This window comes from Dromaius novaehollandiae, chromosome 3 (assembly GCF_036370855.1).
Source record: "Dromaius novaehollandiae isolate bDroNov1 chromosome 3, bDroNov1.hap1, whole genome shotgun sequence".
NCBI classification, from domain to species: domain Eukaryota; kingdom Metazoa; phylum Chordata; class Aves; order Casuariiformes; family Dromaiidae; genus Dromaius; species Dromaius novaehollandiae.
In genome coordinates, this window is record NC_088100.1 from 10,556,857 (window position 1) to 10,800,984 (window position 244,128).

Below are 244,128 nucleotides of genomic sequence, written 5' to 3' on the forward strand. Positions count from 1 at the left end.
TCCAACTGAGAATGTTTCCTGCCCACAGCAACCTCAGACTGCACCCAGGCATTGTCTGGGAAAATACTAGCTGCTCTGAATCAAATATATACCCAGGACCGTGCTAACAGTTTAACGATACGGATGATCACATGTCCATGCTTGGACGGATGCCCTGCATCTGTTTAGTTTGCTAAGGTAGACTTAGCCAAAGAATCCATGGGAACATCCTAAGAATCTCTTTGCCTACCTTCTTTACGAAACACTTAGTAACAGAGTTTAATGAATGTAAGTCAGGAAGACCTCAAAATAAAAATTAAAATTGATGTCCCGCAAATAAGCAACTCAGGTCCTTCTGCCAGGAAAAATAAATAAACAAATCAATAAATAAAGCATACAGAATGTTCCAAAGATCTACAAATCAGTATTTTATTGGACCAAGCAGAAAAATGTGTTTCAGTGAGGCAAAGAGTGTATTAGTAACAGTCCTTATCTTCCATCAGAGAACAGCTAGTTGGAGTGTCCCTAAAGGAAAGAAAGACATCTATGTGGCGGCCCAAGTCCAAAACATCTTCGGCTTTATGGGGGGAAAAGGAGAGCATCTCCAGCTCCAGTCTGGAACTAACCAGCAATCTGTGAAGTTGCGTCATCTGCTTCCTGCGCAATGCACCACTTGCCACAAGAACAGCTGTACCGGGTCAGATCAAAGGTCCATCCAGTCCAGAGTCCTTTCTCTGACAGTGACCAGTAGCAAAAATGTTAATAAATAGGAATAGACTAAAATCAAAAGTAGGGATCTGAACAGCCATGAACTTTAAAATCCAAATCCTCAGTCAGATCCTAAATTATTCAAAGAGCTTCTACTCCTAAAACAGATCCACTCAACCCCCCACCACCGCAATCTCTCCTTTCTGAAGGCACTGAATTTAGTGTGTGTCAGTGCGTGTGTGGAAAGAGGCAGGGAGCAAAGAGATGAATTCCACAGCTTGAACTCCATGCTTTGTAATAAACATTGCTTTTAAAACATAGTGGAATTGGCCCAAGAGAGTTAAATCGTTCCGTTGCTTCCTTTAATACCTATTAAAGACATACACATATTTGCATAGTCTCTTGCTGCCTGTCTTCTCATTTTCTGAGCAGCTGGTTAAATGTTGATAACATGGTAAATATTCCTGTTTTTTAAAAAAGCCTCCATACCTCAAGGATGTGCATTTATAGGATTATTGGACTTCTTCATGACATAATATAAAATCTTCTGCCAAAGGATGGACTTTATGTGAAGGCCAAATTTTAACTGGAAACACCCTTGTTTTTTTGCAGCAAAATGCCACACACTGCGTGTGGGAAGATTGTTGTCCAAGTCAGCCTTGTAGGGATTACTGAAATCTGAATGCTACAGAACTGCACCTGAAAATACTTGGTCACTTGCAGACCTGCAGATTGATTAGTTTGATTAAAAATACTTATAGGCATGCATATTCTGGATAAGCGGGGTACATAGAGGAAACAGAAAGCTAAAGATAGGTATAGTCTTCCAAGCTGGTGTTTCTGGTGCTGTTATTTACATTGTAACTGCCATTGCATAGTTTCACTTTCAAAGTTCACACCCATAAATCAAATCCAAGTGTGCTCAATTTGCTCATCCCTGCCAGTAATGAATCTCAGTCTTAACTCCAAGTACGAATTGTCTTCTCGGGATAAACCAAAAACAACACAAATTTAGCACCAGGAACATTTCATGTGCAAGTAAAAGCAAGCCTGAGATGAAGAGCTGGAGATGAAAAGCTAATGCTTCACACTTCCTCCATCACATTGTATACTTCTGTTCTTTTCAGTCCTACAATAAGAAAAGATCTCTCTCGATAACACCCAGAAGAATTGCATGCATATAAATGAGAACAGCGTTTGGCCAGAGATCTCCCTTTCCAGCTTCAAAGATAACACAGGCCTTATAATCTTGCCTTGAAAGGGAAAGAGGAAGAATTCTCCTTATTCCAAACTCGGTTATGACCACAGTGTTTTGCACCTGCAGTAGTAAAGGAGCCTGAGAAATTCCTTTTACCCCTGAGAAAGCAACTCCTACTACAGCAAAGGAAGGGCAGATCTCTTCACCATCGATTGCTCTCTGGCTCTCAATGAACCGAGCGAGGAGTGGGCAGTCATGGGTAGAAGCAGGTTTCTGCTTCCCCCTACTCCAGATGGCCCAGGAGATCACACAGAGCACAGAAGGCTGCACTTTTTCACAAGAAGAGCTAACACAGCTTCCTCCTAAGCAGGGATAAGCTTTCGGTGCCCAAACCATCATGTGCACACAGAGGCATGCACACATGCACACACTGTGTTTGTGTGTCTGTCCATAGGGATGGTATTTCTTCATGGTCCAGAGGACGTCTCAGTACGGAAGTTTCAGTCCTTTACCCATTGAGCAAATTCCTGCAACAGCTTCCCCTCTCACTGTTTCCATTCACCTGAAGCTTTCAGGGCTAGGAGCCTGACAACCAGAGACTGGAAAGCATTTTGAGAAAATGTTTACTAATGCAAAAAAAAAAAAAAAATTAGCAGGAAGCAGTGCGTTTTTATGTAATGCCCATGAACGCAAATCAATGAAAATTTCAGTTCCTCTATAAACATTTCAGCCAGCTCTAAGCAATACACAGCTGACACTTCCTTTAGTCCAGGAAGCACCAACCAGCAACAAAGGTCTCGGTCCAAACTATTACGTTAATAGAACAACAAGTGAACGCTGTGCCATCCAGCTAACTTCTGAGGGCTGTGCAGTGCCACAGCTGGCAAGAGGGTTTGGGCTGGTGCCGCTCATGTTGCACAGACAGAAATCTCAGGAGTCATCAGGGGTAAACTCAGGACCCGATAGCCAAAGGAAAGGGACTTGTGCTCTAAAGGTCTAGGCAAAAGCACAGATGGTTCTGGTTGAGTCTCTATAAGTTTACTTTTTCACACATTTTTGGATTTTCAGTAGAAGCTGAAGTTTTTCAGACCTGTCCTTAACCACGCCATAAAAGCGGTGGGGGGTCTACTCAACTTAACTTATGTGAAGGGAACAGGGCTAGCTTTCCAACCTGGCAGTGTCTCTCCTTTGCTGGCTGAAGCCAAGTGCACTGCCAGCAAGCACCAGGTGTGCACCACATGAGCAGGTGAAGAAAATAAAATATGTTTATGTGGGTTGTGATGGCTGTTCTGAGCCCATATAAAGCGTAATACATGACAAGGAGTGTGGTTATCCCAAGATACCAACATTCCTCATGTGCACAAACAGGCAGAAATCCAAAGGCACTATGCCTTCATCTTCTTGGAAAATTCATTGGACTGTTGCTCTTCTGCATGGATTTTTATTTTATTTTTTTAAAGTTGATTTGTTTTCTCTGTTAAACTTTTTTTTTTTTTTTTACATTTTAATTTTTTTCAAAATAAGCAATGAGGAACTGCTTTACAAGAAGACAGGATCTCACACAGCATTTATACAACTGCATCAATTTAAGTGAGATCAGAATCAACCACAGACAGGTCCTTTCAAAAGCACTAATTAAACCACCCTTTGAAACCAATGTTTAAATTGGAACTGTCCCTGGGACAAAACCCTCTATGCTTATACAGCTACAGCAAGAAAGACCAAATGCATAGCCTCCTGGGAGACAGCAGCTGATGCTCTTATATATTAAATCTGGAGATATTTGCATATACCAAGCTATTTAACTTTGATATATGCTGAAATTTGCTGTTAAGGTTAATGTAAGGAAATCACAAATGCATTATCCCAGTCATTTAGATTCTAAGATGGGGTTTTGGAGCTGAAGGTTATGTTTCTTGTCAGGTATAGAAGAATCTTTCTTCTTCTTTTCATGAAGAGAAGGATATAAAGTGATTTTTAATAGCTATCTACAATAGTCATACACCTGCTTGATTCAGTGCCTGTTTGCAGTATGCTTGTTGACAAGTGTGTGTGTGTGTGTGTCTGTGAAAGAGAGAGAGAGAGAGCGCGCAAGGGAGAGTGAGAGAGAGCATGTATATGTATATATTTTTAATCTTACCTAAGAAGGGACATAAATTTCAACCACAAGAGTAGGATCATGCTAGGTTTATGTCGAACAGCAAAACACCAAAACTGGCCTCTTACATTTTATTACCATCTTCACTTTTTTTAAAAAAGGAATATCCTTTTTAATTGTAATCTACAAAGTAAATAGAGTATATATCTAGAACTGTATCTGTTTGAGGAACATGAAACAGTCCCACAGTCCGGGTTGGGAGGCAGAGAGCTGGTGGCTTGCAACCAAATGAGTTACTAGCTACATTCTGTTTCCTGAACGTGCACTGGCTGCTCTGCTCTGTGGATTGTTACCAGCTTCAGCATTTCTTAAATATTTCCCATTAGCCTTTATTTGATATTTTATGCTTCCCCTCATAAACCCTTTAAACAGATTAATTGTGCCTGTGATGTTTGTTTGTAAGTACAGCTGCTCTTCCTTCCAGTTTGTTTTATAATTGTGATGTCTCAAAGATATCCTCATAAAACTGACGAGTGGATCTGCAAACAACCAGAGTTTTATCAGAAAGGAAATCCAGATTAACGTTATTGGAGAAAACATTTAAGTAATGCTTCACTTTTTTTAACTTAAATGAAAGTTTTAAAAAATCTGTAGCTTCAGGTACATATTTATTATACATACATACGTAATGATAATGCTGTAGTTTATTTTGTTCAGAATATACATATATAGTTTTGGAAAACAGGATGTCTTAGAGCAAATAGTAAATCCAGCCTCAAAAGTCTAAGAGTAATACAAATTGGTTTAGGAGCTGTCATGCCGCACCTCCAGTGAGTGCTATATTTCAGGATTCTTTTGGTTATTAGTTGGAAAGCACGGGTGAGGTTTCAGACCAAAGCAATTGCTAACTATAAAACCAGATCAAATAAAGGGTTCAGACTGAATGAGCACCTTTAAAGTCCATTTGTGAGATACACTGTTCAGCTGTTAAATGTCTTGTAAGTTTTCCAAGAACTTTGGTGAGCTTTCTTCATAAAATCTATATTATTTTCATTGAAGATTAATGATAGGCTTATTAAAAAATCAAAAACTTGGAGAGATTTTCTGTGATTATGAACAAGGGTCATCACACTACATTACTTTGGAATGTTTTTATAAGTTTTGTCAGTAGAACTACACTTAAAAAAAATCTATAGACCAACTTTTTTTCAAGTCTGTTTTTCATTTTTAAAAGATACCATCTATTTTTTTCTCTTTCCTCTACAAGTACATGCAAAATATCATCCATGGGTCCAACCGTGTGGTATCATTGGATGCAATTTCGTTATTATTTATAACTGACCAGGCATGTTCAAATCGACATGGCTATGCAGCTGTAAGACAGGGAGGATTCTGCCATGGACAAGCGCAGGACTGCATACTGCAAAGGGAGGGAGAGCAGTGAGGAGGAGGAGCAGATCCTCGTCTTCTATGTCGTGGCAAGGGCAGCTGCACTGCATTGGTCTGCACAACGCAGAATCAAGAGCACAGCGTCCCTTAAGGCTGCCAGGGTGGCTTTGTGTCCCAGAATGAAAAACTTCCACAAAACAAACAAAGAAAAACATTAGGACTACTTAAATACATCAGCCATTACAGGTAGGAAAAAATGCTGCAGAAGGCAACCAACTTCAATTGGGGAACAAATACTTCTGTCTGTCCCACCACAGAGACAGGATGCCGTGCTTTCAGTGCCTACTTATGCTCTTCTTTTGCAGATTAAAAAGTAGTATCGACTACTGTCATGTGGTAGAGCCAAGCAACAAAACAAACAAACAGAGATGTCCAGGGCAGAGGTCTGGCTGATGGCCTGACCTCTCTTTGTTCCCGGCCTCCATGACGGAGAAGAGGATTTCTCTGTCTTTTATTGGGCGGCTGCCCATAACTGTTGTCTCTATCCATTTAAATGGACAGTGCTGGGATTCAGAAAGTTGCTTAGGTAAAAGCGTAAGTCAAGTTTTCGACAGTGAACCATGCCTTGTTTGAAACATTCTATGAGAGCAAAGAAAGTCATCCTCTAAGACATCAAAAATGGGCCCTCAAAATATAATTAGTTACCTAAAAGTCTTGGTGACAGTGGCATGGATTCGTGCCACCTACTGAAGCACCCTGGTTTTTGGCCTCCCCCTTGAGTCAATGCAGAACAGGTATCTCCAGAAAGCAATTCAGGCCTGAGGGAGCAATTCAAGTGCTGAAGCGGACTGAGTTACTCATGGTGGTGCCTATTTCTCCAATAACTAGAAAGGCAACATTGCGTGGCAGTGATCCTAACTCGGGCACCTTAATTGGGTTACCTGAATCCAGACTTCTCTGTTTAAATATCTTCCTTTAAACATCTGTAACTTAAGTAATCACCTATACTGGTATGCATATTTTTAAACAACTTCTTAAAATGCACAGTCATCAATCATTGCTAGGGAGCACAACATTCAGTAGAAATTGAGAAAAAAATATAACTTAAAACAAAGACTATTATCACTTTTCCTCAGAGGAAAAGCAGGACTGAAATCACTCTGGACAATTCCTGTATGCAGTGGTGTCAGGATACCCCCTTCTTTTGCTAAGGACTTGAGTATGGAATCACGGAAGCAACATAAATATCCTAAATCTTACCTCTACAAAAAGAGCAGCAGCCCTGGAATCTGTTCCGTCTCTGAGAAAACACCATGCTGATCAAGATGCCCCTGAAAACAGCCTTTCCCAAACAGCCCTTGCCAAAGTCAGAGATAGGGAAGGTGTGAGATATTTGAATGAGGAAAAATGCAGATGTAAACTGCAGTTATGTAAATGGTTTCACTTGAGCTGTTATTTTAGAGGACGTGAAACTTGTTAGCTTAATAATTAATAAAAGCCTTATCTATTAGATTAAAACTCCTGAAAATACCCTCACTGTTACCGCTGACTTTATTCAAGGATTTCTCTCTCTGTAGACACAGTGCAAGAAACTGTGTGTGCTTTCCATCCTTTACCTTTCCCTCCCATGTTAGGAGCCCTGTATTTCCCTTCCTGTTTCTTCCTCTCCATTTAACCGGGCTTCCACACTTGCCCAAGTCATGCTGCCTGTACATTTGCTCGCTTGCCCATACCACTCTGTGATGCTCAGCTCTATCTGCCCCAGGAGCCCCTGTGCCCGCTTTCTGGTCCAGGCCAAATGCCTAGCGGAAGTTGAAAATAAAGTCATCTCCCCTCTACAACTGGTCCTTCAGTCTTTCTGTCCCACAACTTTTAGGCAGTTATCAGCAAAGACATCAAGGAACAACTTTTAAAATGCTGTTTTTACCCGAAATCCATAACATCCTGTCTATTAATACTAAGCAAATTCCTTGACATTTTGGAATTCATTAGGTACAGCATGTAAACATTAGCCCATGAGAGACAGAAGCAGAAAAATGCCATCAAACCAAGACAAAATATTTTATGAGTGTTGACTCTCAATTCACATACAATTATTTGTATATCCGGCCTAGACATACCGATCAAAATTACTGCCTTTTATCAAACATGGTGTTCAAACAATTGACAATCATACTCTAAAAAACTTAACTCTAAATAAACAAGAAATTAAATGGCAACTATTTCCATTTCAGAGATGTTTATCTGAAACAAGGAAGATGGAATTTCTTAGCTAAGGTCACATCACATTCTTTATACTATCAAACTTAATGATGCCAGGGCACGTGCCTAGGACTAGAAATTGATTGTCTGCCAGAATGGTCCCTGGCATAGTTTTGGTCCGGACCAGCTAACACTCTTCCAAACAGTTCCCAAGCACACTTTGAGAGTTAGCATGAGTCAGGGACTATTGCCTGTAAGTAGTTTTACTATGATGCCCTGCCTTGGAGAGCAAGAGAGTTTTAGAGCACAGATGTGAGCTAGACCATGCCAGAAATGGGCACTAGCCTTATTTCATTTCCTAGGTAGAGATGTAGCCACAAAGAATCAGTGGTGGGCATAGGACTTGGATAAATGCCACTTTGACCCTTGAAATGCCTTAACTATACAACTATTTTCACTTTCAATTCTAAAGTCAGTTATAGGTCTACGCTTTCGACCAAAAATGCTGTTTTCCAGACTCAAAACATCAAATAAAAATTCAGATAAACTCCCACATTTTGGATAGTCTTCCTTTCGATTATCTGCTGATAATTATGCCACAGTTCTCCATTAACATGGCCACTGCAATCACAAATAATAATGACATAATACTTCCATAATAATTTCCTACTACTTCCTTGTTGAGATTTAATGATCTTCAATGTGCAGAAGCGTTTCCTGTCTCCATCACTGAAGAGTTAGGAGCAAACTTTTGACAGTGGCAGTTCCTGGAGACTGCAAAATAAAGGCAATTGTATGGTTCTCTGAAAGTGGTGCTGGAATCCTATACCTTTGCAGCCATTTTCATGCTCTACTCCTTGGTGACACTCATTCCTGCAAAAGTGACAATGATGTTCTTTGGTCATCATGCCAATTTAGTCATTATAGTGGTGGAATCTGAAAGCTAGAAAGCATCAATCTACCATCAACCCCAGTCATATAGTCCAGCAATCATTTTGAGTTACTACCAACCTAAGCCAAACTTGAACTGCTGACCAAGACGTGAAAGGCTTTGTATCCTATTGCCAATATCCTAAATCATCCAGCCTCCCCTGCAACTCTATTTTCTGGATTATTATGTAGGAACAATAATAGAATACCCCATAAACAGGTTCTTTAGATATTCAAACATGTCAGGTTGTACTTTCTACATTTTCAGATAATTGTGGAGTAAATATTTGTTAAATGAAGTATTTTACATCTGTCTTGGACCAAAGCGTTCTTTCTGTCAGTAATACCACTGAACACTTGTAAAAGTATGCCGGCCATTACAGAGTTATGCAGTCTTGGCAAATACAGTCTTTGAACTCATGTTACTGTGCTGCCAATAAAAAATATGTTCTTTTTTATCAACTGGATGCCTTTCAATTATACAATCATTGTCTGACAGAAAAGCAGTTGAAATAGATTTTAAAAAATCCTTTTTTAAAATTTCATACCAGTTGGCAAAAGGTTGTTGTTTGTTTGCCTAGCTCTCAAAGAGACATTTAGTGTAGTTCAACAGTACAGAGAAAATACTGTACAAAGATCAAACAGAAAAAAAAGCATGTATACTTTCCCATGAAAGACAACACATGGTCCTTGCAGAAGGAAATGCTTCATTTCTTTCCCATACATCAGAACTAGTCCTTTACCTCAGCATTATGTTCATCTGCAGTCAAAGTGAATGGTGCTGGAGCTGCAGGACTGGGCTGACCCATGTTTTTATAACCCATTTTAATCCTATAGAACATAGAAAGCAAACATCTATAAAGCAACTGTGCCCTTAACACCACTCTGTAAAATAGCCGGTTTAATCTAAATTGCTGTTAGACAGACACTTACATAACTTCATTCAGATTACAGTTAAACTTGCTAAAGTATCTTCCCCATCACTGCAGTCATTGAAAAACAGTGAAATTACTTTTTAATGAGACAATAGCATTGAAAACACCCCCACACCATGTATTCTTAACAATGCACACATGCACATCCTTGTCCCACGTGCTACCACACTCTGTCCATTTCCAGGACAAACTCCCATGTGCCCACTATCCGCAGAAATAAAACCTACTTTTACTTCATCCATAGATTTACAATTGGCAAAATACACTCCCAATGCCTAAGATGCGCAATATGTCCCCACCTCTGAAACACATGTAGGTCCATCATTTTTTGGAAGCAATGCTAAATATTTTACATTTGCACTCATTTTCTGAAAGTTAATTTCAGCTATGTCCCTCCTATGAAAATAGGACCCACTTGAATTTTCTTCCATGGAACCACTCTCTCTTTCTACTCTTCTTTCTGTATGCAATTATGCTAGTAATTGCCTAAGCAATCTGTGATTGCATTGGTGGGGAATGCATTTGAGCACCCTTTACTGTAAGTTAACTTTGTTTTTAAAAAGGGAATTGCTCTTCTTCTTCTTTATAAGAAGTTCCTCTTTGCACTGTTCAGGAGCATCATGAAACCCTTCTTTCCTACCACTTATATTGTCCTATTTATCTTCTGCAATGTTTCACATGAACATTTCCCTTTCAGTCCATAAGGCCCCATCTCATTTCTTCACCCCCACCTCACACAACCTAGTCAGTACTTTTTAACCGGCCAGCTGCCTTAGTGTTGTTCAGCCTCCTCTTTGCGTCTTCCTCTATACAGCTACTATAATTATGTTTCCAGTGATCCCATTAGTAGACAGGGTGAGTACACTTTAGATCCTGCTATAAACTGAGCCCATTTGTACTAAATACATTTATGAATCACATAAGATATTATTTTCCCTTCCTTTCAGCCTTATTCTCAGGTAGAATGTGTGCATTGATAACTTTCCCACATGGTGTGTATTTTTCACATATTCTTTGGGCTCATATAAGCTGTTTCTTTTTCAATGCATATGTAAAGTTAAACAGGCTTCAGTGGGTGACCAGCATGGGAAATATTAATTCCATTCCAAAATGTCAACGAGATCACACACTTTAACCCTGCCTGGAGTAGGAAGCAGAGAAAGCTTCACTGATGGGCTGCTCTTTCCCCGGCTCACCTCTCAGAGCAAGAGTGACCTAGGGCTGCCGCAGGCATGCAGACTTCTCTGACTCCTCAGGAGGTGATGCTGGCTGTTTCGGGGGTAGTGAAGGCAAGGAGAAAGAGCAAGGAAGGTCTCCAGAAGCCCAGACAGCCACCTCTCTTCCTGCTATAGCAGGGGAAAGCTGCTTCTTTTTTTTGATGAGACATAAAATCTGTGGAATGGGGTTTCTTTTCCCTTTATTCATTGAAAAAGTTTTTTTACATTTTGGCTTGCAATGTCAAACCTCAAATAAAGGCAAAATGTGGCACTTTTTTGAATGAGCAATACTAAATATATTAGGAACAACAATTCAGGAGGATTTTTTAATGTATTTTACCAATAAAAACAAAGGAGAGCAAAAGTCAAGCAAATGGACATTTTTTAACATTGATATACTTCTGGCTGTTTGCCAAGTTTAATAATCTAACCTCTGTTTAAATTAAAATATCCTGTCAGTTTTTAATACAAACCCTACATAAGCTGCAAATTCACAATATGTGTTAAGTCTAAAAAAATCATCATCTATCATTGCACTATTTCAGCAGTGGCAGCTGGCTGTTTTTAAAAGGTTCCTATGAACACAGATCTTAGTTTAAATGCAATATTATGTTATATTACTCACACTTGAACTGACCTTCATAAATATCAAATCCTTACAATTATAAGTCTTGACATTTAATACTTTCCTGCAGACTAAGCAGGACCATGTTACATTATAAGGTCACTTGTCATTTGCAGCTTTTAGAGAAACTTATCATTTTAATGAAGACACTAACTCAGACACATACAGTAATGAAACTGTGGACAAACATACTTCAGAGTGATGCAGGGGTGCATATCCTAACTGCAGCTCAGCCAATGCTCCGTACAGCACTGAAAGACTTTAAAAATGCCTTGCTAGTTCATTGCCCAACTGTATTAACAAGCAGCATATGCTTTGCGTTGTTACCATAGGAAATGACTTCTTAAGTGGTCCTAGTGAGCAGTGAAGGGTCTCCTTCCTGCTCTCCTGGGATGAGACTCGTAGGCTTCCCCAGCAGTCTGCTTTCCCCCAGGTAGAAGGTAAGGAAGCTGCTCTTGCTCACTTACACGTTCAGTAAAATAACCGGGCAAAATATTGGGAAGATCCAGCAATGTGTTGCACACATAAGCCTAAATCATCAGATGTAACTCGTTAAGTGCCTTACTGAGCCACCTGCACCCTAGCCTGGCAAGTTAGAGGCATCTCTAGCACAAATTCATCCAGCCAATGGTTGGATAAAAGATCTGAATAAAAAACTGAAAATTCTAGCAAAAATGAGGGCACAATTTGGTTCACTTCAACACACTGATGTTTCTTCTTACTTTGAAACAAACCCGTTGCAATGTCTGTAACATTCAGGTTCAGATAACAACAGAACAAAAATGAATGAAAGAGGGAAGTGTTTACCCTCTGGTGGGCTCCAGATCCTGTCCCTGAAGATCTTAATATAAACTCAGGACCAGGTTTCTGATCCTGTATCTGTATTTTCTTTTTGGATTTGTGGGAGAAAACCGAGCAATACCCACAAGAAGTATGTATAGGTAATGTTATAGGTGATAACGAAAATATCAGATCCACAGACACAGATGTCCAAGACACTGGAACTGTAAATGTCATGTCATACTGGGCTAGAAGGTGCCCTTCCACAGCAGAGATTATAAACTTTGCGAAGCTTTCTGCTATCCACCTGCTTTTTTTATTGATCAGCTTCCAAACAATATTAAGCTACATTCAGGGGCAAAAAGACCCAAAACAACTACAAAAAGCACCCAGCCACTAAATAAATATATGGTACAAGAAAAGAGAGAAAGAGGGAAATGACCTGAAAGAAAGGAATAAGAGATCAGTATCTTTCAAACCATGTTATTCGTTTTCCAGACTTTCAGCTATCACCAATAACAAGAGTGGAATGGTTAACAAAACAGAGTATAAAGATATCAGAGGTGTGTCTCCCACATAAAAGTGATACCATTTTTTCTACATTAACAGGGCTTGTATGCTAGTAGGACTTCTAGATGTGCTTAAATTGGTGATAGAAGAGCTCATATCTGTCCAGAAACAGAGACACGTCAATGTGCAGACGTGATAATTCTTTCCTACGGTGATCAAAGTGATGATCATTAACATTTGAATAATGCAGTCCACCCAGTCCAAAAGATAGTTTTGGTAATGGCTTAGGCCCCGTGTATATCCCACTGACTTTATGAACACAACTGACTGCCTAGGGAAGGATCCTAGTCACCCTGGGTCACCCTAAAGTCAATGGAGAGAAAGAAGTGCCTCTACGCTACTTCTATACACGGAGCCAGGACATGAACATGGGCACTGCAGCACAAATTATTATATTGCTTGTCTGTGGAGCATTTCTGACCCAGATCAATTTGCACTCTCCACTCTCCAGCCATATTTTGGGAATTGTCACAAGCCAAAGACCTTTTGCAATGGGCAGTTTGGACATGGCCATCCTATGTTGGAGAGTAAGAGAGTTTAATAATATGGATATTATCAAAGAGTGCCAGCTGGCCTAAAGGCCAAAGAGCAATCCTTGGCATTTTTTAGTTTGCTGGTATATATAGCCCTAGAGGGCAGTTCAGATGGGAGGCCTGCTGAATTGTCCCCTAGAATTGTCTAATCCTCTATCAGAGATACCTACATGGATCATTATTCCAACTGAAGAGCTTCAGATAAGTGATATAAGAATGCCACTAATAAACAACCCAAATAAGGTCTATGATAAGGCCTAATATACCTGGTGGCCGGCATCTTCCAGAATTGGAACAGATAACCAGGAGGATTTCCAGCATTGAATCTGTTTCACAGCATCATCTAACTGCAATCCTGAAACAGACAAGAGACATAATCTCAGGGAACATCTTTTCTTTCAGTGTTTTTTATCTTCCCACTTAAAGAGGTGCCTTTTGTGAATCCCACTCTGAGCTGCCTGCCACTCACCTTCACATAGTTCAGGAACTCTGGCACACACCCCAGTATTTTGAATATACTGCTCCAGGAATATTCCCAGTAATGAATATAACTTTGAAGTATCGCAGCACAGGGTTCTGTAAGGATCTGGATCTGGCCTTAAGTGTCCAACAGCAAGAAATCAAGTAGGGACAATCTACGACCTGAGGCCATGACTTGACCAAAGTCCCAATAGGGAGAACTGACTGACTCCTTTCTAATGGTCTTCCTTTCACATGAATATGAGGTAATTGAACTGACTGGGTAGAAAGTAGGTCCATGTCACTACACTCACCTAAACCTCCAGAGGAAACTACTCAGAAAAGGAAGAGGGAGCACGTTGTCTTTTCTTCAAGGATGACATAGCACTGAAGAAAGGGTGCATTGACTGGGAAAGCCCTAGGTGTTCATGGTTACAATGTTGTCCCTCAACACTTCACTCTTAATGATATACAAAGCATGATCCAGCCCTCAGGGTGCTGTACCGTGATGTTTTTCAATAATGAGGAGAGATTGTGAGCTTCAGTTGCTACAGGTGATTGATAACTGAGTAATATTATACTGCTGCCAATAAAGCAAGCAAGTCCTGTGTCTGAAACAGTTTTCAAATGAAAGTATATATGGCCACTTAATCAGGAAACCACTTCCAGAAATGCTGGATATGTATTAAATTATGAATGTTTTATGTTGCACATTAAAAAAATATTGTCATTCCAAGTAAAAAATGGTATGATCTTCAGGTACTCACCAACTTCTAAATGGAGGTAACCCATATCATTTATATGAAGAATAACAGTGTGTTGAAACAAAAAAAGACAGACAGACTGATGGAGCAGTGTTTACTGGAGTATTTGTTACAACAAGGCTCAGGTTCTCATTCTCCTCTTCTAGTTATATCTCCCAAAAATTTGAAAAGACCCACTAAAACCTCAGCTCAGAAGAAAACCAACCAAAATAGTCAAAGGAACGGAAACAATATGTCTGGAATAATTGCACATTATCGGTTCTAACGCAGCCTTTCTGATAACTGTTTAGCTTAATTCCATTTTGTACACTCATACAATATTATTTATATGTGAAGGTGTGAGTTTTGTGCAAATGAGGTAATTCAGCGTTTATATTACTAAAACCAGCCATACTTTACCATCAGTATTTATGAGTATCTATGCATTGAGTCAGTCATGGAATCTGAATTATAAACAGACAATATATTGCTGTTCCCCTTCCCCTACACTAAAATGTGAGGAAAACATTTTGCTTCAGTGGAGGAGCCCAAGCAGGTTGAAGAAGAATAGAGAGCTCCAGGGAGAAGTGATAGATTGATTCTTCAAAATGAATTCAACAGAGAAACCAAAGACCAGGGAGGAGGAAGCAGAAGGGGTGTGAGGAAACAACAGTCATAAAATGCACATGACTCTCATCAGTAATACTGGTCTTTCTTTTCTTTTTTGTTTAACCATTAGACAAGGAAAAGCAACAATGAGCATGTAACTAACACTTCATGTTCCTTCAGCCTTTGCATGGGAGGCTCTCTAGCTCTGCCACTCCTAATAATAGCTATACATGTCCTCAGACTCTGAAAATGAATAAAATTTCTCCATTTGGCTACAAGTCTAATCCAAATATGTGGAGAACTAATGATAGTTGTATTTTGCCCAAAGTGGTGTTTTAAGGTAGTAAAGAATATACATACTTACAATTAGATTAGTCAATTGACAAAGCTTTCCATGTGCCTTTTTCCTTCAGAAAGTCTCAGGACATTCATTCACAAGAGTCTTTGCCTGGTAACCATAACCCTGAGTTACCTGATATGCCATCCATACGATAACAGAATGACACATATGTTTAAACCTAACTTTTTCTGGATCACAGTGCTACAAAATAGACTTTAAGCATGCTTAACCCTGTGTATCCTATCATCTCATCCTTTCCCCTTTAAGCAGTGATGCTGTGCGATGACGTGAGGTTTTGCATTTCCATTCACAGCAGAGGACTCCGCGGATTGCTCTGACTCGTGACCCTTACCCTTGCCACACATCCTCGCTTAGGAGCATGATCGCTTTGGACAGCCTGCTGTGCCCCACACTGGGATTTACAGTAGCACAGACTAAATATTATCCATTTAAACTTATACCTAGAGATCCCAAGCAAGCAAAGCTGGAGACATTTCCTTCCCAGCTCCTAATATCAGAATAAACTAACATGAACTTTATATACATATACTGTATTGCCGATCCCTCCTTTACAGGCTACCCTGGTGGCAGTGTTTTCTGTTTCTAATCGCCATGGCCTTTATGATACTGTACTTAATGAATTATGCTCCTCAGGAGGAGGTCAGTGAAAGAATTAAGCTAAAAACCCCTAACAGTGTTGTTGGCCAGGAGCCAGCTCTTTCGAGGCTGTGTTTCTGCATGAGGTCTACCACAGCTGGAGCGAAACGACTTGCAGGTGGCTCAGTGGGCAACAGATCACACAGTACTGCTCTGTCCGCCCCTCGACAGCAAGGAGGGAGTCACCTATGCCTGCCGTTGGTGGCTGAAAATGAGCAGGAAATGTCTGACAATCTTGATTAAGAACTCCCAAGCACTGAACTTTCCATAAGGAAAAGGCACACTCAGATCTCCCTGCTTTGACATTTTAACTTCCAATTTAAATACTGTTTGGGGTCCAAGAGAAAATGCTAACACTTCTCCTTAAGATGTTGGGCTGTGGGTGCCTTAATAAATATGATATGCACTCCAAAGACTGGGTAATAAAGTAGGTATGCTTGTTTTTTGCCCCCAAGTTTCATTCATAGAGAATTTATAGATTTTATTTTAAAAGTAGCTGAAACATACTAAGTAGTTTTCTGGGGTGCTTTTAAACTATTTATAATTTAGATGAACAGATCCATTTGCACAGTGGTAAATAACAGCAAACAACTTGCAGGGAGCAGAGAAGCCCAAAGACTGGGCTGAATAAAGTTAGGTTTTACTAACAACAGGCTTGGGTGATGCTTTGTCTTCATGGGAATCCCCCATTTGTCTGTTCAGCTTCACTTTCTTGCAGATATATCATTTGTGCCTTCAAAAACATAGATTCTAAATAGCTAAAGAAGTTGAGAAACAGAAGGCTTTTCCACACCTTGGTGGACAAAAAATACTGTTCATCTGCTGCAGAACTAGTTTGTGGCTTCTTAGCAAAAAAAAAGGCACAATTTGGAAACTGTGGCCTCCAAGGAAGAAGGGCTGGAGTGGCAACCCCATAACCTGGCTGGGGCCAGCAGGGCTTCAGCACTGTGAGCTATCAGGCAAAGGAGCAGCTCAGAAGGAGAGAGCTTAGGCAGCAATGCTCATAACAAATCCTTCCTCATGACTGTCTTTCCAGCAGGAGCCCCAAGTAGGTAGGCTCCAGCAGCCACCCACAGGGACCGCAGCAGCAAGCCTGCCTCTCCAAGGCCTCGGCATAAGCAGAAGTGGGCTGCGGAGCCATGGTCATCTGCCATTCCAGCTGTCCTGAACAACAGCCCATTTGCCTCAGCTTAGAGCTGGCTCTGGTCAACTGAAATGACAATACTTCAGGAAAAAATGTTCACGACTGGCTATGACAGGGCCTTTGACCTCCCATATCTAGATGTCACCACTGGGAAAACAAAAAGCCGGTTTCCCAGCTGACATTTCCTGAGAGGGAACGTGCATCTGAGGAGAAAGCAATGCTGTGATGATCACCTGGAAGCATCCTTACAGTCTTCGCAGCTACCCGTTTGCTTTTTCTTCAGGCTTAAAACTGAAATGGCTTTTTTGAAGCTGGCAAAGCCTGCAAACACAGGTTGTATTAACACTAACTGCATGACTGCAATATCGTTACGTGAAGGTGCATAGGATGGCACCAGAGATTTACATACGCTTGTCAAGTTAGCTGCTGCTTCCAGCAGCCCAGCCGTTTATCAGCTACCCCCAGTGGTAATTCTACCAGGTCCTAGAAATACTGGGGCTTGAAAATAGCAGAGCTAGTGATCAGAAAGCGGGTGCTTTTCTATAGGAAATACTAACTAGATTCCACTCTAGTCCTTGTCCTTCAAGTCTAGGCCTTGGTGCTGAGGGTCCTTAGTTTTGGTAGAAGTATAAGGTAAATTTTAAAATTTGTGATCAAAAAAGTATTGACAGTATGTTTTGCTGAGCCTTAACAAGCAAATTCTTTTCTGTGCTCTAATAACGGTGACTGAGGTCAGCATGGATGTCATGATCCAAAAAGGAAAAGCCTTACTGATTTCTACTATACTTTCCTACCTCTTAAAATGGCTGCTACTCTTCCCCAGAAAGTAAAAGGTGAATGGCTTGATCTGTGGCTTCATATTCCTTATCAGCCCTCCTTACTAATTACATTTATCAAATCAGGAAGGAGAAACAATAGCATCTGAGTAAGGTGACCAATCAGATAGTAAATAAACAAAAAAAGCCCCAGAAGTTAGGAAGAGAGATTACAGGTAGTTGTATGGGTTGATATTACTTCACTGAATGACTATGACTACCAAACAAACTTGCAGACAGCTAAGGCTGTGCACAAACAACTGGCTAAAAGTACATTAAAAAATTATATTCTTGGCCAAACTTTAACGAGAACCCTGTTATGGCTCCTGATTTACCCACCAAGTCTCACAGCTTCTGCAATAGATCCTCTTCTCCATTTCCTTCGGGCAAAGCCACGCAAATTCACAGGGACCCAACCCAAAGTTCCACACGTCCAAGAATTTTCTTACATTGTAGACATGCCAACACTATCTGGAGAGAGTCTCACAGTGCCAGAAGCAGCTAACAATAACAGGCGTATTCTTAATTATCTTCACACTCATCTCATCCTGCCTTACCTGTGGTATCTACGGACAGGAGAGGCTCTGGGATTGATGACTAGAAAGAGTCAGTGATGCAGTGTGTGCAGCAAAGAGTCCTCAGCTCTTCACAGCTGGTCTCTAATCCTCATTCCTGCACACTTGATCACTAAGTCTTAATTTATTGCATTTTAAACAAAAAATATATAATGAGTAACATACAAGCTCATACTCCTGGTAGCTCTCATTCCCTATAAATTCCCACTACACCTAGCAAACTGTGGCTTGATTTTCTGTGTTGCTAATTGGTGAGCTGCAGCCAAAGAAATTGGGAGCAGGTTTTTCATCTCTTGAATTTATTTACCACCATGGAAGGGGAAGGGGGCCATTCCTCTGGGAAGGGGGGAGAAACTGTAAGGATTACATTATTTTGACCTTACATTTGAGCTAACATCCAGCACGGTACTAAATCAATGACTTGGCACAGGAGACAGGATTAGCACGGATGGGTTACAAGCGGTTTGCAGGCCCACAGCTGTCCTGTAGCTACCAGTGGATGTCAGTAGAGGCACCACTTGCAAAAGAGCCAAATGGAAAGAGACAAAGGAAAGAAAACCCTCCAGGTTCCTTTAGTATATGCCGTGCACAATGCACATGTCCTCCAAAATGGCTAGCCTCTCCGAGTTAATGATTTAGGACTACTAGCAAGCAGTAGTATGTAAAGGATGTAGCAAAGCTGATCGGGCTGCCTGTAATTCTTCATGCTTTCACCCTTCAAACGCAGTATTTTTTCAGTTAATTTAAAAACAATGAACAAAGTCAGGAGGCCCATTGTTGGAATAGTGGTGACGCTGGACGACAGATTAAAAAGAAGCAAAACATATATCATCCGCTCCCTCTCCTCCAGCAGAGCAGCCACTGCTCCAGGAACACTTAAATGCAACAATAAAAAGCAAAGCTCTCTAATTATTGCTTTGCAGGGGTTGGACTGCAACCTTTTAGCAAAGCAAACAATCTGGACAAGCTAAGCACAGGGCTTTTTGGCTAAACTCTAACAGTTTTATCTAAAACAAACAAACAAACAAGCAAGCACACACAAATGGAAAGGATTTCCTTTGCTAAATTATAGCCAATCACCTTGTACAGCAAGGACTTGACCTCACTTCCCCAGCAAACATTCTTGGAAGTGGATTCACTGATAAGAGTGACTGAATTCCCCGTTCAGGGACAGATTCCAATGCCATCACTTGCGCTGAAAAATGCTGATCTTAACACGGGCAATGAGGTGCTACCCTAAGAAGAAAAGAAGCATTAGAGTTTGTTCACTGAAGTTTTAAGAGATTTTCTCCAAGAAAAGTGGTGGAAAAATCCTGTCACTGTGAGATTTCTCCTCAAAGTAAATGTGGACTTTTCAGGCCTTTTTATCCTGAAGTGAGGCAAAATAAGCTTATTTATCCTATGCACAGGAACCTGAAACTATACATCTACTGTTAGTAGATGAAAGTTCTCCTAGTCCCAGCTGATAGAAAGCACTATACTATGTCAAAAGGACTGATAATTCCTCTTAGTGTTATTCTAGCTTGGGTGGATGCTGCTTGGTCTCACATTTTCTGCTCTTCCAGTCTGCCTGGATTGTAAGTACAAATTATTACAGCTTATGTGGTCACTACAGCCAGTCAAGAGTTTCAAGAAAGTATTTTTTCATCGGAAAAATGGCAGTCTTCAAAACTGACATGTTTCATGGGAACATACAAGTTTTTACAGACTTCTGTTGGGAAAGGTTTCTCGGGTCCAGAATGGAATTTTTGGTCAAAACCACAGAGAAAGAGGGGGAAAGACTTACCTCATAATAGCAAATACCACGGTGATCATCTTTTCTCATAAATCAATCCTTTGTGGCTTCTAACTGTTTTTCAGCCTGGTTTCCTAAACAAACGAAAGTACCATGATTGCAATATTTGTCTGTTTATCTGTCAGTCTTCCCTTAAAAACATGTGAACCCATGGGCCAAATTTGGTCTTTATGGAGGTTACTCTTCACTCTGGAGTTTTGCAGAAATCAGGGGCTAAGTAGAGGAGAAAGATCCTGTTAGTCTGACCACTGTGGGAAAGGCTTCAGCATGAGAATGGGCATGTTTTCTTGCTGGCTGGGAAAAAGCCAGGCACAGACAGAGGCAGGGAATGGGAGGTGCTGCAAAGGTAATAGGTGGGGAGGTGATCACCGATCAAATGAAGGGAGAATCCAAGATAATTGCAATGGACAGGTGATGAACAGAGAGGGACACAATCCATCCATAAGAAACTTGGGCTCTATATTAGCTCTTCCCAGAGAATCCTGCATTATTTTTCTCCAGGTTATCAATATTTTCTTGACAAAGCTGTTCTCAGAACTGAATATAATATTCAGAGCAGCACTGAGGAGAAAACACAGAGAAGATCTATTCGTTTTCTCTTTTTTTGAGAAAACTAATTTTCTGTATCTTTCAGCACTGTTTCTTCACAGGCATCTCTACCTGCCTCAAGCACTGTCTATATTGTTTCTCCCCATGCCCTTTCACTTGTTTTTATATCATCACTATTCAAAATCTCAGTATATCTCAGGTGCCCTGAAAATGGTTCAGTTCTGCTTTTCTTGTTCCTTTGATTTCTTCTAATATGAGAAGAATGTCACATCTGAACTGTGCTCCCCCTCAGTTCTCTCCCTCATCCCCTTCTGTAGCTGCAAGAATACCAACACTGCAGATTAGGAGGCCCAAAGACACATCCGTCAGGTGCATGAGGGTGTTTTAGACAGTTGAGGTAGGGCTTAAAAGACCAGACAAGTCTCATTAGAGGAAAAAAGCAACAAGTTTTTTATTTAGCGTGAATGAAGAAGCTTCTGTGGAAAAACACTGGAAAAAGTAATTAAAACTGAGCAGATTTATTGCTCTGATGTAATCCAAACTTTTCTGATACCAGTTTAGCCACAGAAGATGGAGTTCAGCTTGGATTTACCCTCCGAGTATTTACAGATGTTATGAGCAGATTTTGCACACAGCCACAGGATCCTCATCAGGACCCAAACTTGCTTATTTAGAAGTGTGATTGAGGTGTATAGGCGTATTCAGAGAAACCCAAATAAACAGAAAATAGCTCTAGAGCCTACTCCCTACTAGTTCATCTGAAATTATTTTAGGATTGAAACAGGCCCTTTGCTTGTAGCTCTCAGCACAAGAGTGGGTGCATTGTCCCTCTTAACCAAATTACATTTTTCAAAGGGATGTGCATACCCGAAATAACAAGAAGAGAAAACCAGCGCTGTTCATAATGAGTTATTTTATAGGGTGTTTCCCATCTTTAGCTTCAGTGTTCTGGTAATTTAACACATGGAATAATACCAGCTAGTAATTTTGGCTTTCACTGTTGTTATTTTATGTCTTATGAGAAGTTAATTGCATGTTTAGACACAGTCAAAAAGAAGAAAAAAAATCACTGAGATATGAGGCAGATTCTTTTATATTGCAGCTTTCTATTTAACTAGCACCAGCCTGTGCTAGACCAAGCAGAACTGAAAACCAAAAAAAAAAGTGGACACAGCAGGTGTAACAGAGAGCTCAAAACACAAAAGGGTGCTATCATTTTATAATATGAGCTAGCCTTCCATAGCGACCTGCAAAGAATGTGGCCTTTGAAATAGCTTCACTAGAATTAGTAGCCTTTCAGGAAATATTACTATTGTTCTGGATTCCATTTGAAAATTTAATTTGCCCCCTGTTATTTTCAGGCAAATTCCAGCAGAGCTTTATTCTATGAAATCTGCGTAGGTGCAAAAGGAACACCGTCTTGGCTCAGGAAATTCATATGCCTTCATATGCAGAATGATCTATTTATTATGTGTCTTTTGCTCAGGAAGAGGGAGCTTTTGCAGATATAATACACATTTAGGTGTGTGTGTTATATATTGAAATCACATGCATTCTGTTACTACATTGTATAATACTATGAAATGCCTAATGAGCTAGTAAGCCTTGAAATGTGAAACTTCAAAGTTCAGGCTTAAAAACACACGTAATACCAACACTGCAGTATAGAAAAAAAAATCACATGATGCAGCTTTCATATAGACAGCGTGTCAAAAAACCAATTGCCTACTGACTAGAATTTAGCTTTTAATTCTGAATGAATTTGCTTTGAGGAGTTTAAATAGGTACCTCTGAGCTAACTTCATTTGTGGCTAAGACATAGTTAGCCAGACGTGATGTAGGCATGGCTCAGTGTCCTTCCAAATTTATGCCAGAAAGTAGAGAGCCTGGCTGGCAATTGGTCTGTCAATCAAAGTCAGTATGGCAATCAAAAAGTGTGGCTGACCTGCAGAGACCTGCTCAAGCTCGTTTCGGTAGCTGCTAGTCTGGGCAGGAGGGCTGCCGTGGCTGCCCTCGCTGCCGGGAAGCCAGGGAGCGCGGGGCCGTGTCAGCCCTCCAGCACATCCCCCCCAAGCCGGGATCACACCCCCAACTTGCAGTGAGGACCCAGCCGGGGCTTCAAAACCAGCCGTTGTATCTGATTTAAGAGAGCGGCTTATGCGTGCGCTGCTAATTTGCAGCGGGTGCGGTTGCAGATGACACGTTCTTTCACTTGACTCAGATTTTCCCCAATCTTAAAGGGAAAAAAACCCAAACTTGATCTGCAACTCATTAGCAGCCATCTGTTAAAGACTGTTTATTTAGCTTATGAAGCTGACCTGTTTTAATAAAATGAAAAATGTATGATGTATGTTAAACACATAGGATACAATTTGGGAAATAAATTAATAAACTGCTATATCTCTGTACTGAAGGATGCTACTGTTCAATTAAATATGTCCCTAAAAATGATGAGCATCTGGATCATCTGTGTAATTCTGAATCTTACTATATTACTTCAAAAATATAAGACCGATTCTGGATTGAATTCTGATGAGATCAGTTAAACAGTCAGATTTGTCACTACAGCTAAAATTAAAGGTGATTGATAGCATCTTCCATTTAGCCTGTTTTGATACAATATTTATTGTTCATTTCTTTTCTCCAGAGAAATATTCAGCAAACATCGCTTTGTTCAAAGTTATTATGTAATCTTAATTAGTGGATTTTTATTTCAGTGTCATACTGACTTACCTTTTTGCTAATAACCTTCAAAAGGAAATGCAAAAAAGAGTCTGTTCTAGCCATCTGTGTAACTCTTCCAGTTACGAGTGGCTACCCAAAGTCATGTTGTGTTATGTCATAAGGCCGCGTCTGGCAAGATGTAACAAAATATGGCAGAACACAACACATGTCAGAAATCCAGGAGCTGAAATACACATTTCTGAAAAAAGAAATACCAGTTCCCTCTAAAACCATTCCAAGTATCAAATATGCGACCAACTAGTTACCACCTAATTTGGAAAGGAACATATACCACTTCCTTCCCTTTCTATACAATTAGCGGGTGAGAAGGGGCTGTCAGGAGGAGAAGAAAAATGTGAAACTAAGGGCAAGAAAGTCTGCAAGAGTTTCCTACATGGCCTTCACTTTGTTTTGGGTTTTGCTTTTGTTTTTTTTCCTTTTTCCTCTGACTAGATAAATTAATAGAGCATGGCATTTTTTTTTTTCTGTGAAAAATGTAGGTCCAGAGAGACTGGACATTTTATGAATGCTGCTCTATTTCAACAAATTGTTCATTAACAAAAAAGAACGGGAAAATACCCAGATGTTGAAAGATTTCTGGTTTCCCATTTGAAGTGACTTTTAGTTTTGAAATGTATTTCAAATGTATTTTTTCAAATGTCAAAATGTTAAATGTGCTAGAAGTCAAAACAATTAATTTTCAGTGAAACAAAGCATCTTTTGATTCAAAATATTTTCAAATTTTCTGTCTGAATAAAAATCAAAATAATTTAAACTGCCCTCACTCAAAATTATTTCCCTTACATGTTTTCTGACGTGCCAAGCTAAAAAAAATCTACTATTTTCACAGCAATGTACTAACATATGCATTAATCTATCTAGCTTTTTGTTGGATGGCTGTCAGGAGAAGCAGGTGGAAACTCAAACTCAGTCTCTAAATGAAAGAAAACTGAGGTAGAGGTTAACCAATAATCTTTGGCAGATAACGTACACAAACTTTGGGAAGTTTTCTCAAAAAAGCTCGTTAGAATTATAGATAGCAATGATTGATAGAAAAAAGCAGAGCACTAAAGCAGAAGTAAGAACTTCTCTTTATGATTTGATCAGAAATAAAACAAAATGCAACATGTTATAAAGCATCGTCTGTGTGTCTTAACTACACCCCAATTTTAACTTCTGCTATAAAGTCTGACTGTAGCACAAGCACAGGGCAAGTTTCCAGACACCTGGGGAACCGTGCCTAGCCCTGCTCCCTTTCTCTTGTAATGAGGTCATTATTCACTCGTCGCTACAATAATACTGCTATAATTGCAACAGAAGTAAGACTTAAAGCTTGTATAATCAAGGTGGACAAAACCCAAAAGGTAATTTTTAATAACTTGTCTTTTCTTTTTCTTCACTGGATAGAGAAGATATTTACAGGTTTAGCCACAGTTAAGTCTCCTGCCTAAAGATGACTCCTGCAATTTGTCAAAACTATAAGGAATTCTTAATAGTGAAGATACCTCTTTCTGGTATTTGGGTATTTGATCAATTTTCATTCTGAGGTCTGTGGCAGAACATGTACGGTGTGTGCATGTACAGCCTAGTTGTAGCAAGTTTGATAATAAGAAGTCCATCTATCAGCAGTTTTCAGGACCAACTTCCCACTGATTTTGGGATCCATGCTAACCTTAGGACATGTCTTTCTTATGCAATAGGCTGCAAGACAGAAATCTCCCAGACTCGGGGATAAGCCCTGTGTCTCAGAGGCAGGAATTGCACACAGCTCTAATACCCTCTAATACCCTGCTGCTGGATCTGATCTGCTTGGTTTGCCTGGGGCTATGTATGATGCACACACAGCAGATGGCATAGGTGCTAGCTTGGGCGTCTGCACATTGCTCCAGTGTCCTTATACATGCCCCATGTGAGACAACTTCAGTTCTTACGTCTGAGCTTCCTCTTCCTGTGGACTTTGCTCCTGGTCAGAAAAGAGCACCCTTTTTCTCTGTGTGCCCATAGCGTTTGCTGCAGAGACAAAGAAGTTAATACTGATCCCGAATGCTTCATGTGTGCAGCCCACTTCCACCATGTGGGCATACTAACCCCATCCCCAAAGGAGTGGGGCTGTATCAGTGCTGCCCTCTGTGCCAGCTCCCTCTCAGCCATGTACATAAGCTCACTTGTAGCACCAGGAGGTTATGGTGAGGCTGCTTCCAGTTGGCCTGAGTCCTAGCAACGCCAGATACCATGTAACACTTTGGCAGTAGGGACATCCCAGCTCCAGTCCTCAGAAATGTTCCTTGACACTGATTAATTTCCTAGTACAGACATAGCCAGGGAGTTCAATGTGCTACAGTTTTGCTGCACTTGCACAGGCAGCCTAACACATCTAATCCATTAGACAAATGTGGAGTGAATTTGTACCTCTGCAGTGGCCATTTGCTCAGGATATCTGAGTAGAGGGCAGTTTCACTGGAGCTATTGCAGCTTCTCCAACAAGCTTGGCAATTGCCTGGAATTCCTAGACTAACGTCCAAAAAAGCAGCAGGACTCTAGATGATGCATAAAGATTTTCTGCCAAATATGGTGGAGTTGGCACCTACGACTTTGGCTCAGTACTGCAGTTCTCACTGTGAAGATCAGTGATTATTGCTGTAGTAAGCAGTTCTTAAGTGAGGCACCTGATATCTGTTGTTGCAAGAGCAGGAGTGCCAAAGGAACATAAGATGGGGAAGCTACTAGAAAACTAACCCTTGGGCCTCACCATTCAACTTGCCTCAGATTTTATTATCCTTATAAAAAAATCTCTGAGTTGATTCCTCAAGAAATAATACACAGAGAGAGATTTCTTAGTGGATTGCTTATTGGGTGAGATTAAAAAAGTTGCCAAAAGCATCCAGATTTCTGAGCCCCATGTATAAGAACTACAGATGAGTCTTCAAAACGTGATACTAGCCCGTTTGTAATAGCACAACACTGCTTGCTCTCCAAAGGAAGACAGCACCATGTGGGCAGTTCATAACTCATTGATGCCAGCAAGACTGAAGAGGCCTTCATTAAAGCCTATGTCTTTTTAAATAACAGAAGTGGGCACCCATTTACATAAACATATGATAGGTAGGTCAGTTATGGCAAGTGTGCTTGTAATTTCTCTAAGTTATATTAATGTTAAGAGAAGAAGGATGAGGAAGGCAATGTAATGTTCATCAACAGCTAAGTTCTTCTGCAAGTAGAACAGAAACATTAACTGGTCAGTTTGAAACTCGGCAAGTAATCAGAGAACCTTTGTCCTTGAATGTGTGTGCTGTGCTTTTGTGTAAATATACCTTAGTGAAATATTTTATACATGATTCATGGTATAGTGAGTGGCCACATATTCTTCAGTTAATATAGCTACAGCTAGAGCATCAGACTTGGAGAAAAGGGTAAAAATGTCTATGTGGTAAAAAAAAATGGTTGTTAAAACTGGGGGTTGGATCTCCTAGGATGATCCCAAAGAATGTCTCCTTCTGAAGCAAAGAAGGTCACATCCTGCAGTCAAGTAAAAGTTCAGAATGATGTGACTTGTGGCATATGCAACTATTATTCCCTGGCCCTATTCAGAAGTCTTTAAAGAATGTTTCCATTACTAAATGGGGAACAGAAGTTCACAAATGTAGGTCTGTCTCAGGCTTACCAGCAGATGGGATAGGAACCGGGGTCTTGATAAACATCACTGGCAACATGTGTGAGGTTGTTTTCTGGAATAGCAGCACATGGCTGGTGTACCAGCAACATCTCAATTTATAATAACCCAAGTATGCAAGAGATCAGTGGAGAGAGATTTTCATTCAAATGCAAGCGAGAAAATACACTTGAGAGGCCTGGAATTGGCAGTGAAATAGCTAGCAAAATGTGGAAAAGGTAAGAAAAAGGACAAATAAAACTTCTTCCAGCCACAAGCAACTGACTGGGCCATGAAAGTGATGTGTGAGACTAAAAACTACTTCCAGAGAAAGATAGCTTATGACAAAAAACACTGTGCCAAAAAATACATTGACAAAGATTCTTGTTAGATATTGTGAAGTATTACACTGTGCTTTTCTCTGATTTATCTACATCAATAAAGCCAATGACAAAAAAGTTACCTGGACAGTTTGGGACTGAAAACTGAGACATGCTATTTAATGAAACTAAGAAGTTACAGAGATTTGAAAAAAAAGATTTACATTTCCCCTTCTTTCCCCTTTGTTCATGATGCTTCAGCTGTAGGTATAGATGCTTCTCACCTAAAATAATAATGGAACAAAGAAGCTAATTGCTTCCACTTTCATGAAACACATGAAACAAGACTCACCCCCTGACTGTTTTATTTTGGAATGAGGACATTCCATGAATCTTTACATTGGAAGGAGCTGTTCTGATTGCAGACCACAAACCTCTTGTTAAAATTCTTGGAGCAGAAACTGATTATCTGGCTGATACATTGCAGAAGTAGACATTAAGGCAAACTTCTTATCATCATGATATCATGGCTAAGGTATCTGAGAAACAAAGTAAAGTTGTGCTTTTCCTGTTGACTATTAGAGATGAAAAGCTTGCCTCAAAGAAGCCTTTCCCCATAATCCTCCCACCTCCCTCCCCTTTTGGGGAAGTGGAACCATGTACCTTACAGTTAGTCACAGTGGAAATGGAAAAAGTCTATCAGCATGATTTCCTGCTGCCCTGAAGCTTGTGTAGGCTTTAAAATTTGGGCAAAGTAGGTGAGAAGTGTTGCCATCTGGACTGGCAGTTTTTACGCTCACTTTGTACGGGTGCGAATGGTTACAAGGTGTTGGGCAGTGAAGAAGCAGGCATTGCCAGTTCAGAAAGATTTAAGAATCTGTGTAGAAATTGGTCAAGGCATCCTGCTCACCAGCAGGCTCACGGTGAACTCAGGCAGAGCCACTGCTGCACTATCTCCTCCCGGATGTTCTGGTAAATAGGTAGGAGCAGAGCAGGGACAAACACAGAAGTCAGTGAATCCTCAGTGTGCTTCCCATAGGGCCCACCTTGGTACCAGTTTTTCCACCTGAATGGAAACTTCTGTGACCAGCTAATACTTGCACTTACTGTCCTCTTCCCAGGTGCTTTAACTGATCACAAGGAATACGTCTAAGACCACACTGTCACTAGGAAGAGCAGTGAGCTTTTCTCTAATTAAGTGGCATGTGGCAAAATCCAGAGAAAGACAAATCATTGCCACTCTCAGGTGAGTTAGCTGGTTGTATTCGACATTACAGTAGAGTCAAGACTTCAACATGGCCTGATAAATGATGTTAAAACTACATGTTTCTTTGTTTTCACTTGTATTCTACTTGTAGTCTGGTGTTTCGCCCTCACAATAAAGCCTGGAGTGAACTGTTTGTTCTCTGTGATCAAAAGTCACCAGCGTACATAGGTGCCTACAACATTTGCACTGAAATTTGGAGCCTGCACAGATGCTCTGTAACCCTGGCAATGCTCAGCGGTGCTGCTTTTCCGTTTGCCTAGTATTCAGCTTCTGCACCTGCCCAGGAAGGGCCTTGAACCAACAGAGTAAACACATATGTGACTCTCTCACACCTCTCCTCAAATGGCTTTCATAAATCAGGTATTTATTTGCCAGTGAGACTTACCTGCAGTGTTTAATCCAGAAGGATCGATATGGTTGTATCTATACTAGTTCTTTAAACAGCACGAGGGCATAGGCATGGCTCTCAATTAGCTATACTGTGAATTTATTAGAGCAGTCCCTGGCACACGTTTTGCCCAGGCCAACCAGCCTTCTCCCAAATTCCTGGGCACAGTCAGGAAGTTAGCAGAAGCCAAGAAATATTCCCAACAGACAGTTTGCATTTGACCATCCTGTTTAATATGAGGACATGGCAAGACTATGCCAGCTGGCCTGCAGGCCAATGAGCTGGTCCTAGCACTGTTAAATTTACAAGCTGAGATGTAAGCTCAGAGCTCACCTACAAGACAGGAATCCAGTCAAAATATTGCACATCAAAACTTTTCTTTAAAGAACAGAGTGGAAGAACTCCTCTGCTCCTACGCAAATGCTCAGTGGCAAAAGCTCACATTCAGAGTATGGGAAATCTGGGCAAATTCCCTGTTTACTAAGCTTTCAACTAATTTAGGGCAGTCACTTCTTCACATCACATTTCCTCTCCAGTGAGTGAAGAAAAAATCAAAGTATAGTTAGACTTTGAGAGCCACTAACTGGGTGTCAGTACCTCCTCACATGCTCACATTTCCATGCACGAGGCACTAAAGAAAGTCAACACACAGATCCTCAGAGGACTGGAATGCAGGACTCACTCATATGTGACTGTAAGGGATCGTGCTCACTTATGATCCTTCTCAGCATGAGAAGGTTTGATGTTCTGTATGCAAAGTAGCACAAATTAAACCATCCCCACTGCAGAATTGCCCAGCACATCATTTTTTTAAGTCACTTTTCAGGGGAGGAGGAGCATGGATGTGAATTCCCTCAGATCTCCACACTGCAGTGGTCTGCACTATGCACACATCTTTGTCTCCAGAACAAAAAGAGAGCTATTCTAATCTTTTACCAAAAAAAAAAAAAAAAAAAAAAAAAAAAAAAAAAAAGGACAACCAAAGCACAGATCCTGAAGGAAAGGATTTCTGTTACTAATTTCAGAAACATCCAGGTGTTCAGCATTTGACAAGCAAAGGCAGCTCAGAGTGCTGCATACAGGTGTCCTTATTGCCCTGTACCCACCTTCCCTAGGCAGGGTGCTCAGTTACCTTCCCAAAGCCATCGAACCTATACAGGAGGCCAGGCTCCTGTAAGTGAGTTAAAGATAGTGCTTTTGTGTACCTTAGGCCAAGATTTCTCTGAGATGTAGTCTTTTCTGCAAACACTGCCTATAAGCTCATTTGGGTACTTTGCGGGTCCACATATTGCCATAATGCATTCTTTAAAAAATGACAGTCCTAGTCTTTTCTCATTTATGTGAGTATAAAGCCAGTGCAATTCTATGGAAGCCATTAAAACAAAAACATACATAAACAAAGGTAAAATTAGGCCCTGCATTTGTTGGTTACAATTCTTATACATGACAAATGATTCTGGCAGTCTTATTTTGGAAGTACCTATCTTGAAACAGCTTTTCAAACTGCAGTGCTTAATACTGTCTAAAGACTGGTCTTCTGCAGGGCACCCAGAAGTGAAGTTGCCAGTGTTGCAAGTCACTCTTTAAAATTCTGGCCCTTTTTTCAAGGGATGTGTCAGTGTCTCAAACAGATGCAAAAGCAATGACCACTCAAATAGTTTGGTGTTTATGGATTCATCAATCAAAAAGAAGCACTTTGATCACCTGACATGATTCAAACAACATACTTGATATCTGATACCAGACCAAGATCATACAGATCTAATAAACTTTTGGCTCCTGCAAATATCTTTTAAAAAATAAAAAAGAGGATCAGTTATAGAGAAGTTGATTAATATGCACTCTGCTCAAACAGCCTTGAACATCTGTGTATTAAATTCATTTATTAAATTATACCAATCTGTATTTTAATGAGTAAAAGATACTTATTCTGCCATCCATCAAAATAAACTCAGGAAATACTTAACATTATAATCATTTTTCTTGTTTGAACATGAGTTATGAAATATGAATCCCACACTAAGAATGCTGTACTTGCCATTATGATCAAATATGTTTTTACAGGTGCACCAAATATTCTGTTTTCATTTCATTCTCAAACTGCTGAAAATATAAACCATGTTTTATATTTCTTAGGTAGGTAATATTGCCTTTTTCCCCCCACATGGCACCCATTATTAGTGAGTTATTACCATGTCTTTTTTCAAACACACACTACATATCCTAAAGTTGCTTAGTAATGAAAATACAGATTTATGTAACATCTAGTATCAAATAACATTTAGGGCACACTTTGGTATTGAAAGGTTTGGAGCACTAATAACTTTCAAGTGCATGTTAATATTGCCAGATAAGGTGTATACAGTCTGTCGGGTCAAGTTCAGCCTTTTACCACTTTGCCTTTTTTGCCTAAGGAAGGTTAACTTTTAGGCACAACAGCATTTAATATATGCATGCATTGAATTTTTGCTTCTTATTGTTCTGATAGCTGTGATTTTTATTTCCATTTTCTTTGCCTCCTTTTATTAAAAAAAAAAAAGAGAAAAATCCTGGCAGATAGACAACAAGCCCAGCTGGGATAGCAGGTGAGGTAAGCTATAGACTTCTTCCTAGTATCAATTTGACACCATATCAAACTCTAAGTACATTCATTTAAAAAATTCCTTCCTTCTTTTTGCACAGAGTGAATAGCTGGTTAAAGACAGAGCTTAGCGCTGGAAACCAGATTCACAAAGAAAATATTTGGGAGAGTGCGATGAAGAAAAGCAAGAGGCAGAGATTCTCAGCTGGTACTGAATCCACATGCCTCTGGCGACTTCAGCGGAGCTGCAGATCCAGTACCGAGATTTGGCACCTGGATTCTAATTTACAGATAAAATTCAGCATATTAGCAAGTGAGACTACAAAATTACTTTCAGTAAAGAAATGGGAACTTTTCCATTGATTTCAATGGAAATTTATGGTTCAAACCGTAAAAAAGCATCCCAGCAGTAGAGCCAGCACACTCTGAAAAGGGAGTCACATTCTGGAAAACAAATGTAACCACACATTAGTCCATTTTTTGTAAAACAATTGGATAGGGTAGGAAATCACTTGGCATTTTATTGGCAAAGGGGAAAACAATTCAACAAAGCCACCAATTCATACCACAAGTTAACGCCATGCCAAAACTACCGCTGAGGCAATATCAACCCTTTTCTTGGGTACATGGAAAACAGTTGATATGAGGAAAGAGGAAAAAGAATATAGGAAAACCTGCAAAAAGCAGTCCTATTGTGAGTGAAAGAGAGCAGTAGCTGTTATAGTTGCTTATGCCCAAAAATGGGCACTCGCAATGGTAGAATTTAACACTTCTAACTTAAGGAGAGAATTTAGAAATCTAATTTTCTTTAAGGAGTCCTCATTATTGCCACTGCATTTATGATTTTTAGTCACTGTTTTTCTACTTAATCCATATAATACCTAACACTTGAAATCTTCGCTTGTTGGGAAACCCACCTTTTCTTTCCTATACTGGTGTAGATCTAGGAAGTCAAGAAAAGCCATTGTGATCATGCAGTCTGAACTCTTAAAATGTACAGGCCAAAGGGCTTGAACAATAACTAGTATATAGTTTGCTTAACTTCTGTTTGTCCTGAATCTATCATTCTTAGAAAGACGTTCAGTCTTGTCTGAAGGACTCATGGTGATGCAGAGAACCTATCACACCCTAATCCGAGTAATTCCAAATATTAGTTATCTGCATTTCATAATTTCCACATTATTTTTAGGCATAACTAATCTATCATTGTATTCCAAATACTAGACTCCCTTATGATCACTTATGTACCTGTCCTCAATGATCAAAAAAAAGATCACATCTGGTAAAAGGACATAGCCACCACAATCTACCAGAAGCAGTTGGGAAGTCCTATCTATTGCATATCTACTTTAAAAAGTAGACAGATCCCTCCAGCTGGAGAAGCTCACCTCCTTTGTTGACTTTTCTATACTATACGGAATAAAATATGTGCATATGTACATGCATTAAAAACCCTCAAAGAGTAGTTTATTTAATCAGAGAAGGCATTTTTCCAGGCATAAAAGTCACATATGTCTTGACTTTATGATTTGAAAAATGCCTTTCTTGTGTTCTATGGATAGGTTCGAAATATTTGAAATATCACATTTATTGATCATTTGGGATGATCAACACAGATTCGTGTGTAAATTCAAATAAATTATTCATGGAAACTTCTCTCCATTTGACTCTAATGGATACATCAATAGGAAACATTCTAATATGAATCCAATCCTGTAATGACCTCCTATGATCATTCTGTGGAATGCTCCCTGCAACCCCATGGTCCCAACTGATTTTAGGAGAAATCCCTATCTATATATTCTATCTAATCAACCATTATCAAAACCAAACAGAACTTTAACAACTGAGATTCTTATAAATACTTAAAAAATACATATATAGAAAAACAAATCCATATTAAATAGCAACCCAAAAACTGACCCAAGATAACATTCAGCTAAATGCTGAACAAAGCTATGTCAGAAATCTTGAAGATGCTTTAAGTTAATTACTCAAGTCAGAGAGTTTTTGATAGTGTCCTTCACAGCAGGTTTCTCAATGTTTATCTCCAGCTTTGATAATTTTTTTTTCATGAACTGCCAGATATATACGAAATTAGCAATTATTTTATAACAAGCAGGAACCTCACGTGCCTCTATAGACTTGTGAAAGTTGGATTAGTTTGGCAATTTGTCTCCCTCAGTCCCCACCCTGATTCATAAACCAACCAGAATAAACATAACACTTCAGGATAAACCAGTAGAAGACTGAGTGAACTATTCTTGGACTGTTTCTTACCTGGCCAAAATCTGGAAATTCTCTGCCTGTTACTAAAGGGATTGTTCAACCTTCTGCCATCATAAGGAAAGGCAAGTGGAGGAAAGCTGTGCTTCTGAGTGTTGGTGGTTTTTCGTATGAAAAACTGGCAAAAGGATTATTTTTCTTTTACTCAGGCAGAAGTCAGATGGCTGCAGAAGATTTTTCATGGTAAGAATTTGTCAATTTAATTAATTTTTAAGACAATAAAATAAGAGGAGGAAATAGCAGCATGTTTATCAGTGTTCTACAGAAGTAGTAATTTCAGCAGCTACATGCAGAAGAATACCATCAGGCCAGAACTCATACACCAAAACACTCAGACACATTACTCTCACTCAAGAATGCAGCTAACAATCTTCAGAATCAAAAATGTGACTCTCTCATTGTAAACTGAACAGTGTGCATCCTTAATGATATTTTGATAGCATCATAAACCTGCATTTACTTGCCCTAACACTTTCAAACTCCTCCTTTCCCCCTTTTTCTTTTCCTCCATCCCTTTTGGTCTATCATGGGTATCTGTGAGACATTGTCCATTTTGGTATCTACTTGTCATGAAGTAAATATAAGTTTTGAGTATACAGAAAACACAAGCTAAGATTTTAAGTGAACGGCCTACTGCCAAACTATTACATACTTGGGGTTTCGTGGTTTTTTTTTTCTATTTTTCTTCCTTTTACTTTTTTTAATGTTTGAAGGTCCTATTTATTTCTTTATGAAAGACAGTTTAACTTCCCTATTCCCCAAAATACACTTTGCCAGATTTCCATTATTTGTGTACCTTTTTTCAACAGCTATGGCAGGCCTTCAGCAAGCAATATTTTACCAAAATTTTCTAAGCATTATACTAAATACCAATTTTTTAAAGCCTCTCTGAATACAAGTAATTAACACAAGGGTACTGCGAAAAGGAGAATCATGCTAAAATATAAATTCAACATAGGGCAGATATTCAGTTCAGAGTGAGGAAGACACCTAGCAAATAGTAATGCTTCAAAGACTTTGTTATGATAAAGGAATGGAAATTTACTGCAAGTTTAGAAAACTATGTATGTACCAAAAGGAATTTTATTTTTCCTTTTATCTCATGGAGTTTTCCAGGTCTTAGCTACCTTGGTCCTTGGAACTTACTGAAAAATTGGAGGGAGTTCATAGGAATGTAAGTAAATTGGCCTAGTTTTTAATAGTAGTTGATTTAAAATGAATGTGTGTACGTCAAAAGGTATAGAGCTTAGCAGAGAAGACATAACATCACATAAATATTTGAAAGTCCTAAGCACTGAAGTTGTAACACAATTATTTAGGAAGATACGAATAATTTGAGTGAAGGAGTAGGATGGAAGTAAGAGAGTAGGAATTCAGGCAAAATTAACTAAGAGACCTTATTTAAACATGGAATAGTTTACAAGAGAAATTATAGGAAACTTCAAGACTCAGAACATTTAAATAGGGCAGCTTAATCTATTCAAAGTTAATTTTTCAGAAAATTACTTCATTTTTGAAAGGGAATAAACTAGATCACTGGTATCCAACCATTCTGGCTGGGAAAGTCACATGTCTTCTGTCAGCAACATTGGGAGAGACATATGCCTTATCATACAACAAAATTTATTCCATGTTAAGTGTTTATATGTGTATAGGTCCAGCGCTCCCAGAAAGCAAAAGAGGTATTGCATAGCTGTGAATCATTCGAATCATGCATGTGTTACCACATACTTGGATCCTGCAATCATGCTGGTCTTGGAACCTGCAGGAACCTGCAACATAAGTGCACACAGAAGTCCCTGAGAGCTCCTAGCTGGCAATCAAAGATGGTATTTGGGGAGTGGGCTACTTCTACTACGAATGAATAGTCATGCAGACTATGCCTGGTTGCCTTTTTTCCAAAGGTAACTTAGGAGTATACATGTTTTGGTGGCAACCTCAACTTCTTCCTAGCTACCACTTTTTTCAAGAAATATCTTCGCACCACCTCTATGGACAGAAACATTGCTACTGCTGGAATAGATAATATGAAAATTTCCATTTTATTTGGGTTTGTTATGTCTATCATATTTTCATACATATAACTCACAGGCCTTATATTGTAATATCTGTCAGCTAATGAAGCCATTATCCCTTATTTCCTGTGTGCTGTCTTTTTTATTTACTACACAGAGAAAAGCAATTCCAAAACAGTAGACAGACACAGCAAAGATAATGCAACAGCAGAGAAGACAATCATAATTGATAGATATTATTTACCAATTTACCCTAACATTTTTTAAGTGAAATATCAACTGAAATTTTGTCATAGGGATAGCTGAAAATAGTCCCTTAAGACAAAAGAGTAAGAGGTTGTTTATAAGAGCTGGTTCTCAGCGGAGGTTTTGGGAAGGAAATAAGCATTCTTCACCAGTTGCACAGTATATTGCCTTAGGCAGAGTACATTGATACTAAAACAGTTTGTCTTATTATTCATCTCTGTTCACTTCTGCAGTTGGTTTTGGTGTTGACATGAAAATAAATGAATAACAGAGTATCTAAACAAATGTTTTGTCTAATGGAGAACTTATAAATGACATGTCAGTTACATAAAATGTCAGATTCTCTTCTGTTGCTGTGTTTTGCATCAAAACAGAGTATGTGATTTATGGGGACAACAATTAAATACAACCTAAAGAGCATGGAAGGCCTCTCCCTAAACTCCACAGAGCTTCAAAATGGATTTTTTTGTGAAGAAATAAAAGTTACTGACATAAAAAATTTTAAACTCAGAAGGCACATGGGGCTATTAAGAAACTTACACTACTCTGAAAAGAAAGACCGAATGGAAGCTGAAAATGAAAGACTGGATGGCAAAGCAAGAAACTCCAGAAAAAGACATGGAGTACTACTCTAGTATCTAGGAGTAGATACTTACAGTATTTAGATGTTCTTCAGTAGTGCAATCCATTAATGTTCCAAACACAGGAATACAGTACCCTAAAACATACAATTATAGGTATGAAAAGTTTCAAAGTAGCCAGTATTTCTATCACCTAACTCAAAGTTACCTGACATAGTCACCAGAGACACCACTCCAAAGAATGATTAAAAGCATCTAAGTTAGGTTTCTGCCCTGAATTCTTCAGCAGAGTCTAGAGAGACTTGGGGGAGAGGGGATTTGCAATGCCTAACCTTATGCATCTATACTGCTTGCTATCATTCAGAGAGTAAGCACCAAAGTCTTCTGGTATTGGCCACTGAACATCTGTGGAATGCTTTTAACTTCAGATTTTCAGTAGGCTTGAAATCAAATGGTATAAATTCCCTTACCGTTGCTCTTCCCAGGTCTGTATTGCCCACCGATTATCAGCGGTTCCCACCAGCCAGTATGAACATCACAGATACTCCCAGCATCCTACTCCACTGTGCCAGCCCATGGTGCAACATATCCATTGATCCATAAATCACTGCTTCAGAATGTGTTTCTAATTCCACCTCTTCCAGGGACTTAGGCTTGCCCAGACACATGACTTGACTTAGCTGAACATTGAATTTAGTACATAAAATTTCACAGAGCTTGGTGCCTATAGTTAGATGGCCTGAATTCCTGCACTGAGACCAAAAAGGAAATCTTTTTGTTTGACAAAACCATGACACCTACAGATTCATTCAATTTATGCTACTCAGGGCAAAGCATACGTTTCATTCTGATCTGTTCCCCTCAGCTTTTCAAAGGGAAGATGATAAGTTGACCCCTGGACTGGAAACATTTGATGACTCCCACAAGCCTATGAAAATGTTCCGGAACAAGTAAGGAAATGAGGTCAAGTGGCTGGATGCTGAGAACTCCTCTTGGGACGATGCAAAGATTTTGGAGCAATGCATTTGTTGGAGCACATATCTTTGGTTCAAATGTGAGTCAGTTTTAAGCATCTGGCCCTGAATGCACTAATAGGCCCTAATGGCCCTGACTGGCCTCATCTGGGGCCTCCTCCCACACCCTCTGCCTATGGGCCCAGGAGCCCTATTTCAGTTCAGCACAGAGCCTTCAGTCCAGCCCCAAGCTACATTGTAGATGTACCTGTCTTCAACTCCAGCTGCATCACAGCCATGCCCCTGCCTGACCATTGGCCCTGTTGATCTAGACTCTGACCTGCAGACTGACTTCCCAGCTTCACCTTGGATCTGCCTTGTCACTGTGGACCTGCCAGGAGATCCCTGGACTGTGTCTGACCCTGGTTACCTGCACCAGACCTGATTCTGACCTTGATTCGCTGACTTGCATTCCTGGCTTGAACTCTGACCTGCCCCATCACCATGGACTTGGCTGGTGAACAGGGACTCTTGGCTGACCCTGGCTGCCAGCCCCCGGCCTGTCCTGCTCCCTCACTGGGGACAGTGGGACAGCCCTGCCTGGTGTAGTATCCTCTTAGCTCCTAGCTCACTGCCCCTTAGGGAGCAGTTGGCCCTCACTGCTCCTTGATGTCTGGCCTCAGAAGAGTGATCCAGCCTTCTTATCATAAATGCCTAAGTTACATTTAATTCAGGTCCCACTGAAGGTCTTGAAAGAGAGATCTTCTGCCCAACTTGTTCAACAGTGTCAGTATTGTTCTCCCCCAGCCTTTACACCCTGCTCACCATACACATAACTACCTCTTGCACAGAAAACTTGCTCCTGTTTTCAACTTGAGGGGCCTTGACGCCTCATCTCCTATGTTTCCAGAGAATTCTCCATCAAGCAGATTATTGAGAATTTCCCATGCCTCCTGCTGGAGCTGAGTCAATGTATATGCAGAAATGCAAAGTCACAAGGTCAGAAGCGCAGAGGAGAGGAAGACTGTCTCTCCCCTTGCAAGAGGCACATCTGGCATCCCAGACCCTGTTCCTCTGGTCATCTCTGGATAAAAAAGGGAAGCAGTCTAGAGATCAGATGTCTTCTGTGCTCCACATTCTACTCGCGTCCTAACAGCTAGATGAAAATAACTGTACCTATTGCCTCTTTTCTTCCATTTTTAAGACATTTGCATTCATAACTACACTGCAGGCCAGTTTCAAATTTCTTCAGTCTCAAAAAGAAATCTCTTACTCCCAGGTGTAAGCAGTACCGTATTATGCAGAAGACTCTCCAGTGACTTGAGCAGAGTTTGAGTACCTTCATTCTATGAAGGGTTAACTTGCTTATTTTAAGATAGACGCTATTCAGAAACTACAAAGCTGAATTTATAATTAATTTATAAGTAACATGTCAGTGTAATAAACTGAACAACTGGAGAAAAATGAGTGAAGAAAATGTGTTACACTAACTCTACATAGTGCTTTTGTAACTATAAACTTTATTTAGATTCAAAGACACATAAAAATTGTATCACATAAATGTACTGCTGACCCCCCCCCCCCCATCTTTGAGCCATGTTGTAGTAGCTCAAAGAAAAAAGAAGCTTCAATTAATAAGGGTATGATTTATAAACCAATGTGTTTCCAGCTGTTTTAAAATTTGATCAAATAATAGGAAAGTTATATCAAACTAAGATTAGGGTAATGCATAGCTGACAGTTATACCTAGCAGTGACTTTAAGAAAAGCAAAACAAAACCAAAATCATAATAGAAAATAATTTTTAATCAGGAAAAACATAATATGGACTTGTTTACACAGGAAAATTGAGGTATATGTTACTATCATCACTCCACAATAATTCTACTTATGGATTTTTTGTTCTTGAAACATGGTGATTTTATTCTCAAGTAATTTCTAAGTAGATTAATTTATTCTAGAATTATATTCACCAAGGGTCTTTAACTAAATTATCACTAAGCAGCTACAAAAGCATAATTAATAACAAATAACTATGCTGAGCATGCAGAGGCAAGACCTTAGAATAACTGTGGGCTTTTGTGCTACAGGAAGAAATCCATGGTGATGTATTCTTAACATCAAAGAATGCATATTTGAAATTATTTAACTAGTCTAAGTTTCTAATATCCAATCATGAGATTTCCTTTTGATTGAACTATTTATGAAATCATTGATGGTCCCATAAATTCTAAATACATTAAAAACCCTGCTGGCAAACTGAACAAAAATTTGGATGGAAGAAGACAGATTTCAAGTTTCATCTTGATATCGAAATTATTACTTTAGAATTCTATGGAAATAGAATAAATATACCATTGAGCTCTGGTGCTTAAAGGAATTGATTTACTAAGAGATATGATATGCACAAAAAAAATCTTTATTTTATTTTATACTCTTCTCATTTATCTTTAAATTCTGCTTTGAATTCATGTAGTTCCAATATTCTTAAGTTGTGTAGCAAGTAAAAATTCAAGAAATTCGTAAGAAACATGTTATGGATAATGGCCTAATTAAAATCCTGAAGCAGTATGTTTTTTTTGTACTTCATTTACCTTAATGTTCTCACATTGCACATGTGTTCATTAATCTTGTTTTATTTGTTTCTGTAGTTTCTCTCTTTTTATGGGTTATATATTACGAAAACAATTTTGCTAGTGCTCATGTACATAGACAGAATATACTGTATTCCCATGATTTGTGCTTTTCTCTTCTCTAGCTTGATGAGTTTATTAAAATTATAGGCCTGAACATGGCATGATGATTGGTGAAGGGTGCTTTCAGAAAGACTGTGTGCTAGTTAGAACTGAAATTACCATTTGTTTCAAAATGTTCCAGGGAATGATTGCCCACTGAGATAATGTAAGTTAACTAAAGAAAACTTCAAACAGAGTTTAATGATGAAGTTGTATTATGTGTATTTAAGGGAAATTCGATGTATTTAATATAGCGCCCTATGTTGCAGAGTGCAATATTGGTCTTTAAAAAGCTTTTTCTTCCCATTTTTTTAACTGTAACATAAAAATCATGGTTATAATTCATCATTCCGAATAGGCAAAGCCAGTATTTTATAGAAACACAAGTAATTATAAGAAAAGGATATGTTACAGAAATAATAAAATCCCAGTATAAAGGTCCAATGATGTGCAGTAGAAAGCTTATACTAAAGAAGCTGTGGTTCTGATCTGGAGACCCTCAAACTCATCATGATCGTCTCTGCCTCTGCTAAAATTAAATAGACAGGTAAAGAAACATATTTTAATATCTTCAGCACAACTTTTACTTAGAATGCATTCTTGAAAGATCACATCATAATAATATAATGGGAATATGTGTAGCAAATGTCAGTATTTATGAATAACAACTGCAACCTATCTTTCTCCCATTTTATCTTACTTTTCTTTGTGCTTTTGGTCCTTTACTTTTCAGAAGGATTTGGGGCAACATTTAGTTTAGTCCTTAAATTACTGAGACAAATTCAATCAGGATTAAGCTTTCTATATACTGTCACTACACCAGACAAAAGGTCCAACTTTGCCAAAATGAACATGATAAAACCCTGTAAACCAAGATATCTGGAACAAAATCCCAGTCTTAGACAGGAGATGATAAGTAAATGACCCCAAAAGTAACAGAAATCAGAAATTGCTCAGTGATCATTCCTAACAGATCTGCAAAACAGTGTGTGACCAAAAAATAAAAAAGCTACAAATGTATATTTGAAAGTACCAAAAGACCACAAATGAGCATAGTTCTCTGACTACAAAAGACAATTCATCAACAGCTTAGGATATATTCTACACAATCTTCCCATCGTCCCTGGGCAACACCTGGGAAGGGTGACAACACCTGTCAATTCCTAGCCAAAGTATTTTCAGATTTTCTTCTTTGCTATAATTTTAACTCCACTTGTTTCCCAGTAAAAGGCAAGGAAAGAGTATTTGCAACTTTTAACTGTAAAATCTAAGACACTTCTAACATGGAAATGCCATTTAAACATGATATAAAATGCTGAACGAGATGAAAGCACACAAATAAGTGCGTAACTGTGAACTTGTACTCACTTTTGGGTTAAGCTCCTGAAAAAGCAATATTGTTTAGGAAGTCAACTGGTCTTCACTGAAACGCATGTTGACCTGTTACGGATGTGGAAAACTCTAAGGCTGAGCTTTTTCAACATTGCCCAAAAGGTTCAACAGTTAATGAAATGAATGAGAAGTCCATGTCTCATTTTTATAAGTGGATTTCATCTCAGAGCGCATTACTCTAAATGCACTTCTCAACTAGAAATATCAAGCCTTCGTATGACCCAGAATGGAAATCTTTCCATGTTCTTCTTTAGGACACTGAAGAGATGTTCTCTGCTTCTCTGTATCTACTTTATCCTTCCTCTCCATGCATAGACACTTTTTCAGAATTACTTCCATTTTCCCCCTAGCTTTCTATATTTCCCCCATCTTTTCAACTCTATTGCTTACTGTATTTATTAGCAGGTGAGCATGTATTTTTATTGAACATGTGTGTATAAAAAATAATGTGAAAAGAACATTTTTAAGTCACAGATTCAAAAGTGAGAGCATGCCAGAAATAACCTTGCCCATGTAACCTCAATTCATTTATCTTGGGCATATACATTTTGATACAGCCTTTAATTACATGATCACATACTATTTTTTCCATAGCACCCCAACCTCCTTCAGTGCCCAGATTAGATGGTGCTTACTTAATGAACAGCTGCTCAATATTTAGTTCATTGTTCAATGCATGGTCCCATTGTTCAATGCATGGCCCCATGCCATCTTTGTTGCACACTCGTCAAACCCTTCTGTAAAGACATTTAACTTCCCCATGAGTTTTCTTTTATGATGCTCATCAGTATAGTTTTGAAAGCTTTACAAATATTAATTATGTCCACAATACCCTTGTGATATGATGGGTTTTATGACCATCCTAAAGTACGGAAGAGAAGCACAGAGAGATTAAGGTTAACAATATCCATGAATTTTCAGTATCCAGTTTGAAATGCCTTGGGTTTGATTTACAGCTCCCATTGACCTAAGTTGCAGCTGGGAGTCTTCAGCACTTCTTCAAATTTGTTTCCACAATCTCAGGCTGGGCACCAAGCAAGTGAGGCACATTCTATTAGCAGCAATCTATGAAAAGTTTGTCTTACGTTACTTTCCCAGAATCACATATCTGGGGCTGAGATGAGAAGAGAATTCAATTGTCTAGACGAGCATTCACATGCCTTCATTATGAGGCTGTCCCATTCTCACTGAAATCTCTTGCTTCAGCTTTACATTCCTTCCCACTTTTGCAACAAACTTTGCTGTAAAACAAATCCCAGGGAGGTCATCTCTATCCTCTCAGTGGGACAGAGATCTCCAAAAGAAAGAACTATATGGATATATAATTAAAATTGTGCCATGATACATAGGCAAATCTTAAAAGTGAAATTTCTTTCTCTTTGAAGCCCTGCATTTTCAATCTTAATAATGTCTCACTTCCCACTTGCAGTTTCCCCTGTTACGATTCATCCTAGACTCTTTGCCCAGGTAATCCCAATTTCCTCTCCCCAGTTTCCTCTCCATTTCCTTCAGCTTTCCCCTTCACTCCTGAGTCCTTGTTTCCCTAGATACATCATTTCAGGCCGGTCCTTACTCATAGATTCAGCTTTTTTCTCCACTGCACTTGAACATGCAGTTCCTCCTTCACCTTTTTGTGCTAGAAGAAAGGTTGTGGTGAAAAACAGAGAATTGTCATAAGGAGCACGATGCAAGACCTGTTCCCTGCTCTCATTTTAGTGTCCATATAAGCCAGAAAGTCCACCCTTGTCCCCATCATTGTGAGCTAGAACACCGCCGGTCACTTGGTTAGGGATGGTGCCTATGGAGACAGTAAGATGTAGGAACATTCAGATGCCTGAGCATGCTTTGGAGGTTTTATCCATAAAACTCAAGGGCTTATAACTGCATCTTCACTGAAGTAGCAAAAAAACCCATCAAAGGCCTATCTTTTCTTGCCTATCCACCTCACTGAGAAACTTCATTTTTCTGTCCTTAGGTTTGGGAGCATTGGTATATCTCAAAGCAAAGATTTCAAGAACTTTAGTGACATGGGCAAAAATACATATTTTTTCCTTGCATCATTCCTAGAAATGGCTGAATTATTTTGGCTGGAATTTTCCAAAAAATTACAGCCTGAGACAGCTACTTGGCATGGAAAACTTCAGTCAAAACAGTTACAGTTTGGCATTATTATAAGCAGATGAAATCAAGGTTTCATAATAGGAAGCATTAGGTAATTTTAATAATAGGCAGTTCTATCACCTATAAAACCTTTAAACATAACATAACAGTATGTGTGTAAAAAACATTAAAATAGTCCTGTTAAAAAGTGCCCCAATGAAATGAAAAGGAAAAAAAAAAACCAAACATGCAAAAATATGAAATATCACATCCTGACCCTGAAAAATAAACATCTTAACATAGCAAGTATCTTGAGTTTTCTTCACCTCAGTCCAAAAATGGAATAACAGAAAACATAGCTTAAATTTGCTTCAGTCTGAAAAAAAGAAAAGTAAACATTATGACAGAATCCTTGAGCTTCCCTAATCTTCCCTGCTTCCCTATACTAAAGCATGGTTATAGTCCAGGTTTAGCCTTTGACATTCCTCTGGCTGCTTTAATGTAACATAATGAATCTCCAGATAATCTCTTTTCCTTTTCTATCTCTGTATCACAATCCTGTGAAGCTTCTTTATCATATTTCTCCTTATTATATCGCTCTCTCATTTTCCTATCCCATTGATACCCAAAATACTGAAGAATATCTGATTCCTCTGGATTGCAAACTCATGGGCCAAGACTTAGCTCAAAACTTGAGAATGTCTTTTGCTGATTTTTTATCAACTTTATTATGAAACACTGTCCTGGAACGAAATACAGTAGTGGAATTCAAAGAAAATCGCAGTCTCTCTGGAGTGGTTAAGGTAGTTAAAAATTACATTTATTCAATAGTTCCTGCTTTTTAAAGACAAAGAGGGTTTTATGACTGCCTAATCTGATTTGCATAACACTGTAAATGTGCAACAGTAATTCCTGTATTACTCACATAATTTTTTATTTACTACAGAACATCATTCAGAATCATATTCACACATGATTTAAAGCCTTCACCTGATGGCAAATACACCATATCTTTGGAAAGGGGGATTTAGTCATGAAAAATAGACAATCAAACATTAGTGCTCCACTGACAGAAAACCCACGGACCGCAGTGAAGAACTGGCTTGAATAAAACTGATCATAGAATAACGGAGAGTTCAGAATCTGAATCAACTAGCAGAAAATCCCAAGGATGAAGGAAGAGTTATCTAAATTAAAGGGTTATATAGATATATACAATGCAATACAACTTGCAAATATTGCTTCTATTGTTTACCACAATCCTAGGCAGTACACTCACAGGGTCTTGCTGGTTTAAATAAAATGCAAGAAGAAACTGACTGAAGGATACATTTTAATAGCCCTCTGTCAGAGAGAGTTAACACACTTGCACCTCTAACAACAGCATTTTTATTAAATCTTTATTATGCTGTATTAGAAAAAGTCCCCTTAGCCCTCAGGTAGTTGGTTGATGCTGAGTTTTCAAATGAAATATTTATGAAGTTCTTTGTTTAGAAGTTTAATTGTATCTTTAAATGACTTTCATATGTTTATATGCTTTACCCTCCAATATAAATGCCATATGATGCTCTATCATACTGTCCGGAATAGTTATTACGCATTTCACCATCACAACTGTTACATAACAATAAGCAGAAAAAAAGGACAAAAGGATAACTAAGTTAAACCAGATCCTATACATATTTATTTTGTTGGTAACACAGATCATATCTCCAGCAAAATGTGCTTCTAATCATGTAACATAGCATAGTACTGTAATACTTTCCATATTTAAACTCTCAGTCAATGTGTAATACTATAAAAGATGCTAAAATGTACTCTGCAATGACCTTTCTATTTCTTGCCGTGTGGGGGGGAGGAGAAGACTCTCATGGACAAAGAGCAGGGGTAGAACCAGAAGACCTAGGTGCTATTCCTTAAATGAAATTCAAACAGATTTCCTTTTTAAGGGTTGTAGAGATACACTATTTTTCTGATATAACATTTAAAGGAAAAGAGCAATTTTCAAGATTTATTATCTTTCCAAGTAATGGATGACAATTTCGAAACCACCTAGCTGATTTAGAAGCAAAAGGGACATTTCAAAAGTGAATGCAAGTTAGAGATCTCTGTCACTTCATGTGAAAAATGGCACTACACTAGCTCTGACCCCACTGTCTTCTACAAGGCCCTTCAGTCATCTCTTATAGAGCAGATTTTGGACTTCTGCTCCAGGCAGTCTCTATGGTTAGCCTTCGAGGGGTTTAAGCCAGCTAGATGACACAATAGGATATCTCAAATACATTTGTCCGTAGTTTCACACATAAGCATATGCACCCATCTGCCAAGCACCCCTATTCTGACCCACAGCTAATAATACCATGATATTGTCTGAATTTTGCTGCGCAAAGTGACAAACTTCTCCATGCACTGGGCAGGCTGGCAAGTATTCAGGGACTAAGAGAAGAGAAAAACATATGAGGCAGACTTGAAGGAATAAAGGAAATAGTAGATTCAGTAGACAAAAAGGTGGGTTACTGGGTTTGGTTGTCACCAGAGGGGACGGTGAAGGATATGATATCTATGGCTTATATTAACTATATATACAATTATATAAACCATACATATACACCGTATAACCATTATGCTGCTATAGATATTAATCCAATAGGTCTGATCATGACGTCACTTGAATACACTCCGCGGATTTCTCCTTTGTTCTTCAAGCCCCTACATTAAAACCCTTCAAGGGCAGTATCAGTTCACAATGCAGGAAAACTATTAGTTTTTCAGAACTAGCATAAAAATCTAACTTTTTGTCAAGAGGACAGATTGTCAATTCATGATTGTGAATAATGCCAGCTAGAATAGCAAACACTCTTTTGCTAAATTTGCTCTCTTGATGGCAATATTTATTGTAATGAATGGCACTAAAATCTGTCTTTCCCCTATAAAGAAGTCCACCTACTCCAATTATTATACAGACAGCCAACAACATCTGAGAAAAAGTCTTAATTATCATTTAAGGTAGAAAACACCATTTTGCTATATAATGCAACTGAAAACTGTCTTATGTGAAAGGGAGAAAAATTGTAGAAAGTATCTATGAGAGGACCATTAGTTTCAGAAATGGAATTAAGGAGGGTTAATTCTTTTTTTAAAAAAGTTTATCATCTTGCTAGTCTACCACAAACTCCACCTGCAAGAATTGACAATTTGGTAAATTTTGTATAAAATTGCTCCAGCAACAAACACGTAACTCTGCAGCATTCCCTTACTACCTTTTCCCTGCATGTTAATTGCATTGGCTGACTTTTAATGGAACTTTTTTTTCATCAAAGTAGCTATTTTGGAAGGCCAAACTTTTTGCAAGACAAGATCGATATTGTTACCCTTTTATGTCAAACCAGGAAATGAACTGCAAGTTTAACAATAGAAGATTGTAAATGACATTTTTCTACAAAAATTTGACATCCAATTTGATAAAAGTATTTCACCAATTTCAGTAACTATTCAGTTAAATGCATCACATACAAAACAGAGCTTTTTTTTCTTATTTTCTTCTCATACTAAGGCTGGATTTTATTCTGTTCTCATTGATATAATTCTATTTATTTCACAGTCATTACTTATTAAGACCAGTGGGAAGAGAAACAGATCCATTAAATCAGAGTTTCCTCCTTTACTTGATGCAACCTGATGCTTTTTGGTTTACCATGGAATGGTTGCATGGTGAAAGAGACAGATTTTTTGTGTGTTTTTAATAATGTGTTCTCTTTAGAGAGAATCGATATTCGCCCTTCCCAATTTGGCTGGCTTCACTTTAAAAAACTTTATTTCTGGTTAAAGAAGATTGGAGATGGTGAAGAACACACTCATTAGCTCATTGCTGCCACTGGAAACATGTGACTGAACGGGTCAGCCGTTTCTGTCACAGTGAATTATATCATGTAATTCCTTGTGCAAAGTGAACAAGTTCTACCCTAAAACTAAGTGGGATCCTTTACATCTACTAGGAGGTCATCCAAGACTGTGATGCTTAAAACTCTTTCAATTCTCAGTGTCAGATTCCATGATCATCTCATCTCCATTTATTCTCGTGCCAACACTGTCCAATAGTTTAGACAGTTATGTTCCTCATCTGCATTCATCCCTTCCTGAGGCACCATCAGACAGCGAGCGTGTACGCTGCCTCTGTTTCCTGTACTGGATAAGCTTTGTACGTCCATCTCATCTGATAAGAACTTCACTCCACTTATCGTCCTGGTCTTTTCTGCTTTCTTGAAAACGGTTACCAGAACAGTACACACTATTCCAGATAAGGTCTTATCGGAGTTCTGTATCAGGACAAATAGCCTATCTTTATGGATGAACTGTTTTGGAAGTATTTCAGTTGAAACTTAATGGAAATACCATTAAGCTTTGTTTAGCTTTGTAAAAGGTGATATGAAATACTCTGAAGCGGCGCAGCTGAAAAAATACAGCCCGCAGTGATGCTCACTGAGAAACGAGAATTCCCTTTTGAAAGGGCTTGGCTAATTATTTTGTTTATTTGTGTCACAAAATGAAAAGAAAAAGCAAAAAGCGCTGTCATTACTCATTATGAGCACAATTTATCACAGAATAATACAGCTCTGTCCTTTGCTTATTTAGCCTCTCCCAGACATTCTTTTGTGTTCCGGGCTTCTGAAAAATCCCTAAGTAGAACCGAGGCTACCTAATCGAATCGCTGTAGTCTTCTGCAAGCCTTTGAGCTCACTGCTATTTTCCAACCAGTGTATCAAAGTTGATCTGGGATTTTAAATATTTTGTTTGGTGCTTGAAACAAAATAACTTGCTTATTCATGCATCATGTGGTTTACTGTCTTTTCATTACAAAATCAAAATAAAGTATTTTATTAATTTGTACTTCTCATTATAGGTCACTGCATTTGGGCAGAAGGGGACTATTCTGCTGACCTGGCATCCTCCAGTGCAGTCTTCGCTTAGTGGAATATTACGTGTGCATGGGCGAGTAAATGTAACACATCCAAATGCAAAGGGCTGCCTGGCTTGTTCTTTTTTTCCTTTTAGGATTTGCCAGGGCAATTGCAGACCTCAGCTACCCCAGGCGCGTGTAGATCTGTCAGAAAGCTCCAGGTGGGTTGTGTTGATATTAGTCTGAGAGACAAAGGCTAATTGCCCAGTCATCCTTGGGAAGCCATCACAGGGGAGCCAGAGCCGGTGGCCCACAAGGGTTTCACCAAGGCGAGAGCAGCCAGAGAGGGAGTTCACAGCTGTAGAGCAGGGAGGCTCTGTTGTTGCTCTTGTTCTTTCTTCTGCTGGAAATACAGTATTATTCCTCTAGGACTTTTGTGCTTTAAATAAATCAGTCAGCCACGCTAGCCCTTTGGTTCATCTCGGATTGTTATGCTGGAGCTCTATGCAGAAAACAAGGCTGTGATTTTCAAAAAGCCTAAGGAATTTGGACACCCAGAACTCAATTAAAGGCTGTGATATTTCATGTCAGCATCTGCAGAGTAGTTTTCACAGTCATGCAGATGAAGCAGAGCCTGAGTTTGCAGTGAGTGATAGGCAAGTCCACGTCCCCTTCCCTCTGCCCTACTTCTACTTTGTACTGCAGAGAGCAAGCAGAAGGGAAGGGCTAAGCTGTGTTGCATCAAGTAATATTGGTTTTTACTCCTGTGCTTGTCCCTCCCTTCCTTCTGCCACTCCTGGAGTGAAAAGGAACCTCTTCCTAACCCCACTCCCAGGGTGGAACAGTTGTAATGCGGTCTTTGCTAATGGTTGATATGAAAGGTTTATTTTTTAATTTGCAATTAGTTAAACACAGATCCCAAGAGCAACGAATCAGCAAGTCGGAGGCCTAGATCACAGATGTGGAACAGCTCAACCAGCCTTACAGGCTTTTCTCACCCCAAACTCCCTGGGCCTGCCCCAGTGGCCAGTCCGGAGGATCCCTGCTGAGTGGCTCAGCCCTGCAAAGCTGTACAGATCACACCTGGTACCCTGTGTTTCTTCAGGAACAGCTTTGTGTGAATGAATGTTGGCATTCGACCCTGAACAGACCAGCACCAGATAGAAGAGGTGGTATCAGGTATTAGCAAACTGCTTTCAGCAGCAGTAAGGAAAACCTAAATATAAATAGCTTTGCTTTGCATGGCCTCTGTCTATTGTGATAATTTTTGCTGGGTGTAGGCACGCGGATACCGCATCAGACTCCCCAAGGCAAAGCGACAGTGACACCCCAGGCGCAGCCAGTAAGTGCCATTCCATTTCTACCTTCTTAGCAAGAAGGTAATGAACTTTCCTAGTTCAACTTTTCCCCTCACTGTTGTAAGCCCCAGCCCCTCCAGATCTAATCTTTTTTATTTGGGGAAAAAAAAAAAAGAAATAAGTAGAGAGGAAGAATATTTTTTCTGATGGGCTTGTATGGTTAAAAATCATAAGCAGTAAAGAACTCTACATGCTAAGGTGCCAACAGAAACAGAGACTTGGCTGACTTCTGTAATCTGAACTTTGCATTAATTAAGTGTTTTGAATTTGATTAGAATGAATTAGCCATCTCATTTGATCCAGCATTTGCCCCTTTCCAGCCATTTTAAAAACCATATCCAAGATGAGATTCCAGATTCCTAATAGAGAATGAAGGGGGAAAGGGGAGGATGGGGAGTCAAGGAGAGGAAGAGAAACAGGGATTGAACAGAAAAAATAGTTGCCATCTGCCTAGTTTTTGCGTTTGGATTGCCTTCCATATTTTGTGTCTGTCTTACCTTGTGAGAGCTGTACTGACAACACTCCCAACTTAATCCTGAATTCACATGATATCTTACACATGTATTTTTTCATTGGAACATAATTATTTTATGAACCTAAGAAACATCAGATAAACATGGTAACAATTATCAGTGCTTTGTTCCTGCTTTTTTTGGATCTTTGAGAGGCACTTGACAACTCAGACCAGGGCTACTTTTACAATGTTTGAAGAACCAGTTCAGCCATAGGTTGATGTCAACTAAACTAATCAAAACTCTATCGGTCCGTAACTGTATTCATATGTTGTACTACACTACTCAGATATGCATGGCAGGCTCCACTGGACACACAGGCTCTTCTACACCAGCTTTCTTTTCTAGAGAACTTATTTTGAAAATACTAATTCAGTTGTGATGTCGCTCCAACTTCCCCTTCAAGTACAGATTCACCCATTTCTGGTAATCCGCATATAAACTTGACTCACTCACTCTTTTTGAAACAGGCACCTCAAAGAAGAGTTCATTTTTACAAAGACGAAAGCCTCATAAGGAGATGGCAGAAGCAGGAAGAACATATCTGGTGTTCAGTTCCCACTTCAGCTAAAGAGAGTCTGAATGCACAGTTCCCACTTCCCAGGGCTCTGAGCAGCAGGCTACGCACCATGCTGTGTTTGTGCAAGCATGCAAGTATGTACGCACAGAGGAGAGGGGGAAGGTGTTGAAATCTGCTCTGTGATGCAGCCAAGAACTCAAGATTCATGGGGCCAGACAGACACTTAACCAAGCCTGATTGTGTAATCTGCTGGGTACAGTCCTGGGAAGTAGAAGCAGAAGCTGCTGCAATTCCCTGTCTTCTCCCTCGACCTTGTATTTTAAGTGCAGCTGTGACTGTTATGCTCCATACCGGATTTAACATTGCCTTTATGCATCAGGCAGCTCAGGCGCCACAAGCTGTTCACTTGTAAGAACACTTCCTCCATAAAGGAGGATCCTTGGTTTCAAGGGTTTCAAGGGACCATGGTTTCAAGGGTTTCATGGTTTCACTTAGCTGCAGCAAAAGCTGCCTCCTAAGCATGCCTCAGGCACACAATGTTTTTACCAGAATACTGAGGACCTTGTAGCAATCTGGACACCTAAGCATTTTATCAGGATTTATTCGACCATTCATGGATTTAGCCATTCCACTTCCATTGCATTTTGGGCAACTTAGCATTATTTTGGATGTCATCTTAGACACCTATACCTGAACAGATCCTTAGGCCAACATGCAGATGCTCCTGTTAACTCCTGCAGCACCCCAGTGTTTTAGGTTTTCTGTTGAGCTGTGCTGAGGGACTTCTGAGCTGAATCCAGCAGTTTCACTATGGTGCCACTCAGGATGTATGTGGTGCCTGTATTTACATAGGAATTTAAACACCAAAACAAATAAAATTAGGTATGTTGTAATGTTTCACTTCTCTTTTGACTACTCAGATTATTTTTCTAAACGCTATCCATGGCTTAGAAAAGTAATTTCAAGCTAAAAAATGCTGTTTTTTTAATGTAGAAGTGAAATATAGAACCTGCAAATGGTTTCCTTTCCAAATAAAAAATGTGTTGTCAAAAAATGCTATTCAGCAGCATTTGGATGTTAGTTCTGCGGCGTTTTATCCCTTTCACGACACATCTCACGGTAAGCAAAAGACCCATGTTAGCAGGGGGAATAGAGTACACTGAGCAGAAACTGGTAATCACAGGGCTGTTGATCTGGCAGCATGAGTTGCTACCCTTGCCTCTCCAACGCCGTTGTGGTGGTAGTGGCAGCAGCAGAAAGATGCGCTCTCCAGGTTTCTGACTCAGCCGTGCCCCTTTCCCCTCTGCTATAAGTTCCTGAGATGGGTATGGCCGAGGTCTGGTTCACCGTCCTTGTAGCAGTTACTCAGGAAGGTTTTGGCAAGGTTTTTTGGTTACTTTCTGTTATTTCCTTGGGATGCTCTAACATTCTGATGCACGAGGAATACAGAAAGCTTGAAATTATTACTGCCTTGGAAAGCCTTAGGCTAGGTTCATGCCTCAATAGCAAAGGTAGACTGCTGTAAACCTATTTCATGTCTAACAGACTTTGTGTAATCTTCTGAACCAAGACTATCCTTAGAATCCAGAAAGGGCTGAGCATGGCAAACAGACGCACCTGAACTCTGCACATCACCATACATGCAACGCACCATCCTCATTGTATGGACACTAAGGTAAACATATCCAGCATTGGACCTGCTGCATGAGCTGGTTGTTAGGTTTCCTCACAACACAGGAGCCTAGAGACTAAGTCCATAGGCCTAGGCATTTAAAAGAGAACACATGCAGTTTTGTTTCTATAAATTTTCTATAGTTACTATTATATATTTAAATACATTTATTATGTCATGCCTGTGACATGACATGGTCCTAATTACGGTCCTCGTCCTGGCCCAAGGCTTTTGGCAAAGTTGTATTTTATTCAGTAAGCCTTATTCTGGTGTGTCTCACTTGGAATTGTGTTTGCAAGACAAAGCCCACAATCCCAGCACCCTACTTATCCGTATTAAGTTATTTGTCCCACTGCTACGCAATGAGGAAACATGGTATCAGTACATTTTAAATGGATTGCTCTACAATTGTAACAGACCACAAAAAGATTTTGAACACTCAGTTTATAATAATAAACAGGAGTTTTGTTTCCACCCGATATTTTCCATGATGTCTACAAAACACGTAACGACAGTGAGAATGCTAGAGTGCTGACATCACTATTTGTCATAACGACCAAAATTATTTCATAGTTTCCCTGTGCTCCCCCATTTCTCTGTAGCTATCTGTTCTCTCCTGTCCTATATCCAGACTATAAACGCCTTCAAGTAGATTTTTACTTACTGTTTTTACAGCACTTAGCACTACAGGGTCCCAAGTATCTCAGACATTACATTAACACTGCCACTAATAATGAAATCTTTTGTGTTCAATCAGTGCAGTAAGTTTTACTTACAAGGCTGTAAAGATAGGTAAAGAAAAGAATTATCCTTACAGTTCATATTTTCCACCTCCTTTCAATACTGTTTATACAGTTCATATTATTTGGGTTGGGTTGATTGAGAAGTCAGACCAACGGTATGTTTTTTTCCAGCAATTTGCCTGCTATACAAAGCTGAGCTCAACAGTCATTATCAGGGATGATAGGGGCTTTGGCATCTCCTGCCTCTCTAGTTAAATTGTTACATTTTTTTTAATATACTTCATTGAGAATACCCACTCATAATAAATCCACTTGAGTAATTCCTCTGTTTGAACTAAGGATCCTCTTCAGGACCACAAGTATGAGATTACACCAGCTGATCGACCGGGAAGCATCCATGAACTAGATTTCCACATGGAGTAGCCGCAAGCAAAGGTAAACGACCCCCCTCTTCTGCTGCAGAGGAAACCTCTCCCTTCTCAGACATCACATATGCTTAAGTATGGAGAATCCAAAAGAGTGCTAGGTTACACCCAAGGAGGAACAGCAAGCACAAATGTCACTTGCATAATGCCTGACCATAGCTATACCACTTCTGCTGTGTCACGGCCCATATTGGTGGACAAAAAAAGTACTGGAAAAAGCATTTGGAATGGCTGCTGCTATGGAAAAGGAGAAGAAAGCAGGCTCTGCTGTAATATTTTGGCAACTGATTGAAGAAATAAGAATGATTTTTGAGGTCACAATGAAGAAAGCAGTGACAATAATCTGTAGAGGGAAAATAGGAAAAATAACATTCATCATGTGAGTAGAGGCATCAGTGAGCAGGTGCTATTCCAGGTGCTGACAGGTGGGAAGGAAAGGGAACGGTTCTGTTTGTGTTGATTTTACTGTGAGGATGAAACGTTTAGCTGTATGAGTGAGAAAAAGAAGTGGGATGAACGGAGTGAGATGGCCAAGCAAGAGCAAGCTCCAAGCGTACTGCACAGAGAACCAGAAGGCAGAACAAGGGAAGGGGACAGGGGAAGGGGAAAAAGGTGAGAGGGAAAGGGGGACGGAGGAAAAGGAGAGGGAGAAAGGGAGAAGGAGGAAGGGGGAAAACGAAAAGAAGGGAAGGGAAGGGAAGGGAAGGGAAGGGAAGGGAAGGGAAGGGAAGGGAAGGGAAGGGAAGGGAAGGGAAGGGAAGGGAAGGGAAGGGAAGGGAAGGGAAGGGAAGGGAAGGGAAGGGAAGGGAAGGGAAGGGAAGGGAAGGGAAGGGAAGGGAAGGGAAGGGAAGGGAAGGGAAGGGAAGGGAAGGGAAGGGAAGGGAAGGGAAGGGAAGGGAAGGGAAGGGAAGGGAAGGGAAGGGAAGGGAAGGGAAGGGGGGAAAGAAGGTAACGCAGAAAAACATACAGGGAGATTTGCAGATATGATCAGTGCACAGATCAGCAACATCAGTGGCCTCAGGAACTTGCTATTAAAAATCTTTCTTGCAGATGGAAAGAACTGAAGAAAAAGCTAAACAAGCTTCTCATTTTAGGTTTGCTTCCCTATTTTTTGGTCAGATTTTCTTCCATATTTTTTCCATATGTCCAATGTGGGTTTCTTAAATTACTCTGTTTAGAAATAAACATATGGAAACAATAAACATCTAGGACATTAGCTTGCATATTTCCTTAATGTATGCATATTTCTCTTCAATTTTCCACAAGAAATGAGACTAATTCACTTAAATTTCTTCGGATCCACCCTCTGTCAAATTTTCCATGATTTCAGAGTTAGCTTAGTAGGTGATTAATACCTTTGAGAGGTAATATGTGGAGTTGTGGAGTTAAAAATTCTAAAAGTCAGCTGCTCAACTTGTGCATAGTGGAGTATTTACATGGAATTCAACTGACCTATGTTAATTTACACATGTGAGAATTGGCCTAATATTTCTTTTCCTTATCATGAAGAAAAAAGGAGACTATTATCCCTACAGAAGTTATTCATTCTAAAAGAATACGGTCAAGATTTTCTCAAACATTTTTCCACCTTGGATAATTTGTGCCACATCTACCATAAATTCTCATATATTTAAGTGTGCTGGTTCATATTCTGCACTCATTTACAAGTGTAAAATTAAGATATCTCTACTGATATTGAAGGGTTCCCTCCAGATTTATATTTTCAATTAGTATTCCCTTACTATTTTTCTCTTGCATTCCTGAAGCAAAAACTTGTCCTCAGACCATCTAACCCAGTATTCTGTCTCAGACAGTGGCAAAAGTTCATTACTGTTTTATAAACAATAACTTTTTCTGGTCTGTTTTCCTGTTTTTCATTTTTATGCCCTGTGACAGTTCAGATTCTGTATAGGTGACTCGTGCCAAATTCCCACCGACAACTTCTACGAATTAGCAGACCAGATTCAACCAGGAGAGATTATGGCATGTTTTGCTTTTAATGTTTTAGTGACAATAGATTCCCTGGTTGGAAGGAGAGCCTGACCCCATCTTCAGAAGGTAAAAGGAAGAACATGTGAGGAGAGCACTATGCCTTCCAGGTATCATGATCATGGTCATGGGCAGCTGAGAAAAGCTATTGATATATTAAATTATTCTCAAGGATTAGTTTAACATATGGTTGGGGTCGAGCAAAGACAAAAAGGCCCAGAATTTGAGAGTCCTTCTCCTGTCACTTATATTTTCATAGAGTTCTTGATATTACAGATAAAGATGTTATGCTGTTCTAATACAGTGGTCTCCATCCGTTACTGGCTCATATGCAACGACACTGATTAGAAACAACGTGCGTGCACATCCTTTTTTGGACTTTCTGTTTGATTGAATTCAAATGTCTTAATGTCCTGCAACCATGAGCAATATCTGAAGCTAATGAATCCATCATATTCCAAAGCATGGCATTAAGTTTTCTGCTATAAATGGTTCTGCTGAACAGCACAGGCCAAATACCTTACATCAAGAATTCTGGAGCACCAGAGTACATTTACCAAGCCCCATAACTTAGCAATGGGCAGCTAGGGCTTATGTGTTAGAAAGACTTTCATTATTTATTTATTTTACATGATGTCAAATCCGTTACAGTCCTCACTGTGCAACACTCACTGTGAATTGCATCACTGTGAAAATCATGCAGCATACTTCCAATCTTATTTTTTCTGGTTTTCAAATTCCAAGCTATTGTATTATTTTATCATTTTCTTTGTTGTGCTGAAGAATACTGGAATATTAAATACATTGTTCTCTACACACACAGATGGGTGTCTTATTTGCCAAATCTTGAACCACTCTTTTGGCTTTTCTTAAATGTTTCAGCTTTGTAAAATATGGACACGGAGAGTGGACAGGTATGTCAAAAGTGTCTGTGTTAGTGCAGAAGCTACACGAGCAATACAAAGACAATATACTGTCCCCACTTCTGCCCAATATTTGGCAGCATATATTTGTCTTCTCCATGTCACCTAAGGGTGTGCAATGCTGCCTTTCAGCCGTCCCTGGGATATCTTACTGCTTGTTGCTATGGATTCATCATTATGTATACAACCTCTTTAGCAGTGATTTTCTATGTAGGAGATTCCCATTGATGTTTATTTTTAGGCATTAAGTTTATTTTCTTATGCTCAGTCTAAACCAGCATTTTCTTCATATGATACCTTCTTTTTCTGTGATCAACTGCCAGTGGTCCTCCCATAGAATTTTATCTCTCTACTCCACCATACCCTTAAAGGTTGTTTCATGTAAAGGCCATAAAAATGTCAACATGGATTAGCTACATTCATATTTTAATTATCCAATCATTTGTGAAGGACCTGCTTTCAACCGAACGGCTTTGCAATTGCTTCATTCCCTTCACTCATTTCTTTTATTAAAAACACCACATTATGCAGGCTGTTTGACAGCCACGCAGGAATCATGCAAATAGAAGACAATGAGCTGACAGTGTTTCGCCCAGGTGTTTTGACATCATCCCATCACACGCACGTCTTTGGAATATGCAGTTATGACTTCTAGGCCTACTGCAGTATAATCAAATCTGTCAGATCACGTTTCTTTTCCTGCTGCTGCTTGTATACTCTCACAAATGGAAAAGGGACTTGTTCTGTTTAAGATTTACTTAGTGAATTTGAATATGGACAGATAATACTTTTCTGTAACTGAGCTACAGCTGAATTTATGAGAATGATCGCACTCTTTTGTTATGAGTTTTATAACTTTTATTTTGCTAGTTATCATTGTTAATGCCTCAAAATTTAGTATTTCAAAAGTTGCAAAGGGAACACTTGAAATCCCAAACTCTTTTAATAGGTAGGCTCTTGTTTGACAACATACCTACAAATAAGTACAAGCTGAGGTCAGAAAATTCAGATTAGGAGAAAAGTACTCATCTTTAACAGTGGGAACAAGTATTCACTGGAACAAATTACACAGCAAAATAGTCTTTTTTTCACTTAGTATCTTCAGATCAGGACTTTTCCTGTAGCCAGAACTAACCACAAGGTATCAGACTCAAGAAACTGGCTCATTTAAGAGTAACTGGGAGAAATTATTGAATATATACTACATAATAAAATTATAGTTAATAACATAACAGACTATTCTGGCCATGAACTCTGTGAATTTTGTCACCCTGGAACCAGAAGGCACTATTGCAATTTATGATAATAACAATTCATTTATTTTGAACTCCATATGTCATTCTGGTGAAAATCTATTTCAGAAGGACAAGCACAGTAAGCCTTGAACTTCAGTTGTTGGGGGAAATTCCTACCCAAAAAGGTTGAACTTCTTGACACAGTTCAATGATATTCTGCCAAAATGTTAAGGTCAAAAATATTCCAGCTGGGCAGAGGTGCATGAAACATTCTAAGGAGAAAATCTGCTTCTACAACAGTAATAGAATCCATCACTTCCACATTTTATCCCTTCTATAAGTTCCCTAGTCTTTTCCTAAACTTCCTAAAATCTAAGGAATACAGATTCTTTCCCCAGCCAGATTTATCTGTCTGTCCATTCTCCATCCAGTATATTTCCTACTCAGAAGTAGATCGCTTAACTGTTGACTGTTCCTCAGAGAAGCAGGAATGGGAGACCTTGGCTTTCCCTATGGCCTCTACTGAAGTGGTTAGTTTATGGACAGAACATAGATGGATGGTAAAAGTAGCTCTAGTTTAATGATAGTCAGATGGAAAACAGGACTTCTTTCATTTTTCAGTATTCACGTTTTGGCTCCTGCAGGAAGTTTGACTCAAAAGGTGTGAGTGATCCAGAAGCAGCGAGCCCGTCCTGACTTACAAGTGAAGAAGCATCATCTCAACTTTCATCACATTTTAAGCTCCGCAGACTCCAGGCTACAGTGAGGTAAGAGACTTGTTGCAGTTGCCCCTGCTGTGAGCTTTGGTTCTGTTTTGTGAGATGTAACATTTATTTTGGGGATGTCTAGAAGCTGGAGGGGATGGTTTGTTAACAGAGACTTACTCTATGATAGGCAAAGTTGAATCTCAGGTGAGGATGAGGGAAAGCTGGAGGCAATAAGGGTGCATTGCTATGTGTGTCTCAAGGGAACAGCACACAATGCTTACAAAGGTCTGATAAATTGCAATGAGCAGAGGATCGGGGGGGGACAGACAATGAATGATTTTTTACCACCTTCCCACAAATGTAAGCATCTCATATTCCACAATTACAGAGTTGAAACCAGGCCAGCCCAGTGGTTGTGGAGAAGGTACATGCCATCAGACTTACTCCATTCATTCTCTGTGAAAAGTGCATGAGATGGGCATACTATTATCTTCCCCTCTCACTTCCAGCTGGGTGTTTCCTTCACTGTTAGCACATCATGTTTTGTTTTGTTATTCTCGTGACTACATATTTCCTCTGAAATGAAAGCTGGAAATCAACTTGAGATACCTTGAAATCAGTCTTTTAGTAAACAATCCATCCCAGCCCTTTCATACTCAAAGAGAATGTTGGAGTTAATGTGAAATTCTTCAGTCCCACAGGTTCAACACAAAACAGATTTTAATCTATCGTTTGTATTTTTGCTGGTAATGTGTATTAAGATACTTGATACCTTAATGAGCTGCCATTCTCAAAACACAGAGTCAGGAACAACAGATGTCAGATGGAACTGAGGCTAGTATTCCGTAAGCATCAGTAAACATAATAGCTATTCATACAGTTTGTTTTCCCTTTCAAACAGGCAACATGCAAATGGATTTTTTAGGGTCTTCTCTGAGGCAATGTGCCTCAGGAGTTTCAGTTATAGCTCTTTGCAGAAAGCACATTAATGGCTACATTACAGCAGAAACTAAAATGAACCATGAACCATTCTCTGCCAACTAACACGGCACAGGTTTCACCCATACAACTAAACTCTTACTGCAAAAACTAGGTGGCTACCTCCAAACTGCCTTCTGGGAAGCAATGCTGGAATGCGCCATTCCTCAGTCTCTCTTTAAGCATCATTTGGAAGAGAGGTTGTTGGCACAGGTGAGAAGCAGGCCAGGGACCGTGCTGACAAACAGCACGGATGACCATGTGGCAACATCTGGGCCCATGCCAGCCCTAATTATTTTATTAGCAGAGATGGAGACAATGTATCTAGCTCTAATAACTAATAGCTAATATCTTATATACGACCAAAAAGTTCAGTAGTCATGAGAGCCCAGCTTGGGATATCTTCAGTTCTACTTTTGGGTGCCTGCTCTTCAAAGCTTTCATAAAGAAATACTGCAACAAATACATAGAAAAACGTCTAGGGTGAAACCAGTTTATCAGAGTGAATGGTCAGAGGAGATGGGCTTCCAGTAGTTTTTGTAGTTATAGCTAAACCCAGTAGAGCAGTATTGGTCAAACAGCCCATCCATCCAGTTTGCTGTAGAGAAAAGAGACTCCGACGTCTTTTGTCCCTGGCAGTAACTCTTCCATGGTAATACAATGTAGTTGAATGGGTGCTCTCCAAATACATTCTACACTACTCTCACAGGCCTGGAGAGCTTTTATTTATCTATGTGCAATGCTTGTTTTTTAATTGGACATTATGGAAACTCTGACAGTAATGTAAAAGACGATTAGCAATAAAACAAAATATAAACCAATGGCTTCTAAATTTAATAATAGGCTAAATGTCTACATTCAGACATGGTTAATCAAAACCAGTTTGTAAACTTCATTTTATTCAGGTCAGCCAGTCAACAGTACATGTAATGCATACTATAAAATTGATTTAGGGTTTCTGGACAACCAAGCATCTACATAAACCAAGCAAGGATTAACTAGGTCTGTCTACTCATAAATTACAGCACATTGTTTTTAAGTGAACAGGATAAAAAGCAACATGCAGTGAACCATCTACATCATGCTTTTTTCTCCTTTGACCAATTTCCCAGTTACTCTCTCAAATTATCACTCCAGTTCCTTCTTTGTTCATCCTTGTATTGTTTCCATATAACTGTCCAAATCTGCCTGCGAGGCAACTAATCAAAAAAGGCTGAAGCAAAAGAACATTGACCACTTGATAGCTTGCCCAGCTTATTAAAAATATGAGTTTGACATCCTGCAGCATGTTTTAACAATTGGTTCGCAAATTACAGCATGGCTAAATACAATTAAGTTCATTCCATTGTACACAATAACTATTTAACATATGCTGTGAATCTTGTACACAGATCAGAACTCTGTAGTGTTTTTTTCTACAGCTATTAGTCAAATTTTGTTGTCTTGTGCTACAGTCCCATCAGATCTCATAACATAAACAGGCTTGGGCTGGGTCATAGCTTTGTTGGGATTTTAACAAAACAAAACAAAAACCCCCAAACTCGAAAACTCATTCAGATGTTTTAGGAAGTGGTGATGGTCCTCCATAGGCAATGCTCTTTACTTCTCTATACCCAGTGAAATTCAGCCCTGGGTTAAGTCGGCTCTATGCTTGTAGAGATGAACCAGCTCTACCAGCTGGACCAGGTCCTTGGGCTCTTATCTAAAACACCTGAACACATGCAGAGCTGTAAGCACTTACCGCTTATTCCAATTGCAGATTTTACACAACTTCACAGTACTTTTCCTCCCCTTTCAGATTTGTTGAACCTGTATAGTATATATTTTAGCCAGTGCAATATATATGATAATATATTGGTTCACATGAACTAATATGAAATAGTACCTGTCACACAGATATTACATGCCAGTCCATATGTACCGTATCTGAGAAGCATGTGATATACAACTCCCAGGAGATATGAAACACATGTGGGTCTGATTCACCACTTTGTTATCCAACTGTACACCCTTGCAACTCTAATGAAGTTACAGCAGTGTAAAACTGCTGTATTGAAGTGGAGGATTAAACCCATATGTCTTTCTGAAGGTGCCAAATTTATGAGACAAAGTTATTCAAATAAATTCAGTAAATATTCAGACTTCTTCAGAGTCCTATACCTGTTTAGTCCACACACAGTACTTTTCCTGCTTCAAGAAAAACTTTACATTAAAGACAGCAGAAAAACTTTACATTAAAGACAGCAATGGTTATTCGTCAAAAGGACATCAGTAACAATCTGAATTATTTAAAAAAAAGCAAAAAGAATGAGATTTGGGACCTACAGAACACTTAAAACAAGATGGCATTTCCTCAAACTCACTCAGCCAAGATTAAAACCACTCTTTGCCTGCTTACATGCATGCCTCTTTGTGTAATTAAAAGCACGACCCATCATCATTTGCAAATTCTTGTGATTTCACTGTACAAGTTTTCAAGTATTTTTTCTGGCTTCTTTCCATATAGCACACCTGCATATTGGTTTAGCAATACTTTACTTTGATTGAATATTAACTAATTCTGTTTGATTTGAATTTGTGTAAAATTCTGAAAACTTACAAGCTATATGTTTACACACTAAGCCAGATATATTTACCCATCAGAAGATTAAAAATATATAAAAAAATGCAGGACTGGTTCTTGTAATGCGACATTTAGAAACATAAATCTGTGTTAGAGCTATGAAGGTTAATTCAGTTAATTCAATTCAATGGACAAAACAAAAAAGATTAAATTAACTACACATACATTTCTTTGGAACATTTCAGGGTATTCAAAAAGTCAAAATTTCTTTCTTGTTGAAAAGATGATTCATTTCGCCCAAAAGAATCATGCTTCATTTCATTTCACAGTATTGTTTACTGCTTTTTAAGGTATGTATAAAATATTGACCTGAATTTAATAATAATAATAATTTCTTTGAAAGATATGATAAAAATGTGGTAACTTTTTCTATTTTAAATATATTTTCATGATTCACAAAAAATAAGTGTAGTTCCAAAAAGTTTCTGTCAATTAAATTCTACATGCAGAGAAAGTAATAGCTTTTCTGAAAAAATAATCCAACTCCAGTCCCACTGTGTTCAATTCCATTGCAACTGAACTCAGTTTGATTACTTGATGAGTAATTTTTGTCATATAAGTGGTGAAATGATCCTGTGATCATTTTATTTATATCATCTTCTGGAAAGTTTTACTACTAAAAAAATTCAGAGATATTGTTTCAGTATCAACAAAATCCTTCTAAAATAATGATGTAATAAAAAACCTTATGTATTATGTATTATTATTATTATGTATTTTAATTTCAAACAATTAAAGCCCAATTTTGGCTATACATTATAAATTATTTTTACTTATGGAGTTGTCTTTGATAAAGGCTTTGGCTTATTTGTTTTGATGAATCTTTGATTTAAAAAAGTATGAGTTTAAAATGTTCTGGTTCATATTTTTATATTCAAATATAAGGGAAAGACTCATATTCTTGATCAGCACCTTTCATTTAGAAAGATCAGTTGCAAATAGGAACAAATACGCATAACTGCAAAGTATGTTCCACACATAGATATGATTACCAAGAAACTGTGACCAATCTTCTTGTATCAATAAACAGGACAGACTTCACTGATTGAGAAAAAAAACAGTATCTCCTAGAAATATTATTTATGAAGTAAATACGATAGAACTAGTGGGGGATACCTAAATACCATAATTTCCACGATGTGAAAACCATAGCCAAAATAAAGAATCTAACCAAAAATACTTTTCTGTTTTTTAAAGAATTAAGACCAACTACTTATTTAGGTTGTCATTCCCTTCACCTAATTTTAATATTCTAAGGTCAGGGAGCTGATTCAGTCACTTAGGTGTCTCATACTTAGGAACAGGTGTTAGACACCCAAGGTACACTAGGGGACCCAAAATATCCTTGCAGAGCTGGCACCTCCGATGTACAATTTACAGTCTTCTGGAGCAGCAGCTGGAGGCAGGGGAGGATAACATTAAATTCCCATTATAATTAGTGGACTGCATCATAACCTGAATTCCCAGTATAGTCAGGGGAGTTTAATCTGTACAGCCAGTGGCACTGAAACAGCAATTCAGCTCACCCTAAACACCTAGCGTAGGATTCAGTTACCTAAACATAGGCCTCTGCTGCCATTTGGGATGCCCAAGGGTCCTTTGAGAGTCCTATTCAAAAATAGCACAGATGAAGTGGCCATTCCTCTCCACTAAATAAAGAAACTTTTGTAAGGCCAGATCAGATGTTGACACCTAGGGTTCCATTCATTTGCCTGCACATTGGTGTCTGATGTCTTTTTTAGATTCCCTGTTGTCCCGTTGTGTCTGAGATGGCCACATGATGCTGGAAATTATGACCTAAGATTTAGGGAGAACATAGGCCTTCTGCAGCAGCAGCTAGACAGCAACTGAATCATGTTCTTATGGTGGGATCCAGCATCAGAAGTGACTTTAGATGCCATTGTAGATATCTGAGACATCTGCAGGTGGCTGACAGATGTCAAACAGAAGCTAGGGAAAACCCACATCTTTCAGCAGCTGAAAACCAGGTGGGATCTCACCTACAATGCCTCAGATGGCAGTAGATACCTATATTGCGGCACCTGAATTACTCCCCTGAACTCAGATGAATTGAGTAAGTTGGATCTCATCCATACAGTCTAACACCATTCTTCTATCCCTACTTGGGATTTGATCCAAAATCCATTAGCCAGTGGAAACACTTGGACTGCTGGTAGGAGCTTTGCCGTATGGGAATCTATTCTACATAGCTGATCAACAAACCCATTTCACCTCCTCCCTAGTCTCTGTGCTTTCACTGGGATCATTCATATTTCTAGCAGAGTTTTCCCACAGCTCTCTGGAGAATGACTGGTCACTTCACATGTGCTGCTGCATTTCCCAGAATATCAGTCTCACTAGATGCTATTTTGTAGTATTATGTTCTCATGCATGGTATCTTACAACTCATGCTACTAGGAATGAATTTTGTACAGTTTTGCTTTTAAGTCCTAGAGACATTAAGCACAGGATTTTTTTTCCTGCATTTCTGGGGCTTCTAATATTTTATATGACATGATTAAGCACCACCAGAGGTATTCCAAACCTAAAATGTTATAGAAATAGGTAAAGATGGCAAACCTTTCCTAGCCCCAAAGATCTAGAAAAATGGAAGGAAATACTGTGACACATTTCACAGAATACAGAGATCTGAACTGAACTAATTCCTATGTGAAAGAGATTCATGTTGTAAGTACTTTTAATAATAGTACATACAGCATGAGGCAGCACAAAATACAAAAGTCCTTCTGAAGCTTTGGAAAAGCAAGCAGAATTTAAATGAGATAAAAACCAGACATCTTTTAATCCTTCCTCAAGTTTTGTCCCTTCTTTTCTTCTTGTTCACAGCTTGACTCAGAGGGGCACATCCTTACCTGATATAAAACAGTCAGTCTAGTTTTATCAAAGTCAGAGGAGCTACACTCACACCAAAGAAAAATCTGGCATGGTGTATCTAAACTCCAGATATAACATTAACTGTGACTAATTGTGAATGTAGTAGATGTTTCCTTCCTACGCACAGTTATGTCTTTACCTGAATATCTTTCTGCTTTTCATTATTAGGCTTAAATAGGACATCAAAGGTTATTTTTTTTTTTAACTTGCAGAGGAAAATGTCTCTCCTTTCCATAAGACTTTCTAAACTTCTCTTTCTTACTTTAATTTGCTTCCGAGGACTTCAAAACATCTTATTGTTCGAAGTAGAAGAAACATCTGTTGAAGTCATACTTAGTTTATTGGCTGAGATCAGTGATAAAAGACAGCATAGACACTCACCAAAACATTTCATTGCTATCAGTTTAAAAAACCAAAAAATTACAAAAAGAAAGCTTTTTTTTTTAATAAAAAGGAACATGGAGAAAATTTTGCAAGCCAAATAGACAAGAAAAACTGTGACTTTACTTCATCAAGCCTCACGTGACTGGATATTGTATACCAGCAAGCTAAGGCCTAACTGCACTGCAAAAATGTTCTTTAATTAGCCCAGAAAGAGAAACAATTTATCAACAATGGTACTTCTCTCTACAGGATTTCCTGTTTAGAGGAACTGCTTTCCATACTGGAATTGATTTTTGCTGTTTCTATCTACTGATCAGTTTTACCGCTTGCCTAGTCCTGCCTGATATTAATTACTATTTTTTTTTTTTTTGCAGAAAACAACAACAAGGACCCAATGTCATATTTCAGATCTAATCCAGCCTCCTTTTCCCTTTCTTTCATAGGAAGTGAATAGTACACACCATGAACGTAGCAGTGGCACGTTCTTCCCCTTTTTATCAATTTTTGCCAGTGCAACCCCTCTCCGTGTTAGGCACAGAGAATAGGAAGAAGAGGACTGCCTGGCAGGCTTACTTAAATCTGATTATTTTACTGGCATTGCAGTACAAAGGCAAATGATTTGGATAAAACCTTGAGCAATGAGAAGGAAGAACTGCAAGATGCTACTTCTGAAACTTTATTTTACAAGTTACACTTCACCGGGAGGACCAATGGTGACCGAGCTGGACACTTAGCAGGTCTGGCCCTATTCAGATATTCTGCCAATTTGATATGTTTGTCTGTATAATTTCCATCTATTATGGATCTTCAGGTGGGTTCTAGTTCTAATGCTGCTGCTCACTTATTCTTTATTCTTTTGTATTTTGATATTCCTTTGCCTTTTTAATAGTACCTTAGTGATTTTTTGCTTTATGTGTTGCTTTTTCTTCTCTTACCCCTCAAAAAATTCAGTTCTGTCCTCATTATCCATTTTCTCCTTTTCCTTTCTGCAGATTCTCTCTATTTTGCACCATCTTACTTATTTCTATGCACCATTCTGCCTGATTCTTTTTTTCACCCTCCTCTGTTCCCTATGTTTTCTCCTTTTCTATTAGCACTTTCTCTTTCATTTTCCTTTTCTTTGCATTCTTTTTTCTCTACATTTTTATTTTTGTTTTTATTTTCTTTTTTCTTTCATGCCTTTTTTTTTTCAGGCCATTCACTCTGCCTTTTACTTTACACATTAGCACTAGGCAGTGTGGAATAAAGAAACAAATGAAACGAAGCATACTGGTCAAGGAATTGGGGATCTGACTGTCTCTTACGTCTTTCTTCTACATATTCCTCACCAACTTGACAATCTTTTTATTCTTTGGTGTCCTTCACACTTTCTCAATAGCACTAATTGTTTTTGCTTGAGGTAAGCACTGTTTATTCAACAAAAAGTGTTTTGCTTCTGCATATACAATTGTGGAAAAGGCATTATGGATGAACAGATAGGCTTTGCCTTTTTGTGCCAGATTTCTTAATTCCAAGGGTCAGAGGTTTATGACTTGTTTCTTGTAGTTCCAGATTTGCGGTCAGGATGCCCTAGCATTCAGTTGGCAGGATCTATGGCTTCTTTAAATATTTTTGTATTTCTGCTATTTCAGACAACTCTGTAACATTTATGTCAAACATAGATATTTTAATAAATCTATAGCAGCCATGAAGGTCTTCTGTATAGCCTTTTTTTTTAAATAAGTAAGCATTCTGCCTTTTTCAAAGAAGAAGCAGAATATCAGAAGGATACTAGATATAGAAGGATAAGCAAATGATTCAGAGCAGACTCTTTACCAAATACTGTTTAACAAGGTAAGAAGTAATATGTTATAGGTATCTGCAAAATAAAAAGCATAATCTGTAGTAAACAGTCATTGCTACTTGCTCCTACTACTCCTACTCAGAAAAGTTTATTTCTGAGCTTAGATGCATCTAGACATGCTAGAAATGAAACAGAATGTATCTGTTTCTATACCTATATCCCTAACCTATTCCCATAGTTGTGGAGAAGAAAAAACTCTTAAGATACTATGTATTTAAACATCATGAGATTATATTCCTCTGTAGAAGATGCACACTTTAATGGATCTTGGGTTTTAAGAAGCTTATGAATTATATGACTGATGAGCAGAAGGCAAAGAGATACTATCAAGACTGATGGAGTTAGAAAATAGAGCTATATTGCAACTTTGCAAAGAGATTGTTTTAAACTACATTGTTGTTCATTCTTTTAAAAAATGTGTCAATTCTCTAAGCAGTATGACATATTTTGCAGCATAACATCTTGTTGAATTTCAGTAGATGAACTACCTACAGGTATGCTAACTAAATGGAGTAACCACACAGTCTTTTTTCTGTAATCTCAGTCTTCCATATTACAAGTCCCTTAGAGCACAGACCTATCTTTTACCTATATACAAGCCTTCAAAAGGTCATCTAAAGCACCCCACCCATCTGCTGCTGCAACAGAGACATATTTTTGCTGAAGAAACCAGAATCTTGAAGGAACTGCATAAATACAATAGTAATGGAAGAAGTTGTTTTGAAATACTGATATATAATTAAATGCTGCATTTTTAAAAAATTAGGATAATTTAACCAGAGCTAAGGAGGCCTTTGGAAATATAAGCTAAGTAATCTGTGGCTGCTGGTTATTACCACTTGACCGTTTTTCTATAGCCTGCGTAAAATGGAAAACTAGTCTTAGTCCTCTTCTAAGGACTGTAGACCATAACATTTCATTTTGTGTTAAAAATACTCCTTTGATAGGAACTGAAAGTGTGATTTGTCTCACTCAGCTCTATGGCTCAATTTAGTTGCTCACATATAGGAGTCCACTCTCATTCAGTATGTCTTGCGGCATCCATCTGGCCTCCAGCTGGGTCTATTGTATACTCCAGCCTGCTCCAGGAAGATGTCTCAGACACCACAGGCCATTGGCAATTGGCACCTACGTTTAGGCAACTGAATAGTAACCTGAATCTTCACTGACTACCATGGAAGCTTAGACACCCAGATTACATGCAGATGCCTGAAGTAGTGACATCCATTAAAGTTTAGGCTCTGAATCTGAAATTTGATTCTGAATTTAAAGCTGAATTTCTCTCCCCAAATTAAGGAGGATTAGTCACACCCATAGAGTTACTCACTAGCATTTACATTTTATAATATTAGAACTTTAGCTATTGCTATCTCAAGTACTAGTCTGCAGGCTCTTAGGGTTCAATTCAGTTGCCCAAACATACACATTGGAGATTGCTTGGGTATCTGAGACACTCACATGGCACTGGCAGAGACGGCTCAGAAGATAGAGGAGGTCCATGCACTTCTGAGGCGCCAGTTTCATGCCACATAGGCATCCCAAATAGCACCACATGCTGGGAGAACTGAACTGAGCCCAAAGAATGATTCCCTCACTCCTGAGAATGGCTTTGCAAGGTCAGAGATGAGGCATGCTAATACAGAGATGCCTAACGGTGTTTATGATGCATTTACTGAATAAAAAGAGGACCCGAACATTTGTGTTCCTGTTTCAGTGCATTGGTCTCTGTAAGATTTACTCTCTCTGCAAAAACACAGGAAAAAAAATTAAAGAGTAGCATAGTTGTAAGGCATCTCAGAATTGAATAAAAAGTGGGCTACAATAGGAAGGAAGAGTTAATGTCCTCTAGATTCGAGATGTGTTAAAACAGCCAAAGTAGTGGATACAATTGTATTAAAGGTTATGTTCTTTCATTTGTTCCCTAAATTATTGTCCATAGCTTTGCTCCAAAAGTGTTCATATTTTTCAAGTAACTGCGGCTGATCTTCAGGGTCCGCAGCCCATGCAAAGTTGGTGGCCTCCACTAATTCTTTGGTTATGTAGACCAAAAATGTCAAATATCATAAAAGGCACACTATTTTTATTACAGAATGATGGAAGTGAACTCTTATGGAAGTTTCAGTGGGATATACTGCCAATAAAACAGTTCAGAAAAGGTAAGATAAAATTTCCAGAATTTTAGAACCATTGATCTAACAAGCTCCATATGTATGTCAAAATATGATGAGAAGGTTGGCAGATGATAATATGAAAAGGCACTCTGTTATGTTTAGTTGCATCATAAAATGCTAATTCAAGGAATTAATAGTAACAGTCGCTGTGTTTGATCCAGCACTGGTAGCCAAAAAGGAAGATTTGCCTATGTTGCTCTTAAGTTAAAGTCTCACTGTACTTCAATTATTTCAATCAATAAATCATTGACTCTAGAATTATGCCTTTGTCCATGAAGATTTAGCAGTGGTTCCTTGATTACTAACAGTTGCCTGTAACAACAAAACTATCACAGGTACAGCAGTCTGTATTTCTGTACTTAAACAAGTCAATGATTCCAGTGCCTCATGCAACACTGTGCAACAAATTACTAAAATTCACGTTTTCTGGTAACCACTGAACTGTGGTCAAGGTATTATAGACATTTATATTTGTTTTGATTTCTTGACAATTCTTTCAAATTTCCCCTGAACTCATATAAATTGCACTAATTAAATAACAGCAGCTCATCTCTTTAAGGATGTGTCTCAATATTCATTACCCTCACAAGTAACGACTGCAATACTCAGAGCTCAAGGGGCAAAATAGGATAAATATAATTCACCGAATTTATCATGTCTATTTTGGCTAGTCTAGACCAGTTTTAAAGACTACCCTGAACTGATCCTTCACTTTATCATCAGGTTTATTTGCTTTCTAGTAGAGTCAAAGAGGTCAATGTGGACTGAAACCCCATTACGGCAGCCACTATGTCTTCCTTCCCTTAATAGCCGATTTGTGCACCACTGCTTCTAGACTTTGAAAGCGAGATCATCTAGCTCTTCTTGTAAAACAGGCCAAAGTCTACCCAGAGAGTGCAAAAACAAGTGTCAGATTGGATAAAAACTGACAAGTTCTTCAGATGTACTGTAAGTAGTGAAAGAACTCTGACAATATGAAATACGTGACTGAGAGTGGAGCCCACAAAATGCTGCAGTTTTGCCAACAAAACATTCTCCTACAGGCCTGGAAACATGCAAGAAATTTAAACACTATAGAACAAAGCTAGGATAAAAATGAACCAAAAAAAATTATGATTTTATGCACTTTATGGTGAATTATATTTTTAGGATCAACCCAACTGGTAAGTTTCCAAGATTATACAATAAAAGGATTCCTACTTAATTCAAGTACTTAATTGGCCGAACCAAAGAGAAGTTAGTCAAACTCCGACTCCAAATTTTTCCAAGGACTGGATAGTTAATAAATCAATAAATATTCATTCAAGCATAATGTTTGTAATTTGGAACTGGAGAGTATTTGAATGGGTAGCTGATGAATTGTGGAAGGAGGAAGGGTCTAAAAGGGTCACCAATTTCCATTACATAGGGACTTCCTTGAGGGTCCCATTCTACAACAAGCTGCATGCTGCAAGAGCTTCACTAACTTTACAGGAAAGGGAGGCGAGAAGAAAGTAGAGGGTTTGATGAAGGCGAAGGATCTCATCAGCATGAGGTTTATTACAGGACTGGCAATTATTTCCACTCAGTGTGGAGAAAGGAAGGAGAATGTAACGCAAGAATGGTAACTAAAAGTCTGACAAACGTTTTCTTGAAAACACTGTAATATGAGTAGTACATAGAAGTTCTTCCTTATTCTGGTGAAGAGGAATTAGTCAAGCTAGCAAATCAGATAAGTTATTCCAAATTTCTTCCAGTTTTGAACACTGTTTCCATATTTCTAGGCCACACTCTCTGCTTTTAGTACTGTTTCTGATACTAAGTAATGTTTTTCTTCACATTAGTAGTTCCCACAGAGTCCCAACCACAAGTGAGCTCACACTCCCATTTTTGCAAATGGAAGTGGATCTTCAACCTTGGGAGTGGGGTCTTACACCAAAGAAGTTTGGGAACCTCTACTGTAGTCTCGAATCCATTCAAGTGCCACAAAGGATAAACATTTTGCTGTCAAAAAAAAGGGCAGGGGCAAAAAAAATCTTTTCTCTGATGCTCTGTACCTCAAATCATTCTCTTCAAGAACTTGGCCTACCCTATTGGTAATGTAGACTGTTTGGTCACTGTTTTGGATTTCTTGCTATCCACAACACATTTTTTCACTATTTTTTGTAAACTCTTCCAAGAATTAATCTAGCAGAGTGCTGACCATTCTGGCCTGATCCAGAAAAACACTTAAGCCTGTCTTTAAGCACCAGAGTAGTTCTAACCAGATTGAGCTCATATTATTGTTTTACAAGATGGTGAAATATCTGTTTATTCATTAAAGTCTGAATATTAAGATTCAAGATTGCCTGTTATATCCATTACAGATGTTTTCTCCTCATAAATGACAATGAAAATTTCATTTGTTTGATGTTTATATCTTTGTTCAGTCCTCTACTCTACTGGATAACTCACAGTGAAAAATTCCAGGCTCTTCTTGAACAATTTATTGTTCTTTTCTCTTTCTTCATTATTATTAATGGGAAATTCCAAACTTTGCAGATAAGATTTATACAGTCTTCCAAATGGGTCAGAACAAGGGAATATCAGAAATGTTAAAAAGCCTGTTTTGCAATTTATGTCATTATTAAAAAAACCAAAAGCTTCAATTGCTTTAAGAAGTATAAAATTGCCAAAACCTCTGAGACTGATGCACCACAAAGGCATCTGTCCTGCAAACATTTATGTGCCCAATTAATTCTAAGCACAAGTAGTACCCCATTGTATACTTTCACTAATGACATAGATAATAGAAGACAGAATATGATTATTATATTTTCAGATGACACTAGAGGAGGGGAATTAATAATAATATAATTAATTATATTTAATCACATTAATTATTATTTTAATTAATTGATTAATTAAAACAATTCTATTAATACTTAATAATATAATTAATATTTTTTGTAAGAAAAAGTTATTATTTACATATATTGCAAAATAATAGATTTATTTCAGTCTAAAGGGAACTTTCTACTTTTAAATTAAATGTACTTAAATTGGGGACCACAATGATCTCTCAACATGGAAACCCCCAAAATGAACATTTTTGAACAGCTTGACACCTCATCTAAAAAGTCCTGTTCAGCCCTAATCTTCAATGATTATCACTCTTTTTCAGCTGAACAGAGTTAACCCTCCATCTTGATTCTCTGTTAGGATCAAAGTCTGTATGGTCCTCACTGATACTGGATACTGTGGTGATAGCAATAAGGTTTTTTTCTGCCTCTCACAATACTTTTCTGACTGCTTCTCTAAATACTGGATTATTCATGATTATTCATAACTTCTCATCTAGAAATTAAACTGCCCTTTAATACTGAGTAGTATTGAACACCACTCTGAAGTTCCATGTCATGAACTTATCTCACATCTTTTGAGATTTCAAGACTAAAAGGAACATCCTGAGTCTCTCCAACCAGCTGCCTGTTGACACCAGTGGCATATCACGAATTTCTTCTATAAAGTTTTTAAAATGCACAACACTAGGAGTTAGCTTATTTACCCTAACCACCTACAACCTTGAAGGCTGCTCCGTATTCTTGACTCTTGCAAAGGCAAGGAACCTCTTTCTAATGCCAAGCCTAAGTTTAATCACGGCTTGTCTATATCCAGTTGTCTTTATGCTATTCTTTAGCCTAATTAGTTCTTTTCTTTTTTTGGTCGTCACTCTATTGATATAGTTAAAGATAGCAAGCATGCCCTTTTCCAGTCTCTTTAGTTGCTCCTGTAATTTATCATCTTCTCATCTCATTATTGTATCTGTATGCCTGATCATTCTTATTTTTGTTAAACACAAATGACTAGAACTGCACAGTGTTCCAAGTCAGTCAGCCTCTTTTTTCTGATTCTCCTTTGTACTCAGGACACTTCTCAGCTTTGTGTCAGTAGATTTTATTGGAAATTTCCATATATTTGTCCTCATTACTTTTTTTGCAATTTTTTTTCCTTGGAGAGTCAATTTAGTCAAGGAAGGCTAAACCATTTTCTTCTGGATCCTCTGGTTAAATTTTGTCTCCCAGAAGAGCTGAAGGTGTTGGCTTTTAGATACAAAACACATTACGGCTTTGGTCCTATAAAGCTGGTGGATATTCTCTCTCTTCAGTAAGCTATTATAATAGTCCAGCTTGGTTGCATGAAATGACATTACAGCATAAAGATTAAAACAGAGTCTACCAGCAGTATGGTATCCTCAATGATATTCTCTGCTTTAGGATTCTTCATCTTCTGTTTACCGATTTTTGGGACAGGACATGACTTTTCATAAGATTTTTCTCAAGACTTTTCTCAAGCTTTTGGCTGTGCCTTTTTGAAAAGATGAGTACTTGTATTTGAGCAGAACTACAGTGATTTCTAATAACTTTAGTATCTAAAAATATACTGTGCAGTTTACAGTACTAAAAGCCTATGATTTTTATTACCTCAAAGAGTTTAACATGATGGGAGGAAGTAAAAAAGATGGAGCCAGACTCCTCTCGATGGCACCCAGTGATAGGATGAGAGGCAACGGGCTAAGCTGACATACAGAAAAATCCACTTAAACTTAAGGAAAAACTTTTTTTTACCGTGAGGTTAGTCAAACACTGGAACCGGTTGCCCAGACAATTTGTGGAGTCTCCATCCTTGGAAAATACAAACCCCAACTGGGCACAAAGCCCTGAGCAACCTGCTCTAGCTGACCCTGCTTTGAGTAGGGAATCGGACTTGATGTTCGCCAGAGGTGCCTTCCCACCTCAGCCATTCTGTGAGCCTGTGAAATCTGGCTCTTCATTGCACATGTTGGAGTACTCAGCTAGGATGTACTGAGTAAACTGCAAAGTCAGGCTTCCTCATGCTTCCTTTTCTTCCAGCCACCACAACTTTCTCACTTCTGTGTGCACAATATTTTAGCTTCACCAAGGGAGGTAAAGGGTGAACAGTGGTTATTTCTTCCTTCTGTCTTAAACTGCCAAACAGCGTGGTGGCTGGCATACTTTCTTAGACTATGAGATAACTTTCCAGTCCCTTCAATCTAAGAACCAAGCTCTCCTAATTGTAGGCAAATACCTTAACTGTGAAACTTCTACACAAAAGACAGTGCTACTGCTCCACCAGCTGAGGCATGGAGGGCTTAGGTTACTAAAATCTACCTGAGTCCTGACTAAGGAAGTCTGAATCGGACTGTAAATAGCTGTTTAATATCATACGCAAGTGCTCTCAGGCCTTGTGGTGAGTGATAAGCTTATGAGTGATCACTTAAGTTTTTGAAAAATTGTTCTTTACTGAATGCATAGACTACACCAAAGAAACTAAAAGTTCAAGCATCAGTCAGTAAATGATATAGGAAATATGTGTATATATAATTATAATTTGTGTCCTGCAAAGATAATCTCTGTTATGGAACAGTGAAAACAAACATACAATCAAAACCACAAAAAAAAAGTAGGAAAGAACAGGCAGAGAGGAAGAGATAACAAGTAAGATTACTGTAATCTGCAGTACATTAGTCTACCATCTGATACTCAACCTGACAGCATGTTCTGTGACACTGAGCTATGAATGGCTGGCATATCCCATGACTAGCCTGATCTGATTGGAATAAGTGGATCAAACAGTCAATTTGTGACAGAAAGTGCAGTCATAACGGGTCTACATGTTCAACTTACTTACACTGAACAGGTCTTCTTGTGTACAAAGCTTCTGGTTACTGGTAGAAAATGTTAACATTTGATCATAAGAGGATATTACTCTGATCATATTTGCATCATACATGCAAATATTCTTCATAATCAGGAATGTAAAATAAAAAGACTAATCAGTGTTTCATTTTTTCTTTTGTAAGTATGACTAATGCTCTTGTAGGGTAACATTTTACAGAAAATATTTACCTATTTTAGCTGTTAACTTTTCCGCACTCAAGAATATTTGTCAAAACATGTCTGGCTAAAGTCACCAGAACAAAAGACCAATCGTGCAGTACTGTACAGGCTTGCCAGCCTATTTGGAAACAGCTCAAGAATCTCTAATATGGCACTGCATGATAAAAGACAAAAACGTTAGCCTGAAAGTGCTACATCACCTTTGAAACAGGACTCAAATCTACTTGCTGGTTCCACTAGAGCCTCTAGTGGATATTTTTTTTACTTGTAAAACTATAGTGCAGCTATTGATTCCTGCAATAGACAGATTTGTTATTTTACTAGAATGAATACCTCAAATATTTTTCTCTATATGAAACACTTTTCACTAATTATTTAGAAGCAACCTTTCACAGTATGCTCAGGTTTTGAGGGCAGACTCTATGCCTTTGCCTGGAAACTGGAAGTGCTTTAATAATGAAAACATTCATGTTTATAATAATAAGCATTAAGGCCTGGATTCAGTTGCCCACATACAAGCAACTAATGCCAATTTAGATGTAATAGGCTTTACTGTCTGGTATCTAGACACTGCTTGAGTAAGGCACACGTTTTCCCTACACTCTCTGTCACACCATACCCTAAACCATCTCAAACAGCAGTAAGTACATATTTAGACAACTGAATGGAGCTCAAGCAATGGGATTTAGATTCAGACATCTCAGCTTAGGTGTCTACAAGTGAGACAGATGTCTAAGGACATATCATAGCCAGTGGAGATCTGCCCCATAGAGCCACTGTAGCTTGAAGTAGTCTCCCCTTGGAGTGGCCACCTCTCTGCTTCGGGGTTTGGCTCAGTTGCTCATGCACCAGCATCACTTGGGATGCCCAAGGCTATTCCACTCACCAGCCACCTCGCCAGCTGGCCAAGGGTCTCCCATCACTCCGCTGTCAGGTACCCTTGTGTCAAACACCCAACAGCGTGTGAAATGGCAACGCACACCTCTGCATTTTGTTTGCTTAGATATCTAGGCCGTACATAGGCACCTATATTATAGACATCTCAATTGAGATGCCTGCATCTGAATTTGAAACTCATTTGGAGGTTTTGGCTTGGTATCACTAGCAGTTCACCTCATACTAGTAGGGATTCATTTCCACAGATGGTAAGAAAGTATTTTCCAAGCCAGTTTAACCAGAACTCTATTACAAAAAGCTGAAAGGGAGTCAGTGTAAAAAATGACTAGATTTCTACTACATACCTAGAAATAGATACCTAGAAACTTTGAAAAATCCAATGAGGTCCATATCTATGCCTTCTGGTCCTTAGATGCATTAAATGATGATGTCAAATGACCTTGTAAGCGAGAGTTTGTTAAGGGTAGGACTCAAAAAATCTCTTGCATTCTGAATAAAATAAGCTTTACAAAATGAAATACATTGGCATGAGTAGATGATTTGGGTGAAATACTTTGGAATTTATAAGCAAGAATACTGACATGGTGACTACACAGCATCATTACTATACAGTGCAAGTACACAAATTTTTTTTGCATCTCAGTCATTATACTAAAATAGCACATTTTCTCTTATACTTATTTAATATATTTTTAAAAACTTGTTAACTCTTTCTTGCTGTACATCAAATTATTCCAGAAAATGCACGGTCACATTTGGAAGCACCAAAAATTTATTTTGCAAAATTGCTTTCATATTTTAGGAAAATAATTCCTTTTATTAACTGTGCTTGAGAGTAATTAATCCAAATAAGAAGACGACTGTGATTCTTCTTCACACGTCTGTAGTTGGCAAAACTTTCGTTTTTCAGAGCAGAAAAGCTCTAACTGTAATTAGTAGGAAACTGTGCTTATAAATGAAAAATAAAAGTTAGCATGAGAACTGAGAAGGCAGCCTACTGGCGTTTTTGGATTTTTTTAAATAGACTTCCTCAAAGATTTTTCATTTTGGAAGTTCACTATTTAATCTTTTTTTTTTTTAATCAAATATACTTTAAACAAAATCACCATGTTTTTCATCAGTCTATTTATTGTATTACACATTACAATTAGTAATTTTGAAAAATTAACAGTTTCTCTAGAACACATTATCAAAGAACAAGTATAACTGTTATTTACCAAAAGGATTTTTTCTCCCACAAAATCAACTGATGCACATCCAAGCAACCCCTGGACAGAGCCTGCTGAAGATCTTTTGCACTTCATGTATAAGACCTACTCAATTCAAGTAATGTGTGCAACTCTGAACCTAAAAGGCATTAATGCCAGAAACAACAACTGCACTATATCAAACCCAGGAAAAAGTAATGGGACTAGAAAGGGAGATTTTCCAAAAATCAGAGTTTTTATTTCATCTGTAATATCGTTGATAAATTGAAATGCTACCATGCAAAATCTCAGCACTTTTTTGGCTGGAAAGGCTTTCATGCTAATATAATGAGTCTGAATTACAGCGGTTTGCCAAGCTTAGATCATGTATAGATTAATAACGGTGTCTTTTAATGTCTTAATGATCTCTTAATGAAATACATTTATAATGCTATCATTTGGAGAGAACTCACTAAACATTTTTCATATCAGAACATGATGTTCAAAGCTAGTTTCTTAATAATAATTAGCACATGTACTGTGTTTTTTTTTCTTCAAAGTGTTCTAGGAACATTAGTAATTATTTAAAAACTCATGTGCTGAGTGTATGCTATCTGTTTAGGCTCTAAGAAGCCCACAACAATCACACTGCAGCTAGTCAGGAAAGTCCAAGCAGGAGAAAATAATTTATTCTGTGCTCTGAAGAATTTTAGATCAACGTAGGAAGGACATGCTGCAGGATAAATTAAATACAGGTGTCAGCCACTTCATACAAATACTATTACACAAAAAATATAGACATATACTTTTAAAATGTACACAGAGCATTATATCTTCATTAAATTATTTTATAAGGAAGTGAAGGAAAAGCCTTAGAAACAGAAGACTCTCCCCAACACCATCTGATACCTCTTTCTTTGCTAATTTCTGGTCTCCGCACTTAAAGTGAACATTTTAACATATGCAATGAAAGGCTTCTGTACTAATCTGAAACTTCCTAATACTCAGAATCGGCAGCCTACAAGCAGAACATATAGAAGCCATACCCATTTGCTCCTATGGCTGATACCTGGCGGTTCACAGACTTTGTTCTATTCCTGGAAATATCATAGAATTTTGATTTGCACAAATAATTCAAGTATAGGCTTGAAAACTCCTGCAAAAATTTAGCTGTGCATAAATATCTGGGCTTTGCTAGTCAGGCTGGATCTTCAAGGTTCTTTCAATACCTAATGTAATTACTGTGCCTCTGTTTTCTTTCTGTGTAGAGATGACAGCAATTTTTGCCTTCACAGGGATGTTGTGAAGATAAACATATTAAAGATTCATCAGTAAGAGGGTTGTGTACCTAAAATAAACCTGTAGCTAGATTTACTCATTTGAGATTGTGAAAGATCTGGTTGTCTGCTCATTATCTCAATTTCAGGGAAAAAAAAAACATAACTAAATATTCCTAAAGTTTTGTGCTGAATTTGAATATCAGCAGTCCAAAAAAGTGTTATTACCAGTTCTAATTTTCCTTGCCATTTTTCATCAATGCAAGATTTTAAATAAACACAATAGATACTGCAAGCTCAGTTAATATGAAGTCCTATGAAAAAATTCTCATATATTGAAAACCAGTATGTTTTGGCAAAATATACAGTTTTTTTCTATTGTATTTGACAAAAGGAAGAAGTTAAGGGGAGCGGGGAATTTGGTGATCAAAGGAATGGCATGAGATATTCAAATAATAAAAAACTGGTTGTAACACAGGAAACACCTTTAGTAAAGGGCAGAAGCTGAAAGCATGCTGATTATTTACATGTTGCATTCACTTGGACTTCTTCCAGCCCAATACTGGAATTTCACTTTATCTTATGCTAATTTTTTGGCAAATCACGGTGTGGCGTTTGTGAGGACTTGAGAAATCTGACCTAGAAAAAGCTGATACCAAATTCTTGAACACCCATGTTCTATTTAGGTTATACACGTGATATAATCAAAATAAAAGGGAGGGGGAGAAGGGTGAAAGCTCCAGAGCAAGGCTGTCGGATCTCAAGCTGCTGACTTCTGAGTCTGAAGAAAGAAGCGACCAATTTCCATTCTTTTTCTTGGAAGCCTCAGCAAGGCCAAGTTTCATGGAACAAGCCTTGCCCTACTGTAGCCATCTCCCTTCTGTCTCCTGAAGAATCAGTCCACCCAATAAGGCAAGCAATTCCAACAGACCTCTGCAATCTAAGGCAGGAAATTCCTTTCAGCACAGCTTTCAGCAACGGAACGGACTGTCAAAACATCTTCCCAGAGGATTACAGAGCTCCTGCCCATGAATCAGTGGAGCGAGTTCGGCATTAATATTAGTACAATACCTCCAGCTCCACTTCAGACTAAACACGGGCAGCTTTAATGTGCATTTATGTAGAGGCTACTTAACACTTCCAAATTCAGTGCAAGAATGTCACTCTTGTAATACAGACTATTAAGAACTTAAGAAATGTATCAACTGGAAGAAAATGCTTCTTCCTGTCAGAAGCACAATCTAGTGTGTGTCCTTCCCAGCTCATAAATGGAATTAAATGTTTTCTTAATTAAAAATGCAGTCTTTTCTATTTCTGTCCCATGTCTTACATAATTTTATTAAAGGGCTTTTCATGGTCTTCCAAAAAACCCCCATGCATATGCAGTCACATTCTGAGCAGGAGGAAGTGTGTATATACTCATCTTCTGACCTCTTTTCCCCATAATAACTTGTTGAACTTACTGTCCAATTCTGAAAAATTGCTAATTCTAGAGGCTTTCTTATTTCAGTTCATAATGTGTTGCTGCTCATTGGAATTTACTTAATGATGGCTGATGGCCAGGATATGACTCAGTTGCATAAACATATGTGAAAGTGCTAACTGAGATGTCCTGGGGTATGCCCCCAGTGTCCCTGAGATGCCCAGATACCAGCTGCCAGTCCAGAAAGCAGTGAGACCCCATAAGTTCTGTCTCATCTTTGCCAGATCCCTGCCGTTGTCTCGATAACACAAAAACATCTCAGATAGCACTAGATGCCTGAGTTTAGGCAGCTGAATGTAGTTTCTGAGGACTTGGCACATATAATGAACAGCATAACTGCAACAACAGCAAAAAAGCTGACAGCTGAATAGCTGCGGTAACAGCCTAACCCTACTTCTACACTATTTCAAAAAATCTTTGTCTTGTAAGTAGCAGCTATGCCCAACTAAACACCAATGAGCCCCTCCCCTCCAAGATTCCCACAGACTATAACGGAAAGTACCTTAAAACATAAAAAGTACTGCTGAAATGGAATTTCCTATTTTTATTATCTCAATATACCTTGCAACTTAACAGGAGCTTCTTTACAGTTTGAAGACTGCAAGCCATAGACTATCATTTATGTATTTGTTAGGTTTTCCTCTTTTTAAATAGATATATAACCCAGAGCAGAACCTCATGAAGTTCAACAACGGGATGTGCAAAGTCCTGCACTGGGGAGGAATAACTCCATGCACCTGCACAAGCTGGGGACTGACTAGCTAGAGAGCAGCTTTGCAGAAAAGGACCTGGGGGTCCTTTTGTGGACAACAAGTTGAACATGAGCCAGCAATGTGCTGTTGTGGCAAAGAAGGCCAACAGCATCCTGGGATGCATTAGGAAGAGCGTTGCCAGCAGGTTGACAGAGGTGATTCTTCCCCTGTAATTGTTACTGAGCCACATCTGGAGTGCGGCGTCCGGTTCTGGGCTCCCCAGTACAAGAGACACATGGACATACTAGAGTGAGTCCAGCAAAAGGCCACAAAGATGATTAAGGGATCGGAGCACCTCTCATATAAGGAAAGACTGAGAGAGCTGGGATTGTTCAGCCTGGAGAAGAGAAGGCTCTGGGGGATCAAATCAGTGTGTGTAAATATCTGCCGGGAGGGTGTGAAGAGGATGGAACCAGATTCTCATCAGCGATATCCAGTGAAAGGATGAGAGGAAATGGGCAAAACTGACATACAGGAAATTCCACTTAAATGTAAGAAAAAACTGTGAGTGTGGTGAAACACTGGAGCAGCTTGCCCAGAGAGGCTGTGGAGTCTCCAACCTTGAAGATATTCAAAAGCCATTTGGACAGGGTCCTGGGCAACCTGCTCTAGGTCACCTGCTTTGAGCAGGGGGCGTTGCAGTACACAATCTCAGGAGGCCCTTTCCCACCACAGCCATTCTGAGTGTCTGTGACTCAGTAATTGTAGTTTTAAAGTGCAGATTAAAAAAGTGAAAGAACATATTTTGCTCCGTCTGTCCCATGCTTAACCTGAAGATAATGATATCTATCAATGTACACTTGTCCATAGGCTATATTCAACATCTGTGCAACATTCAGAAATGGACAGGTTGACCTACTTTTCCTGTGTTTGTCTAAACTTCATATTTTATGTGGAACTTTCCTAAATTAAACAAGAAAACAGAAAATCAATGTCACCAACTCTGCCCTATAAAGTACTGAATCAATATAATGGTGGCATGGAAAGGAGAAAGAGGATTTGTAACCTTCTTTCATGTAACACCTTTCACACTGATGTTCTTTAACTCCAAATTATAAGACGCCACAAAATTAAACTGCAGTGGCCACAGTATTCCACCAACAAAATACAATTTTAGAGTATGAAGGCCGTGTGTTGCAATATGACATTCCTATACAAAAGCAGTATAGGCAAGAAGCCTAGTGCAAACTTTTCTTTTAGATAAAAGCTACATTTTTATCTTTACTGTGTCTTCTTCATATTTGATTTATTTATAATTACTAATTTAAATATACCAGTTGATATAATTACTGCATTGTTACCTATGACAGACACAAAATACATAGCTTTTGCAGGGGGGTTAACCTAGCTAAACTTGTGCAAAAGCTCTTGTAGTAGAGGATATTTTGATATTTTTAAAAATTGCTGGAGCAGGGAGAGAGTATTTTAACTGACTATCTGCTGAGGAACTTGAACCAAAATACTTGTCTGGAACATTTATAACTTTCTAGAACTTCAGAATTTCACTGTTGCCCTCTGCGTCTGTGTAGGGTTCTGTGATCGTTTCCTGGGAGTCTTATCTTCCTACATCCATGTACAGTAAACCATAGGTAACAGGTCAGAATAAAATTCACTTTTACGCAAAGGCTAAACATGAAGTGATCCCTAGGGCTTAGGCAATGCTTAGGACTAGACTTTCTGCACAGAGTACATTCAATATGTGAGCTGAAACCTGCACTTTCTGAAACATCAGAAAATCTCTGATGAAGACTCTTGGCCAAACCTTCATACGATTTATGGCTTATGGTTCGCATGATCAGTTTTAGATAGCAATAAGGTGAAGCAAGGAAAAAAATTAATTATTTCACTAGTTCTCAAACGTTCATGAAATTCAGTGTTTTATTTCATATTACAGTTTGCAGCTATTAAATATGAGGCAGCTGATGTATGAGTTGTTCCAGTACACACAGCTGCATTAACAGCTAACTACAAATACATTTTACACCAGTGGGTTCTTTTAAGAACCAAATGTTCCTTCAGGAAGATTTACTAGTAACTTTTTTCATTTATTTACCCAGTTCCAGCTAATTCTGTATGTTACTATCCACATATGTGCACTTTTTTTTCTGTCTCTGCTGTTTGAAAACTAATTTCCACTCATCTATGGGGCAAGATTAACAGGGACACTATCATCTGTTCGTCGACAGGGTTTGCTATCATGTAACTGTTGACATGTAAAGGGTATTTCATATTTTCATTGGACATTAATTGTGCTTTCTTTGGATTAAGTATTTTAAACTGAACTATGAAAACAGAGCTAAACATATAGGTCATAGCAATTATTGTGTTATTTACATTACCAAACAAGTACGCAGCAGATGGCCTCCAGGGCCCTGGCCAGAACAACCTATCTCCTGTAGATTTATTTGGTGCTTTGAGATACTACCACCTAACCTCTAAACCCTTTTTGAATGCCATTGTGCCTATGGTTTGCCGTCAGGAATAATATTCCCGGCTTGTTTGTTGCAACACCAATATTTCTCAAGACTTTCCTGGTATCTGGGTATATAAAACTTCCATACTTGGGCCTTGTCACAGTGGCTATGCCTCTACCATTATATGAAATAGCACCAGGGACCACTAATGCGACAAGGGGCCAAATGACACACAAGGCTATGTCTGGACTTCATAGTACTTGGCCCTGGCCTCCTCTTGAACCCATGCTGTACCTATGTGGCCTTAAAACATAATTATTGCATTGAGTGTGTGTGTGGGGGGTTCATTTCAAAGTGCCTGAAAAATAGGAAGGCTGTGATGCAGCTCTTTTGTGTAATGTCTTCATTTCATGAAACTGAGGGTGTATGCAGTAAGAGAACACGTAGTGGTGGTGAAGAGTGCAAAGCCTGCTAAGACAGTTTTGGAAAACTATGGGAAGTGGAGGATGTCAAGTTTGCAGCAGTCTTGTCCATATTTCCTGTTGTGGATGATTTTTGGTGCACGCTATTCTCTAAACTGTGGCCAGGATTGCGTAAGCAAGTGATTACGGACACAGGCCAAAACCATGCCAAAGAACAGGCTAACAGTTAATTAGTCTGGACAATCAACAGTCAAGTGCTCAAGCTCACCCACTGGTCCTGCTTTATTTAACAGTAAAAACATAACCAAGGAAGTCATGCAAAATACTCAGGAATACTGGGCCTTATAAAGCACCACCCCAAACTTTTATGAGGAAAAGTCATGTTTTTTCCATCCTGGAGTTAAACAGGTCTTTAAATATACTTGTCCAATTCAACCCCGATCCAGCAAAGCATTTATGCTTGCAACCCACTTTAAGCTCATTAGTTTCAACGGGGCTGTTTGCATAAGCAAAGTGTAGGCATGCTTGGCAACTTTGGGACCAGTGTTTTACAGGAGACTATTCACATGCTCAAGTTTTGTACATTTGATGCCCTCTGACTTTATATACTTAGAAAAGAACAAGCACATGAAAGCAATACCCTGTATGCCATACATATAACTATATAACCTTCCATTTCAGAATGCCTGCACTTAATTCTTTAGCATACACACTAAAATATTATTGCTGCTATTTGTACGACACGAACATACCCACTCAAATGCATATCCCAGTGCTCTCCTGTGTACACACATCAGAGCAGGGTGAGCCAATCAGTGCTGTGTCAAGCCCATTTTTCTCTGCAGATATGGAATAACAAGCCTTTCCTACTTAATGTTTCTCTTCTTACTGTAACTGTCTGTAAAGCCAGTTTAGTCCTTGGAAGAATTTTATTCATTTACAATCTTTGTCTCAGTTGTTTTGGAAACTCATGAAGCAACTATTTTTTGAAACATTTCACTGTCTCTAGGACTTGGTTTTCTAACTCATCCTTTCCAAATACATGCATTTCCATCTGTTCTGAAATTAAGAAAGATCATTTGAAAATTTGCTACTGGGAATTTGTTATAGGCTTCTTAAAAATTTTATTTAGACCAAATTAGCATACACAAAATAGCTTAACTGTTACTGTGAAATTTCCTTCCATGCACAACTAACTATTTATATGATCCATATATACTTTTAAAATCTTAATTGTAAGATCTTGGTTATACAGAGATTCCAGATATTTAATTCTGAGCATACGAGTTGTTCCACTGAAAGTCTATTCAGGATCAAAATGCTGCAATCTATTGTTTTCCTTCCCTGTGCAAATTAGTCTATTTAGCTAGCACAGAGTGTTTTCACAGAACAATAGGAAAGATAATCTACTTTTTAAAGAAAACAGTATTATATATAAATAAAAATTGGCAAGCAAGCCAGACAAAAAGATGTAGAGAAGCTTTTTTTTCACACTGATTAAGCAGGTAGCTTGAAATGTTAGCAACGATTTGGACATATGGGCTTCTTCAAATAGATTTATATCAGTGTCCTGAAACAGATCCTATTTACACTTATTGTAACTCTAACTTTAGTAATAATATGAGAATCCTCACAACCCAATAGGTAAATTGTCTCCAGAAGCACTATGCTAAGCAACATGATGGCTGATGTTTTAACTGTAAAAGAATCACTGAATTCTTTCTTGTCTCTAGAATACTCGTACAGCATCATCTTTCTCTCTGTCACTCCTAATTTATTGTATTAATTTCTGTGTGTGCATCCAAGAGGAGCCACACACACCAGAAACATCTTCCCATTGCATTCAAGGCACCAGGGAACAGAAGAAACAGACAGCTGTAGAGTAAAGGCATTTATATCATTTGGTGAATATTAAAGCAAGATGGCTTTTTCATGGTTACAGATGTACAGAAAATGTACTGAAAATAATAAATCATTATGTGAGTTGTATTGATATGTATGTATGCATATATATTCTTCCACTTTACTACTAAACTTATAAATTATACAAAAAGAAATAAGGAACAATTTGTGATCTTCTCCTGAGAATATAATCTCCAGATTGAATCACAATGTCTGAACACTGCAAATAACCATACATCATACACAGAATTCTGGCCCTGTGTATGGGTGGACAACAACTCCCAATTATAGTGCTCAGGTGAGAGCTGGGTGTGAGGATTTGACAGTGGAATTTGGCTTAAGGAATAAGTTCAGGAAGAACAGATGCTTTTAAGGGTTTTGTCCCCTTACATGAAGATATAAGTAATGAAAATACATATCTGAGAATCAATTATGAGGAAGAAAGGAATGACTGCCTAATAGCATAGGTGACTATAGAGTGGTTAGGCAAGAAAGGAATGACTGCCTAATAGCATAAGTGACTATAGAGTGGTTAGGCAAGTGATGAGCTGAGATGATGAGCTATTATGCAAAACATATGTTGCCAACAAAACATCCACTTCAACAGCTCTTTTTACTTCTTACATCATGCCACTGGATTACTGATTCTTTAGAGTAGAGACTGTTTTGATTAACTTTTATTTTTATTATTTGTTTACTATCTATTAAAACACCCAGACCAACAACAGATCTGTAATCCACAAAGTTAATGTATATAAATATGTATAATAATGCATAATGTATAATAATGTATAATGTATAATAATTGCTAATTCACAAGGAACATCAATCAAAATAGTATAGTAAAATATCAACACAGAAAACAAATCAACAAATAACTGCCCTGTGATGAATTACTCTTATTATTAATAATAAGGATAATGATGCATGTGAGCAATGCAAATAAATGCATCACAGGACCCTGTCTAAATAAAATGCATGTTAAATGCTTTGAGCCGTACCCCTTACCCTTGCAACGCACACCGAGTGAGTCGTCCATGCAGTCCCTTCCCCAGCAGAAGCTGCTATGAAAGTTCATGCTAATGAGCAATTTTATGGTCTCAGTTAAGAAATTAAAGATTACCGAGCACCCACTCTCTAAAGAGCATACACCAAATCACACATAAAACTATGGCTGTACTTCTGTGAGGACAACAACCACCAATTTTCTCAGCTATTAAAAAAAAAATTAAGAAAATAAGCCCAAACAATTTACAACACAGTCACTGATTATTTATCAGACCCGAGGAGTCCTGCTGCCTTTGCAGGCCCATTCAGAACAGACCAGAACAAACTTTGCACATTGTTTTACAAAGAAAATAATTTCTGTGACTTCACTGCAGGAACTTTCCAATTCCAGCTGCTACAAAATGCAACGTACACTGTCATGTGCTTACTTTCTGCTGACAATCAAGTTTTATAAAGAGTGTAATAAAATGTTGTACTCCAATGAACAGTATTTTAAGGGCCTAGATCGCCCTATGTTTTTTTTAACACATATTAGATAAACTGAGTTCTGGAATAAAAAATGGCCTGCAAGACTTGATGTGATTTTCTGAAAGAGCACTGTTACTCACTATCAGTTGTAACTAGGAACATGAAAACAACCCTATCAAATCCAACCAAAAGCCCGTCCTGTCTCTGATTGCATCCAACACCAGATACCAAGGAAAGGGCAAGCGCCCCAGTGTATTTCTTTGGTACACTCAAACTCCAAAAGACTAGCGGAGCTTCCTGAGCCTTCCACCAGTATCTTCATGTTTAATAGCCCCTGATGGATTTCTCTTCCCCTAATTTGCATTATCTTTTTTCAAACCTCCGTAAACTTTTAAGATCTATGACACTTCCGATGAACTCCACAATTTAAGGATATGTTAAAATAAGTTTTGTTTTCAAACTGTTACTTACTTGTTTAATTTCCTTTCCACAGTTTTTGCGTTAGAAAAAACAACAAGCAGTCATTGTCTGGCCAGCTAAGTTTCACTCATCATTGTACAGACTTCTGTCATATCTCCCTAACCTCATCACCTTGTCTTCAGAAGATTTCCATTTCATTTATATGTTCTTTATATGGAAGAATTTCATACTTCCGGAAATTTTTGTCACATCTTTCCATACCTTTTGTAGCTTCATTATATCCTTTTAGAGAGGAGGGGGGCTGGAACTGCACACCACATTCAAGAAGTGAGTCTATCAGTCACAGAGAAAGAATGATGGTCTTTGTTTCCAAATGGTCACTACATCTTACTTATTTTTGGACCACTACTGAGCACAAAGCACTGAGACTTCATAGAACATCTATTGTAATTCCAAGGTCTCTTTCATGAGCTGCAATAATTGGTTAAGGGCCTATTGCTCTGTCTAAATATTTAGACTCTTATCTCCTGTATCAACGTTAATCAGTCATTTTACTGCTGTGCATTTGTATTCAGAGGTCCTTCCGCACTTCACAATTTTTGCTAACCTGAATAACTTAGTATCAACAACAATTTTTGCTACCCCACTATCCATCTCCCTTTTCAGAGTATTTCTGAGTATGTTGAACAGCACTGACCTTAGCACAAATTCCTGCACAAATTCCTGTACAATCCTACTGGTTCGGCCATGTCATTGAAAAAAAGGTAATTTATTCCTACCTTTTGCTTCCTGTCTTTTCACCAGCTACTTACCCATTTGAAGATCTTAACTCTTATCTCACAACAGTTTAGTCTTTTAAGAGCCTTTGATGAAAACTCTTAAACATCAAATGCCTTTTGGGAATTCAGGTAAAGTACATCAACCAGGCTTTCGTTATGCACACGGTCATTTGGCTCCTCCAAAAGATTCTGCAGGCATGACGTCCCTTCATAAAGATGAAGATTTTTCTCCAGTGTATCATCTTTATTCCTGTTCCACTCATTCTAGTCTTTATTATCCTTTCCACCAATTTGTTCAACGTATGCATCAAACTTACTGGTTTTTAGTTCTCCAGATTCCTCTTCGAACAGTTTGAATTTCCGTCACATACGGTACACCCAGTCTTCCAATTCTAAGCCTGTCTTAAGCAAATGATTATACAGCATAGTTAGCAGTTCAGTTACTTCACATCTGAATTCCTCTATACTTCTCAGATAAATGCCACCCGATCTTGCCAATTTATTATTCTGCCACAATTTCAATTAGAGACAGCTCTTCCAACACATTTCCCCCCCAAAAAGCAGCGTTCTAGCGTGAAAAGCACCTGGAGGTCATCTTTAACAAACATGGAAGTAAAAACCACATTTAGTCCCTACGTTATAGCCTTATCTCCTCTGAGCTCCCTTCACACCTCGAGCATTTACCAGACATGGAGTCTCTGGCAGGATCTTGACGTGTTTGAGAAAGGATTCATTGCTGCTTATGTCTTTTGTAAGTTGATCCTCAAAATCTTTTTTGGGGGGATGCTTTACTGCGAATTTACGTTCCACAAACCCACTTTATGTTCCGATTTTCCTCATTCGGATGCAACCCTGAACTTTTTGAAGGGCCTTTCCTTGTTCCTGGTACCCCGCCCTTTGCCTTCTCGGCATGCCAGCTTCCTCCGCTCTTTCTAAACTCGATTTTTTCCCCCAGAACTGCAGAAGCAAACCGGGAAACCCAAGGCTCGAGCCCCAAACCGGAGGACATGGCGCTGCCTCCCTTGGCGGGCTCCTGCCTGCCTCCGCCCTGCCTGGCGCGGGCTCCTGCCCACCTGGGCGCGGGCCGCCCCGGCGGCCTCGGGGGCACCTGCGGCCGCGCCGGGGACGGGAGGCAACCGGGGCGGGGGCGGGGGCGGGGGCGGGCCCGGCTGCTGCGGGCGGCCGCCGTCCCCTGAGGCGGGGCCGGAGGGAGGCGGCGGCAGGCGGGGCCGGGCTGCCCTCGGCCCGCCCCGCGCGGCCCAGGCGGAAGCAGCGGCGCCCGCCCGCCCTCCTCCCCGCCGCGCGTGGCCTCGCCGCCTGCTTCCGCCCGGCTTCGGCAGACGCTGCTGGCGCCGGCCGTCGCCTCGCCGCCGCGATGCTGGGTGCTGGGGAGCCCGCGCGGGCGGAAGGTACGTGCCTCCGCGGGGCGGCACGGCGGGCTGCCCCCGGCCGCCCCCTCCCGCTGCCGGGCGCCGCGCGGGGCGGGGGCAGCACCGAGCCCGCGCCCCTGCGGAGGGCGGTGGCGGGGGGAGCCGGGGCCGCTCGGGGGACGGAGGCGCGGGGCGGCCGGGGCCGCCGCAGCGCTGTTGCGAGGCGCCCCTTCCTCCCTTCGCAGCGCAGCAGCCGGCGGCGGGGCTGACACGAGCCGGTGCTGAGCAGCGGGGCGTCCGTATGTAACGGTGGCGGCGGGCCGCGGTGTGGGACCGCGTTCCCGTTAGTAACGCCGGGGAGCGGCCGTGCGGCAGGCCGAGGTGGGGTTAGCGCGTCCCGAGCAGTAGGCGATGCTTTGTACCTGCTCCCTTTTTTCGTGCGGTGAAACTTCAAGAAACAATTCCTAAGCAGTGTTTCCGTTTCCACAAATTACCTGCGGTATTAGCAGAAATGCCCCTTGTAGTGGTTTTTCATGTGTCAGTGCTTGTCCCGGTGAAGCATCTCTGGCAGTTGATTGGCACGCGTGACCTAAGCAGCAAGTTATGAAACAGGTAGGAAGGAAAAGTCTGTGTCCTGAAGGGCCTGTAAATGAAGAAAATGAGGTTAAAAATGCTTAAAAACTACAAACAAGATGAGACTTATGCAGGGAAGGAGATATCTTTTATTAGCATGGCTAATAAGGCTTGGAAAAGCAGAGAAGGCAGCAGGCGTGCACACACCATTCTGCAGGAGTCCCCGTCTGCCAGCGCTGTTCGTAGCACCGGTGCCAGAGCAGCACCGTTGTCAGTAACGTAAGCTTTAAGGTAGCTGCTGCGAAGAAATGCCTGCGCCAGACAGGAGGTGAGCGGCAGCTCCAGGAAGCAGTGTAAATGGTGATATGGAAATGCGAAAGGAAATGAAGGTGATGATGATGAAGCATTGCTGAGACATGACAGTTGTTGAGGGCTTTCTTTCTGCTAACGTTTTTGCGGCACCTGCAACAATAATGAAACGCCTTCTTCTTTTGCAACTTAAGTATAATATGGAAGCTGTATCATTGAAAACTTGAATTAAATGATTCAGGCCCTCATTCTTTAAGATGTGACACAGTTCTGGTCCTCAGGGACTTTACAATGTGCAGTTAAGGTCTGAGAGGCCGTCTGCATTGACCTGTTGCGGGGTCTGGATGTGAGTTTATATCTTGTGTGGCTCAGAGACCTATAAGCCTTCAATTATTAATAAAGATTTTTGCAGTTCTTTATTAACACAGTGTTATTTTCTTGAGGTTCTTGCTTATGGTGCAGTGAAGGAAATATTCACATACTTAAAAAGTTGCTAAGTCATAGCACTAACGTTTAGTATTTTCCATCATGGAATTGCTGCAAAGGATGTATAAAAGCAATCAAAATTAGGGATCTGTCAAGAATCTCACCTTTGACAGTGCCATAAGCAGATGTTTATGAGAGAGGCAAACGTGCATGTTTTTGCTTCGCCTCCCCCCCACCCCCTAAGTATCCGTTCAGCCTCCAGCCACCAACCCAGGAACTTTGTGGGGTAGATGTGCTAAAGACATCAAATTTCCCAGTAGATTTCTTCTGGTGAAGTTGTTCTTGCCTTGCACCAATGTAAACGAGTGTTTGCAGCATCCAGTGTCAAGAAGCCCCATGGGTCAAACACCCACCGAATAAGGAGGTGCCTCCTTTGGCTTTGAACTTGTCTCCTGCTCCTTATGTTTGGTACTTTATCCTACTTATATTGGAAGAGATGCTGATCAGTTATTAGCTGCTCATCTACTCGATGTGATTCATGAAGGCAACTAGAAAAACTGCATATGGGCAATCGTAAAACAATTTCCAATATGACTGCCCAAGCCAAAGGGTTTACCGGTAAAGTTGGCAAGATTTACCCTAAAGCTTCCTAGCACTGATCTTGGTATTAGTTTTCTTGAGAGCTTTGTGGTTTTTAGTAACTCTTTTCCTGTTGTTATGTTTCACTGTGGGTACCCTGTGAGGAAAAAGTGGGGTCCCCATTTGGGATAATGTCTAGGTTATATATTAGGAACAAAATGTCAGGATTTGGGTTTTAGTGGTATTTTGCATACAGTTTTACAGACAACATATATGCAGGATGTGAAGGACAGTTAATATTTGCCTGATGTAAATCAGGCATGCAGTTAGTAATGGTGTGACTACATTTTTTTCTGATCTCGACAATCTGCTGTGTAATATTGTGAGTTTTCATTAAAGTGCTTGACCAAATTTGATTCCAGTTTGCACTTTGAATGATAACATTTAGGTGTGCAGTAAGGTACATGAACAGGTTATGGTGGGGGAAGTAAGTCATTCTGATGAAAGAAAGATTATAATGGAAAACAAATGCATAATATGAAAGGACTGACCTTAACAGAGTTGTAACCTAGAAAAAAATCTGGAATATCACTCTGAAATAGTAGCCTGAGTGTACAGTGGACTAGTGAAATGAATGAGCGAATTCCTTATTTACCTAGCTAGGGTTGCACAACCAGCTAACGTAGCTGCGCCTTGTGCAGTAAGTGCCTTGGTTTTGAATGTTGGGTAATTCTGATGAGTCAGAACAATGTTTAATTAGAGATACTACAAATCCAAGTATGGCAGGATTTCTTCTGAAGGGAAAGGCCGCATAATTTGCGTTTGTAGTTTAAAATATTACATATGAACAGCCTGAATGACAAATCAGCATAAAGCAAAACATAATTTAGCAGTAGGGTCCTGAAGGGAAGGACATGCAGACTTGGTTACAACAACAAAATGACTAGAGAAGTGAGAGTAACTCAAACTGAAATACCTAGGCTTCCTTCAGTATCCTCACTTCCTACTGTTTTGTCTGCTGCTTCTAATAACCCTTCTGTTCCTTTGGTCCTTTCCTTTTTCTGTCTTATCTCCTGCCTCTGGTTAGATCTGTTCCCTTTCCTTTTGTTTAGACAGATACTTCACTCAAGTCTCTTATGAATTTTTTTGTGGAAATCCAATCTCCTCTTCACCTCCAATCCCCCATGTTATCTTTCAAGAAATTAGAGCACTACTTGGAAATAAAACAGTTATCAGATGATAACTGGATCATTATTTGAGCTTCTGAAGAACACAGGCTTTGTATATATATTTGTATTTAGTCTGGGTCTTTGTGCAAAACAGGGATATTTCAAGGGTTACTCTTGTTTTGGGGAACAAGTTATTGCTGGAGTTACAGTGCCTTCAGCTTGGTGAATTGACCAGGTCCTCTGTTGGTACCAGACCCCTAAGTCTGCATGTCAGAGCACTGGCATGTGCAGGTCTTCCTGTGGCGCTGGTGGCATCTTGGAGATGCTTTTCAGCACCTGCCCCACTTTTTTTTGGCCTGTCTGTTCAACTCTGGTCTCTGTCTCTTCTGCCTGATCACCAGAATGAAGAGCTTCACCGTCATGTGTTACAAGGCCTGGAATCCAAGTCCTTCCCAGTATTAGCAGTGCGGATAGCGTTAGATCTCTTTCTGAGCCACTACAATAGTATAATTATCTGGTATCTTTCTTTGTAGTCTCTTGCTTGTTATGTCTCGTGTTCATTGACTCTCCTGTTAGTTTCTCCATCCTTTGCTCAGAGTTCCCTATGGCCTCTTTGCTTTCATGCCTCTGACCTTGCCTTCATGCCTTGGGCCTTCATAGCCTGTTTAGCTATACAGCTGTGACTATACAGTTGCTGCAGTGAACATAGGAGGTGGTGAGCAGCAGATACAGGCTGAGAGGTAACTGGAGGATGTTGTTGCGACTGGTAAGTTGATCCACTGTAAATAGAAAGTATCTTGACTAATTCTTTATGACCTGTCGGGAAGCACGGCAGCCAGCAGTACCGAGAGAGGGGGCATCAGTGAAGACAAAGGTCAGATAAGCAGTTGATATAAGAACATGTGCAAGTTGAAACAATAAAACAGGCAGAAAAGAAAGCCTGTGATGTGAACTGACTAAAACTGCTTTGATTTAAGAGGCAATGTTGGGCTAAGGGAGAAAAATTAATGTTAAACTGTGGAAGAAACATGTAAGGATTGATACATGTAGAAATATAGGAAGGTTGATAGCACAGCAAAGGTTTGGGGGAACCCAATCAAGGAAAGTCTACTGCTAATTGGATGGCCATATGGTCTTTTTGCTTTGGTATCTGCTTCCAGCTAGTATTCCTTACGTTCTTTGAGCTTTGCCTTATTTAACAGGGACAAAAGAAGAATGCTGTGCTCCATTAAGCAGTGAACCTTATTCCAATATATGATGGAAAAGGAAGTAGTTGATATTAGATGAAGTAGCAACTGTTTTTTCTTCTCTTGCCTGTCATTGGTGCTGCTGAAAGATGTAAACTTTTTAAGAAACTTCCAACTTCTGAGTGCTATTGTTTACATGCATATGTAGCTTACCAACACTTTTTTCATGCTTGAATGTTTTCTGAAATACCTGTAAAACTTAAACAGCTGTCCAACAAAAATGTGCATCTTACAAGTTGTTTGATATAGGAAAGCAAATAAAAAGTATAGAGCATACAGTGCAGAGCCAAGGCTTTTCTTTGACCTGATCCTGGTTTTTTTTTTTAAAAAAAGGGCTATGCAAAGTTCTTTTTTCCCCCGCCCCTATATATAGTAGAAACGAAACAACAAAGAATGATTCAATAGCTTGCTTCAAAGCTTTGCTTCAGGCTTGATTTGCTTCAATCAAGAAGGCCCATGCCAACTCTTCTCCCACATAGTTCACATGCCTCTTTAGCTTCAAACATGCTTCCTTTTGAGTAGTAATATATGCTGGTATTTGAAGGCCCTTAACGTTTCATTTTTCTACATCCAAAAATGAGCTTAATGGGTTTTTGCAACTTCTTTCATGACTTGTAGCATTCCTGTCTCTAACTTCAGTGAGATTTTAAACCGGTCTGTAATTGTGATGTTAAATCTTAGTTTTGCCCTGCAGTTCCCAAAATGTTGATATTCTGTCCAACATGATTGATACAGAAATAAATAATTAAACAATTCACAGACTTTGGAAACTTTGTCATCTTTGATTTCTTTTTTTCATGCTATCTACTCCAAAATATGATTTGTTTCCCTTTGGTTTTCTATAGTAGAATTTTGCTATTTGCTTGATTTTCTTGCAGGCAGCTGGGAAAGCTCATTTACGACATGCTCTTGACAAAAGTCTGCTGTTTCTGTAAAATTTTTTGCTCAGACAAGACCTGGCATAGCTTCCTCCCTAGAAACCTTCTCTACCATGAAAATATTGCACTTCAGTTCCAGCTTTTTACATTCTGTCATGTAGGATTACTGTCTTTACTTCACTGAGGTTTTTGCTACGATTGCAGTCTAATCCCAGATCATATATCTAACATGTATTTGCTAGGTCAACCTGTTCCTTACCTCTCTACCTTCTTTTTATTCCTTAGTGGGATTTCAGTTTTAAAAGCCAAGATTTTCCTCTGGGTCCAGAATACTCCTAATGTAGTATTCAGAGAGAAAGATATCTTTAAAAGTGACTTCATCTATCCAGTAGATCTCAAAATTACATGCAAGTGATTGACTACTTCTTCCTTTAGGATCAAATCTAAAAACCTTCCCATCTTCCAGAAATCCCTTTTTTCATTCTGGAAAATAACCCATATTGCACTTTGCAAATTAAACCCTTGGTATATCCTTGTGTGCACTTGTTTCTTTAAGCAACTAATTTATTGTTTGTTTGTTTTTAGATCATCAACATTATTAGCTTTAGCATCAGGCTTGCATATTGACTGGGATTTGGCTGCATTGTTAGGAATATAGCTACAGCTTTCTTGTGATCTTTGGGATTTCCCCCACTTAATGATGCTTGTAAAGTAAATACCTCTTTTTTTAATAAAACAAAAAGAACTTAAGATGTTTTAACTCTTTTGAAAAGATTTCATATGGAAGCTACCATGTGGGTATGATTAAACAAACTGATAGGGCACATGTAGGACCTCTTCCACTGTAAATGCATTGGATAAACCACATTCCAGTTTTAGAATGCCTTTTTTTTTTTTTTTTTTTAATAGCTTTGGGTCTATTTATAGTTGCTGGTACTGTATGGGGTCTCAGGGGACCCTCAGCCACACCAGGGTAATGCATCATGATTTCCTTGGCTGCTGCCTTGGCTTGCTGGGGTGCTGATGCTTCATGGGACCAACCTGGTGATAAAGCTGCAGTGCTGAATGGAGAGCTACGTCACCTACCCAGTAACAGGGTGCAGTGGTTTTGCTGTTTGAGCACTGTGCAGGCATAACTGGGTTTTTGAGACCTTTATAAAAGGAATGTCAGCACAAGCAAAAACTGAGGTGTGTGATTACCAAAGGAGGAATGAGATCAGAAGTAAAAATCAATGTCTCATTGCCAGAAGTGCAAAAAGTTTCTCTCAAGTCTTTCATTTGCTGTTTCCTCCTCTTGAGAGTAGTGTGGAAATCAAGACCATGTGTGCTGTAACAGCTGGATTATAATCTATTTATGGTAATTAAGAAGAGCTTAATTTGATTTTTCTATAGTCACCATCACATTCTGATCCTTTTTTTTAAAGCCAAAATCATCTGTGAGATCCAAAGGTTGGTTAAAAGTTGTGGTAGGCCTTCTAATCCATTTCCCCAGGGTGCTGATCACCCTCTGCATTACTAGCCTTGTATTGGACCAATGTAGGCTTGTATCATTGTGGGATCTGAAAATGTTTTCTGATTTCTGAGCTCCCCAAACTCTCCTGAACTGTTCATATCACTGTGAAGTAGCTTGTTGGAACAAGGTTGATGGGGGATGTTAGGGAAGCAGTCTTTCTTTTGCTTGTTTTAGAGGAACACAGCCTACTGTTTTGGGCTGCCTTAGGTATGCAAGGTTGGCTTTTATGGCATTTTAAAGGACCTTTCATGTAACTACATTTCTTCATTTGATTTTTGTACAGTGTTAGTTTTGTAGTTTTGCTTGTTAGTTTTGCTTGTTTTTACAAATAACACTTCACAGTTTTTATTTAATGCTTCAGAACTAGCAAGGAATGGACTAGTATGTCCTTTCCAGCAGATATCTTTGACACAGATTTGTAGGTTAGAGCATGAAGAAATGTTTCTATTTTATCTGCTGCTGGCTGTTTTGCTCATGCAGAGTGGTTCAAGATTTGTGACCAGTGTCACAACATCCTGCAGATTCTTTGGCTACTTTTGCTGTTTTTCCGTCAGAAATCTGGCTTCTGCTGTTTGTCGTTTGTTCAAAGAAATCTTTGATGACATCTAGGTATTCCTGCCCCCCTCCCCATTCATCTTTGCAGCTTTTCTACCAAGTCAGTCAGTTTCTTCCTTCTACTTTCTACTTCTTAGGTATGAGCAGATTAGTTCTGGTCTGCAAATCAAAGAGCTTTGCAGGTCTGGATGATTCTGCTCGGGGGATAATGTTTCAGAAATTGTTAGAGCTCAGCATCTAGCAGTTAGCTGGAGGAATCTCACTTTCTGTATATTTTTCCAGTTATTCTTTTGTGTTGTGGTGTTGAATTGAATCAAATAAGCTCACCAATGTGTGTATGTATGTGGCTTTTTTTTCTTTTTTCTTTTTTTAGCTGGTGCAGTTAATCTCTGGAATACAACTACTTTGGTTTCCTGATTTTCTGGTCTGCTCTGGATTGCATTCCTTTTCTGACCTATATAGTTATTGTTATCTACTGTAGTCCTGAAGACCTCTGCTGCCTTTGCTAAGGTACTAGAAAAATTGGCTGAAATCCTTGTGGCAGCTCACCTTTTGATCCTTTCTGGTAATTTAGGGACATAAGAATTGCAAAGTGTTGGTTTAAAGAAAGCTCTAGAGAAAACTTAGTCCAACCTTCTGCTCAGACCAGAACTATTGCTTTGTCCAGCTGAGTCTTGAAAACCTCCAGCAATAGAGATTCCACCACTTCTGAGATTTGTCTTCCAGGGCTGCTTCATCCTCCTAGCAAAGAAACTTTTCATGTCTGAACCTTTCAAGGCACAACCTGCCTCTTATTTTACCATCTGACACTACTGAAGAAAAGTTTGGCTCTGATATCTTTGGTTTTCTTTCAAGTGCTTGTATGTTGCTATTAGATTACTCCTTCTCCTTCTCTTTGCCAGGTTAAAAAAGTGCAGTTCTCTCAGCTTTTCCTCAGAGGTCACTTGCTATAGGCTGCTGACCATCTTGACAGTCCTCTGCTTGACTATCTCCATTTTCCCAGTATCCTTGAACTGGAGAGTAGGAGAGACAGGACAAAACTACACTCAGTGTAGTTGCTGTGCCCTCACTACTGCTGAGTAGAAAGGAAGAGTAACTTCCCTCAAGTTGCTGGCCATGCTTTTCCTAATTCAGTCCGATATGCGGCTTGCCTTGTTTCTGTTGAGAGCATATTGTTGTTTTTTATTCAGTTTGGCGTCCATCATGACAAATGTCTTTTTCAGCTGGGCTGCTGCTCAGCCAGTTGCTTCCTCGCTGCTGCTGAAGCACGACCTTCTGGCCCAGGTGCAGATTTTTGTACTTCTTGCTGTTGAGCTTCATAAGGGATTTGTTGGCCCAGTCCTTAAGTTTCTCAAGGGAACTTAACCCTCTGAATTGAAGCTCTTTTCTGATTTTATCAACTGTCCCAGCTGATTCAGCATTGTTTGCTGAGGCTTCATTTTTGTCGCATCATCCGGGTTTTTGAAGAAGGTGTTGAGCTATATAGGCCTTAGTGTTGATGTGAGAGTGCTCCACTTGTTTGACATCCAGCTAATAGCCAGTAATTGACTACTCCTTTTTAAGCCTGTTGGTTCAGCTAGTTTTCAGCCTATGTAAGTCAGTTTATTTACCCTGTATTTCCTTAACTTGCAAATACAAAGTGGGAAATGCTGTCAAAAGTCTTAATGTATATTACAATGTACAAACTATTCCATGGGAAGTAAAGGAGCCTGATCTCTTACAGTCACATCTCTTTCCCTAGCTCTGTTCCCTTCCCCGCCCCACCAGGATGATAACCCTGGTGAAACTCCCACCAGTCATGTCTTCACTGTCTTCTCTCCGTATTTTTCTCTATTTGTGTTACCAAAGGCAAAAAATACAGATAACCACCTCACAGTAAGTAAATAAATAATACACCCTCAGCTATTGCATAGAGTTGATACTGGGAAACTTTTGGGATTATCTCAGGAGGACAGTTTCTTTGAGAAACTTAGTAGATGTGTTTGCAAATTTTTTAACTGTACAACATTTTCTTCTTTAGTGTGCAGTCTTGCTTCCAGGTATTGCAATATTGTGCATATTAGAAACTAGAAGATATGTATAAAAACTGAAACAGAGCCACTACAAGAGTTGGTGTGAAGCCAAAAAGCCTACCATTCCAATCTGAAATATATTACTTACCTTCTTTTTGCATTATTTAGTTTATGACCTTATCTCACAAGTGCTACTTATGAATGAAGCATTGTCAGTGGGATTTCCCATTGGAGTTCCTCAGTAAAATCAATCTCAAATGAAACTTTGCAACTGATTTTATTTGTCCATGATCAGAAGCTTCATATGAAACCTACTTTTGTGAATAAGGACTTACAAATTTTGTTTCCTGATTGTAAACACCTGAGAAAAGTGCTGAGAGACTGAATGTGTGCATTGGTTGTTGGTGTAACTGGGTTTTTCTGTCAGAGATGCTCTTGACTACTTTCAGCTTTAAGTAATGAAGAATTGAATAAAGCAGGAATAATGCATTGCAAAATTTACCTTATTTTAGTTTGACAACCTTTGCTTCAATTATTTATGTTATTGTCACTGTAAGTTAAAAAAGGTAACATGGAGAATAATGAAGCAATAAAGATATCTCCTTTGCAATCTCCTTTGCAATTAAAAGTATCTTTTGGGTGGGGAGAGAGTAGTGAGGTGAAAAAGCCTCATCCGGCGAATTATGCTGTAATTGAAAGTGTTAAACTCCCTTCCCTCCAGAAGCATTCTCTGTTTGCATTGTACTTTTTTTCCTCTCTCCAAGGGACTTGAAGCTTTGTCTTAAATTAACAAAATCTGACTCTTCCGTATTGCCTGTTGTTTAGCTCCAACCTTTCAAAACTTCAAATGCAAACTGGAGGAAGAAAGGAACTCTTGTTTCTGCAAGTGCACTTTTTATGTAGTCGAGCATCACTACGTACAGCTTCCTTTCAGGTCTGCTCCTGTAGCACTGCCAATTTTCCAGTACCACTGCCCTCCTCCCATAGCTGGTCCTGGAAATTTTGGCTGTTAGGAGACAAATTTAAAGCCAAATAAATACTTTGCCATACAAGTAGTATAGATGCTTTGAGAGTTTCTATTTAGTGTTTCAGTACAGTAGTCGAATAAGCTTGTTATCAGTAACACTTTGTACTTCTTACTGTTCAATTTTTCAGGCCCCAAACTTCACAAAGCAATTAGGACGTAGAACTTGGATCCTTGTACTGAAAAATGAATGGCCTTTTTTCACTTAGCAAACAAATTTGAAAAGGCTAATGTTATCCTTAACTAGATATGTTTGATGTTTTAAAGATTATCATGGTACACAAATATTATCCCATTTATTGCAATATTATTTTCTATTGCATGTGATTTGATCATATTTTTAATCTTGTTTGAATTCTGTCTCCTAATTCCATGTGGTGCTGCATTGCTCCCACATAAATCATAAACTAAATAGTGAGTTTTGGACTCAGGAAAGATAGCAATCTTCTCCTTAAATAACATTAAGGTGGTTGTACTTTGCTCATTTCAAAATGAGGCTTACTAATAAGTTTTCCTGCAGTGACTGGATGTGAAGTCCTTGAGGGTTACCCTTGAGAACTGCTGGTGTATAATCTTGATTTTGGGGTTTTTGTTTGTTTTGCTTACTGTCTTGTTACATTTTTATCTTTATATAGCATGTGTACTTCTGTCAGCTTTAATGTCTGTACCCAGTACATCCTGAAAGTTAGACCCTTTTTATCAAAAACAGTTAAATTGGACAGCCTTTTCCATTATAGATGGTCATCTTTTGGATTAAAATTCATAGCCGTTTCTACAAAATTTAACCAGGTTCTTCAGCTCTGCTTAAGGCCGACCTGTTGCTGTCCGAAGCCTGAAGTACGACTCTTACCTGATTAGAGGTATTTTATAGGCCTTAAATGACCCTTGAAGTCGTTACGAAGAGCCTTGCTGACTTGCCGAGCACCAGTCTTGGTCGCAAGTGGAGCATGCGTGTGGCCATGCAGAAGCAAGGGCGGGCTTCTGGCTCGCCGTTTGGTAACTGCGCCTGTTAGCCCGCGGTAAATGCTCACTCTGGCAGATGTTCATGTGTGTCATGGTTCATCCTGATGACATTTGAATCCATAACTAGTCACCTGATGAAGAGACTTTTTTTTTTCCTCCCCACTAAAGGGCTGATGAAGGGGTTTGGTTAACCAGCCAATTCCAAAGTGCTATCCTAGCAGGGCACAAGCACTTTGTGTACGATAAATACTTGAACTGATGAACATGCTGCTTTTTTCTTTCTTTTAATGCTGTAACGTACTGTTTTATTTCCCATCATTACATTTGGGCAACCAAATCATTTAAGAAAAGCTGTGTGGATGGACATAAACATTTGCTTGAGTTGATCGCATCCTGAATAGCCTTAACCTTCGAAGACTTTTCCTTTAATTCTTTGAAAATTTTAGATTCTAGAGAAGTAAGTTATGCTGGAGTTAATTTGGAGATCACACCTGCTGCTGAGAGGCAACCTAGTGGCTAGTACATTTGCTGTGGCCTCAGACCTTTTTGTTGTTCTTTAAGGCACTGTGCTCCCATGGTTGGGGCACGCACAACTTGTGAAGACATTCATGCCGCAGTTCTGCTTGTTAGGTGGTTCTTTTGTTTGCTTTCCAATAGGTTTCGCTTGAATCTTTTCACTGGGTAGAATAAATAGGAAATATAAAATTACTTGCCCTTAGGTAGAATAGGCATTATAGTCCAGTATGGCATGTATAAATGTCTACAGCCTATTAAAGCTCCGAATATTGCATTGGGCCTCTGGTAGGGATGACAACTACTGTGGGGGAAGTTTTGTTTTTCGTAATTATTATATGATTAAATTGGAGAAAGTGTAATGGTACAGAGCTAGCCATGTAAATATTTGCTGGTACATTATAATATCTTACTTTGTCTAACAGCAAACATGAGGTCAGAAGAGCCAGTCCCATTACATGAAGAATTTATTTACTGTTGTGGAGCTGCTACCCATGTCTTAAAGTGCGGGCCCTGGAAGGACCTCTCAAAAGATGAAAGTAAAAATCTACCCAGACTATTATTCATGATTATTCCTGGTAAGTGGGTTTTTTTCCTGTTTTTGTTTGTTTTTAAGAAGTCCAGAAATGCGATGAAGTGGAATGGGAATGCTTGATTTTAATGTGTAAAAGATAAATAAATAAACAGATAAATTGTAGTACTTGGCAGATAGGTATGCGTAGAAACAAATAGCCTTGTGATGGTGAAATTTCTTTGTTATATTTGATTACTACTGTTATCTGTATCAGTGCCTTAAGTTAATAAAGCTGAGAAATTAGGATGTCTCATTTGTTTACTGTGTGATGTTTGTTCACTGACAGCATCACATTTTTTTTTTCTTGGTCTCTTTCCCTTTATCTCCTGTACATTAAAGTGGTACTGCAATGTCAGCCTTGTGCCTACTTGAAGATGAAAGTTGCAATACTTAAGAGAGAATTTTAGATACAGCAATTTTTTTATGCATAGGAAATGGTTATTAACTTACATTTTTGCACTTGAATTCCTACGATAAGCCTCTTTAAATCAACGAGTGTCATATACTTTTTTAGTTGCATTTAAAGTTTGTCATCCTAAAATGAAAGTTCTAAACTTTCATATAGTGTAAGTTGAAATCAATGGGGAAATCTTAAATTCACTGAAGTCTGTAGGAGTTCTGCTATTAGCAAAAGTAGGCCTGAGCCTAGCCAAAGCACAAATACCGTGACTATTTCGCTGGTTTAGTAGAGTTGTAGATTTCTAATGCATCTGTTCTGGTTCAATGTATTTCCTGCAGAACACTTCTGTGGAGACTTCATATGATATATTAACTAGATGGATATCCAGAAATAGACACCAGGGCAATGTTCAGATTGCTTCTGTCCGTGTGGTCTGGAACCTTTAGAAAACATGATTCATGTTTTGGTCTTATTTTCAGAATTATGTTGGTAACAAACTGGAAGTTCTCTGATTTGAGAAAACAATTTAAAAAAACCTCAACAACAACAAAACCCTCAATCTGCTAAGAAACTGGGTTAGGAAATAATGAATGATGGTGAGGGTACTTTCTGGGAGGCAGTAAACACCTAGAGCAGCTGAGGCCTCTTGGCTTTCCCTCTAACACTTAACAACCATTTAGGTTAAGAGACTAGGAACAGGAGATTGTTGTTGCTAGCATAAACCAGAAAGCAGAAAATCAAAGAACTTTCTACATGTAAAAGTAATAAGTTGAGTGACACTACTGTGGACACTGTTTTATTTACAGTGCTTGCCATCATCTAGCAATTACAGATTGGGCAGAGAACAACCAAGATGTCATTTTAACCCTTCATTTAGTAATTATATAATAAGTAGGTTTTTATTTCTCTTGAGGTGATCATTTAATATTTTTGACTTACAATGCAAATATTGACTGAGGATAAGCTGATACCAATGTTTCCTTAAGGAGTAACAAATATTGATACTCAGGAAAGCAAGGGTGTGCTTATAAGTGTGCTGAGAGGAGAGTGATTTTTTCCCAAGGTACTGCTCAGCGCATTGTTTCCCTTTCTTTCAGATCTTGTACATTTTCCTGTTATTTCTTTTCTGCTCTTGATCTATCTTGCCATACCAGCTCTTTCCTTAATCCTTCTTTCCTATTCACCTCTTCCTTTTGCTCCTGAACAGTTTATATTTTAATTACGATTGGCTTCTTGCTTTTGTGCTGTTAGCAAGCGTAATACTGAGGCAGGTCCTGCTCTCCCAAATTCTAGAGGTGTTTTTATTTGTGTTCAAGATCATCTTCCCCACTGAGAGCTAAAAGCGCTTTTCTTTTAAAGAAAAAGACTTCTGTCTCCAAGAGCTGAATTTGCAAGAAAAAGAGAAAGCCCCCCCAAATAGTATGTAATGTATTAAAAACTAATTTTTGGCAACATTGCCCTAAAATCTGAAATGCTTACAGCTTTCTGGTACAACTGAAAATACTTCCTTTAATGTCATTTTCCTCTTCAAATTGCACTAATGGCCTGGGGTTGTGTTCCTGAAAGGTCTGCTTTCCACTCCAGTATCCATGCCTGCCACTTAAGGTTCACTTTGGCATATGATAAATTAAGCAAGAATTTATTCTGTCCCAAGAGAGCATCTTTATGTGGCCTGAACGTCACTGAAGGAAGAACTCTTAAAAGTCACGGAAGCAGGCAGAGCATTTGACTTGACTTCTAACTTGTTTGGTTTGTTAGTACTCAAAACCACTGAAAGAGGGTATATGTCGAAGTTTGGAAAAGGTATTGCTGCTATTCTGAAGGAATCTTCTATTAATTAACCTATGTAATAGTGCAGTTTTTATTTCTGCTTCCTTGTCTTTTCTGCTTTCTCTCCACTTGCAATTTGTTGAAGGCTCTAGCTGTGTCACTTCACACTAAGCCTTTTTAGGGTAGAGGCTGCATCTTATATGTTTGTGTGGTTCCTCCTCCTGATCGGGAAGAACTGAAATAGCACTGGCAACAACAAATTAATGGAAAATGTTAGAAAAAGTTTACAGCATTAAATTGTGTTCCTGGGAACCACGTTTCTCTTTTACGTTTCCCTCTGTTTATTTTCTAACAATGTGTAAACACTAGAAGCTTTTTAAAGCTTCTGACTAGGATCTTTTAAGGTTGTTTTCTGCCCCCCCCCCCCCCCCGCCCCGCTTTTTATATTTTTGCTGTCCTGTAAAAGAAATGTTTCATTTGCTGGCATGCTTATGGGAAAAATCATATCCTGTGTCTGATATACCTCATCTACAAAAGTGAATTGTATCCAGTAATATATATTACTGCTAGTTGATATTTAATTTTGAAACTGGATCAAGAGAGTTGGCCTTTTTTTTTATTTTTATTTTTTAAGGTATTTACCTGGAATGACTTGGTTCCAGCTCTTTGTTCTTATATGTCTTACTGCGAGATGACTGCCAAGTCACCTACAGTTGCAATGTCGCAGTTCCTTGTTAGAAGAGCAAACCCAAACCCCCTCTTACCTCAAAAGCGTGGCGAGGATAAAACCACGATGTTACAATTTCCATTATAGATATCCAAATTCATGAGTGAATCAAATCAAACATAAGACCTAAGTGCCTTCCTTTGACTTGCAGGGAGTTAACTGGGAACTGGCATAAAATAATGCAGTTTTGTTTCTCATAAATCAAATGCTTGTGCCTGTCACTTTCTTTTCTCTGCTTTGGTGTATGCCTCATTTCTAGCCTTTAGGGAAGACTGTTATCGGCTGGACACATAAAACACAGCACTAGAAGATATCTGGACAGATGACCCCATCTGTTAGCATATTCTTATATCTAAACTGTAAGAATTAGATAGCATTCCTCTCATTTTTTTTTGTGATTTCATGAGTATGAAATGCAGAGCCCCTTGAGTCTAGCAGTTTTCACACTTGAAGGGCATGTATCCCTGGTCATGGTTCTTTGTGAAATGAAGAAAAGGGCGAAAGGATAGCTCCATACAGGTCAGTGGCAGAAGAATCCAGACTAGGACCACTGTCCCTCAAAAAGTAGAGCATGGGCAGCCAAGTATTCATTGGTCTGAACTGAGCACGGTTAGTCTGAATATATGGGATGGGTTGTTCTGCTTATTAAAGGGACCTCGTACATGCTTTTTCACTCTTAAGGAAACTCAAGCATATGATTTGCTTTACATGTAATCAAATGATATGGTGGTTCTGGGGAGGGTCAAATAAAGAAGGGAGAGGTAATAAAAGTCTCTGCTCCTATGAGAATCTAATTGTTGCAAGAGATTTGAGAATATATTCTGATTATCCTTTTCACTGTTTAGTCGAATTCGTTCATAATGAGGGAGATTTCTTTCTGCTCTTGTTTATAAAAACAAAAAAAAGTGATGGGGGAGAGGAAGCTGTCTCCAAAACTCTCTCTGACTCAGAAACTGATGGCAAAATTTCTATCGACTTTGAATGAGGCAGGATGCTGCCTCCTGAGAACTGATAGCTGACTGTGCTTGATGCAACTAAAATACAGAAAGTTCAGTGGAGTTTAATCTCATTTAACTACAGCAAGTGAACATTTTTATATATGGCTGTCTCTGTATGCATTTACAATAAAATATTATAGTTTAAGTCTGCTTAACCTGTACTTCTTGGCTCAGCAACCTTCTTTTCCCTGTGTAAGCAAAATCTCTGTGTATTAGGAGTATTAAATTTGTTTACTGTGTTAATTACTGTGTAAAAGGCATGATTTGTCCTCAGTCATGAATACATGTATATCTTTACTAATATAAATTCTTTTCTGTTAAAACCAATGAGATCTACTTATGACAGTAAAATTAAATATATGCTAGTGGAAGGATCAGGTCCATGGTTTTCTGGAAATGTAGGCATTATTGAAAGGACAGGTATTGCTTTTTTTCCCCTTATGTCATAAAGGTTTATTTTTTCCTTTTGCAGTGTTTGCTTAGTGTAAAATTAGCAATGAAGTATAAAATCTACTACAGCAATATTTAACACTGCTTGGGTTCATTGGAAACCAGGATGCACAGAGCATAATGGAATTTTTTTGTACTGTTTTAAGAGTATCTGTCTATTTGTGTCTGTGTATTTATGAAACATTTAACTTTGTAAATAAATACAGTGCAAATTTTAAAACCACCGTGCTGTTTAGCTAAACCATCACAAAGTTTTTCCTGCATTTCATTGTGGGAGTGCATTGCAATACTATCTTTCCAGACATCGCAACTTTGCTTCTATTGCTGTAAAGTGTGCCATTTTGTCATATGCAGTCTTGTGCTCAGGAAACTTAGTTCACGGTTGATAATGTGTAATGTAAATAACTTTGTGTGTGTGCGGTAAAGCATGCTACATGAGTTTAGCTCATTAAAATAGAGAAATCTTTTCAGAATTCAGTTCTTTGGCATGCATGCAGAGTACGCCCTATGCTTGCCAAGTTTCTTGATCTGCCTGCTTGCAGTTGGATTGCTGCTGGGTTATTGGATCATCATACTGTTTTACCAGTTGTTGTTTTACCACAACTCATGCAGTGACTTGTTGTTTCAGTCTTCATAGGCTTTAAACACACACACTTTTATTTATTTCTTTATTTTAAGTACAAAGACTTAATCTCATGAACTAATCTTCCAAGTCAAGAGTTGCTTATGGTTTCCTGTGTAACTGAAGCTTGTAGGACATTGCAGCTGTCTTTTGGGACTTGGATTTCTATCTTCTCCTAGAAGTAGTTACATGTAATTCAGCAGAACTACTGTCACAAAGACTACCCGGCCATCTTTCAGCAGTGAAAATATTGCAAACAATTCACCTAGATTATGAAAAGTGTCTTTATTGTGTTTTCCCTTGAAGTGAGACTTCCTGCTTGCTTTAACATCTTTGAAATTCTGTTTTTGACTGTGATGTAGAGACTCTGAAAAGCTTTTGATACATTATCTGGCTTTTTTCCCCACCTGCTGTTTTGATCTTTAACAATCATCTGCATGAGCATATGCACAAGAAAAGCTGAATCACTGTATAATAATATCTTGCATTAAAACCAATTTCATAGCCCTGAAGCTGAATTACTTTGTGTTTTGTTTTGTTTTTTCCTTCCACTAGAACAGCTTTCCTGAAATCGTTAATCATTATCTCTGTTGAGCACTCATTGGAATGAGTAGTTCTTCAGAGGTCTACTGAAGGAACTACTACCACTGCTAAGACTCAGGGGTTTGCTTATTAATAGAAAGTTTTATTGCTTGATTCTACAAACCACACAAAGCATGCATTTGCTCTAATTCTTTCTTAAGAAATACTTTAGGATATACTTTAATTTAAACAGAATGTACTTAAACGTGCTTGTTGATATGTAATCTGTATGTTGTAACTACTCATCAGCAAGGACTGTACTGGATCTAGTAAGGGGTCGAAGTATCAACAAATTGGGTTGCAGTATCTATCTTCTGGGTACCCTGACTAGAATGTAATCCAGAAACCTGTATGTTGAATGTTGGTAGCCAATGCATGAGCAAACCAACAGGAAGAAAAGAGAGCAGAACTGTGTGTGTGAAGCATAATCTGATTTTTGGAGTAGAGACCATTGAGTCACTTGAGGAAGGTTCCTCCATCCTCTTAGACTCTAATTTTAAACCAGGTGCCATCATTTCCTCCCCCAAGGCAGAGCAGTGTTCACCATTTGCTTTTAAAATACAGCTGGAGGAAGGAGGAAAGCTACTGGCAATGAACAGAGAGAGTAAAAGGAAATATGACTTACCTCCTAGGCACAGGAGTTCTGGGTTCTGGCTTCTGTTCTAGTGCTGCATACACTTTATGCTAACAGTCACTGAACAAGCCATTGAAACAGTTTTATAAGCAAAAGTAAGAACCTGGTAAGAATACTGTTCAACCTGAATGCATTAGGCAGTAAAAGCTTTAATTGCGCAGTGTCAGAGCATTAGCAGTAGGAAGAGTGCCTGCTCAGCCTCACCTTTATTGTTGCAATTCTGGCACTGCCCTTGATTGTGAAAGCTGTGGGGTGTTTTTGGACTGGTCCAGCTGGGTCTGTGTCACCTTTTCCACAAAAGGTCTCTAAGGACCTGCTTCATCCAGCCTAATATTAGACACTTAGCTAAAATACTGAAGTAAGGAGCATAAACTTCTTGGTGTTTGGTCAGTAGCAAGGGATAGGCACTGCCACAGGGTGATCATACCTACGGAGGAGTCTGACTCATGGGCTGACCTTCCAGACTCCTTGTCCAGGCAGGGATTCTGATCTTGAGTGGTTTTGGGGTACCCTCAAAACGTAGTGTTAACATATGGATGATCTTAGGTAAATACTTAGATCTGTCCACTGTTTCAAGAGCTGTAAGTTAAGTAGCCCTCTTTCTTTTGCCTTCACAGGGTTACTGCATGTTAAGTACCTTAACACTGAAATTAGGTTTGAGTTGTCAGGTACCAAATAGAATTAAAAATTGATAAGGAATGAAGTATGGTACTTAAACATAGTATGGAAAGAATATACCAGAAGATGGAGCTATTTTAAAGATTAGAATAAATGTTAGATTGTCTTGGGAAGTTTTTTGCTGTAATAGCCAGTTATATGATGTACTAGGCAGGCTTCAGGTATCATCTGAATGCATATGTAAGCGTTGACTATTTCTCTATGTATATCACGAAAAAATTGTAAGGCCTTTCATGTGACTGGATGATTAATTGGTTCTATTGGTTGCTGAGGGTCATAGAAATGCTTTTTACTTGTGTTACGGGAAGTGAAGTACAGGAAATCGAGTTAGAGCAGACAGTGTAAGGAGTGGAATGCTAGAGTCTGTTTCCAGCCTTGCTACTGGGTTGCTTTTCAACAGATGCCTTAGCTATCCTCAGAAATTTTGTACCAAACCACCAAATGGAAATCTTTCACGTTTGCAAAATTTATCTAATCTGTTACCAAGTCTCTAAGCTGGCATTCAATAACAATTAACTGACACTGAGTAAATAACAATAAAAACATAACTCAGTGGAGTGAAACAACAAATACTTCCTCTCCTAGAATGTTTAAATCATTGACCAACTCTATGGGCAGCTCTGCTCTCTTTCTGCTTCTCCTGCCAGGACGTACATCAACTTCTGTTTGCTCAGCACTAAATATACAAAGGACATTAAGAAAAGTAACTAATCACACTCAAGTACTTCAGCTCTTTATTATGTAAAACTGGAGTAATACATTTCCTTCCTTGGCTCTTGGTGGCTTGAATTAACTCATGTTTTTAGATGCATTGTGAATTTTCAGGTGAAGGTCAAGTGTAACTGAACCATTCCTGACATTGATGCAAGTTGCATGTATCTTCTGTTCACAGGCAAATTTGCATTCTGTTCTGCTTAGATCCTGTGTCATGTAGGAATGATGATCTGAAGCTCAGACTAACAGATTTTTCTATATGGATGTGTATTTTCAGTCATATTAACACTGGGCTCCCTATACTTAACTGATCTCCATTAGTATAAGTTACAGGGAGTTGCATGCACATTCCATTAGCTATGCTTATTTTCACCATAGCTTTCCATGTAGAGCAGTGCTGCTATTACCAATCCTCAACTAAGGAAATGAGACAGAGAGGAAGAGGAATTTATGTGCTTGGAAGTTAAGGTGATGTTATTTAATGTACCTGATGCAGGGAATCAACTGGAGAGCCTTGTCTCAGTGGAGACTTGGCTTCCTTGACAAGTCATGTGGAGAATTAAGTACCTCAGAATAGCAGTTAGTCAAGCTGGCACACTTGCGTTGTGTGTGGGGCTAATCAGCAGGAAACAGAGAAGAATGTCTTAGTCTTGCATCTAGAATTCTGTCCTGAACGGAGATGTCTGCATTCAAAGAACTGAGCAGGATCTTCTCTTCTCTGTGTGTGTGCGCAGCTTTGTTTGTGGGTGTTTTCTTTGTGTTTTTGGGGTTTTTTTTTTTTTTGTCCCACACAGCTATAGCATACGACCTGAAGCAACCACTTGATGCCTGAATGTATTACTTGCCTGCTGGGCTGTTTTTCAGGATGGCTCTGGGAAAGCTAGCTGGTGTACTTAAACCTATCTAGGGGTTAGTTTTCCTGTATCCCACCTGTTTATGTAATGATCTTGGGTGATCAACATCAAGCAGTCAGATCTTTCCTGGAAAGTTTCTACCATTCGTTGCTATATTAGCAAGTGAGATCGCTAAATAGTTCAAACTCCAGCTGGGTTTGGGCAGCCTGTAAGGAGAGTGGGTGGCAGGGCTGGGGTGTTGGCAGAGCTCTTGCCTTCAGGTAGCCTTTAGAACAATCAGCTAAGCTATAAAGCAGACACTGCTGAGTCTAAAGTAGTGTTGAAGTCGGAAACTGTTTGTAGAGTGTATATTAAGACCCACCAGGCACTGGAAATCTAAGAGCGTAATGCTTGGAGCACTTAGAGAGCTTCCTAAGGCCATAATTTCACAATTCAAATTGTCTGTCAACAATACTGGCATCAGGTATTCCTGTTCCCACCACACTGTGCTGCTCCACCCCTCAGCTATGCCAGAACAATAGTTTGAGAGATCATGCTGTGAATTAAATACATACATTTATTTCTAGGGTCTTTTTTAAGCCGTAACGGTTCTCTGGGTTCACAGCATGGCCCCACAGAGTTGTGCCAGTGTAATTCAGGGGCTGGAGAGCCATGATAGGGGGCTGGGAATGACAGTCAAGGAAGAAGGTGGGAGTTCCTTCAACTGGACTTATTACAGAGCTTTCTGTTGTTAAATTACGGTGTCAGTCCGTAATGCGCAGAGCATGTGAGTGTGTTCACATGCTCAGGCTTGAGACTTCTCTGGAAGGAGCTGGTACCCCAGCAGTCGCACCAGGTGGTAGTGATTCACTGAGAATGCCTGTCCTCTGTGGCTTCTGCTTTTGTTTACACCATGGCTGCAGATGAAGCTACTAATTCTGTGGGTTTGACCTTGAGTTCTCAGATTTTGACATGAGGAATTTGTATTTCACATTACTTTGACAATTTTTTTTCCTGAATAAAAGGTTGATAGTGGGAAAGAAGGTTTTCTTACCTTCTGGTACCAGATATATGTGATGAACAATGAGAACATATGACACTAGATTTCATAGCTCATGTAGTGTAGCGATTTAGGTAAAATGGTCTATATAGAGAGCAAATTAACATGTTTTTCCCCTTCCCTGCAATAACAGATCAATAAAGCAAATAAGGTGATAAGAACACAGCTTTCTCTTACAGTGAGACATAAATATAGCAGAACACTTTTGATTGACGTACTTGCATGGGGTGCTTATTGCACATGACCGTATTTTATAAATCTGCTGTTGAACAGGAGCAAAAACCGTCAACACCTTCTACCTTCCTGATGCTTCCAAATCCCCTTCTTCCAGCTTTCCTAGACACTTAGTTATCGCTAATGTGCATATTCATGACTGTGGGCTTAATTATGTGGTCAGTCATTATTTTCAGCAGCCTGTATGATGTACTTTCTCAGATGACAATGCTTATAAGGTACCATTAACTTTCCATCATTCTGATTTCACCCAGGCTATTTTGGCAGACCTCAGTAGGTGGAGTTCGTAGTGGTTTGTGATGCTTTAACTTTCATGAATTGATTATTTTGTCTGTTCATTATTTCTGTTTTCTCCTTTTTGTAAAATGAGAATAATGAAATCTTTCTGTGTCTAGTGCTTGAGGATTTGTCAATGAGATGTGCTATTTGGACTTGACCCAAAGTTCCTATTTATTTCAATGAGCTAAATAGTTTGGCTTCTTGCGAAAATTATTCTTGGGGGATAACTCTGATAGGTATGTGCCTATTGGTTTTCTGCTCTAATCCCCATAAAACTTTGAACACATCAGTCAATATTAACCAGACCTTGCTGAGAGGAGGAGGACTCAAAGACATTAAAAAAAATAAGAGTTTGGATAGAAGACAGATACCCTGATAAGAGTACTTTCTGAAGGAAAGGTATACAGCTATCCCATATTAGATATTAGAAAAATGGAGTTTTTAGGGTACTGGACTCCATTATTTTTGTTGCTTATGGGCTACTCGTTTGTGAGTAATATTTTAAAATATGCTGACAGTTGTGCTTTGTTTACTGGGTCAGCCCACCAGCTTCCATTGTCTTCAGAAAAGAAAAAAAAAATGTTTCATTAAAAATAAAACCTTCCTCATGCAAAGAGGAGCCTGTATGTCAGATCCAGGCTTGGAATATGCCACTTTTGTTGAATTTCCCAGTGCTCCAGAAGTACCTCTGATGGGGGCTTGGCACACTTGAGATTGTCAAGTTTGAGGAGGCAGAGTAATGACAGGATGGTTGAAGATCCAACTGTGCTTGGCAGTATTTCACTCTACTAAATCTGGGTGGCAGATGTTATACATGAAGTGACTTACTGAAATTTCTCAGTCTGTAGTCTTCTTTCAATATCCTCTCCCTGTTAATGAGGTGCTCTTTTTATATTGGGAGAATTCTTTGGAAACAGCAGTCCTTTTGGCCAAACTGGGCCATGCAGCATAATCAGGAAATAATCCCTCTCCTGTAATATTCAAAGCTTGAGTTGTCCTGAGTTATGGAAATACTATGTTCTAGGATATGTAGTTTCATTTGGCTTTTATGAAAAGGATAAATTTCAAATCATGTGAGGTCTGAAGAAGAAGGGAAGAAGGACCTGCTAAAGGAACTGTCTGTGAAGGAAATTCAGTTTTGCCTTGTGCATCATGTGCAAGTAATTCAATTATAATTTTTAAAGCAGTATATAATGTACTTCCTTCCTTGCTGCCGCTGGTAGAAGCGCCTAAGCTGATGGGGATTTGTACTGATATTAAATACTTTGACATAGTGATCTCTTTAAGAGTTACAAAAAGTCAATACTTCCTTTCAGGTCTAGTTAGCATGCAGACTCATTTACATCCAGATAGTAGCCCCTATGCATCATTGAAGCTATATCGGAGATACATTTGGCCCATTACGTTCAATATCTGGGCTATGACAAAAAAGCAGAGGTAGAAATTCAGTGGGTCATAGCTGTTAGTGTGTTGTTTTCTTGTACATGTGTGCTGTAGGATTTGCATCATTGCACTGGTTTACATTATTGAACAGTAATCTTTGGTCATTCTTGATGGATTTAAAAACTCCCATAATAAATAAATATGTGTTTACATAATGCCCTTCCACCTTTAAGGTTCAGATCTTTAATATCTGTTTTCACAGTCTTCTCTTTTGAGGCAGAGGCTCTTCGCAGTAGGTCTTAAATGGCTAAACATCCATGCTCGTGAACACTGGCATACTTCTGTGTTTGTGAAGAAGACTTGAAAAAGACTTCACAGAAGATCTGCTCAGGACCAGTACTAATATCCTTGTTACCAATTCTTTTTCCTCAATCAAAAATGCGGTGGTCTAAGAATTTTTTTTCCTGAGTTTTGTGAATTAGTAAATCTTGGGTTTACTGCTTGGTTTATCGTACGTTGTCGTACCATTTCTGAAGAGTGATAGCAAATACAAAATCACCTTAAACTGTTCCTTTCAAATGTTGCATTCTCTTGATGTTCTTGACCCACACAGTGAATTTTTTTTCCTGCAAAAGTTGCAGGCATTTTCAGACTTTTCTGCCATTAACTGTTTTCAAGTTCTCTGTACCTTCATTTCCTGTTTATAAAATCTTTTATATAAAAAATCTATCTCAAAAACAAACAAACAAAAAAATTCTCAAACCTATACTTTTTTTAATGCCTCTGACCAATGGTACAGGATAGACAAATCTCTAATACAGATTTGCGATTGTAACTTTTGGTGCCTTTTGAATTTGTTTGCTGCCTACTTGTATATTATTCAAGAGTGATAGAATCTGTAGTGCTGTTTTATCTGCGCAAAACAAATAATCTGTGGTTATCTTATTTTGAATTGTTTATTTTTCTTCTCTGTCTTTCCTGCTGGTGTTGTCTCATCAGGGTTTCATTCTGTTGTTCAGATGTGTTTCAGAGGCTTCTCTGTGAACCCACCCTCTTCTGCACACTTCTTTGTTCTGCAGTTTTCTTTCACAAGGAACTTGTTCTCTGTTGGTCCAATTCTGCTTCCACTGAATTTGTCTACAGATTCCCCACTGGGTCTCACCACAGCCTCTTTTTGAAGATCAGTTCTAGTACATCTTGGAGCAGACAGACCAACCGCATCTAGGGGTGTTAAAAACAGTTAAATCTGTTTTTATCTGCATAAGCAGATACTTAAGAGACTTTGCATGTGCAGATGTGCACTGGGAGATCTAATTAAATGTTTTAGTTTTTCATCTACTATGGAGAAAATGGAACCTTAATCTTAACTCTCTTCCAAGAACCAGTAGTTTATAGGAATATTAAAAATGTATTAATAAAATTAAGTTGTTTATGTATGTGTCTTACCTGGTTGAGACATTAGAGGGTAATTATTGAAATATGTCCGTAGATTTCATGGTGCATTACACCATTGCAATATTACTTAACCACAGTCAAAGTCCGGCAGGTCTGCAGTGGGCAAAATCAGGATTTCAGACTTTAATCTGCCTAGATAGATGCTCTTCATATGAGAAAATAGGTATGTGCTGCCCTGGGAATTTTTGTTCACAATCCTTGAGCACAATTGTCACTTTGGTGCAAGCAACTGTGGCGTTAGTTTAGTTCAGGTTTATTAGGCTATCCTTGGGATGTCTTTAAAGATGAGCAAAGCCACATTTGTCCTAAAGGTAGAACAGTATGAGATAGAGAACAGCAGGAAAGATGATTTGCTCTATAAAATGTATTTAAAGAATATGTATTATAAAATCTTATATGCAAGCTTGATAGCTCTATCAAGACTAAAACCTACATATATAAAGGGAAAAAATGAGATCTGTTCTTGGAAAAAACACTGTAATAAGCTATGTTATGGCAGGCACCTGGTCGAATCCTTCTGAGAGTCCCTGTTTTCACAATTCAAGCAAATATATTAAGGCTCTTCCCAGCCAAATTCATTATTCCGAAGTTACAGAGGATCAAACAGCAGTTTAACATATGGTGCTGCATAAGGTCCTTGTAATTGTTTGGCTGATGTTGCTCCTCTGGTGTACAGCCTATAAACAGAATATAGAACGAAGAATTTCAGTCCCCGAGATGTGCAAACAGGTGAAAGTTTAATTGGTGTGAGTTTATCATGATCATTCAAATGCTATTTGACATGTTTTATTTGAAATTCCTTGACCCTGCATGTCATGGAAACCTGCGTGTTTCCTTTTAAGGCCTGATCCTCAGCTGCAGTGTCAGTTTCTGCAAGTTTTTCCCAGGGGTGAGAACATCATTGTCTTGTGCATGCTCCATTTCAATCCTCCTGACATCTGCGTGGGCTGCTTTCCGTTCATTAACGGAGGGGAGTTGCATCTTCTTCCATGGTGGCTGGTCAGAAGCCAAAGACGGATTAAGTTTCCTTGAGCAAGGAACTTGTCGTTTAGATTCTCCAAGTTGGAGTTGGAAGCTTTGGCAGCTCCACGAAGAGGCAGTTAGTGTTACTGCCACGAAAATGATTTTTTGTGCGGTCCTGCTGTGCACTCCTGGATTTCAAGCTTATGGCTTATTATGGCTGCTCATTTAAAAAAAAAAAGTCTGCGTTTGGTTTTGTTGCAGCAGATTATCATGTAAATACTGTTGCATATGTACTTAATACTGAAACTGTGGATTATTTCTAAAATTACATTCACGGTAATTGTTAGCATATTTTCCAGTTCCTCAAAGTTCTCTGTAAGCCCACTGTTGGCTGGGTGTTTCCCTTCTCCTATTCATGCAGCTCCTGCTATTCTTTATGGTCCTGCTGAGGTCCCGAAGGAGACAGCAACTGTTCGAGCCGTGCATGAAGCCCCACAGCTGAATGCCAGCTACTGCTGCTGCAGATGGTCAGACTTCTGGAGACACGACTGAAGACCCTGGGGAATGTTTCACAGGACAGTGCACAAAACCCAGCAGCTTCATTTGGAAAGAAAGTGCAAGAAACCTCATAGTTAGCTGTTTTGGATGATTTAGCTACATGCAGTTTTTTTTCCTTCATCCCCTTCCCCCTTAGCCTTCACTGTATGCTGCTTAAATCTTTTTCCTTTCAGACATCCTGCCCACAGCTTCTAAGAATTATTTTAATTTTGTGTTTTAGTCTCTGTTTCATTTGATTAAGATACATGTGCGTGCTCACGTGAGCACGCACATACGTGTGTGTGTGATCTACCCCTGTCTGGGTGGGGAGAGTCCTGTATATTTTGATGTGTATCTTGGTTTCTAACCTGAAAGTTTCACAGTTGTCATTTACACTGTACGTTCCTCAGTAAATCTGGGGTGTTTTTTTACTATAGGATTATCTCATACTAGTGGTCTTTCAATTAAAATTTACATTTTACATTAATGTTCGAGAATTTGTAAGCCACAAAAGCTGTCATTGCTCTGGGGATTATTTATGGTCTATGACTCTTTTTAATAAGCATTACATATATGTTGTTTTGCATTAAGAATTAAACAGATTGAATTGCATTGATGGCATACTGTATTTAAGTTTACATTTTCTGAGTGTAGATAACTTCTTTTTCTGGAAGCACAGCAGCTCAGATATTAGTATCTATTTCATTTTAGAATAGACCTCATTTGATTTTATGACACTTTCTAGAGGAAACTGTGTGAAATTTGGACAAAAGTTATTATTTATCAGTGATACCCTGGGAGAGATGCTTATTTTGTACAAACTGTCATCTCTCCACTGCTATCTGTCTTTATAAGAAAGAAGTGGTGGGTGTTTAAAATCTCATTTAAATGCAGGAAACCCTAGCAAGAAATTTTGAAAGTGAAAACTAGGCCAGTTCATGTTAATAAGTAATGTTCCCTTTTTTAACTGTGTGAGTGATTAACCACTTGCACAGATCAGCAAAGGAGGAAACTGATTTCCATTTCTTAAGGTCTTCAAACTAAAAGCAGGATGGCTCTGGGTTTAATGCAGAAAAACTTCATGAAATGGCTTGTGCTCTTTGGGAAAGAGCAGAGAAGATGGAAAGAGTTCTTTGGTTAGTGAAACGTAGAAGTACACCAGATAAAGCGCCCCAGTGCCTTCTGATTCACTGTAGATTCTTCATTGTCTGTTTAACTTTAGTCATCATGGGAAATGCTTAGAAATCTTTTGCAAATTAAGGCACTATACAGTTTATTGTATTTGTCTTCGATGTCTTTTTCCATTACATTCTCTACTTATAGCTATTGTTTAAAAGACTCCTGAACAACATAAACACGTTTAATTTTAAACTGTGTTTGAGGGTAACTGCTTAAGATGTGCTTCTTGGTTCAGATGACTCTTTGCCACTTGAGATTTGCTGCTGTGCATGAGTGATTCAGGTGCCCTGAGGTGTCTGAGGATTTTTCTGGTATTCAAATAACAAAAGTAGCTTGAAGGTTAACCTTGCATTTACTTATGGTTTCCCGTTTTTGGCACTTAGTTGCTGAGTGAAAGAATATTGCCTTGATGTACTGGGAAGTCCTTAAAAAGCACAAAGCAGCACTGGGTTGGCTCAGAGCCTTTATGATGAACCTGCCAGTTCTTTTCCTTTAAAAATAAAATAAAATTGTTGAGTTGAACAATATTTTGATTGCAGTAGACAAGCCCAAAATATTGTTGATCATAGACCACTGTACATATTAAAATTCAAATAACTCCATTAGTTATTGTTGCAATACTAGGGAAAAAATACTTTTCCTTTTTTGTTTACTCTTTTGGCAGATAACAGCTAAATTAACACCATATAAAACAAATAGACTTACAGAAATATAAGTTTGAGCTATATTAGTAGGTAAGCATTCTCTACATACACGTTGTAGAAACAGGCTGTTCAAGGACAGGGACTGTTACTCTGCATTCGCTTAAGTCGGTGCAAATCTGGAATAACTCCATTGAAACTGGAAGTTCAATAAGAAATGAATTCATAGGTGTTGGTAATTTCTCTATAGAAAGCTTTCCTTTTAAAACCTTTATGTTACTTTCCTTTCCATTTGTGTCAGTGGTTCTTGGTCACGCCCCTTCAAGGCATTTTAAAGTATCGGTAGCAGCTCCAGCAGTTGGTCCCTCAGAATCACAGAGTGGTTGAGGTTGGAAGGGACCTCTGGAGATCCTGTAGTCCAACCCCTCTGCTCCAGCAGGGTCACCTAGAGCACGTTGCACAGGATTGCATCCAGGCGGGTTTTGATTATCTCCAGAGAAGGAGACTCCACAGCCTCTCTGGGCAGCCTGTGCCAGTGCTCTGTCCTCATCACAGTGAAGAAGTTTTTCCTCATATTCAGATGGCACTGCCTGTGTTTCAGTTCAGGGCACAAATGTCTTTTACCATGATCAGATGCTTATAAAGAGTGAGGGGAGGGAGTTTGCTTTGCATGTATGGGTCTCATCTTTTACCTATCTAAAGTATCCGTCCCATTTATCAGAGGATAAAAACCCCCTTTCCCTCAAAAAAATATTAAGAGTACTTTGAGCTACCAATAATTCCTGATATAAAGCTGCACAGGTACTTTATAAGGACTTCTTACTTTCACTGTACCTTAGCTGATGACTGACTCATGAGAGCATTTACATATTAGGTAAACCTGGCTGAAGATGGGAAAGAACACAGAAGTGTGGATGTTTCCATATTATCTCCCGCCCTGTTTTGCATTATTTAAAAGAAAAAAAAAAGATTGAAAATGAATCCAGAATAAATGTAAAGGAAAAACAGCCAGTTTTGAGATTAATATGCTTCCTTGATTTCAGAACAACTGCTTGTATTGTATTTCAGAACTAAATATAGTGGCAAAACATCGTAATGTTCAGATATACTACAAAAGATTTACTTTATTTTGGGTTGCTGCTACTTCCATCTTCTACCTTGCTGAAAGACAGGTCTCCTTTATGTAACATCAATTCAAGGAGCTTGACAAATGATGTGTAGAGTTTATTTTACTGCGTGGAGATCTGAATATGATATATTTTTGAGGTATAAAAATGAAAAATATGAAAATGAGAGGGAAATTTTTGTGAGTATATGTTGATAAAAAGAAGGATGTTATCAAACATACGAATGTATGATCTTTGTGCATTTTAAATTGTTCTTCTGGAAATCAGCTTGCAAAAACTGAATTGTGCATTCTTGTGTTTGTATATACCACAGCTTTATTTTAGTCTCCTTTAACTTCGAGCTTGCAAAGAGATGCTTTTAAACATGAAATAACTGATACTGTTCACTGTTTTTTTTTCATTTCAAAATCTGTATACTTTGGTAAAAATAACATTGTTTTAAGAACAGTTGTTTAAGGTCTAGGAACTATCAAATGCAGCACACTGTTACAGGTGAGGATGAAGCATGCACAACATTATCTAGAGTGGAAGGCTTACATACTCTTCCCATGTATCACCATTACTGTCAGGAATGGCATCAGCTTGGGGTTGGAAGGGACCTCTAGAGATCATCTGGTTCAACCCATCTGCTCCAGCAGGGTCATCTAGAGCACGTTGTCCAGGATCATGTCCATTTGGGTTTTCAGCATCTCCAAGGAAAAAGATTCCCCAGCCTGTCTGGGCAACTTGTTCCAGTGTTTGACCACCCTCACAGTGAAGAAGTGTTTTCTTACATTCAAGTGGAGTTTCCTGTGTTTCAGTTTGTGCCTGTTGCCTCTTGTCCTGTCACTGGGCACTATTGAGAAGAATCCGGCTCAGTCTTCCTTACACCCTCCCATCAGATATTTATACACAGTGATAACATCCGCATGAGCCTTCTCTTCTCCAGGCTGAACAGTCCCAGCTCTCTCAGCCTCTCCTCGTATGAGAGATGCTCTACTCCCTTAATCATCTTATGTGGTTCTTTGCAGGACTTGCTCCAGTAGGTCCATGCTCAACCTCTGTTACTATTACGGTCATACTGATGCAAAGGAGTCTGAGGCATCTCTGCAATTTTAGTGTGTTTTTTTTAAATATACATATACACACCCTTATAGTAATACATCTGTATTCTTTTTGGATGTCTTTTTCCTTAAAAACTGAATGCATTTTTTACACAATACAGTTCTTGCTTGCTTCCCCTGCTGCTGATACCCAAACTAAGAATTGTCTGGTGTACAAGTGAAGGATGTGAAACTGAGCAGTTCTAATAATGCTGGTGGGCTTTTCTGATGTCTGTGTGATTACTAAGAAATCAATAGGATTTTTTCCTAAAAGAAGGAATAAACACGAGAGTTTTGGGGGGTTTTTGTTTGTTTTTTTTTTGTTTTGTTTTGTTTTAATATATGGGTGAAATTTTTAAGCATCCTGAGGGAATCAGGAACCGAAGTCAGCTTTGTCTTCATTGGAATTTATTCTCCAACTTCAAGTCTTTTGCCACTGCTGATATCCAAAGGCAAGAAGATAAAAGGAGAGAGAGAGAGATTGAAATTTTGCTTGGAAATCTTGGAATTCGTGCAATGTATATATTTTGATCTTTCATCTCTGGCATAATAATTCAGTTCCCACTTCAGCAGTGGCACCTGACTATAAATATTATGTCACTTACATAATAGATTTGTAGCAAGTTGGCCAACTCTTTTAGGGCAAGTTAGCTTTATAGAGATACTACCTTCTCCACTGAGAGGTTCTCAATAAAGCAGATGAGATGCAATAGGAAGGGCAGATTCTAAAATGGATTCTAGAGCAGAAGGGTCGACAGGAAAGGAGGCTTGGAATAGGGTAGAGAGAATGCTAATGTGCTTGCAGAAAACCTGAGTTTAGCCTAGTAAGTTTGGTTTAAAAAAAAAAAAAAAAGGAGGCATCCTCTTTTTTGGGTCAGTAAAGACCTTTTATTGACAGTATGCCACCTACTGATTTTAAAGTGGTGAAGCTGATATGTTCTAGAGGACTGAGTATTTGGAGGACAGATACCTAGCTCAAGTGGGGTACATAATACACTTTCTGTTTTTTGGGGGGAAGGTTTTTTTTTAATAAAATCTGTGGCTTTCTTTATATCTGACTAATTTTCATGCATTTGTAATGTGTTGCAATTAATATAACTTGATGGGATAGATAAGCTTGAGCTTTAATAGGAAAAGCAAGTTTTTCTTGTACTGGGCTTCAGTTTTAGCTTCTGTAATTTCAAAGTAATTCTGTAGTATTCTTGTTGTGAGTGACATTGATAAATGGAATTAAAACAGTTCAGCGGTACAGCCCCTAAAATTGAGAGAATAAAAATTAGAAGCACGTTAGAGAAAAATAAATTTAACAAATTTATGAATAATGCTATAATGCTGTTTAGTTTGCTTTGAAGTGTATTGCTTCTTCTTGAAAAGTTAATATTGACTATGCTTATATGTTTCTTCTGGCAGGTAACCCTGGATTGGCAGGTTACTACAGGACCTTTATACAGGCCTTATATTGTGGACTAAATCAGCAGTATCCAGTCTGGGTAGTGAGCCATGCCGGACATTGTAAGCCTCCTAGTGGTATGGAAATGATAGAAGGTACAATGCTATAACTTGTAACTCTCAAATATTTGTAAAACCTGTGATTTCTGAAGCAGAAATTTTGACTATTAAAAATAGAATGTCTTGTTTTTAAATGCCTACAAATATTTTCACAAAACAATTTTATGAGAAGAGAAGGTACTAAGGAAAAAAGCATTTTTTTAGGTATGTTAGATTTGCCAGGCGAATAAGGGCTAGTAGGAGAACAGGTGAGTTTGCTGACTGGGATCTTGAGAGGCAAATTATAAAGAAGATCCTCTGAACTTTGTCAAGTGGTACTGTACTGCAGTAAAGCAGTACAATTCCTTAAAAGCAAAAGATTCAGCAATATGAAGCAAGCTGAAAATTTTGAGGAAGAAACCTTTCAGCTGTTCAGCATAATTTTTCTTCCACTAACCTTTGCACCTGAACTTTTTGAGCTTTAGTATTGGTTTATTTAATTTCAAGGTTGAAACTAAAACATGAAATTTGTATTTTTATGGGTCAAAGTCCTGCCAGTCACTGTAGTCAAGTGTCAAATGGCCCAATACTTCCACTTTTTCCCCCGAGACATGAGAAATCTCTAGGCTTATAACTTCAGGTACAGTTTTATACATTGGGTGCAGGTGGTCCAGCAACTGAGTGGAGCTACTTAGTTTATTGCACCGCATGCTTATCCTGCCCTGGGATCATGTCTGTATATGTTTATTCAGTGCAAAGAGCTCCTGATGGTGAGTGATGCGTTTGGTGGCTTGAGGTGGCTGAAGTAGAGGGGATAAGTAAAATGGAGACATTTATAGATGGAGCCAGCAGGAATGTTACAAAGCAGTCCCATTTCCCCTGTGGCAGACTCTGTGCTGCTAAGGAGACTGTTAATCTGGGAGAAGGAGGGCTTCCAGTGGGAAAGAGGGAGCTGATCCCAAGTTGAAACCATACCCCCAGCTGACTTCACGGTGTCCTTTCTCACTGAGAGATACCCGCTCCTGTGAGAGAGCACATTCTCAAGGATGGTTCATTTATTAAATGCATGGATATCTGGACTTAAGGTGCCTTGAAGACTGCATGTCTGATCAATGCAAAGGCAGCAGACCTCACAAGGGAATGAAGGACGGGGATCCAGTAGTCCTAGTAAAAATCCCAAGAAACGGACAAACAGAAAATCCCCAAATATGCCAAGAGGAGCAGTCCAAAGGCAAGAAGCCTCCAAGCAGCATGGATGCTATTTTTAGGGGGGGGGAAAAGCCCTACCCCAAAACTTATATTAAAAGTATACGTAATATGTTTGCCACAATTCGAAGGAAATCCAGCTTGTCAAAACCAAACCAAAACATGTATGACTCAATAGAAAATCTAAGGAGACTGATATAGGAAAAAATTGAAAACTTGCCTGGATGAGAAAAGCAGGAAAGTCCATAAAAATGGTATGTCAAATTTGAACGAGATGTTAAGAGGGCTAATTTGAAGAGTTATTTGGAAAGACAGCTCAAGCTGGTAATACAAAGTTCTTTAGAAACACTCAAAGCTGGGAATCAGTGGTATCAATTCATAAGAAAAGTATAAAAGTGGCATTTGCAGTGACAAGGCCATATTAAGCCCAAGATAGTAATAAAAAAGCCCATCAAATACATAAAGCCCAGTAAATTCTTTGCATTGATCTTTACTCCAGAATATTTTGGGGAGATTTCCATACCCAGTGCATTCTTTGTGGTGCATAGGTGGATAGGAGTCAAATCAGTTTAAAGTAAATATACAGGAAGTGTTTGTGAGTCTGACTTCCATTCTTGGTACAATGATAAGAGACTCTATCGGAACAGAAAGATCACCAAGCACATGGATAAACACGGTCTCTTGGGAAAGAGTGGCTTCTGCCAAGAGAAATCTGCAGATCTGTAAGACTGCCAGTAAGAACATGGATAAGGGTTCCAGGAAACATAAAATATTTGAAGTTTCAAAAAGCTTTTGGGAAAGCTTCCTCACCAAAGGCCATTGAAGAAGTAAATTGCTGTGAGACTAGAAAAAAAGTCCTTTTAGTAATTGAAAGCTGATCACAGCATTGGAAGCAGAGAGTAGTCCTTAACGGTCGTGTTTTAGGATGGTGAAGTTGGACATGAAGTACTCCAGGGATTGCTGCTCAGACAAATTGTATTCTGTATCTTCATCTGTGATTTGGAAGATGAAAGTACACAGTGAAGTGTCCTAGTTTGTGGATGATACTGCACAACATTTGATTACTGGAAAGATATTAGATGGCAAGGAGCTCCAGAAGCACCTCACAAGACAGAATGAGTGGGCAAAGATGTGGCAGATGAATATCAGTGTAGATAAATATGAGTTTATGCGTCTGACCAAAAAAAAATCTCCTCAAACTTTGCCCACGTGATCCTGAACTTGGAACTTGCTCTTAAAATTGAGGATAGATCTTGATATCATCATTGATAGCTCTCTAACATCATCTCTTACTGCACAGTTGCAGACAAAATATCAACAAAATGTTGGACATAATCAGTGTTACAAACAAGACATGAGTTATTTTTTTACTATATAAAATCATGGTGGACCCACATTTTGAAAGTTAGAAGTTAGTTCTGATGTTGGAGCATCTGAATGTTTGAGTGCAGTCTCAAAGACAACATTTCAGAAGTGGAATTAGTGAACGTATGGAGAAAGGCAGCTAAAACCAAGGGGATGAAGCAGCTTCCTTACTAGGAGAGACTAAAATGATTGGCACTCTTCTGTTCGGAGAGCAGAATACTGAGAAGGAGCATGACCGAGATTTACAAAATCTTGAAGACAGTCGATAAGGTAAATGCAGAATAATATGCATCAGATTCTGTAAGAAAACTAATGAACACTTAATGATTGTAGTTAGTTTAAAACAGGTAAAGTATTTCTTTTTGCAGCAGGTAACGAACTTCTGGAACTTGCTGCCAAAGTTTTGTAGGCAAATAGTATGAGCAGACTCAAAATGATTAAATTCATCGACAGTTGGTCCGTAAACGGCTGCTGAAAGAACTAGGTTCTTAGTTTTGTAGATACCTTGTCCTTATCACTTTGAATGCTCACGCTCTCCACATATGCTGCTTCTGGTCCCAGTGCCATCTTGTGGCAGGGTTGTGACCCTGGGAGGTTGACTGCAAGGGGAATAGATTCAAAAAGTGGGTGTTTCTTGTGTTGTCAATGTCATATGCCAAGATCTATACTTACTGGTACATCATGGAGCTAAGAAAAGCATTGGAAGACAGTGATGGATAGTTTGAAAAATAATGAGGGGAAATTTATGAGTTTTTTTCTGTTTTATTTTATTAGGAGCACAGAAGCAGGAATTTTGCATCCTGTCATTACTATGCCTTTAAAGAGTATTTTAAAATACTCTATAGGGAGCCTTTTTCATACTAGCCTTGTATGGAAACCCTGAAAAGTTTCATGACCTTTGGAAATAATGATATTACTGCAGTGGCCATGGGTAATAAGCTGTGCTTTGCACTAGTTTTGAATATAGCAAAAGAAATACAATTCACTTGATACAAACTCAAGAGAAGCCACAAAGTGGCTGGAAGTCCTCATATTATGCCACTTTATAACAGTGTAAGTTGAATACAGTGGGAGATTAGATTTTGGATAATTGATCTTCCTTATGACACAAGGTAAATCAAAAGGAACTTTTAGATATCAGAAGCCAATTCCCTTTCTTGTATTTATGTATTGACAAAAATGTAGTTTTCACAAATTGACAGTAAAGATATGATCAGAACCACCAAACAGAAATTTGAGTATCATTTGCAGATTACCAGGTGATTGACTGGAAGGAACAGGGAACCAGGTCCCAGTGTTCATGTTCCACTGCTGCTCCAGCTTCCCACATCAGTTCTTAATTTATGTTTTCTAGCATTACAGCAAATAAAAATCCTAAGGACCAACAAAAGTATGTGCATAGGGACAGAGAACACTTCTCTTTGCAGGTCTTCATTGACTCCTAGATTCTGAATTCCTAAGGCAAAGCATCTGTGTCAAGGACCACTGTATAGGGATTGCGAAAAGCAGGTCAGTGACTAATATGCTGCTCAAAACTGAGATAGGAATACTTTGATTCTGATGGGCATTTCATAAGACTTCATTTGCAATAGTCTTATCCAAATCCTTGGAGGAAGTTCAGTATTTCTTCATAAGAGGGTTGAAGGTATAAATCTCTGACACCATTGATTCCTGAGGTTTTTCTCGTTGGAGCCCAGCAAATCAAAAATGAAAGGACGAAAAAAAAAAAGGCTGGGGGAACAAGCTATTACCAAGGAAGAACTTATATTGATTAATTTAGCATATGCAGTTATTTAAATAGTCCTCAACATATAAAAGTTACTGTCTGTGAAGTAATAAGGGGCTTACAATGAAAGAGAATGTGTTGGAATAATTTATGCTTGTTTATATTTAGATCCGGTAGATCTTGAAAATCTCAGACTAGAGCAGGTTTTCCAATGGCAGCCATCAATCATAGACGACGACTAAATTTCGTGGAGGCATGTCACTTAATGATCTGAAAATCAAACAAAACTAAACCCTTCATTTTTACTTCTGTATGATTACCTTATATTTAGAGAGCTCTTGCAAACTGCTCCACAGGCAATACAGCATTAGTCGAGCATGTCATTAGTATAGTCCTACTCCTAGCAATCCATTGTGCAGAAATGTTTGAAACTTACTTTTACTTAGTCAATGGAAAAAAGTTATGTCCTAATTTAGAAGACTTGTTCATCTTCCTCTTCAACTGTTAGAAATGTGTTTGTGTTTTAAACACAGTTGTGACTGTTAAATATGCCAACTTCAGGCTTCAGCTATAGTTAAAATTACAAAAAGGAGAGCAGCTTACTCGCCCCTCTTAGTCATTCTGTTTAAAATCATCATAATCTATACTTGTTGTATAAATGTTTGCTTAATCTTAAAAATGTTTTCTTTTTCTTTTGAGTGCCTAATATTGATGCTTTGACTCACAGTTTTTCTGGTAATTAAGATGTTCAAGTCACATGAACAGGTGCTACCTGTGGACAGGTTCTCTTACAATATCAAAAACCATACCTGCTTACTTATTCTGAGAGTCTACTGTGCCAAACATATTATGATTTTATTACTGTATGCCTTTTTAAGGTGCAGATATTTGTACATCATTTGGTTAATTTCAGCCTTAAAGACACGTTCATAAGAACAAATGGAAAAATGTATGAATACAAATAGATCATAATTCAGATATAACAAATTATTCCTTTAATGTAAAACAAACCAGCATGTATACCAATAGTTGATTTATTTTCCTATGTTTCTGGAGCTTCTTTTAATGTGTCACCTTTTAGAAGAATTTGCATTACTCTTCTTTGAGATTTCTGGTCACACCTGATCAGAATAATCTCATACATCCAGGCAAGTTGTATTTTAGACATTGTGAGAGTCTGTTTACAGTATAAGTTTTTGTTTCCTATATGAATGTATTAAAAGTAGATTATAGCTCAGTGCCCTGCCTATCAAAATAGAGGCTACTGACTGAAAACCAGTATCTGTAATTTAGTATTTTCCTAGGAATTAAATGGGTGGTCTTTTGACTTAGTCACAAGACTAAATGCAGGTCGTATGTTCATGGTATATAACCCCTGTTGAACATTTAATGTTCTAGAATGCAAAATCAATAGCAACAAGAAAATAAATAGCGTCTCATTGCCTTCTCTTTCAATACTTCATTTCACTTGAACAGGAACTGGAAACATTTTAAAATGAAAGAGTAAAAGAAGTACTTCAATACTTTTTAAAGAGATTGAAGTAAACCGTTAAAGAATGGCGTGTTAATCTTCAGTACTTTGTAAACCTCTTTATTTAGAAAAAATTCCAAGGGTAAATCTGAAAAATAAAATTCATATTAGAAATACTCCATATTTATTCAAAGACGCATCATTCTATCAAAATGCCAGTATAGCTGCTCAGCTAAGGGGGTGCTATTAGAAGTTATGAATAGTGGATACTGAGGCTATAAGCTCTATATTATGAAATCCAGTTAAGTAGAAATGCTTGAGTACTGCTATAGGACAAAAGACACACGTTTAGGAGTAGTTCCCCTGGTGGTACTGAATAGTAGGCAGTTGGAAACTTTTTCAACAACCTTTGGACTTCTTTTGACAGGAAAAAAAATGCTCGTTAAAACTAGCACTTGCATATCAGTGAACAATTCCTGAAATTATTCATTTTTAATTTGATATTAATTGCTAGTTCAGTGCTATATTATGAATACCCCATTTTAGAGTGAGGGCTGAAAGACTGGATCTTACCCTGAATTTCTGTAAAAGTCCTGGAAAAGGTAAGATTAATATGAAACCCTTGAAACTCAGTCCTCTTAACATATACCTTTTTAGCACTCTGGTCTGCTTTGATTTTAACACTGATTTTGCCAGTAAGGGCTGTGTAGTCATCAGAGGTACATAGCCGTATATTAGAATAGAGTAGTTCTGTGAACTTTTGCTATGGTTTGATGAGAAATAGGAAATACAACACCTCAGACCAGAAGAAGAATAGAAGACCACAGATCTGGATGCATTTGTCCTCAGGACCCCCAGTATACTTTTCTTTATAGCAATGTAAGACTGAGAAGTAAAGTGAAATGAAATTGTAATTAAATGGTTTACCAGTTTTTGGTAATATTCTATATATGCCAAGTGCTATAGAAATATGAAATAGTAGTTCATAGCTTAATTAATTAAAGTGACACAGTTGATGCGTAAAAATATCATATACCTCATAAATAAAATGGCTGGTGATCAGCCATGTCTTAATGATACAATATTTGGTCACAGGATAGTTTATATTAAAGAAAAATTTGTATGATTTTCTAACTTATGCAGTTGAGTATTGAGCTATACAAAATCATAATACACTTTTTTGTCAAAGTGCAATTATCCTATGGAAGAGATTGTCTACAGATTTTCTGCCTTTTTGTTTCTGAACCAGTATTAGATAATTTCTATATGACAGAGAAGCTTGAGTGAAATTCTTAAGACAGAAGTTATAAGATGAAATTCTAACTGATCTTTTATATTCCATGGGCTCTAGAAGATAATGCGGTGTCTTTGTGTTCTTAAAATTGTTAATTTATAGCCCGCTGAAAGAGTGTTTTCCTTGCTTTCTTTTTATGGGGGAGAGTAGGGTCTTTGCAGAGCATTCCAAAATTGGGTTATATCCTTGAGAAGCAGTATGGAGAAGAAGCACAGAAAAGGTGGAGCGATATTAAATAATCTATGAAGACATTTGTTATGCAATCCAAAAATGCTAACATAACACCAGTGTGAAGTACTGATAGTGTTTTGTGTCTAAAAAACACATTTCTAGTGTTATGGGAAAATTTGGAAGCCATGCACTGCATAATTTATTTGATTAATTGCATCTTAGCTATGTTCTTTTACTCAGCTGAATGGAGCTTGCTTTTCCAGCCCTCTGACTCGTAATGAAACTGCAAAATTGACTAAAGTGAGATTCTCCCTCCGGCTACAGTGATATAAATCTACGGAAATGATGACTGAAATCATTTGGGTACCACCAAACTTGTACTTGAGCAAGCTAATCACCTCGTTGGTTGTATAATATGCTAAACAGTTGTCCACCAAATGACAGACTTGAGTGTGGGCATGATTACCACTGATGAACCATAAATTTCTATAATCATACGATCTGCTGTGCTGGCAGGAAAGAAGCTAAAATAGTAGCCTGAGCAAGACAAGGAACGTGGTGTGCTATAATAAGGGGGTTATGTGTTATTTAGGACAGCGATTCCCAAACTGCGGTCTGTGGGCCACTAGTGGTTCCCAGGACACTTGCTTGTGGTCCAGGAAGAGCTGGCTGATCAGATGAGTTGGCTCTCTGACTAGTTTCCACTTGCTAAGCTGAATTAATGACGGCTAAGAATACTTTTCTAATAATACGCTTTTTGTGTAAGCATTAGCTGTGGTGGTCTTAGAGATTTTATACCACCCCAAATGGGTGGTGATGGGGGAATGGGATTGTGGTCTGCACTGCTGCAAACAGGAGAGGAGGAGATTAGCATGCAAGGTAGATTCTCTTAGAAACTGGAGTCCTAAAGATAGTGACTTACCTTTAGCTATTAGCTTTTGTCCTCATTATTGTGTATAAGCCCAGAAGAGAGAATTTTGCACAAAGGGATGGGGAGTGAACATGCCTTTGGTAATTTTAGCTATCTTTTGGCTCTCATTTATTTTCAGTAATACAGATGTTTTTAATGATTGCTGATTTTGAAGTATACCTGCTTCTTTAAGGTAAATGATAACTAATAGCAATCTGTTCAGTCAGTATTACCTCAAAGTTAGTGTCTTCAGTGAGTGAATCAGGCTTCAGCGGTGTTTGATTAGATATCAAACAGTATTACAGTAGTATCAAGCAGCATTACTGTAGTAGCATTAGGTAACTGGACAGATTCAGAGGTTGAAACAAAATGTTTTAAGGTACACAGTGATAACTTCTGTGTTTAAAAGACGTTTACATCTTGTATTGGGCAAGCAGAGGGAGAAAAGCAGAGGAAAGGCAATTGAAATGGCATCTTAAACACATTTCTTTGACATTAATTTGTATTTTTAACAATGTTATCTGCTTCCTAGGCATTTACATTAAAATATCTGGGAATCATTGAAAACTGGATAACTTTCTTTATACCTTGTTTTTACTATAAGTTGTTTCCAGGTTTAGTCAGTTATGTATAAACCCTGAGGACTCTGTAATTGTATCCCAAATCAGGGCATTCGTGGAGGAACGGGTTGTTTTCCCAGCACAGGGATAGGAACTGTCAACTCGGTGCAGTGTAGTCCTGCTGCCTCTCCTGATGCAGCAACTGCTGTTGCTCAGGAACCTTACTCCTTCCTCCTCTTTGGAAGAGGCACCTTATGGAAGGAGATGGGCATGCGTGTGGATAGGTAAACGGAAGTTATGGTGAGGCATTAGTATTGATATGAACGCTGGCGTTTTTGTCGTTGCCTGGTAAGATCTGTATTTCACTGCATGGTTTTAGTGCTGGATGTCTATTTTAAGTAAAGGAATGAATGTTTCATGTTGTGATCCCACTGGAATGTTTTAAATCTAAATGTGTGAAAAGCAAATAGCACTAGAGATGCTGCAGTCTTCTGTTTACTGTAACACTTCTTTCCTTTCAGCCACATTTGGTTAATTATTCATAGAGGCCCCATAATCATGCAAAAAGATCCTTTGAGTGAAATCTTGTCATGTGCTGTTGACTTTATCAGTGCTATTTAATTTTAAGTATGTTTAAAAATCTTGTTCAGTTCAAAATCAAAAGGAAGAAAATATAATTTTGCCATATGCAAAGTATTTCTAAGTTGCCCTATTATTTTCTTTTCTGGTCATCCAAAACTTTAGCAATTTTAACAGCTCATAGCGTCATACCTTAACAGCCACGTATTTATTGATAAGGTTCATTTAAACACTATTAAGCTGATTCTGGTACCACTTAATGCTGAGCTCTGTATTCCGTTGACTTCAATGGAGTTTTGACCAGCTTATGCTGATGTTACCAAGAATATGATTTTGTCTTTACTTTTGTTATAGCTGTATGAAAAATAGGTTCCCTATATTCTCTGTTTCTCTCAAGGATTTTCACTGTCATTATATTATCTATAGGCATATTGTGAACAGATGTCCATCAATAGCTTTCTACTCCATTCTGCCACTTTATTTGACTAATTCTCTTGTTAAAAGAAGGAGAATTTTTAATTTCAATCTACAGATAAGGTTAATAGAATTCTATTTTTAAAGATGTTTTAAAGTAATAATTTGGGAAATGTGATATAGTCTTCTGGATCCTTATCCAGAAAACAAGAGATTTAAAAAAATTTTTGACGTTCATCCATTGGAGAGTATAGTGTCTTTGCTGCCTGCATTCCAAGAAATTTTGGTTAGGTTTTAAGACTGTTTATGGATCATTTTCCGCCTTTCACCCCATGACATAGGTATGTTCTCCAACTGATACCATCACTTCTAATTAGATGCAGATGGCTGTTAGTGGGGGGAAGAGTGTTCAAGAATTTGAACCTTATGAAAAGGTAACATTTGTATCTTTTGGTGGCTTGACTTTAGAAGGCACACTACTGTTCATTGAGTTGAGCAGCGGTGTAACTTGTTTGAATGTTTATCATACTATTGTATGGAAAGTAAAGTTGTGAAATAATTTAATAAGCAAAATATTGAAATGATTCTGATTATTTTCCTGAGGGAGAATGCTTAAGAATCTTTTAATCCAAGTCAGTTTGAAAAAAATAATTACTTCTGCCAACAGAATGAAAACAGACTACCCCTATAGTAGGGAATAATCCCTTGTGTCTGAAGGTGTAACGGGTCTGGTTTTGTTTTGATGCTTGAATCAAAAAGTTTATTCACTGTATAGGCTAGCTGTATGAAGAAAATTGATCAACAAGTTTTATTTATTAATAATAATTTCTTTATGATGTGGACCTTAGATAACTTAATATTGATGCCAGTGAAGCATGCAATAAATGATGCAGATAAGCAGTGTTTAATAGCAGTTTTGTATTTAATTCCCTGTGATCTACAGTCATAAGACTGAAAAACCATCAGCAACATGCAACAAAATTCCAGATTCTAAAAATAATCTGGTTTGGAACAGCCACCCTTCTATTTGCTTTGTTTTTAGTAGTTTCCCTCTCTTTAAGGGACAATATAGGTGTATCAGATGTAAAAAGATAAAAGAATATACAGGAAGAAATAACTGCAAGTGGGCTCATTCTTAGATAATCAGTTTCATTAATGAATTGCTCTTCCTTCTAGTGCATCTGACTAGATCTCTTACCCAGATTAAAATGAGGGCTGTCGTCTTTGAAAAACGATAAAGGACAAAATGATAACAGTGATGTGGGCTCAGGCTGAATGAGGAAGAGCTGCTTCATTGCTGCTTGTTGTGTGAAGGGATTTTTCCTTTTTCCTCCTTCTCATAATCCATAGGACTATTCTTTAAATATAAGTTAGGCATATTCTTATCCTTCTAAAGGTTACGTATTTTGCTTTAATATGACTATTAAAATAATCGTAGTTACTACAGCTATTACATGACTTCTGATGTCAGGTGACTCTGCATAGTTGACAAATTAACCCGTTGGCTTAAATGATAGAACAGACTCTACTGAAATTCACTGGAAATGTCATTATAGGGTCATTTTTTGAGAATAAAACTGTATTTTTGAACATATTACCTTTGACTCTTTGCCGTCTGAGAAGCCATTGATTTCTGTAGCAGTGTTTAGGTGATTTGGAGGAAAAAGTTTGATCCTGCAATTAAACACGAAGAGACCAACCTCAGGATTCCTGAACATAGGTTTAGGACATTTTAAATTCTATGTGATCATATTTGGATCTCTTTATGCTTTGTAATGGGCTATGACCTGGATGTCTACGATGTGAATAAATGAAAAAAACCTGCCGTTGCCTGACTGTGACGCTAGCACTGTTTGTGATTCACAGGTGAATTGATTTGGTTTTTGTGTAGCACCTTTCACCTATGTAAAGTGAAGACCAAAATAACCCTTATTAATCTATAACGGAAAATCAGCTTTGCAACGGTAGCACTTTCGTCTCTATTTCAGCTGTACTGCAAAACTCCAAGAAAAGTCCATCGCAGTATCTTTGGCATGTTGCTGTACCTGCTATGCTATATCGTTCAGCAAGATGACTAAGAATGGAGCCTTTGGTGTTTTCTTCATGAAAGTTAAGAATGAAACTGCAGTCTTGATAACAGGGAAGAAATTGTCCAATTAGTTTTTAAATAACATAATAAAACGGTGTAGAAGAGATGATATAAATCATAAGTGAAAGTGGTTAATTTGACAACAACACCTTTCTTCCCCAGAGGTATATAGTTTGCACTATTCAGTGCATGCAGCCAGTTACAAAAGCATCACCTAATAGGTGATACTTTAGTAATAATAAGATAAATAAAACCACATTATTTAAAGAAAGTACAAGATGAAATTCTAGTCTCTCTCCATAGTTTTGTCACTGATTTTAATAAATTCAGGCTTTTACACACGGTGCTCTGTTCAATTCTCTTTTGCCTTATGCTGTGTTTTGGTACAAGTAATGAGAAATAGAATATGAAATGCTCCTAAATGCAAGTGGTGGTCTTTTCCACTGAATTTGCACAAGTGCAGATGATGGCAAAATGCGAAACTCGGTGACGAGTGTCAGACCAGAGAACTAGATTCTTCAGTCTGCTGAATTCACTTTACGGCACGTGAGCCGGCAGCAAACCCCCTGCTGCCCTGACTTCCAGGGAAGGAATCACTGAGTCACGACTGGTTACATTTGCTGTCACTTTGCACTGCTTGTGCAAAGAGCAGACCAACCAGACAGAGATTTATAATTAGGCTTTTGAGAAGGGAATGATTAGATTCGTGGATTAAGCACTGTAAGGTAGCGTTGCAGTACTAGATATATTGCATACATTTTACACTGGAATAAACTGCCGTAGCTTTTCTGAAGTTGTGGCACCAGTTTACAGCCCCAGGGAATCTAAGATGTACTTTTGAAAACTTCTTAGAATCAATCAGTCTTGAAGGATACAGATTAAAGATGGAAAAAATTTAGGTTTGTATATGTGGGTTGTTTAATCAAAAAAAGGATGCTAGACACTATTGCTGCATAATTTGGATTTGTCTACTGCAGGTAGTTATTCTAGATATTAAATTTAACATTTTTGTTGGCAAATGAAGATACAAACCTACTCTTTCCTGTGCAGTTCTATTAACATAGTCTAGTCCCATATGAATATTTAGGAGAGCAGAGAAAAAAAGCCTTAAGTTGTATTGAATGCTATACTAGTGCCATTATAGTAGCTAGTTAAGTAGGACATGCCTTAGTCTTTTCCAAGTATCACTCTAAGACTTTCATGCTTATTTTAACGTTTAAGTCTTTGTCCATATCAAAGCTCTAAATATAATTTTGGGCTGGATTTTCAAGGGAAATCAGCACTGATCTAACAAATTAAAATTTTTCGCCTGAATTCAGTAGAAGCATCGAGCAACTCAGAAAATCTCGCCCATTGATCTATCCAGCTATCTTCCTGTTTATCACTAAAGAACAAATTATCCCCTTACTTGTGGTACTGTATACGTGCCCATGTGGATACCTTGTGAGCGGCTTGCTTTTTCCCCTCCCCCCTTTCCTCCCTCCGCTATGGTCCACTCCTTGCCATTTTCTCCCACTGTTTATTATGGTTCTTTTTACTCCCTATCTGCGGAAAAACATGGGTTGTCTTCCTTGGCCCGCTGTTGGACTTCCCACCAAATTTGTGCTCTCCTTTGTTTGCTCTCCCTCCCTCTCTCTCTCTACTTATATCTGTTTAAACTTTCCAAGGTTTTGAAGTGCTGTTTTCAATAGGGGAGATGGCTAGCCCTGCCTGCTCTGGCACAGTGCCTTATTTAACATGCAGCTACTGAATCGGTTCCTGTGAAATGATGTTCATAGTTTTTTGTTCATGTGAACACACATAGAGTTGCCGCTCCCATCTCTTTACCTCCTAATGGCATCTGCCCAGTCTTGATTACGTGCAGAGCATCATAATTTTGTTTTCCTTGCATTGTTAAACTGTCCAAATACGAGTCTTTGTTAAAGTGGGCTATATACTGAAGTTGTTCTTTTGCTACTTCATTCAGTAAGAAAGTTCTGTGCCTTAGTTTCCAGGCTGAAATTTCCCCTTGTTTAATTGGGAAATGTTATATCTGGCCAAACATGAAGAGATACTGATACTAACATACTTTGCACTGAAGAATTACATTAAGGAACAAGGTACTGTGTGCGTGGTTCCCTTCCGGAATCATACACTACATGCCTCAGGCTGGTGGTGCAAGATAATTTAAATACCAGTGAAACACATGTGCCTTCGTGAAACTGGGTGTTACTATTTCGGACCATACGTGAAATGAGTATTCCTAAGAGAAAATCTTTTTATTGACTTCATTTTGTCAACCACCATGTTTTCAAGTATATGAGCTCTGCTTTCTATCATTGTCCATGAAGTCTATGCCACTGCAAGGCAGTAGCCTTCATTGCTTTCTTCCAAATCTCTCTTTTTACCTTTTTTTTTCTGCAATGCCTAAGAAGTGCACTTCACTTCAGCAGCTGGGACCTTGTTGTGTTGATGGTTGTTGTCTTGGCATGTCTTTGCTGCAGAGTTGTCCTGGAAAGTCCAGAGGTCTAAACGCCCCAAAAAGGGCAGTGTGTTCAGCGGTTCCCAATATGTTGGTATCACTGTTTTGTTTTGTACCTGTTTGCCTGTATGGAGTCCTTACTATTTCAGGCTCTATTTGGTGATTCTTCTGTAATCAACTTTGGTAGAGCTAGTTTTGTGGTAGAGTTTATTTTGGAATTACTGAAAGAGGGAGAATTGCTGGAAGATTTTGAAGGACTATCAGCACCAAAATTATTTGTTTTCTAATATTTTGCAAGTGTAGACATGCAAACCCAGACTTGACTTCAAAACTGGGTAAAAGTTTACCTTGGTAAAACCCAGAAAAAAGCCTAGCTTATGGTAAAGTCAGAAGATAATGTTGTTTTCTTGTGCTCCTTCTTGTCATAAGCAGTCTTTAGTAGTCCAAGTTGCATGCTGCTGTCAAAAGAGTGCTGCTTTGGAGCAGCCTGGAAGTAAGGAAGGTGTGAGATAAATAAAATCATGAGTTTTATACTCCTGTACCTATATTTTTAGATATATCTTGCTATGGTAGTCTGCCTTAGCAAGGAAGTCCCTTCTGGTCTTGTTTATGTGGGCAAGTGATGAAGGGAATTCACAGAATTCACTAGAATTAAGAATATCCAGAAAACAAGAAACTTGCAGGAACAACCAGCTTTTGATTGGCTTGGACCTTTTAGCTTTCGCTCCTGGAGGTGATTCTACAATGGAAATTTAGATCTCCTTCTCAACAGTGATTGTTCTTCAACCCCTCCCCAGCCAAATTTTTTCTTTATTATTGCTTTGTGTTACTTTGCTTTTTGTTATGTTATTTTAATTGAAATTTTTTGTAACTTCTACCTTCTGTAATCATAGAACTTATTTACTGTAAAATGCAATCATCCAGATATGGTAAAATTTTCTACCTGTGTTATGTAAAACACCCACATTAGGTTTACTTTATGCATATTAAAGTGATTATGCTGCATATAGGTTGGCTTAGAACTGCACCATAAAATCACAATCTAATGGTGCTTGCCTTGCCATAATTGGGCACAACTGCAAAATTTTATCTCAAAGCTTGTACTGTTATCTTACCATACCTTGTTAGTAGTTGCCCAAATCTATTAGTAGGAAGCAAGATTGGGAAGGCGGAATAAAAGTAGGTCTCTCTCAGAGGTCTTGATTTAATAAGTTCAGTGTGCTCTTGTATGTTTTTAATCAACAATTGTTTTTTAGTATTTGTCATGTTTATTAGTTCATTCTGTCAGGTTATGCCAGTAATGATTTAATTATAATACAGCTTCCTTTGAAAAACAGATTAGGTGTTAAATAAGTGTCTCAGAAATAGGAACATATATAGCAAAGGAAATCAGTAGTTTAATTTGTAAATTAAGGTCCTGTGTTAGTTTTCTAATAAAGAAAATAATGCATATGACCACTTCAGTTTCTTGAGTAAATGGTAATTTATTTGTGGAGGATACCTTTACACAAAGTAATTACTCCAATAAACACTAATGAGTGCTGTGTTTATCTTAAAAGTTGCATGAACAGTTCCTGAGGGTACCAGGGCCAGTTAAGGTCTAAGGGTTAATCTAAAACACAATGCTTTAAGACCTGGTTCCTGGTGTCAGTAGGAGTTCTTCAGTATTTATTGAACATTCTTTCGTGGTTTCCATCCCATTACTTTGGCATTTCATCGCTTGCTGATACAAATTATCCAGGGCTCAATAATCAAATCAAAGTTTGGGTGAAACATTTAGGCTTCAAGCAATATGTCTTTAGGGGCTATATCTTCTGAAAGATTTACCTATCTTAGACATGCAAACCTGAAAGCTCAGTTTTTAATTTTACAGTTCTATTTAAACATTTTCTTTTGGCATCATTTGGTGATATGGAATTACTGTGCTTTGCCATAGAACAAAAACAAATGGGTTATTTAATTTATAGAATTAAACTTCTGACTCTGCAATCCATTTTATCAGGTGTTCCTTTTAAGTAATTTAAGGCTGCTTTCTGCCTGCTGCTGTGTGAAAGCAGATTAAACTTTCCACAGATTGCCTCATATACAGTATTTACTCAATCACAACTGCTGCTTCTCCTGCCAGTGCTGTATGTAGGTAGAGTGGAAAGAGGAGGTCGGACATAAAGTCTAAAACACTTGGCCGTATATGCTGGATGCACTTATGGTCTTTGCTGAGGGCATGACCTTGGATTAGCTCTCCTGAACTATTCAGTTGGCCTTAGTCCGTATCTTGTGCCTTACCCACTCCCCCCCCACACACACACACTTCGATAGCATCACTGACCTTTCAGTACCTTCCCTAATTTTACTTTATTTCCTTTTGATACTTTTTTGTGATGTCATTAGATTTTCATCTATTAAAACTTGTTTCTTTCCTCACTGTTAGCATAAAGGAGTATGGTGATGTATCATGCAGCTGAGATGAGTGGCATATTGAGAGGAAGAGGTGAGTCTCTTTCCAGTTCCCTGGTTCAGTCTCCAGATACTTAGTTGTCTTTATCTTGTACAGGATTCAGTTCCAGAAATTCCTGACCCTGAGATTTGTATGCTGGGTTCATTAGAGTTTGTCCTTTGATATGCTGGCACTACCTCCTCAGAATAAATGACTTAGCGAAGGACAAGATACAGCACGGGTAGGTTAGGGGTTTTTTATTCCTTCCTTCATGGCATATAATTACAAGTCACCTTTTCACACAGATCATGATGCCAAATTCATTGTCACTGTTCACATTTTTTGATACTGTCAGCTTCATGTCACAAGGTCGTATACAACATTTTCCTCCTGGAATGGGGATTTTTCTCTTTGCTTCCTTTGTTGTAGACCACAAATCCAGAAGAGCCTAGTTCCAGATCTTGGAACCTTGTCTTGGCTGAGCCATGAATCTTGTGAGTACTTACAAGAATCCATGAAGGTTTATCTGCCTCTAAGTAATAAAGAAGCTACTTGGCTTTATTCAAGACAGGCAATGTCTCATTCCTGTGATTTGCAATGTATTAAGAGTCTAGCTAGCAATACCATTGTGGCATATGGGTTCCGTGGTCACAGGCTACATGCCTTTTTAAATATAGTATGTCCCCAGAAGCAAAGAAAAAGGCTTTTTCTCAGGAGTCTCCTGTTGTCTCACCCAACTACTTGCCAGTATTCATTGAAACTTTAGCATGTGTCTTTCTCACTCATCCTTTCTATTAGGGGTTTGTTGTCCCATCTGGGCCATTTCGAGATGTCTTCGGATGTTGTTTCTGAGCAAGATACGGAGACTTACGGTCACCCTCAACAGTCCAGTGCAGAAATTCTCACGATCATCTCACTCTGTGATCAGCATCCTGCATCTGCATAGCTTGTGATAACTGTTAGTGGTACCATTTAGAAACTTAGACTCATATAGAAATCTTTTGTCTGTTGTCCTCTTACTGTGCTCAGGGCAAGGGTTCCAGATGTATACCTGTACACCTTGATATTTTAGCTTGTTTCTTGTCCCTCCTTTTCCATCAAAATAAGGATTTTGATATCTGTCTGTCTTTTCTTTTTTTTTTTTTTTTTTTTTTTTTGAAATAGAGATCTTGACAATCCTAAAGTTTCCTAAGAGGGCAGAAGTATTTAACAACTGAGCTTATTTGTCTGTTCTCTTGGAAAAGATAATGGGTAATTACTATACCTCCATAAAGTTCATTATGGCCAAGGCCGAATTAACTCTGACTTATGTGCTATGTAGTTATTCTCAGTATAGGTACCAAATATCCTACAGCAACATGACTCTTCTTCTTCTTCTTCTTTTTTTTTTTTTTTTGTGTTTATCCTCTAGTATTTTGTTAATGAGATGAAGATAGCCATGGAGATCCTGTTGTTAGAGGGTACTAACCCATTCAGTCGAAAAACAGATGAGACTGCCTTAAATTCACAGCTTTGTGCATGTGCTTTGGCAGTGGTTAAACCTAAACCAAGAAGCCAGGGAAGGGAGAGATTAATCTCCACTTTCAGTTCCTGTGCATCAGGACATTAATATTATGTTCAGAGAATTTTTGTTCCTTGCTCCTAAGGTGTTAAAACCCCAACACATAGACATTGTTTCAACTAATGTCACATCTCCAGTTCTGGTGAAGTTGTGGCATCATGGATATCCAGATAAGACCCTTGAGACATTTTTTTCTGTCTGTGCACCTCTTCCCATCTGTCTTTGACCTTCCTTTTCTCATCTTTTGAAAATCATTAGCTTTCAGTAGCATCTGATTCCCTATTTCCTTCAATAAGCAGGTTATTAAAATGTCTAGTCATGATAATACCATCCAGTTTTACCTCTGTGCTTCTCTCTGGCCTCTTTTTTTGCCCTAATCCTTCTCTCCATAAAAAACAACCTTACAAACAATCTTCTTGGCACTTTACCACAGTTTTGTCTGTAATCACGGCTCATTTCAAGAGAAGGAAGTGGGTGGCCTTTACATTTATTTATACAATTGGCTGTTAAGGGACTCCTCAGGTACCCTGTTCATTTAACATCCTGAAGATAACATTTCAGGACCTTTGATTCATTAGGGGTTTCATGATGTTTTGGGACAAGTCCGCTCCTAATCTGAATTTATTGTTTTAGACTTTCTTTTCCAGGGCTAGTTTGCTTCAAAGATTCCACTAGTGGCAAAGGGAAATCAGTCAAACATCTTTTTTTCCTCTCTCTGGATAGGTTAAATAATTTTTGGAAAGAGCAACACAACTGTACTATTCTCAGTGCAGTTTATGTACATCTAACTGAGCTCCTAGCCTCTCCAGAAAACACTGTAAAGCCTCTAAAGCGGCTTCTGATTCTTCCTTAATGTATACATTAAGTTATATAAATTTTATAATTTATAGCGTATAACTTTTTAATGTTATATTATTGTGTTATATACTTTGAATATAGTATATATTCAAACATGTCACATTTTTGTTTCCTTTTATAACATGATGATATGATCTTTTGATACCTTTCAAAGTACTGTATTTTCTCCTAACTCAAGAACACTCTGTAGCATCTGTATTCTGCTAGAACAGATTTTTTAACTGATTGCATACATGTATGACCATAAGGGATGCACTTCGTGGAAGCCAGGCTGTTGCACTGTAATGATGATGCACTGTGATAAGAGAAGCACTGGGCTGTCTTCAGAACCTGATGTAAATCCTACCATTTTGATGCCTGTTTTCCCATACAGTTATCATCCATTCTGTTTAATTTGTTTTTCTTTTCTGCTCCATAGCTCGAAAGATGCTTGGTCTTCTTCCTTTACTTAAAAAGTAAAACAAAACTATCTTGTGCATTAATTGTTCATGACTAATCTGTAGGCCTTGTAGTATTCCTGTATAAAGGAGTGTACAAGTGCGTGTCCTGGGACAGACTACTTTTCTGTAACAAATGCACAAGTGTGTCTATGTATTGAGCTTAAATGTTCAGTCATCCACTGAGAGCAGGGTAGCTGGACACACAAGCATTCTTTTGTGAAACTGGGGAAGGACAAAGGCGTGCAGAAATTAGATGCACAAATTTAAGTAGTGTTGGCAAATCTGGCCCCCCAGTATCTTTTTGAATCATCCGGTCAAAAGGAATCTATGATTTTTGTAGAATTTTAATGAAAGGCTAAGTCTTCCTCAGTCTAATGTCTGCTCATAGCTGATGTTCTTTCTTTTCTGCCTAAAATTTCAGTTGCATACATATCAAAAACAAACAAATTTCTCTGTTATTCCCCTGAAAACCAGGGTCATCTTTCCTAGCAAGATTAACATGTCGACTAATCTTAGAGCAAACACTTTATTTTAATCTATCATTGTTTTCTGACTGTGGGTTTAGCAGAGGTCAGAAAAAGAGATTCATTAAAGTGATTGCACATTTGTTTTTCTGAAAGCACATCAGAAGATTAATGCTTTGCCAAAGAAAATACAGAAATACAGTATTTCTTTTAATAGACTTCAGTTAAATAGAGCCTTAAAATCACATGCCTGGGCCCAGATGGGGTGTTTGCAGCATAAGCTACAGCTCGTATAATTTCCACTATCTGAAAACTGCTTAAATGAGCTCTATTTCAGCTATGCCATTTATTCCACACCTGAGGTGGAGTAACTCACCCTCTGCTCCCTTCTCTGATGTAGAGCCATTGGAGAGCTAACTGCCAGTGTGTTTGTGCAAGTCTATTTGCTTATATAAAGATCTCATTTAAGCTCCTCCACCCAAGAAATTCATGTTGATTTTGGACAATCCCTGGACGATTTTATTTCATAAAATAAATAAATAAATCTTTCAAACCTGTGACACAGCCCTGCTCTCACATATTTTGGACTATTATAAGCGTAACATTTGTGTTGGGGAGACATGAACTGACATGAGACATGGGTGATTTTATATTTGTCCAGAAATAAGATAGAATATGTATTTCTATATAGAGTTAGGTGACATAGGTGTTTCGCTTGACTAAAGAGTGCTGGATCAGTCTGTGATGAACAGAAAGTGTGCGGATCCCCAAACGCTCCACCGCTTGCTTATCTTCCAGTGTGGCTTTTCCAGAAGTATAACCAAAATGATTTGATTTGGCATCATACCAGCATTTGAGAAGGAAAGGAAAAGGTGCATTAAACTGTTGAAACAATTCTCTTGGGTCAGCATTGGCTGTCAGGAATCGCTTTCAACGTAAGAGAGATTGTATGTGTATGTAAAATAGGCCAATAGACTTGGGAATCTAAATAACTAACCATCTTACGCACAGTCCTGTTCAGCACTGTGCTTTGGCCCAATGCAGTAAAACTGGTCTCTGTAATAATAATCAGTCATAACCATGGCCCAATGCAGTAAAACTGGTCTCTGTAATAATAATCAATCATAACCAAACTGGCTGTTAAAAAAACATTTCTTGCAAACTCTTTTCTCGCTAGAGATGACAATGCCTGAGAAATAAAGTATGGAAATGATAGCAGATATTTACAAAGGAAAATTGATCTGCTCAGCACAATATATGATAACATACATATGCTCAACATGGCATACCCTGTCACTTGTTGCTGTATCCACTGGGTCATCGTATTTCTAGTATTCTTTGTTTTATGTGGGTTATATATATCCTTAATTACACTTGTGATTTAGACAGCCCACTCCTGCATGACGTTAAACTGCTGTACAAATAAATAAAATATAGGAACGACAGCTTTTACTAAAAATAGAAACTAAGATTAAAAACAATGTTTTGGCCTTAGGCCCTTATTTGGGATTTTGGAAAACAGAACAAGCTTTTTTGTTTTCCATTACCTGTAGAAAGCCTAATAGGCAAAATATTACTTCTCATCTCATTTTGCATTCCTTGAGTGTGTTTTAATAAACCCCTTTTTCATTTAAACTAAACTACTGTAAATTACACTGGAATATGATCATCAGTGTTTTTAGTAGAAATATTAGTTTGGTTGAAAAAAACCTTTTGTTGTGACCTCTGTGATAATTGCTTAAGGTTCAGAAAAAAAAGCATCAGAACACATTCTTTAGCCATTGTTTTGCTTCAAAACATTTTATTTTCTACAGATGATCAAAAAGGTAATATTTTGTCAGCCCACTTAGACTGCCATTTAATATTCTTGCCGTTATATTCTTGATAACTTCGGTACCTTAATAATTTTAGCGTGTGAAGTTACTGACCCATTGCTATCAAATTTGCTACCTGTATGTTAAAAGACTAGGTAGCATTAATAACTTGATGAAATAGGTTCATAGTTAAAGGGAGAAAGGCTCCTTTTAGCACTTTCTCCAAGCAGATGCAAAACCAACTCTACCTAAAATAGGCCTACATTGCTAGCTAACTTTCCCCTACAGTAGTTTTTGAATGCCTTTCAGTCTCCTTAAATGTATCTTTACAGTATCTCTGCCTGATGGTACTTTCTTTCACCTCTCTCTTTCAGACAGGGAACTGATGCACAGGACCTCAAAAGAAGCTGAGGAGGAAGTTAAGCACATAATACTTGGTGGGCCAGTTAGGGCTGTGTGTGTGCTACCCCCATTAGCTGTTCTTGAGCTGTTAAGGTGGGTGGCTTTTGCCAGGAAGCTACATGCCATCTGTAGGACCAGAGCTCAGTGGTGGGCCAGTCCCCATCAGATGTCTGAATCTTGTTGCTGGGAGATTTGGCTCATTCCAGACTAAAGCTGCATTGCAAGTGATCATGTAAGGAGTGTAGCAGATTAGGGGTTTAAGTTCGACTATGAAAATGAACCCTGAGGTGATAGTATGGATTTAAGAGACCAAGTGATATTAGTACCAGTACCTTTCTCTTAAATAAGCTATAGGAATATATTGCTTTGTGCTTGCTGTCTCTCTTCTTTCATTCTTTTTTTCAGTATTTCTTCTTGCAGTCTTTTCCATATGGTGATCTAGCTTAAAAAGGAGGAATGGCATATCCTTAGTATAGCTTTTAGTTTAGTTGATAGAGCACTTTCTTAGGAGATGAAAGAGGAACTCTTACATCAAGGAACTTCAGAGCAATGTCACCCACTTAATGAGCTAAAGGTGCCCGAGTTCTCCATAAGTTGTGCTTCAGTCACCCAATTGTCCTTGTCTTATTGGTTGGCCAGGGAGAGAGTAGTGAGGTTCTCATCATAAATTATTTGCCCAAGTTTCTTTAGGAGGTCCCTGGCAAAACAGGAGCGAGGTTGCACAGTAACTTGGAACCCTGAAGCTCTAACCTGATCTTGCCCTTTATGCTAGTGCTCCATATTGACACATCTGGTCTTCATATTTTTCCTCACTCTATGGAAGTTTTGTGTGTGTCTGTATTTTAAGACAAGAAATTTTGGATATATGAAGGTCCTTAGTGCACAAGGACATAGGTAATAGTTTGCCTTGAACGAAGGGTCTCTTGTTCCTGTGTAACATTGCTGGTCCTGATCTTGCAAGGTTAAGTTGCCTCTTTAAAAGAGGTTGGAGTGGTTTAAATGCCTTGAGTTTGGTTTTGTACTGAATAAAAACATGATGCTAGATGATGTGCTTGCTGTCAAGCTCCATGTGTTTCTGTATCTTTCCCTGCTTCCCCAGGTAAGTGTAAGGCTTCACATCCTGAACAGGTGATTCATAAGTCTGTGTTTACCAGTGGTGCTAACATAAAATTAAAATGTTTAGATCTTTATTTATTTATTTATTTATTCTGGAGTTTTCCAAAAAAGTGAAGAAAAAATGAGGCACTTGAAATTTCTAATATTAAAACAAAGGACCTTTTTTTGTTGTTGTTTCAGACACAGATATTAAGGAGCTAGAGGATGTTTTTGGACTTAATGGACAAGTAGAGCATAAGCTGAACTTCCTCAAAAAGAATGTGTCAAAAGATATAAAGCTGGTACTGATTGCTCATTCTATTGGTTGCTACATCACACTGGAGATGATGAAGCGAGCATCAGGACTTCAGGTACATCAACCTTACAGCCTGAAAGTTGCATTAATAGTGAAGCAGAGTATGTGCTTAGCCTGTGGGTAATGCCATGTCTTTCCTGTGGAAGCTATATTCTGCTATACACAAACTTTTAGTCCCAGTTCTCATTGAAGTAAAATAGAAAAACATTAATGACTAATGCTAATAAAATATATAAAAGTTGTTTGGTGTAAAGTAAAGTTCTTTTGTTGAATTTGGACCTCCAAATGCCATTGTAATATATAAGATTAATAATGGTGATGAATATATTTAAGACTTTCTTATTGTCTTCTCATCTTTAAATAATTTGTGAACAGATCACTAGATATTTGGTAATTATATTATGTTATTACACCAAAAGTTAAGACTGGTTATGATTTTAATAACATCTTCTTACCTCAGGGCAAGCAGATTATTAACTATACATGGGGAAATATATGGAAAAGAGTAGTGGTACAGATTGTGATGAGTAGTACTATAAAGGATATTGTTTTTAAAATTTAATACATATGCGTATATCCTTGCTTCTGCAGATCAGCCTTGGTTTGTGTAATTTGAAGAGAATGGGAGGTGTTATTGCATGTTCTTGTGATTGTGCATCAACATTTTTCTTTTCCCGTACGAAGCCATATGAAGGCTGAGGCAGGACGGTGTCCTTGCAACTCTGGAAATAACCACCAAACTCCTCGTGCTCTGTAATAATTCACTCTAGTAGTGGATGATGAATGAAGAATATTGAATTGTTGTTATTTTCTATTCCCTCTTCCTAAATCACTGCCCCTTCTGTTACATTATACAGTCTTCGGTGGAAGGAAGTACGGTGTTAGTGTGAGGTCTGCATTTAATATATCCCTGAGTAGGTTCTTCCACTTCTTCATAACCATTTCCATTGCCCATCTAAATTTTTCTTTCTTTTAAAGGAAACAGCAACTAAAAAGTGAAACACGAGGTTAACCTGATATATTACCATAGGCTTATTTCATTTTGTGATTATAAACCAGGGCCTTTTTGAGAGAGCTTTTATTACTGCTTTATCTTTTCAATACAGAAGGTTCTAGAAAACATCATATGCAGTAATTTGTCCAAAAATATCAACTGTTCTTTGGTCAACATCCTTACAATCTTTTTTACACAAAAGGTTTTATCTGCTTTCAATTAATCTATGACTTGTTCTGTAATTTTTTTTACACCTGGTTCACTTGCTGCTGGCAGCATGATATTTATCTGTGTGTTGAAATTTAGGTATCTTTGGGACAGGCTTAAACTGCATGGTGCACTGTGCGCATGAAGTTACCATATGACACGCTACATTTAAGATGCATTTAACAATAGAAAATATTTGTGCAAGCCAGAGTGTTGTGCAACCTTTGTCCCTTTGCCAAAAATAAGTTAACTGTTAGGCTTTATAACATATGAAGTGTGATAATAAGAAACTTGTGTTTCCATCCCTCCCTTTATTTTTACTGGAATATTTGATTCCCACAAGATTTTGAGCACATATGTGTATTTTAGTAGCTAGATCATTTGATTTTATTTTTGTGTAGTTCTTACGTGATTTTTTTTATTATATGAGTTTTGGTTTTGGTTTTAAATTCTCTGCTTTTAAGAGCCTGTCACTGCTTACAGTTTATTATTCTCAGCTAGGGGTTAATGTGATGTATTTATTGTTCAAATAATTCAGTAAACATTTATGTTTGGAGTGTATGTTTAACAGATCTGATTTTTGATACCCAGTTTAAAGCCCTGTAATAATCTAATGAAATACAGACTAGACTGTCCTTCTCATGAGCAGTGATGAAGGAACCTGATAAACTAGGCTCGCAGGCATGCAATGGAGAAAGTGCTATGCCCTCTTCTGTCCTTCTCGGTTGCTCTTCAGCCGTTGTTTCGAATGCAGCTATCTTCTATCTTCTGCAGGTTAATTACATTCTGCATTTTGTTTTGTTAAAGTTTGTTTGCTGCCTTTCTGTTAAATACTGCCTTATTCTTTTATTAGAAGAGAAATGAAACTGGAATTGCCAATATACCCCTGGGATAAATTCAATTTTAGACCTCGTCCCTATTTTCCTGATGACTCTTAGGGAGGCTTCTGTTAACAGTTTCCACGGGAGACGCCTTACAACAAACTTACTGTCTCATATTGCCACCTTTAATTAAGTCTAATTAGCAGAGAAGTGCCACATGGGGTTACCTGTATACTTTTAACTAACTGGGGCTACAGCAAGAGTTTTAATGCTGGCAAACAGCCAACTGCGCAGTTGAACTGTCGGACTAGTCCCTAAAATACTTTTGGCCCCAAAAAGGCAGCTGCTCCCAGACAACACCCTGGCATGGTCTGGGCTTGGCACCGTTCCCGAAGGTTCGTTTGGATGCAAACGGCCTGTTTGGAAAGGGGCAGATGTTATGAAGGGGGCCACGTGGACACAGGCCATCCCATGCCGTTCTGCTTAATCTTAGGACCAGAAAATAGTCCCTGGCCATTCTATTTGCTGGTATGGATGTAACCTCAGAGACTTCACAGTTACGGTGGTGGGTATGATATTCACTTCTTCGTGGGAAGTGAAGCATCCAGAGTTTGTCAGACCACTCTAAAATTTTCTCACTGGGAGACAGAAAAATGCAAAAAATACTCTTCAGCTTACTTGATACTTGTTCTTAACCTCATAATCTTTTTTTGTTATTTATTCAGCCGGTAGAACTAAGAAATGAAGCTAACTGACATAATGATTTTCTCAGTTTTTGGAGTTGGGGCCTAAATCATGAATAGGCCACATCGTCCAGGCACTGTCTTCCAAAATACGAATCCTTGCTTGGAGCCTTTCTGTGTTCATTGTTGGGGACACCACTAAGTATTTCCTAAAGTGCTCAGTTTGATCATTAATTTAATGAGAAGATTGGCATGTTACCTTGTTAATGAAATTCAGTATGTTACAGCATTCATTTGGGATGGTACTTTTGAAACACCAGCATCTTTGTGGGCATCCCAACTAACACCTGTTAATAAACCCATCATATGATGCAAGAATAGTTCTTCCTGTAAAACTCATTGACGAGTAAGAATGTAAAACCTCTGAGTTTAAGCAAATGACGTTTCTGTAATATGTGATTCAAAACCATGCATTGTACCTATGTCTCAGCAATACCAAAGAATACTGGATATTGCTAGAACTTGATTGATTTTAGACCTAATAGCTAACAACATGTGTGTTGGAATAGTTGTGTATAAGACAAGTTAACATCTTGGAAAGCCTACCACGTCATTTCTGTCCTTTGTTCTTTTGCATCTACCTTATTTCTCCTTCACCATGTTCTCTTTCACAAACATAATTCCTTTTGGTCTATACCTTTCCTGTGAGAAACGTGATGAGCATAACAAAATACCATAGTTCCCATTTAATGATTCCAGAAATGTATACAGTGGTATAACCATATATTCATGCTTTTTTCTTTTGGCTGTATACATACTGCATTCAGGTCTTTCTCTTGAGGAGCTACAGCTGTTTCAGGATTTGGTAATGTACGTGGCTTAGAAGGTTTTTTCAGTGTGTGTTATTCTTCATAAATCAGTAGACTTTCACCTGTCACGAGGTTGTCCACTAACCGAGATTTCCTGAGTTAAGCAAACATTTCTTCATTGCTAGCTAATCTGAATTATTTTATGCCATATAAAATGTTGGTGCTATTCATTCCCTTTTATAAATAAATTAAAGATGCCTAGGAGGGGTTACTGGGCATTTCTGTTAACCTTTTGCTGTACTAAAATTGTCTACTTGTCCCTGCTGTTGGTTTCTGTGTCCTTAACCAGTTTTTAATCCACGTGAAAATGTTTCTTTCACCCATTGTTAGTATTATTAATGGTCTCATGGGTTAAATGACCACAATGTGAGGCATCTTTTCAGAGCTGATTGAAGCATAAATGCATATTAAATATGTTATTTTAGGTGATGTCCTTATGTGTGCATGTAAGCTGTTTTTCTTTCTTCTTTTATACGTTCTTCAAAATATTTAGTAAAAAAAGAACTTTCCTCTATAAAACACTATTGCCAGTATTTCTGATATTAGTTTAAAAAAAAAAAGGTAGGAATATATTTTATAATTCTTTGTTAAATTTAGCTGATTCTAGAGTAGTATTTCTGTCCTGTCATTCCAAAGTTTCTGTTGTCGCATTGTTGATATATGGTCTTTCACTACCCTCCTTGCTCCCCTAAATCACACCTTTTGCTTTGACATATGTAGTCCTCATTTTCTGGTTTCATGCCTGAACCAAAAGACCATGTTCCATCTGTTGTGAACAGCTTGCTTAGAAGCATTAATAGCCTACAGATACACAACAGAATGACAGATGTGACAATCCTGTTAGCTTCCCCCCCTCCCCTTAATCTAAGAGTGTGCTTCTTCATGATTACCTGTAGCCCTTTGCAGCACATCTTAGCGGAAAGAGACGTCTCTGCACATGACCCTTCCGACAAAGATGTTGGTTGGGATATAAGGTTTCAGAAGCTCCCTACTCTTTGCCATCTCTTAGCCAGGTCATTTCTTCTTTTCAGGGTGTGCGAGAAATTACCTGTATGTATAAAGTCAGTTTGCTTTAAACTGTGATTTATTTAAACAGTAAAAATGACAGTAAAAGAAAATAGTTTGCATTGTGATGACATATCTTTGTATGCTATGTAAAATACAATAAATAATTATTCAGTTACAGAAGAAAGAAAAGAAAATATATAGACTATGTTTAAAAAAAATGTTGTTCGTGGTCATCCCTATGCAGCATCCCTCTTTCTCTCTTAACAGTGTTTAATGGTCTGTTCATGAATACTAATTTGAAATAAGACAGAAAGTGAAGTTTAAAGCAAAACAGCTATCGCTGCATAAGTCATGTAAAAACCTTTTGGTTCTGAACTGAATGTCTCGTTCTGATAGAGCTTGATCTGTTTTCAAAATATATTAAGGTAGTGATTTTAAATGTATCCTAGATTCACTCCGAATGAGAGTATTCAGATGTGGAGTTATTCTGTAGTATTTCCATGTGTAGATATTCTTTACTCGGGCTTTCATTTATCAAATTCCTTGGTCAAAATCAATTCTCTAAATTATCAAAGTTTTTCCGAAGTTTATTGGCAAAGATAATCCTTTTCAGTTAAAGTTCTCTGAAGACAAAAGCTTCAAGTAGATGTATTTTTTTTTTTTTCTAGAGATGTTAGTTCTCTTAAGAGCTGAGCTGGGCAAGGAGAGGTTGTTTTGCTGATACCGGCAAGTACATAATTTGCTATCATAGCAAAGATATCCCACCTGCTAAATGAGCTCTCTTCACGTCATTTTGGGTTGGTTAAAATAGTAACTTACCTGGGAGAGAGGGAAGAGAGTGTGTAAATGGTTTTGCAGTCATTTAAAATCTCACTTGGAGAAGTATAAAAATCTCTGCTACCTATATCTTTTATGCCGTGAATGGAGTTGCTTCTTTTGTGTCTGGTTGATACCTAGCTCCTTTCTGCTGAAGTACGCAGAAAATTCCCTCTAGCTTTAGTGAAAGTAGGATTGGGCCATAAGCAAGACAAGTATGTCAGAATTCCTCTGCCAAGTGATTTATTTTGATACAAAATTCACTCCAGTGACCCTTTTAGATTAATAATTTAGTTTCAATTGTTTTGAAAGCTTGATCATGAGTTTGGGAAACACTTTTTTTAATGACAGGAAAGAGAGAAGTCACTATAATTTTAAACAAAGGTCCACTACAAGAAAACAAAATTCTTTAGTATAGAATTACTGGAAATCCACAGAGACTGTTGAGATTAAAAGAGGGAGATTTATTAACAGTACAAGAACTGCTAGAACTATCCTTAAGCATGTCTGACTTTTGAGATGATAAGAAATGTTTTCAGCAGCATGAACAGATGAGGGAAAAGACTGCATGAAAGCCATGACATTTGTACAATCTCTATTTTGCTGAGATTCGTACCTGTATACATTAATAAAGACAGGTGCCATCATTACAGAAGACATGTTTTGGATGGACACTAATTTATCAGATTTGGAAGTCTTTAAAAGTTATAGTGCATTTTGGAAACAGAAAGGAAATGAAAATTGAAAAACACCTCAGATAAACCGAAGTATAAATTTTGATTCTTTTTTGAGAGTTTCATTTAGCATTTTATCATCTAATGCAAATATTGATGATCATTTACCTAAATTACCTCTCACGGTACTTTCAACAAACTCAGTTGATGTTGCTGCTGTCTTGGTCAGATCACTTCTGATGATCATCTGGCTGACAATTTTGAAGTTTAAAATATACTCACTGAACAAATGTATTTTTTTCCCAGCTTGCACTTTTTCTCTTACAAAAGTAATCTTGTCTTAAATCTTTTGAAGAGCACAGTGAGACTTCATAAAATCAGAAAAATAGCCAGAGGATTTATGAAGAGAGGTGGTGTGTACTCTCACATAGAGGAGTATGCTTTGTAGACCTGTGTGCCCATGTGTGTACAGTACAGTACAGTAGAAGTGTGAATAAATGTCCTTGGCTTGTGCAGCCTTGTTTTGATTTGTCTGCACTGGGAACTGCTTCTTCTTAGTTCGTTAATGGATTGCAGTGATGGATGGCATATGGATATGTGGTTATGTTTAGCAGTGGCAATCATGATCTGGAGAAGCAGAATGGAAATACAGTATTTTTTTATGAATTTTATGTTACTTGCATGCTTAAATGATAAAGCACAAAAAAACCCTAAAAGAAAATAAAATGGGGAAAAGACTTATGGTAACACAAACCCAATGGCAACAGGCACAAAATTATTACAGGGGGAAAAGAATACGAGGTTGTATTTAGCCTATCTTGCAAGGGAATTGGTACCCATTTCAAATAAATACACATCTTATGAAGAAAGCTGTGAATTGTTAGACTATAATGTAAAGGTAAACCAAGTGTGATATATTTTTCTTCTCCTTCAGTCTATCCATTCCAGCTAACTGAACTTTATGTTAAAAACAAGCAACCTAGTGTTAGGCTAATATACACCTATCTTCGGCGCATTGAGGGAGTAAAAAAAGAAGGAATCTAATACAGTTTTGCACAGATTTAGTCAGGAATCTAAGTTGCACTGTCTTCCTCGAGACACTTGTGTGCTAATTCAACTTTACGCATGTCTTAATCTGGTCACTGAACTGGACTCTTTCTATAACACATATTTTGGCAATTCTCTTCATCAGCTCTTGGTGAATAGCAGAGCTTTGGGAGCATATAAAAGGAGGCACAGGTGGTCTAAGCCACTGATTAGACTTAAGTTTGCTTTAGTTGACAGTGTACACATTGCAGGGGTTGCATAATCCACTTTGCAGCAGATGACAAAGTTCTGCAGAGTATCTTCTCTCAGTGAAGCCTCAGGCAATACCAGTAAATCTAGTAGAACAACCGAAAAAGCAAGCAACAGGAGCTTGGTGCCTATGCTAAGATTATGCAGGTCTGTCATTTGGAAAAAGCAAGAAATAACATAGATGATTTATTAAACTTGACCAAATAAAATAAATAAGATAGTATGTCTTTGAACCATCAAGGGAGTTTTTACAAAGATTTTTGGAGACATTTGAGGAAAAAAAAAAGAAATAAGGGAAAACAATCTTCATGTGAAAATCTAAGATAAATATAAAACCTTCTCTCTTTGGGGTGGGGTGGGGGTGCAAAGCAAAGAGCAAGAATGGGTGAGTCCATGGCAAACAAAGATTTGTTGGAGAGATACTAACTTTTGGCTGAGAGACACTCCTAAAAGCCCACCAGCCTGAGTTAAAAGCTCATCAAAACTTCAGACCCTTATCAGTGAAAGGTCAGTAACTATGTAACTGGGTTGAGAGCGTCAGCTCACCCAAGGGACCCCTAGCAACCATTATTTTCACTGGCCTCATGACAAACTCTGTAATCCTAATGGTCATATTCTTTTCTACCCCTCTCCGCCCAAAAAAAGCTTTAAAAAATGTAAACTCTAAAAAAATGCAGCAATCAACAGGCAGACAGGATTTTTTTACAAATCTCACCGGACACCACCTTTGTGAGTAGGAGCAGACATTGTCTTGATTGTCAGGTGCTGTGTGTAGGTCTGCCTCAAATTACTCTTTGCTTCACAGACAAAGAAAAAAAATTGCAATTTGGAGGACAAAAGAATGTGAATTGTCTCGCATATATGAAAAAAGTGTAGGATACTTGAAGTGACACATCTTCAAATGTAAAAATGCCTAAGGGCAAATTAAGGAGGCAAGTCTGTGTCTCTTGCTTTCACTGGGGACACGTATATGCATCTTTCTTTGTGATGAGAATACCATTTTTATAATGGAAAATTGGCTTTAAGGCCAAAGTGGCATGACCTATTGATTATTAACAAATAACTAAACCTATCAAGAATTTCCAAATAGTTTTCAGTCGTACTCTGTGAAGATAATGAACATTGCATTGTGTCTATCTGCTTTTTTGCTTTCATCTCTTAAGCAGAGAAAATGGGTTTTATTCATACATTGCGTGGTCTCTTAAACATGGTACCGACTTCTGAATCTTATGTTGACCAGATATGTTGTGGTCAGCAGGTTATAACTGCCTGCTAGTTAATATTAGATTTCTTTATTAGACATGCTTTAAAGTTGCTAAAAAAGAGAGAGAGAGATTGATTTACTATTTCAGTTTTGGCAAGCTAGATCAGAGGCTTTTAAAAAGAAAAAAAAAAAAAGGCATCTCCTTTTCATTTAGTCACGCACTTGGTTGCTCTTAGTGGGCTTGTCTTCTCTAAGTGGTTGTTTCCAGAGAGGACTACTGCATAGCTCCATCTACCTGCTTCTGGAGAAAAGAATTTTCAAGTTTTTGTCTTTTAATGTTCATTTTTTTAATATATGCTCTCAGGTTTTCTTCTTCCAGGATTCCAAAGAAAATTAAAATTGCTATCTGCTGCAATTGAAAGACTGGTTTGGCAAAAACCAGCTGCAGTATGTCTGTCCATTACTTAGCATATGAATATACGTTTCTGTTTAAAGTTGATCACATTTTTAAGAAATAGGATTCAGAGTCAATAATATCCTTGCTTTAGGGTTAACTCATTTAGGTCATAAGCCTGTGATTAGGAGGCCTGAGGAAAAAGGGAAAAATGAGGTCCCAGAAGTTTCTAAAGAAAATCATGTTTAGTTCATAGCGTTCACTTACACTTACAGCTTCTGTCACCTTCCTTAATGGGTTTGCTTTCCTGCTTAATTGAATATAGAAACAGTATGGTAACCAAGTTTTTTGTCTGTGGTGATTCAAAGTAGGGAAACATAAGAACACTAATTTTGATCTGAGGAGGCTCTTGAATTTTTAAAAAGCATTTGTGTTTATTTCGTTACTAATGAAACATCTGATTTCTTTTCAAATGTATGCAGTCAGAATTCAAATAAACCTATAAAAATTTTTTCTAGGAAGTTAAAAGACACTAAAGTAGCCAAATGTACAAACAGAAAAGGAATAAAAATAAACTGAAACCAGAATCTGTGATCATTCATCAAGAATCCAAAGTAAAACATGAGAATGAAGAGGAAATGAAGGACTAAAAATAAAAAGATGGCTATAATGGTAAATGACAGAATAACAGGATTTATTAAGTACTGTGGATTTTTACAGATTTGTTCATAAAACTTTGTTATTTTGCATCTCCAAAAATGTGGATTCATATTGTAATAGCTAAATTAAATGATTCTGTAAAAATGAGAGAATCATAAACACATAACATAACAAGAAGTGAATTTCAAAAACAATTAGGATTTATAGCTGATATTTTCAAAAGAGCTCAACACCCTTTTGAAAGCCAGATTTCCCAAAGAACTTTTTATGCTGGGTGGTGAGATCTTTTGAAATTCTGGCTGCAGATGTGTATGTGGGGAAATACTTGAAAGTGTTCCCAGCTTCTTTGAAGAGTTGGACCAACTCATCAAAATTCAGTATCAAGATATGTTGCACATACCTTGCACTTGTTTATCTTTACTCCTGCATTTAATATGCTGCTACAGAATGCAATAGCGCTAGAAATAGCAGTTTTCACACTAATTTAAAATTGAATAGAGAAAGGGGGAAAGCAGTCAATCAAGAATTGTTCTTGAAAGGAGCATGTGAAAGGGTTTTGTGGAGACCTTAAACACAGACTTTACAAACATGCAGGTAAACTCTGAGTGTGGCCAGTATCTCTAATAATCAGTGTCTGTTCCTAGAAGCTCTGTGTTAAACTGCAATTCCTCCTGCAGTCCTGAGCCGTTAACAAAGGACTTGGTTTGGGTCTTCTGGTTAGAAGAAATTGCATAGGGTGGAGATAGTGTTATAATTAAAAATATATCCTACTGTGCTGTACTGTTACTTCTTTTCATTCTTCACAGTTTACAGTGAAGTCTTGGGATGCTTGCTTTGAAAGCTAAAGAGAAAGTGGAAGGATATATTCATCTGCCTTAGCTTTTATATTTGTTCAGAAAATTGTGTCCTGTTTGAAGAGTTTATTGCAGGACTAAAAGGGATCAGAAACAATAATAAGCTTTATAGAAATCACTTATAAGATTTCTGAGCTTAGAATGCAACATTCACTGCATTTAGGGAAGTTCTAATATACTGTTGAATTAAGTTTAACTAAATACTAGATTCTTTCCTTAGCTGGTTAGTGATTTCTTCTATAACTGATTATTTTAGGGGATTTTTGCCAATGCCAAGATGGATTTTTTCAGATACCTGAGTATGTGTCAAATATCTATACACCTATGCTTAGAGAACTGAGTCAAGGCCCAGATTTCTGGGTTGGATCACCCTCTGTCCCCTTCTGAGTGAGGTTATGATTCATCTGCCTAAACAGAGGTCTGGTGCCATTGGAGACCTGCTGTGTTATCTGAGGCAGCCAAATCTGGCAGATGTGACAACAGAACCTGCAGGAGACCCATGCTCTGCTGGAGCAGCAGCTGGGGAGGCCAGGCAAGATGCCATAGGGTCTAAAATGACACTGGACCCAGACATTTTAACACAACTGAGTCCTGCCCCAGTTCTTCCTTGCCTCTAATGGGAGTTTAGCCACTCAGCACACATATGGACACTTACGTTGCAGATGCTTGAAGTAGGAGTCTCTGAAGCTGAGTCCAGCCCTTGTTTTTTACCCCTAGTTTCTCGAGCCCAGTCTTTCTCAAAGGATTAGAGGGAAAAAGTACAGTCTGGGACTGTGGTGACTGGATTTGTGCAGGAGGTGCGAATCAGTGGGGCTTTGAGCATAGACTCTGTAAGGGGAGTCTTCTGGGATTGCAGCTATGACACTATAGGAGTGGGTGAAGGAAAACAACCAAGTGGCTGGTGTTTCTTAGGAATGTGTTGCTAATGCATTATGTTTCTTTGAGATTCCTAGACATTTTTATCAATAAAAATAAGCAATAAATGGGGATCTTCTAATTGAAGTGCAATAAAGTCCACTTCCTTTTCCAGTAATTTCAGTCTATAAATATTTCAAATCTTGATTTCTATTGTTTGGATGCAAGTCTACTGAACCGTGACATTTTGAAAAAAAAGGTCATTGGAGTTTGCCTTTTTATGTGGAATTCAGTGTTAAATATACATTTAAGTGGAAATCCAGAAACCACGAATGTATTTAATAAACTTGTTACCTTTGGAGTCTTGTAAGAAAGTTCAATTAATGTTAATGAAAATGTGCTTCTAATAACTTAGTTGCAACATTTCTAGTCAGTGGAAAATTGTAAGAACAATTCACTCCATTTCAACTTCCAAAATGCAGAATAATTCTTTATAAGAAATAGAATTCACTCAGTCCTAAGTGTTCTTGAAAGTATTAGAGTGAATTTTTCCTCCTCTGGTGTGTTTTAAAGAGCCATATGACTACTGTAAGTGTATTTTACTGAAATGAAAAATACAAAATCCAGATCTGAATAAATATAATTTGAATTGTGACTTTTTAGTGGCAGCTGGCAGAGTTTTGACTTTTTATCTGGCATTGGCAATTGTAAGGTATTCTTCAAATTCATGTTCTCAGTTGCATTAAAACTCTTTCTACCTGCTGACCAGTTTTATTTGCATGATAAATTAGATATGGTATGTTTGCTCTCTTTAGCATATTCCTACCCATATGCCACTTGTCATAGTAATTAAGGCTAGGAGTAGTCTGTAGGTGAAGTAATGGAGTTTGAATTTTTCCCATATTATTTAAAATGCTTGCAGTTCTAGGAAAATCAATGGTGAGATAGAAGAAGTAATTGACTAAGAGAATTTCTTCCTACTTCCTCTCTCTTTTTCTCAGTGATACCATGGCAATACATTGAGGTGTACATTCTGTCTTGAGCCTCACGTATACCTTGTTTCTTTTTTTCTTTTGATGAAAATACAAAGCAGAAGGTTCTGCTTTCTGCTCTTTTTCTTCCCAATGTATAGTTCCTGGCTCAGCTGTACTGTTTTTCACTGATTTCACAGGTCAGGATTTGTTCTGCTTTTCTTACTCCATAGTGCATCATTAAATTATTCATTTAAAATGATAAGAATAGGAATGGAATTCTTCCAACTTCTTCCAACAGAAAATCTCAGTTCATCTTTCCTTATTTGTCTGCTATCCTTCCTAGCCAAGCAGAACTGTGGGTTTGGGGTGAATGCATGCTTTAGTGAGGCCTGACATCAGTATGTGGTGAAGTGTACCTCTTCAAAGTTTCTCATGTTCTCTAAAAAAAAGTCCAAAAATCTTGAGGGACTCCTGGAAAATTATGGTCTTCCTTTTTCATCAGCAGAGTGAGATTAAAATTGTGAGAGTGATTTCTCATTCATTTTGTTCATCCGCTTTTCCTTAAACTGAATACATTGTCACTGAGTTTTATTAGTAGGTGTTGCTCTATGCTGGTGACTGTGAAAACAGTTGGTTCAAGACAACAGAGGAACCAGTTCTTAATATTTTCATTATGTTGAGCCATCTCTCCATTATATACGTTAAGGGCACATTATTGGTTCATCGTAAGTGGTAAGTCTCCTAGATCAGGGTTCGTAAGGATTGAATTTACCGGTCCATGAACCGTTGGGGTACCTGCAGATGCAATGCAGTGATCTAGCGGGAGTGCTACGCTGAAAAAAATCCCACCCTGTATTTCCAGAATGAAAGTGGAAAGAATTTCTCCTGGAAAGTGGCAGCTGCTTTCTGACATACATGTAATGGGAGCAACTGAAAGCTTTATGGTGTGTAACTGTGACACTGCATTCCAACATAAGCTTCTCCCTGCCCTTCTTCCAACCAATAAACTATTCTTCCTCTCTTTTCACTCTCACCCCTCCTAATCTTCTTCTGTTTATATGCTTTAATCATAATAGCAACAAATCCATCCTTGCCGGTATTATCACACTGTTGCAAATTTTGGCTGTCTCCTTTGGCACTTCCCTTGTAGATGGAATGATACTGCCCACTTTGATGGGGCTTAATTCTGAATGTAAAATACTGCTCTGTCAATGAACATTTTCTCTCTTAAACTATTTTCAGTCCAACAATAAGATACAGATTTTTGGGAGAACTGTTTTCTCGTTATTACCTTAAACCATAAAAAGGCTTTTCCTTTTTTTTAAAAAAAAACATTTTGGGCAAGTCTTCAGTTACCCAAATATTTGTAGTACAGAGTAATTTGCATTTCAGTCCTGTGAGACTTGTAAATGTAATGAACAGTCTGTGTTTAATATTTTTAATATTTTTAATAATTCACAAATAGTTCAGTATGTAGAGCTGACCTGTAAAGAAGTATTTTGTAGTACCTGTAGAGTACAATTCTGAGTTCTCGTCTTTTGTATGTCTAGCAGAATTCTGGACTTTGTCTGGAAAAATTTGAGGAGTACTTTTTTTTGGAAAACAGCAGATTATTTTTTCCTGTGCCATGACCCATTTGTAAGATGTTGTAAGGATGATCTCTCTCTCTCTCCCGTTGCCATTGGACAGGTTTTAACATTATAAGACTGGTGTTATGAAAGGTACTGACAAACTTTTGAAAGGGATCTGCAAACAAGAAACCATGATATGATTGAAAGCCTGTTGATATGAAAGGTCTCAATTTACTTCTCAGTACAAGGTGATATTCTAGAACTACTGTGATAAGTGTGTTACAGCAGACTTGGTCTTCATCTATCTATTCTTTGAGAATAGATGACGGAAGCTTAGTCTCTAGAGCTGAGAAAATTGTGTCTTTCGTGAAATCTGCATTGACTGTAAACTTTTAACACATGATAAATAAATTCTTTAATGAGAATTTGTTTATGGGGCACAATTAAGCCTCATTACATTGATGGAAATTTTACCACTAGTTTCAACTGGGGCAAGATCACACATCCAGCCTTACCATAGGTGGGAACACATAGGACCAGAAGCATTCGGTAGTCTGTCAGCTATGCTGTACTCTCATTAGGGCTCATCTTTTCAGTTACTCTGCTGTAAGCAGCCGCACTGTTAGCAAAAGTAATTTCTTGCTATTAGCAGCTGAAGTTAGATAATACCAGTATTTCCAAGCTTCTTTCTTTCTTCCTACTGAAAGATGCATCCTGAGTTATTTTCATTCCATTCTAGATCTTCTGTAATTAAACTCTACAGAACAGCGTTCAGTATACTTTTAATAATACTACACAGATTCAAAGTTAATACTGTAGAAGCCTGATGCTGATTCACGTTTTAAAAGGACTCTTCATATGGCTGGTGCAATGAGTTGGGTCTCAGGATTCCAGTACAGAGGGCCCAGATTTATACCAAGTCAGTGAAAAGTGGCCTTAAAGCAGACATAAATTTAGTCACACCTTGGTGCAAATGACACTAAGGCCTACATACCTTAAGATGTAATCATTGTACGCAGTACTATACTCATCGTTACACTGAAGACTACAGTTTGAAATACAAATGCATTTAAAAAAATGCTGGTCCTTGAATATGTTTCCATCCAGGTGGAACTGCCAGAAAGCACCGGAGGCTTGAGGCATAAAAGACATACTTCAAATAAAATTGAATAATGTATGTTAAATAAAGAGGGTACCAGGACGTGGAAAACCTTATGATGGTTGTGGAGCATTTTAAAGAGATGAGAATATTGCCTGCTATTTATATCATCAGGTAGATTCTGAAAGGAAATAGTACCAAAATAAACTACAGTTTTGCACTCATTGGAAAAGTGTGTCTATTATATGTATTTGAACATAATGGGTCAAATTCAGATGTCGAAGGTGGTGTAGTAATTTATACTGTAATACTGGATATATTGAATGTAAGGGAGTATAAGTTAGTATCAATAATGCAGTGAAGAACTGGGAGAAAATATAAATTTAAAAGGGGTGTGGAACAGGTACATTAACTTTGAATTTTTAAGGCATCCTACTAATTATTTTTCTGCTAAATTCTTCTCTTTTTAGCACATAGAGTAGAACCTAAACTATGCTAGATACACAGCTGAATTAAGGAGAATCTCTCTCCTGCTGGCAAAAAGTTATCATCGACCTGTTGATTTATCTGGAACTGTGACATTTTCCATCAGCTGGAAAGATGAATTTGTCCAATTTTGAAGTCACTGAATAGCATCAGCTAATGGTTTAACATTAACTTGTACCTTAAATTTTTCCTGTCTACTTTTTCCAGGATAGCATGTAAAAGTACAGCACAGGTTAGCTGCCTACAAGGTACTGTGGTATATTCATTTCAGTTCTGTATTTCATTGCTAAGGAATAGCATAGTTATTCTTAGCTAGTGTTTGCATTGCAGCTGAAAGAATGCTTTAGGCTGACTTCTCCCAGAAATGGTGACGTACCTCAGGCAGAGAATATACCAGGGATACAATATGAAAGTTGTTCATGCTCCTTAAGTTTTTTCTAATAATATTTCTCAGATTAAATCATGAAAAGTTAGGAAAAGACTTGGCATAGTGAATCAGACTGTAGGGTGGGGAAAGGCAAAAATGGGTTTGTGTAATCTGTTATATTACATTTGACAACTTCAAAAGGAAGGTTCAAGAAATCTGATGGTTGGGAAAATCATGGGAAAAGCATACTCAGAAAGGAAGTTTTCCCCCTAAATCTCATTAACGGTTCCTGGTTCACATATGTCAACAAATGTGCCATTTACAAACAGTGATGTGGTCTAAGATCACTGAGGACAATGCTATCCATATAAATGTTTGATCTTTCCTTTAAAAAAAGAAAATCTTTAGCTGTCCCTGTATTTTATGACAGTTAATTTCACAAGTAGAAGACTGTGAAGTTGTGAAGATTGCGCATGACTTCACCAGACAAATATCAGTGTCCGATGTCTTTCCCTAGCCTGTCTCCTGAAGGAAGTTAATGCTGGTGGAATATTTGAAAACGATGTGTTTTGTGTTTTTCAGGAAGATTGCAGATGCATACAGTTTCTTAGAGAAATCTTCTAGGGAATGTTTAAGTATGGGTATAAGTATATGTATACTATTTCCTGAAGAAGCCATGCAGCTTGTATTTCAACATGTGTGTGTTGAAATAGACTTTGCTAAAAAACTTTTGCTGTATGGTTGTTTGAATTTATGTTACCCTGAATTGAGCCTGCTGTAATAATAGGTTCTCAGGACAAAATTCCCCAAAGTTATGAAGTCTCACTTCTGTAATTCGAAGCAGTGGAGACGTATCTGATATAAGTTAACCAGCTCCCTGAAGGTCTGTGTCGTTGTGAAGTTTTATAGAGGCGAGAGGGGGACTGCATGGGTTGTACCTGTGCTTGCAGAGAGACAAGAGAGGTCTCTGTTTCTCACGCTTCGATCATTCTCATTGTGCCTGTTTTGTTCAAATTTGGAGTAGGAATTGAATTCAAACCCTAGCCCAATCTATTAGACTATGATAAAAGTAATTTTAACTGTAAAAACATGACGTTAAGTGTGAACAAAGGAGAATACATCAGATGCCAAAAAGCAGAGACATCCCTGGTATCAGACAAAGATAAACGGAAAACTGCCCTCAAACAGGAAACAGCCCTTGTCACCCCGCCAACCTGAGCAGAGGATGTGATGCAACGCAATATGAAAGCAGTATTGTTTTGTTAAAGTATGTTATGAATTTCTAGTTGCTTTGCTTTGCAGATCTCTAGAGAAGACGTTGATTGGCGCTTGGCTACCGCTTCTCCCCAGCCTCAGCTCTGGCTGACTGTGCTCTAGCTTGACTCTCGAGTGACAATCTGGCCAAGGAGCAGCAGCGCAAGGGTTGTGAAGACAACCGTGTCAGTGTAGCACTGACGGGAGAGCCTCGTCCCTTGTACACATATTATAAAAATTAAAAGTCTGGTGTGCAAAAAAGAGACTAAGAAATCTTTTATCTGCATATTCTGCATATTTGCCACTTCTTATGCATCTAATGAGTCATACCTGCAGTGGTAAGGTTTAAGAAAAGCCTGCTTTTCTCACTCTATCTGTGGAGTAACACGGTGTACAGTAGAGGGCTAAGGCTCTTCATCAGTGAGCTTAAAAACACCAAAGCCAAATGTCACCAGGGAGTGAACTCACCCTAATTTTAGTTAGGCATAATACAGTTTATAGGACAAGAAAGTATTAGTACTATTGTGCAAGAGTTTATTAAAGCTTTTTTAGAATAGTAGGTAATTCCTAGCCAATCATGCTCAAAAAAGAGGGATTCAGACAGAAATGACTAGAGGGAAAGCCTGGGCAGGTAAGGAGCAATGAAAATTAGGGGAGGAGCTTAGGATATCTTGGCTCATTGAACCTCATGAAACAGAGAATGAGTATGGGAGTCCCTTTTGTTAAGGTTACAAGGAGTAAATACCAGAGAAAGAATAGAAGTTTGGCTTAAAAGTCAATACTTCTGCAAGATCAGATTGATATAAATACATTTAGACAGAAATTAGAAACCAGTTGCTAGACCTGAAAAAATTAAGTCTGGAATAATCTTCCAAATAAGTAGGAACAAGGAAACTGGGTTTTTTTGAGTGAATTTGAGGAATTCATGGAGTGGACTGCAAAAAAGGATAAGACTGCAAGACAGTATGTCTGAAAGATTTACTATAGTTTTTGCACCATGTATAATTGTATGTATGCATACATATATATTATATCGTATATTTTGTATATTTTTATATATGAAATGTAATTATTAGTACATAATACAGCTTTACATTTTGGTACCCAGGCTCTTGTTTGTGGACTTTCCCATTGTCCAAGAAATATTTCTTTCCTTAACTCAAGGTATGACTTCTGCAGCCTTGATCACCTTCCTTCAAAGCAGTAAATATTGACTGCAGGTAGATATGGGACATTGGTAGTGTGGACAGTGTTCTGCATAATACCCAAAACCTTGTAGAAGGCAACTGGGGTCTTGCTTACATGCTCTCAATAAAATTAATTGATAGTTTCAAAATCGGGAAGGAACTCACCGTCAGCACTACATCTCTGTTTTGTTTTGGTAGTGTTTTTTGGTAGCTTAAAAAAAAGAAAACCACCTTTGCTTGGCTTTTCAGAACATTTTAATTTAATAAATTTCCTGTCAGAAAAGAAAGCCCCTGACAGTGGTAGTGCTGTGGGTCTGCCACGTTCTCATCCTGTGCTGGTTTGGGGACTTTGGATCTTTTCCCAGTGTATCGCAGCTGTGTCATAGGGTGCTGGAAGTTTTCTTACGGCTTGATGGGAAGGAACTGTCAAGTGGTTGTGGAGGTTGTGGAATGGCTTTAGTGAACCTAGTCTCATGCTGGACTGTTTCAAAAGCTCATTCTGTTAACAGACTTCTTTGAATTAGAGCAAAATATTTTTTTCTGTAATATTCTCAACTAGTAGCATCCTTTGGTGTTTCATTCTGATTTTTTTTTTCAGAAAAACCTTACAAATAAGATTTGATTGTTTTTTCCCTCCAGAAAGGGTAAAGCAGGAGGTAGAAAGCTAGTTTTTCCTCTGCATGTCTGTTCTTGTGCTTTTGTGTTTCTCATCACCATGATCTGAGTTCACCAGACAACAGACTGAGTTTACTGTGCAATCCACAGAGAAAATACAGCAGGCAACACACTGATGGTAAACACCGTGCAACAACATAGCATGTAACATTTCCTTTGTAGGCATCATCGTGCTGCAGAGATTCTGCCAGCTGGCTGTATAATGAAAACATGCTTTAAAAATTTACTTTATGTGGTAACCTTTTACACAAAAGGAGGGAAGGAAGGGGGGAAAAAAGCCATTTTAAGTCAACACATTTACTTTTCATTCTTCCTGACATATTAGTTTAGTCAGTGTATGCAATACACTGTTGTCCCAGGACAATGCGGTTCACGAGAAGGAATGTATAAATAATATTATCGGTCCTTACATTAACTTTTTCTACAGCTTACTTATACAGTGGTCTGGTTTTGCAAATCAGAGATTGCTCTGTCACATCCATATCAGAGTGTGAAGATGGCATTTTCCTCTCTTGCACCATTCCTATTGATGAGGAGTCTGCAGCTGGAACCTGGTAGTTTTGTGCATTGTAAAAGTCAATGTCAGCCCAGAATTCAGATGCCTGGTTTAAGATTTGAATTTCTTAATTTCTTTCCATCACGTGTAGTTATGTGACTTGTCCCACTCAAAATATTTTTTCTCATCTTTCACTTTACACCCATTAAATATTTGTGTAGTTACAGTTCTCCACCCTGTTCCCTCTTTGCTTTCTTTGCCAAGCTATTCATATTCCTCTCCCTATATATAAATTTCTTCACAAATTTAATCATCCAAAGCCTTCATTAATTTTACGCTTTATTTGTGGTTGGCTTTTGGTTGAAAACTTTCATTTTAAGAGGTACAGAATAAAACGCAATCTTCATAGTCCCTTAGGGAGACAGAAATTCCTCTGGAATTTGCAATGTGTTTCCTTCCTATATGTAACATTAACTTGCAGAACTTCTGTCTCGCTCACTCTCTCCACTGTGTCGTATTGCAGACTTACATATCATTTGCTGTTCGCCATCACCTGTGTGTCCTTTCAGCTGTGTTACTTTCCAAGTTTTTTCCCCACTCATTCATACTTTAGATTATTTTTCCTGGGCATGTTTAAAGATAATATTAGCTTCTGAGTTGGTTCCATGGGCTTAGTGAATAAAATACCAAATTTAACTTAACAAAACCTCATTACGGTACTGCTTTGTTCCATTTTTTTGATGTACTGTACTTCCTCTTGGAAAAATTGGCCTTAGGCATCTTGAAGCAGCTACCCAGGCTGGATCTCAGAAAGCTGGTTTGGCATTTACTGAAGTACTACTTTTGTTGGAAACTGAAATCTGGCTACAAAAGCCATTATGAAGTTCTTCTATCTTCTGTTCTTCTACTCCTTATCCATAGTTTGCAGATCATGTCTGCAAACATTGACCGAATGCTGAATATGTCTCTGACTTAAAGGCAGACCAATGTCAAGGTCCTTTGGTGCAAATACATACTTTGCTTGACTAAAATGTAATAGGAAAGCACTACACAACTTTTTCCATATTTGACAGTGAAGTTAGGATATAGCCACTCTGCTTCAATGGCAGAAGAAGCCTGGAGCTGAGAGGCTATACAGAAACTGAAATGAAATGGAATACAGTTGCAGACATCATGCACTGATGTTAATAGTACTAACTTGTATTTTTTGTGTTGGTGTACACTTTATAGACACTGTAGATGTAGTATGAAATGGCATTTAGTAGTTCTGAATCATTCAAGACCAGATCCTGGGAATTAATTAGTATCTGCCTCTTTTACAGAAGTAATTCTCAATTCAAGTATCTATACATTGCCATGGTAAGTTGCATCAGTAAATTTACACAGCATTTTCAGTGCTATTAACAGTACAGTATACAGCATTTGCTCCCTGAAGAAGTACCCGGTGAAAAGTATGCTCCGCTGCATCTGCCGTGGAAGAGTCTGACTTTGTTCTGTGCCATGCAGCACCTAATCGGAAACCTCAGGCCCTCTGTCTAGCTAGGGGGAAGCCAAAAACTCTGCTAGAAAGTGATTTCATTTCGTCTGACATCTTGTGAGTATCTGTCTGTGACTATCTATGAACTGACTTCAACTGGGAGTCTCAGATGATTTAAGCATCTTGGGCCAGTAGTGAAGTTGAATGAAACTGAACCAAAATGAAAAGGGGGAAGGTTTTTTCTCATTCATTTTCCTAGGGTTTAATGATGGGATTTCAGCAGCTTTCATTAACAGTTATGAGTGTAAATATACATGAAGTTAGTGGCTGGATGCTCTTTTCTTGCTGTGCCTCTAGTGAATCATCTCTTGATAACAGAAAGCAAGATCTGTGTATAATGGCCATACATGTAAGCCAGTGTGTTAGAATCTCACTTAGACAAAAGCAATTATTAAATCCCTCTGAATAGCTGGATAGTTGCTGAAAAGTGTCAGTCCTGGAGTCTAAGTGCACACTTCGTGTGTTATGCCTGCACACTAGCGGTGAAAGAATTTTTTGTAACTTGTGTTCATTCATTAGTTCTTTTCCTATTACAAAATCTTTTGGTTTTGCATATATTGAGTTGTGATAGACAACTAGCGATACAACAAACAAAATAGCATCTCGCAATGAACAGTTGAGCAGAAAATCATTAGAGACTTTAAAACATACTTCATTATTGATAGTTAGTGTGTACAGACAAAAAAACCCAAAATATTTGAGTGTGTTTAGCATAGTGACAAAGCAAACAAATAGCAAGTCTAGAAAGTCTTGCTTTGGTGAGAGGAAAGCACAGGCAAATGCTATCTGTTTTGTTATGTGCGTTTTCTTGGAAAACTTCTCAGCACAGCTGTGTTAATAAACCGGGGTATACTTGCATGACCCTGGTTGTTTTGCCTGCAGGTTTCTGCATACTGAGTAAAAGAAATTGTGATTAATGTGGCACTCTGTGTCAAGGGTAGACTGTAGATTACCATTAAGTGCATCATTATGTTATCTTTGAAAAATTTACTAGGTTTCACCTGACAGATAATAGCTTTTCCTCTGCCAACACAGCAGATGAATAATTAATATATGGGATGAAATAAAATGTATCAATATAAGTGTTACTTTTGACAGAAAAATAGCTTTTGCTTTTCAAGGTTTTTGAAGGAATCAGCAGTCTATTTAAAGTAAAGCTTCCTCATTCACGTTCTTTCCAACCCTGTGATTTGAAATCATGCCGTCTTCCCACATCCTAGTGGTGTTGATACAGATCTTGGACATGTGTCTGCATGGATCTGCACGTGAGTTTTAGAACTGTGCTTGGAGACTTCTTTGCTTAATATGGGTCAGTTTAAGGGACCGGTTACAAAAAATAATAGATGGCTTCCTGCCTCTGCCAGCTGATTTGATCTCTGGAGCTTGTAGTGGCGTGTGCGTTATGTAACTGGTATGGAATCCAAATCTTACGTTCTTTTTGGTGGTGTTTATTGTGTTAACCATTTGTACACCTGCAGGGATTAAGAACAGATTATTCAGCAAGAGGGAATACTTTCCAAAATACTTCCCACTCAAAAGTGGAAGTGACCCTCTGCAACCATCGACTCTGTTGCTAGAGCAGAGTGAGCCAGCAGGTTATTTCTGATCCAGTTTTTCTTTCTTACAGTGTAGGAGGGATATTTTTATCATGTCTTAGAGCATTGTTTTACAATTTCAAAGAAAGATCTAAATATGGCTGTGAGGAATCATGGGCAGGGATGATCTGTCTGCCGAGAACAAAGGTATGTAGCTATAATTAATGAATTCATCTACTTCGGGTCTCTTCTGAAAAAAAATCTTTAAAATGGCTCCCATTCCTTTCTGTCATTTAGTATCTGTCTTTTCCCTTCATGCCTGGTTTTCTTTTTCCTCCCATTTTGTTTCTCTCAGTAAAATGTCATTATATAATAAGAGCATGCAACAAGGCCTCACAGCTCCTGTCTTTCATCTGAAATGGCCGTGTAATCTCAGGAAGTTATACCTGAGGTGCCTGAATTGGTAACCTGCATTTCTTCTGTGTAATCAAAATTCCTGATTTCAAAAGTTTTGCGCTCCTATAGTTCTCCTTGGCATCACAGAGCTAACACCTCTGGACATCATGTCACCCATTTGAAGGCTGATTGTAGGTGGCAGCCAAGTTTGTAAGCATGGTGTTATATCCTCAACATTATAGTTTATCAGTCGCTAAAACAACTAGCAGTACCCCCGCAAACTTCAAATTGTAGCTGATAAATATTTTCAATTCTTCCCGTGGAAGGCATTAGTGAATAATATTAGTGGGTTTTTTTCTTGATCTGATTTTCATACTTTTATGGGCTTTATGTATAAATTATGTAAACAAAAATCCTTTGCTAGCGTGGTTGTGCTAAATAAATTGCTCAGTAATAAACAGCAGTACATTGTAAATTAAATTTGCTTTTTTTGTGTGTGTCTCAGTTTAATCAAAATATGTCAACTGTTTCTGCAAATCCAAAACATGTTGAAATAACAATTATCCAGTCAAGACTCACACATTCGCAATTGTCACTATAGGTCCTGCTTTGGGCAGTGCCCTGAACTTCTGGAGATCCTGACCCAAGTTCCTGCTCTGGACTGCATATTGAAAAATACATGTTCTGAGTCTAACAGGGCAGTTACCTGAGACTGGGTCTCTTAGCCAGTGCCTCAAGTGCCCAGCTCTACAGGGTGAAAGAATCTGCGTGTGGGATTTTTTCCTGGTTTACAAGTGTATGCTGGAATTTCAACTGGTTACACCAGTGGAGGGAAGTGGAGAAGAGTAGATATCCTCTGTCTGTGATAGCTGTTAGCTTTCATACTGCCATCTCCTTTTAGGAAGATGAAGCTGGATAGAAGCTGGATAGAAAGCCAAGCAATATATGCATTCTTTATATATGTAGTTTGCGGTACACATTTATTTGTTCTTTAGTGTTTATATGAAGAAGCGCTCACATGAAGTGAATCTTAACATTCACAGGGGATCATTTAGAGATCCTGCCTAAACAGAGCTCCTTGCTCGCTGCCTTGCTTCCAGGGAATGGGCATTTCATATTGTTTGCCTTCAGGGCTCACTCTTTCTCTTAAATAAGTAGTTTCTCTCTGCCTTGTAAAATTTACTGTGGGGATCATAAATACATGAAGTTGATGAGTTGATAGCTCTAGACACCAAAGTACATAAACAGTGACAACTGAACCCACACCTCCCTGCTAGTATGTTTATTGAAGGCATAAATGGAAGAGTATATTTGGGTTTTAGGCCAGTTTGTTCTTTGGGCACACGCTAAGGCCAGTATCCTGTTAATCTTCTCAGTGTTAGGTAACCACTTGCACTGCCCTGAGACCAGAGCTGCATTATGTGACGAGCATCCAGGTAATGTTAGCTTTTTGTTACCAAGGTCTAAAACACTAAAATGTGCAAGACTCTGTGTCCTGTTACAGTCCCTGAACTGTTCAGTTCTTGAGCCCTGTGTAATTTAAAGAGTTAAAAGTTTTTGATGAAAATGCAAGAGGCTGCACTTGTGACAAAACAAGAGAGAAAATACACTTTATACATTGAACGGTAATTGTAAACGTATGCATCATCTTGAGTGTTGAAATCTTGCAATTTAATAGCATATTAACTAACTGTTAAATTAGTTAAGTAAGTTAAATAGCTATTTTACAAATATTGTTTATTGTCACAACAGTTTGCTATAATGTCAGAATATTCATACTGTTATTTAGCAGGTTGAGCAAAACACAGAAAGGTTAAGTGGTATGACCTAAAACACTCAGACAATCTTTAGCATGGGCCATTTGCCTTCAGTAGATTCACTGTCCGACATTCAGAAGTCCTCAGATCCTCTTAAGTCTCTGCAACTAGTGTTTCTAGCTAGCCAGCTCTCTGCCCTCCTAAGTGTTTAACTAATAAGAATTAATAGGCTTTGAATTAGGCGTAATTCAAAGCAGGTGAATCTGGATGTGACATTTTTGGTTTTTGATTGATTGTTTTCACGAGACATTTCTATCATGAAGTGTGGGAAGGATTTCTGTACACTAAGGAGTAATTAAGCTTTACACATTACTTAATAATATATAGAGTGGCATTCATAACAGTGACAATACCTAGTGCTTTATAATATGTAATGTTGTCCATCCTCAGACTGACTAGTTTTAAAATATTTCTAGAAGTTGTAGCCTGAATACACTTCTGGGCCATCTAAGTGATTTCAGCTAGTGTAAATTGCATATAGGTGAGGCCTTGGCATGCAGCAAGGCAAAAATTATTAACTGATGTTAGCTATTTGAATCTCACTGATTTCCTTTGTCATACCTGTGTATTTCCAATTCACTTGTTTCAAGGCACAAATACGACATACTGCTTTAATGAACATGTGTATCATTCTAATAAAATACTTTAAATCTGCTGTATCCGCAGTGGTGTTGCAAAGAAGTTGAACTACGTCTTGAAGCAATTCTGCAGGCAAATGCACATTTCAAAATCCTGGCTCTGCAATCTAGCAGTAAACTAAAAAATAGTTGATGAATGTTTGAAAACTGTGTGTTTTACATCTCTCTTTTATTGTCTGCAAAAGATTAAATGAAGAAAGAAATTAAACAAAATTATCCTCTATCTTACCACCATCTTTTAAACTTGTGTGCCATGATATTTGAAAAAAATGCTGGAATGCAAGGGACATTATAACAGCTTTCTTGGTTTGTCCTTCTTTTGCCTTCGAGGTTCAGCAGCTTTCCCCAGTGGTTAGTACAGCTCTCCAAGCAACTAATCCTGTATCTATAAACTGTAATGTCAAAGGATTAATGTGTGCCTGGGAACGCAGGTCAAATCTGCTTTAGATCACAAGAGTTTGAGTTCAGCTCCTAGCTGAAATATCACAAAACTACTGTATAATTTAGTAGAAGTCTTGCATTCCTATACTTCAGCTGGTGGTTGCCTTTAATAAAAAGAGGCCCAGGATTGATTTCTCTGCAAATGAATTTTTCGTTGTCTAAAACCAAAGTAGTATCAGCTGGAAAGCAGAGACATTTCTTAAAATAGTTCTGTCTTTGATATAAATAGCACTTTGAAAGTCTACTTTTAAAATATTGTAGAAAGTACAGTATGGCAAGTTACTGATATTTCCTGAATTTCTTCTATGTGCTACATTATAATGCCCAGGGCTTGTAAGCATCTGTTTGTGGCATGCCCGGGTTTCACCTGAATACCTGCTGAGACCAGTGCAGCTACACACAGATGCAGTGGCATTCATTTGCCAAGTCTAATTTAATAATGAAGACAATTATTTTTAATTTTTTTAAGAATGTATTAATCTAATTTAGGCAGTATGTAGAATAATATGTGCAGTAAACAGCAATTATAACCATCTCTTTTTTTTCTTTATGCTGAGTTGTCAACAGAGCATAGTAATTTGCACCTAATTTTAAATGTGATATCCAGAATCTCTCTCTCTTACTTTGCTTTCTTGATACTTCTGTTAGGTACTGTAGTCATGTATCTTTGAAGGCTTTTCCTATATGGATTCTTGTAATATGCTTTTAAATTCCAGGAGAAAGTAGCAGATACTCTTTAAGAATGTTTGCCTGTGGGTTTTTTACTCATTTCATTCTACTTTAAAGCTAGAGTGTATGTTGTTATCACATAGTATACATGGGATAACATAAACATTTTATGTTATAAAATAATTACCAGCTTTGAAATATGTCTATTTCATTGCAACATATAAAGGGCAATATTATAGAGCAGCATACAGATCTTAGTGAATGGGCTATGTGTCTGTACTCTTGTTCTGACCAGGTATATTTGCATTGAACTGCAAATTGAAAAACCTGTGTGTCGTGAAGAGATACCGACATATTGGCTGAAATTTTAAAATTTGTTTGTTTTACTTAGAGAAAACAGTTGAATAGATAAAATGAAAATGAATGTACTTTTGCTGACATAAAAAACCTGCATGGAATTGCGATGACTATTTCTGTATGCTGCCCTCTTGTGGGATCACCACCTTTGTGTCACAGTTAGCTGCGTGTGCATCACTGGGCACTCGTTTCCAAATCTGGCTCTGGTGTCGTACTGATAGAGCTGAACATTTCATTATCAGGTTCTCATTAGCGTCCTCTTTTAAAAGAATAAAGTAATCAGGGCATTCTGCAAAGCCTGTCTGCACGTGTGAGATGCGATGCCTCTTCGAAAGGAGGCTCCTTGCAAAATCCCGGCTCCCGGGTGGGGATGCTACAGCGCGGTGCCGTGGGACTTCCCGTGACACTGCTCTTCTCGTGGCCTCGCAGGTTCTTCGCTCGGTGCTGCTCTTCCCAACCATCGAACGTATCGCTCAGTCGCCCCAAGGAAAACTCATGACGCCTTTGCTCTGCAGGCTTCGTTACATTCTCTACATGCCGGTCTACCTGCTGTCCTTCCTACCGGAGGGAGTCAAAGCTTCCCTGGTGCGCTTTGCCCTGCGAGGAATGAAGTCTTGTGATGAATCCTCTGTAACAACCTCAGTAAATCTCTTCAGCGTGGATTGCATTGGTGAGCACTTTTTTATTATTATTATTATTAGACCAAGTTTAGTATTGTTTCATTTGGTAAATGCTGATGTAATTTTGTAGATAAAAGCTTAATACTAAAGCACAGATACATTTTTAAGGAGGGACAGGTCTAGTATTTTCTCAAATTCAGACTATAAGTCCAGGAAAATTTAAAATCGGTCAATCTTATAAAAAAAATCTTAATGGCAAAATAACAACTAAAATCTTTTCCCAAAGAATATATATTTGTTAACAAAACTCTGACTTGTACTACTAATGGTGTCTCACGTGATTAGAACAGTGTTTTACAATCTAATTTACGTCACTTATGTTTACTTTTTGCATTTCAGTCATATTGGATAATGAAAATACATCAGTAATCAGTTTCACAGAGCATTCTTCGCATCTTTTTCTTTTTCTTTCTGTCCATGATTTAGCCAGCTGTATAGATTTCGTAAGATTGGAATTGGATTAGAATATTGATAAATTTAGAAAAGGGCCAGCCGCCTACAAAGGCATATAGAAATTACTTTATACACAGGAAAAATTTCAGTGGCTTTTCGGGCATACAAAGAAAAGCAGAAGATTGAAGTTCTTCCAGTGATAAGGCATACTGTATGCCTATTTTGCATATTCTAGCAACAGAAACAGCTTTAATAGAGGGAATAATTTCAGATAAATTATACTAGATTTAAAAGGAAAATACCCCAGAACAGGCATTGTGCTATACTCCAGGTATTTTACTAAGTTAGCAGTTGAAAACATTGTGAAGTACAAACTGACTTGCTAACACAGTAATAACAACGAGAAGAAAGTTTTGATTGCCCTAAAAGTAGTAAAAACACATTCTTAGATTTCCAGTTGTGTTCTGTCTTCTCTTAGTTAATTCTACTTGCTAATCATCCAAGCAGATGTGCCACAGTAAATCTGTGATTCTAATGAATTCCTTTAGCTTCAGTGGATATCTGTGAATATGTTGGTCCATATTGGAGACTCATTTGTAGGACTGTGCAGAGCCTGTAGGCAGGTTGGACAGTGAGTGTTTTTGTTGTCAGACCTAGACAGTGCTTTGTATGTCGTGCAAACTCACCATAATATTAGTTGTTCTGTTGCAGTACTCTTTACCAAGACAAATCAAGCTCCTGGTTGATAATTCAAGCGTCTGATACAAGTCATACTGTCTGCTGCTTGAATTCCTGTTGCTTTATTGTAGTTTTGTGATGACAGAGAAGAAAACATGCATATGGTCATACGTACTTTGACAGTTTAGTCTTGGAGAAAGTTCTGCGAAGGTCTGCGAGGTCACATAGACACAACCCAAGAATCACTCTTTGGTCCACACAGATAAAGTCTTACTTCTCAAAACAGGTTAGCCACATCCAGGCTTGTGTTGGAAATGGTCCTTGGTCTGCATTAACCTCCAAAAAATCACGTCCAGGCATTTTTCATGAGTGCTGTTTGGCCTGGACCACAACAGTGCCAGGAATAGTTCAGCACACAGATTGTGTGTGCTGGTATTCGAGCCTGAGTCTTCAACCTGTTGTTGCAGTCCCCTAGTGTAGATACATCTTGTTGGCCTGTGTGTCAGCCTGTTGTAATTTTCTGTGTGCAGCAGTGTCTGATCTGTGGCCAAGATGTTAAGTAAACTGAAGCAAGAAACCAGGCTGTAGGGTCTCCTATGATGTGATCTCTGTCTACATTCAGTTTATTGACTGAGTTCATTATACAAGAATGAAAATCTCTGTAAGTCTGTCTTGTAAAACTTTCATAAGTAGGCCTTACTGGTTCCTTCAGGCTTGTGATATCATCTGTCTTGAGCAGAATTCCTCTTCAGTTTCATCTTTGGAAACTGGTGATATTTTACAGCCCCAGTGACTCAGGACCACATGCATGGATTAATAGTCTTAGGGCTTTCCAGATATTGCCTGTTAACCTTCTATTCTTTGTAGACAATAGAAAATGTAACCATTCAGCAAAAGTTGCTAAATGTAGCACAGCAATAGAGGCTGTTTTATGGAACTGCTCATCTGTTAGTTAGGGGAGCCTATGAATTTGTGGTAAATGTCATTCTGGTTGATTCCTTGTCCCATAAAAAACTGCTAGCTATGGATCAGAAATGTTGAGCAAATGAAGTTGTTCCTCCTCTCCAGGAAGGTTGCATGTCAGCTCATTAAAAATAGACGTATTGCCTTTGGCATGTACATCTGTTGCATTACTGTAATTGTAATAAAAGCTGTGATTAAGGGCAGAAAAGATGGTAAAAGTTTCCTTAAAACTAATACGTCCGTTAAAACAGACCAATCTGCCAGGGATTTGTTACCACATCCAAAGCTTAGTCACAACAATATGTTTTCTCTCCTCTGAAAGGAAATGAGATTTGAAAACTTAATTATAATGGGACTGTAAGACCTAGTGCTACTCCCATTGAAATCAAAAAGCTGCACTCAGTGGGAACAGAATCAGGCCCTTAATTAGGAGAGTCAGTCAGAGAGGTTAGTGTGTTGTGAAGGAAGAATTAAATTACTTCTCTCTCCCACTGGTACTTCAAATTTTGTTTGTTCCTGCTCATTACCCAAAATAATCTTTCCGTTGTCCTAACATTATCACTGATGCTAGGTGGTGTCCCCAGTCAAGCAGCAGAACCCGTTGTGGTGACATTGTACAAAAAGGTCACACTATAAATTCCTTCCCCCCGAGGGGAAGCCTGAAGAGGGACAGCAAGGGCTAAAGATAACTGAGGATATGGAAGGTCAGGAAGACATAGTATTAAAAAAAAGATTGACCTCTTAGAAGCAAGCAAAGGGATCTGAAGAGGATTTGATTACCTGGATTAGACTTATAGCAAAGATACCTTTGGGCAGCGAAAGTATTACAGCTAACAAACTGGTATTTGGATACTCGTATTCATGAACCTATGAGATGAACAGATAGCCAAGTGAGACGTTAGTGACCTTGAATTGTCTAAAACACAGTCATTCTGTTTATTCAGGCTAGCGAGAAAAAGATATTCCCATCTAGTTATCCTAAAAATTGTGTGTAGTTCTTCAATGCGCGAATACTTTGGCACTCCAGCGTGTTGAAATCTGTAAACATTTCTTCAATGACCGATGCCAGTAGCAGCCTTACAGTGACAGTAAACCATTCTATCTACATAGGACAGGATTTATTGTCCACCAGTTTGACTGGCAAACTTCCTCCATTTGTTTCTGTAAAATTTCCACAAAAGCACAGACATTACATAATAGGTAAACACCGCAAGGCTTTTTCGAGAGGCAGGCTCGTAGGTCAGAGGTTAACGTCTGGATGACAGTGAAGATACAGATAAGCACAATAGCAAGAAAAACCTCCAACTGGCCCAACTGTGTCTGTCCTTTGTGATCTTGAACCTGTGACTTCCCTTGAGGAATCTCCCTGTTTGTTTAACCTCTTCACAGGGCAGGGGACTACTGAAGTCTCAGGAGGCCAGGGGAGGTCTGCACTGTGAAATTTAGACAGGTTGGGAAGGGAAAAACCTGAAAAAGAGGGTTTCAGATGGGTTTAAAACGCCATACATATGAAAGCTACAGACAGTAGATTTCGTTTATATTTTAAGAGTCCAAGAGATGTTGTAAGAAAACAAGGAACTAAGCCTGAACTTCAGAACTTGGTTTCAAATTTTATCTTGTTCTAAATGTGGAGACATTTGGGTTCCATGTTTAGATTTCACTCATTTTGCACAAAAATGGTGTTAAGACCATTTTAGGCATTCTACTCTGATGCCTAAGTTAGGAAACTGTATACAGTCCACAACAATGTATAGGACGAGGTAAATTCCAAGCTGAGGTATTGGGGATTGTTTCCCAGCAATAGCTGCCTCTCGGCATTGACTGTATGGGATGTCAAACTTAGTGCCTGAAGTGACACAGGGAAATAGCTTCCTCATAGGATAAAATTTTCAGAAGTGTCAAATAGCATTTGGGAGACTAATTTGTATTGAAAGTCGCTGCAACCTAGGCTTCCAGTTGCTGCTGCACGCTATGAAAATGGAACATAAAGTTTTGAGGTAACTAAGTTATTTTAAAATTTTATCTCCAGAGAGCCAACTGAAAAATTTCATTCTATGTTTGAATTTTCCCAGCATTGAGAGTTGTCATGTCCTGAGATGTCTTTCTGTTCCAGTTCTCTCTTCTTGAACGAAGAGATGTTAAATATTACATTATGGGTGGTCTTCATCTGACCACATGCAGACATCGTACTATTTAGTTGGCATCTAAAGCAGGTCAGATGAATCACACTCTGCAGATGACTGTTTCTCTGTCCTGACCACAAAAGGAGCCTATCTCTACTAGATATCTAAAATTAGCAGAGTTAAATCCCACTGTGTTTATCTACTGGCAGTTCATTTTGCTGCAGACATCAGAAAACAACATGAATCTGAATTGCCCATGCAGTCTTCACTCTTGCTGCTAGAAGAACAGCCGGAATATCCTGTGCTTGGAGCAGATTACAATTTGCAACTGCTGGTTTCCATAGTTTGGCCTGTCACTTGTTTCCTACTCTATTTGAAAATTCATTTCACATCTCCCCTTCCATTTCCTGATGAGGAAAATGGGAATTTTGGGGGGAATTCCTTTTTAGAACTAGCATGCTGTAGACATAACCATCTAACTAAAATGCTCAGGTTAGGACAGTGCACAGTGTTGTTTTCATGGCATTCAACAGCTGCCCCTCCTATCTGACTGATATTTTTCAGAGTTTAAATTTTTTTTTTTAATATTAAGTAAGCAGTTCATAAAGAAATTTACCTGACATGGTGAAGTAAGAGTGCTTTGCCCTCCTGAAGAATACTTTAAAAAGCTGTATAGCCACATCGCTAAAACTTAGTTTACTTTTCTTTCTTTGTTTTGAAATTAAAATGGAGTTCCTTTCTTTCACTGAAATTAAAATCTAACTCCAAAAGTTTAATGTAAGCTATGAAGAGCATCTCTAATTTCAGCACAGAAGGTAGAGCTCTTTCGATCAATCCTACTCCAGGACCTATCAGTTCAAGCACTGTATTAGCTCATTTTAAAAAAAGAACTTCACGTTCAAGACTAGCAGTGAGGAGAGGGAACAAAAAACACAGGCATATAAAGTGGGTAGCTCATCATCACATAGCTGAGCAGTGGCAGAACTGTACATAGACCAACATCCCAGAGCAGTAGTTTGTCTACTGAACCTGCTCAGCCATTAGCTTAGCCTTATATATGTGTGTTAGTCAAGAGCACCTTCCACAAACCATGTCAGTTAGACAGGCTGAAGTATGTGGAGTGCATTTTTAAGTAGAGACAGAAACTGACACCACAGAGGATGTCAAGTTGCGCGTTGCAAACCCATACCTGCATTTTTCGTAGTGGGCATGGGAATAAAAGCTCCCCTCCCTCTCCTCCTGGACAGCTGTGCAGATCTTTGAACCTGGACTAGTACGTTTTCAAGCTGCTTTTCCAAGCTCACTCAAATCAAAGCCCTGGAAATTAAAGTTGATTTACTTTATTTCTTCTGCCGATAAGTGTAAGTTTTGAATAACTTCTGGCTATAATGCAGAAATCATTCCAAAGGTATTTTTCTACCTTTATAACTAAACGTATTGGATTTCAGAGATGATGTTTAGCTAGACAAAATGACATGGAGAACAGAAATTAAATGCATGGTTAGCAAATTGCATTTACAGAAACTAAACAGTGTTAAATCTAGACAGTACAGTGTAGTGTATCACAGGTGGGCAAAGAGGATGCAGCTCCTCTCCTCTCTTTTTCCTGTATGCATCCTTTGATACTTAAGCAAGTATTGTCACATGTATTTACTTATTGTCGCTACCCAATACTAATGGGACATAAAGAGGTCAAAATGGCCCAGCAGCAAATCTCCTTCCCTATCACTAGCTTCTGCTACCTCTCACTAGCTTCTAACCAACTTCAAGAGAAAAAACCTTTCCTGGAATCAGGGAAACTCTACAGCTGTCTTTTGTAAGATGTTTTTTGCCCGTCTCTGAATTTGCTACTGCCGGATATTGCAAGGGTCAGCAGGCAACATCGGGTAGCCCACTGGTGTGGCCAGCTGTGCTGAGTCCTCGTCTGCTGCAGAGCTTCGCTGCAGGCTCCTGCACGCTCCCACAGCTGAGTCCTACCCACTTCTGACATTTTAAGTGATGATCATAATATGTATTTCTGCAAAGTGTTTAAGAGAGTGTTTCCTTACCTGTGGAAACACAGTAATATTTTATCACCTGCCTTGCAGGAAAAAGGGCCAAAGAATAACAGCCTTTAATATTTTCATGTTTCCTGTGCTACTGTTTATTTTCCTGTGTGATGCCTGACTGAAATGTTTGTTTAATGTTGTCGGACAACTCACCTTACCAAGACAGCGCTTAAACTGATGGAAAACACCCACAACTGCTTTATTCTTTTTGAGAGTGAACTAAAGTTTTCCTTATTTAAGAGTAGGATGCTCATATTAAATTACTTGAGGAAGGCAATGACATTTATATATTTATGTTCCTGTTTATTTTTCAAAGTCAATTTGCTTCATAATTTAACTTATTTCCAAAAGAAAGAAAGAAAAAAGTTTAACAAGGGTTTTTATTACTTGCAAAAGCTTTTACTTTCCTGTGAAAGCCTTGTGAAAATAATATTAATAATGTGGAAATTTCTCAATGAGTTTATTTCTCTTACTCTTTTTTTTTCTTGGGGAAAAACCCAACATAAAAGCCTCCCATCATAAATATTACTCATAAGGCGTGAATGTTTTGATAGTGGAATTGCTGATCATTTCCATGAAATGTGAGGCACACTTGGGATTTGTTTGGAAGCGGTGGGAGGGATTTTTATTCACCTCCGCTGGGGTTTCATCTCCAGGGATATGATTTACTCCGACAAACTTGCAATGAGTCTAATGATACATTGCAAATAGCATGAAAAAGGAAGGAATAACATCAGCAAAGCAGAAAGGATGTTGAAAACAGGTGTATGCCAGTTAAGTGCTAACGGCTATAGTCGCGTTGTGTGAGCCAGTGTCAGATGTAGTCATCTGCAGGCTGGGACTTTATTTACCCTGGGCTCAGTACAAAGGCCGCTGAATTCAGATTAGGATCATGCCTTCCATCTAAGGGGTGTCTGTCTTAACTCCCCTAAGGAGTATCTCAAGTGGAGCTTGTGGCTCTGCCATAACTCACGGTCAGTGATTGAACATTTAACTTGATTCCTCTAACTCCTTTGTCAAATGAACACAGAACCTCTGCAAATGTTTTTTTTTTTTTTTCTTCCCCAAGCAGTTCCAGCAAAGTATTTACACAAGTGCTATATCAATACCTATGGGTTAGCTACAGGCATTTGTGTCTTGGAATGAAGTTTTTGGAGAGTAACATTTACAAAGGTGCTAACTAATGCAATACCTCTCATTCCATATGACTAGAGGAACACTAGTCTGGGACATAATACCTGCACTCAGCTAAAATAGTATTTCAACCTGCTTTGCTGCTGCTGCTTTCATGAAAATTTCCACCAGTGCTCAATTTTTTCCTTGCCTTAACTCTTTAACCTGATCATATCGATATGGAGAAAAGTCCTGTAGAGCCTTTACACATCTGCAGAGGAAATACTGGCTTATCTTGAGCAAACCCAGTGGTGCAGGAGATTGCTTAGTGCAATGCTCAGGTGTGTTTGAATTCAGCATTAGAAACAGTGGTTTTACGTTTAAGGAAATGGGATAAGAAATGGGATTACAGCTGTACCAAACCTAGGGATGGTTTGTGCAGTAATGGATGGAGGAAGGTGTGAAGTTCACCTTTTGTGCCAATTAAATGCACTCTGCCCAGTCAAAGGAGGTGATGGTCCAGGCATTGCTTTCCGTCAGGGCTCCTCAAGCAACGGTCAGCTTTAGGCCCTAATCCAGAAAAGCACTTAAGGTGACTTCAATACAGCTACTCACATGCTTAAATGCTTGGCTAGGATAGCACATTAATTTACATGAGAGCTCAGGCAGGAACTGCGATGCAGAGATGCTAAATCACTGTGCACACTACCCATCCAAATCCCCGTGGGGCCGAGCACCGCCTCCTTCACGCCAGACCCTTCCATGCCACTCCTGCAAAATTAGAGAGCAGATACTTTGCACTACCAAAACCCTGGACTCTACCAGAACTCTCATCGTCATGGCCATCTGCCGGGGTGTGTGAAAGTGTAAATCAGAGATGAATTTCTCCAGCTAAGGTCTTACTCTGTCATTTGAAGGTAATGGGAGTTACTCCCGAGTAACTTATGGCAGGATTAAGTCTATAGACATTTCAGTTTCCATCACACACCGCACTTCACCTCTGCATGCTTCAACACCATGTAAGTTAGTAGTATTCACTTCTCTCAACAAAGTATCTGTTGTTTGTAAAGCACCTGGAAATAACTATTGAACAACTTTTCTTTATTTTTGCCTACAGCCCCTAGTATGCATTTTCAAGCACAGCCCACTGACTTTCATGTATAGTTCTGATCTTGCTGAAACCAAGCAGATTGGAGAAGTCCATCATAATAAGTGCAGCTATTTCTGCCTATTTGTGATGATGTTGATTGTATATTAATTAATTAATATGTTTTCATTCTTAATTCAAGTGTAAACTGGAGCAGAACCCAAAGTCAATGTTTTCATCTTGTAAAACCCTAAACATCAACATTTTTTCTAATGTGTATGTGCATTTGCATAGCCACATGTTCCTACTTTGGTCATCCGTGGTACTAAACAGTTCCTTCTGTTTGATGTTTTAAACAATAAGTTAGAAGGTATTTCCAACATTGCTGTTGGCAATAATTACCAATAGAAAATGTATTTTCCCCATAGGAGATTATACTGCTGTTTGGTATTATTACTTTTTACCACTGTGTTCTGAGTGTTTCTGAGGAATGACAGTGATTGCTTCCTCAAGAGCAAAGGATAAACTAGAAAGGAAACTCATACACTCCTCTGAGGAACCTTAGAATCAGATGGGCAGCTTACCAGCAAGAAAATGAAACGATAAGAGATTCCCTGAGGAAAATACATTTTCAAAAGCAGTTCAGGGCAATTCAATTCAACCTGTGAACGTAACCTAGAATGGATTAATCACCTTGCAGTTTAAGTAATTTAGCTTTAGAGAGGAGAGGACATTTGAAAGAAAGTCTCATTACAGAATGTTAAAGTACAGCTCTGTGGCTTGTGAAAATAGTAGTCTTTGGCAATAATCTTCCCACTGAAATTAAATTATTTTCTTCTTCTCCTCTACCCTCTGCTTGCATTCTCCCAAAAGGATGAGCAAAACTCTGCATGCAGATCAGCAACTTGATGTTGTACAGTCATGGGTTTAGAAATAGATTGTAAAACATGGGGCAGAAAAGACGTTTTTCCTGATAGTTTGAATAGCCTCTGGCATGCTGAAGCCAAACTCCTGACCTTTAGCACTCCTGTACAGTACAACTAATTCTCGGTAACAAAAAAAATGCAATCAGGCAGTCCGTATGGACTTTTCCCTTTAGTTACATTTACCAGCAAATTGTCAATTTACTTGTATATTGTCCAGCTTACCTTCAAGAAGGCCAGGAATGGGAATTAAAACTTGCCAATGTTTTGCATATTTTAAAATATTTCTCAAGTATTTCATAATACCAGATTATTGTGAAACTGTTCTGCTGCCAGCCCGATTTACTAAGCATTCTGGGAGATGGAGACTAAGAATTTGTGCAGTTTCTGTGGGAATGCCTTGTGTGACATAAGGAAGCATCATTTCAGGCTTTTGTATGCGTAGTACTGCCAGTACCTGACAAAATGTGTCCCCAGTCTTTACTGCCGTCCTTAGCCAACACAAATAATAGCCTAAAGTAATAGCAGTAATAATAATTAAATACCAAATGGTAAGCTAACAGATGCATTCTGAGAAAAAAAATAACAGTAAATGATAGTCTTTCAAAGCAGAGCATCAGAATTGTCCTGGGAAACTGTGCTGTCCAGGTGAGACAGAAAGATGTATGGAAATAAACTGCAGAGAATGAGAAACTGTGTGTTACAGCTAATGACAGCAGAATGAGGTTGCTCCGTTTTGACAGATCGTAAGACATGCTTGGTAAAGCACTCTCCTTCCTCATAAGAATAGTTCCAAGTATGCATGGGTGTACGGAGATCAGGTCACTGTTAGTCGGAGTGACCACATAGGGGCTTTGGCCTCCTCAATGATGGGAAGATGATTAATGACAAAACATTTAGCAAAGAAGGCTTGAAGCAGAGCTTTCAGGGAAAGATAACAAAATCACCTGTATAATTATGAGCTGAAGCATCCTAGTGAAGGAACTAAAAATAAGGTAGAGAAATTCATAACAGAGCTCAAAGGAATACTGGAAGAAAGACAGTAGATGAGCTGGATGATATACAGGTAATGTAATGTAAATGCCAAAAGTGTGGAAAATAAAGTGGTGTTGCAAGCCTTTATAAATTTCCAAAACAGTTAGTTAATTAGTATAACAGGCAGAGGTGGGATAACTCACAAAACTACAATATCAGTATGAAGAGCTATAACTTGTTCAGGAAGGAGGGGCAAGGAGGAAAGAGGAGGATGCATGGATTTTCTCTGACATCCAGATGTTAAAGACAGGGAGACCTGCTGAAAATTATATCCACTAAATCAGAACAGTCAGATTCGTGAACTTTTTCTGAGAAACTTCTGAGTCATCCAGAATAGAGTATTTGGTCTGCTTGATGTCTGTCGAGGAAGGAATTGAGCAACATATAGACTGTTCAGCTAGTCCTTGTAATGCATTGCCAACATTTTTTTTTGATACAGAAGGTGGAGAAAGCAGTTGGCAGACAACAGTTTGATACAGAGAATTCGAAGGTGAAAGGCAGACTGACTGAATATATTCACAAAAAGGTAGCATATGTGCTAACAGAAATACTTTAGATGTTTAGGACATAGATCTCATCTGGACTAATCCTCTTAAAATCCTTTTATATTCAGTGCATCTGTTTAGTTGACTACTTTAGGGTGAGATGAATTGTGTTGTTTCTGCTGACTGTAAAGGCAGAAGAATTCAGCTTTAGACATCTACATTTAATCAGGTGAATCCCACAACAGAAACCAAGAAATAATGACCTTCAAAGATAAATAAATTAGAATTGTTTAGACTAAAAAAGGGACAGCTGAAGGACATGGTAATAGTTTTTAAGAAAAAGAGAATAATTTAGTCTACACATCCATGGTAGGCAAGATAATGCGTAATGGAGTAGATTGCATCAAAGCTGATTCAGGTTAGAGTTTAGTTAATGATAAGAATGGAATTCTTCACTAGATTTGCTGGAAAGATGATGAAACTTTCAACGTCAGAGGGTCTTAAGAACAGGATGGACAAGTATCTGCTAAACATGACACAATATCATTGATATTCCTTAAGACACAAAGACCATCAGAGATCACTTCCAGCCCTGTGATTCCATACATTTTAATTAAAGATTCAAGAGTAACATCCAGAATTTCAGAGTTCTTATAGGGGACAATTTAACACAGTGAGAACCAAGCAAAAGAGGTGAACACAGAATGCAAGAGAGAATGCTGGAGGAAACCAAAATATAGACAAGAATGTCATGTAATTGTGAAAAGCAGATCTGAGGGTACAGAAAATGTCTAAATGCAGATTTGAGTGAATCTGCATCTGCAGATTGAGTGCAGGATGCAGAAATATTACTAGTACTAGGAGCTGCCAAAGGTAGGTACAGTTACCTCTAGCAATATGCTAAACGAGTGCAGGACTCACAAGGTGGCATTTTCTTGCATGGTTTTAGCCTCCAGCAGCTAGCATCCTCCCGATTATTCAAGCATGGTTCAGGAGTTAGTGTTGGGGAATACTGAATAAGCAGTTTGGGTAAAGGAAATGTTTAGCTCTGTGAATTCAAGCCATGCTATTCCAGTTGGTCTCAGGGTCAGAGAATGGTTCCCGGCTCCATTTAGTGTAATGGTGTGCACGTGTATGTATATGGTGGCAGTTTGATTGTAGGAAAGCAGCTGTGAGAAAATGAACTGGAAATTTGACTTCAGATTTGTCAAGGGAGAAGCTGAGAAACTGGTCAGACAAAGCAAAAGACAGTACACTGAATGTCTTGGAGAGTAAGATAGAGAAGAATAGGCATTTTACAAAGATATCGTCTGTAAAGAGAGGAAAGGCCATAAATAGCAAGCCAGTGTGGAAGTGTGTTACTTACAAAGAAGTGTTCAGAGAACCGTACAGCAGACTGTTCTATGATGAACGAATACTTAGTGATGAAATAGATACAGGCAGACTGTAAGTGATCATTTTGCAAACCATCAAGCCATTTCTGGAAGAACTTGCAGGATCTCAGAATATGCAGTAGAAGTACAGGGACTATAGACTAACAAATGTGTCAGCACAATGTAGTCCACAGAGATCAGTGATCTAGTGTGTGAGGCTAGTCACAGTCACTAGATCACTGATCTCTGTGGACTACATTGTGCTGACACATTTGTTAGTCTATAGACTAGGGAGAAAGGTACAGATACAAACTGGTAATGAATAAATGCTTCCAGAAATATCCAGCTGATCAGGCTGAGTATCCAGTGCTTCCAGGCACCTGGCAGTCTGGTGGGGCATGCTATTCCAGCAAAGCTGCAGGTTCTTCTGAAGTCTTATACAAATTTACAAACCCCTCCAGTTCTAGCTAAAGAAAACTTCTTAATTTCTTGATGAAAAAAAGAAGACACCTGCATTTACAGTAACCTTAGTAAGACGGCAGAAGAACCTTTTTTACACCATGTTCATCTGCTCACAGTGCACATCAAAATATAGTAACAGAGCAGTGGCACCAGATTTCCATTTAGGAAGCATGATGAAGGTAAGACTGTAGTCTCCTTTTCCTCTGAATTTGTCTGCTCTGGAAGATCATGTAGTATGTTCTTCCAAGGTTGTTTTAATACTATTGAAATTGCGCTGTCTGGACCCTGGTAAAAATTTGGCTTCATATGTCTCCCTGTACCCATTTCCAGAGCATAGCTCCTACTAACTTACAAAATAGAGCAGTATTTTCATGTATGGGACTTAATAAATTTACACCTACAGCCGCAGTCTTGTTGATAGAGTCAACATATCTGAAGCCAGTAAGGGAAATGAAATGGGCTCGGGTAACCCTTCGTAGTCTTACATTTATTTTACTCTGATGCATGTGCATCCGTTAATGGGTCCAGACTGGGGCTATCTTCATAACCACTCATTTATGTGGGAGAAGACATGGTTCTGATTATTGCCTTAAATATTTAGCTAATGAAGTTCGCAAGTTTTTCCTTTGTATTTTCTCTGCTGTTTCGTTAGTATGGCATTTCTGTCTATTCCTTCTGTCACAGTAAATTCAGCTCCTTAGCCAAGCAAAGAATACAATATTGTTCTTATGTATCTAAGATATTGACTATAGAGCAAGACCACATAGACAAGATCTAGTCACAGTACTAGTGTAGTCAAAGGAGAGTTGATTTTAATGTAATTAAGGGCATGTATGTCTCTCAAAGTTTATCAAGGTTGAGTTTGAAATACTTAACCCTCTTTATATTTTATGGATATGGGTGACCATGTGTAGGTCACTTTTTTCTGTCCATACAGACATATTTCAAAATCATCTGGAATTTCCAGAGACAGCATAATGTGACCCCTCAGTTTCCAGTGTGAGTTTACAATTAATCTAGCCTTAATCTAATCTTTTTCTTGCAAGCAAGCACATGTTCTTTGGATGTTTAGTAATCAAACAAGTTTAAAGACTCTAAGAAAAGCACTTATTTCATCCCAAGTAAAGGAAATCCCTGTATTGCTTCAAGAATCAATTATAAAGAGAAAGTTTAGCTGTCTCGAGTTAGAATCATGTTTGTTCCCTGAAATTAGCACAGCTTTCCAAGTTCCAACAGAGATCTGTTGATATCTATAGAGTCAACTGACAGCACATCAGTTCAGGATTTGGTTCTAAAATCCTTAAAAAGTAATAATAATACTGCCAGACATGTGTTTCTTCAAAAAGAGGAAATCTTCTGTTTCATATTTTATTTGCTCAGCTTCATTGTGGGTTCATCAGTATGTTTGAAATTCAGCTCAGTAGACACAGGTATTCATCTAACAACTGGCTAATTGAATCGGTGGTTAAATAACCCTAAGTGTTGAAAAGCTTGATTGATTTCAGTCATTATTGTTTGTGAAAACTAATAATTTAGCTGAAGGATATTAAGTCTTTGCTGTGACACTTTGAGTTAAAGAGCTACCAATGATATAAAGCAGTCTTTTCTTTTCTGGATCCTTGATTTGAGCCCAATCAGGGTTCCTCTATCACAAAACCACCACAAATAAATCAAACACATTTTGGCACAGTTTGTCGTCTCTGCTTAGCAAATGTATGAGACTAAACTGACACTGATCCTTAATCACCTTTAATCCATGGAGGGGGAATGATCCTACCAGGGCAGGAGAAAGGTCATTGGCAGGATCATGGGGAGAAACTAACTTGGCAGTTCATTTCATAAACCTGACCTGGGAATAAATGAAGGGCTTCCATTTTCAAGTTACTCTGGGAAGCAATGTACGTGAAAGATCTGCATACAAAAAGTTAGGATATTTTAAGAAGGTATTTATCTGTTAAAAGCATGATAAACATGGTCTTTCTCTGTTAAAACTTCACTTTCACTTTTAAACTGCAAGTTCTTACTGTTTAGGATAATTGTATAATTAACAATACATTTTTTTCATGATGAAACTCTAGTGAGTTGGTTATGAATTACAAGGGTTATCAGCAACTTAAAATGGAGTAAAATGTATTAAAAATGATTTGGAGTTCTACAGTTGTCTCTAATTTCCTTGGCCAGTTTCTGTAGGTTTGCAACCACATTTAATGTTTTCTTTTTTTTTTTTTTTTTTTTTTTTTTTTTTGAGAAGTAAGTGCTTTTCCTTAGGTTAGAACTTTTTAATAGTTTCTATGTGAAAAAACTAAGGAGTATATACAGAGGCCCTAATCCTGCAAAGGCTGATGTTACATACTTCACTTTCTGTGCTTCAGATTATCCAGCTGACCCAGGTAGACTCTCAATGTCCAGCATGCATGTAAGTGCAGGTTTCAAGGAATGGGACTAGACCGAGAAAATGCAGAAGTGCTAAAAGTGGCTTTCAACTGTTAAACCAGATTGACGAACAGAATAAGCAAAAATACTTGGGCAGCAAAAGCTGAAGAGCTACCGTATCTTCCTCTCATTGTAATCCTAGACTGATTCAAGACAAGAGCTTCTAAAATCTTTGGGATCTTCTCTCTGAGAATGGAACCCAGAACTTAGAGGCACAGTGCTTTGGCCATGAAGGCAGAGGGTAAGAAAACAGTGAACTGTGTTCCTTTATTCCCAATTATCTTCAGCAAAGATTTGCAGTTTCCATATCCTCAGTGGCTGGAGATGCCTTCTTGAATGAAATCTCTGTGAGCCAGGATTTAGGATTCAGCCTTGGTCTTGGTCTGTGCTGAGTAAAGTGGTGTCAGTTCTTTGTGTTGGTTTCAGAAGAGGGTTCTGAGGTGCTCATTTTCATTTTCATGGGAACTGAATTCTGGTTTAGGGATCTGAACATCCAGGTTACCAAAGGAACCAATATATTTGGTCTTCATCTCATTTACAAATCTTATAGTAGTGCTTTGGTAGGATTTGCTAAGCACTGAATGTTTTCACAGTTTATCACTGGTGAAATTCCTCCATCAGAAAGGAGATGGAACTGTCTTGCTTTCGGTAGACAAACAGTGTCAGTCAAACAACTCCTAATAAAGCTCATACAAACACTGATTTATATGCCCCTATTTTGTGGTAACATCAGCTTATTTCAGTTGAACCAAATAGCAATTATGGATTGACTGAAGATACATCTAGGTCAAATGACAGCAAAGTTCTGTTCCTTCGAATTTTTAACATTGTCAACTTTAAGTTGGTATTAAAAGCAACGAGGCAGCAGATAATACACAGAAGTGAATGTGTGTTCAGGATTGTGTCCTCACAGCCTTTTGCATTGGCTTCGCTAAGCCAGTTTGAAGTAATATTTTAAGTGTAACAGTACAGTTTTCTCACAGAGAAGAGCTCTGACTTTGGATACTTACAGTGTAGCCCTTAGCTCTGTTTCTGATGTATTCTTCGCAGGATAACTTTGAAGATTTTTGCTCTTTGCTTACTGTAAAATGCAACTTTTAAGGTAATAACAGCCAATTCTAAAGGGCTGTAGTAAATTTATTGGGCTCTGTAAGTACTAATTAATAGTTATTATATTTACACAATGCTTTTCACTTCAAGTATTTTTAAAACAATCTACAAACACTGCGTCATTGTTATAGCAGCCCGAAGGATGTTTTTAACATGAGGAAACTGAGACATACAGATTTTGTAATTTCCACAGTGTCTCAGGGGAATTCAGTGATAGTTCAGAAAAACTCCAGACCTCCTGACGTTTCATCCCACATTCAGTCTTATCTTTCGCATGTAATGATTTTTAAGAGGGCTAGCTTCAATCTTACTTTGCCTTTACTAAACCCCCAAAATTTCTGTCTTCACTGATTAGTGAGATGTAGGGGTAAATGTCAAACAGCTTGAAGATAGTTATTCCCTCCTCACTCCTAATTTCGGCATGGACGCCAAGGTCACAGCTCTGATACAACTTCTGCACAGTCCCAAATGGGAACTCGCTTGCTTGCACTGGGCAGCCAGGGCCCTGCAGGCTCCTGGACATCCTTAATTTAGTGCACTGTGGTTTCAATGAGATTGCTACATCATTCATGACATTAAGTATGTGGGCTCTGTGTTACCTTTTATATTGTACCTGAAATCATGGCAATCCACCAGTGAACGCTGTTCCAGGTTGTAGGATTCTTGATAACAATTCTGGGAATTTTTTTAGAGGCTTTCAGCTGAAGCAAGCATTAGCACTTGTTTGAAGGCCTTCCAGAGGCTGTAACACCAGGTAGCAAGCACTGCTGATGTAGTCTCACAGGACAGACTTCCTCTGCTTAGCCTGATAAAAGATTTCCGTGGCCGTTCGTTTTGTATGTCTCAGCTTCTCGTTGCCCCGTTTGCAGCCTGATTTTCAGAGCTGTTGAAGTGCTCGGAGTAGCAGTCCCTGGGAGCCCACTGAAAGCAGCCCTTCTAATTATGCACAAAAAGGAAGCAAATTCTTCCGCGTTACTTTCTTTGAAAAAGCAGTTCAGTATTCATGAAATACGGAAACAGAACAACTTTTTTTTGAAAAGGAAAGAACTAAATATTCAAAAAATGCCAAGGTTACCAGAGTATAGCATTAGGAAATAGCAAAAGGATTTCTCCCTGAACTTGTGACTTAGCTTTTGAGAAAAATATTTTTCCTGAAGAAGCCCAGTTTGTGCTTAACCATAGCAAAAAGAGAGAAGAAAGTCACTGTTCCTGGTCTATAATGGTATCTCTTTCAGCATAGCTTTCCACACTCATTAAACATTTTACAATGTAATATGGATTAAAGTGGAGCAGTAGACTTGGGATTTCTTGACTTGAAGAAAGATTTGTACACTGTATCCCATGATATTCCTATGACAAAGTTTGGGAAATATGACATGCTTGAAATTACTGTTGGAGAGAACTGTGACTGTTTGGAAAATGGGATTCGGGGAGATTTTTGAAACTGGAAAGATGTAGCTAGTGGGGTTTCGTAACAGTCTTATCTTCATTCCTTTACCATTCAATAGTTTTGTTACGGATGTGGCTGATGAATACAGTGTGTGTTTACTGAGTTCACAGATAACACCATGCTAGAATAGGCTGCAAATATGCTGTAGAGGGACAGGATCAGAATTCAAAATGACCTTCACAAAATAGAGAAATGGGGGGGGGGGGGGGGGGCAGGCAGGGAGAGAAGAATGCTATCATTCCTTAAAGAGTCATGTTGTTCTGTACATAAAATTGCTTAAATACAGGATGATAAATAATACCATCTGTTTAAGTAGCAGTTCTGCAGAAAAAGATCCTGGGAATATAGCGGATCACAAGCTGATGTGGGTTTAAATGTCATGTTATAAAGCAATGGATATGATTTTGATATGTATAAAGAGGTGCATGTGGCTGAAAGAGCTCGAGCCTTGAAGAGAGAGCCACTCTCCAGTATAAGGTGAAATACTGTGTCAGTAAAATTCAAGAGGTGTATGAACCACTGGAAGTATCCAGAGGAAACCAAGCAAGAATGGTAGAGGACCTAGAAAATAACTCTTCTGAGGAAGGATTGTTGGAAGTATAAATTGTCTGGCCTTCACAGGTATTTGCCCTAAGATTAATTACATTAACTATATTTACTATTAGGGAAGCTTAGGACAACGCGCTTAGATGTGAATGTCCACACGGCAAGTATGTATACTTATCAGTTTCCTGTGGCAGTGAAGTTCATAGTTAATTGCCTACGACATTTAAAAAGTACTTCCTTTTATTGTTTTGCATTTTAATGTGTTGTGCTGTAAGACAGGGACAAACAATGTATCATTAAATATCATAAACATGATGATAGCAATAGATCTTTAATTCTACTTCTTGGATTGTTTTCACACCATTCTCAATTTTGCAATATCCCGCAGAGGTTGTGACTGTTAACATATACAGTACTTCAGATCTTGTCACATTATGTGATTTATATGATGGCATTTCAAAATTCTTTATTAACCCCCTCCTGTTCTTTATGCAACGTAATATCTGATTTGATTGTATTTTTCGCTAAATATGCACAGTGAGCAACAGCTAGTTTAGGGGTTTCTGGGTTTCTGAGTCCCTTCTCTACGTTGATTTAGAAGCTTGTAAAGGAAAAGAAATTTTTATTTTTTCCACATGTATGTTGCTTACCATTTCTTGAATTTGAATTTCACTTGCTAGTGCATTGTTTTTTTACCTCTCCACTTTAGCACTCTCTCACGTTTCTCACTGCCTGGTCCTTACTAGCCGACTAGCATTCTGTCGTGCAAATGGTGTTAATTTTTGCTTTGATCAGATCATTAAGAAATAAATAACCCATGACTTTCATATGAAGCTGGGCTAGAATCTCAGGCCAGGATTCATCCCATTTCAGTTTAGGGACATAATTCAAGTTGGCCTACTTAAAGTCTAAGGGCTTACTGTATTGTCAGTGAAAAGAGAGTCATCTTAAGAGGTGATTTAACAGAAATGACAGAATCGCTAGGTGTGTTCAGTGTTTTAGTAATAACCCCTTCTCACTCAAAAAATACTTGTGATGAATCTAGATGTTATTCCTTGCTATGATGAAAACCAACTAATCTAATCTAATGCTAATCTATTTTCTTTGCTTCCAGACCAGTCGTTAATCCATTACAACCTTTCCTTTCATTTTACAACTGTAAACAACAGTTTTACATTGGTAAAATGTTCTTTTCCTTTGCAAAATCAATACCAATTAGACAATATTTCCTACTCGCCAAGCCTCTGGCAGGGGTGGTTCTTATGTTGTAAGATTGTTATCAAGTCAACAATTCTGTATTTAAGGTTCTTTAAAACTCTTAAATGTACCTTCTAGCCCTGATTCCTCTAGTATATTCCTTATGCTCCAGCATTACTACTACTTAATACCTCACTACCTGAAGATAAAACATATGTGTTACCAGAAAAAGAATGTAGAGGGTAGAAACCTCCTGAATGTTTTGAACAAGAAGGGTGGGTGCAAAAAAAAGGGAAAATCATTTGGCTTCCAAACAATGTAATTACCTTCTTTAACTACTCCCTTAGCCCATGGTTATCTGTTAGACTCACCAATTCCACTGTAGGCTTCTTGCTTCTCATAAACTTAAAGAATATTTTGTTGTTTATTTTTAAATCTTTTAATGTTTGTTTTTGGAAACTTGCTATTGCTTTTTGCAATTTCCTCTTACTTAACACCTGCTGAAGTTTAAGTTCCTGTTTATTGGCTTCCCTAGGATCGTGTTTCCAAAATTTGAAGGATTTCTGTTTGGTTGAAACAGATTCTTGAACCTTGCCATTCATCCGGTTTAGCTTAATCCTGCCTTCCTGGTTCCCTTTCTTGCACAATACACAGAGATGGCTCTTTTTAAGGTAGCTTTGTTATTGCCTTCTTATAGTTTTACTTTTAGGGGTTTTGTGACTAATCTAAGTTTACTAAGTCTGTGAATTCCACTTCATTTCTTCTTTTGTACCACAAAAACCACACCAACAACTCCAAACTATGACTGGAACCCTCCAAGAACACGAGGTAAGACAGAGAAACTACTGAGGTGGGAGAAGGGGAGCACAGGACAACTTCCTGTTCGTTTTGCCCATAGTCCCATTTTTGTTCTATGACTCAACTGATAATAGAGAGCTGCACACAGAATCCCAGTAAAACTGAATAAATAGATGTGTCAGGTTCTTCACTGAGGGACAGCAGTATTTTCATCTCTGCCTGCTATCCACAGCTGTTGCTGGAAGGTAATAGCAAAAGCTCTACTGACTGCAGGCCCACTATCCACCGTACCCAATTAACAGGAGCCTCATTCAGGACTGGAAATTAAAGGGCCTGGCATGTTGCAATCCACCTATAATGGGTTTGGGGTATGAGCGCTGTTGCTGCAGGTGCCATGCCAAACCCAGGCTCTTGCATTTCTTGCTTCGTGGAGTCTTCTCTAGGCAGAGTAGACCAGATCTGTCACCTGAAAGACCAGCACCGAGGGTAGCCAGAGCTGTTCTCCATGTACTGTCTTTCCTTCTGATACTGAGCAGTGCTTTTGACAGCCAGATAGTTTCATTTACAGGTAGGATCTTTGAGCATTAAAGTCATACTTTTCACATTAGAAGCGGGAATGGATCTGAAATTGATGAAATACATAGGGGAACTTTTTATTATCTTTCATGCCTCTCATTTAAGCTTTCCTAAACAATTTTGAAAGGTGTATTCTTCCTAAGATATGTGTTCTTCATGTGTGAGTAGTGTCTGGAGCTGAACTGAGTAAAAGAGCAGTGTGAGGACTTGACCTCAGCAATGTTGTAGATGGACAAACCTCTGCCGGATGCACCACCTATCCCACAGGATTAGATGACGTGCTTGATAGACACAAAACCGCATGAAGGCCCCTTGGTCCAGTAGAATAGGATCAGACCAGCAGGATTTGCTGAATTGTCCAAATAGTGTCACATTTGCAACCCTTTCTTCTTGTCTAGGAAAGGAAGAACCTTGCACTAGCTGTGTTTGATGTTTAATTGAAAAAGACAGAGCTCAGCAGGCCTGTGACAGAATTGCATCTTCTTTGACTGGCTCCGAAGTAGATACTACTTTCTAGGATCTTTTTTCACTTGAGAGCACTGGTTTTGTCTTTTAACATTTGCTCTCTGGAGCCATCACTCATCTCTCCAGTGGCATTGTTTCCTTAGAGCATTGCTGGAATTTATCCAACTTCATGTTTTGATCACCAGCAAAGACCTATGTGATAGCCATTTCCTCCCCTATCACACATTTTGAGATTGTATTACTCTCGTCCCATTAGCAGTATCAGGTCCAACACTATCTTTAACTCTTTGTGTGCAAAACTTCATTGGTTCAAATTTAAAAATTGGTAGAGCCCATCAATTTTCTCGTGTTTTTCAGGAGCAGAATTAGTATTTTAGAATATTTCAGGCAGTCTAGGACCTGTAAATTTAAATGGTTTAAGCAAGTGACTATTTATGGTCTCTGCTGATTTTTCAAATTCATGAGAAAGAAGGCACAGAGTATTGTCCTTCATTCCCAGGTTATGAATATCTCTGTGATCCAACAAGCATAGAGGCTTCAGATTCTAATGACAGGAGAGGCATAGTCATTTTGTTTGCACAGTGAGATGACTGAGCAGGAAAGAGGGCAAAGGAATTGCTTATTCTTTGGATGTGCATGTTTCTTCGGCAAAGCACTGAGGTCAGGAATGGATGGCCCCTATTAAAACTGGCTAAGCTGTGTGACACCCTCTGAAGGACCTCTCACTACCTGTGGACACAGTGCAACATTGATTGTCATCTAGCAGCTCTTCATTCTGCAGTTGAACATATGTGGGCCTCATTCTAGCAGTAAAACTTGCAGCCAGCCTAATAGATACATGCTAGTTCAAGCCAAAGCTATGGGCCATGCACTGAAATTTCTGGCTGAGCCTCCGTAGGCTTTGTTGTCAGGCTAGGTGGACGCAGTATGATCCTACTGAGTCAAAATGTCTAAATCTACGAATATTTAGGCATCCAGGCAAACTGACCCCCTTTTCAAAAGTGCCCAGTTCCCACTGCTGTCTAACATATGTGGCAGCTGCCAGAGCTCAACACCTCATAAAATCAGACTACTTTTAATTAGGTGCCCAAATGTTGGACTCAGTCATTTATGTTTCTGAGAGGTTATCGTTCAGACCAACTCACAATAAATTGCACTGAAACATTTGTAATACATTGCATTCCAGCAAGGTGAGACTTACACAACTGGTTTCCAGTCCTGTTTGGGTAAGTGTCATCAATATTATGCAGGATGGCAGATTTTAATGATTTGTATTTGCCATTTTTTTAATTATTTGTCAGGTTCAATATTTGAAACATTTGCATATTAAAATGTCAATAATAATTTAATGATTAATTATATCTTTTAATGAATGCTTGTACTTCAGAACCCACTCTTGCAAACAATTCATGTGTGATTTGTCATGGTTATCTTTGCCGTTCTAAAAATATATGGAGTAGGGCAATCACCAAAGTTTCTTCTGTAGTCAGTGGAGAGAGAGAGAGGCAGCACCAGGGCCTGATTCAAAGGTGTGCAAGATAGACGGATAAGATCATGTTCCAAAGGTGTCTTTGTATTTCCATTAACTATGTAAGGAGCGTGGGTGACTTGATTTAGTCTGTCTGACTTTTTGATGATTAAATTAGGTGAGATAAATTCTGCCATTTCTGCCACTGGGATTCTTTTCAGTGGGATTGTCAAGATGATGAGTGCTGTAATTTCATTACCTGTTTGCAAGATTGGGTCCATCGAGGTTGTAAAAGATTCACTGTGTATTTACATTATTGCATATTTCCTTTTTTGCAGCAAATATCTTGTATATGGCAAGCCAAGAAATGATGAAAGTTGTGGAGAGAGACAGTACAACCATAAAGCAAAATTTAAAGAAGGTAACAATTTAATCTTCAGAGTTTTCATGGGAAGCACAGTTACATGGGGGAAAACATTACATTACCTCTGTGACTGAGTGTGGAATCCGATCCATGGTATTTTCAACCTGACATCAGTTAATCACGGGAATCTGCCAGCCTGATTTTTCCATGGCATCAAAACATAATAGAGAGGAGTCAGCAAAATGATTATGGCTCCAGAGTTTCAGCCATTAGATCCTAGTATAAGATAAAGGTATAGAAAGCATTCCTAGGTGATTGTGGCTACTTCTGTACTGGTGAACTAAACAGTTCCAGGGACCTTCCTCCAGCCCTGGACTTCATTGTCTGTACAGGTTTATTGTTGGAGCAGATTCTGGTACAGTTTTGGTGAGGACCAACTAGCATTTTCCCAGTCAGTTCTCAGCCATAGTTCTGGAATTGGCACAGGCCAGGAACCATTCCTAATTGTAAGCTTTGATGTGGTCACCTTGTTTCAGAGGCTGAGCGAATTTAATAATATGGATGTGGTCAGAGCGTTCCATACGTCCTAAGAGCCAGAAAACGGTCACATTTAATATACTACTATAAATGTAGCCTCTGTGTGAATAGACAGTAAGTATAACATGTATGATTCTGTTGTGTTCCCTCCCTTCCCTCCATTCTTTGTATCATCCCTGTCTTTTTACTGCGAGAATGATTCCAGCACTTTACACTGGCAGAGATTTTCCTTGGAGAATGGAGTTTTCTAGGACAGAGGTCCTAGATCTCTGTAAGATTACTTTGTGCCTTTTAAATACATACAGAACAAAGTTCACTCAATAAATCATTCATTCTCCTCTTGGCTGAAAGTGGATTTATTTTTACTTAACCCATTTGCCTGCTCTGCACTTTTAAAGGTACATTCAGATGTACCTAGTTTGTGAGGGATTAAAAAAAAATTAAAAAGCCCTCACTATAGGCTGTTCGTGGTGTGGGCTCAGTGCTATTTGCCTGTATTTTAGCACAGTTACTCTTCTCAGTTGTTTGGATATTATAAGTTACAACTTCAAATCATAAAAGCATATTTCAGTTCAAAATTTTTAAAAGGAATTAAAATAACAAACATGAGCACTACACAGCACTGGGCATGCATAGTTTTTTACATTTTTGTTGCAGAGCATTCAGAGTTCTCCTCCACTTAAGGAGGAATCTCAGCAAAGAAAATGAAGGGCAATTCTTCTTCTCTTAAATAAAACCTTCTATGCTTTTTGGACTATGCGGGTCCAAAGTCCATCCAGGAGACACAGCCAAAGACCTGACAGGAGGCAAGCTACAACAAGGGGTCCATCCAGGAGACAAGCTGCCTACAATGTAGCTCTGAGGTCCACAAAGAAGGCAGGTCTGGAGACATGCTCCGACAGCGTAGCTCGGGTGGGCTGAATTGGGGTGCCGGGCCTGGGCAGGGGTGGGAGAGGCCCACCTGCTAGTCCTGGTAGTGCCCTCAGAGCCCTGATATTGAGTGTAAGACTGCAGGTTACCATGTGATTAGTCAGGGCACTAAAGTGGAGTAAGAGTTTGCAGGATCAGGATTTCAGGTGCTTTTGGAAATTTTACTGTTAATCACAAGCCCATGCACCTAAAGCTAAGCATAAACGCTTTGCTGGATCAGGACAATAGCGCTGGCAGTTGGATATAGCTCCAGTGACTTCAGAAGGACTACTCCAATGCTTCAAGGTACAGACATGCTTATTTCTTCCACTGAATTAAGGCAGATAGCCAATTCTAAGAGTTTGCAGGTGTCTTAGTCTGCTTCATCTGTGCTTTTCTTGACTCTGTCAATCTAAGCATGGCCTTGGCACAAGGGGGCTTTTTTAAACATGTGTTAACTTTGTTTTATTGATTCTTCTATGTCCTCATACTTCTAAAGTGGCAAACGTACTCAAGTAAACAAAAAGCTGAAACAAGTTTATATGCAGTTGGCTAACTGAAGAAAAAGCAGATATAAAAGTGAAGTTAAATGCTTCTCTTTTTTCATTCTTCTGGTAATTTCTGGGAATGTAAGAATTAAAGAAAAATTTTTGAGTTGGCATTATGTTAAATTTGAAGTGCATCGACAATAAAAATGGGCTTCACCTATAAAGGTTGGAAGTTTATAAAAACAGGAACTATAGTCCAAGTTGCTATAGAACTGGCAAGTTGTCACTTCAAAAAATTTAGACTGTTTAGTAGTCACTGTGATCATATGCTAAAAGCCAACCTTAACACCTGACTTTGCCAGCTGCTGTGGAATAGAAAAGTTATTTCTGGATCATATTTGCATTCTGTGATCTGAAAAGAAGGAAGAAGAGACAGTAAATTATTCCAGTTTTTCCATGTCCGGGTTTAACTATATTTAGGGACAAATAGAAATTAGATCTTCAGATCCCAGATTCTTAATGTAACAATGCTAATTGCTCAGATTTGTCTTGAAAGAATGGGAGCTGGAATATAATTTGGATAATTAATTAAAGTTTTTCACTTACAGCCTTTTAAATACAGAAGCTGTGCACATTAAATAGCAATGGAATTGTATGAAGAAAATGGAGACCTATCTTCTGACAAAATAATATATAATAGAGCATTTAAAATAAGGACTCTAAAGCTATTCGTCTAGATCAAGCAGTACATGAATGTAGGCTCCTTATTGTAATAATACAGAGAGTTGTGATAAGTCACAAAATCCAAATAAATAAGGTAGGGGATATTGATATAAGACTTACTCAGCTAATGGTGGTTAATTATCATTAGCTGATTATGTCTAAGCCAGCTGAGCTATGTTCTTTAACTGTAATAACACCAACTCCCTTTCCTAACAGATACTGGAGGCAAAGAGATTACTGTACTGGAGGAAGTTTATTGTGATTCTTGCACAAAAGGAAGTGGGTGTTATTCAGTATTCATAAAAGATGGATCAGCGTTGAGCATCACAGACAAATGGAATAAAAATAAAAAAGAAAGGGAAAATGGCTATGTCAGACTTTCACTAGCATGCCCATGATGGACAATATTTCCATATAGCAGCTTCATGCGGTATTTAACTTTTTAAGTCTGTGTCGTGCCGTATTCATTGCCTTATTTTAGGACTTAGCTTTACTGACTGTTCTTCTAGCAAGTAAAACTGTAATCCTGTTGTTATCAAAAGACTTGCATTAAAGGCTAAAACTAGGGGTCTTACAATGGAAATTTTGTAAAAAAAATCACCCCTTGGATTTTATGTTTATTGCTCGTATTTTTTCATTGCTTCATGTATAATACACAGTAGTCTTATTTTTAAGTGTAGGATCTGCTCCAAAGCCCATCTAAATCAATGAGAAAGCTCCCGTAGCCTTCAGCAAGGCTTGGATCAGTTTTGCAGTGAACTCCCTGTAGTTCTTCATAATTTCTTAATACCACAGATCATCTCCTCCAAAGACTGAAAATCATTGCTCTTTTGGTTAACACGTTAAAACAAAAAAAAAAAGTTTATATGATTCTTCAATTTAGTTTTGCCAGTGATCATGTGTAGCAGGTACGTTGACTGTGTAAGGGAAACAATAGGAAATATCTGAAGTAAAGAGGCAAAGGTGAAGCATATCTGTTATCTGAGAAGGATGGTTTTTAACCAAGTGGGAAAAATCACGTACTGGAAGCTTTATGGATACATGAAACTATTTGCTCTTAGACTGAGGAATTCTTTATTGCAAGTGGCTTACAACTTGGGCTATAGATGTTTTGGGTGCAGAAGAAATTCTCTTTCACAAAAATATAAATGAATGAACTACATGTTTACCACTTCCTGTTTATTTCAGTGATGAATTTAGAATTTAAAGCAATGTAAATTTATGTCTTGGCAGTAATACCATAGAAAATGTGTTATCCCATGGCATCAAATAAACAATGATACAATGAGGATTAGAGTAAAAATTGCAGAAGTGATTTTTTTCCCACAGAAAATGAAGTGCTAGGTTTTTATTTTTAAAAAATGTTATCTTTGCTAAAGAAAATTTTAAAAACTGAGCAACGAAGAACTCTTTTAACCCTCGAAAAAGCTGTTTTGATGTTGCCCAGTGTTTTTTTGCCAGTATTTGTAGACATCCACAGGGGTTTAGTAATTATTCCCAATGAGAGGAGCATGATCTGAAGATAACACGGTTAAAAGAATACCACAAATGCTTCGCCTGCCCACAGCCGGAGCGAGTTAGTTGCCTACATTTGTGAAAAACCTTCCAAAGACTCTTTCTGAATAGGTGCAAAGTGCTCTCTTGAGCCAAGAACACCTCTTTTTTTGGCTGGCCTCACATCCTTTTTGGCCTGCGCTCCCTGGAGGTGCAGAGTTGAAGTTAGGGAAGTTACACAAGTGCTTGGGGATTTTGGTGCATGTGTCATTTAACCGCAAAAAAACAACCTTCTCTTTGAAGCGCCCAGAATACCTAATCAGGCATCACCAATTTCTCTCTTCGGTGGAAAAGGATCCCAGTGAGCACTCAGAAGGCTCCCGTGGACCCTGTATGCTTTCCTGTGATATTTCACTCGTCGTATAGTTGTAAGGAGCTCCCGTTGCCATGGTTCATGCTGTGTGGTATTCCACTCTAGAAGCAGCTACATGGATTTCCAGGGTTTTCTGGGGGGTATAAGATGTGTGCTGCTCAACACGTGCAAAGATGGCAATATTTGTGTACCATTCTGAAGAATGCTTTTGACGGTAGTTACCATGCAGCCTTTCCTATCCCTTAATCACCTATCCCTTGATTGCTGAGGGAGATGCTGAGCTGTACTGTTACCTTCCCGCGCTCTGCTGCAGAGCTCATTGCACTGAAGTGAGCGGATTTGCCCTCTCCGGGCAGACGCCAGCCTTGTTGTTGCAAGAGTGATCTGGCTGATTCACCTTAGATAAAGCTCCAGCAGTAAATAACAGAATCTCCTAAATAGCGGTTTCAGGTCTGTCTCCTTTTATTTTGTTATTTACACAGACTTCTGAAATACTCATGTTGCTGACACTTCTAAATATATACCCTCAAAATGGTTTTAACTCTTTAAAAGTAGCATAAATAATATAAATAGGTTAACCTCCCTGATATGTTAGTAAATCTTGTGCATTTTTTTTTAAAAGCACATTTTTACCTTGCATTGCATTTGACCCTCTGTTGTCAGTGAGAAAGTGGAAATAGAAGTGGCCTTGTTCAATCCCTCTGGTCTACGTGCAGGGCTGGCAGAAATTATGCATGTGGTCAAACTGAAGCAAAGTTAAAGGGAGTCCCTTTTTCCAACTCTGGGCCTGCTTCGTAGGACACCATGTGTGACACCAGGGAGAGGACTAACACATTTTGAATCATGTGCAAAGTAGTCCCTTCATCTGGCTGTGTCTCAGGATTTACAGTTTAATTTCACTAAAAGCAAGATGTTTCTCCACTCCCTTTCCTGACGGTGAAGCTGGTTTTGTTTATTATTTATGTTGGTTTAAAAAACAGGTCATGTTCCTCATGTTAAAAAAAAAATCCTCAAAAATACTTGAACTGCCCATTGCACCTTTACTACAACCCCTACAGGTTAGCTTTAAAAAATTGCATTATATACCCCAGATTGTCAACTGCCTTCTCTCAGAATGGCCCAACAGAAAATATTTGGCTTTGTGCTGTGCTCCAAAAGTTGAAAAATCCCAGTTCTGGTAAAACAAGCCGTTCCAACGCCCTTGCCATCGAACTGGCTGCTCGCAACCACGGCAGGGTCACGAGGGTTGAGAGATGGTGTCTCCGGGAAGCAGATCCCAAACCATGTAGAGCTTCATAGGGTAAAGCCAGTGCTGAATTCTTCCCAGGGACTGATTAGTAAAGCCAATGCACAACTGAAACAAGTCCAAAAGCAAAGTGTGTCCCAAACCAGTCTGCTCCCATGTCGTTTATACTATTCTTTTGGCAGGTAAGGTAGAGGCACTTTCATAATTCCAGGGGAGTTAAGTCATTTTTTATAAATCTCAATTGAAACGAAAAGTGATTCTGGGCTAATGCCTTTTAAACCAGTTTTCATCCAAAAGCGAAAGAAACTATTTGCTAGTTACTGTGGAGAGATCTCACCCAGAGAGGAGCGCTGTCTCATCCAGTGAGCGCAAGTGGGAGTAATCATGAGAAAAGTCAGTGTTTCTGACACAAGTATTTCAGCAGGGACATTGGTACAAACTTGCTTGCCATTGCACATGTGCCATTAGTTTATATCAATCCTTCACTCTTTGCCGTCAGCTGGAATGGTGCCTGCCTAAGTAATAAGATATTTAAGTTGTTAAAACATACCAAATTCCAGAGAGATAGAGGAAACTCAATTAATATTTTTTAACTTTTCAGATTTGTGTTTCAGTGTTGACCTATGACAGCCACAGAAGAGGCATAAAAGAAATCTCTGTGTAATTTATATTTCTGTGAACTGTCACACACACTAAAACAAGTGCCAGTAGAGTTAACTGCAGGAAATTTTTATTATTTTCTTAGAAGCCCTTTAAAATGTAAACATCCTGTTGATACGAATCTCAGATTCTTCTGCTGTTTACACAGCAGCTGCCATCATTGTGCAGTGTCTGAATACACATACCATATTACATGGTACACGAGCTGACAGTGCTGTACTCTGGGTTGTGCTTTATTTTAGAGATGCTAAGGCTGAAAATGAGAATATTAGGAGAATAATTATGAGACTATTGTTGTTATTTTAAAACTATTTGAAACTTGGGAATTGCGTAACTGTTTAAAACACGGTATTGAAAGGGACAGTAAAGATAACCCACATCACCTTTACTCTGCCCCTTAGTCAGATCCTGAAAGACTGAACATTTTAGTCACTCATAACAAACAGGATATCACATGAAGGGTCGTATAGAGTCTGTGTCATGCCCAGTGGTAGTAGATGTTTTCCTTTTGAGTCAGGAGTACCTGGAAGTCTCTGCTTTCATTATCGCAAAAGAATAAAAATAATCTTCTCACCCTCATGGCTGAGAAGGTAAAAAATGCACATCTTAAAAGCTTCAAGCCAGAAGACAAATGAAAAGAACCTTCTGTTTACTGTCTTGCAAATCTGATCATTTTTAAGCCAGTCTCATTATTCTGGGGACCTGACTTGTCATTTTTGAATGCTTAGGTTGGCAGCAGTTTTTCATTGCTGGTACAGTGGTTGTGCTGACTCAGGATGTCTTTACAGCCATGCACAGTCCGCAGGAAAATATGTACTTTACAGATCCATGCAAATCATATAGTGAATGCCAGTGTTTCCTACTCTTAATGAAGATTCCATGTGCCTCTGGCTACACATGGTTCGTTAATTGTGTCTGCCTACGGGCTGCAATAGCCGATGTTAAAATGAAGATGAGAACGTTTGGATTCTGGATAAATATTTTTGTTTAAATATGTTTAAAATGAATCATCTCTTAATATGGAAATAGAAAAATAGGTAACATCCTAACATCTGTACATTTCTTGGCTGTGTTTGGCGTAGGCAAAGAATATAGACGTTTTGTCATTCAAAGAAAGACTTAATGCCAAAAATGGCACTTAAGTATCTGTCAGTTTTCATAGGCACTTTACCACCATCTGGATCACTGAAAATTTCCACCCTAATTACTATCCTGCTTTTAGATTTTATAGCACAGTCCATTAATAAGGAAGCATTTTCAAAAGAATTCTGATTTTTTTTTGGCAGTTTCTAATTAAGAAACATGTATACTTAAGTCTTAGATTTGCAGGCATACATACATATATACGCATAATGCACAGACCAACTTCTGCACACGGAATAAGCAGACAAAATAACTGCAGCATCAGATGAAGTTCCCAAACACTTCCTGTTCTAAGATTGTCCTTAGTTAGTTGGTTGTAATGTACCAAAACTTTAATTACACATATGACGCATAAATGCCTCCCTATAGTCATTGTTTACTTTTTTAATTCAGTACAAAAGGCTTTACAGTAAGGTCTAGAGAAAAAAAGATTGTTTTCTCAGGCTAGAAATTCTTGGCTTGGGGAAGGGAGCTATTCATTGCAGTGTGGAGAAGGTATGTGCAGCACTAGTATTAAGGGAACGAGTGAGTGAGGGGATAGAGAAATGAGGTGGAGGAAACAGGAAGAAAACAAAAGGTCATGTGGCCAAAATGTACATGTCTAGCGCTATCTGAAATGGTGTATTTGAGATACCCATGCAAGACCGGCAGATGTGACACAGGAGCTTTCTGCAACAGCAGCAGCTGGAGGCCAAACAGGTTGCCCTAGCTTACACGTCTTAAAGTGTGTGAGATACTGGTGTGTGCGCACCTGAATCAAGCTTCGTGAGTTTACATGTAGGAATCTGGAGTTGCGGTAGGTATCAAAGATGACCCCAATTATAGTCAATAGAAATCTAGTAAAGAAGTCAAGTTGGGATTCAGTTGCCTTAAACAAGGACATCCGGTATCATTTTGGGCACTGTGGAATATCCCCATCTGGCCTCCAGCTGCTCTTCCAGAAGGAAGCGGGTATCCTGTGAAAGCTGCGTTATGCCTGCCAGTCTCATGCAGATGTCTTAGATACCTAGAGCATCTCAAATGGCACTAGGCACCTACACTCAGACAACTGAGCTCAGCCCTGAGTGGAACCTGGAGTGCTATTTCACCCATTTTACAGTAGATAACCTGCTGTTTCAGCTGAATAGCTTTCTAAGCACTGTTAACTTTATTCAGTAAATTTTTCCTGTCTGTGATGGAATTTAGGTACTTAGCACACATGTAAACACCACAGTATAGTTACCTGCATTTAGATGTTTTTATCTTGAACTGAATCCCCACCCTGAGACTAAGAGCAGCTGGTGGTTTGAGAGAAAACTGGGGAGTAAGGCTGGAAATAGGGGATTTAGACTGACCAAAAAAGTGGAGTGTTACTAGACAAAAAAAAAAAAGGATGGAATTGAGACTCAGAATGGGTTGGAGAGACCAGAAGACTAAAATTTGGACTTGCAGGGCAAGAATTTGGGACTGGTGTAAGAGGCTGAAGTTGTGAAAATTGAAATTGGCCACATAAGGAGAATAGAACTACGACAATGAGTCAAGGAGGGGTGGAGAAGTCCTGAGACTAGAAAGCTTGGATGGAACAAGACAGAAAAAGTCATACTTGCAAAGACTGGACTGATGACTGGACAACACATCCTGTAGTTGGTAAATATACTGCCCTTTTCTGCTTGGAATAGAACATAAGTTTTCAAAGTCTTACCAGTCCTTTGTTCTCAGCAGATGTCTTTGGCTATGTTTATGTTAAAAACAGGAGCAACACAATAGAAGAGAATCTGTAGAGCAGAAGAATAAGTTTTGAGGACCTGATGTAATATAGGCATCTCAGATGATTTTTACTGCAGCCTAGAGTCGTCTGGTCCCGTCCACTGAGTGACTAGTTCACTAGGCGGGATACTGGAGAACATCTTTTGACTTAGTTTCAGCAGAAGTTCAATTCATGCACTCCGAGACTGCTCTAGAATATGAATCAAAGTATGGCAGATGAGGGCAGATGAGAGATTTGCTTCAAAAGCACAAGATGGATCCAAACTAAATCACTGAATTCTGTGTTAGAGACATCCTGTGTGACACCTAGCAGGAAGGAGTCCCATGTTGCTCTGGTCCATCTGGATGCTCACAGTGCTACTTCTTTCAGTTACAGCATTTCCTCAAGGGACAGACGCCTAAAGCAGCAGATCTAGAAGTGACAATACTGCTAACAGCACATTTAGATTCCTCGTGTAAAATATCTGTTTTTCAGTTTACCTCTTTGAATTCTAGCAGATTATATACAAAGGCTCTACTAAAAACAGTTTATATTGCATTACCGAGCATCTCAAAGTTAGGGAGTGCCAACCTTAATTCAGCCTCATTATGTGTATGCATTAAGACATGGTCTTTCTTAAACATCGCTTTTGCTTTCTTCACAAAATACCTGCCTCTTTCATTAACCAAAAGAGTTGTGTAATGAAGGAGAGAGCAGTCTGAGGAACTCCCAACTCATTTGTGGCACAAGCTGTAAAATGCATGGTGAAAGAAATGGGGAACTATATGAGAAGAATAGATAGCTTCATAGTTAAGGCACTTGAATCTTCCAAGAATAGACTGTCAGTAAAGTCATTTATATTTTTTAAAGATACCACAGTTTGTAGGTTCTCACATTTCTGAGTACCTGATTTAAGACCTTGAAATCTCTTACAGACAGATACCCAGTGTTTTTGAGCACCCACAAATGCCGTGGCTGCTATCCTTTAAACATACTAAATGCTATATAACCCTATAGAATGCTATGCACACTGGAAAATCAGTTCCTATATATTTCAGACTACACACACAAATTAATGTAGTTTGACATCAATCTCACTGCTTCCCATCTGCAAAAATAGAGATAAAAATGGCCACTAAGGTGTTGTAAAAATTAATTAAGAAATACGAGCATCCAAATACTGTAGTGGTGCATGCTGGAGGAATGCACATAAGAAAATTCTGTCTGCAAACTATGAAACATAGTAAATAAATCCTCAGACCACACACAGAATTTTAAAAGAAAATAAACATAACAAATGGCAGCTCATCAACTGAATGTCATCTTTTCAGTAGATTGAATGAGTCAAGGATCCTTTGGATCATGTAATGAAAGATTACAGCATCATGCAGATACACCAGAGGCAAGTTAAAAATGCACTTAAGTCTTTTGTTTAGGCATTTTCAAATCTGTGAGTTCTCAAGTTTACAGTCCTACCTGGAGAATAGCCCATTCCACAGTTCAAGCAAACCAAGCCAGGCATTTTATCCACCTTTTTAAGTGTAAATGACTTTTCATCTTTTTCTAAATGGTCATCGGATGAGATTCTAGGACTAGTCTTTCAAAATATCTAATCATTTAAAAGACATTAAAGGACAAGTCCATTAAACTAGAGTTACTCCAATTTCTTTTCTTTGTTCTTTTCTTTTCTTTATATTTTGTATCTGTTGGTAACTGAGCCCAGAGTTAAACATAATGCTGTCGAATGTTTGGCTTTCAAAAGACCTAAATGCAGCTGGCCATTTTATATTGACTTTTTTGAACAATTTTTGATAATGTGACATCCTGTGATTTATGTATAGTCACAATCTAAGGTGAAATCAAAGGAAAATTTCTGCTAAAGCAAGCTAAGTATCTTGTTTCCAGCAATTAATTAGTGATAACAAAACAGTAATGTTTGTTCACAGGGATTAGTTTATTTTTTGTGCACATATACTTAGATGTATATCTTGGGTTAGTTTATGTCCAACTGAGATGTTATATTTTAGATACAGTCAATATTCAAATAATGTCCAAGATTTGGGTGTGCTTCAGTAAGAGAAAAAAGTAGGACAGACAGAAACTTGTAATGTTTTTTGAAATGCAGTCTGGGCTCTTAGCCCACCTCTACCCCAGTGGATGAGTAGGGTGCATTTATTTATATTTCACATGGCTACAAAAATGAATGCAATTGAAGACTTTTGTGATGAAAGGAGAACTTCTTGTCTCCTAATTTATGCTAGTGTTGCTCAATTATGCACTGAAGCTCAGAAATGAAATATGAAACACATGAGTGTAATGGAATTGGACCAAGCTCTGTGTGTGTCATATGTTGAGCAATCCTTCTGGTACCTGCATTCAAACATTTTAGTATAAAGAATCCTCATCATTAATCTTGTTCCTGTATAGTTTTAAATCTGTAGGTTTTAACTTTCTCCCGGACAGCCATCCTCCCTTGAATTACATTATGAAAACTGAAAAATATAGCTACAGCACACAAATGTGAGATGAAAATGGGACAGAATGATGATTCAGGAGAGAGATGTTCATTGTCCGTAATGGGAGAAAAGTCATTTCATACATTAGCCTGGAACTTGGGACTTGTGTGTTCAAGCAGGTCCTGTAGCACGTCATTCATGTATGTCTTTGAACAAGGCTGTTAGGGCAAGATATGAGAAAAGGACTATGGCAGAATTTTAGTTCCACATTACAACCCAGAAGAAAATTGCTCATTCATCTCCAGCAGGTTCCTGTGCTCTACAGGTGCAGCACAAACTTTGGTAAAGGTAAAATTCTCCAAGCAGATGAAGCTTTTCTTCTGAGAATGACTATAACTGCCATTATTCTGATTCAGCTCTAGTTTGCTTCTAACACTGAGGTTAAGAAAGTAGGTGTTCTTCCGCCTAAGGCACCAACCAGGCAGGTGTTTTGAGATCACACCAATGCCAATTAAACTGAGCTGCTCACAAATGCAGAGGAACTTTCTGCTTTCTTTTAGTTTATAACCAGAAAAAAGCAGCATAATGGTTAGTCCATTCAGCTAGAACATAGCATCAAGTTAACTGATAATTTTGTTATTTGATTAAATATTTAGAGAACTAACATAGAAAACATAAGGAATAGCTAGTGAGAACACAATAGCCTGCCTGGAGAGGGGTGGACTCCGTGGACAACCAGGTGTTTTGTTCCATAATAATACATTGCTTAAGAGAGTTGGACTTTTCATCAGCAGATCCGTGTTTACAGAGATAGGCCCTTATTGTGCTCCACTGTTTTACAGCTGAGAACACTAAGTAATAGAGCATTTGATTAACTTTACCATAATTGCAAACTTGGAAACAACCCAGAACTACCAACTTGCTGTTCCTTGTGGTCTATGCTGGGTCATGAAGCATTGTTTGTCTCCCAAGAATTCAGTGCTGATTGGATATTGGTTGCTTCATCAGTAGCCTTTCAAATTAACGATTTGCTATGCTTTGATTTCTAGCTGATTTTTTACTATGGAACTGGAGACAGCTGGTGTCCACAACACTACTACGATGAGATCAAAATGGATTTTCCAGATGGGGACATTCGACTTTGTGAGAAAGGGCTCCGCCACGCCTTTGTGCTAGATGCCAGCAAGGAGATGGCTTCCATGATTACAGACTGGTTACAGGATGATCTGACCAAATTATAAACAATGATTCAGTGATTAACAAGAAAATGATGTAATTATTTTGTGAACGTGTAATTTTTTGTGAGAGAGTCTGTCCTACTTTTCTCTGTTGATTATAGATTATGGCTTGTTTTCTACAAAGATGTTTTAGAGAAAGTTAAAGAGAGACTGGCTGGTCCAAAGTATAGTTTTATCAACTTAATGGTCATGTACCTGCACGCTGTGTCTTCAGGACTCTGCAGGACGTGGCAAGGTATGGAACATTGATCATCTTCTAGCACTCTAGACAGCACTGATACTAGATTCACTGGCTACAAGTGCACCTAAGTTACCACCATGTCACTTACCTGCGGAAGAGATCATTTTGGTGCAGCCCAACTGGTCTGCCTTAGAAAGAAACATTAGGCTACTCTATATGACATGGATAAAATCCTGCTGTGGCAATCTGTCCTGGTCTGCTGTGAAAGGCCTGACCTTCTCTTGTCTCATCTGTCCAGGTAGCCCTGTCACATGAGTACTGGACAGCCAGAACAGCCCAAGACCCCAGGACAACCCTGATGTTGTCAGCTACAGGTCAGATGGGTTTTGGAGGCAATCAGAGGTCAGGCTGATGAGTTCAGGCTTTTTACAAAGGAAATATGAACATGCAGTTTCTCCACGTCTCAGGAGTTCAGGGCACTGCCAGGACTTCATAGCGTAGCAAACATAGCGTAAGGTAAGTGTGGCTACTCAGCTCTGGAATACATTTGGAGCACATGTCTGGAACATGGTCAAGTGTTTCATTTTCAGATTCACTGTAGAGAAGGTAAAGAGCCCTGGTCAAAAGTGCCAATATTAAAAGGTTAAAATTGATAGCAGAATCCGTATTTAACTACCTATAAGTGCCCTAGCTCTCTGAGCTCAGATTCTCCTAATGAAGCCCAGGGGAACACTGTTTGCTCAGCAGCTTTGAAAAATTAAACCAGTTTTGATAACTGCCTAAATTTCAGTTTCTTGTTGTAAGGACTGAAGTATGAAATTTTCTGCCAAGCCACAAATTAGATAACTCTGTCCTAAGAAAATGGCTGTTACTTCTTCCATGGTTGCACCCATGAAATTGCATGAAATGATAATATTTAGAACCTTGCTGTTGCACATTGCTAAAAAGTATGCCGCTCCTCACAGTTGTTCATCTCTCTCCTTTTTAGATAGCAAAAAATCAGCAAAAAGAAACAACCTACCCATTGTGATAACACAAGAACTTATAGCCTAAAGCTAGAAATGAAAACAATGTAAGTAAGGGGAACAGAGCCAAGTGTAATCAGGAAAGGCTTTCTAGCCATGAACCTGTGAAATAGTCTCCCAGTGGAGACATTTATAAATAAACAAAACACTACGTAATATAGTCAGGGGCAGTCCTGTCCTAGCAAGCGGATGAATTTAGCTGATGCATTAGGCACCTAACTTACATAATTTATTAACAGTTGAGGTACTACTGAGAATGATATTGGAGAAAGTTCTCTGTGATGCAGAAAGACTGAATAAGTAATTGTTTCCTCACTTTTCTTACATGATTATATACACACCTTCCACTTCTCTCTAAATCCCTCTTTAATCTTTCCCTGATATTTAAAGCAACATGTAATAGAATTCAGTTTCTGCATATTTTTGGACTAGTTTTCAAACCTGTAGACAGCCAGTGGGTTTAAGTGACCTTTTTTGCACCATAAACTAGTTTACCTTTTGAGACTAGCCAGTGAATTTTCAGATTATACTGCCATATAAAGGAACAGATGATGATTCTTGAGGCAGACATGTTGAGACCCCTGTTGCTGCAGCCTAGGGAGGAGCCAAATATATTCAAAGCAAAGGGACTGTGCCTGTGTAACTAACTGATTTTGTATTGGAGAGCCATGGAAACTTCCTTTTTTTCTGCAGGTCCACATTCAGCAGTGATCAAAACAATTGTTGCACTCACTTTTGAAATCCACAGTTGTGTGCCTGTGCGTCTGTGTGTGTTCAAACAGCCCCCAGATGTGGATACATGGTTGTGGTGGGTATTCTCTTATGGCAGATGCTAAACGCATCTGTTGGCCTAGGTGCTCCTTGTGACAGAGTAAGGGGGTGGTGCATACATGTATATATATATACATGTATACATATGTGTGTGTGTATATATATATATACACATATATATGTGTATGTGTATATATATACACACACGTATGGATGTGTGTGTTAGCAATGCAAAAAAATACCATTCAGTTGGTTGTTGTGGTTTACACATTGATACAGTTGAATAAAACATTTGTTCTTTGAAGTTTATGGAATCAGATAATTGAGATGGAATCAGTCTGCAGAAGTTCTGCTGTTAGAGCGGATCTTCTGAGAACAGAAAAAATCTTGCATTAACCAAAGATGACAGGCAACTGTACAAGCTGGAAACTGAAATACTTATGAAAAACAGTTGTTTACAGTTCATTATTCGTATACTTTGTATAAGAAATTAATTTAGCAATACTTGTACTTGACTTGTGTATTCCTTTTATACAAATGTTAATCCATTATAATAAATCTTACCGACTGCATTAAGACCTAAACTGAGCTTAGATCTTGTCAGCAATGACTAGATCTACTGCAGGATAATGCCTTACAATTTTCTTAAACAAATTTTCTCTAAAGTTATCAAAAACATAGTGATTCAATTGCTTCCTTCCTTCTAGAAGCTATTACCGTAAGGCTAAGATCTGAAAATTTGCTGCTTTACTCATTGCAAAAAAAAAAAAAAAAAAAAAAAAAAAAAAAAAAAAAAAAGTCATGTGTTCACAGCTATATTTCCTAAGAGAAGCAGACCTCACATGGTGAAAATCTAGCTCCTCTGAAGCCAGTGGTGTTAACCATGACCCAAGACAAAGAAAGAGTGTCAAAAGTGCTTATGGTCCAAACGTACCAATTTACCATAAAACACAGTGTAATCTTGCTATTTTAGAGTTCTTGGGAAACCTATTGCAAATGACTTGACTGTATGCAGTAGCACCTGATCTCTGTCATTCACATTTGTGCTTAATTCTCACCATGCAAGTAAGTATTCCTGCTAGCTTCAATGAGACTTTGGCTAATGCTCAAGTGTTTTGCTAGATCAATACCTTTTATGAAAAAGTGCACAAATACAATAACAAAAATAAAAGCATTTAATGTAAAATGTAATTTGATGCTTTATTTTGACAACTTGTAGTCTGAATTCACCTTCTTCATTACTTGGTGCATGCAAAATTTTCAAAACCATGTGCTAAGATCCAAATTTCACATACGATTTAGACATCTACTAAGTTCAGAGAAAGTCAGTGGGATATAGGCATCTAACTCATATAACCATTTTTATCCAGAGCCACTCCAAAATAATCAGTGTTTCCTCTTGCTCTCTCCAGCTAAGTGTTCGCTGCTTTGAATGAGCTATTGAGCTTGTAGATTAGTAAGGTTTGTCCTTTAAGGAGGTTTGACAAGTACTTGTCCCATGTTTATGGTGGAAAGTTTGAAGTTGGACTTCAAGCTAAACAACAATTTCTTAAGTCATAGGAGACAGATTACATACATGAGCCACAGCAGATAATCTGCTCTCTGCAATTGAGGTCGCTTACCTATTTATTTTGCAGAAAATCAGTTTATACATGCATCCCTCCCCCTCCCTCTCTTTGGTCTAGTTAGTTGCCAACAAAGACTTTAAACAAGAGATGAAGTGTTATCATTAATATTAAAAAGTTGTTCCAAGTATTACTGGATTTGGATAAACTTGGTAGGCCCAAGAGAATGTTATTTTACTCTGTGTCACAGGTCACACTCAGACTCTCAACGACAGTAAGTTCCTGAGGCTCTTTGCTTGTAGGCAAACATGCTCTTTTTTTGGCACATTTACAAAATAAGAATCCAGAGAGAGTTTGTGAGCAACCAGGAACTATTAAAACAGCATATATTTCTGGAGCAGCTGATGGGGCTTTAGTAAAAGCGAGATGCAGCAGTAATAGCACAGTCCAGCTGCCAGAAGTGATCGCTGCTCTCAGTAGCATCATGCAGAAGTTACGAAACAGGGCAACACATGCGCTCAGATGGGACAGGAGAGGAGAGACTTAATTAGAAACTGTTTTCAAGGGTTTAAGCTGATTGTAAATGGACTAGGTTTTTCCATTCCACATATTGCAGGAACATGCGTGCAGGAAAGTAATTGTGTTGTGGTTTTTTTCAGCCACTTTGCAGAAGCTAATATGATGCAGAATGTAGTTTAAAACATCTAACTCGCTCTTCAGTGTAGTGTTAGCAAGTCAGAGACTTGCAGGAGATCTTTTATCATGAGTGCTCTCATTTTCCATATTTATGAACATCTTGATCAAGCTCACTTTAAAGTCTCCAAGCGCTAAAATACACTGTGCTTCATTTATTAAGAGAAATCCTTGCATATGAAGACCAGATGGCTTTGAATTGAGAAAAACAGGCTTTCCCAATGGCAGGACTCAGCTAACGCTTTTCCCTAACAGACACCCTTAAAATTTGTTAAGGATCCCGCTGTTCCACTCTAACATGTTAGAAAAAGGAATACTGTTTACAGAATAAGCATGTTTTGAAGTGTTAACATCATCTGCTGTCATCATGCAAGGAGTACTGAAAGCCACCAGTGTTCATTAGTGAAGAACTACACACAATCAAAATATTAATCATCCGGGGTGAAAGGGACTGTATAACTCCAATTACAGCCCCAGTATAGTCTCAAGGAGGTCAATAGGATTGCACACATGCTTAGAGGGACCCGTGTCATTAAATGAGAATAAGACAATATAGGTGGAATTTCGAAATGCTGATCTCTTAGCTTTAATATCAGCAGACTTGAGCAAAGAGTTTCAGTACAAAGTAAAATACAGTATTACCCACAAGATGGGAGGGCTTTTTTTAATCCTTATATCCCTACTGGCTTGTACCAAAATAGGACATAGGAGGATTCCTGTGGAACTAGCGCTTTGTGATAACGAGGATATAAGCTTTTGTAGTAATGAAAACATGCCCACATAATAGGCAGTTACTGAAAATGAGCTGGAATTGTTGGACTGTAATACTTGGAGACTGCAGCTGAGCCTCACAGCAAATACCTGTGCCAGTGATACCCCCCCACCCCCCACGCACTTCCTGAAATGTACTGCGTTACAGGCAAGTGCATGGGATATTATGCGAGACACTTCAAGTAAGTCTCTAGCAGATGCTAGATCCTGATCCAAAACCTACTGAAGTTAAAGTATGCATTAAAATTAACTTCACTGGACTTTGGATCACTTCCTAAGAGGAAAACTAGTGCTCCAAGCAAGGTAGACCTAGCTCACCTAACTTGCCTCCAATTGATGAAGTAGTGCTTCCAAAATAAATGCCTAAATACCCTGTCTAGTCTAACTTAGATATCTAAACTTTGGGGTACCAGATCTCCCTCTGGAGGTCCTGACAGGCACCAGCTTCTTTTTCAAGACAGGGACTTAGGCATTTACTTTAGGATTAAGTCATTAGGTGCCCAAGTCAGACTACATCCCATTTTAGAAATGGTCTGCATGCTCTTCCACTGTGTCGGTGTGTGACCTCAGGCATCTTACCTGTCTTTGCTGTGCCTTTAGTTTCTCTCAATTATGAACTGACCATGACAGTGCTTGGTTTTCAGAGTATATATAAGGATTAATTAGTTAATGTTGTAAATCACCTGAATAGTCTGAAGTGCTGAATTAGTACTGTGGACTAAAAAACCCATCTCCATTGGGAATCCCACATCTCCCGGGAAGACCATTGCCTTGGGCTCCCTCTGTCGCAAGTAAAGGGAGCCAGGTATTCCCAGAGGCCAAGTCAGATGCAAAGTGCTTCAGTCCAGGAATTTGAGTCCAGCTTGAAAGTGGAATTTCCGAAAGTGCTGATGGGCGCTGGATGCCCAGCTCTAACTGAACTCAGGCCCTTCTCTTCCTCTCCTCCACCCTTAGCCAACCAGCGAAGAGCACAGCGACAGCCCACCTGAAAAAAGCGTCCCCGACCAGCCTATGCTCAAGCCAAAACCATCAGACAGGCTGTTTATGACCATAGTCATGACTTGAGCAGGCAATATTCTTCACCCCAGCTCTCGTATTTACCCGTCTAATTTAATGTTTCTGTATCTAGCCCTCTAATTTAACGCTTCTGAGCCGCTAAGGCTTCCTGTTCAAGTCAAGGGGGAGAATCCTGTTTAGTTGGCTGGAGCCGGAGAGCTACAGCTCAAGGCAGGTGCTCTGCTATCTACAGCACATCCAGAAACATGAAGAAAAGAAGTAGTTTTTGTTGCTAGTTCCATGGCAAACCCTTGCTGTTCTGCAGCCTGTTTTCCTGTTTTTTTCATTTTTGCTTTTAACTTCCTAGGTAAAGCAGGAAGTACATATGACTTATGAAAGATGCTCTGAAATGGACTGTCTGGTTTCAATACACATGCACAAGTTTTCAAAAGAAAAATCTTGCGGAGAGCTATTTATCAATAAAATATTTAATAAACTTATCTGTACAAAATATTAAAAAGGTTATTGAAGAGTATACAAGAATACTTATTTAACAAATATATACTGCTATATAATATATTCAAGAAAATATAGATTGCTGTTTACAGTTCATTTACAATCCAATATGTACAATCTATTTAAACTTTAGAATACATACAAACAATGCATTTACACCATCACTTACAGAGCTATCTTTCGTAGAGATATTTCACACACTCACATCTGAAAAAGCTGAACAAATACATGGATAGTTAAGAGGCACACACAGGGATACGAGTATTGCTTTAAAAAATTAATTACTAGAGATATGGATATTGGAAACATGAGTCATTTTGATATTTTCCTTTCTAATCAAAGAAAAGAACATATAAATAAAACCATGACTGACCAGCAGAGAGGCTCGTTTTGCCAAGGGAGCTCCAGAGAGCCTTGACTTCACTTCAGAAAAAGAACAAGCGATGATAGGATGTGTAGTACGTAGCAAACTGGCTAAATGAACAGGACGGACATCGCTCCCGGCTGCATATTGAAAATGGGGAGCTCCGAGAATGGAGCCAGTGTGGCTGGCAGAGAAACGGGTTCAACTCTTGCCAGCAGAAGCTGCCACCAGCTTTTTCAGTGAGTGGCCACCGTGCAACATGCGGCCAGTCACTCCAGATGGGCAAGGCTCGAGTTAAGAGCCCTGAACCTCTTTGGAGCTGGTAGGAGCTGGATTTCAAAGGCACTGCACACTCGTGGCTTTGAGGCTCATGGGAGCATGGGTTGCTCAGCACTTCAGAAACTCAGACCCTTCTTTTCAGGTGCTACTTAAAAACCCACAGACTGATCTACCTCAGACTGATCTACCTACAGCAAACAAGGCGAATATAAGCAGTGTCATCCCACAGGCACGGGCCTCTGAGACAGGATTTCATCTCAGTGAACCTAGGCAAAAAAAGGAGGGCCATCCCCCGGGGTGCTCATCCTCCTCCCCACAATGCCCAGCCCATGATGGGATGAACTACCCTAAACTCAGGCTCTTCTTTTTTCCTCCTGCACCTCTCCTCTCTCTTCTCCTTTTTTAAGGTATGATGGAGAAAGTGAATGAAACACCTTGAAGATCACCACCATCTTTCCACAGACTGAGACCAAAGCGAACACCATGGCTCCCAGGGAGGCTGGGTTGTGCCCATGCTCTCGTGCTCATCGCTCCTCTGTTGATGGAGACTTGGGCAGCACTAGTATAGATTTATACCACCGTAAAACAGAGGGGAGGTCAGAACCAAACACACCAACCTTCAATCAGAAAAGCACTTCAATTCACCATAAGTGAATCCTTTACTCCCACTGACTTCAAACTAGCTAGATATATCCCACATAGTTGGCTGCCTGAGGCCACAGACGGTGCCCTGCACTCACACTGCTCAGATTTAGCATTTCCTTCCTCTCTCCCTTCCTTCCTCATCAAATGCCAAGTGAGTCTAAATGCGCCCTATAGTGAAAACTCAAAATATAGACACAAATATAAAAGCATAAAAAAGAACTCACAAAACATAAAAATGAACTTAGAAGTGGTGATGAGAAAAAAAATGAAGGGCAAAACCCAGACACTGAAAAATGGCTAGTTTTCACTTCAGGCCATTTCTGAGATTAAGGTTTGATTTAAGATTTTCGATACCATCTACTTGAAAATGCTGTCTTGTCCAACACTGTTCCTAACTCACTGTTCCTATTCCACTCAGCCAAAAGTTATACATAAGTACACACAGCCAGTGTGACCATGATTTCTTCCCACCACCGTGTAAATCAGACTCCTCTCCAATACAATAAATTAAGGAGGACTACTATAATACCGGTGCCAGTAAAAGGGAGAAGTTGTCTCATAACCTACACATGCTTTGAGGTGCAAGGCTGTAAAATACCCTTAGAGATGTAGGGTTGGGTCCCTGGTTGGTGATTTACACCAGCGGAAGTTCCAACTTTTGGTCTTTTTTTGTGAGGTCCAGGACACTTGCCGAAACATCATAACTGAATATCAGACATATCCGTGCATTTCTCAGGACACTTGCCGAAACATCATAACTGAATATCAGACATATCCGTGCATTTCTGTGTACCTAGCAACACACTATATTATGAATAAAGAGCATTAAAAGACTGAACACAGCTGGTTTGTCAGGGAAGACAGAAAGCAGCTCATGACAAATTCTGAAGTGTCACATACACCGATCCATTAAAATATCCTAATCTTTTACTGGTGATTCATTCAAAGACAGGAAGGCCAGAAGAATGTGGCCCCACCACCCTTGCTCGCTGGCTCCTGTCCATCAGTAACACCCCATCCATGGGAGGTTTAGTCCCCAACTCTCCTCCCTGTCGGTTTGCCCAAGGACACAGCCCTGGGTGGTAGGGACAATGCTGCAAGCACCTCCCCAGGGAGCTGCTCTGCCTGACACCCGTGGGACGTTTGTGGCCTCTTCATCTTTTCCATCTTTGTGAGCTAAAGGAAAACGGCTCTACTCTTAGGGCATGCAGTTCCATTTTGCCCATGCATGTTTTTGGTGCCCACATACCTTACTAGAGGGTGGTGCACTACTGAGAAGGGCGAAATTCACACTGCAACTGGGACACTTGTGACACTGGGTGAGGATAGCAAGTAACTTGGTCGACCTGCCCATCCGGGGCCCATGCGATAACCCGTGGCGGCCGACAGCCTTCCAAATCCAGCCTGTGCATAGCTTAGCACAAAGAACTGGTTTAGCAGGCGTTTGGCAGCACGGCCCCGTTAGGGTAACGCTCCGAGGTTAATGCTGTGTGAGCGGCGTCAGACTGTCACTGTCATCCCCACAGGCAGGCTTCTTCTATCAACACAGGGCCATGCCGCCCCAGCGCAGATAAAAGAACAGGCCCCGTTATTTCAGGGCTGCCGACGTGCTCGGCAGGAAGCCAGTATGTTTCCCGCAGGGTTCACTCCAGCATTAGGCTATATTAGTAAGCTTGTCAGTGGATTGGTATTTCTGGCATACACATTTTTTGCAATGATATGAGTAACTGTAGATGCTGCTGTTGCACACAACAAGCAGGTCAGTCTGAAGCGGACAATAAAACTCTTGCTGAGTTGGGAAAGTGAGGCCACACGCACCCCTCAGCACGCCGGGGTGCCCCAGCCGTAATCCCACGGTGCCTCAGCCGCTGGCATCAGCTCCCTGCGAGATCGCTGCCCCACACACGGCTCTGCAGATGTCTGCCCTCCGGTGGGAGCCCATACGGGTGGGTATCTCCAAACACGTGTTAGGGTTTGTGGGATAAGGGCCTAAAACTGTCAGCAGTAACAGTAGCTGCTTGTTTCGCAAAGGGAGTGTGACCAGCATGTCACTGCAGACCTACGCAATTTTCTTTGGTGACGAGAGCTGTGCAATCAAGGTGTGAGTTAAAATCCTTACAGTGCAAATACACAGAGCTGTTTGAGACTCAGAGCTGAGCAGAGGGCTTTGCTGGTTTTGCTTTTAACTGAAAGCGGGACGTTTCCCGTCTTTGCCTTACAGGTATGCCAGGCATCGTCAAACAGCCGCAGAGGCCACAGCTCCATCCGCCGGTGCTGGCGGGCAGTAAGACCGCCGAGATGGACGCAGCTATGCAGGGTGACGCTGTTGCGAGGCCGAAGCAACCCCTCCTCCCTACGAACATCCCTCTCTGTGCCAGGGAACAGGCATTCCCCTTCTGCCACTGGATTCAAAGTCTTAGCTAAAAAGTTGAGGGCCTCATTATTTTAAGAGAGTTAAAAAACAGTAAGAAAATAAGATCTCTGCTTCTAAGGAATTAGGTTTTGGGGGGCCAGAAATCAACATGATGATCAGGCAGTTAAATTGGGCCAAAACCCATTTTGCTTGTTACTACCCTTGCTTTGGGATGCCCCAGCACAGGTGGCCTCCGGGACACGGTGCAGCCGGTGGCTTCAGCGCGTGCTTTGGTTTTACAGACCTCAGCAGGCCTCACGCGAGGCACGTGCATAGCTCTGCTCCCAGGGGTGCGGGCCTCCCCGAATCACAGCCGTAACCTTTTCGAATCAAGTGGGCTTGCTGCGAGTTTCCCGGCTCCTAAGCAATCACATTCCCGCGTAACAGAGGACGGAGCCAGCTAAGCACAAATACACAGGCCTCCTCAAATGCTTAATATTCCTAGCTCCACTGTAATTATATCCTGCAGATAAAAATGGTGCTGAAGGTCAAACAAATCCTCCAGGAGAATATTCTCTGCATGGAAACTGTTTTTTTTTTTACTGGAAAGGTTGTATAAATACTAAAGATTGAGAACCTATAATTATCCATTAAAATCACTCTGAATCTACTGAATTCACATTTGTCCATGTCCGACCTCTAGTCTCCTATTTATAATGCTTAAAGGTGCCCAAGAATCAGCCTGGGCAAGAGGCGACCGCTCAGAAATACATTTTGGGGACTGTTCCTGCGGCTTTGGAAGGTGTTGTGGTGAGCAGGGCCAGCCTGGGGCTGGCCGGGGTGTCCTGCGCGCCCACGGGTGCAGCATTCAGTCTGCCTGCCCCTCTGCTCCGCAAAGCAAGATGAACGGCACTACGGAGAGTGCCTAAAAAAAGCCGGGAGCAAAACCCACCAGCGAGGCTGCCCAGCTCGCTAGGGCTGCAAACCCGCGCTCCTCCAGTGCCAGCTCTGTACGGCAATGGAGGAGCAGCCTTTGCAGCCGGCGCTTATGAAGAAGGACTCGTGGCTTTTGCACTGGAAATAATCCCCCCGGGAGCAACGTCGCCTGCGGGGCGCTGCTGGCCAATTCGCCTTCCCCCGAGGGCAGTTGTACTGCTAATAGTGTGACTGTACAGCCCCGATCCCCGCCAGCCTGCAGCCTCCTCTTCCTCCTCGTACGCATCCCCCAGCAGGGCAGGGACCTGACCCTGGGGATCTGCCTCTCCCTTGGTCCCCTATGGTGGGCAAGCAGAAAAAGGGTAGCGTGCCATCAGGAGGGGTTTTGCAGGGTGAAGGAGTAGGTGCACCCCTAAAAGAGCAGGGTGAGCGGCAGTGGCACCACTCAGCGCTCCCTCATGCGCCTGTTCGTTTTCGTGAGCCAGCTGCCACTGGCATCGGGGAAGCGTCGCTAGACCCAATCCAGTGTCCTGGTCCCCACCGGGCACGTCCAGACCTGAGGAGGCTCCTGTCCCCAGGGCCCGTCCAGTCCCTGCCACTGCCACCGGCTCCTGCGTCAGCGCCTCCTCCACGCGGCCCTTCACCCCCCCGGGGACAGGTCGTGGGCCACGACCTTGGCCAACAGGCTCGCTAAGGGCCACCAGCTGCCAGGAGCTACATGTCTTGCCTAGATCTGAACCACCCATGAACCTCCGCCACAAATAACAGGGTAAGGAGTAACAGAAAAGAAAACATTTAAAAAAAAATTGTTTAAGCAGTGAGTAAAACTATCAAGCAACCAGCAGTGATTGAAAAATTAGGTCCTTAAGCAGCTCGGTAGTATTATAAATGACACAGTATTGCCAGAACAAATTGCTCCGGAGCTGCTCAAGCCAATATCCCTCCGCATTAACAGCCTGTTCGCGCTCATGTTTGCACTAATGCTGAAAATGGAAACGCAGCTGAGATGGCTGCCGCTGCCCCGTCTCGCCGCTCACTGCGCCTTGTCCTCGCACGGTGCCCAGCTCTGGCTGCGCCCCTCAGGGCCGCCGACCGCAGGGAGCCAGGTGCAGCTGGAAAAACCACAGTGGCAAAAATAGAAATGCCAAGAGCGAGAAAACCCACGGGTGCGGAGTCGCTCCTTCCTTCCCCCCCCCACCGCGAACCTCTGGCTCGAAGCAACCCCCGCATGAGCAGGCACCACGCCTGATATGTATTTACGTTCAGGCCAAGCAAGGGAACCAAATCGTCCTCTCCAATGCACCGACGGGGAGCCACAGCAGCCCCACGTGAGCCACAGGGCTACGCCGGATTTACCAGCCCCGCGCTCACCCCCCCGGAGCCGCCACCTGTCAAAGCACAAGGGTCCATGTCGTTATTACTAATGTTACATGGTCTTCTCTCCACTGATGGAGTTGGACCCTCACCAAGGCTTCTCTGAGCTTTGAGACTGCCTGGATCTGGGCAGAGCTCTTTGAGGTCCCCCCTTTCCGATAGCTCGGCTCAGACCCCCACATCCAAAGCCCCCTCATGGCCAAGCCCAAGTTTTTCCAGCAGTGATTTATCTCCCCCCAAAAGCAAACTTCTGCAGCTACTGATGTTCATTGGGCAACAGCTGGACTGACAGTAAAACACAATGACATTGGGGAGAGGATCTGTCAAATCATCAGAAGAAAAGTCTGTGCAAATAAAACCTCTGATCTAAGCAAACCATGTGAGTTCGGTACCAGATGCTGCCTAGGTGAGACTGAGACACTGCCGCTTCCCAGAGTCCAGAACATACCTGCGCACCCCGGCAAAGCTACTCTTAAATTAAAGGAATAATTTATACTCAGCTCCTGAGTCACTAAAAGTCCTCAGTCCTTCCAGCGCTGTACAAAACTCTCTGGAAAGGAGGTTTCCCTGTGTTGGCCCCCGACTGCGGGGCTCCATCACGTGCGAGCGAAATGTCAGTACTCAGCTGATGGGGGCTGCCGGACAGGGAGCCGGGAGAGTGACAGGCGCTCCAGGGAGCGACGGAGCTGCCTCGGAAATCGGTGCCGAAGCAAGGCAGGGTGGAGCTTAGCAGTTTTATAGAGATTATTTGGAAAAATAAGGAACAACATTAAGCGAGTCTTCCCTGGGGGACTCTGGACCTCCACGTCTTTCCAGATAAGCGGAAGATGGATGTTTTCAGTCGCTGGGCCCAGCTCTGTGCGGGGGGTTGTGTCTGCAGTGGGAAAGCAAGGGGACCTCATGGATCACGCAGAGCCCAGGGCAGGGACAGCACCTGGCCGCATCCTGCCTGTGGGCAAGGACCTGACAGCCGCGCTTGAGACTGCGCGAAGCCCTTGCAGTGTCTTGTTCCCTCCTCTACCACGAACATGAGCTCTATTTCTGATTTGACTCCAGCTTCAACACCTTCTTTCCTGTGCCCAAGGACAGGCTCCAAAATCTCCCCCCCGAGCTGCAAACAGGCCCCGACCAAATGATTTCCAGCCCCCCCAGCAGAAGCAGGCGGCCGCTGCTCCGCGAGCCAGGCTGCCTGCCCATGCCACAGAGCACATCTGGAGCCCTTTCAGCACCTTCCCTCAGAAACGCCACTTCCAGCCCCCGGAAAGCTGCCGCCCGGCCCCCCGCGGTAGCGGGATCCAGCCCTGCAGGGAGTCACCGGGTGCAAGATCAGGCTGGAGGGGAAGGTTTTTTCCCCTAATCCTTGGAGCAGGTTCCTGAGGCTCCATATTCCTGCGGGTCTCCCGGGAAGCCGCGCATGTTGCTCCCGGTTACGCGAGAGCTGCTGGGCGGACAGCGGAGGCAAGAAGCGGCAGCTCCGCAGCCAGGGGCTCCCTCAGACGAGTTTCGCGGCCGGGAGGCCGATCTGGCCCGGGCTGAGCGGATGGATGACGCACAGTGCCGCCCCACTAGCAGACAGCATTTGCAGGAAAATTCCCCAGTCCTTTTACACCCAGAAAGGAAAGCTCCCACCCACCGCTCTGTCCCCTCACACCTTCCCCCCAGCAGAGACAATTTTGCAAAAACAACCCCAAATCTTTGAGAAAAGGGCTCGGCTCAGCTCGGGCAAGCACAGCAGGTCCGGCCGAGCCGGGAGGCTGAGTGGGCATCCCGCGGCGGCAGCGGGCAAGGCAGGGAGATCCGGCGCAGCTGGCGGGGTCTCCCTCGCTTCGGGAGGACTCCGCGGGGGCAGTCTGCAGTCTCGCTGCCTAGCGGGAGGGTTAGCAGTGCCCAGACCCTGCTGCCGGCTCCGCTTTCGCTTAAAGGCTGGATGCACTGTGTAGCGACGGGGGCAGCGTGGGGCTCTCCCATCCCTCCCAGGCTTGGCCGCGTGGCCGGGGCAGCCCCGGGAAGGTAGGGGACACCTGCTCTTAGCTTGGCTTTTGGAAAGGCACACACCAAAATGTGTACATGTATATCTATATATATATATTTTATATATATATATTTATATATATAAAATGGGGCTGGGCTGTTTGTTAGGGAAGGTTGGTGGGGGGGAGAGCCACAGAAATTGCTACCTGCAGCCGCAGGTCTCCACGACCATGTCCTCGTACTGTTTGTAAACCACGTTGTTGCCGGAGTCTATGTAGAGGATGCTGATGGGGCTGAGCTTGGAGGGCACGCAGCAGCTGGGGGGGGTGGACTCGGGGTCCATGGAGTTCATCAGCGTCTGGATGATGGCGTGGTTGGTGGGCTCCAGGTGGGAGCGCAGGGGGAAGTCGCACACCCCCTCGCAGTGGTATGCCTCGTAATCCAGGGGGGCAATGATCCAGTCGTCCCAGCCCAGCTCCTTGAAATTCACGTGCAGGGGCTTCCTGCTGCAGCGGGTCTTCGCCTTCTTCCCCTGGCCTCTGCCCCCGGAGCGGGCGGCGATGGTGGTCCGTCTCCTCCTCCGCTTGGGGTGCATTTCCCGGCCGGGGTCGGGCGGCTCCAGGAACGGGGGGCTGCCCAGGGCCTTGATCTTCTCCCGGATCTCCTTGAAGAGGTTCTCCTTCCTCTGGGTGCGGGAGAAGGCGACGAGCAGGGCTCTCTCGTGGGGCTGCGGCCGGGGCTTGCTGAACCCTAGCTGCCGCGGGGGCAGGAGCCGCCCCGACTGATCCGACACGATCCGCAGCAGGAAGCACAGCAGCTTGCCCGCAGGCGGCTTCTCCCTCCGATCCCGCAGGGCTTCCCACACATCAAACACCTCCCATCTGGAGGAGCCGGCATCCAAAACGTCCGCAGCCCTGGAGTCCAGCAGCCGGGGCTCCTCGCCGTCCCGGCTGGGGCAGGTGGAGAGCAGGAGGTGGTGGAGGGTGCCTTCGGGGGACAGCGCCAAGCTCCTGTTCTCGGGGAGGGCGCGCAGGACCCGCAGCTCCGCGCCCGTCACCTCCTCCACCTCGGGCAGGCTGGAGATGTCGAAGAGGTACCTCTGCTCGGGCGCAGAGGGGGACGCATCTGGCAGAGAGAAAACAAAAACAACGGGAAAAAAGAAAAGAATAAAAACTCAGCAAGCTGAAGCCGAGCTCTCGTTACAAAGGCGCAAGAGACATAGAGCTGACGGGGGAGAGCATCGCCTTGCAGCGGGGCACGCTGAGCATCCCAGCGGGGACAGGCAGGCTGTGTGCCCTGCGCCCAGGTAGCATCACCCCGGCGGGAGACATGGAAAAAAAACAAGGAGGGGAAGAGGGGGGAATCACTGCAAGCAAAGGACTTCTTTGTGCTCTGCCCCGTGTCCTGAAGGCGGATTTTCTGCCTCCTCCCGGGCGTTTCTGTGCCCCCAGCTGCAGGGCACATCGCTGTGCCACATTGCTGTTCTGGCACAGAAAGCCACAGCCAAAACTGCGCTCCCATCCCCACTGAGCAGGTTGTCACTGATTTCTTCTGCCCGCCACTTTTCTCTCCCCCCCACACACCTTCCACCAAGTAAAATACTGCAAAAAATCTCGCACTCCCTTGCAGGCAGATGTGGGCACACACCTCAGGGACACACACGCTGCCCTAGGGTATCTGACAGAGGCACTCTTCAAAGAACCAATCCACTATTTTTGGTGGATCCAAAGCCCAAACAGAAACATTTGCAGTTACTGGCGCTAATTAAATATCCTAGCTGTGAATTAAAACCCAGAAAAAGGGGAGGAGGAGATGAACGAGTTCTGGCAGGGTTGTTCTTTATTTTCCCCTCTCTAACAAGAAATCTGATCTGGGAATGTTGCAAGTTTGCTTCTGTGTCTGGGCACGGCTTTTACCCGACGTGCGAACAGCCACCGCCACTCGCGATGCCCCCGCGCCGCAGCCCCTTCCCGGGGCGAGCCCTGCCCACGGGCACCGCCGCCGGCCCCCAGCCCTCGCCGCCTTCCTCCTGGGAAATGTTTTTCTCCCTGCCACTTATTATTATTATTATTATTTTTAAAGCACATGTAAAATTCCGGCGAGGGGCAGATAAGGAGATCCCTTTGAAGAGCGCATCTGGTTTCGCTTTGCTCTCAAGCGCCCAGAGCCCGTGCGCAGTTGTTCCCTGCACTCTCAAGCCGGGCAGTGCCCAGCCTCCCGTCGGGGCATCTCCCCGCCCCGGGTTTGCCGCGGTGCCGGGCCTTTTTCCACCAGCCGCACCGCGGGGCTTTCGGCAGCCACCCCATCTCCGTGCCCGGCCGCCGGCGGGACACGGTCCCGGGAGCGCGGCGGGGCCGGGGGCTGCGGGGGCTCCGCCGCCGGCCGCGGCTCTTCGCTCCGCGGCAGCCGGCGGGGACGGGAGCCTCCTTTCCCCTTGCTTTCTCCTTTTATTCGATGGAGTTTTTCTTTTCTTTTTTTCTTTTCTCTCCCCCCCCACCCGGCAGCCGAGGGCACTTCGCCGGGAGGATGCAACGTGCATAACCATTTACGTATGCTCACATGCACTTTATCGTTATGTACATATATGCGTATATATGTTTATTATTATTAGATCCGCGGATATGAAGGGGAAAAAAGAGACAGCCGCGGGGCCGCTCTGCTGCCGCGGCGGAGCCGGGCGCGCCCGCGCAGCGCTGGCCCGGGCGGCGAAGGCGCTCGCAGCGCTTCTCGCGGCCCCTCTCCGCGGCCGGCCGCGCATCGGGCGCCGGGGGCCCCGCGCTGCCCGCGCCCCGTCCCGTCCCGCCGGGCGGGCTGCGCCCCGCAGCCCGGCCCCAGCCTCTGTCCCCATCCCCGGACCTGGCTCCGCGCACAGCCCCGTTCCCAGTGCCAGCCCCAAGCCCGTCCTCATGCTCGCCCGCATCCTCCCGCACAGCCCCAGCCCGAGCTCCACGCACTGCCCCATCGCATCCCTAACCCCGTGCACCCCCCCACCTCAGCCCCATCCCCATGGACAGCACCGACCTCATTCTCGTACACAGCCCCATCCCCACCACTGCCCCTGTCTCCAAACCCATGCTCATCTCCACGCACAGCCCCATGGCCACATCCAGACCCATGCACGGCCCCATGCCCATGCTCATCCCCATGCACAGACTCATGTCCATGTCCATGTCCATGCACAGCCCCACGTCCATGTCCAAACCCTTGCACAGACCCATGCTCAAACCCATGCAGTCGAGCCCTAGCCCCATGCACAGCCCCGTCCCCATGCCCAAACCCATGCACGGCCCCATGCCCATGCCCATCTCCATGCACAGCCCCATGTCCATCCCCATCCCCGTCGCCGTCCCGTCCCATTCCGTCCGTCCCCTCGCGGCCGCCCGGCCCGGCTCCCCTGGCCGCCGCGGCCGGGGGCGGCGGGCGGTGCCCGGCGCTGCGCACGGCGCGGCCCGCACTCACCGCTGCGCGCCCGCTCCGCGAAGCCCGTCACCGTGTCGGCGCGGCGGCCGGCGCCGCGGCGGCCGGCCAGGCGCTGGTAGAGGGCCACCATGTAGTGGTGCGGCACCACGGTGCCGTTGCGGAGAGCCCCGTCCCTCCGCGGCGGGGAGGAGAAGGGGGAGGCGGCGGAGGAGGAGGAGGAGGAGGCGGAGGAGGAGGAAGGCGCGGCTGCGGAGGGTCGCTGGGGAGCGGCCGCCGGCGGGCCGCGCACGGCGGCGGCCTCCAGCCCGCGGCGGAGGCGGCAGGCGCCGAGGAGGCAGAGGCAGAGGGCGGCGGCGGCGCGGAGGCGCATGGCGACGGCGCGGTGCTCGGCGCTGTGCTGCGCCGCCCGCTCCCCGCCCGCTTTTGAACATCGTCTTCGCCCGCCGCCGCCGCCGCCGCCGCCGCCGCCGCCGCCGCCGCCGCCGCGCAGCGCCGCGCAGCGCCCCCTGCCGGCCGCCGCGCCCCCGCGGAAGCCGCCGCCCGCGCGGAGCCCCCCCCGCTCCCCCCGCCTTTGTTCCCAGGTGAGCCCCGCCGCGGTGCTCGCCTTTGGGGGGGTCCTGCCCCGGGGCGCACCCGCCCCTATTCCGGGGACACCTACCCCTATTTCAGGAGGTCACCTCCGACCCCTTGGGGGGGGCACCCGCCCCTATTCCGGGGTGACACCCACCGCTATTCCGAGGGGACACCTCCGACCTCTTTGGGGGGTCACCCCCGCTCTATTCCGGCGGGACACCTACCCCTATTTCAGGGGTACGCCTCCGTGCCCTTTGGGGGGGGCACCCCCGCCCCTATTCGGAGGGGGGAGAAGCTCCCTCCCGTATTGGAGGGGGGCCCCACCTTGCAGCAGGCACCCCTGCCCTGGTTTCAGAAGTGTTGGGGGGGCTCTCGGGGGGGCCCTCCCCAGCCCTGTCTGGGGTGGGGGGAGCCTCCTCCACATGTTGGAAGGTGGAGAGACCTTATTTCGGAGCTGGGGTACCCCCACCCGGTTCTGGATGGTGGGCCCCCAGCCCGCATTGGAGAGGGGGCACCTCCATCCTGATTTTGGAGGGGAGGGAGCATTGCCCCGTACTGGAGAGGGGAGACCTCCACGCCATGCTCTGGAGAGGGAGACCTTCCACCCCATATTGGAGGAGGTACCCCCACCCCATCTTTTGGAGAGGGAAGCCCCCCACCTCTAATTTGAGGGGAGACCTCTGCCCCATGTTTTGGAGAGGGGACCCCCCACCCCCTATTGGAGGGGGGACACTCCCAGCCCTGGTTTGGAGGGGACACCTCCATCCCACGCTGGGATGCCCCCGGCCCGCAGCGCCCGGGCGGAGGGACCCGCGCAGCCGGGCGGCCCGGGGGGCTCCACACCGCCTCACGCCGCCCCACGCCACCCCACGCCGCCCTGCGCCGCTCTCTGCCCTGCTAATTCCTCCTCAGGAGACCGAACCCGAAGGAAAACAAAGCCCCGGCCGGGCTGCGGGCTAATGTTTTCCCTTGCACGGAGGGTTTCCTTGGTAAAATTCAGATGTTTCCTTGGGTCTCGATTAAAATAACAAAGTGGGGTATTTACTAGGATGTTATTTCAAGTCTCTTAAGTCCGTGGTTATGTCTGTTGCGATTTCTCCGCAAATACAAAAACAAGTGCTGCGATGATTTATTCGAAGGAATGTAGGTGTTTCGCCAAAACAAACACGGCTTTTTTCCTCTCCCCCCAAACAATCGCTTCTCATGAGCATTCGTCACCGCAGCCTCTCGGATTTCTTGCTGCTGTAATTTTACAGGTGCTTTGTCACTGTGTCGCGAGTGGGGTTTAATGCCAGCCGGTGGATTTGCTCTGTACGCGTAGCACAAAGCAGCAGCGGGAGCTCCGGGGCGATGTCCCGGGAAGCCGCCGTCTGTGCCCGCCGCCCTGTCCGTGCCTCGCGCCCTGTCCGTGCCCCGCGCCCTGTGGGATCGCCCTGCCCTGGGCCCTCTGCACGCCTCGTGCGGCGTTTGCCTGCCCTGCACGGTTTGGGCAGTGTTTGCCTGGCGTTTGCATGGTGTTTGCACGGGGTCTTGCATGAGGCTCTTTGCACTGCCCGTCCAGTAATTCATGACCGCCGGGAGCCCTCGCCTGGCCCGGGCAGGAGGCAGAGGAAGGGCAGGCAAAGGAAGGCTTCATTAACTGTTTTCCTTCTGTCAGCCCCTTATTAAATCCGGCCTGATGCTCTTCAGAAGCTAAAGGTCACCTAGAAAAGCATCTGTCAAGACCACCCACCCCCTGGTGTCCCTGTCCCCCCCCAGGGCAGGGTGCCGGGACCCCAGCTGGGTGCTGCTCGGCACCGGGCAGGCTGCGCGGGGGCTCCCTGCTCCCTCCGTGCTCCGCTGTGGGCTGCGGCAGCGCTTCCTTCCCCTTCCCTCCCTGTCATCAGGAACAAAAGGGTCCGCGCTGGGAAGGACTGGTGGGCTGGGAGGGATGCTGGGCTTTAGAAAGCGGGCAGACAAGCCCATACATAAGACCCTGGGCTTCTTGCAGAGGTTTCTCCTGCCTTGGATGCCTCTGGCACAGCTCCTCTCATGGGGCCCAGTCAAAGGAGCAGACCTCAAAGTCGAAGCCATGAAGTCGCTGCCTGCCTTGCCCTGCAGCCACCTGGGTCTCTGCGCAAGCACCTCCTCGCTCACGTTGATTGCGTGTGCGTGTGCCTGTTGCAACTGAGGGATCCCCAGGCTCCTCCACATTTAGGGGGATTGCAAATCAGCCACTGGGTTTATTCCTTATATGTTTTAAAAAATTAAAATGGTATGGAAACAACAGACGGCCAGGCTGCACCCAGTTATCTCTTTTCCCCCAACTTTCTCTCTCAGCCCCCGATTTCAGCAGCAGGTGTCAGGGCCAAGCCCCCAAGTGCTGCAAACTGGCAGAGCTGAGCAATAGGTTTCTCCATGGCGGCTCGCACCACCACGTCCTCTTCCCTGTGCAGCCACCCGCGTGGTGGAGCTGCACGCTGCCACGTAATGAGAGCCAGATCCACGTCCGAACGGTTTTTATGAAGACGCAAACACGGGCACGCACACACACACACAACCCATGACTCGCACACCCATGTCTCACACATGCCCACACCAGCACATCTCTGTGCCATCACACACACACGTGTATGCAAACCCAAGAAAGAAATCCTGCCTGGCTATGCCAAAGGGAGACGCGAAATCCTGCAGCCCATCCTCTCCCTCACAGGCTGCTGAGGTGCGTGAGCACAGTGTTTCCCATCTGTTCCACATTGCAGCTTCATCTAAACCCTTTTGGGCTTTCTTGGATTTCCATCAGCCCAGCCCAGTCCAGCTGCAGGACCTTCCCCAGCCGCCATAAACCTGAGGAGCCTGGAGTGACGCCTCCTGCCCCTGGAGCTCGTCCCTGCTCCGAGGACGGGCTCCCTTCTCTCCCAGTGCAAACCTTTTGCACATAATTTCGCATTGGCAAAGCGCCACCTTCTACCAGCCCCCTTCCAAAACCAAATTAGCACGCTGCTGCAGCAGCAGAAATTGGAGAGGAAAGGCTGCAGTTTTATTTTACAACTCAATTAGCGAGTTTATACAGAAAAAACACCCATTTAGGCAAGGCAGATTTTACGTCCATTTGACTTCACCAGCGAAGAGGCTTGTTCCACTCGGGGGCACTCCCCAGTGCCATGGGTGCAGCAGCGGGCTCCTGCCCCTGGTGGCCCCCTCCCCGTGCAGTGACGCTGGCTCTGGTCCTGCTTACTGACCCGCTCTCTCCTTTCTCTTACATTTGCGAGTCCTCCTGATAACTCTAGCACAGACTGAAAAATACAATCCTGAGACTGTTCCATTGCCCCGTTCACAATGTATTTAATGAACTGAAAGTCTTCCAGAACCTATGGTGGAGTTAAAGGACCGCATTTGCCTCTATTTTTTCCCTAAGAACCTGTCCCTAATAACACAAAGCCAATGGTCCTATGCTAGGGATGGATCCTGACTCCATGATTTAGCTCCATTGAACAACCTTGACAGATGACACCGTGTTTAACCATGATCACTCCCTTCATCAAGAGGTGCTCTGGCCAGGTTTTTGGAAGGAGGGGGCAGTCAGCTCACTAAGCCTGTATTTTTAGTGGGAACATTTTGCGATGTTGATTCCTTCGTCCGGAAGGAATCTTCCCCACCTGGCTGATCCACTCTCCGTTGCAGGCTCCCTCCCCTCTGCTGCCTCTCCTGTTCCCCCACCTGCCCTGCTTAGCAGTCCTCCATTGCTCGTGGCAGGTCATGGAGTGCGGAGCAGATCCCCGTTTCACTTCTAGGGCTCCATGGCTGAGTCCTGGGCAGGGTGAGCTCTCCTACCATGGCTGCATCCCCTTCTACAACCACGGGCAACTTTTTGGTGGGGAAAAAAAAAACCTACAAGGAAAAAAAACTCCTCCATGCTTCAGAAAGTGAGGTGTTTTTGGCTGTTTCTATCAGTGGGGGTCAAGTAAATCTGCAAGTCTCCAGAAAATTCACAGCGGTGAAAGTTTGATGCTAGTTGGAAGAATATGTTTTCATATAGTGACCACACAGGAAGCCTCTTGTGGCTTCACTTAAAAAAGTGTCCTCTAGCTAGATGGCTACAAGTGACGGCAAGGCCAGCTCAGCTAGTAACCAAGCAACAGCATAATTTTCTTTCCAAATCTTCCAGCAGCTCCTTCCAACACTTACTTAAACTGAAGCCAAGCCGAATTCTTTGTGATTGTCTGCATGGGGATAGTCGGGGAAGATAAGACAAATCAAGCTACAAAGTCAAAGCATGTAACATCATATGCATTCAAAACCCATAGGGCTGCCTTCCTTCAGGCCTGGAGACCTTACATCACTGCAGTCTGGACATCTAAAGCTCTGCTTGTTCCACATCACTTTCTGTTTGAATGATGTACTCTAGCTAACAGACAGCAGACTTATGGAAATGCTTTGCTGAGAGAGTTCAATCCTCCTGGAAACATATAAGCTTCTTAGATTAGACTTTCCAATCCCCTCAGAGATAGTTGTCCTATTCAGCAGCTGGTCTACAAGGACTGGCATGAACCACCTCAAGATAACAAGTCAAAACACAGTTGAGCTCTCAGACAATTTTAAAAAGCCTATCTGCTTTTCAGAAAGTGCAGGGTCAGCAGATATTTTGTCAATGCACCAAACCACAGATGCCAAATCAGGGGGAAGTGTCATTACGGTGGTAGACTAGGCTAGCATCAGGTTGGAGGGGGGTGGGATTCACCTTATTTCATTTTGGCTTCTTCTAACTAATCACCTTCCTCCTATTTATAGTTAATGGAGAGAGAGCAACACTTCTGGAAAGTGATTCCTACAGTGTTAACCAAATAGCACAGCCCAGAGAGCTGTTAGAGCAATTTTGATCTTCCCACTCAGAAAGCACCTCAGCTGCCTCCCCAGCTCCAGCTGTCCCAGATGAGACATGCCACTGGGGAGAAATGCTCTCCTACCGCTCCAGTACCAGCACAGGAATGACCATAGCAGTTCAGACCAGCCCTGTATCACCCAGTAACAGCCCAGTCCAACTTGGCCAAGCCATTGCACTGGGAGGAGGGAGCTCAGTGGGAAAGACCTGGCAACCGCAGACTTATTCCTGTTCCCTCCTCCTGTTACGTGTCCAGGCAGGGCACTGCTGGGCAGCATGCCCCAGCTCCCAGGTGCTGTCAGGAGCACTGCATGCTCTTTGGCCTCCTCTGCTCAGTGGTTCCTTATTTTAATCTATTTCACCTTTGACTTCCACCCAGTCCCTTTTTCTGTTTGCTCGCTCCCAAGGTTATGGCATTGCTCTCTGATTTTTGTCCTCCAGCCCCTTCCCTTTGTGGAGGCTCCTCAGGCTTCTTGAGGGGTATCAGTCACTCTCACAGGGGAGACCTGGCTGGAACAGTGTCTGCGAGTGGGTACCCAAGGGAGGGTAAGAAAGGGACATTATACACAGTACTTCCCCCCATCTTTCCCAGTTCCCAGCTATTTCCACCAGATCTCTGCTGTTCCCTCTCCCCAGCCTTCCCAAGCCAGCAGTGCTCACAGCTGTCATGTTAGTCTCAGTTCTTTGTTCTTGGAGCAGTGAATTTCTTCCTATCAAAATCAAGTCCTTTGCTCTCTGTCCCAATACAAAGTCTGACCAATAAGCCCTATTCTGCCTCACTCCTAACGTTCAAGATACAGGTATGCATAGCTATGAACATGGCAGGAAGGTGAATTTTTGCTTTAAGTGTATTTTCCCATCCTTTGGCATTGATTACTCCTTGTCAGACAGCTACTTTTTCATTCACTCCAATTCTCTTAATCCCACACTTATTTTCAGCTAAAGACCAGCTGAATGGAGTTACATGGTCTAAACCCTAAAGTCCTCAAGGTCAGTCCAATAATTCTCCACAATGACAGGGGTCTGGCAAAGAAAGCTTTATCCCTGAGAGCTGATTTCTCTCCTTTCTGGTAATAACATCTTGGGAAGGAATTGGCAGGTGAATCCACCCTATCTAAATACAGATAATGAAACAAGGTACCTAGTCAAAGGTACTGACTTTGGTTTCCTCAGTGGTTACTCTGGGGATGTTAAGGAGATGTGAGGATAAGTTAAGGCACACAGAGAGCCAGAGCAGACCTGCCAACCCCTCTGCCCCTGGCCAGTACTGCTCCCTCCGCTCCTCCCTGCCTGCAGCTGCGCTGCACTCCAATGAGGAGGAGGAGATGTGGAGAAAGGTGGGGGTCTGGATGGGAAAAGGATGTGGTCCAATGTCCTGCTTGCTTGGAGCTTTCCATGGTCTGGACCACTTCTATCAAAGATGATGACTCGCTGACCTTCTTGCCAGAGCAGCACGTCTGAGCAGCTCAGTGGACTACTTTTTGCTGCCTTGGCATCTTCTGTCCTCCTGTCCAGTTTTGTATTTTAACCCCATGACTTCTGCTTTCTTTTTCCATCTCACCTTTTCCATCTTTTTTTGTAGACATGTCATGCCCTGGGCATCTTTCTCCTTCAGCTGTTGAGCAGCATGAGAAGATTAGGTGAGGTGAAAACCTCCCTCCTACAGTGCCATCCTTCCCCACCTCAGCCGACCTGCTGTGTTGCTCTGTCGGACCGAAAACCAGCAGAAACCCCCAGAGCATCAGGCAGTGGCTGGGCTCGCAGGCAGGGCTAACTACAGCTAACTCCCGGGGCAGGAGCACCATCTCCTGGTGAAGGGCTTTATAGCAGCCAGCCTCCGGCACAAGGTGCCTTCCTCAGGTGCACAGACGAAATGTGGAAGCCACTAGCAGGCTGGAAGATGCTCATATGTTATGTGGACACGTATCTTTTTGTGGCATAGTGTCAGAGGAAGTTTTGAATGTGTAAGGCCTGCAGGATCAGCCATTACATAACTTTCTCTATAGCTATACCAAATGGGTCTCCATATCTGTCTCAAAGAGCCCTCAAGTTAATAAAAAGAATAACCTATATCCCTCTCAAGGCTTCTTTGCAGAGTCAGTTTTACTATGTAAGTCGGAATAAGTTTTTCAGGCCCTATATCCCTGTCTAGGTAGATGTAATGAATATTATGCAGAGATATATGCAATGTTTTGAATCCTTCTGACTCTGCACATTCAGTGCATCCATTCGTGACTTAAAGGCAGCTCTCTGGGCAGTGACAGCTGTGTGTACAAATCCACAGATACCCATTACTGGATGCAAGGTCAAATGCCCTATTAGCAGTGACTGACCTCGCCCCAAAATATATAGTAGCATACATACACAGCTGCAAATCTACAGCTCTTTGCAGAGATTGCCAATTGGTGCGGGCTGTTTTGATATCGGTGTTGAGGTAACATTCATTTCTACGTCTCGTATCTGATTCAGGCAAAATGCTCGCTTTGCCTTCCCAGCATGCCTGCTCCTACTCACCTGAACACTCACGTACAGGTTCAGACACCTGAGACCAACTCAGCGGCTTAAACATGGGTATCTGGTGCCACCTGAGAGACCCCGGCTCCCCACTGTAGGTTAATTTCCACCTTTGTACAGGCACATTCAGTGGTTCCTGACGGAGCCTGGGGAAGGGAAAGCACCTTCCAAGTGATCAGTTTTCCATGATTCCCGGATCTCCCTTTGAACTTCCCAGCTAAGCACAGCCCAGTTCACCTTAGTGTGTGATGCATCATTCTGGTCTTGTAATTGCTGCTTTGAACACCCAGCTGCCTGCTTTCAGCAGAGGCTCTAGACATATGAAGGGGGGAGAGTGGATACAGCTGGTTGTAGGACCAGCCAGAGTAATGTGGTCTCTCAAGGAAACTTCTTTTCCATTCATCTTACTTTGATTGTTTCTCTCACCAGATGGCAGTTGCTTGTCCTTGCACCAGGGAAATCTGAACACTTGGCTCATGAGATGAATATCCAAGGTTTGTTGCTTTGAGTGTGATAAGGAAGCAGTCAGGGTGGATTCATGTCTACAATGTAAGTGTGAGATCTGGTAGACACCATCAGTTGTAACGCTCTTAGCTCCAGTGACTGTGCTGACTCAATTTTCAACTACTGTAATAGGTGCTTACATATCTAATGCGCACATGGGCACCAACATGTGACACCTACATCTCAGGAGAGGAATTGCAATCCTTTTGGCTTGACCTAGTTGCCTACACATAGACATTTTAAATTGAGATGTACTAGGGATCCAAGAAATTAGCCTGGAGATGGCAGGTATGGCACAGGACCAACTGCAGACCCACAGCCCTCTGAGGCAGCGGCAGGTGGGATACACCGAGGTATCTCCAATGGCACTAGACCACAGGCGAACAGCTGAACTGAGGTCTGAATACCTGAGCTAGTTGCTAGACTCCCTTTATAGCCACTGGAGGAAAATAAGCACTTTTAGGGCACAATTCGTTTCATCTTAAAGTGAGCATCTGAAAGGTCAGAATAATTATGTCCTAGAAACACTCTTTCCTCCACTGACTGCAAAGCAAGTCTACTTGATCAGCACCGAGGAAGATGCTGAGGGCTCAATATCTAATGTTACAGCAGATTAATAACACCCTCTGTAACTAGATAGGAAAACTGTTATTGCCTTATAACACCTTTACTGTTTTAATCAGAAATATCTTCATTGATAAAACTGATAACAGAAGCCCATGAGTGTGACCCTCTGTCCATGACGGAACCAAGAGTCATCACCAGCCACCTTCTAAGTGAGAGTTGGAGGGTGGAAGTAGATGGATCTAAAAATATCTGCTGTAAAAAATCAGTGGGCAAAACTCAGCCCCTGGATCAAATACCATTGATGCAGAGAGACATATGCCTACCTATTACCACTGTGTAGGAGAGACTAGTAGACAAGGGGGGCTGCACTGCTTGTGCTGTGAGACAGAGGCATACCTACAGGTCTCCATGGACAGCTGAGTAACTCCATCCTGGCTGTCTGCTTCCAAGAAACAGTTAGGTGATTGTAATCTCCCCCTCCTAGCATCTACCAAATTAGTCATCTCAAATTCAAAACAGAGCAGCAGAGCAAATGTAACCCAGTTTATCAAAAACCTGTGATCTACATCCCCTATACTTCCCACAGCAGTAACCCCAGCCCTGTCTTTGTACCCTGCTCCAGAAATGCCTCTAGTCCTTCCCATGTTCCCTGCTTTCTCCTCCTGCCACAATGCCTCCACCTCTGCATCCCCTTCCTACGAGCTGGACAACGGGCAGCATGTGCCGTGTCCACATGGAGGAGGCACACAACAAGCTACTTGGCCTACTGGAAGGCCAAACCAAAGAGGTGTCTGTTGAGTTTATACTTCAGTCTTTCCCTTAGTGGGGCACAAATGTTGGACTCTCATCTATCCAGCCGCCAGTTTTTACAATACTTGGACGAGCTGCAAGTTGTCCAGCCTTCTCCTCTTCTGTTGTATTTGGTTAAAATTGGCAAAGAGGTTGTTTCAACGTTATTAATTGGGGAGTGGAAAGATAGACTGACAGACGCATGGAATGACAGGCAGACAGAGCAATTGCACAGACTTTCTTTTGTTAGGAAGAGATGCTGAAGAATAACATACAAACACCCTCCCGCCTCTCACCCCTTTCCTATTTTTCTTGTTAATTCAAAATGTTGAAAGTGTTCCATTTGGGAGAATTTCAGTCAGGTTTAGAATCACTTATAAAATGGAGGAAGAGTTCCAGCAATGTCCCTGAAAAGTAACCTAATTTCAAGAAGAAATCCAGGAATGAAATCTGGGGCCAGCTCTAGCCCCAGCTCGAACTGCACTGGGACGGGTAAGTTCAGGAGCGGAGCCCCGGCCTCCATGAGCCTGGACTGTTTCCCACTCTCATGAAGGCAGGCGGGATCTTTTTAACGGGTTTCAGCTCCACACTTCACACAGGTGATGAGCATCCAGGATTCAGCCCCAAAGCCAACAAGCCCAGGGCAGGAGCTTTCCTCCAGCACCACCATACTCTTATTGATCAACCCACACTGGTGATGTATTTTCCTCCATGGGCCTGGCAGCTTAGCTCCCTGTTCTTCTTCCAGGATGTGTGAGGAGTCTTTCCCAAGCTCTACCAGCTGCTTTTTGGCCCATTGAACTTATTAGCCCATTGAGAATGACCAAGGGAAGGATGCTGGGAGACTCTCTGTATCCAGGTTGTCCATTCTGCTGTGAAGTTAGTGGGGTCCATTCCCAGTCTAAATAGACCTTGGGCTCTTGCTTATCTCTGGCCAAATAAGGTAGCATGGGCATAAACACCTTCAGAGCTTATTCAGTGGGAGTGAGGGAAACCAAGGTAAAGCCCTGGGGAACAGCCCAGGTCAGGTGTGTGCTGTGTACTTGAAAAGCTTGTGACATATTTGGGAGTCTACCTGGAAACTTTTGTGGTTCCTGACAGTCCCTTCACTCTTCCCTGGCCCGGGGAAATTCTCCTTTCATTGTACCCATATAAAGATCCAATTACCCCAACCTATGCTTTGTCTTTGGAAATAAACTCCATCTGCTGTAGGTGTGTTTGTGAGTAATATAAATGATTTGCTGTATTGTAAGGCTTGCTTTTATTAAACTGGGGAAAAACATGAAATCTCATTTTTTCTTCTTCACTGGCTACTGTGAAATTTATCCATGATTTAAATAGGATCCCCAAACTTAAGAGAGATGTGGAATTTTAATTCCAGGACTACAGCAGGGAAAGAGGCAGGTCTATCTTTCAACAGGGATTTCCTATGGTTTCTACTAGATTAATCTTGATATGTGGCTCCTGATATTACAGGCTAATTGTTTAAAGGGGAAAAAAGTATGAAGCATAATGAAGAACAGAAATATAACTATCCTCCCTTCTCCGCAGAATAAATCTACCCTGAGTTTAGGAGGTGTGTAGATTAAAAGGCTGCCTTGACAGGCTATCAACAGCCTTACCACATCATATAACACGAGTGAACTTTAAATCTCCCAATTCGGCTACCTTTGAAACTCACAGAGAACCCCAGTTCTAATATAAAATCTCCTAGTGGTTCACATCTGGGTTCTGTAATTGTCACCTGAAAACAAATAGAGGTAGAAATGATAAAGTGACTGGTCTCCTCACTGGAATCCTATTACTCTGGTGCAGCCTTTTTCAGTAATTAAATAATATTGTATTTCTCCCAATATGATCTAGGTCTAAAAAAGTTCAATGTTCAGCTTTTAAACTGTGTTTTCATAGCCAATTTATTTTGTTTTGAACATGTTCCTATGTCCTTGTGTTTTTTACCATTTTATTTACTATACCCTAAGTAGGGCTCTGATTTCTCCACATCCCACTATGATTATGAGCAGTGTGCTTTGCCAGGGGTTCAAAATTTGGTGGACAATTCCCCTTGGGCTTATGAATTCACTGTTGCTTGCCTGCTAGCTTGGGAGAGATGAAAAGCGAATCCAAGAGCTGTCAAGAATCACACGCAGCCCGTGTTGGATGACGGCATCTCGCCTGCTGCCAGAACGGGCCCTGCACCATGGTGAGAGATAAACGCAACCCATGGGATGCGATCCTGGGGTCAAACCCCTGTCCTGACGGAGAGCCCCCGTTTCCACGTGCCCCCACATTGGCCATCGAGGAATGGAGAGCGATGAAGCTATTGTGGCAGCCTGTTTACATTGCGCTGAATGAACAGACCCGGCCACCAATCACTCAAGATTTCAGCGGGCTTTGGGAGACTTTTCTTCCCTGCTTTAACCCTTTGTGGGAAAGGTTTGTGGGAAGGTCTGTAGCCCTGTGCTACAGCTGTCCCCAATGGACTCCTCCTGCTGCCCAGGACTCCCATTGCCTGCTCACCCAATGGGCATCCGATTTGGCATCAAGCAGTTGCCAAGGAGGCCATGCTCCAGTCTTTAGCTATCTCATAGCCCTGTGACCACAAGCTCTGCAGCGTACCACCAGCCCCCAAGCCATCTGAGCTTTCCCAAATCCTTGCAAAACTCTGTAACATATTTTTAAGTTGCTGCAGCAAGGGCCAAGGTGAAAGCTTTGGAGTCATGTCTAGCAAGGGAGAGCAAATGTGTTTGTGCCCCTTGCTGGGGAGGGGGACAGTTGCGTCTCCATCGTTCCCCCTTCTATTTCCTTCTCTGTCCTGCCCCAGCCTGGTGATGGAGCATGACCTATTCGCTGGCAGAAACACCCTGCGCTAGTACAGGGAGCTATCACGGAGAACAGAAGTTGTAGGCTGTGATTTCCAAACATCAGCACATCTTTCCTCTCTCCCTTTTCCACCCCACTCCCACCTGGTGCCCATCGACCCTTTTCTCGCTGAGGCAGGTGGCTGAGAGAACTCCTCCGGGTTATGTTTCATTGAAATGCTCTTAGATTAGCTGTTGGGAGTACAACTGTGTGTGAAAAGTAAATACAAACATCAGCTCTAACAGCAAACGCAGTCATATCACTGTCTGGCATCAGCTTTGCAGAAAATCTCAATGTAACTGCAACCAGGGTCAGGTTTTGAACGTGAGCTGAGGGTTAGCCTGGAGTCAGTGGGACTGTCCATGCAAGTAGACTGCTCCCGGACATGAGTTCAGGATGGACAGTTGGCTCCCAAAGGGTCAGACATAGCGAGGGGGTGGCAATAGCGGCTGTTAGCACCAGCACGCGTCCTGGGTTTATAGGCTGTATTTGAGTGCTCTCTAGCGGACAAGGAAATTAATGCAGAGGCAAGAACAACTAATCCCCACTCCCCCGAGCCACATCGCCCTTGTCTGGGTGTCTAATGCATTCGGGTCTGCAATAGCTACATACCATGGTCCTGCACTGTCTATCTGGGAGCGAGACTTTGGAAGGGGGTTTAAAGCAGCGTCTCCCTGACGTGTGACCCGGCATGCCAGGGCTTTGAAACATGAGTGGTGTGGGGTCGTGGCGGGTGTACACCTTCCTGGAGGCCTCTGACAAAGGAACAAAGTACAGCCTAACAGCCCGGCCCCTTACTCGTCACACAGTCCACAGCAGTGCCCCACTCCGCGCTGAAGGAGCACGGCCAAACCCTGCTCCTGGGCCGTCAGGAGGCAGAAAAACAGATGGGTACTATGGAAGGAGAGTACAAACAATTTTTTAGTCCCTAGAAGGGATTTAACAAAGAGGTGGGGAAGAATTAGGATAACGATTCATTTACCAGCTGCTGCTGAGCCTCTGGGACCCCTCTGCCCTGAGACAGTCTGGCCAGAGCCAGACACCGTTGCTCTGATCCAAGAAGTGCTTGTTTCATAGCATGGTAACCCACTAGACATATTGGGAACTTAAACTATTCTAATGTGATGAGAAAGTTTTTATCACATGGAAGTCAGCTCAGGATGCAGTTTCCTTGAGGGTGCACTCAGATCTCCAGAACCGTATTACTGAACCCAAAAGTTCAAAAAGTGTCCCGTTATCATTAAATGTGTAAAATTACTGTATTGAAATTGGGATATATCTATATTAGGGATCTGAGTTTTGAGTTCTAAGAATAACTCATCACATTTTCCTTTTATTTCTATGCAATAATGACAGCTAAAAGATTTTTGATAATGATGATGATGACAGCTGAGACAGTCACTTGACTGCTGAAAAGTGCCATACCAGGTATAGAGGTTACATGAATCCCTCCTTAGATTCCTTGTTTAAAACCTGGCTTCTCTGTTACATCCATTTTCCAGGAAGCTGCTGTTTTAGGTTTTCAGGTTGAGCCCATTTGTCAGCAAGAGCCCCTTTTATATGGACACTTTCTAATGCTAAGACATCTTGAAACTCCCACAAATGAAGCTCCCTGAACCCTCTACTGAGCTTAATTTACTTGTCATGCATTCATTCTTCTCTGTCACTTTCTAGAGATATTTGACTGAAATCTTACAGGCCTTCTTTTCTTTGAATGTCTTCTTCAACTTGTCACAGTTATCTCTGAGGCATCTTAGGAAGCATGTGGTCTGATCTCATCTAGCCAGAAATCACTGAGGCTCCACTAAGTACCATGCATCTCTGCATTAAAAATTACGGAATTGTGTCTGGGCACTTATTCCCAGTTATTAAGAGTTTTCTGACAGAGATGTGGCAGCTATGCAAAATTTAGGCTACTGAATGTTGACTGCATGAATATGTTTCCATTTGTTAAGGATCCAGAAAGGAAGAGCAAGCAGGAAAAAAAAAAGGAATGGATCAAAGTAAATAACTTCTTACCCAACATTTGAGAATTAAGAGGCAGAAAGAAGGCTGCTACTCCCAAAGAAAAGAGCCCTGGGGGTTTAGAGAGGCCTTTGCTCTCTCTTCAGCTCATACACAACTGGGTTGAGGCAAGAGAGAGCCACATGGGTGAAAGAAGCAGCTGAAGGTAACCCAAATACTGGCAGAGAATCGAAATTGTGTTCATGATGTTACACTGTTTTTAGTATCAGTTCTTAGACTTGCTGCGCATCCTCCCATGTACCTTCCCCCTGCATATCTCCAAAAGACAATCAGATCTGCAAAGGAGTCTCACTGCCACCACACCTGACGGCCTGGGCGCAGAGCGTCTGACCAACACTCATGGGCTGTTCTTTTCTATCAGCAAGGAAAAAGGAAAAGAATTGGTCCAGCGGAAAAAAATTTTCATGTAGCATCTAAAACAACACAGAAATGTTACTCCAGATATTCTGGAGTGTTGCTTTTGGAAAAGGCAAGACCGTCACTCAGCTGTCGCTGGGTCCACCAGGCAGCTCTACCTGCATATTACTGTTTGCTTCCGACAGGTTTGATTTTCATGCACCTTTTATGCCGAGATTCAATCAGAAACACTCTCTTCACAAGTACCACCTGATCAAAGGCCCTGCTCTTACCACACGGATTAGTCAATTCATTATTTTCGGAACTTCAGAAGTTAGCAACACAGAGAGATTCATTTTGTTTTCCACGTAAGTGATGATTTTGAAATAACTGTATGATGTGGGCTATGGGTTTATAAAAAAAAATGCCATGTATGAGGGGACAAAGGTGATTTTGTGATTTGTGAGAAAATCACAGAAATGGGCAACGCTGGGATGTCTTCACACATATACTAACACAGTGCACACAGCCTTGCGAGGTCACAGGCAGAGCTTAGCAGCAGTGCTGGAGCTGAGCAAAGATGTCGGTGCAGGGAGAAGAGCCCCAGGTTTTGAGCATCCAAGCAGCAGTCTTCACACGCACCCAAACGCAGGCTGGAGTGGTACGGCTTCGTGACCGCCGCAAGAACTGCCTCCTCAGCAGACGTTTGCAGTTCAAGGATTCAGCCTGCTCTCTTTTTGCTGTCTCAGGTGGCAAACAGCCAGCTACTTTTTCCTTGTTGCCATCTGAATAGATCGGATTTTTCAGGAAGTCAATCAGGGACAAAAATGCCATTAAAGAAGTAATTTGTCTAGCCATTTAACTGTTTAGGGTATACTTATGCTTTAGGTAACTCCACTCCAGGGCTTTTTAACCCTCACCATGCAGAGCAGTAGCTACATGAGAACGATTCACATTTCCAAAGCGGAGTGTTTTCCAGCTGGTGGTGGACCGCGGCATTGCTGGCAATCGTAATTCCTACACTAGGAAGGTTGTAGCTAGAGAGGCAGCTGGGTGGTGGTATTCACGCTCTGCCTAACGAAAGGTGTCCATCAGCAGTAGCAAATGAGAGGAAACGAGGATGATTTAAGAAAGAAGTCCACCGTGTTGTACAAAGTCTCCCCTTTGTGCTTGTTTTGATTCTGAGAAGTTACGAGAATTTGAAGCTCCTCACTTCTTGTTTCATGAGAAACAGTGAATAATTGGTCAGTATTCAGCATCTCACGCCTCCCATGATTTTATAGACTTCCAGCACATCCCCACTCCCTTCAGCCATTTCTTTCTGGGGGGAAAAGTCCTAGTCTAGTTATCAGGCCCTCATGCCCCAACCCTGGGGCATCGTTGGTAGTCACCCTGTGGGCACTGCACTCACCAGCCTGTGGTATACATACCGATATAGCGATAGCTGCTGACTTGTTTTCTGTTCTTTTTCTACTTAGATTTCCTTTCCTTAGATTTTTGCTTTGATATTGAGCTGCGAGCAGCTAATAGCAGGAAGCTGTGCCCGGAGTGAAGCTTTTTTTTGCTTTAGTGTAGAAGAACCTGCACCCACCAGTGCAAAAACGTGACCAGTTCCCCACAGCG

General features: G+C 40.1%; 2 protein-coding genes and 1 long non-coding RNA gene across 4 annotated transcripts; 1 reads left to right on the top strand and 2 right to left on the bottom strand.

Moving 5' to 3' along the window:
• Positions 1-20,294: 20,294 nt before the first annotated feature.
• Positions 20,295-89,891, bottom strand: LOC112978694 (uncharacterized). Its single transcript, XR_010388718.1, has 3 exons — positions 89,167-89,891; positions 36,983-37,044; positions 20,295-20,375 (listed from the first exon to the last, which is right to left on the bottom strand). It is a non-coding gene; the product is annotated as an uncharacterized LOC112978694 (long non-coding RNA).
• A 168-nt stretch (positions 89,892-90,059) lies between these two features.
• On the top strand, positions 90,060-212,780 carry LDAH (lipid droplet associated hydrolase). 2 transcript variants are annotated; one of them, XM_064508361.1, is made up of 7 exons: positions 90,060-90,258; positions 102,406-102,558; positions 122,313-122,447; positions 145,906-146,075; positions 173,284-173,524; positions 196,599-196,681; positions 197,161-197,498. In XM_064508361.1, the coding sequence occupies exons 1-7, from the start codon at positions 90,225-90,227 to the stop codon at positions 197,212-197,214; spliced, it is 870 nt and encodes a 289-aa protein (XP_064364431.1). In that variant the 5' UTR covers positions 90,060-90,224; the 3' UTR covers positions 197,215-197,498. The 2 variants fall into 2 exon arrangements, with proteins under 2 accessions (XP_064364431.1, XP_064364430.1); XM_064508360.1 differs by lacking the exon at positions 197,161-197,498 and adding an exon at positions 209,429-212,780 and having other exon boundaries at positions 90,062-90,258.
• Positions 212,781-216,089: 3,309 nt separating this feature from the next.
• GDF7 (growth differentiation factor 7) lies at positions 216,090-227,900 on the bottom strand. The gene is made up of 2 exons (XM_026092328.2): positions 227,517-227,900; positions 216,090-225,182 (listed from the first exon to the last, which is right to left on the bottom strand). Exons 1-2 carry the CDS (start codon positions 227,845-227,847, stop codon positions 224,260-224,262), a joined length of 1,254 nt encoding a protein of 417 aa, XP_025948113.2. The 5' UTR covers positions 227,848-227,900; the 3' UTR covers positions 216,090-224,259.
• Between the last annotated feature and the right edge of the window lie 16,228 nt (positions 227,901-244,128).

Coding starts and splice junctions, on each gene's coding strand:
- LDAH (XM_064508360.1), top strand. CDS start 90,225: ATGCTGGGTGCTGGGGAGCCCGCGCGGGCGGAAG. Junction 102,559..122,312: donor ATTATTCATGATTATTCCTG/GTAAGTGGGTTT, acceptor TTCTTCTGGCAG/GTAACCCTGGATTGGCAGGT. Junction 173,525..196,598: donor CTTCAGCGTGGATTGCATTG/GTGAGCACTTTT, acceptor CCTTTTTTGCAG/CAAATATCTTGTATATGGCA.
- GDF7 (XM_026092328.2), bottom strand. CDS start 227,847: ATGCGCCTCCGCGCCGCCGCCGCCCTCTGCCTCTGCCTCCTCGGCGCC. Junction 225,183..227,516: donor CGCGGAGCGGGCGCGCAGCG/GTGAGTGCGGGC, acceptor TCTCTCTGCCAG/ATGCGTCCCCCTCTGCGCCC.